General features: G+C 42.7%; 1 protein-coding gene across 6 annotated transcripts; it reads left to right on the top strand.

The window, feature by feature from the left end:
• Positions 1-6,407: 6,407 nt before the first annotated feature.
• Positions 6,408-213,213, top strand: CTIF (cap binding complex dependent translation initiation factor). Of its 6 annotated transcripts, none has more exons than XM_060761234.2 (13): positions 6,408-6,720; positions 71,206-71,422; positions 73,575-73,658; positions 81,928-82,050; positions 83,726-83,799; positions 84,525-84,629; positions 89,816-89,891; positions 125,549-125,625; positions 146,759-147,197; positions 150,961-151,260; positions 206,152-206,307; positions 207,137-207,190; positions 210,324-213,213. In XM_060761234.2, exons 2-13 carry the CDS (start codon positions 71,243-71,245, stop codon positions 210,537-210,539), a joined length of 1,884 nt encoding a protein of 627 aa, XP_060617217.2. In that variant the 5' UTR covers positions 6,408-6,720; positions 71,206-71,242; the 3' UTR covers positions 210,540-213,213. The 6 variants fall into 6 exon arrangements, with proteins under 6 accessions (XP_060617217.2, XP_060617216.2, XP_060617219.2 ...); XM_060761233.2 differs by having other exon boundaries at positions 150,931-151,260; XM_060761236.2 differs by lacking the exon at positions 73,575-73,658 and having other exon boundaries at positions 150,931-151,260.
• The last annotated feature ends 249 nt before the right edge of the window (positions 213,214-213,462 follow it).

The raw sequence follows: 213,462 nt of genomic DNA, 5'->3' as shown, positions 1-213,462 counted from the left end.
GCCGACCAAGGCCAATGTGGATGGATGGTATCCTTGAAGTGACTGGCTTGACCTTGAAGGAGCTGGGGGTGGCCACAGTTGACAGGGAGCTCTGGTGTGGGCTGGTCCATTAGGTCATGAAGACTCAGAAATGACTGAATGAATAAACATCCAGAAGAAAATGACCAAAAGAGCAAAAGGTCTGGAAGCCAAGCCCTATAAGAAGCTGAGTATGTTTAGCCTGGAGAAGAAAAGGTTGAAAGGGGACATGGTAGCCATCTTTAAACATTTGAAAGCATGTCACATTGAGGAAGGAATAAAGTTGTTTACTGCTGCTCTGGGGACTAGGAATGAAGCAACAGATTCTAAAGACAGGAAAAGAGACTCCATCTAAATATTAGGAGGAACTTCTAAGAGCTGTTCAACAATGGAAAATGGTGCTTTGGATTATGGTAGAACTTCCTTCTCTGAAGGTTCTTAATGCTTTGATTGTGTATCTCTGCATGTCAGAATGGGATTGGGTGAGATTACCCTTGGTGTGTCTTCAAACTCTATGATTCTGTAGTAGCTACTAGTATATTTTAGTCATTTTGAATTTGGCCAAGCCACTTTCAAAGCTGTTCAAGTTGGCCACCAGTTTGACAACCTACAGTAACATATTCTTGGAATGGGAAGTATGAGTCTACATATAAAACCGACCATGGCATCAGCTTTCTTTGGTGGTGGAATTGAATGCTTCTGTATGGCAAGAGCATATGCTCATAGTAGCATTGCTGGTAATAGGCTTTCTCAAGTCAGACAGGTTTTTGCGTGCCAAACATCTTTACACAGTAGAGGGAATGTGATACTAGTGGAGGATTTCTAGAGACAACAGCAATGCTGCTTGTACTGTGCAGAAGGAGGCACTGTTAAACCTTGTACAAATATGCTCACTGAGAGGCATATCCAATTTGAGCAGTTCTGCTGGTGAAGAGATCTAAAATGAAGCAAGAGATAGTGCTCGAAGATGTGGCCTCCTGGTTAGAAGGCACTCAACCAAGTCCTGGGAAAGAGTAAGAGACAGGTATGGAACAGTGTGGTATTTTTTAATGTAACTGAACTCAAGCTGAAAGGATACTCAGTTGCTGAACTGCTCAGATGTGAATGTATGAAGCTGTACTGTGAAGATAGACCAGAAAACACTGAGAACTGGGAAGCCCTGGCTCTTGAGTGCTCCAGCTGGAGGTCAGCTGTGACCAGCAGTGCTGCAGAATTTGAAGAGGCACGAATGGAGGGTGAAAAACAGAAACATGCCAGGAGGAAGGCACATCAAGCCAACCCCAATCGAGACCGCCTTCCACCTGGAAACCCATGCCCTCACTGTGGGAGAAGATGCAGGTCAAGAATAGGGCTCCACAGCCACCTACGGATCCACAAGAATACTGCTCCTGGAAGACTATCCTACTCGTCCAACGAGGGATCGCCTAAGTAAGTAAGAACAGAAAAAATGGAATGTAAGAAATGTGAGAAATGACTATGTTACAGATCGATAGATTGAATCAATAATAATAAAAAAAAGACAGGGCCTGGTGTTTGCAGTACAAAAATGTTGAAGACCCAGGAGCCTTTTCACACAATTATATCACTTTGTTTCTTGTGACCACCATGGTTGCATTATATGGAATCTTGGTACAAATGGCCCTTGGTATCTGCTGGAGTTTGGTTCCAGGACCCTCAGGTCCCATTATGTACAGTGGCACAGTAAAATGGTATCCCTTATATGAAATGGAAAGATCAAGGTTTGCTTTTGTGATTTTTTTGTAATATTTTCAAGCTGAGAATAATCTGGATACAGAGAGTTGACTCCATTTACAGTTCAGGGAATTTTGAGCCAAGAGCTGTAGAGCCTCCCCAAATTGCAGACTCTGCAGACCAGGATTTCATAGAAACAGGTGTGTTGTGTGGAAGCAGTCCAGCTCTTGGGAGATACTGCCATATATCAAAGCTGGTTTGACACCACATAATAACACCCATTATGCCAAAAATATGAACAGTCAAAAGCTGCTTATTTGTTGTTCTACTTATGTATGCCTTCTGTTGCACCTAGCATACCTAGCATGTTGTGCATTTGCTATTTGCCTTCAAGTCATTTCTGCAGTTTTCTTGGCTAGATTTGTTTAGAGGGTCCTTGCCTTTATTTTTCAGTGAGGGCGAGAGAGTATGACTTACTCAAAGTGGTATTCCATGGCTGATCAGGAATTCAAACTGTGGGCCTCAGAATCATAGGGTCTTTCCACACAGCCATATAACCCAGAATATCGAGGCAGGCAATCCAAAATATCGTCCTTGAACTAAGTCCACACTGCCATGTAATCCAGTGCAATGTGGATTTTATTCAGCTGTGTAGAAGGGATCATAGTCAAACATTCACATTACTACACCACACTGGCTCTCCATATTTAAGAATAAAACCCCATATATTATCTGCTAGGGGTGTAAATTCAGACTCCACTTAATCACACTTTGGTAAATGTGATGACAATTAAAAATTATCCTTGCTGTATGATGTTTATAAAATTGAGCAATTTAGGGCAGTAGCAGATAGTGAGATCCAGACCACAGATAGCGAAACCCACGCCACGGATACCGAGACTCATTAAGTGGGTAACTGGCACTGGCTGCAGGCCGCCTGTGGATCCATGCCTGGTGATACCAAGAAGCTATAATCCCAATGTTTCCCAATTAAAAGATCCCACCAGTTGAAGAAGAAAGCCACCTAGGGATTTTATTGCAATCCAGGTGGAAAGGATGACAGCTAGCACTAAGCCACTGAATGAAGCTGAGATACTTGACATAGGCAAAACAGACAATTTTTATACAGTAAAAGCTTTTGCATTTCCCAGCTGGAACTGGCTTTGTGCTAATGGGCAGAGTCAGGTTTGACCTCACGGCCAGCTCGGAGAATTCCCTTGGAGAGGCGGGACTGCAGCACCCACCAGCCAATCACAGAGAGTTCCCCGCTTCTGATGCAGATTTCTGCTTGCCAATGGTTGACAGGACACAAGATGCTTCAGGAGACAAATGAAGAGGCAGTTTTGTGAGTAAATCACTGGTTCCTCTTTTAGGATGAACAAAGTGGGGCCATCTGGTCCCTGATTATTGTGGAAATGTTCTTTTGTGTTTGTGAGTGACCCATTAAGGCAGACTGGGCACCTGTAGTGCCCATGTCCATTGTAGTCCGTACAGCATATTCTCCAAAGAGATAGGATTAGTGAATCCAGACCTGGGAAAGGGGAAATGTCATTTTGGGAAGAGGGGCATGACCTCCCAGTAACAGGGCAGATGTATCAGGTGATTACTCTTCTGATTATGTGCAGGTGGCTGTACAAAAGACAGGCAGCCCACTATCAGAATCCTGTTGTCTCTTGTAGTCTGGTATATGGGTATAGACTACTGCAACACTCTCTACATGGGGTGCCTCTGAAGACTGCCTGGAAGCTTCAACTAGTCCAATGAGCGGCAGCCAGATTACTAACAGGAGTGGGGTACAGGGAGCATACTACTCCTCTGTTGCGTCAGCTCCACTGGCTGCCAATTAGCTTCCGAGCACAATTCAAAGTGCTGGTGCTGACCTATAAATCCCTAAATGACTCCGGCCCAGTTTACCTGTCCGAATGGATTCTCCCCTATGAACCATCAAGGTTGCTAAGATCTTCTGGAGGGGCCCGGCTCTCGGTCCCACCACCCTTGCAATCGCGCCTGGTGGGGATGAGGGACAGGGCCTTCTCGGTGGTGGCCCCTCGGCTCTGGAACTGTCTCCCGTTGGAGATTAGATCTGCCCCTTCCCTCCTGACTTTCAGAAAGCTGGTAAAATCTTGGCTTTGGAATATAGCATTTGCAGAATGATGATTGAGTCAATACTGCTGACCACACTGGCGGATGGTGATGAATTTGTGATTTTACTCTGATGACCTGGCCTTATGTAACTGTATGATCTGTATTTTAATGTATTAATGTATTTATGTATTATGATGTTGTTATGGTTTTATCCTATTTGTGTATGAATTTTCTGCTGTGAACCAGCCTGAGTCCCTCTTCGGAGGTCGAGAAGACCGGGTTATAAAAACTCATAAATAAATAAATAAATAAATAATACAGATGATGGGGGCTTGGATACGATTGTTACTGCGGCTGGCTGCAAGATGCAATATAGAGAGAGAAAGAGAGAGAGGAGGCAAAAGAAGATACAAAGAATCAAACATAGAGGATAACACACCACAGTGCACATTTATTAAAGGGTTATATTGTAATCAAAGGGGGGGAAATGTATCCATGGTGCTGGTTGCTGCTGCTGGGCTCCTCTGTATCTCCGATCATTCGCAAGACCTCATTTATTTGTGGTTTCAGAACAATTTTGCACACTTTCCTTTTTCCATAAAATGCGCAATGTGGAAAAATGCAAGAATGATTGCATGGACTAGTAAAATTAATAATAATAATAATAAGAAGAAGAAGAAGAAGAAGCAGTAGGGTTGTTGTAGGTTTTTTTTGGGCTATATGGCCATGTTCTAGAGGCATTTTCTCCTGACATTTCGCCTGCATCTATGGCAAGCATCCTCAGAGGTAGTGAGGTCTGTTGGAACTAGGAAAATGGGTTTATATATCTGTGGAATGACCAGGGTGGGACAAAGGACTCTTGTCTGTTGGAGCTAGGTGTGACTGTTTCAACTGACCACCTTGATTAGCATTGGATGGCCTGGCAGTGCCTGGGGCAATCTTTTGTTGAGAGGTGATTAGATGTGCCTGATTGTTTCCTCTCTGTTGTTGTGCTGTTGTAATTTTAGAGTTTTTTAATACTGGTAGCCAGATTTTGATCATTTGCATGGTTTCTTCTTTTCTGTTGAAATTGTCCACATGCTTGTGGATTTCAATGGCTTCTCTGTGTAGTCTGACATGGTGGTTATTAGAGTGGTCCAGCATTTCTGTGTTTTCAAATAATATGCTGTGTCCAGGCTGGTTCATCAGGTGCTCTGCTATGGCTGATTTCTCTGGTTGAAGTAGTCTGCAGTGCCTTTCATGTTCCTTGATACGTGTCTGGGCGCTGCGTTTGGTGGTCCCTATGTAGACTTGTCCACAGCTGCATGGTATACAGTAGACTCCTGCAGAAGTGATAGGATCCCTCTTGTCCTTTGCTGGACGTAGCATTTGTTGGATTTTCTTGGTGGGTCTGTAGATAGTTTGTATGTTGTGTTTCCTCATCAGCTTCCCTAAGCAGTAGTCCTGGAGAGGGATGGTGGGGCTGGAGTTCACATTTTCTCAGATCTCAGTCTTTACAATACTTCTTTGTACTCACAACAGCCCTTTAAGGCAGGCCAATATTCTTTTATTTTTCCTTGTTGGGAGAACTAACAATTTGTTAGCATCTTGGAAGGCAGTTAAGAAATACCCATTAGGAATTGAGAGATCAAACAGCATTTCTTCTACAGTGTGTTGTTGTTGTTGTTCATTCGTTCAGTCCTCTCTGACTCTTCATGAGCTCATGGACCAGCCCATGCCAGAGCTCCCTGTCGGCCGTCACCACCCCCAGCTCCCTCAAGGTCAGTCCAGTCACTTCAAGGATGCCATCCATCCATCTTGCCCTTGGTCGGCCCCTCTTCCTTTTTCCTTCCACTTTCCCCAGCATAATTGTCTTCTCTAGGTTTTCCTGTCTCCTCATGATGTGGCCAAAGTACTTCAACTTTGTCTCTAGTATCCTTCCCTCCAGTGAGCAGTCAGGCTTTATTTCCTGAAGTATGGACTGGTTGGATCTTCTCGCAGTCCAAGGCACTCTCAGAATTTTCCTCCAACACCACAGTTCAAAAGCATCTCTCTTCCTTCGCTCAGCCTTCCCTGAGGTCCAGCTCTCACATCCGTAGGTTACTACAGGGATGTGGCTTTGACTAGGCGGATCTTTGTTGTCAGTGTGATGTCTCTGCTCTTTACTATTTTATCGAGACTGGACATTGCTCTCCTCCCAAGAAGGAAGCGTCTTCTGATTTCCTGGCCACAGTCTGCATCTGCAGTCATCTTTGTGCCTAGAAATACAAAGTCTGTCACGGCCTCCACATTTTCTCCCTCTATTTTCCAGTTGTCAATCATTCTTGTTGCCATAATCTTGGGTTTTTTTAATGTTTAGCTGCAACCCAGCTTTTGCGCTTTCCTCTTTCACCTTGATTAGAAGTGTAGTGTAGATGCTGGAAACTCGGGCCCTTGAGGTTTGGCCACCCCAGTAGGTCTCTCCAATTTTGATCCTGTCAGCCCTCACCAGCTTCCTGATATACTTTCCTTCTCTCTCTCTCTCTCTCTCTCTCTCTCTCTTCCCTGCAGAAAAACTACATTTCCCAGGCTACTCCGCGCGCCCTCTCCTCCCCCCCCCTCCTTTTAAAGTCTATGCACGTGGCTCGCTGGGAGGAGCTGGGAACGTCACATTCCTGCATTCTCTTTTGCCTGTGTCAGAGGAGCCCGGTTTTCCCCCTCTGGAACTGGGGGGAGCCCGGAAAATAAAGGAAGGGAGACAAAAACCCACCCTGGTCCACTCCTTTCCTTCTGCCGCCCCTCGGGACTCATGCGCCTCCGAGCGGGGATCTGACCCTTGGCTCCCTCTCCCCTCTTTCCTTCCTTTCTTCCTTCCTTCCTTCCCTCCCTCCCCGTCCCTCCTTCCCTCCCTCCTTCCTCCAGCCACCCTCTTTCTCTCCTCCAGCCAAGCCCGGGCTCTCCAATAAGGTAATTGGGGCCGAAAGGCGGTGGGTTGTGTCTGGATTGGGGTGGAGGGGTCTTGAAGAGGTCTTGGGTGGTGTTGGCGGTGCGCGCTTGGATTGCGCCTTCGTGCGTAATGGTCCCCTCAGCGGTTGTCAGCCGAGAAACACCTTTTCCTTTGATCATAAAGTGGGGGTCCCTCTTCCCAAAGCTGGGATCTTACAGATTGGTAACAGAGGGAGTATAATTTCCCTCTACGATGGCCTCTTTTGCCTCTGTTTGCCCGTTTTCTTGTGCGCATTTGTCCAAACCCTCAGGATCACAAACTGCTCTCTCCTTCTGTGAGCTTTCTGCCCAGCTGGGCTTTCTTTCATCGCCGACGGAAAAGGGCTCGTTTTAGGGCCAGCGGAATGTATACACAAGAAAAGAGGGGCGGGTGGTTGTGGTCTTTCTTTCCTGCCCCCTTTTTTTCCCTGTTGTTGTGGCGGTTGCATGTCATCCTTGGCGTAGCCAAAGAGGGTGTTGGTGCGCGCTTGGCGCTTCCCTTTGTTTTGCCAGCGCTGCGCTCGGCTGGCTCTTGGCTGGCGTGACCAACTTGCAAGGCTGATTGATTCATTCCGTCGGGACAGGGGCTGCAGGGGGAAACCCCATTGGAACCAGCAGTGGGGTGGCTTGGGGAGCCCTTCTTCTTGCCCTCTGGCCTCTCCTTCCATAGGCCCTGCTTGGGACTGAGCTTATTTTGCGCTCTCCTTTTCATTCCAAAAGAAAACCTTCCTATCTGATTCCTCTCTTCTTCTCTATACACAGATCTATGTGTGGTGATTGCAATGCCCCCATCTCCTCCATCAGTATCCTCTCCCCTGTCCCTTTTCCAAAGGGAGAGGCATTTATATATACAGTGTATATAAACATCTTGGCTGGTTGGGGAAAACTGGGCCTGGTTGGTATTTCTCTTCCTTCTTTTTGCAAAGGCATCATTCCGATATCATCTCTCTTACTCACACCGAGACCTTCCCTTGCCAGACATTTGGGCGGGGAGAGGAAGAGAATGGATAGTAGGCATAGTTGTAATTTTTCACGCCCGCTGTAGCAAGACGCAGCCAAGGCTGTCTTTACATTGAGCCACGACCTGATAGATTGCTTTCATCTATAAATTATTGAGAGCAGAGATTCATTAGGATCCATCTTAATGTGATTGTATATTTGTGTAAGTCTATGTGTATAGAGTGGACCCTTCGTATCCAATGTGGTTTGGTTCCAGAACTGTATATTTGTGTACACATGTATCGCCCTCTCTAATATAGAGATAGGTGGTCACACACACACACAGATACAGTGGGTCCTTGGTATCTGCTGGGGTTTGGTTCCAGAACCCTGTTTGGATATCAAAATCCATAGATGCTCAAGTCCCATTATATGCAGTAATGTATTAAAATAGTAAAATCAAGGTTTGCCTTTTGCAGTCCTTGTTTGAATGTGTTCAAGTCATGAATGTTTGCATCTGTGGATACCAAGGGCCAACAATACATACACACACACTGTAGCAAAAGCAGCCAAGGTTGCCTTTAAATTGAATCATACATAGGTAGATTGCCTTCACCTATACATTCTTGAGAGCAGACTAGAGATTTGTTTGGATCCATATTATTCATCTGCATATTTATATACATTTATAAACATGATGTATACAATGTGCCTTTGGTATTCACTGGGTTTTGGTTGAATAACTGTATATTTGTGTACACACACGTATGTGAGAGAGTATACAGTGAACCTTTGGTATGCAATGGGTTTTGGTTCCATAACTGCATGTGAGTGTGTGTACAGTGAACCTTTGATATCCATTGGGTTTTGGTTCCATAACTGGATATGTGTGTGTGTATATACAGTGAACGTTTGGTATCCACTGGGTTTTGGTTCCATAACTGCATGTGTGTGTGTACAGTGAACCCTTGGTATCCATTGGGTTTTAGTTCCATAAGTGCATATTTGTGTACACACATGCATGTGAGAGTGAGAGAGTATACAGTGAACCTTTGATATCCATTGAGTTTTGGTTCCATAACTGCAGATTTGTGTAGATGTGTGTGTGTGTGTGTGTGTGTGCGTATGCGTATGCGTATGTACAGTGAACCTTTGGTATCCACTGGGTTTTGGTTCCATAACTGCATATTTGTGAACACACACATGTGTGTGTGAGTATACAGTGAACCTTTGGTATCCATTGGGTTTTGGTTCCATAACTGGATATGTGTGTGTGTACAGTGAACCTTTGATAGCCACTGGGTTTTGGTTCCATAACTGCATGTGAGTGCGTGTATATACAATGAACCTTTGCTATCCACTGGGTTTTGGTTCCATAACTGCATGTGTGTGTGTGTGTGTGTGTGTACAGTGAACCTTTGGTATCCATTGGGTTTTAGTTCCATAACTGCATATTTGTGTACACACATGTGTGTGAGAGTGAGAGAGTATACAGTGAACCTTTGGTATCCATTGGGTTTTGGTTCCATAACTGCATATTTGTGTACCCACGTGTGTGTGTGTGTGTATGTACAGTGAACCTTTGGTATCCTCTGGATTTTGGTTCCATAACTGCATATTTGTGTAGAGGTGTGTGTGTGTGTGTGTGTGTATGTATGTACATTGAACCTTTGGTATCCACTGGGTTTTGGTTCCATAACTGCATATTTGTGTACACACGTGTGTGTGAGTGAGAGAGTATACAGTGGACCTTTGTATACGTGTGTGTGTGTGTGTGTGTGTGTGTGTATATATATATATATATATATATATATATATATATATATATACATATACATATATATATACACACACACAGTGAACCTTTGGTATCCACTGGGTTTGATTCCATAACTGCATATTTGTGTACACACATATATGTGTGAGAGAGTATACAGTGGATCTTTGGTATCCTCTGGACATTGCTTCCAGGGTGCTCCTTGGGTACCAAAATCCATGGATACTCAAATCCCATTATATACAGTGGTTTAATAAAATTGTACCCCTAACATAAAATTTCCTTAATGGAATCTTCATTTGAATATTTTCAAGCCATGAATGGTTCAAGCTGTGAATACAGAATCTGTGGATACGCAGAGCCGGCTCTACACACATGCACACACATACATATTAAGGGACTGGTGAAAGTTTTGTTTATCCTCTAGGATTTGGCAGTTGCTTCCTGTGCAAGTCGCCCAGACTCAAGCCCGCCCAGAATCATTTCTCCCCGCCCTCCTCCATCAATGATGTGTCTTGAGGTCATCTGCTTCCCTCCCCCCGCCGTCCTCTCCTGGTAATATAGGATTAATTGTTCAGAGGCTATTGTAATCCTTTTAGCCTTCCCCCATTGGCCCTCGGCTGCTTTACACAGATTTTTTTTCTCTCTCACTCCAATTCTGCCCATGCTGCGGGAGCTTTCGATTGTTCTGTCAGAGAGACTCTGGAACATGGGTCCATTTTGCTGAATTTCAAACGGTTTTGGAACAACATTGCTGAAATGAAAAGATGTAGCCAGCCTGCATGTTTTAAAGCCAGAGAAACATGTAATGCCTTTTGTAGTCACATGGGTCTCTTGGGAGTTATTAAAATGCCAACATTAGATTATCAGGATTTGAAAATGTGCATAGGTTTTAAGTCATCCAAGAGGTTTATGGTCTTTCAGTAGAGCAAACGATGCATATGCACAGCTTGATTAGTTGCAGTTGCTTTGTGATTTGGGCATATGCTGTCTTTCCTAATGTATGCCATTTTAAAAAAAAACCCTGGAGAATTCAATGGATGCTGTTGGCCTCATTTGCTGATTTTGTTTCCTGATCCAGCAAGATAATATCGAGTCCCTGATATTGCTTTTCTGTCTGGATTATGATATATGAGTGGTAGGGAGGACTTGTGCTTTTTTCCTAGCAAATGTACCTCTCAGTGCCAGTAGCTAGTAGTAGCATCTTACAGTAAGCATGCATTGCAATCATACTCATAGCCGGTGAGCATGCCCTGCAGTAGTGCTGACGGAGAGCCGTCTTAGGTTGAATTTCAGGCAGATTTGGGTGCGGTTCTTTTTATGTATTTATTTATTTATTTTTCTATTCCACTCATTGTGAATTTTAGCAATTATTATCATCTTTGCCTCCCTTTTGCTTCTTCGTCTTCCTCAGCAAATAGCATGCAGCTGTGTGTGTGATATCTCTTGCCATCCTTAGTCATGGGAATGAATAGACACTTCCAGAGGCCAGGAAGATAACTGTAGTGTTGATGCTGAGATGCCAGTTTCTCCTGTTCCCAGTCTCCGCCACGTAGAGTTTCCTGCATATGGGTTGCTCATGAAAGCGGCTGCAGTGGGGAGAACAGATTGCAGTGGGAAGCAGCTGTAGATCAGTGAAAAAGGCATCTGTCTCTCTTTCTCTCTCTCTCCTTCTCTGCCTTCCGCCCTCCTTCCTACCCTGGTATCAGTGAACAGTCCTTGCATTTAGCAGAAGCATCAGCAGTCTTATACATCCTATATCACTGCTTTTCATCTTCTGCATTTAGAGATGCTTCTGGCATCAGGGTTGTGTTTTCCTGATGGATGTTGGAATGCCTGGTATCTGAGGCTGGGCGTATTGTGGGCAAGGAGGTTTGAATGGTTGGTGGCTGAACCAGAAAGGCAAGCAGTCATCCTCTCATGCATACACCTTAGACTCACAATCCAAGTTGTTGTAGGTGGGCAAATTGGTGCTGGTGCTGCTGAGAAAAATGAATGGAGCGTGGTTGTACTGACACAGATAGTATTAGAGCAGAAAACTGTGTTTCTCTTCTTTCTTCAGTATGCATTTTGCTTTCAGTGAGAACTGGAAACTTCCTTTAGTAAATCATTTTGCAGGATGAGGGAGACGATGTCATTTCTCTCGTCGGTCATTGCAGAACATGCATGAATAATTTATTCAATATTTCATTATGTATTCATTACATTTATATGTCACCTTCCTCCAGAGAGTTCTTGGTTGTTCTGCGCCACACTTAGGCTCACAAAAACTATGTGAGGAAGATCTTGGTGAGCAAGAATTATTGCTCCAAGGTCACCTTGTGACCTAATATCAAGATATGACATAAAAGGAAAAAGGGATGGCAGAGTGGCTGGGGATCATGTCCAGCAGGTAGTGCCTCTTCTTTTGTCCCTCTGAGGCCTTGCTATTGGCAGGTGGGATGGAAGGAGGGTCTTTCAAATGCTTCATGGCTTAGACTTGATGGAAACATTTCTGCTTCTCTTTTCCCCCCCATTAGCCCAGTACTCAAACCGCTTTGCCACACTGGCTTTATGCTTGGACATAAAGCAAAAGCTCCTTGGGTCAGTCTCTTTCTCATCTAATCTACTTTTTATGGTTGCCAAGATAGCATTTGTAGAAAGAAAAACACTATTTTTGATCCGACTCCAAAAGTAGGAATGTACAGTAATTGAAAGCCAAACCATGCAGTATAACCCCAATATCCATGTTATTGAGCCCGTGGTGGCACAGCGGGTTATAGCGCTGAGCTGCTGAACTTGCTGACCAAAAGGTTTGAATCAGGGGAGCAGGTTGAGCTCCTGTTGTTAGCCCCAGCTTCTGTCAACCTAGCAGTTTGAAAATATGCAAAAGGGAGTAGATCAATAGGTACCGCTTCTGTGGGAGGGTAACGGCGCTCCATGCAGTCATGCCGATCATGACCTTGGAAGTGTCTATGGACAACACTGGCTCTTTGGCTTAGAAATGGAGATGAGCACCACCCCCCAGAGTGGGACACAACTAGACTTAATGTCCAGAGGAAACCTTTACCTTTATCCATGGTATTGGCACTAGTGGTTCCGCTTAAGCATATCCCCAAAAATGTTCTCTTTAGTAATTTTCTAGGTCCTCTAACATAATTCTGTGGTACGTTTCTACTGGAAATGGACTAGAGCATTTAGTTGGAAAATCTCATGTACTAGAGAGGTTTTTCTCTCCAGGTATTTTCTAGGTCCTCAATAGGATTTCCCATTTTCCTTTGAACTTAAACACCATGAGTATATCATACTGTACTTCCCTGAGTTTGATGTTTGAAACTGATAGTGAAAGTTTCCAGCTAATTATTTTACATGCCTGGAGGAGTTGGAGATAAAGGAGATTGCTGAGACTAGTTTGCTTAGCACTCCAATTTAATTTGAATTGAGGTATTATGTCTGTGATTCTTACCATATTACTGTAAGGCATGCTTGTATTGTTTCTGTATTAGAGCTGAACAGATGGAAATATTCATGAGAAGAAATGGGATCTCCAGACCAAAGTTATATTGGAACTAAGTCACTGTTCTTCTAACCACTACTCAATATCTCCTTTTCCTTCTCCAACCCTTTTGCTTTTCTCCCAGCTCCCAGGTATTTACCTCGTCACGGACCAATCCAGACATAAAAATTGGATATTTCTTTGTTATTCGCCATTAAGTTAACTTATGGCAATCCTATGAATGAGAGATATTTTAGATCATCATCTACCCTTGTCAGTTTTTGCAAATTCAGAACTGTTGTTGTTGTTGTTGTTGTTGTTGTTGTTGTTGTATCAATCCACCTTGGTCCCCCTCTTTTCCTGTCCATTTTCCACAATCATTCCCAAAAAAATAGAGACACTATGGTTTGGATCATCCTGACTTTGGTATTCAATTATATGTCTTTGTAATTGAGGTTTTCATCTAGTTCCTTCATGGCTACCTTTCCATGTCTTTTGATTTCTTGACCATCGTCTCCGTTTTCCTTACTGCCTGAGCTGATGATTGGCTATTCCTTAACAGTTAGGACAGGATTACTAAATGGATGCTCGAACTGAGCATACTCTCCCTCATACTATTCTATGTTCACTGGTTTTAAGGTGGTTAATAATTGCATCTGAAATAGAAACCATGGATGCTTTGTGATGTCAGGTTGTCCCCATGTTTATGGTGCATATTTATTCATAGATTTGGAAGGAAGCCTCGTGGGTTATCTCGTCCAATCCTTGCCATTCTGTGTGCAGTTTTGTTTTATTTTGCATTGCTGTTTCAAGAATTAGCAAACACAATCACACACAAAACATATACATGGGATTCTGTGGTTGTCTAAGCCAGTAAGATTGTACCTCACCTGCTAAGCCAATGGTTCTCACCCTGTAGGTCCCCAGGTGTTTTGGCCTACAACTCCCAGAAATCCCAGCTAGTTTATCAGCTGTTATGACAATTGGAAACGGATATGTGATTTTGATTAGGCAACTATGTTAGTATATGAGTATGTGATTTTAATTAATGTTATTGTTTAATTTTCTATGTATTTGATTTTATGTTGTTGTACTGATATTATAATAATAAATAATAAAATAAAACTTTATTTGTACCCCGCTGCCATCTCCCCAAGGAACTCGGTGCGGCTTACATGAGGCTGAGCCCACAATACAAAAATAAACAATAGCAACAGTAATACAAAACAATAAATAAACTCATAAGCAGAAAATAAACAATAAACATTAACAATAACACGACGCGTTTAAAAACCTATGCCTGGGCCAAATGTAATAATTAAAAATTTAAAAATAATGCTGGGCTTGACAAGGTGACATATAACTAGGATAGAAGTTTTGGAGAGGGATGAAATGTGCGGACAAACCTAGATCACTAGTAAAGTGTGTTTAGGGACATATTGCTGGGAGTTTCCTTATTCTGGGAAGGCACACTGAAACAACCACGTTTTCAGGCTCCTCCTAAAGACTGCCAGAGTTGGGGCATGCCTAATGTCCTTGGGGAGTGAGTTCCAGAGTCAAGGGGCCACCACCAAGAAGGCTCTCTCCCTCATCCCCCCCAATCGCACTTGCGATGGTGGTGGGAGCGCGAGTAGGGCCTCTCCAGATGATCGAAGAGATTGTGTAGGTTCGTACACAGAGATGCAGTCACACAGGTAGGCGGGTCCCAAACCGTTTAGGGCTTTGTAGGTATTGGCATTGAATTGTTGCCCATGTAAGCCGCCCTGAGTCCGTCCCCCCCCCCCCCCCCGGGGGTGAGAAGGGCGGGGTAGAAATGATGTAAATAAATGAAACATCTGGGGACCCACAGGTTGAGAACCACTGTGCTAGGCTTTGCCTTAATTCCTATAAAGACTGTTCATTCTGGAGAAAGGAAACATAATAGTGATCTTCAAACGTGTGAGGACTAATCATGGGCCCAGTTACTGTTTCATCCATTTATTTTATTTTATGTTATGTTATCATTCTGTTTATTTCATTTGGATGCCACAAAATCATTCAACCCCCCCCCCCCCCCCATGGTGCAAAAATAATAGTGAAACGAAAAAGAAAGTAGCAATGGTATTATTATTATTATTATTATTAGCTTTATTTATACCCCGCTAAAATCTCCCGAAGGACTCAATGCGGCTTAAAAGGCCAAGGCCAGCAACAAAACAACAGCATACAAATACAACAGTAAAACTCATAAAGCAAATAATAAAACATCAAGCAAAACAATAAAACACTAAAAACAATGACACCATGACGCATTTAAAACCTAAGGCCGGGCCAAATATAATGGGCAAAATTTAAAAAGTACTGGACATGACAGGTGAAATGTAGAGGTTTTTGGAGGTAGGTGCAATGTGCAGACAATCCTAAATCTCTAAGTGCATTTGGGACATGATGCTAGGAGTTTCCTATTCTGGAAAGGCACACTGGAACAGCCAGGTCTTCAAGCTCTTCCTAAAGACTGCCAACGTTGGGGCTTGTCTGATGTCCTTGGGGAGAGAGTTCCAGAGTCAGGGAGCCACCACAGAGAAGGCCCTGTCCCTCGTCCCCACCAAACACGCTTGTGACGTAGGTAGGATCATGAGCAGGGCCTCTCCAGATGATCGAAGGGATCGTGTGGGTTCATATATGGAGATGCGATCACGCAGGTAGGCGGTAACTGTGTGGCTGCCTGCTTTTCGGGCCACATAGTGTGGCCCAGGGAGTATTTCCGCATTACTTTATCTCTGTGCCCAGTTGGGCCCATCAGAGGAGAACATAGTGATGTGGGCATGCATTGATCAGAGTATTGGGGTGACCACCCCGAAAGCACTCATTGCGTAGTATGCATCTGTCAGTTCTGGAGTTTGCTCCTGTGCTTGCTTGCCTTGCTGCCAGGCAGCCACTGAGTTTTGCCTTAGCTTGGCTGCTGGCATCTTTTTGATTTCTTTATTTTGATTTCATTCTTTTTATTTTTATTTAAAAGGACTGGGAGTTTTGAACGGGTGGGAGTGGATTCTTTCTTTTCTTCGCTTTTATAATATTTCAAAATCTTTGGGTGGCTCAGTCAGCCTTAGTCAGCCTCACCCTAATTTTGTTTTCTCCCCCTTACCTCTCCTACCCATAAAAAAACTTGTGAAAGGCATTGATTATAATTATATAATTATATCACTATAATACCAATTCAACCAAAAGGGAAAAACCCCCAAAACCACTTTCTTTACCTCCCCCTCTAGTAATATATAGAATCATAGAGTTGGAAGAGACCTCGTGGACCATTCCTGCCAAGAAGCAGGACTATTGCATTCAAAGCACCCCTGACAGATGGCCATCCAGCCTCTGTTTAAAAGCTTCCAAAGAAGGAGCCTCCACCACACTCCGGGGCAGAGAGTTCCACTGCTGAACGGCTCTCACAGTCAGGAAGTTCTTCCTAATGTTTAGATGGAATCTTTTTTCTTGTAGTTTGAAGCCATTGTTCCACGTCCTAGTCTCCAGGGCAGCGGAAAACAAGCTTGCTCCCTCCTCCCTGTGACTTACATATTTATACATGGCTATCATTTCTCCTCTCAGCCTTCTCTTCTTCAGGCTAAACATGCCCAGCTCTTTAAGCTACTCCTCATAGGGCTTGTTCTCCAGACCCTTGATCATTTTAGTCACCCTCCTCTGGACACATTCCAGCTTGTCAATATCTCTCTTCAATTATGGTGCCCAGAACTGGGCACAATATTCCAGATGTGGTCTAACCAAGGCAGAATAGAGGGGTAGCATGACTTCCCTGGACCTAGACACAATACTCCTATTGATGCAGGCCAAAATCCCATTGGCTTTTTTGCTGCTACATGACATTGTTGGCTCATGTTTAACTTGCTGTCCATGAGGACTCGAAGATCTTTTTCACACATACTGCTCTCGAGTCAGGTGTTCCCTATTCTGTATCTTTGCATTTCGTTTTTTCTGCCTAAGTGGAGTATCTTGCATTTGTCCCCATTGAACTTCATTTTGTTAGTTTTGGCCCATCTCTCTAATCTGTCAACATAGTTTTGCAATTGGCATTCCTTACTTCTCCTTTTGATATATTTCTCTCTGTGGGTATTCTGCCTCCTTATTTCTTTATAATTTATTATTTTTCAAAGGAAAGTAATGGTTGGCCTTCAGTAAAATAATTTCTCCACCCTTGAAAACCACAATCTCTCTATCAAACCATCACTCTCCGTCTATCTCTGTACCTGGCTCTGTGCCTTGTAAATATGCCCTCCATGTGTGGCAACTTTCACCCCTCTAGCCCTAAAACTGAGGGGAGTGGAAGCCTAGGAAGCCCTCCCATTTCCGCCAGTGGTCCAAAAAATTTGGTTCTTTTGGATGCAGAACAAAAATTACCATTTGGAAAAGTCATGTCAGGAGCGACTTGAGAAACTGCAAGTCACTTCTGGTGTGAGAGAATTGGCCATCTGCAAGGACGTTGCCCAGGGGACGCCCGGATTTATTTTTATGTTTTTTTGCCATCCTTGTGGAAAGGCTTCTCTCATGTCCCCGCATGAGGAGCTGGAGCTGATAGAGGGAGCTCATCCGCCTTTCCCCGGATTCGAACCTGCGACCTGTCAGTCTTCAGTCCTGCCAGCACAGGGATTTAACCCACTGCGCCACCGGGTTTGGAAGCGGTGGTCAAAAACAAAAATGGGGCCAAACGAATGAAACAAACAGAAATGGATAGCAATTCTATACAAATACACAAGACTAGTGAAGACTGATGTGGCCTCTGGAGCTGCAGAGAACAGGATTGGAACCAGCGAGTAGAAATGGCAGAAAACCAAACCTCAACTAATTATTTGGAGACACTTTTAGACAGTATGGGTTTTTTGGCAATTGGACAAGATTTTTCTCTGGAGGTATTTTGGCAGTTATCTATAAGAGAGCTGTAGATTGTCTAAGGTAATGCAGATCTTGTGTTGACCAGGAGCTTGGACTATGTAAGTTGTTGTCAACTTTTGTGATCCCACTATTTTGGAAATCCTAGCAAAGACGGCCAAGGAGTCTACGAGTTTAAAAAATCTGGAAGGTAAAAAGTTTAAAATTATTGGATAACTTTTGGCTCCTTTCCAAGATTATTAATCTAAGTGACACTGTGCATTTTCTAAATAAGTCATTTAGACATAAAATACACTTACCATAATATCCCCAGTAGAGTTGAAATATGCATTCAGCTGCCAGTCGTCATATTTCCCTATGAGTATTTCCTGAAAAAAGAAATTTTAGCTGATGATATTGGTGTGTTTTACTGGAATTAAGTGATCAAGCAAATCTGCAAAGATGTGCTGATGAATAATAATAATCTTTGGGTTGCTGTATGTTTTTCGGGCTATATGGCCATGTTCTAGAAGCATTCTCTCCTGACGTTTCGCCTGTATCTATGGCAAGCATCCTCAGAGGACCACTTTGGACCACTGAGTCCCCTTGGGGAGATAGAGCGGTATATAAATAAAGTGTTGTTGTTGTTGTGAGGACCTCACAACCTCTGAGGATGTTTGCCATAGATACAGGCAAAATGTCAGGAGAGATTGCTTCTAGAACCATATAGCACAAAAAACCTTACAACAACCCAGTGATTCCAGCCATGAAAGCCTTCGACAATAATAATCACCCACCACTATCTCCACCGAAGGGACTCAGGGCTGCTCCAGAAACACTCCAAGTGCCACATGCAGACCAACAAAACATAAGTATAATCAGCAGTGCATAAAAATCTCATTAATAAAATTATAGAAATTTGGAAATTATAAACTTCCTAAAACCTGCTGGCTGGCTATCTGTCATAATAATCCATCAAAGTGTGGGCCAGTACATGAAGACATCTAATAGCTCTTTAAAAATTATAAGCACATTTTCTTTCTCTTTAGATCAGAGATAGGAATCATGCAATCCTCCAGATGTTGGTGTCCTAGTAGATTTCCTTGGTTTTAGTTTGGTGAGTCCATTTGGAAAGATAGAACCCAGGTAATTTATGTGGAATCGCAATGCTATAACTGCATAATGTGAAAGGGTCCCAGGTATCAGAAAAAATGAAATTGCAACTTTTTGCTATATTTTAGTCATTTATTATTGACTTTATCCATAATATCTCAAACCACAAAAACATCTGAATGATGTCCACAAATTGATCTAGTAGTTATTTTGCGTGTTGGACTATCATGTAAGGAGAACATGGTTTGAATCCCCATTTGGCGACATAAACTGACTTGGAGACCTTTGGGCAAGTCGCATTCTCCCAGCCTCAGGGGAAAGCAAGGGCAAATCTCCTTTGAGCAGATCTTGCCAAGAAAACCCTGTGATAGGGTTGTCAAAAGTCAGAAAGGACTTGACGACACACAACAACTACTACTACTACTCGTACTTGTGGAGCCTTCAGTGCCGCAGTGGGTTAAACCCTTGTGCTGGCAGGACTGAAGACCGATAGGTCGGAGGTTCGAATCTGGGGAGAGTGCAGATGAGCTCCCTCTGTCAGCTCCAGCTCTGCATGTGGGGACATGAGGGAAGCATCCCACAAGGATGGTAAAACATAAAAAAAAAAGTCCGGACTCCCCTGGGCAACGTCCTTGTAGATGGCCAATTCTCTCACACTAAAAGTGATTTGCAGTTTCTCAAATCGCTCCTGACACGAAAAAACAAACAAAACCAAAACCTTGTACTTGTAATGTTTAGATAGCAGCTTTGGTTGTCTTTTTAGAGAGAAAAAGTGAGATATAAATAAATATAATAGTAATAATTTAGAAGTGAATACCTCCAGGATTTGGGAGAAAATTCTGTGGAATTAAGAATCATTACAGCAAATAAGCATGTTTTATTTATTTCTCCAAAACAGCTCACAGGGCAGCTTATAAATCATAAACGTGACAGTTTCCTGCCCTAAGGTTTACAGTCTAAAGGAGACAAGACACATAAGGAGAATTGATTTGAAACAGAAAGAGGATAAACTCCTCCAAATTTTGTCTTCTCTGTCTTAGAGGTCGGAGCAATGGCAGTTGAAACATGACCAAGCCACGATGGAGCTGTGATTGTCTGCTCTTCTCAGAACAATGAAAAGCATAATTAGAATCATAGAATCATAGAATCAAAGAGTTGGAAGAGACCTCATGGGCCATCCAGTCCAACCCCCTGCCAAGAAGCAGGAATATTGCATTCAAATCATCCCTGACAGATGGCCATCCAGCCTCTGTTTAAAAGCTTCCAAAGGAGCCTCCACCAATGTTTAACATTTCTTAGTTACATTTAGATTCCCCCTTTCTTCCAGTGAACTCAAGGTAATACAGGTTGAATATCCCTTATCCAAAATGCTTGCAACCAGAATTGTTTTGGATTTCAAATTTATTTATCTCTTTGGCTTTTGCAATACCTATATTTCCATTGGGTACATAATGAGCTATCTTGGAGATGGGACCTAAGTATAAACAAGAAATTTGCTTTTGTTTCATTTACATGTTATGCATGTAAACTGAAGATAATGTTATATAATGTTTTAAATAGTGTTGTGCATGAGACAAAGTTTGTGTGTAGTGAATCATCAGAAAGCAAAGGTCACCTACCTCAGTCACCTATGTGGACAATTTTGTAATTTTGGATTCTGGAATTCTGGGTAAGAGAAGTGCAACCTGTATCTAGCTCCCCTTCCATCTCATTACATCTTGAGTTGGAGCGAACAGCTCAAGTTCATCCACTGAATGTCACGGGTCAGTAGTAACAAGAAACTGGATCATCAGTTCCTAAGGATGCATCTACGCTGTATAATTTATGCAATTTGACACCGTTAACTGCCTTGGTCTGCCAACCTAGCAGTTCGAAAACATGCAAATATGAGTAGATCAATAGGTACCACTCCAGCGGGAAGGTAACGGTGCTCCATGCAGTCATTACTTACTTATTTAGGTGATCCCTCGTTTTCTGAGGATGATTGTCTTCCAGTGTTCTTGTGGGTCCGTATGTGGCTGTGGAGCCCTATTCTTGCTCTGCATCTTCTTCCGCAGTGAGGGCATTGGTTTCCAGGTGGAAGGCGTGGAATAGCTCTTTCTAAGTGGAATAGCTCTATAAACAAGCAGCTTGGTATCCCTACGGATGTCCCAGTCCTCAAACACTCTCTGCTTCATTCAGAAAAATGCTGCGCTTGCAGAGCTCAGGCGGTGTTGTATTTTGGTGTCGCTGTTGACTTTGGTGGAGAAGTGGCTGCCAAGGTAGTGGAAATGCACTCATGCCACCCACATGACCTAGAAGGTGTCTATGGACAATGCCGGCTCTTCAGCTTAGAAATGGAAATGAGCACCAACTCTCAGAGTCAGACATGACTGGACTTAATGACAGGGGAAAACTTTTACCTAACTGCCTTGGTGGAATGCTGTGGAATCCTAGGATTTGTGGTTTGGTGAGGCACAAGCACTCTTTTTGGCAGGGAAGGCTAAAGACCTTGCAAAACTGCAATTCCCATGATCACATAGCATTGAGCCATGAGAGTTCAACTAGTGTCAAACTGCATAAATTCTACAATGTAGATGCACACCAGGATTCTAAACACTCCACCAGACTAACTCTTGCAAAACGGCAATTCCCATGATTGCATAGCATTGAGCCATGAGAGTTCAACTAGTGTCAAACTGCATAAATTCTACAATGTAGATGCACTCCAGGATTCTAAACACTCCACCAGACTAACTCTTTGTATTGTTCTGATTGGATCAACACTGCCATATAATGTAGTGTGAACTTCATTATACTATCAGTATGGAGTAGACCCATATAATGTAGTTGAATGCAGTCCAAACTGCATTATATGGTGGTGTAGATCAAGCCTTTGGGAGCATAATGTGGAAAGATGAGATATCATATTTAAATAAGACAACTCATTGTGCTCTCTCCATCGCCATGCGCTCTTGATTCCTACAGCAGTTTTGTCATTTGGTTTTTGAACAGGGCTAGACTATCTGTAAATATGCTCAGTTAATAACCTGGAAGATTCCTTTTTGTTGACCTCATACTGTTTGGAATGCTTTCCGAGTCCAAACGAGAGCTATAGGATCCTCAGGTTTTAAACTGGCAGAACAAGCTCTAATCCTCCTCCTTGTTCCTTTTCCAAAAATGGTAAAATGCATTAACCTTTAGAATATTTTTCCTAAATATAACCATTTTCTTAAATGCAACCCTTTCCCCCTCCGTATGGGGGAAAATATATAATAGATTGATCAATCAATCACTCAATCAATATCACACTGTTGATGGAAGTGTACACAAATAAAACACTCATAAAGACAACAATGTCATAGCGGTAAGAAGTCCATATTGATGTAATTAATTAGTAATATCAATAAAATTATGGGGGAATGAATCATTGAGCTTTTAAGAATTTGTTGCACCTTCTCCTTTCCCCTCACTTACGTGAATTCAGCAAATACTTAAAATATAAATGTTGGCTTCTTGTAGGTTTTTCAGGCTGTAAGGCCATGTTCTAGAAGCATTCTCTCCTGACGTTTCACCTGCATCTGTGGCAAGCATCCTTAGAGGTTGTGAGGTTCACTCGCAGTGTGAATTTACTACACGCAGAGTCACTTTTTGTAAAAGCTATCTGGCATGATATAAAAGTCTAGAGTTGCTGATTACATCAACTCCTGAGGAAGGGGATTTCTTTCCCCGAAACAGGGGACAAAAATACCCGGGCACCCCTGTTGAATGCTATTTGGACTTTTCCTTCGGAGACTTTTTTTTTGAGAAGCAGTGCTCCAATTTCACAGGACTTGACTTGGATTTCACCCATGAAGATGTTTTTTGAGAGTAGTGCTCCATCTTCATTATTGTCTTCAGTCTACATTTAGCCTCATGACTCAATGCTTACTTTGTATATAATTTTTCTCACTGAATGTATCCCTGAAGCCTATATACAGTGGAACCCTTATTCAGACCTAGAACTGTTAAGTTTGAGAGCGGTTGCTCCTTTTGATTTTGCTTTGTGCCACTGAATTGAGCTATGTACTGGGGATTTTGGTAAATTGCATACTATATGCTCTTTTGATATTACACTTTGATATTACACATAGATTGTTTTGTGTTTGTTCTGATACCTACAAGTATTCTGGGATATTGTATAGTAGTGCCCCAAATGTTAGTCCTGTTTCTGGGTATATTTAACCTCCTGATTCCACAAATGGCACCATTATCAGCTATAGTTTTTGAGATACAGAACATATGCCATGTACCGGTCTTCATCTGCTTGGTGATATAAAATAATGATAACCATATCTAAGAAACTAGAGCCTATGCAGTCTATCAAATTGAATTTTCTGAATCAGCGCCCCAAGTGACCCCAAGAATGGACCTAAAAACCAAGACACCAAGAATATGTTTTGGTTGGGCTGTATTTTATTTATATGTGTGTGTGTGTGCATGAAACATAAGTGAATTTGATTTTTAGACTTGAATTCCATTTCCAAGATATTATACAAGAGATACAAGTATTCCAAAATCCAAACCACTTTTCCCCGAAGCATTTTGGATAAGGGATGCCCAACCTGTGCAAGAACTGTCCCTTTAAAACAATGGTTCCTTTGGTGTCAGAGATTTCAGAAGTTACTTTCTCAGGGAATCCCCAGAAGCAAGGGATTTCTGATCCTTGTTAAGCTGGTGCAGTCAGCACTAAATCCACTGCTATGTCAGCTGGAATTGCATCAGCTGTCAGAACCCTGCCCAGCTAAACAAGGGTTTTCCTAGGTGCTCTTTGCCTTTGTTTATCTCTTTCTCCCCTGCAGTGTGGGGTAGGTTTCTCTTTCGTGCGCATCCACGCATGCGTGCATGTGCCCACGTAGCTCACACACTTATTGGCTTTCAAACACAAAGGGGCTTGTGTGCGTATTGTCTAGAAACCAAGGGTGATGCTTGAGTGGCTCGGAAATGAAAGCCACCCTATCTGGGGCGAACCCAAGTTGAGCCGAACGGGAGAGCCAACGAGTTGTTTTCCTGGTTCGAACCCATTGTTTCATTTCTGACCTCGGCCAACCAGGGGCCTTTGGGAAAATGCAAGCAGGGCAAAAAGGTGATGCTTGTTGCTCCCCTCTCTCCAGCGTTTACTATTACTGAGATAGACAGTGCCTCAATCCGGAGAGGCTCCTTGGCCCTTGATCGGAAATGGTACTCAAATATTTGGTAAACAAACAGAGGCATACACAGAGAAGAAACATGCGCTCTTCATAAGGCTAGGCACATGTTTAACTCAGCTGATAATTTCATCTTTCTGGAAATGTAAGCCCAAAGTGTGTTGGAACTGTGCCATGTGGATAAAAAGATGTGGATTTGGGTACAGTATCACAATTTACTTATTTGCATTTGATTCATAGAATCATAGAATGAGTTGGAAGAGACCTCGTGGGCCATCCAGTCCAACCCCCTGCCAAGAAGCAGGAAAATCACCTTCAAAGCACCCTCGACAGATGGCCATCCAGCCTCTGCTTAAAAGCCTCCAAAGAAGGAGCCTCCACCACACTCCAGGGCAAAGAGTTCCACTGCTGAACAGCTCTCACAGTCAGGAAGTTCTTCCTAATGTTCAGTTGGAATCTCCTTTCCTGTATTTTGAAGCCATTGTTCCATGTACTAGTCTCCAGGGCAGCAGAAAACAAGTTTGCTCCCTCCTCCATATGACTCCCCTCACACATTTATACATGGCTATCATGTCACCTTTCAGCCTTCTCTTCTTCAGGCTAAACATGCCCAGCTCTTTAAGCCACTCCTCATAGGGCTTGTTCTCTAAACCCTTGATCATTTTAGTCGCCCTCCTTTGGACACATTCCAGCTTGTCAACGTTTCCCTTCAGTTATGGTGTCCAGAAGTGGACACAGTATTCCAGGTGTGGTCTAACCAAGGCAGAATAGAGGTGTGGCATGACTACTCTGGATCTAGACACTAGACTCCTATTGATGCAGGCCAAAATCCTATTGTTTTTTGTTTTTGTTTTATGCTGCTGCCACATGACATTGTTGGCTCATGTTTATTTATTTTATTTTATTTTATTTTATTTTGAGTACTTCTACCCTTCCCTTCTCAACCCCCAAGGGGGGACTCAGGGCGGCTTACAAAAGGCACAATTCGATGCCTACACAGTAATACACATACGTATAAAACAGCAATTAAAACAATTATACCAGTTAAAACAATCAATATATAACACAATCAATAAAAGTGATCTCATGCTCAGCGTTTGTCCTTCAGAGTTCCATAATTTCATTCCACTTTGTCCATTCTTGTCAATCGTCAAAGTCCTTTATTTATCTGCCAGATTGTCCGAATGCCTGGTCCCAAATCCATGTTTTCAATTTTCTCCTAAAGGAAAGGAGAGATGTCGCTGATCTAATTTCCCAGGGGAGTGAATTCCATAGGTGAGGGGCCATCATCGAGAAGGCCCTGCTCCTTGTCCCCGCCAATCTCACTTGTGATAGAGGCGGGGCCGAGAGCAGGGCCTCCCCAGAAGATCTTAGACTCCGAGGTGGGACGTAGAGGGAGATCCGTTCGGACAGATACACTGGGCCGGAACTGTATAGGGTTTTGTAGGTCAAAACCAGCACTTTGGATTGTGCTCGGTATTGGATCGGCAGCCAGTGGAGCTGACATAACAGGGGGGTGGTTTAACTTGTTATCCACGAGGACTCAAAGATCTTTTCCACATGTACTGAAAAATATCTGCATAAATTCATGGTTTCAATAACACTGTTAAAAGTCTGCTTCTAGGGTTTCAAGTTTGGTGAGGCATTAGAGCAGAGCTTTCCAAAAGGGTGGCGCAATGGGTTAAACCTTGTGCCGGCAGGGGAGGGCGCGGATGAGCTCCCTCTGTCAGTTCCAGCTCTCCATGAGAGAAGCCCCCCACAAGGATGGTAAAACATTGAAACATCCAGGTGTCCCCTGGGCAATGTCCTTGCAGACGGCCAATTCTCTCACACCAGAAGTGACTTGCAGTTTCTGAAGGCGCTCCTGACACGAAAAGAACCCTGCAAGAAGAAACTTCTGAGTCTCTGTGAAATGAACAATGTTTTGAGATACACACACACACACACACACGCATATATATATGAAAGGTTTTCATGAAAGAAGTTGTGTCCTCATCCATTTAATTTTAACAATTTATGTATGTGCCAGTTTAAAGGATTGGTTTAGCCCCTGGTGGAGCCCCCGGTGGCGCAGTGGGTTAAAGCACTGAGCTGCTGAGCTTGTTGATCGAAAGGTCGCAGGTTCGATTCCGGGGAGCGGCGTGAGCTTCCGCTGTCAGCCCTAGCTTCTGCCAACCTAGCAGTTTGAAAACATGCAAATGTGAGTAGATCAATAGGTATCGCTCCGGCGGGAAGGTAACGGCGCTCCATACAGTCATGCCGGCCACATGACCTTGGAGGTGTCTACGGACAACGCTGGTTCTTCGGCTTAGAAATGGAGATGAGCACAACACCCCAGAGTCAGACATGACTGGACTTAATGTCAGGGGACTACCTTTACCTTTACCTTAGCCCCTGGTTTGCCAGTAAAATTGAACCACTGTGCCCTGAAATGATGCATGTCTAAAAAGTATGTCACCAATATGAAATGTTTGGAAATCTCTGCACTCATGCATTGCCTGAGAATTCTGAAATACTCTGCCCTAAACTGCAAATCCCAGGATTTCAGAGGACAGAATCAGACTATGTATGTTAAACTACGTATGAGTCGCCCTTTGTGGGGAGAAGGGCAGAGTAGAAATGTATGAAATAATAAATAAATAAATAAATAAACAGGGCTGTAGGGCAATAATGTTGCAGATTGAAAGGAGCCTTGAAGGCACACAACAACAAGGCTTCGCCTTCTTGACACAGAGGCCTTGGGAGCTGAATGCCTGGGCTGGATTTTGTACTTTCAGTCGAAGGGTGAAGCTTGCATCATGCAATCTGATCAGGTTAGGTGAGTTCTGGCCCTTGGCTGAAATACACACACACACACACAAACACACTCTGACTGCTGTCTGGTATTTATAAGGCTGGGAAGAGCGTTGATGGTGCATCTGATTCTGCATCAAGCTTGCCTTCCAGGTGCATGCTGACATCTTTCTCAGTCTCAAGGGAAATATCTGGCAGTTGCGAGGCTACATGCCCATCGTGCTTAAATTGCAGTAAGCTTTTTATAAGCACTAGATTTGTTATACCGGTTAAAATCAAGACATTTATTGGAACAGTATGACATCCTTATAAATGACTCATTCCTGTGGCTGTTCCTAGAAATATGGGATGTTGTCTTCAACCGATTCAGATTTTTTTCTTGTTTAACCCAGTGGCATCAGTTCCAAAGACAAGGGAAATTAAAGTTTTGTATTATAAAGCTCTGTTCTGATAAATGCCAAGCACTGAAACTGGGACTTTTTGTGTGCCAAACAACCTCTCTGCCTCTCAACTATGGTTGCCCTCCTGGCTTATTATGAACAGAGTTTAGGAAAGTTCCTTTTTGGACTTTGGCCAGTTTAAACTGTTTGTCCATCTATCCCAGCGTTGTTCTTTCAAGAGGCTGGAAAAGTTCCATTTTTGGACTGTGGCTTTTAAAACATCCCAGCTGACCATGACTAGAGCTTAGAGCACAAAAAAGGAACTTTTCCAGTCTCTTGTCTGACTGGCACCTATTCTCAGGATTTATCAGTCAAATAGCTTCTTATTCTATCTTAGTGGTTTATTTTTGCAAGCTTTTTTGATGTCAGGAGTGAGTTGAGAAACTGCAAGTCGCTTCTGGTGTGAGAGAATTGGTCGTCTGCAAGGACGTTGCCCAGAGGACCCCTGGATGTTTGATGTTTTACCATCCTTGTGGGAGGTTTCTATCATGTTTCCACATGGGGAGCTGGAACTGACAGAGGGAGCTCATCCATGCTCTCCCCAGATTCGAACCTACGGCCTGTCGGTCTTCAGTTTAACCCACTGCGCCACTGGGGGCTCCTTCATTTTTTGCAAACTGAAACTGGATGTTACTTTATGCAAACTATAGTATTGTTTTCCCCATTTATTGGGAAAGGGGCTTGGAAGAGTTACTTTCTTTGGAACTCTGGAATTCCTCTAGTCAGTATGTTCTGAGAATTATAATTTCCACCAGAATAATTTTCCCCAAGTGCATTTAAAATATAATAATTCCAATACTCTGTTTTCTCTTCAGATTGTATCATAATTCTAATTTTTCAAAATGGCATAAACTCTCTAAGTTTGCTTGTCAAAGTATTGGGTTGCTGTGAGTTTTCCAGGCTGTCTGGCCATGTTCCAGAAGCATTCTCTTCTGACATTTCCCCCACATCTATTATTCTGGCCATGAAAGCCTTCAACAACACATTGTCAAAGTATTATTTCTTGGCAAAGCAGAACGTACACAAAGCTTTAACATTCATTCCCTTTCAAACTGTGCCTACAGCTGCAATTGATAGAAGATACTCCTACATCTCTTTGGTCTGCTTTTTGTGGATTTGTGGATTTCTGAGGATTTGCCTCATCATTTATTCTATTGCCCTGTATATGCAGAACCAAGAACTAACCCTTGGGCTCTATTTTGTATTGCTTATAATAATATTCCAGAAAAGATTTTCTATTTCCTCTGAGATACTATGATAAATAAGGTTATACACACTTGCTTTGTATACAAATGGCCTCTGATCCAAGGATGAATAAACTTGATACTAATTTATAAAGCAACATCTAATCTAGAGTCGAGCGAGTGTCAGTCAGGCTGGTTTTCATTTTAAGATTAAGATAGTTTTTATTCCAGTGGGCATGGTAAACGGTAGAAAAATGAATCGTGCGCACATGTGCTGACACAGTTTATGGCTTTCCCAGCAAACAGACACATTCACATTTCCCCAGGGAGATGTATATTCCTCAAAACTCTGGAAGCCAGCCAAAAAACCCTCAGGAAGTGAGAAAGCTCCTTTGTACATTACCTGTGTCATAAGTTTAGTGTTTTATTGTTACTAGTATTATTATGTTTTCAGTGTGCATCATACTTGATTGAGTAACATTTCTGTCTCCAAATGAACACTGTGTCATGGCTTTTGGGTTTATTTATTTATCATATGAGAAGGAAACCGAGGATACAATTATAAAGTATTTTAAAAAAACGACAACAAAGTTTTAAAAACTTGGCATTATACTAAATGTCCTTTGATCAGTTCGTTGGTCACTTGGAGTGCCTCTGGTGTTGCTATAAGAAAGTCCTCCATTGTGCATGTGGCAGGGCTCAGGCTGCATTGTAATTGGTGGTCTGTGGTTTGCTCTTCTCCACACTCACATGTCATGGACTCCACTTTGTGGTCCCATTTCTTAAGGTTGGCTCTGCATCTCGTGGTGCCAGAGTGCAGTTTGTTCAGTGCCTTCCAAGTTGCCCAGTCTTCTGTTTGCCCAAGTGGGAGTCTCTCATTTGGTATCAGCCATTGCTTGAGGTTCTGGGTTTTAGCCTGCCACTTTTGGACTCTTGCTTGCTTAGGCGTTATTGCGATTATCTCAGTAGATCTTAGAAAACTATTTCTTGATTTAAGGCATTGGCGTGCTGGCTGATATCCGAACAGGGGATGGGCTGGGGATACCACTAACTTGGTCTTTTCATTACAGGCTGCTACTTCCCAGAAGATGTCAGGTGGTGCAATATCAACTAAACAGTATAATTTCTCCAGTGGTGTAGGTCATAGACATCCTGTGATAAAGCAGCATGTGTCATTAAGAGGCACATCCACTGTTTTAGTGTGGTGAGATGTGCTTCACATTGGGCATGCGTACTCAGCCTCAGAGTAGCAAAGCGCAAGAGTGGGTATGGGATCGCAACCAGATACAGTCTTCACTGGCTTTGGGTGACCAATCGAAAGAAATGGACAGACCGTGTGGTCCCTTATCTGTGTTTTTACTTACAAATGTCCAAAAACTAAGTCCTATCTAGGCATTTTCTAGGCCCCTCAGCAGGATTCTGTTCTATGCCTCCACCAGAAGTGGTTTATTTTAATAGAATTCACTATTATCCATGGTTTCACATTTCCACAGTATGTCCAGGAGCAGATGGAGGTTCCACAGCATACAAATTTCTGCTCAGTTATGGAATCCCAATGAGTGACCTTGGACAAATCAATTGTTCTCACCCTGGAGGAAGGCAATGGCAAAATGTCTTCTGAAGAACTCTTGTCCAGACTATAACGCTTGGTAAAGTGCAAGGCAGTAGGAGACACGTCAGACTACATTACAGGTGGAGTCATGCAATCAATCAAGGAGGTCACAGGCCTGAGTTTGGAAGACGTGAGCAGGACAATTGTTGTCTTGGGCTCTTGGAGGTCTCTCATTCATGGTGTCACCATAAGTCAGAAGAACAATTTTGGGCTGTGTTGGCTTGCATCTGACTTAAGAAACAGTTACATCTTTTAAGACAGGTTTGATTCAAAGGAAACGTTGGTGGAGGCATTCATCTGGTGCTTAAGACAACAATATGTAGAATGTTTGGTATGCTGTAGGAAATAAATGAAGTCCCTGTCCACAAAGAGGGTGGTCATGATGGAGTGTTGTCATGTCACCTTACTGGTTTTTGTGGCTTTCCCATTGGAGCCAGATACTTCCTATGCTTTTGTGGTTAGAGCACTCCCTACCTCCTACAGATACTGGGCACAATTGTTTGGGGAAGCCTCCCTGAGCCTGCCTCTGCATGAATTGTTGCTGGGCCTTACATTAAGGACACATGCCCTGATCAAGTGGAGAAAGAGATTCTCCAATTAATTCTTGTTGTTGAAGGCTTTCATGGCTGGAATCACTGGATTTTTGTAGGTTTTTCAGGCAGTATGACCATGTCCTAGAAGTATTTTCTGCTGATGTTTCATCTGCATCTGTGGCAGGCATCCTCAGAGGTTGTGAGGTCTCTTGGAAACTAGGAAAATAGTTTTTTTTCCCTAGTTTCCAACTAGGAAAATAGTTCTTTTCCCTAGTTTCCAACAGACCTCACAACCTCTGAGGATGCCTGCCACAGATGCAGGCGAAATGTCAGGAGGAAATGCTTCTAGAACATGGCCATACAGCCCAAAAAAACCTACAAAAATCCAGTTCTTGTTGTTGCTGTTGCATGTTTTCTAGCTGTTTCTGACTAATGGTGACTCTAAGGTAGTGACCCTTTTTTTTTACACACACTAAGAAGGTAAAACAAAAAGTCAAGTCTAGTCAAGTGTAACAAAAACAGACAATTTAGATATATTTGTTTACTTTATTTATTTACTCTATTTATACCCCATCTTTCTCTACCCCAAAAGGGATTCAAGGCGGCTTACAAAGAGGCAATTATTAAATGCCTTAAAATACAATTCCAAAAATAAATAAATAAAATTAGATTAGATTACAATTAAAACATATTAAAAATTTAAAAACATTCCATTCCATATTAAAATCACGCCATCCATAGTCATAGTCCAAGCTGTTCCATAGTCATTCCATATATTCCAAATCTATTAATTGCACTGCACTATTCTCTGAAGGCCTGATCCCACGGCCAAGTTTTTACCTTTCTTCTGAAGGCTAGGGGGGAGGGGGCTGATCTAATGTCACTGAGGAGGGAGGCCACCACTGAAAAGGACCTGTCTCTCGTTCCCACCAATCGTGCCTGCGAAGGAGGCGGAACCAAGAACAGGGCCTCCCCGGATGATTTTAATCTTCAAGATAGTTCATGGGGGAGATAAGTTCAGACAGTAAGCTGGGGTGGAACTGTTTAGGGTTATATATAAATCTATACATAAATCTACCAAGATTACACAATTACATATTATTGCACTAAGCTAAATCACTATATGGGGGGGGGGGGGAGAGCCCAACACACTTCCCATTGTGGTGGTTGTTATCCTTATTGGTCTATTTCTTTTAAACAATAATTTTTAAATATACTTTTGGAAACCATTTTCTAATTAATGTATCGCACAGTTGATAAATGCTGCCATTAATCACAAGCCCCTGAGTGTCATCAGAAACCTGATCATTTAACTCAGACATTGGAACATCTGCAGGTTCATGATCATTCTCCTTTGAATTCTGTGGCAAAGAGACAATCACAGGCTGAGCCCCTACAGATTTTGTTTTATTTGCTGCGGCTTCACACTGCTGAATTACATTCAGTTAATGGTCAACAATAACCCCAAGCTCCTTTTCACATGTAATTCTGCTAAGTCAAGTTTTCCCCATTCTATAATTTGGCTTAAACGTAGAATTTTGTGTCTGTTTCTGTTGAATTTCATTTTATTAATTCAGCCCAGTCTTCCAGTTCTGTCAGCATTCTTTTAATTTTGTTCCTGTCTTCTAATGAAGTAAAAAACAACCCACCATAGATCTATAAGTGTGGCCAGCAAATTAGTAAGCAAAGTGGCTGCTGGTGAAATTAAAAATCATTCCTGGATGCATTTTGGAAGAAGCTTCCAAGCAATTTCTGAGAGGTTCTTATTTACTTACTTACTTACTTACTTACTTACTTAGGTGATCCCTCGTAGTCCGAGGATGATGGTCCTCCAAGGATAGTGTTCTGTCGGTGGGTCTGTAGGTGACTCTGGAACCCAATTCTTGATCCGCATCTTCTCCTGCAGTGAGGGCATTGGTTTCCAGGTGGAAGGCGGTCCCAGTCGGGGTTGGCTTGATGCGCCTTCCTCTTGGCATGCTTCTCCCTTTCGCCCTCCATTTGTGCCTCTTCAAATTCTACAGCACTGCTGGTCACAGCTGACCTCCAGCTGGAGCGCTCAAGGGCCAGGGCTTTCCAGTTCTCAGTGTCTATGCCAGAAGTTTTAAGGTTGTCTTTGTGCCCATCTTTAAAACTCCTTTCCTGTCCTCCTCTGAGAGGTTCAAAATGTTCTTGTTTACTTATGCAAGGCTTATCTGACCTGCTCATTTCCTTTCTCCTGTGCATGTTGCTAGTTTGAATAAAAAGTTTGCTAAAACATGTAAAAATTTCTCACTTATTGTGGTGCAAGAACCTATCCTTATTCTTTTAGTGTTGTTTCTGCCTCAGGTTCTAAACTTTTCTGTTAAAGAAGTAATGCCTAGGAACACATCTGCTTTGCTAACTAATATGTACCTGTAATTCCTGTAAGGCAGGATTTTGAACTTTACCCTAGTTGGTATGCAGGACAAATTATTACAGGCCATACTTTGCATTGTTTAAAGTTTTCATTAAACACCACTGTGCAACCTGTCCATCCCCAGCCCGTCCCCCACTTTTGTTCTGCCTCTCATTGTTGGAGGTGGTAAAGAACTGCACCTGATAGGTTTTCCAATTTGCCTACTTCATCTGGATTGGTCTACTCACCCACTGAGGAGTTGTAAAGAAGTTCTGATGAAGATTCAGGTTCATACCCATTTCTCTTTCTTCTGTCTTTTTGCCTCTTTAGTATTCAGCCAGCCCTCCACATTTCTGGGTTTAATTCCTGCAGATTTGATTATTTGCAGTTTGGTTACTATGTTTGCTTTAGGTCTTTAGGAATCTGTGGTAGATGTTGACTATAGGGCCACCCTAGAGTTCACAGATTTTCTAGAAAGAACACTTTTCTAGGCATCTCTAGGTTCTCCAGCACAACTTTCTGATCAATGTTGATGAATATTGACCTAGAGTCACACCAAGGGATCTACATGATTCCTAAAGAAGTTGCAATATTTCCATTTCCATTTGTGCCCTGCATCCCTTCGAGAGTGGGAGGCTTACTGTAATTTCAAGAAAGGTTAGTAACAGTGGTTCTCAATCTGTGGGTCCCCAGGTGTTTTGGCCTACAACTCTCAGAAATCCCAGCCAGCTTACCAGATGTTAGGATTTATGGGAGTTGAGGCCAAAACATCTGGGGACCCACAGGTTGAGAACCATTGGTTTAGAAGATTATCAGGAAAGAAACCCACAAAAATATCTGGAGGTTGGATTTCATGACCTCTAGAGCTGAAACTGAAACTACTATATGCTCCAGTTATTAGTGTTATCGCATCAGTTTTGAAGTCGCAGTCATGTGTACACTTATTGGGGGTCAGTCCCACTGAGCTTAGTTGAGACTCCCTCAGAGGTACAGGTATGGATAGTAGTCCACTGTTAAAGTTGGGATGTTAAAACAACACAAATCCACTACAAGCCATAGTACATAAATCACAGAGGAAAATGTGTTGTTGTTTTTTCCCCAGATTATTATGTCTTTTGTGAAAGTTGGGATGAGTGCATATGTCGACACTCATATGGTCAGTTGTCAATGCATCTGTACAGTTGTTTCTCCTCATTTGTGACTTTGGCTTTTGTGGATTTTATGGATTCACAGATTTTATTAAAACAATTTCTCTAGGTCCTTCATTGTGACTCTGTGGTCAACTATTTCCAGTTATGCTGGAGGACGTAGAGATTTCTAGAGAACCCTTCTCTAGATCCTCCAGTGCAATTTATTATTGGTGGTTTGTCACTTCCAAGGGGGACCTATACCCCACAGGTCTGACCATACATTCATCTAAAGAAAATAGAGAAAATTGGCTGTTAAAAAACCCCAAATACTCATGCTCCTCATTACTGGTGAAATCCATGTCCCTAGTTTTGTTTATTGGGATGAATAATCAATGGCTGTTCTTTTAGTTTGAAGACAAAAAGGCTGGCTGAGGCTCAAAGGCTGCTGTGGCTACCGAGTGAGCTTAGAGTTGAGCCATGGAGTAACAAGTGAGTCTCTGTGTTGATAAAGCAGAAGATGATTTGCCTGTGAGGTGCCCATCATAACAGTGTGCTGCGACCTTAGATGAGCACTAAGCTGGAAAAATGACTTTTTTTTTACCACAGTGCTAGGAACCCCTAGACAATATTGGTTGAGGAAAACATACCTGTGTCAACATGTTTTTGATTATTTTAATACCTACTTGGTTGTTTGATTGTTTGCATTTTAATTTACAGGTGGGCCACCAACATTTCTAGGTTTAACTTTTGCATATTTGATTATTAGTGTATTTGATTTTTATGTTCTCTTGAGGAATCTCTAGTTCTTTCAACACAAACATTGGACAGCAATTGACAAAAGTTATACTAGACAGCCTTGAGATGTTGGAGAGGACATTTCCGTAGGGTGAAGCCCGAGCCTATAGTTGTGCTGGCTGACCTATTTATTTATTTATTTACGATATTTCTATCCCGCCTTTCTGAGCTCGAAGGCGATTCAAGGCAGCTTACCTACAGATTCCTAAAGAGAGGTCCTCTCAGGTAAAAGAATAGTGAGTTTTCAATTCCCACTCATGTGGACAGTGGAGCAAGTCAAATGAGAATCATTCCCTCTGAAATACACAATAGCTCTGAATTGTGGGACTGCTCTTACCATTTTTTGCTAATGCAGGGTAAAACCAGGGCCCCTTCTACACCAGCCATATAATGTAAATTCAAACTGTATTATATGACAATGTAGATGGGGCCCAGGTTAACTGGTTTTGCTCTGTATTACAATAGATGTCCAAGAGCAACTTTGATTTTATACTTTGTTATGGGGTTGCTTGTAATTTGGTGTATGCTTGTAAGGCATTGAATTTTGCCACTATTCCTGCCCCCCCCCCCCCCCCGGGGTGAGAAAAGCAGTATATAAATACTGTAAATAAATAAATAATCAATAAACTTCTGCTCTGGTGTGGGCTTTCTGGCCATTGTAGACAAGAACTAAAACTCAAAGGAAGATTTTGTTCTATCCACCTAGAACAAATATTGTTAGCTAAATTTATGCTACTTGCATTGTTTTGAAAAACAGCTCAGTTGGTTGGACAAAAGTTAAGTTACTGAATCACCTTAATTCATTGGACTGGATGGTCCATGAGGTCTCTTCTGACTCAATGATTCTATGAGACTATGATTTGGAGAACCCAGGCAGCATCAGGATCTTTGGAACTGGTACTCAGAGTTCTCGCTCCTGTTGTTTTTTGGCACCTTGTCTCAAAAGGACACAAAATCTAGGGGAAGAGGCCAAGGGGTTTCAAGCATATGTTAACTGTAAAGAGTCCCTAAGGGTGCAGCTAAGACCATTTCTACACTGCCATATAAAATCCAGATCATCTGCTTTGAGTTGGATTATATGACAGTGTAGACTTATACAGGGTTAGTCAAAATGCATAGGCCAATAAGCCATTCAATGTATAATCCAGTTCAAAGCAGATAATATGGATTATCTACTTTGATAATCTGAATTATATGGCAGTGTAGAAGGGGCCTAAAAAGCTATACAATCACCCTTCCATATTCGTTAGAGTTAGGGGCACAGATCCCCCATTAAAGTGAAAACCACAAATCAATACATTCATTTTTATCCAAGAGAACATCTCTCTTGGTATTTTCCAGTCTTCCAGCATGGCTCTATGGTCATCTTCCACTGAAAGTGGGTTATAGAACTGAACTGAAGGACCCAGAGATGCCTAGAGAAATGTTGTCTCTAGAAATCTCAAGGCCCTCCAGCACACTTGGAGGAGATTGCCCATAGGGTCATCCTGGAGGACCTAGAAATTTCTAGAGGGAACATTTTAATCAAAGCAGTGACTAATCAGATCTGTGAAAGTCGAACCTGCACAAGTGGAGGCACGATTGTACTTTCTTGGCCATGGTGTGGGTCTCACACACATTGGATGTCTCTTTTCAGTGAAATACTGCTTGTCCAGATTGGGTGGTGGAGGCAATAACATGTTTTCAGTTATACGGACTGCAATTTGAGGTAGTATAGCGCCACTCTTTCAGAGCTTGGTTCATAGTTTAAGCCTGTGGTGGACCAAGTACTATTTTTCTGGTCCACACAGAAGTCCCCAGGTCTTTCTAGAAGTCCATTTTTCCTATTTGACCCCAAATATCTTCTCTGGGAGCATACTTGCCTTGTGTTTGGACCTCCTGGGGCCAACCAAAGCCCAGAAGTGGCCTTTTTGAAACAGGAACTGGAAATATAACCTGATATTCTTTGCAAGATCTCCCATCCAAGAACTAACTAACCAGATCTGATCTTGCTTTGCTTCCAAGATCAGGTGTGATCTGGTGCCTTTAGGCATGGCCAGCATAAGCAGCTGCTTGTGCAATTGTGCTGCCATGCATTCCTTTCAGTATTTCAGAGTAAGATCATCTGCATTTGCATTTTCATTTCATGTCTTCCTCTGTATTGTCATTTCAAGTGTGTGTGTGCTCCTATACGCATGCATGCACACCCCATCACTAATAGCTCTCTCTCTCCAATCGAGAAAAGTAATGTAAATGTTTAATAGCATTATTTAAAGAGAAAGATTAGGTGGGCACAATGTCAAACGAGACAAAACGTTTGATTAGCCAGTTAAAACAAGGCAATGCAGCAGAAAGCCAGCTCTGAATAGATACGAACAGCTGGGAGTTGAGGGTTCCTGCCGACTGGTGGGAAAACTATAATGAGTGCAGGGAACATCGGTTAATTAAAGGCGCGGGAAGGGAGCTGTCTTTGGAGTCAAGAAAGCTTAATTGTCAAGCTGCCAGCCAAGGAAGGAATCCTTTAAACCAGCATTTCTCAACCTGGGGGTCAGGACCCCTGGGGGCATTGCATGGGGGTTTCAGAGAGGTCACCAAAGACCATCAAAAACATATATTTCTGATGATCTTAGGAATCCCTTTGGTAGAGAAGGCTGAATATCTCTCTGCCTGTCCTTCTCTTCCCTTTTGGAAACAGAGGGCAAATCCTCCTACCAAAAGCCTCCTCTGGTGAGGGCTGTTTCTGAGATTCCGAATGAGGAGGGGAGAACAGGCATGCTCAGTGCATGCCAGCATGGTGCACATGTGCAAGTGAGGGAGAGCATGCGAGGCGGGAGGGATGCTCATGCCAGCAAGTCCTTTCAAGGCATGGGGTTTTTGTGTGGGAAGTTTGACTCAATTCTATCATGAGTAGGGTTCAGAAAAGTTCTTTGGTTGTATGTGAACTATAAATCCCAGCAACTACAACTCCCAAATGTCAAGGTCTATTTTCCCCAAACTCCACCAGTGTTCACATTTGGGCATATTGAGTATTCGTGACAATTTTTGTCCAGATCCATCATTGTTTGAGTCCATAATGCTCTCTGAATATAGGTAAAGTACAACTCCAAAATTCAAGGACTCACCAAACCCTTCCAATATTTTCTGTTGGTCATAAGAGTTCTGTGTGCCATGTTTGGTTCAATTTTCATAGTTGGGGGAGTTCAAAATGCTCTTTGGTTGTAGGTGAATTATAAATCCCAGCAACTACAACTACTGCAACACACTGTATGTGGGGTTGCCTCTGAAGACTGCCCAGAAGCAGGCATGTAGCCAAGGGGGCTTGAGGGGCTTCAGCCCCCCCCTCCCAATTCTCATGGTGGTCCACGAGAAGGCCTTACTGGTGCACTATTTAAACTGTTATGTTTATTCATATCAGGATCTGATCACCATACTCAATATATCCCATATGCATGGGGGTATTGGGGTAACAATACAAAAGGTTTGCTAGGGTAGACCCTCTTTCACTCAGACTCAGCCCCCCCCCCCCCCCCGATTCAAAATCCTGGCTACGGGCCTGCCCAGAAGCTTCAATTAGTCCAACGATTGGCAGCCAGGTTGCTTACGGGAGCGGGGTACAGGTAGCGTACAACTCCCTTGTTAAACCAGCTTCACTGGCTGCCAATTAGCTTCCGAGCACAATTCAAAGTGTTGGTTTTAACCTGCAAAACCCTATACGGTTCCAGCCCGATTTATCTGTCCAAACGCACCTCCTCCTATAAACCATCAAGGACATTAAGATCTTCCAGAAAGGTCCCATCACCTTCGCAGTTGCGGTTGGTGGGTACGAGAGACAGGGCCTTCACTATGGTGGCCCCCCGGCTATGGAACTCCCTTCCTGGCGAGATTAGGTCTGCCCCCTCCCTCCTGTCCTTCAGGAAGCAGCTAAAATCCTGGCTCTAGAATCAGGCATTTGCAGACTGATGGATAACCCGGTATTGACTAAGAGTTAATGGACAACAATTGGATTGAGTTGGATGATGTTTTTAACTCGATGAATTGCTTTTTATATGTACCTTATATGTTATTTTAGAACTTATTTATTGTGTATGTTGTTTTAACTGCTTTGAGTCGCCCAAGGACTGAGAAAAGTGGTATATAAATGAAGTAAATAGTAAATAATTATGATATTTATTGTATAGCATTGAAATTTTGCTGTTAGCCATTCTGAGTCCCTTCGCGGAGGTAGAGAAGAACAGGGTACAAAAGTTCTAAATCCTGATACACATCCTGCGTATCAGATATTTACATTACAATTCATAAGAGTAGCAAATTTACTGTTATGAAGTAGTAACAAAAATAATGTTATGGTTGGGGGTCACCATAACATGATGAACTGTATTAAGGGGTCGTGGCATTAGGAAGGTTGAGAAACACTTCCTAATGTGAACCATCATTTCACCAGGTAATCAAATATTTAGACCACTGCTTCTGAAATTGTGGGTCCCAACCTCATATGGGGTCCCCATTGTTCAATGTTGTTTTCCCCAAAAAATGGCAACAGTAAAAAAAATTTTAACACCACCCATTTACACAAATCTAATAGCAACAACTTTCAGTGTTTTCGGTGGACTCTGCAGAAAATTCTTCAACAGCACTTCATTCAAAAGGAAAATCAGCCTGTTTAGCACGTCTTGCAAATGCTGATTTATTATCAGTAAACATGTCATTTCTTGATTGGAAAGAAGTGTTGAGTGGAAAAGGTTTCAATAGCCCAGATATCAATAACTTTGCAGATTGCCAGAACTTAGACCTAGGTGCCTTTTGAGGAAGTTTACAATAATTCAGAGCATGATCAACCAAAACTCATTTCCATAAAGGGCATATATCTTGCTTCCTTTTTTTCACTTCCTGTTGAAGCAAATGCACCAGGAAGAAGTATAAACTTGGAAAATTAATCAACGTGGCTTTCATTTGCAGTACTTTTTGTGGGGCGAGTAAAGAGGGAACCTATTCCAATTCAAATGCTGGCTTCAAGTTGTTCTAAACTGGTGGTGTGCCATTTGACTTGGACTTCAATTGCAATAATAATAATAATAATAATAATAATAATAATAATAATGCTTTCTTTATATCCCACCCCTCTCTCCAAAAGGACTCAGAGCAGCTTACAATAAATAAACATAACACATAATACATAATGACAAAATCAAAAAACATCATAACTAAGCTAACAATATCATAATGAGATACAGATTACGTTTAACAGGATTTAAAACATATTTTACACCAGGGCAAAACCTCTTCAACTAGTTGGTGTTTATACAATTATAAAAGCCATAATCATAGTAAGTTATAATGGGAACCCATGTCTATGTTTTCAACTCCTTCCTAAATATGTTTAGTGAGGGGGCCTGTCTGGTTTCTTAGGGAAGGACATTCCAGAGCTGGGGTGCCACCACCGAGAAGGCCCTTTCCTGCATTCTCACCAATCGTGCCTGTGAGGTTGGTGGGACCTTGAGAAGGGCCTCCCGGGAGGACCTAAAGTACTGAATGGGTTTATAATTCATTTATTAATTTATTAATTAATCACCTCCCCATATGTATTGTTGAAGGCTTTCATGGCTGGAATCACTAGGTTCTTGTGGGTTTTTTCGGGCTATAGAGCCATGTTCTAGAGGCATTTCTCCTGACGTTTCGCCTGCATCTATGGCAAGCATCCTCAGAGATTGAGAAGGTCTGTTGGAAGTAGGAAAAATGGGTTTATATATCTGTGGAATGGCTGGGGTGGGGCAACATCTCCCCATATATTTCTTCTCCCATATCTATTCTCCCCATCTTGCATGTTTTCTACTTACTTTAATCAGAGTACTAAAATGATATAAAGCTATAGCATTATAGCGTCATAGAAGTTGGAAGGGGATCATGGGTTATTGAATCCAACCCCTTGCTCAGTGCAGGATCCCCAGAAATAGCATTTCTGGCCACTTTTTTTTGAAGATGTCCGGAGAAGGATACTCCACCACCTTTCCGGACAAATGATTTCATTGTCGATATGCCTCTATCATTAAGAAATTATTTCCAATATTCAATTGAAATATTACTTCCTATAATTTGGAACTATTAGACATGTTCCTCTCCTCTGGGGTAGGAGAAAACAAACCCATAATTAAGAGAATGCAAAAAAAAAAGTAGAGACTTACTACAAAAGAGACAAAACTTCAGTTCCTGAGTATACTAAAGCTATCAAATATTAGAAAAATTGGGGAAAGCAAACTCTTGGATATTTAATAAGTGCGTTCATTACAAGAAAGAAACAATGAGAACGAAATGTTCAGTCTGGTATCTGGCAATGTGATGAGGCAGTGCAAGTCAATGGGAAATGTCTGTCCTGAGAGTCACTCCTGGTAGATCTAGTGGGACCACCCAAAAATATAGCGGCAGGAAGGGACAAGGGAAACAGATGTGTGCCATTTACTCAGGCCTATATAGGAAACTCCAGTGACCAGAGGAGGGGAAAAAGCCCAGCCCATGCAGTGAGTATGAAATACAAACCATCCCAGAAATGTCCAGAGGGGGAAAAAGGAACATGAAGAAGGTAGTCTGGATATTTTATTTTTAAAGTACTGCCACAACTGTTTTCCCAATTCCAAAGCAGCTCTGAGTTAACCTGTGTATTTAATAGAATATAACTTGAACACCTGCAAAATATGATGGCTAGAAATAGCAGGGGCTTTCATAGATTCATAGAGTTGGAAGAGACCTCCTGGGCCATCCAGTCCAACCCCCTGCCAAGAAGCAGGAATATTGCATTCAAATCACCCCTGACAGATGGCCATCCAGCCTCTGTTTAAAAGCCTCCAAAGCAGGAGCCTCCACCACACTCCGGGGCAGAGAGTTCCACTGCTGAACAGCTCTCACAGTCAGGAAGTTCTTCCTCATGTTCAGATGGAATCTCCTTTCTTGTAGTTTGAAGTCATTGTTCCGTGTCCTAGTCTCCAAGGAAGCAGAAAACAAGCTTGCTCCCTCCTCCCTGTGGCCTCCTCTCACATATTTATACATGGCTATCATATCTCCTCTCAGCCTTCTCTTCTTCAGGCTAAACATGCCCAGCTCCTTAAACCGCTCCTCATAGGGCTTGTTCTCCAGATCCTTGATCATTTTAGTCGCCCTCCTCTGGACACATTCCAGCTTGTCAATATCTCTCTTGAATTGTGGTGGCCAGAATTGGACACAATATTCCAGGTGTGGTTTAACCAAGGTGGAATAGGTGAGTAGCATTACTTCCCTAGATCTAGACACTGTGCTCCTATTGATGCAAGCCAAAATCCCATTGGCTTTTAGTGTCATCACATGACATTGTTGGCTCATGTTTAACTTGCTGTCCCCAAGAGTGCCCACGATGTTTTTCACACATACTACTCTCAAGCCAGGCATCCCCCATTCCGTATCTTTGCATTTTGTTTTTCCTGCCTAAGTGGAGTATCTTGCATTTGTCCCTGTTGAACTTTATTTTGTTAGTTTTGGCCCATCTCTCTAATCTGTCATGGTATGCCATCAAATAAACAATGTACTGAGTACAATGCAAATATTTTATAAATGTGCATGTAATATAGTAGAGGAGAGGAGACAATTATAGTAGAGGACAGGAGACAATTGTCAAGATGTTCATCCAAGGGTCAATGGAGAGCAGGTCATATATATGTGTCCCTCACTGAGGCCCCATCTACACTGCTATATGATGCAGTTTGAAACTGCATTATATATGCCTTTTAAAGTCAGGAGTGACTTGAGAAGGCATTCAACAACTTAAATTGGGACTTTTTTAAGACCCTAATGAAAGAACTGGATCTAGGTTTCCAATTCATAACTGCTATAGAAGAAATTTATAAGAATCCAAGGGCCAGAATCCAAGTAAATGGGCTAACATATGATGAATTTAAAATAGGGAAAGGCTCAAGACAAGGTTGCCCTATATCTCCCTTGATCTTTATTATGTCACTAGAAATTTTGATGAAAAAGATAAAAGAAGAGGAAAAGATCAAGGGGGTTAAAATCGGGAAACAAGAATATAAGGCTAGAGCCTATGCAGACGACATAATTGGTATAATCGAAAACCCAAGGGAGAATATTAAAAACTGGTTAGAAACATTTGAAGAGTTTGGAAAGTTGGCCGGATTTAAATTAAATAAAAACAAAACCGTTATTTTAACGAAGAACATGGCAAAGGACAAACAAGAAGAACTAAGGAGAATTTCGGGCCTCCAAATTGTAAATAAGATCAAGTACTTAGGCATATGGCTTACAGCCAAGAACGCTCAGCTCCTCTCAAATAACTACGAAAAACTTTGGGGTGAAATTAGAAAAGACTTGGATAAGTGGAAACATCTAAACCTTTCCTTGTTAGGAAGAATTGCATTAATTAAGATGTCAGTTCTTCCAAAACTGCTTTATTTATTTCAAAATATTCCAATTGTCAGAAATGTTAAGAAATTTAATGAATGGACAAAGGATCTCCTGAAATTCATCTGGAAAGGGAAAAGGGCAAGAATAAAATATCAAGTGCTGATAGATAAGAAGAATAGAGGAGGATTTGGGTTACCTAACTTTAAGCTATACCATGAAGCATGCGCCCTGATTTGGATCAAAGAGTGGATAAAATTGAAGAGGGAAAACCTTCTTACATTGGAAGGCCATGACCTTCGGGTGGGCTGGCATGCCTACGTATGGTATGGAAAAGAAAAAAATGAAAGAAATTTTGGTAACCATTTCATTCGCTCCTCACTGCTTAGAATTTGGGATAGATATAAAAAATATTTTTACTCAAAAACACCTCTTTGGATCTCCCCAGTGGAAGCGAAACAGAGAAGGCTGTTGGGTTGGGCAAACTGGCCTACATATAAAGAACTTTTAAGACAAGGCTCAATGGAGTTAAAAACTTATGAAGAAATAAAACAAAACTTCCCAAGGACTATGTGGTTGAATTACTTACAAATAAAAGAGCAGTATAATCAAGACAAAAGACTAGGCTTTCAACTTAAAGAAGAATTCTGGGACAAAATCCTAAAAACGGAGACAAAATGCATCACAAAACTATATGATAAGCTGTTAGATTGGTCCACTGAAACAGAACTGATAAAAAATTGTATGGTAAAATGGGCGGAGAATTTTAAAAAATCGATAGCAATGGCGGACTGGGAAATAATATGGAACAAAAAATTAAAGTACACTTATGCTACTGACTTAAAAGAGAATTGGTTGAAAATGTTCCATAGATGGTACATGACACCAATCAAATTAAATAAGATGTATAAAGAAGCATCAAAGACATGTTGGAAATGTAACAAACATGATGGAAGTTTTTTCCACCTTTGGTGGAGTTGTGAAAAATCTCAAAATTACTGGAAAGGGATACATGAAGAAATGCAGAGAATTTTCAAAAAAAAATTTCCCAGGAAAGCCGAATATTACCTCCTGGGAATTACGGATGGAGATATAAGTTTAGACTCAAATGAAGATATTTTATTCTTCTACCTGACGACGGCTGCCAGAATTGTTTTTGCGCAATTATGGAAACAGATAGAAATACCGGAAAATTTCAAGTGGGTAAAGAAAATAAATGAAATTAAGGACATGGACAAGCTAACTCTCCTTTTAAAAAAGAATACAGGCAACCCAATAAAACAAACAGATTGGACAATAATAGAAGATTATATTGAAAATAGACCCAAGGACAAGTAATTAAATGGAAAGGCAATAAAATCTTACTAGGTAGAATGTATCGAAAAGGATTGACAAAAAAGACAATATGCGGGCAGAGCCGGAAGGAGGTCCAACTTTTTGTGATTTTTTTTCTCTCTTTTTATTTTTTATTGTGTGATTTTTCGTACTTTTTGAATTTTTCTTGAATTTTTTTTTGAATTTGAATTTTTTGAATTTTTTTTCTTTTTTCTCTTTTGAGATTGTTGTTGTTATTCTTATTTAATACTTTCTTTCCTACTTTTCTATCTTCTTTATATTATTCTCACTCTTTCGATGTAGTTTATAATAATCTAATAAAAATTTATGACAAAAAAAAATAAAGTCAGGAGTGACTTGAGAAACTGCAAGTTGCTTCTGGTGTGAGAGAATTGGCCATCTGCAAGGACGTTGCCCAGGGGACGCCAGGATATTTTACTATCCTGTGGGAGGCTTCTCTCATGTCTCCACATGAGAAGCTGGAGCTGACAGATGAGAGCTCACCCTACTCCCCAGATTCGAACCGCTGACCTTTCAGTCAGCAGTCAGGGTGTAACCCATTGTGCCCCCAGAGGCTCCACTGCATTACAACATCCCAGTAGACTAATATAATGCAGTCTACTTATATAAGCTTGAATTGCATTATACAAGTTCACACTGGCCACATAAGGGAGTTTCAAACTGCATAATATAGCAGTCTGGATGGGACCTGAGCCAGGCTAGATTTAATTAATTGCATGGTATGTGATCCCTGGATCTCTCCCCTCTGAATGTGAAAAAGTTATTATTAATTTTTTGAAATTGAGCTCCCAGAATCCTCCAGCCTTATGATCTTTTTTTATATCTGTTGTCCATGGTATTTGTGGAACTTTCTCCCAGTGCTGTATTTCAAATGAGCTGATTTTTCCCCCACTGTCAGCTTTCTTCATTGTCTTGCATTCCCAACCATGCAGAGAAATTGGAAATACTATGACGTGGGTGATCATCTTTGGTATTCAGTCATATATGTAAATGGAAATTCGAACGTCGTATTTGGCTGTTCTACTTATGATGGACCTGAGAGTAGTACTATCTCACTAAATGGCAAACCCTTATGGATATATCCACTACTATATCTACTTGATGGAACTAAAATAGCTTGACAGCACCTTATCTGCCATGGCTCAATGCTATAGAATGAGCCACGGTGGCACAATGGGTTAAACCCTTGTGCCGGCTGAACTGGCACCTGAAGGTCAGCGGATCAAATCCACCAGACTGGGTGAGCTCCTGCCTGTCAGCCCCAGCTTCCCATGCGGAAATATGAGAGAAGCCTCCCACAGGATGGTAGCTCATCTGGGTGTCACCTGGGCAAATCTTTGTAGACAGGTTGTTGTAGGTTTTTCGGGCTATATGGCCATGTTCTAGAACAGTGGTTCTCAACCTTCCTAATGCCGTGACCCCTCAATATAGTCCCCCATGTTGTGGTGACCCCCAACCATAACATTGTTTTCTTTGCTACTTCATAACAGTCATTTTACTACTGTTATAAATCATAATGTAAATATCTGATATGCAGGATGCATTTTCATTCACTGGACCAAACTGGGCACAGATACCCAATACACCCAAATGTGAATGCTAGTGGGGTTGGGGGAGGATTGATTTGGTAATTTGGGAGTTGTAGTTGCTGGGATTTATAGTTCACTTATAATCAAAGAGCATTCTCAACTCCACCAGCGATGGATTTGAACCAAACTTGGCTCCCATGACTAATGGGTTTGATGGGCATTGACCTTGAGTTTGGGAGTTGTAGTTCACCTATATCCAGAGAGTACTGTGGACTCATGCAATGGTGGATCTCAACCAAACTTGGCACGAATACTCAATATGCCCAAATGTGAACACTAGTGGAGTCTGGGGAAAATAGACCTTGACATTTGGGAGTTGTAGTTGCTGGGATTTATAGTTCATTACAATCAAAGAACACTCTGAACTCCACCAACGATAGAATTGGCTCAAACTTCCCACATGGAATCTCCATGACCATCAGAAAATACTGTGTTTTTTTATGGTCTTTGGCGACTCCTCTGACACCCCCTCGCGACCCCCTCAGGAGTCCTGACCCCCAGGTTGAGAAACACTGTTCTAGAAGCATTCTCTCCTGATGTTTCGCTTGCATCTATTGCAGGCATCCTCAGAGGTTGTGAGGTCTGCTGGAAACTATGAAAATTGGGTTTACATATCTGTGGAAAGTCCGGTGGGAGAAAGAACTCTTGTCTGTTGGAGCTAGGTGTGAATATTTCAGTTGGCCACCTTGATTAGCATTTGATTATCTCACACGAGAAAGCAACTTGCAGTATGTTCTCAAGTCGCTTCTAACACAATGAAAAAAAAATGCTGTAGAATTTGGGAACTGTAGTTTTGCAAGATCTTTGTGCCAAAGAGTGCTGGTGCCTCACCACACTGCAAATCCCAGGATTCCATAGCATTTAGTTATGGCAGTTAAAGTGAGGTCAAAGTGCATTAATTCTGCAGTGTAGATAGGTGCACTCCATGTCGTTTAAAGCAGAAATGTCATGCTGGAAGTAAATAGCATTGTCGTAGCTCGGTCAGCTGAAGATGAGTATGAGGGGTTTAGTGTAGTTCAGCCAGCTGAGAAAGGTGATGAGGGGTCTGGAGATGCTCAGACAGAGGGAGATTTGGGTGATTCTCTTCGTGAAAACGAAACTGTTTTAGAAGCTGACAGACAGGAAGGGAGGTTAGATAGAGAATCAAGGCTACTTCTGCGTGGGGAAAATTCCAGGTGCAAGCCAGGCCATGGGAAAGTGAGAGTGAGAGGGACTACTGAAGGTCAAAGGAATGCTTTCATTCTTTGCTGTCCTTAATTAGGGAAGGAATAGCTTTTGGTTTTTAGCTCAAGCAACATAGCAGATAAAGTAAGGAACTCTTGCTTGGTTCTTGTCATATGTTCTGCAGTTGATGGTGCTTGGTGATGGAAGGGTTAATGCAAGTATTAGTATTAGTAATCTGTAAGTAAGAGTTCATGGATGAAAGCAATTAAGGGTGGAGGTATGCAAGAGAGAGGTTGCAGCTAGGTGTTTGTGGATATAAGGAGCGAGCCTTGGAAATGATCTTCGGGAGAAAAGTATTGTCATATTTTGGTGGTGGATGCTGCTGGTTTTCCCCCCAGGTCTGTTGGATTTTCGGTATCCTGACCTGTCTCCTGTAATCTTGGAACCCCGGAACCTTGAACCTTTGGACCAGCTTTTGACTATGGTATATACTCTTGGTCCCTGGACTGTTTATTGAGCTCTTGGTGTTTGACCACTGGACTGAACCCTTTGACTACGGTGTAGCTTTTGCTATCAGTTTTTGTTTATTCTTTGGCTGAGTGCTATCTTTATGTTTTATATTTTGGTCTATTTAATCAGCCAGCAAGTAAGTGCTGTTTTAATTAAACTGTTTTATATCAAACTGGGTTTTTGTTTGATTCACCTCTGCTGGAAATAGCAGCAGAGCCCTGGCAATGTGACAGTTCTTACTTCAAGCCATATCCTGGTCAAGTTTTGCTTTAAGTCTTGGGGATTTTACCATGAACTCAAGTTCATATATTGTTCTTTGATTCTTGGATTACTCAAATTGATGTTTTATTCCTTATCTTTGGATTATTCAAGCTCATGATTCTACCCTGTTCTTGGATTTATGTTCATGCTTTAACCTTTGCATTGGAAATTTATATCTGGTTTTGGAGACTCCTTTTATCCTCCTGATTTAGATTTTTTTACTCTTTTACTGTGTGTGCTTTTTCAATAAACTGTTTATTTCTACATTTGGCTTCCTGATGAGTGCTTGAGCAAGGTGAACCCTAGGCTTAAAAAGTAAGTTGCTTTGTAGTCAAGGCTGTGGGCTATGCACGCATTTGTATGTAAAAGTCCTCATGTTCAACCCCCAGCATCTCTTATTAAGTAGGGGGAAAAAAGCCTCCAGCTGAAAGGGCTGTGTCACAAAACAGGGTCAGGAAGTACACGTTGTAACATTATATACAACAACAGTTCATAGTCTCATCTGTCAAATAGCCAAGCGCTTTGGGGCACTTGAGTCAGGATGGAAAGAACTTTCTGGGCAGAGTTCAACTTCTTCCTGTGCTTTGAGTAGAGTTCGGCACAGGTAGCTGGCAACAGGTGAGCCTTTATTTACTATTCCATGTGAATGAATCAGAGGAGAAGCAGGTGTATGAATTTGCCAGGGTTGTTGCTTCAAGGCTGCAAATACTATTGCCAGTGAAGTGTAAAAAAAAAAAAAAAAGGAAGGAAGGACGGAGGATGCCTATCACCCTGCAGAGATCCTGGGATGTCTGCCCAGTTTTAAGGTGTACAAGAGAAATGTGTGGCTGGAGCAAGCAATGTTTTGAAAACATGCCTGGAAGAGGCAATTTGATCTGAATTGCAAATGTTGTGCTCCTCCTTGAATTCTGCCAGAAGTATTTACCTAGTTTGGATTCATAAACTCCCCTAGAGGCACCAGATCCTGCCTGATCTTGGAAGCTAAGCAGGGTCGGCCCTGGTTAGTACCTGGATGGGAGACTGGCGACGAATGCCAAGCTATATTTCAGAGTTAGAAGCTGGCAGAGTGGCATCTCTGAGCATTCTTTGTGTAAGAAAACCCTCTGAAATTCATGGGTTGCAATACTTGGCACAGGATCCGACGGCACACACACATCAGGAAAGGAAATCAAAGCCAGATGAGGCCTGACCCAAGCAGAACAGAATGGGACTATGACTTCCCTCGATCAAGATACTATGCTTCTATTGCTGCAGTTTGCCCTATATTGTGTTTTTAAATCATGGCATTGCACCTATGCAGCATAATGCCCAGAACATTGCATCATCTAAAATAATCATGATATTTTTTAATTGCCTGGTATGAGACATTGCATGAATTGAATGTGGGGTGGATATAGGTATGCCAAGGGAGGATGAGCAAGGCAATATTGTGTGCAGTCCTTTTCCATATTAATGCAAACTGAGTGCTTAAGTGTTGTCAAAGGCTTTCAAGGCTGGAATTACTGGGCTGCTTTGAGTTTTCCGAGCTGTATGGCCATGTTCCAGAAGCATTCTCCCCGATGTTTCACCATCTGTGGCAGGCATCCTCAGAGGTTGTGAGGTCTGTTGTAAACTAGGCAAGTGAGGTTTATATATCTGTGGAAAGTCCAGGATGGGAGAAAGAACTCTTGTCTGTTTGAGGTAAGTGTTAATGTAGCAATTTGCCAACTTGAATGGCCTAGCAGATTCAAGAACTGGCTGCTTACTGCCTGGGGGAATCCTTTGTTAAGAGGTGTTAGCTGGCCCTGATTGTTTTCTGTCTGGAATTATCTTGTTTTCTGAGTATTCTTTATTTACTGTCCTGATTTTAGAGATTTTAAAATACTGGTAGCCAGATTTTGTTCATTTCCATGCTTTCCTCCTTTCTATTGAAATTGTCCACATGCTTGTGGGTTTCAGTGGTTTCTCTGTATTGCCTAACATGGTGGTTGTCAGAGTGGTCCAGCATTCCTGCGTTCTCAGATAATATGCTGTGTCCAGGTTGGTTCATCAGGTGCTCTGCTATGGCTGACTTCTCTAGTTGGGTTAGTCTGCAGTGCCTTTCATGTTCTTTGATCGCGTTTGGGCATTGCTACATTTGGTGGTCCCTATGTCGCCTGCGGGCTGAGAAGGGCGGTATGCAAATATAGTAAATAAATAAATAAAATATGTAGACCTGTACATAGCTGCATGGTATACAGTAGACTCCTGCAGAGGTGAGAGGATCCCACTTGTCCTTTGCTGAATGTAGCATTTGTTGGATTTTCTTAATGGGTCTGTAGAAAGTTTGTAGGTTGTGTTTGTAAACAGTTTGTAAGTTGAGTGCTTAAGGATCACTGCAACCTAAAGCTTCTCGATAGGGAAGAGTAGATCGCTTAGTAATATAGCAGCCACTCTGTGCCAGAGACACAACCGAAAGTGCCATTAATTTCCTGGATTTCCCACTTACCGACGTCAACCTGTGCTCTTCCCTCCTGTGAAATGGCATCACTAATGTTTGATGGGCGCCAGCCAGAAACTGCATAAAAATAGTATCTGACTTGGAAGTCTATTTCGAGAGGCTTTACAAATGCGTTTGTAGTGATGTGCTTTTGCTTGAACCGCTAAAGGAAAGCGTTCTGATGTTGCGGTTTATGCCACGCAGTCCATGAAAGCGGGTACCACTTTCCCTAGTACAGTAACCCTCAGCCTTGAAAAAATATTGGCAGAGTAAGGGCACATCTACAGTGAGGATTTAATGCAGTTTCAGAACATTATTGCAGACCCCATCTACAGTGCCATATAATGCAATTTGAAACTGTATTGTATAGTCAATGTGGACCTCTATAATGGAGCCTTAACTGCAAAGAACTGCATTATATGCATCTAGAGTCACCATATAATGCACTTTTAAACTGCATTATATGGCAGAATGGGAGCCTCCTGTGGCGCAGTGGGTTAAACCGCTGAGCTGCTGAGCTTGTTGACTGAAAGGTCACAGATTTGAATCTAGGGAGTGGCTTGAGCTTCCGCTGTCAGCCCCAGCTTATTGATGTATTTATTTACAGTATTTATATTCCGCCCTTCTTACCCCGCAGGGGACTCAGGACGGATTACAATGAACACATATATGGCAAACATTCAATGCCAGTTTTGACATTCAACGTATACAGACATACACAGAGGCTATTTAACTTTTTCTGGCCGCCAGGGGAGCTGTCGCTTTCATCGTCCATTTGCGACACTGATGAAGTACTTCTACATTCCCCACATGCTTTTGCTGGAGTGCTTTGCTGGAGTCTTTTTTATGGCCTCATAAATTAGTTAATTTAGCCTCCCCACACAAGGTGGTACCTAATTTTCCTGCTTGACAGATGCAACTGTCTTTCGGGTTGCAAAGGTCGACAACAGGCTACACAATTGGTTGGAAGCCCACTCCAACCCGGGCTGGCTTCGAACTCATAACCTTTTGGTCAGAGTGATCTTAATGCAGCTGACACTCAGCCAGCTGCGCCACAAACCTGGTGCTTCTGCCAACCTAGCAGTTCGAAAACATGCAAATGTGAGTAGATCAATAGGTACTGCTCCGGTGCAGCATAACTGAGTCTACACAGATCATAAAACACAGTTTCAAACTGCATTAAGTGATCAGTGTAAATGGGGCATAAGGAAAACCCAAAGACAGAGGAGTATATATAGCTAGCCTGAACGGTGTGGAAAGTGAGAAGCATTCCAGCCGAAAACTTTGTGAGAAAAGGCATCCTGAAACCCTGCAGAATATCACAGGGATCTTTCAGATAGGTCTTGCAGTCTGGTGTGCATGTTATGAACTCTGTATTCACACACACACAAACACACACATTCACTTACATTGCTGTTTTGCTTGGCTGTTTGCTCTGGAATGTGTCCTGAATGCCAGCTGTGGGTCTCTATGCAGGAACGAAACAAAGCACTCTGCAACCACCGCAGTTGTCAGAGCTGCAGACATGGGTTTTATAAAAGGGATTAGCTGGGCCTGGCAAAGGTCATCCCCGTGGCCACATAATTCTGTCCCTGCCTCCCATCACACATCTCTGGATTCGTGCAGGAGTCGCCCGGTCTGCAGGCATTCCCCGGTTTGTGCCCTGATTTCCCTGCAGTTCTAAAAGATGCAGGTACCGTGAGTAGTACACAATGCTAACTTCTCACCATTGCTTCCTTTTTAAAGTATCGGGATCCCAGGAGCCTGTGGCACTGAGCCATAGCAGTTCAAGTGGTGCCAAAATGCATTAATACTACAATGTGCATGCATCCATCGGCCTATCTATTACTGTAGGTCCACAATTTAAGAGGTTCGTTGTTTAGGCAGGAATAATTCTGGTTTGGAAATTACCCCCTGAACAATTGCTTCTTCTTTAATTCCTTTTTTCCTTTCAGAATTTGGAAATAATGAGTTAAAATTAATTGAACTGCAATGTTGTTGTTAATAGCTGTCTATTTATGTGAGATGCAGTTTGAAGCTATTTGTATGGACAGTTAGAGTATTGCAAGTTCCATTTATAAAGCAATACATGGGATTAATGGGTTGTTGTAGGTTTTTCGGGCTGTATGGCCATGTTCTAGAAGTACTCTTTCCTGATGTTTCACCTGCATCTGTGGCAGGCATCCTCAGAGGTTGTGACGTCTGTTGGAAACTAGGAAAATTGGTTTTATATATCTGTGGAAAGTTCAGGGTGGGAGAAAGAACTCTTGTCTGTTGGAACTAGGTATGTTTCAATTGTCCACCTTGATTAGCATTTGATGGCCTGACAGTTTTTAGGAGTGCCCTGTTATTACCCGGGGGAATTCTTGGTTGAGAGGTGATTAGTTGTTCCTGATTGTTTCTTGACTGGAGTTCCCCTGTGTTTGAGTTTTGTTTTTATTTACTGTTATAATTTTAGAATTTTTTAAAAACAGTAAATAACTAAAAACCTATTTAAAAAGTCTATTATCTTTTAGTTTTCACATGTAGGTATGCCATTGAATTTTGCCTCTATAATGTTGGAAACCACTTTGAGTTCCCTTAGAGGGAAGAAAAGCTGTATACACATGTAGTAAATGAATATAAATAAATAAATCTCAGTGATTGTTTGCCTTTCTGTTCCTGATACTAAGATGCTTTTCTCGTCAAATAAAGACAAAAAGATAAAGAGTAGTTTGATCAACAATGAAGTCGACTACCTGTTTGTTTTTGTAATGGCAGTGAATTACATCCTATCTAGGCTCCTGTAACAGTTTGCATAACAAATTCCTTTTACAATGTAACTTTCTGAACTGTTTCTTTTCTAATCTGTCAGTTGGATAATATTGTTATGCTTTCAGTAGTGTGTAGATATTGGCTGAGATAGCTAATACACGCATATCTATGCTGGTATTATAATTAGTTTGAAATTGCATCATATCACAGTTGTTTGAGGCTACATACAATGCAGTCGCTGTTGCGCGTTTTTGGTCAAAAGATATGTAGCTGCGTGTCCTCCTTCTATTTTTATCAGTTTTATACTAATTTATGCAATGCTTTTGATACAAAATAAAGAAAATATAACCTGTGTGGATGGGACCATAACTTAGTGCCAATGACTTGAGACAGAAGGCTTTTAGTTTTCTAGGTGTGTTTTATTTATTGAAAACCATTTTGGGAATGTGGACCTGGATGGGAACGATCCAGCTTATTTATTATTTATTTGACCATGTACTACACCTTTTCCTTTAGCTGAGTTTAGTACCCAAACCTGTGCTTTAGGATGCATCTACAATCTATATAAATAAAAATATTTGTGGGATTAACGTAACTCAAAAACCGCTGGACGAATTGACACCAAATTTGGACACAGTACACCTATCAGACCAACGAGTGACCATCACTCATAAAAACACTGGAAAACACAGCAGAAGAGACTTAAAAAACAAAACACATTACAGCACATGCACAAAACCCACATATATACACAAACACACATATATAAACATATTCATAAATATTCAGGAAAAACAAAATGCAAAGATACAGAATGGGGGACGCCTGGCTCGAGAGTAGTACGTGTGAAAAAGATCTTGGAGTCCTCATGGACAACAAGTTAAACATGAGCCAACAATGTGATGTGGCGGCAAAAAAAGCCAATGGGATGGAGACTAGGACGCAATGGAACAATGGCTTCAAATTACAAGAGAGGAGATTCCGTCTGAACATGAGGAAGAACTTCTTGACTGTGAGAGCCATTCAGCAGTGGAACTCTCTGCCCCGGAGTGTGGTGGAGGCTCCTTCTTTGGAAGCTTTTAAACAGAGGCTTGATTGCCCTCTTTTGGGGGTGATTTGAATGCAATATTCCTGCTTCTTGGCAGGGGGTTGGACTGGATGGCCCATGAGGTCTCTTCCAACTCTTTGATTCTATGATTCTATGATTCTATGATATACACACACATATACACATATATATGCACACAAAACACATATACACAGACTGGGCCACAGCAAAGCATGGCAGGGGATGGCTAGAGTCTAATAAATGAAATTTGATACTCATTCAATTGCTATGGTTCAGTGCTATGAAATCCTGGGATTTGTAGTTTGATGGGGCACCAGTATTCTGTGATAGAGCAGGTTAAAACCATAGTAAAATGCCAACTTGCATGATTCCAATAGCACTGAGGCAAGGCAGTTAAAGTGGGATAAAACAGCATTAAACGTACAGAATAGATCAGGCATGGGAAAACTTCGGCCCTCAAGGTGTTTTGAACTTCAACTCCCACCATTCCAAACAATTCCTAACAACTGGTAAGCTTCTAGGAGTTGTGGAAGTCCAAAAAACCTGGAGGGCCAAAGTTTGCCCATGCCATGCCTGGTATAGATGCACCCTTAGACACTTTAGACTCTTGTTGCAGTCTGTCTTGGAATACATTTCACATGAAATCATCATTTTGTTTAATGTATTGTCGAAGGCTTTCATGGCTGGAGTCACTGGGTTGTTGGAGGTTTTTTCAGGCTATATGGTGGGTATAAAAAAGGCAGTGCAGTTAGTATCTTCGGGAATTTTTGATTTGGAAGTGTTTGGAACAAAAAAAATAACCAGGTCTTCTTTTCAAAACTCCTGTAGCTTTGTTTCAGTGGGTTGCAAAAAGCCAAAGATGTATTGTGTTGCTATACTCAAGGACAGCAGTTGGGGCATCACCAAGGATATCAGGGAAGCACATTGTAGAACATGCATTTCCATGTAAAGCAGGGGGAAACTGCGGAGAGAAATCATAGGAGAGCCAGGATTGATTATTTTAGGTGGATTGCTGTGTACTACATTTCCGATTTCTAGGGATCTTAAAGCAAACTATGGAGTTTTCTTGGCAAGATTTGTTTAGAAGAGAAATACCTATGTCTTTCTCTAAGGCTGAGAGAGTGGGACTGGGTGGCCCCCTCACCCAGTGGCTTCCGTGGCTGAGTGGGAATTTGAGAGTTGTAATACTATTGTAGATTATGTATTCATTCAATTTATATACCACATTTGGAGTGTGGTAGAGTCTCGTTCTTTGGAGGATTTTAAACAGAGGCTGGATGGGCATCTGTTGAGAGTGCTTTGATTGTGTTTTCCTAGTTTGCAGAATGGGGTCGAACTGGATAGCCTTTGGGGGTCTTTTACAGTATAGATAAAAAGAAAACACAGCGGAAACTATTTATAGCACAAAAGTAAACAAGAATAAAAGATCATTTCAAAACTAAGCATAATAACTTGAAATGTTCAGCATCTCCAACAAAAGAACCATCTGCAACAACCAGTTCACAGGCAAGGACCTGACTAAATAAAACTATTACATTTAGATATCTTATATGGCACTTGGATTTCTGTTTTGCTCCCTCCCTCCCTCCCTCCCTTCTTTCTGAGAAAATAGTCATCCATGAAAGACACAAGTCATGCAAGCTAGGGTTTAATACCCTCAAAAGGAAGAATTGATATCTCCTTAGTTATGAGCAAAACACTCTCATTGGGCTGATGAGCTGAAAACATTTTTATCTCCCCATCAGTGATTCTTATGTAAGGTATTTATTTTTCCTTTCCCACTTTCTCTGTTGTTTTTCACTGTAGCTTTGTGGCCTCTCCAATTTCCATTGGGTGTCCTCTCCCCTCTTTCTCCTAATGGGATTATCCCGTGGTCTCAGCCTGGTTTGTCCTTTGTTGCCCTCCCAATTCTTGCTTTTTACTCTATGGGTCTTGGGGTGGTGGTGATGCTGGGGTGGGGAGGGGTTGCCTCCTTTTGTTCAATGCATATATCATAAACAGCCTGGCTCTTTGTTGGAGATGAGCATAGCCACTGAGCGGTCATCTCCCTTTGAGCTTCATCCTGACCCTGCTCTGACTGCTTTGACAGCCGGGTCAAGCTTAGGAGAAGAGCAAAGCAGCACTGCGCTTGTGCAGACCCAATTTCTGTGCTCCATCTAGTGGAGTCGGAGAAAAATACACAGGACGTACGTTGCTCATCTACTGGTGCAATAACAATATATATACAACTAGCTGTGCCCTGCCACGCGTTGCTGTGGCCTATAGTAAAACTTATCAAAGTTGAGGTAGATATCTGGACTATTATGAAAGAGAGGTCCCTACCTATTCCTTCCCCCCTTTCCTCCCCCTTTCTCTACTTTCTTCCTTCTCTACCTCTTTCTTTCTTTCCTTCTTTCACTACTTGGTTTCATCCTTCTCTCTTTCCTTCATTCCCTCCCCCTTTCTTCCTTTGCCTTTCTTCCCTCCCTGTTTGCTTCCTTCTTTCACTTTTTATTTCCTTTTATTTCACCACCATCATAACAATAACAATAATGCAATGCATTGCCTCTGGGACCTGACACCTCTCCCATTCCCCCTAAAAGGGTCTCAGAGGAACAATAGCATAATAATAATAATAATAGAAATAACAACCTTTACCCGCCACGTGTTGCTGTGGCCTATCTTCCCTCTTTCTCTCCTTCTTTCCCTCCCTCCCTCCCTCCCTCCCTCCTTCCTTCCTTCCTTCCCATCTTTCCTTCTCCTCTTCTTTCTCTCTCTTTCCTTCCTTCCCCCTTTTTCTTTCTCTTCTGCTGTCTCTCTTTTCTTTCCTTCCATCTTTCCTTTTCTTTCCTTTTCTTCTTTCTCTAACTTTCCTTCCTTCCCCCTTTTTCTTTACCTCCCTTTCTCTTTCTTCCTTCTTTCCTTCCTTCCTGTCTTTCCTAGATTTTGACAGGGCGGGAAGGGGCGGGGTGGGGTTTGGAGGTGGCCTGAAGTAAAAGGAGGTAAGATTGGGGCAGGGGAGTGATGGAGCGTGGGGTTGCGTGTGTGTGTGCGGCGGCGGGGGGAGTGATGGAGCCTGGGGTTGCGTGTGTGTGTGCGGCGGCAGGGGGAGTGGGGTTGCGTGTGTGTGTGCGGCGGCGGGGGGAGTGGGGTTGCGTGTGTGTGCGGCGGTGGGGGGAGTGATGGAGCATGGGGTTGCGTGTGTGTGTGCGGCGGCGGGGGGAGTGATGGAGCGTGGGGTTGCGTGTGTGTGTGCGGCAGGGTGTGTGTGTGTGCGGGAAGCGGCGCGGCGGGGCTTGGAGTGGGCATGGTTTCCGCAGAGGGAACGTTGGCCGGAAGGCCATGTGCGCGCGCGATGGAACTTGCGGCTGGGCGCCAATGCGCATGCTCAGTTGTTTTGCCGTTTTGTGAATGTGTTGTGTTGTTTTTCATTTTGAGTAGATATGTTTGTACCTTGTGGGTTGTGTTATGGGCACGGGGATTTTAGTTAAGTTTCGTTGGGGGATTTTTGAGTTTTGTTGTTTTGCCGTTTTGTGAGTGTGTTGTTGTGTTGTTTTTCATTTTGAGTAGATATGTTTGTACCTTGTGGGTTGTGTTATGGGCACGGGGATTTTAGTTAAGTTTCGTTGGGGGATTTTTGAGTTTTGTTGTTTTGCCGTTTTGTGAGTGTGTTGTTGTGTTGTTTTTCATTTTGAGTAGATATGTTTGTACCTTGTGGGTTGTGTTATGGGCACAGGGATTTTGGTTAAGTTTCGTTGGGGGATTTTTGAGTTTTGTTGTTTTGCCGTTTTGTGAGTGTGTTGTTGTGTTGTTTTTCATTTTGAGTAGATATGTTTGTACCTTGTGGGTTGTGTTATGGGCATGGGAATTTTGGTTAAGTTTCGTTGGGGGGTTTTTGAGTTTTGTTTCCTCGTTGGATGCCCCTAACAAATTTATATATATAGATAATAAAACATTCTTGCAGACGGCCAGTTTTCTCACACCAGAAACAACTTGCATTTTCTCAAGTTGCTCCTGATACGAAAAACATTATGTACAATCTGTTTCTGAATGATCAAGGGTGTGGAGAACAAGCCCTATGAGGAGCGGCTTAAGGAGCTGGGCATGTTTAGCCTGAAGAAGAGAAGGCTGAGAGGAGATATGATAGCCATGTATAAAGATGTGAGAGGAAGCCACAGGGAGGAGGGAGCAAGCCTGTTTTCTGCTTCCTTGGAGACTAGGACGCGGAACAATGGCTTCAAACTACAAGAGAGGAGATTCCATCTGAACATGAGGAAGAACTTCCTGACTGTGAGAGCCGTTCAGCAGTGGAACTCTCTGCCCTGGAGTGTGGTGGAGGCTCCTTCTTTGGAAGCTTTTAAACAGGGGCTGGATGGCCATCTGTCAGGGGTGATTTGAATGCAATATTCCTGCTTCTTGGCAGGGGGTTGGACTGGATGGCCCATGAGGTCTCTTCCAACTCTTTGATTCTATGATTTCGCAAGGAAGAGTGATGGTTTATGCTGCAATCTGTGACTTTAACCTTTTGACAGGATGTCTTACTGAGTGGAAGCTTGTTTTCTGCTGCTCCAGACCAGGACATGCATTCACATCCCCATTTACCCAAAGAGCTATTTAATTTGCATTATTTGAATACTTGCCCTGCCTTTGCTTGATTTGTCATGAGGTTTTCCATTTTATTGTAGGACCCCTTCTTGCACGCCCTCTCCTCCTTTCTTGTAGAAAGTGCTCTTGTGCCGGCAGGGCTGCTGACCGAAAGGTTGCCGGTTCAAATCCAGGGAGCAGGTTGAGCTCCCATCTGTCAGCCCCAGCTTCCCATGCGGGGAAATGAGATAAACCTCCCACAGGATGGTAACACATCCAGGCTTCTGCTGGGCAATGTCCTTGCAGACAGTCAATTCTCTCATACCAGAAGTGATTTGCAGTTTTTCAAGTTGCTTCTGACACAACACCCCCCCCCCCCCCAAAAAAAAAGCACAGATATATATAGGCATTTAACATTTTCAGAGAAATTTAGATATAAGGGAAGTACAAAGGCTTTCTTTGTTAGTGTTGTGTGTTCAAAATTTGAAAGTCTGCCCAGAATGGCAGAGGAATGGGCTCAATAGCCTTTGTAGTCTCTTCCAACGTTATGATTGTGTGATTCTAGAGAACAAACATACACTTTTCCTCCAGAGGCAGCAGTTAGCGGCTTTCTTGATCAGTCCTGTCTGGATTTTAGTCTGATCGTCAAATGAACTTTCCAAGATGTTGAACTCTGCCCAATGTATTCAAGGTTTTACATAGAACCTTTAAAGTTTGGAAAAAAGTCAGAGCTGATTTGCCATCAGCTCCGAAGGCATCGCTGTACTGAAAACCAGACCTTCTGGCTCTTAGTTTCTTCTCAAACCAGAGGCTGGGGATATTTTTGGCATAGGATGTACACAAACCCTGATTATATCTTGTCATACATCTTTTTCCCCAAGTAAATCTGACACTTCGCAGCAAGAGGTGCCCAAAGGCCAAATCTCATCAGGCTAACCTTTGCTGAAGAGCTTTACAGTCTAAAGATACAAGCCAAGAAGGTGAGGCTACGATAACAAGATAGGTAAGACAAGCAAGCATGGACAAACTTCGGCCCTCCAGGTGGTTTGGACTTCAACTCCCACAATTCCTAACAAACGGTGGCTGGGTTGTTGTGAATTTTCTGGGCTGTATGGCCATGTTCCAGAAGCATTCTCTTCTGACATTTCACCTGCATCTATGGCAGGCATCCTCAGAGGTTGTGAGGTCTGTTGGAAACTAGGAAAATGGGGTTTATATATTTGTGGAATGATGTCCAGGGTGGGAGAAAGAACTCTTGTCTGTTCGAGGTATGTGTGAATGTTTCAATTGGCCACCTTGATTAGCATTTAATGGCCCAGCAGTTGTCAAGGTCTGACTTCTTACTGCCTGAAGGAATCCATTGTTGGGAGGTGATTAGCTGGCCCTGATTGTTTCTTGTCTGAAATTCCCCTGTTTTTAAGTGTTGTTCTTTCTTTACTGATTTTAGAGTTTATGATTACTTTATGATTTTAGAGTTTTTTAAATACTTGTTCATTTTCTTCCTTTCTGTTGAAATTGTCCGCATGCTTGTGGATTTCAATGGCTTCTCTGTGTAGTCTGACATGATAGTTGTTGGAGTGGTCCAGCCGGTAGACTGTTAGGAATTGTGGGAGTTGGAGTCCAAAACACCTGGAGGATTGAAGTTTGCCCATGTCTGGAAAAGAGGAATGTTTGAAGTTTGAGGCATCCAAAGACATAAGACTTTAATTTAGGAAGGACTACTGGGCAATAAAACCAACTGCTGTAGCATGGAAGACTTGGGATCCATCTATAGGTAAAGGTTTTTCCCTGACATTAAGACCAGTCATGTCCGACTATGGGGATTGGGGCTCATCTCCATTTCTAAGCCAAAGAGCCAGCGTTGTCCATAGACACCTCCAAGGTCATGTGTCCAGCATGACTTCATAGAGTGCTGTTACCATTCCACCGTAGCGGTACCTATTGATCTACTCACATTTGCATGTTTTCGAACTGCTAGATTGGCAGAAGCTGAGGCTAACAGCGGGAGCTCACACCACTCCTTGGATTTGAACTGGCAACCTTTTGGTCAGCAAGTTCAGCAGCTCAGTGCTTTAACCCACTGCGCCACCAGGGACTCCTTATCTATGCTATAGAATTGATTATATAACATCAAGTCCTATCCATATGTCTGTAACCCTAGAACTGTAAAAGGCAGTATCTGAGAAATATATACAGTACGTATCAGTTCATGAAGCTAAACATTATGACAAGCACAGGACTGCTCATCTCAATGATTCAATCTGTTGTCACCACTATTTAAAACTGCAGCACTTCTAGACATTCAAGTCACTTTTTCAGAAATTTTGAAAAAGTAAAAAAATTCCAATAATTAAATATCTGTATTCAGTGGATTCATGAGAAAAAATCTAGCTCTCTAAACAAAGTTTTAATAACTTTATAATAATTATTTTATTTTTGTATCCCACCACCATCTCCCCGAAGGGACTCGGGTCAGCTTACATGGGAACTGAGCACAGTCAAACAGAAATTAAAATTCGTTGTTGTGTATTCATTCAGTTGCTTCCGAGTCTTCGTGACCTCGTGGATCAGCCCACGCAAGAGCTCCCTGTCGGCCATCACCACCCCCAGCTTCTTCAACGTCAAGCCAATCACTTCAAAGATACCATCCATCCATCTTGCCCTTGGTTGGCCCTTCTTCCTTTTTCCTTCCTTTTCCCCCAGCATCATCTTCTTTAAGCTTTCCTGTCTTCTCATGATGTGGCCAAAGTACTTCATTCTGGCCACTAATATCCTTCCCGCCAGTGAGCAGTCAGGCTTTATTTCCTGAAGTATGGACTGATTGGATCTTCTTGTGGTCCAAGGCACTCTCAGGATTTTCCTCCAACACCACGGTTCAAAAGCATCCATCTTCCTTCACTCAGCCTTCTCTATGGTCCAGCTCTCACGTCCATAAGTTACTACAGGGAATACCATTGCTTTAGACTATGCATATCTTCGTTGCCAGTGTGATGTCTGTACTCTTCAGTATTTTATCAAGATTGGTCATTGCTCTCTTCCCAAGAAGGAAACATCTTCTGATTTCCTGGCTGCAGTCCGCATCTGCAGTAATCTTTGCACCTAGAAATACAAAGTCTGTCACTGCCTCCACATTTTCTCCCTCTATCTGCCAGTTATCAATCAGCCTGGTTGCCATAATCTTGGTTTTTCTGATGTTTAACTGCAACTCAGCTTTTGCACTTTTTTCTTTCACCTTGGTTACAAGGCTCCTCAGCTCCTCCTCGCTTTCGGCCATCAAAGTGGTATCATCTGCACATCTAAAGTTGTTAATGTTTCTTCCATCAATTTTAACTGCAGCCTTGGATTTGTCAGGCCCAGCACATTGCATGATGTGTTCTGCATACAAGTTGAATAGGTTGGGTGAGAGATTAAAATATAACACAGTAAAAAGTTACAAATACAAAACATAATAAAAACAGAACTAACAATAACAACCAATAGCCGAACATAGTGGTCATATACTAAGCTAAGGGGCTAGGCAGGGGCTTGTGGAAAACAGTTGCAAGGACAGGGCTGATTAAAAAAAGTCAGATTATAAGTATGGGCTAGAAGGTCCAAGTCAATTAGTGCAAGGCAACTATAGGGCAGGGACAGTGGTAAAGTGCAGGAGCCATATAAGAAGTTATGACTGAAGGGACCAAAGTTATCTAGCGAACTGATTAATCAGAAGCGCATTGGAACTTTCATGTTTTTAGCTCTTTATGAAAAGTTGACATCTAATTTAATGTCCTTGGGGAGAGGGTTCCAGAGCTGGGGGGCACCACTGAGAAGGCCTTCTCCCTCGTCCCCACAAACCATGCTTGTGACGGAGGTGGGAGCGAGATAAGTGCCTCCCTAGAAGATCTTAGAGCTCACACAGGTTCATAGGGGAAGATGCAATCACGAAGATAGACTGGACCCGAACCGTTTAGGGCTTTGTAGATCATAACCTGCATCTTGAATTGGAACCGGAAGCTTACCGGCAGCCAGTGGAGCTCTTTTAACAGCGGGGTTGACCACTTCCTGTAGTTCACTCCAGTTAGTAGCCTGTTGTTGTTTTTGAGTCCTCAAACAATTAGGTAATGCAGAAAATCACCTTCTTGATATGCTGAACTGTCATTCTTTGTTTTTAAATCTTTTTAAAATGATTTGTAATTCTGTAGACAGCTTGATGCCATTTTAAACATAACTTTGTGTATGTTTTTAGCGACCTGCACTGTCAATTGCAATTTACATTATTTTGAATACTGACTTGTGTCCCAACTTTAAAAATAAGGTGGATATGGAAACATCAGGAGCCTCTGGTGGCACAGCTGGTTAAACCGCTGAGCTGCTGAACTTGCTGACCAAAAGGTCGGCAGTACGAATCCCGCCCTGAGTACCCCTAGGGGTTGAGAAGGATGGGGTAAAAATGTTCGAAATACATAATAAATAAATAGAGAGATATTGACAAGCTGGAATGTGTCCAGAGGAGGGCGACTAAAATGATCAAAGGTCTGGATCAAAGGTCTGGATCATCTTGTTCAGCCCTGTGAGGAGCGGCTTAAGGAGCTGGGCATGTTTAGCCTGAAGAAGAGAAGGCTGAGAGGAGATATGATAGCCATGTATAAATATGTGAGAGGAAGCCACAGGGAGGAGGGAGCAAGCTTGTTTTCTGCTTCCTTGGAGACTAGGACGCGGAACAATGGCTTCAAACTACAAGAGAGGAGATTCCATCTGAACACGAGGAAGAACTTCCTGACTGTGATAGCTGTTCAGCAGTGGAACTCTCTACCCCGGAGTGTGGTGGAGGCTCCTTCTTTGGAAGCTTTTAAACAGAGGCTGGATGGCCATCTGTCAGGGGTGATTTGAATGCAATATTCCTGCTTCTTGGCAGGGGGTTGGACTGGATGGCCCATGAGGTCGCTTCCAACTCTTTGATTCTATGATTCTATGATAAGTGAGTGTGGTGAGCTCCCACTGTTAGCCCCAGCTTCTACCAACCTAGCAGTTAGCAAACATGCAAATGTGAGTAGATCAATCAGTACTGCTTCAGCGGAAAGGTAACAGCACTCCATACAGTCATGCTGGGCACATGACTTTGAAGGCGTCTACGGATGATGCTGGCTCTTTGGCTTAGAAATTGAGATAAGCACCAACCTCCAGAGTCTGACATGAGTGGACTTAATGTCAGGGGAAAACCCTTACCTTTTTATAGAAACATCACAATCCCAAAGAAATATGATTACCCCTCTGCCAAGAAAATGCACCAATAGGGTCACCTTAGGACCTCTATAACTTGGAAACAACTTAAAGGCATATGGAAAATAATAGAATAGAAGGACAAGATGGACCTTGAGCTGTATTTGCTCTGCATGGCTTAGGATGACCCTATAAATGAGAGACCTTTGGGAACTCCAACTATCAACTGTATTTTTCAGGTCTTGCAAACTCAAGAGTCTTCTTGTCTGAATCAATGCATCTGTAATGTGTTCTTCCTCTTTTCTGACAGTCCTCCACTTGACTAAGAACTATCATTTTTGAAGTTAATGACGTCTTCTCATGATATTCCCAAAGCATGACAGCAGGCTAGATTTGCTCTCAGACTCATTCATTTGCCTCATTTGCTGACCATAGAACTCTTCTCCAACCCCATATTTCGAAAGAGTTTATTTTCTTCCTCATGTTTATCATTTCCAGCATTTTCCAGCTGCAGAATAAAACTGATGGATGGCTTGCTTTCTCTGCATCTTTTTACAGCGATGGCTTTGCTGTGTTATTATGCTGTTTTCACATTCTGCACCGTAGGCAGTTTCATGGCATTCGTTCACACAAAAAGTGTTGTACCTTGTCCAGTGGGGCCCTTGATATTTGCTGGGGTTTCATTGCAGGCTCCCCATGGATACCAAAAACCGTCATAGTAAAATGTTGTCCCTTATATAAAATGGCCAAAACAAGGTGTACTTTTGAGTTTTTTAAACCAAGCCGTGGATGCTTGAATCCATGGATATGAAGGGCCGACTGTAGTGATTTTCCAGCTGGAGAGCGTCCTTTTGGGAACAAACGAAGTGATGAAAGTTGAGACGCCTTTTAAAATAATTAGGATGGTGCCGGCTGGTAACACTATATTTTAAGGATCTATCAGCACTCCCTTTATAAACCTGTGTTTTGAGTGGATTGAAAGGTAATTGAGAAACTCCTCTCCCTGCTTTTAAATCATTAAAGGAAAACCTCTGACTGGACTTGTATAGTTGAGCAGAAGATGGATGGGTGGCTGACTATAGAAACTTGGAGATGTTCATCTTTTCCTCCCTTTTCCTTTTGCTCTGGTTGCCTCATTACACGCTGTGGGTAAAGAGGATACGGCAAGATAATTCTACCTGTATCTGTTTATTATAGGCATATTGCTTCCAAAGTTTTAATAATGGTTACAAAAAACAGTTTGTAGGATTGGTGGCTCCATCCTTAAGCACTGTCAGGCACAAAACCCATCCTTGTTCTTCCTTTGGCCCCAAGTTGTATCTAGGCTTATATTATCCTGAGTTTATCAGAAATAGTGTTGTGGGTTCCCCATTTTAAGCTTGATGTGTGCATGCAACCAGGCCCATAGCCAGGATTTTGATTCGGGGTGGGGGGGAGAGTTTGATTCGGGGGGGGGGGGGGGGTCAGGATCTATCCTAGCAAACCTTTTGTATTATTATCCCAATGCCCCCATGCATATGGGATATATTGAGCATGGTGATCAGATCATGATATGAATAAACATAACAGTTTAATTTTTTTGTCATGTCAGGAGCAACTTGAGAAACTGCAAGTCGCTTCTAGTGTGAGAGAATTGGCTGTCTGCAAGGATGTTGCCAAGGGGACACCCGGATGTTTTGATGTTTTATCATCCTTGTGGGAGGCTTCTCTCATGTCCCCGCATGAGGAGCTGGAGCTGACAGAGGGAGCTCATCCATGCTCCCCCCAGATTCGAACCTGCGACCTGTTGGTCTTCAGTCCTGTCGGCACAGGGGTTTAACCCATTGCGCCACCGGGGGCTCCAACAGTTTAAATAATGTACCAGTAAGGCCTTCTCGTGGACCACTCTGAGAACTTGGGGGGGGGGGGGGCTGAAGCCCTTCAAGCGCCCCCCCCCCCCACTTACGGGCCTGCATGCAACAAAATGAAGAACCTTTCAGAAGATTAAAAAATGAAAATCTAAATACATTAAACTGTTGCTATTTTTGTTTATATCTGTATTATCTTGTGGTATCGAATTGTTGCCAGTGTAAGCCGCCCTGAGTTGAGAAGGGCAAGATAAAAATGATGGAAATAATAATTAATAATAATAATAATAAATAAGGCCAGCACATAGGGAGCAATTATGCAGAGTACAGTTGTTGCTGCGTGCCTTCAATTCATTGCAACCTTAAGGTGAAACTATCATGGGTTTTTCTTGGCAAAATGAGTTCAGAGGTTGGCTTTTCCTTCCTCTGAAGCTGGCTTCCCAAAATCATCCAATGACGGAGGAAAGACCAGTGCTCAGATCATTATACAACACCACTTCTTTGTTGGTGTAATACCCATGTCTAAGTTTGTTTATGTGTGTACTTTCTTGGTCATTTCGTGGCAAACACCACCAATTCTTGGTTGCATGAGTAAACTTCTGTAGATGCAACCCTGGGCAACGTCCTTGCAGACGGCCAATTCTCTCACACCAGAAGCAACTTACAGTTTCTCAAGTTGCTCCTGACATGAAAACAAAGTGTCAGTGCTGTACCTTAACTCTTATCAAAAGAGGAACTATCCTCATGTTTGAGTAGAGTGGCAAATAGAAAGAGCTTTGTCCATCCTGGGAAACTCTAAAACAGTGATTCTCAACCTTCCTAATGCCACGATCCCTTAATACGCTTCCTCATGTTATGGTGACCCCCAACCATAAAATTAGTTTCACTGGTGGGATTGGGGGAGGGTATTGATTTTGTCCTGTGGGAGTTGTAGTTGCTGGGATTTATAGTTTACCTACAATCAAAGAGCATTCTGAACTCCACCAACGATGGAATTGAATCAAAGTTGGCACATAGAACTCCCATGACCAACAGAAAATACTGGAAGGGTTTGGTGGGCATTGACCTTGAGTTTTGGAGTTGTAGTTCACCTATCTCCAGAGAGCACTGTGGACTCAAACAATGATCATTCTGGACCAAACTTGGCATAAATCCTCAATATGCCCAAATGTAAACACTAGTGGAGTTTGGGGGAAATAGACCTTGACATTTGGGAGTTGTAGTTGCTGGGATTTATAGTTCACCTACAATCAAAGAGCATTCTGAACACTACCAACAATTGAATTGGGCCAAACTTCTCACACAGAACTTCCATGACCAACAGAAAATACTGTGGTCTTTGGTGACCCCTCTGACACCCCCTCGTGACCCCTCCAGGGATCCCGACCCCCAGGTTGAGAAACACTGCTCTAAAAGAAACAACAATGTTCTCCCCTCTCTCCATTGTGACACCATTTCTTGCCTTTCTGAATGCTTGGGTTGGGAGATGGTGATGGTGGCCAGGTGCAGCTGACCCCGTGAGTTGGCTTGGTACTTTCCCCTCTCCAGAATGACTTATCCACAGGTTATACAAAAAATACATAATTTTGGTTTCCAAACCTGCCCTCAACTTATGCAAGAGTATATACCGTTCATGAGTATATATAGTAATTGTAGCAGGCATGCCATAGTATGTTACCCCCCCCCCCCCCATTTTTGGCACACTTCTCAACCAAAGCAGAGAACTGGGCATAGCGGGAGACACTTGATCATTTGCAGTCGGTCTTACAGAACCAGCCATTCATTCCATACTGTAGACTCGGTTAATTATTTACCCCTCCATCACCCTGTGTGCTGTGTTTATGCGTGTTCCCATATGTCACTCCTGGCTCAGCATTGTCCATCTGTCAGTCCCGCGATAAGAGCTGTAGTGACGGGCAGACTTTTATGGCTTGTCTCTATTGCAGCGTTACAGGGAGAGATACAATAAATAGGCTGTGCTTTCATGTCAAGGTTTCACCAAAGCCTTTTGTTCTGGCTGATTTCTTTGGGGGTGGTGCAGAAATGTTGCATGGCTGAGTTGGAGAGTCCCTTGGCTTTTCGTTTAATAAGCAAACCTATATTTTGTTTTCCTCTTACACTCAGCCTTCCATCATGGTTGGCATACAGGGCCCCAAATGAAAGTGAAAAACTGCAAGTAAAGAAATACCCCTTTTATGCAAAAGAACACATCCAGGAATGTCTAGGTCTATGAACAATCTCTGCTGTACTTTAACCATAACATTGCAATTTTTGTGATTTTCTTCCTTTTTTTCCATGTCAGAAGTGATTTGAGAAACTGCAAGTCGCTTCTGGTGTGAGAGAATTGTCCATCTGCAACAACGTTGCCCAGGGGACACCTGGATGTTTAATACTTTACTATCCTGTGGGGGGCATCTCTCATATCACTGCCTAGGAAGCTAGAGCTGATAGACGGGAGCTCACACCGCTCCCCGGATTCAAACCGCCGATGTGTCAGTCAGCAGTCTTGCCAGTTTAACCCATTGCACCACAGGAGGCTCCATAGCACTGCATTGGAGAACCTAGAGATTGCTAGAGGGGTGTTCTATCTGGAAATCAGCATCATTGGAGATAGTTGACCATTAAGTCATACTGGAGGACATAGGAATTCCCAGAATTTTTAAAAATCAAATCCCTGAATAATCACCAAAATCTAAACCACAATATGTAGGGGTGGCTATATGCCCATCCTCAGATGCGAAACCTCTGGCCAGATTTAAAAGACCATTTGAAACTGCATTATATGGTCAGTGTATACCTATATAATGCAGTTTAACTGAATCTACAGTGATCACATATTTCAGTTTCAAACTGTGTCAAATAGCAGTGTAGATCCAGCCTACGTTACATTTTCCTTTCCTTTTTAAACTCAGTGACACACTTTCACAATTTTAAACTTGATGTAATGGTTGTATGAGCTTCCCTCTTTTGATAGTTATGAGGGGCAGGTAATAGTTGGGCAGTTATATACGTAGTAAGTTTTTTAGGTGATCATTTCGACAATAACAACAACAAACAGGTTTTGAGTGGAGAGAGAATGAGATATGGCATTTTGTCAGGCTTCTGGTTAAACCACTGAGCTGTTGAACTTGCTGACCGAAAGGTTGGTGGTTTGAATCCAGGGAGTGGGGTGAGCTTCCGCTGTTAGGTCCAGCTTCTGCCAAACTAGTAGTATGAAAACATGCAAATATGAGTAGGGTACCGTTTCTGCAGGAAGGTAACGGCACTCCATGCAGTCATGATGGCCATATGACCTTGGAGGCATCTATGGACAATATCGGCTCTTAGAAATGGAGAGGAGCACTTAATGCAGTGGTTCTCAATCTTCCAAATGCTGCGACCTTTAATACAGTTCCTTATGTTGTGGTGACCCCTAATCATAAAATTATTTCCGTTGTTACTTCATAATTGCAATCTTACTCCAATTAAGAATCATAATGTAAATATCTGATATGCAGGATGTAATTTCATTCACTGGACCAAATTCAGCACAAATATCCAATACGCCCAAATTTGGATACCGATGAGGTGGGGAGGGATTGATTTTGTCATCTGGGAGTTGTAGTTGATGGGATGTATAGTTCACCTACAGTCAAAGAGCATTCTGAACTCCACCAATGATGGAATGGAACCAAACTTGGCACACAGAACTCCGATGACCAACAGAAAATACTGGAAGGGTTTGTTGACCCTGAGTTTTGGAGTTGTAGTTCACTTGCATCCAGAGAGCACTGTGGACTCCAAGAATGATGGATCTGGACCAAACTTGGCACGAATACACAATATGCCCAAATGTGAACACTGGTGGAGTTTGCGGAAAATAGACCTTGACATTTGGGAGTTGTAGTTGCTGAGATGTATAGTTCACCTACAATCAAAGAGCATTCTGAACTCCACCAATGATAGAATTGGGCCAAACTTTCCACACAGAAGCCCCATGACCAACAGAAAATACAGTGTTTTCTGATGGTCTCTGGCGACCCCTCTGACACCCCCTCGTGGCCCCCAGGTTGAGAAACACTGACCTAATGTCAGGAGAAACCTTTACCTTTACCTTACATTGATTGAACAGCATTATATGAGTCTACATTGACCAGATGCTGCGGCTTCAAACTGTGTTATATGGCAGTGTGGATGGTACCTGTGAATGGTCAGTAGTATGGCTTTGCAAAAGGACAAAATTACTTCTCCAAATAGGAATCCTCCCTGAAATGTTCTCTTGGTTTCCCATTTTTTTACATTGCAGTGAGTGAGACATTGAAAATTATGAGCACCTAGAACTCTTATCTTTGCTGTGTTTTCATTCGTAATGTTGTCTGGCCTTTTTACGTGCAAATTTAGGGATTGCAGAAAAATTTCATTATTGTAGATGGGAAAAAATTTGGAAGAGGAGTGCTATCATATGGTCACTACCTCCTATAGATACACCCCTGGGCACATACAAAATGAAATGTTCATGCACATTATATGGCATAAAGGGATAAAGGATGGGATTTATAGTGTATCCCATAGAGTATCTGTGCAACTGCTATCCACCCAGTGAGATTTTAGGCTGAGCTGATTATACAGGTCTGCAATGAAATTCTTGTTTCCAATACTGAAGTTGTTTCGTAAACGATTTTTACATGTTTAATGTGAAATACACAATTTAAAAAATCACTGTACACAGAGGGTTTTTTTCTAATTCAGTTGTTACTTCATTTTGACTAAGTGCTGACCCTGATGTTCTAGTGTGATATCTTTTAGTGCTTTTGAACAGATCTGCTAATTAAAGTGTTTTTAAAGTCTGTTGATAGACTTTAATGCCTTTTGTACTGTTTGCTCTTTACTCCAAAAGGAAAACATCGGAGCAGGTGGTTGAAAAAGGATTATATGTGATGGAGCGTTTTGGGGTTTAGAATAATAATAATAATAATGCCAAATATATATTAAAACAGCCTACACTTAAAGAAAAATATTTTATGACCCTCAATTAGTTAGGAAAACAGGTGTTGAGTGGGGAGAGAATGGTGATGTGAAATATCTCTTGAGTTGTAATTTTTGAAATGGTGTTGAGGAAAAACAACAACCTCATTTCAATGGAAATTAAATGTCCTTCCTATTCTGTCCGCAGGTAGACCCCTTCCGTTCCTGGTCCTTTATCCAAAGGGATGGAAAATTCTTCTGTGGCGTCTGCCTCATCCGAGGCAGGGAGTAACCGTTCGCAGGAGATCGAGGAGCTGGAGCGCTTCATCGACAGCTACGTTTTGGAGTACCAAGTCCAAGGCTTGCTAACCGACAAGACGGAAGGAGACGGGGAGAGCGAGAAAACGCAGTCAAACGTCTCCCAGGTTGGCACAGGATGGGGTTTTGCTTTTGCTTTCATGTCAGATTTCTTTCAGTTTTCATCACCCTTAACAACAACAATAATTTCTTACCTGTCTGAAGCAGGGAAGGACAGATCAACATTTGAGATTGTGTGCCTTTGAATTGTCAATCTGACGACCCTATCATAAGGTTTCCTTGGCAAGACTTGTTCAGAGGAAGATTGCCTTGCCTTCTTCTGAGGCTGAGGCCCCTTCTACACTGTCAGAAAAAGTCCAGATTATCTGCTTTGAACTGGATTATATGGTAGTGTAGACTCCTATAATCCAGCAGATAATGTTGATTATCTGCATTGATCATCAGGATTATATGGCAGTGTAGAAGAGACCTTAGAGAATGTGATTGGTCATTCGGTGGGTTTTCAGGGCTGAATGTGGATTTGAACTAGTCTCCAGAGTCTTAGGGTGAATCTACTCTGTAGAATGAATGTAGTGTGACACTATTGCACTTCAGAGTAGGATCCCCTCAGACACCACACAGTTGAGTTAAAATAGCAAGCAGTTTATTGAAGGTAATAAAAGCCAAAGCAATAAAAAGTAATCCACAGTAAAAAAAAAAAAAAGAAAAGAAGGTAAATCCCATTGATTAGGAAGAAAAAAAGGAGCAATTAGTCCAAAGAGAAATAACCCAAAGAAGTCCATGAAACTAGAGGCTTGATTTCAGAGGCAAAATAGCAGCAAAGGCACTTAACACAGGAATCAAACATGCCAGGAACTTGGCATGAAGAACTTACCATGAATCCAACATTGCTTCATCTGAAGCTAGACTCAGTACTTGGCACTTATAGTCCTCCTTTGTTTCCCAAACAGCTAAGAACGGATTTTTCCTTAACTTTGGTTTTACTTCTAGCTTCTGCTCTAATCTGGCTGAGTGCCTCAATTTCTGATTTGTTTGTCTTTGTTGGCTAAAAGCACTTCTTCTTCTTTTTATTATTATACTTTATTTGTACCCCGCTAGCATCTCCCGAAGGACTTGATGCGGCTTACAAAGGCCAAGACCTCAATACAGAACACAACAATACACTTAAAGCAAATTAAAACAATTAAAGCAATATTAAAACAACGAAACCACCGTCAATAAACATACATCAAACAAGATAAAACTAGGCCGGGCCAGAGTAAAGGGTACAGGATTAAAAAGTGCTGATGTGACAGGTGATATGTAGGGATTATAAGGCAAGTGCAGTGTGCAGCAATCTTAATTCTAATAAAATGCTTCTGGGACTTGGTATAGGAGATTTCCTAATCGGGGAAGGCACATCGGAACAGCCAGGTCTTCAAATTCTTTCTGAAGACTGCCAATGTAGGGGCCTGTCTAAGATCTTTGGAGAGAGTGTTCCAGAGACGGGGGGCCACCACGGAAAACGCCCTGTCTCGTGTCTCCACCAAGCGTGCTTGCGACACAGGCGGGATCATGAGCAGGGCCTCTTTTCTGTTCGAGGCTTCATTAAAATCTGCCCCTGGAGATAACTGACCAGGGGATTGTGGCGCAGAGCCTTTCCCTGATTCAAGACCTTGAAAATCCCTTTGCAGCAATACGGGCCTCTCTAACCCATCAACTGAAGTGCATTCAGGCCCCACTTCTTTAAAACCAGAACTAGGAAACAGACCATCATCCCCATTCCCTTCAGGAACATCTTCATGGAAATCATTTCCATTCCCATCAGAAGAATCAACTTGAACATGAACAACATTGTCATTCCCATCATCCAAAGCAACCTGATCATTAGACACAACATTGCTATTCCCATCATCCAAGCAACCTGATCATTAGACACAATCACAGGCCGAACAGGCTGACATACAACAGACACTCCCTTAACTGCTATGGTTCAGTGCTATGGGAACATGGGAGTTGTGGTTTTACAAGATCCTTCTCTGCCAAAGAATGCTGGTTCCTCCCCAGTTACAACTCCCAAGATTCCATAACATTGAGCTCTGGTGCTAAATATGTGTAATCCAGATTACTTTTGCTGGTGTAGACAAGCCTTCGTCTCAAGACCAGAAGACAATTCTCCTTCTGAAATCATTCTACACCTCTGATGCTCATTGTTAACATCAGCATCCCCTCAAACCAGTGACTTCCCATAAGTGCCTTAATGTTTCCATCTTTTTATAGTGGACAGCTGACTGTAATGAACAGATAGAGGGCACTGGTTCATCCTCCAGAGGCAGGGGCATAGCACCTCCGCATCACAACCAGGTAAGGTGCATGAGATATCCCCACCAGAAATGAGCATGCTTCGTGATGGTGTCTTGTGTGTTTCCACCAGCATGCAAACCTCAAGGTTCGTACTGATGCCTTGACCTCCTTGACATGAAACTGAACAATTACCGTATGCTGATTGAGGCCATTAGTCCATCTTGGCCAAAAGTCTCAACTTTGCAATGATTTTTTTTTTTGTAGTTCCAAGCAGAATCCATGCCTAGCTCTACATGGAGATCCCTGGCTGTCCAATTAATCTCCCACCCAAGTATTAACCAAACTTGATATTTTTTAGGTTCCAAAATCAGATGTGATCAGATGTGTTCAGGGTGGCACTGCTTCAAGGAAGGATTTGTGAGCATGATGTTTGGTCACATATATTTATTTACCCTATTTATACCTTGCCTTTCTCCACCCCAAGCGAGACTTACACATGGCAATTATTCAGTGCCTTAAATACATACAATGTTAAGCTTAAATTCCATTGAATTAAAATTAATGCATATTAAAAACAATTAAATTACATTCAATATTAAAATCAAACCATCCAAAAATTGTAGTCTGAGGCCGTTCCATAGTCATTGTACATATCCGAACGCCTGCTCCCGGAGCCAGGTTTTTACTTTCCTTCTGAAGATAGGAGGGAGGGGTCTACTCTGATTTCACTGAGGAGGGAGTTCCATAGCTAAGGGGCCACCACTGAGAAGGCCCTGTCTCTCGTCCCCTCCAGTCATGCTTACGAAGGAGGTGGGACCAAGAGCAGGGCCTCCCTGGAATATCTTAATCTTCTAGATGGTTCATAGGGAGAGATACATTACTTAGTTACGCGATCCCTCATTGGCTGCGTAGGATAGTCTTCCAGGATCAGTATTCTTGTGGGTACGTAGGTGACTGTGGAGCCCTATTCTTGATCTGCATCTTCTCACGCAATGAGGGCATTGGTTTCCAGGTGGAAGGCGGTCTCGGTCAGGGTTGGCTTGACGCGCCTTCCTCTTGGCACGTTTCTCTCTTTCACCCTCCATTCATGCCTCTTCGAATTTGGCAGCACTGCTGGTCACAGCTGACCTCCAGCTAGAGTGCTCAAGGGCCAGGGCTTCCCAGTTCTCAGTGTCTATGCCAGAGTTTTAAAGGTTGGCTTTGGGCCCATCTTTAAATCTCTTTTCCTGTCCACCAACATTCCGTTTTCCGTTCTTGAGTTTGGAGTAGAGCAACTGCTTAGGGAGACGGTGGTCAGGCATCCGGACAACGTGGCTGGTCCAGCGGAACTGATGGCAGAGGACCATCACTTCAATGCTGGTGGTCTTTGCTTCTTCCAGCACACTGACATTTGTCCACCTGTCTTCCCAAGAGAAGGGAGAGATACATACAGGAGGTAAACTGCGCTGGAACCATTTAGGGCTTTATAAACTAAAGTCCTAAATGGTTTGAATTGTGCTCGGCAGCAGATTGGCAGGCCAGTAGAGCTGACATAACAGGGGGGTTGTATGCTCCCTGTATGCTGCTCCAGTGATTAGTCTGGCTGCCGCCCATTGGACCAATTGGAGCTTCAGAACAGTCTTCAAAGGCAACCCCACGTAGAGCATATTGCAGTACTCTATATGGAATGTAACGAGAGCGTGGACCAACATGGCCATACCTGACTTCCCAAGGTATGGGCGTAACTGGCACACAAGTTTTAGTTGTGGAAAAGCTCCCCAGCCATCACCAAAACCTGGGGTTCCAGTCTCAACGATAAATCCAGGAGAACTCCCAAGCTGTAAACTGTGCCTTCAGGGGGAGTCTAACCTCATCTAGCACAGGCTGTAACCCTACACCCTATTCGACCTTGCACTTCACCTGAATTTTCAGTACCAGTGTGAGATTTCTAGCCAGCATTTTTTAAAAGAGATAACTCCTAAAGTTTTCCTCCAAAAGAGAATACTATTTGAAAGATCAGAGCTACTATGTTGCCATTTCAATTGAACTGGAGGTAATTAATCTGAAGTCTACCTTTCCATTTGCAGTGTGATCTCCCAGGTTTGACTGGGCTGTCAGGAATTTCCTTTCCTATTGGCTTCCTAAGTGGTATTGACTACTAAAGTTGTCTGGAACTTCTTGTGTTCTGATACTTGTACTTAACTGGAGTACTTTCCATTTGTCATAGAACACAGTTTAATGAATCCTACTGAAACCTGGGACGTGTAGCATGGTGAGGGACATAACAATGAAGAGCTAGTGCTATAGATCAGGGTGATGTAATAAATATGTATAGGAGGGACGTTTGCATACATTACCCAACCACATTTCCGGATTTCATAGAATGGAATCAAGGCAGTTAGAGGGAAAATAATCTGTTGCTTGCTTACTTAGGCGATCCCTCGTAGCTCAAGGATGATTGTCTTCCAGATGTGGTGTCTTGGCGGTGGGTCCGTAGGTGGCTATGGAGCCCTATTCTTGATCCGCGTGTTCTCCTGCAGTGAGGGCATCAGTTTCCAGATGGAAGGTGGTCTTGGTCAGGGTTGGCTTGAAGTGCCTTCCTCCTGGCACGTTTCCCCCTTTCGCCCTCCATTCGTGCCTCTTCAAATTCTGCAGCACTGCTGGTCACAGCTGCCCTCCAGTTAGAGTGCTCAAGGGCCAGGGCTTTCCAGTTCTCAGTGTCTATGCCACAGTTTTTGAGGTTGGCTTTAAGCCCATCTTTAAATCTCTTTTCCTGTCCACCAATATTCCATTTTCCATTCTTCAGTTCGTTTTTAGAGACAGTGATTGGAAATTTGGACAACGTTGCCAGTCCAGCAGAGTTGATGGCGGAGGAGCATTGCTTCAGTGCTGGTGGTCTTTGCTTCTTCTAGCAATCTGACATTTCTCCTCCTGTCTTCCCAGAGATTTGCAGAATATTTCGGAGGCAATGCTGATGGAGTGTGATGTCTGTAGACAGTCCACATTTCACAGGCATATAGCAAAGTTGGGAGGACAATGGCTTTATAAACAAGCACCTTGGTATCCCTATGGATATCCCGGTCCTCAAACACTCCCTGCTTCATTCGGAAGAATGCTGCACTCGCAGAGCTCAGGCAGTGCTGCCTTTGTGGAGAGGTGGCTGCCAAGTTAGTGGAAATGGTCAACATTTTCCAATGTTACACCATTAAGCTGTATTTCTGGCATTGGAGAGGGATTGGCCTGTGACTGCTGGAAGAGCACTTTGGTTTTCTTGATGTTAAGAGGCTTCTCATATGCTTCTGCAAATGTGATTAGAGTGTCTTGTAGGTCTTCTTTTGAATGCACACAGAAGATGTTGTCATCAGCATATTGGAGTTCTATAACAGATATTGTTGTGACCTTGGTTTTGGCTTTCAGTCTACTGAGGTTAAATAGCTTGCCATCTGTCTGATAGATGATTTCCACTCCGGTGGGAAGCTTCCCGTCAACAACAGCAATGAAGATGGAAAATAAGGTTGGAATGTAGTGTATATGTGGTCTAAATTCAAGATAAGAATGGTTGAACACAGTTCAGTGTTTCTGAAAACTTTTATAAACCACAACTTGCTTCCAGGGTCACTTTGCTATACCTGGTTGAGAAGCAATCCCTGTATCACATTGCCAACATTTACTGCCTTTGTAAGTTGCTGTTTTACAAGCAAGCTCACCTAGAGATAATTGCCTCAGAATTAACTGAGAATCGTTTTTCAGAGTCTTAAGCATGTTTGTTTACAAGTAAAATCCACTGAGTTCATTCAGTGCTATACCCATTTAGTGGAACTAAGTGCCACTGGGGCTTACATCCCAGTAGACACACTTAGGATTGTGCTGTTAACAGACTAAACCCATCATGGCATGTAATCGTTTCCCTGCTTCTACACAACCACAAGTCAATTCTATAGGATTCCTTTAATTCTCCATAGCCATTTTGGAAGCTTCATGGATTTGTGTATGCAATGTAGGTGGAGGAAATTTCACACACACACACACACACACACACACACCCCAGAAATGTTAATTCTACAGGTAGAAAGATTCTGAAAAAATAGCACACTACAGTGATGCTCAGGAGTTTATATATACAGGAATGAATGAATACACACACACACACACACACACACACACACTACTGTGTGTGTATGTGTATGTATGTATGTATGTAAACAGAGGCTGGATGGCCATCCGTCAGGGGTGATTTAAATGCAATATTCCTGCTTCTTGGCAGGGGTTAGACTGGATGGCCCATGAGGTCTCTTCCAACTCTTTGATTCTGATTCTATGTATGTATGTGTGTATATATATGTATGTGTGTGTATATATATATTCCTGTATATATAAACCCCTGAGCATCACTGTGTTGTGTTATATTTTTCAGAGATAAACAGCTCCCCCTGGCAGTAAAAAATCAATATCTTTTACTATACACACACACACACATGCATACACACACACATACATACATACACATACATACATACATACATACAGTAATGTGATATATATATATCACATTACAGCATCCTTAGTGGGATTGTCTTGGATGCTATTTTTTCCTGCAGTTATGTAGTTATTAGGCCTGTGCGGTTTCGTTCGTTATTTCGTTATTTCGTTATTAATTCGTTATTTTTACCATATCCGACGCGATATCAAAACACTTTTTTAAACCCGGAAGGGTTTAAAAATATCGAAACAGCAGCCCCATATATTTTATGAGCTTCAGCTCGTGTCGTTAATGGGATGGAGGCTGCTGAGTGCTGCTGGTGCCTGGGAGCCAATCCGGCGCTCCCAAGCACCCCAGCAGTAAATGGGGCGGGCGGGGCGAAGGGGCGGCGCGAGCGCACACCCAGTGAGCCAAGCACCGCCCCTGCCTGTTGGGCGCCCGGCCCGCGCGTGCTCACCCTTACAACCGGCCTCCGCCAATCGGCTCCGGCTCCTGCGCCCTCCTCCTCCTCCTCCTCCTCCCAGCTGTGTTGCAGGAAGTGTCAGGAGGAGGAGGAGGAGGGCGCAGGAGCCGGAGCCGCGCGCCATCCAATCGGCTCCGGCTCCTGCGCCCTCCTCCTCCTCCTCCTGACACTTCCTGCAACACAGCTGGGAGGAGGAGGAGGAGGGCGCAGGAGCCGGAGCCGATTGGATGGCGCGCGCGGCTCCGGCTCCTGCGCCCTCCTCCTCCTCCTCCTCCTCCCAGCTGTGTTGCAGGAAGTGCCAGGAGGAGGAGGAGGAGGGCGCAGGAGCCGGAGCCGCGCGCGCCATCCAATCGGCTCCGGCTCCTGCGCCCTCCTCCTCCTGGCACTTCCTGCAACACAGCTGGGAGGAGGAGGAGGAGGGCGCAGGAGCCGGAGCCGATTGGATGACCATGTTCCAGAAGCATTCTCTCCTGACATTTTGCCCACATCTATGGCAGGCATCCTCAGAGGTCTGTTGGAAACTACTAGGCAAATGGAGTTTATCTATGGAATGTCCAGGGTGGGAGAAATGAAAGCCATTCAATGCTAATCAAGGTGACCATTACTGCAACATTCACACTTACAAAATGTTTTGTAAATATTTACGAAATTTCGTAAATAACAAAACATTTTTTTGGAAAGTTTTGTAAATATTTTAAATATCGAAACAAAAAAACACCCCAATTACAAATCGATTTTAGAAACAAATTTTTTCTTGATCAAACAGGCCTAGTAGTTATGTGTGACTAAATCCCATAGTGATATCCATACACAAAAGGGTTTTGAGCACTAATAATTTCTGTAAAACTTTCAGTGTACCTCTGTTCTGGCTGTAAGCCAAGAGTGTACCAGTTTAAACTATGAGGAATTGATAGAACTTTCTTGATAGAAATTCCTCTGCTTCTGTTAATACTGAAGAACTGGGAAAAGTTACTTTTATTAGTAGACTACATCTCCATAACCGTATGTTCATAATAATAATAATAATAATAATAATAATAATAATAATAACAAGACCAACAACAACAACAATCCCAAATGTAGACCCTGCAAGGAAGCAGATGAAACAATAGATCGCATCCTCAGCTGCTGCAAGAAGATCGCGCAGACAGACTACAAGCAGAGGCATAACACCGTTTCTCAGACAATTAATTAGAACTTGTGCCTGCGACAAAGAACTGGAGGGATCACAAGCCTGAAAACGTTACAGAAAATGAGCATGTCAAACTACTCTGGGACTTCCGAATTCAGACTTACAGAGTTTTGGAGCACAATACTCCTGATCTCATGATCATGTTAAAAAACCAAGTATGGATCGTCGATGTTGCAATCCCAGGTGACAGCAGGATTGAAGAGAAACAAGTGGAAAAGCTGACACGGTATGAGGATTTAAAAGATCGAATTGCAAAGACTCTGGCACAAGCCAGTTAAGGTGGTCCCAGCGGTTCAGTGCCTAAAGACCTTGGCCTGCACTTAAAGACAATCGGCGCTGACAAAATTACCATCTGCCCACTGCATCAAAATCTGCATCAGTCAGTGTTATATATATATATATAAGTAGCAAGGAAGAAACAGGTAAAGCTGCAAGTCAATTTTGTAGGGTGTTTCCTAGAAAATCCTACCTGGTGTGAAAATGATCCAAATAAGTCATGGATATGTGAGTAGTTTCAGCCTTCTGAATAACCCCATGAAAGATCCACATCGGTACTTTTGGGGTTTTATTTATTTTTCCTCTGTGCTATAGCAAGCATGGAAATGCAGAACGCTCACTTTCTAACAGACTTGTAAATTGAGATCCGGTGCGGAGTAGAAGTCTGAATGTTGGATTAAGATTCCTTTAGACTGGTTCAAATATCTGCTCAGCAATGGAAACCCACAAGGTGACTTTGGGCAAATTGCATTTTCTCTGTTTCGGAGGTGGACCCTCTCTGAACAAATCTTGCCATGGTAGGTTCACATTAGGGTCTCCACAAGACAGACAGTACTTGAAGGCACACAATAACAACAGCAAAGGCTTGTAAACATGCTGTCCAGCAGGATAGTAGAGAAGGGATAGAGCTAAGGGTGTAGCTATTGAGAAGAAGCAAAATCAGGGCATATTTCTAGTATTGTACTACAATCAGCCCTCCACAATCAGGCCTCCACTGGAGTGTGAGACACAGAACCCACTGTGAAAGTGAAAAAATGCAAATTAAGTAATTGATGGGTTGTTGTAGGTTTTTTGGGCTATATGGTCATGTTCTAGAAGCATTCTCTTCTGACGTTCACCTGCATCTATGGCAAGCATCCTCAAAGGTTGTGAGGTGCTCACAACCTCTGAGGATGCTTGCCATAGATGCAGGTAAAACGTCAGGAGAGAATGCTTCTAGAACATGGCCATATAGCCTGAAAAACCTACAACAACCCAGCGATTCCAGCCATGAAAGCCTTCGACAATACATTAAGTAATTGATTTTCTTTTACAGCGAGACCATCTCTCTCTCTAGGAATGTAACAGTCGTCTAGCACAGGCATGAGCAAACTTTGGCCCTCCTGGTGTTTTGGACTTCTTACCGTCTGTTAGGAATATTGGGAGTCAAAAACCAAAACATCTGGAGAGCTGAAGTTTGTCCATGCCTGGTCTAGCACAAGATAAACCCTCAAATGAAATTGGCTATAGAATTGCACTGGAGGACCTAGACATGGCTAGAGAAGCATTCTCTTTAGGAATCTCAGCATAGTCAAAGGATATTGACCTCCAGAGTCACTGGAAGATCTAGAGCAGTGGTTCTCAGCCTGTGGGTCCCCAGGTGTTTTGGCCTACAACTCGCAGAAATCCCACCAGCTGTTAGGATTTCTGGGAGTTGAAGGCCAAAACATCTGAGGACCCACAGGTTGAGAACCACTGATTGAGAGAGTTCTAGAGAGAACATTTTTACCATTGAGGCAGGCAAAGTGATAAAGGGGCTGCAAAACCAGCAAAAAGAAGGTTACCCCTGGTATGAATTATTCTCACCCTCTGCAATAGTAGAATTGTAGGGATGGAAGGAAATTTTAATTGGTGTGCAGAATTGTTAGTGTGTGTGTGTGTGTGTGTGAGGGGGTGATACCCTCACATACTCACACACACCCAATGATGACACTCCTGGATAGAGCAGAGGGATAAGCTTCCCTTCCTTTGCATCCAGTGGAGAAACCAAGAAGACTTTCCCATCAGCCTGCTCAACATCCTTGTCCACCTGTGGCTTCCAAGGAGTGACATTAGTGGTCAACGTAGAATGCTCAAGATTGGGCATTTCTATGCTTTTCTCCCTCCTGTCACCTTTCAAAGGCACTGAGTAGCTTTGCTAAGTTGTCCTTGACTAAAGCGAGCCGTTTGTTGTTTCCAGGAAGATTGGGACCACAGCAGCAGTGGCAGTTCAGGATCCCGACCTAGTTCGGGCTCCAGGCATGGGTCTGTGCCAAGGTCTGGCGACCGAGGGAGAAGCAGCCAGTTCAGGCATTCGACCAAGGTATCCTCTGGTGCTGGTGCTGCAAGATAGACTAGGAGAGCTGGAAACGGCTTCTCGCCTATTGCTGGCTGCTCACTGTTGGCTTTGTCCAGTAGGGACACGATCTTTTCTGCGGTGTGCTGTGTGTCTGTGTGTAGTGGCGTGCTGTGTATAGAATTTGTGCACAAACAAGTTAGGCTTTGTTTCTCACTGCGGGAACTTTTTGGGTGAAGATTGTGTCCCAGGATTCTGCAATACTGTGAGTACTACCTAGATACCTGTACACATTTACAGGGCATCTCCTTTTTGGCTTAATTGACTAGGCTATGGATGTAAAGGTTTCTGGAGGGAGAATTTTTTAGCATACAATATGACCCTTATAGCTGTATATCCAGGGCTTCATATGGATACATGAAACCATGGGTAATTGCAAATCCTACTGAACAACCAACATCTGGCCAGAGCATAACACAGAGTTGCATCTCCTGCAAGAGAGATAAAGCAGGGTATTTATTATTATTATTATTATTATTATTATTATTATTATTATTAGGAGCCCCCAGTGGCGCAGTGGGTGAAACCCCTGTGCCAGCAGGACTGAAGACCGACAGGTCGCAGGTTCGAATCCGGGGAGAGGTGGATGAGCTCCCTCTGTCAGCTCCAGCTCCTCATGCGGGGACATGAGAGAAGACTCCCACAAGGATGATAAAAAACATTAATTCATCTGGGCGTCCCCTGGGCCACGTCCTTGCAAACGGCCAATTCTCTCACACCAGAAGCAAATTGCAGTTTCTCAAGTAGCTCCTTATACGACAATATATATATATATTATTTAGTAGCTCCTTATACGGCAATATATATATATATTATTTAGCCATGATGGCACAATGGGTGGTGCAGTGGGTTAAACCCTTGTGCCAGCTGAAATGCTGACCTGAAAGTCGGCAGTTTGAATCCACTAGATAGGGTGAGCTCCTGTCTGTCAGCTCCAGCTTCCCATGCAGGGGCATAAAACATCCCAGTGTTCCCTGGGCAACGTCCCTGCAGACGGCCAGTTCTCTCACACCAGAAGCGACTTGCAGTTTCTCAAGTAGCTTCTGACACAATAATAATAATAATAATAATAATAATAGTAATAGTAATAATAATAATAATAATCCAGCATATAGATCTTGTTTGCTGTGACATACTGTGTTTTTGTGTCACTAAAATAACAACAACAACAAATTGAGATAACACTTCTGTACACACAAAATGATGGTACCAAGTCAGGTATTTACGCTGTATTTACATCCAACAATTCTTTCGTTCTTTCCTGGAAATGTCTCAAGGAAACGTAGAAACAGGTTGGAGATTGTACTGATCCACAATCAACCAATTTGAGCCTTACTGGAATCAGCAGCTTCAGACCTCTCCATTCTGCAATCCTTTAAGTGACAAAATGACATTTTAAGTGCTAACTACATCCATATTGAGTAATCTTACTCCTTTGCAGTAAATTTCATCTAAACTCCAAGTGCTTTTTATTTTTCAAGTTGTCTATCCAAGTTCATCACATTTTCATTGGCTTAATTGGTCAGAGTCAAGACTCAGCAACAGTGGTTTACGTGGTACTAGTTACTATACTGTAAGCATGTCATTCCACTTCAAAATAATGTTTTCACCCTTATTTTTTTGTATTTTTTTAAACAAATAGAATGGCAACAAAGACAATTCTCTAGACATGCTGGGCACCGATATCTGGGCAGCCAATACGCTTGACTCCTTCAGGTAAGCTTGCATTTTTGATGGCATTATCCTTTCTGTTTGGGAGGTCACTAACAATTGTTGCTTCGATCCAATCCTTTTAATCATACTGTTCAAAGTTCTTCTACAATTAATTATCCTATTGATGGGAACGTATAATTCTAAGCATATAATTCAGTTTGAGCTTGCAAACTTCTGATTTGGTCAGTTGAAAAAGAAGTTTATTATTTTTAAATTAAATCTGTTTATTTATTTGCAGTATTTATATTCCACCCTTCTCACCCCGAAGGGGACTTAGGGCTGATCACAGAATGTACATATGCGGCAAACAATGCCATTTTATACACAAGAAAAACAGACAGTTATACATAGATAGAGGTATATCTTGGCTTTTCCCATCTTCATCATCTTGGAGGCTTTGTGCTCGTAAAACACATAAAGTTTATATTTATGTGTATTTAATCTATTACATTTAATCTATAGTGGTTTAACTATTGTAGCCCATTTCGAACCTTAGGGAGAGGTGGATAAGAAATAAAGTGTATTATTATTATTATTATTATTATTATTATTATATCGTTGTTGTAGTAGTAGTAGTAGTAGTAGTAGTAGTGACTTCTGGTTTGAGTATTAGACTCACACTTTTGGGATTTGGTGGTACATCTAATCTCCAGATCTCCCTGTAAGATTCAACCATCAGTATATTGTATTAAATCCAGGTCTTCTGCATTTCCTTCCATCCTTTCTAGTGGTGCCACCTGGGACTTGCAACCTGAAAAACTTGACTTTACGCAATTTCACAGAAAGCTCCGAAACACCCCCAAGCATCCCCTCCCACACATAGACAGAGAAGGGTAAGTAGATCTTTACAGCTTCTGAATTCAAAAAGGGAGGGCTATTTCTAGAATTCCTCTAAGGTTATCAAGAATAAGGAGATAGCATTAAGAACTTCCTAATGTTCAGACCGAATCTCCTTTCTTATAGTTTGAAGCCATTGTTCCGCGTCTTAGTCTTCAGGGCAGCAGAAAACAATCTTGCTCCCTCCTCCCTATGACTTACTTTCACGTAATTATACATGGCTATCATGTCTCCTCTCAGCCTTCTCTTCTTCAGGCTAAACATGCCCAGCTCTTTAAGCCGCTCTTCATAGGGCTTGTTCTCCAGTCTCTTTTAGTCACCCTCCTCTGGACACATTCCAGCTTGTCAATATCTCTCTTCAATTGTGGTGCCCAAAATTGGACACAATATTCCAGGTGTGGTCTAACCAAGGCAGAACAGAGGGGGGTAGCATGACTTCCTTGGATATAAACATGTGCACACCCATCCTATTTATGTACCGAAGCAACCTTCATTTCACAACAGAGAAAGCCATGTTTTGCAACCGAAATGAATGATGTGGCTTCCTTGCTTGTTTATAGCTGCTTACAAAGCAGTCACATCTAAGGACTTCAAAGAGTTGTAGAGCAGTCATAAAAATGCCACGTAAAATCTATATAAATAAAAATGTAATGTTCGTTTGTGGGATTAACAGAACTCAAAAACCCTAAGATCATTCTGAACTCCACCAATGGTGGACCTGGAACAAGCTTGGCACACAGAACCCCCATGACCAACAAAAAATACTGGAGGGCTTAGGAGGGATTTATAGGAGTTGTAATTCACCTACATCCAGAACTCGAACAATGAGGGATCTGAAACAAACATGGCATGCATACGCAATATGCTCAAATTTGAATACTGGTGGATTATAGTTGATGTGCAATCAGTGAGCACTCTGAACTCCACCGAAGATGAAATTGGACCAAACTTGGCACACAAAGCCCCCCCTCCCCATGACCAGCAAAAAATACTGGAGGTCTTTGGGGAAAATTCACCTTGATTTGGGGGAGTTGTAGTTCACCTACACCCAGAGAGCTCTGTGAACCCAAACACAGATGGATCTGGACCAAACTTGGCATACATACCCTTGCCGAAATTTTATTACTAAAGGAGTTTGGGGAGAACTGACCTTCCTTTCCGGGAGCTGTAGTTCACCCACAATCGAAGAAACTGGGACCTCCACCGATGATGGACCTGGACCAAATTTGGCACACAGAACCCCCATAATTAACTCAACTTACTGGATGGGGTTTACTGACTCACCATAGTGGGAGTTGAAGTTCATCCTCCAACCAGAGAGCACACTGAGCTCCACCGATAATACATCTAAAGTACACTTGACCAACATAACAAACTTTAAGTACTGATGGAGTTTCTCGGTGTTAACCTGCCATGATGTGAGTTGTAGTTCACCCACAACCTTATGCATTTTGTACAATTAAAAATGACTTTTTCAAATAACCTGGGCAATGTCAGGTACCCAAGCTAGCTTAATATAAAAGGCAGGAGGTATAAAATTTCCTAGCAAGCAACATTAATCCCAGTTTTTGTTGCAATTGTTAGAATACACCCAAGAATACAACTGCACCTTTTCAGTATGTCTGCTTTGTTCAATAGAAGGCCGGGATGCATATTGTTTTATTTTAGTGTTTACCTTTCACAAAAATGAAATTCAAACAGCATTGATCTCTGTTTTTATTGCCCGTCACTAGAACACAGGTGCCACTTGGTTAATGCCAAGAGACATTAACCCCTACTTTTATTAGCCTCTTGTTGTTTAAAGAGATTTGTAATTAGCTTGTCTGACCTTCTGTCCAGGCTAGAAATAGGTATGTGTGCTCCCCTGGGCATATCTACACTCAAGGCTCATAATGGGAAGAATCCCTTTTCTCTACAGTGAACTTTGAACATTGAAGTTCAAAAACTCCAGCACAGATCTTGAGGAAATTACAACCTGGAGGCAATGTTGTGATCAGACTACACACTACACACTTTTGAGTGGAGGCTGCCTCAGCCGGACTCAGATGAGTATTGACTTGAAATATAGTTATTCCCAAAGATAGCTTACTCCTAATTCCTGGCATCCAACTAAATCTAAATCTAAATCTTTTTTTAATTCATTTTTATTAAAGAAAGACTAGACATGACAAACATATAGATAAACAACAATAATAGCTAAGAAGTATAACTCCATATATATATGTTAGATCCATACATACACATATGTATATAGTTTCACATGTATATGCATTACTATACCTATATATTCACAACAGAGCCTACCCTACACAACCCCCCCCCCACACACACACGATCTAAATCTAATAATAATAATAATAATAATAATAATAATAATAATCTTTATTTATATCCCGCCACCATTTCCCCCATGGGGACTCGGGGTGGCTTACATGAGGCCAAGCCCACCAACGCAATACAATAAATGAAATCAAAAACATAAACATAATAAATAACATAGAACATAACTATATAAAATTACAATAAAATCATTCATAAAACAAAAATCTAGATATTTCTATTACGGCTTTTTATTGTGTATTTTCTGTTATTGAGTTTATTTTAACAGTTTTGTATTGACTATTGTTATTGCTTTTGTTTACTGATGTGCTGTGGGCTTGGCCTCATGTAAGCCGCACCAAGTCCCTTGGGGAGATGGTAGCGGGGTACAAATAAAGTATTATTATTATTATTATTATTATTATTATTATTATTAGGGGCAAAGCAACTCTAAAGCAACTCATAGTGCGCTATGTGCATTGAACCTAATTAAAATGTAGTGTCCAGTGTTTGATTCCATGCACATAGCCCACTATTGAGAAACTTGCTTCACTGAGAAAGTCTTATTTCACTATATGTTTTCTGGAACTGGGTTGTTGTAGGTTTTTTTCGGGCTATATGGCCATGTTCTAGAGGCATTCTCTCCTGACGTTTCGCCTGCATCTATGGCAAGCATCCCCAGAGATAGTGAGAATGCTTGCCATAGATGCAGGCGAAACGTCAGGAGAGAATGCCTCTAGAACATGGCCATATAACCCAAAAAAACCTACAACAACCCAGTGATTCCGGCCATGAAAGCCTTCGACAATACATTTTCTGAACTGTTTCTGAACCAAATAGCAACAACAACAACTTTATTTATATTCCATCCCTATCTTCCCAAGAGGACTCAGGACGGATTTCAACAACAAAAAGACAAACATTCAATGGCCTAGCTAGCTACAAATATGTCTGTGTGGAATATGGTGAAATTCAGGTGGAATCTCCTTTCCTGTTATTTGAACTGGAAAGGAAATTCCATCTGAACTCTGACATGTTCCAAAAATTGTGAGTTTTATTGCCTCCCATTCCCCCCTGAGAAATGCTTTGTCCAAACATGGCTTTGAAACCACATAGGGTTAGGGTTGGATCACAATGATCTGCTATCATAGCCACTGATGGGAGCTGAGTCTACAAACATTTGAGGGGCCACATGTGTTTTGGTATCATAGAATCATAGCTCTGGAAGAGATCACATGGTACATCTAGTCCAACCCCAATCTGCCATGCAGGAAAAGCACAATCAAAGTACGCCTAACAGATGTCCATCCAGCCTCTGTTTATATATTTGCAATGCAATTCTGAACCGTTTAACAGAGAAGCTTTTCTCTTAACGTTGTATCAGATTCTTTAATCTCAGGATTGGGTAACTCTGGTACATTTGGGGTCCAATTTTCTGTCTTCTGAAGTCTCTGGGGGCTACACAGACATCATCAATGCAAAACAATAATGACAACTACTGTGATTAGGAGTTTACTTCTGGTGGTCGTTGTTTACATGTTAAATAGTCCTGGGCAGAGGGGAACTTCCAAGAGCTTCGTTCTCCTTTTTTTGGCTAAAGTGTGCAATTTGGGGCAGCTGGGGAAGATTGGCAAGGAACACTAAAGCAACTTGTATAGTAACTGTCCTTTGGGCAATCCTATTTTAACTGGGAAATGCCAAAGGAGAAACTGTGGCTCACAGAGATATGTCATAATTCTATGTCCAAGCTGCTTGGTTATTTCAATATTACGGAACCATGGTGGTGCAGTGGGTTAAACCCTTGTGCCATCTGAACTGCTGACCTGAAGACCTGAAGGTTGGCGGTTCAAATCCACCAGATGGGGTAAGCTCTCATCTGTCAGCACCAGCTTCCCATGTGGGGACATGAGAGAAGACTCCCACAGGATGGTAATGACACTCCCCCTGGGCAGTGTCGTTGCAGACAGCTAATTCTCTCACACCAGCAGCAACTTAAGAAAGACCAGCTTTCAGGCCACTGGACCAGCAAATATGCCTGTGTGCTGTAGTTAATTAGAATAATCTTTAAGAAGAAAGTAGATCAATAAAGTGATTTCTGGGTTACTAACTTATTGGGTCTTAACTACAAATCCTGAGTTCAAATGTCAACCTAACCATGACTTTGCTAGGCATGTCTCTGAGTTTGCTTCTCTGATGCATTGTGGGGATAGTAGCTATCAATAGCAAACTGCCTTACAACTCATCTGTGGAAACCCATTGGGTGACTTTGGGCAAATCACACTCTCTCAGCTTCAGAAGAAAGCAAAGCCAAATCCCCTTTGAAAAGTCTTGCTATGAAAATCTCATGATAGGGTTGCATTATGTTGGGAATTATTTGGAGGCACGCAGCAAGAATAGCTTTGTAGAAGTATTGTAGGCCCTGCTGCAATAGTATATGCATTCACCAACTTTGTACACTCCCGGTATGTTGACTACAATTCCCATCATCCCCAGAAGGCATGAGAATAGCTGGATGACACTAGGTGTAAGGAAGACTGGGCTCTTTTTGCTGCATAAATGTCAAAAAGGAGTGTTTGCTTCATTGAAGAGTAGTATCAATTTCACATCGCTGCTTGTCTTAATGTGAAACTGACATGCTTCTTGTCATTCTGAGCAATAATAAAATAGATTGTAAGACACAAGAATAAAAGCTGGAGCTTGGAGAGGAGGACCAAGCAATCTTGTCAGGAAGCGGCAGCTATGTATCACATCATTGAGAGTCCTTTGCCTGTTTTACTTCTTCTTGCATAAGCCTTTTACTGTAAGCCAGTGTGCAATTCCATTTTCGCACAAGTTTTTAATTTTCCTTTTGTTCTTGACTCAGGATTGGAAAAGGAAAATGTGAGGATGGAGACGGAATCAACCTGAACGACATTGGGAAAGTCCTTCCAGCCTGGCAGGTAAACAAAGTTGATACAGGTGCAGTGGGTGTAATTTTGGCTCCCATTTATTGCAGGATAAATGCATACATGTCAGTTGTATGTAACCTGAAGATGTGAGCAGGACACTTGGACAGCAGAGAGCCAGCCGCCACTTGACTGGTATTTATTTATCATGTCAGGAACGAACCAAACAGTTGTATTGCATTAAACAAACAAACAAACACACAAACACATACAAAGTTTGCAAACCTGGTATTGGTAATTGATTAAATGTCCTTTGACCAGAAGCTGGCCACTTGGAGTGCCTCTGGTGTTGCTATAAGAAAGTCCTCCATTGTGCATGTGGCAGGGCTCAGGTTGCATTGTAGTAGGTGGTCATTGGTTTGCTCCTCTCCACACTCGCATGTCTTGGATTCCACTTTGTAACCCCATTTCTTAAGGTTGGCTCTGCATCTCATGGTGCCAGAACGCAATCTGTTCAGCGTCTTCCAAGTCGTCCATTTTTCTGTGTGCCCAGGAGGGAATCTCTCATTTGGTATGAGCCATGGATTGAGGTTCTAGGTTTTAGCCTGCCACTTTTGGACTCTCACTCGCTGAGGTGTTTCAGTGAGTGTCTCTGTAGATCTTAGAAAATGATTTCTTGATTTAAGTTGTTGATTTAAGTCTGACATCTGCCAGGAAGTAGCAACCAATAGTGAAAGGACCAAGGCAGTGACATCTCCAGCCCATCCCCAGTTTGGGTATCAGCCAACACTTGACTGGTTAAGTGGGTAAAGAAGTCGTGAATGCCTCATTGCAGCAAGTCAGAGTTCAATCCTGCTGGAAGAAACTGTGATGAGACATTTACTAAAAAAAAGGACACCTTAGATAAAAAAAACAAACACGGAATAAGTACTAGCCAGTCTTTGATATTCCCGGCAAGGTCCTAGAACATTTGGTGGTGCCCATAGCTCCAGGTATTCCTGGATGAAATGGGACAGGAACAGCTTTGGTCTCCTTTGTGGATGACCTGAAGAGGAAACTGAACAGGGGGATTGTGTCCTTTTTGATGCTGCTGAACCTTTCAATATCTTTCAGTACTAGTATTCTCCTGAGTCATTTCTTTGAGATAGTCTTGGGTGCAGTGTTTTGGTGTTGGTCCCAGTCTTTCTTGGAAGGACAGACTTAGGGCCCTTCCACACAGCCATATATCCCAGAATATCAAGGCAGATAATCCAGATAATTTGAACTGAGTTATCCGAGACCACACTGCCATGTAATCCAGTTCAATATGTATTTTATACAAAAAGTGATTCTGGGATTCATGTTTGAATCCATGGCCATTGACCTGAAGGGGTGTCTCCCTTAAGACTCAGCTTTTTCACCGTCCTGTATAAAAATGGCTGGTAACAGTTATCCATAGTTTTAGAGTTGGATGTCACCAATATTCTGATGACACTCAATTCTTATTAGTAGTAGTAAACTTTATTACGATCCATGACCAGATCATAACAGGGGGACCCAGTCCCGTACATTCACATCAAACCCAGGGGATTATATACTTCAAACTTCAACAAAATTTAAAACCTAAACTAAAAAGCAATACAAGTAGTTATTAAAACCTAACTCAACCCACGAGATCATCTGATCATAGTCTAAAGAGAGGTAGTGGGGATGGCACCGGGGAGGGGGGAATATCCAACAGTCTATATCTGATTTCAGTCTATATCTGTGACCTCACTACCTCTGAGGATGCTTGCCATAGAATCAGGCGAAACGTCAGGAGAAAATGCCTCTAGAACATGGCCATATAGCCCGAACAAACCTACAACAACCCAGTGATTCCGGCCATGAAAGCCTTCGACAATACATTGAATTCATGATGTCTATCTTCCAGAAGTGGGGCAGGGGATGTGTCCCTACTAGGCCTGGGTAACAATGGAAAAATTTGTTTCTAAAATCGATTCGTTTTTTGGGGTTTTTTGCATTTCGATATTTAAAAGAATTCCGAATTTTTTTTAAAAAAAAGTTCGATATTTACGAAATTTCGTAAATGGTAAAAAAATTACAAAACAATAACGAAACAATAACGAAACAATAACGAATTGATTCGTTAATGGCGGACGCGACCGCGCAATACGCTAAAAAACCTCCAAATGGGACAGGGGGAACTTCTGAAGCTTCCCTCTCCCTCTGTTGTTGACTGTTGGTGTGATATTATAATTTTTTTCACTAACTACACAAAAAACAACTATAAAACTTGCCCCAGACATGTGGAAATAATAACGAAATGACCTCAAACCAATAACGAAACGAATACATAACGAAATACGAAGCATTTACGAAACGTATTGAAAAATTCATTTTGTTTTTAAGTTGCTCCAGAATGGTTCGTTATCGCTTCGTTAACAAAAAAAATAACGAATTTTTAACGAATTACAAATTAACGAAACAAAACCGCCCAGCCCTAGTCCCTACACATGCTTTTGGATTGTAACTCCGAGGAGCCCTAGGCAGCAGAGAGCTGCAGTCCAGCAATATCTAAATGAGACAACCCTTAACCAATCCTGCTATATTCAAAACCCGTTTTATGTTGCAGCAGTTCAATCGGAGCAGAATGGCTCTTTCCAAACCAATAGTTTGCCATCTGCTGGCCACCAGTGTTAAGGGAACCATCTTGTTGTGCTCCGCAGAGAATGGAGGGTCCTATTGCTGGCGAGCCCTGTGTGCTCTCATTTATATGAGTGAACTCCATTAAGTGGTGACATATGTGTCCTTTCCCATCTTTGAAAGGAAATAAAATCATTGAGCATCAAAAGCTTTTCCCCCAGTGCTGTTGACAGTTTAATAGACACTCTTTTAATGGTGGGCTTTTCTTGTTTGTGGTGTGTTTTAGCAAGTGATACCTGTTCAAGAAAGTTATACAAGAGCAGCTAGCCAGTAAATGATGGAGTAGGCAGAAAGTGCCTTGATTTCAGTAACTAAGCTATTATAGAAACTTTCAGATCTAGGCTCCCAGCCTCTGTCCACACATTTTGCGAAGTGAGCTTATATTGTCGAAGGCTTCCATGGCTGGAATCCAGGGCTGTTGTAGGTTTTTCAGGCTATATGGCTATGTTCTAGAAGCATTCTCTCCTGACATTTCACTTGCATCTATGGCAAACATCCTCAGAGGTTGTGACCTCACAACCTTTGAGGATGCTTGCCATAGATGCAGGCGAAACGTCAGGAGAGAATGCTTCTAGAACATGGCCATATAGCCCGAAAAACCTACAACAACCCTGAGCTTATATTTGCCACTCTGCTGTTGTCTGTCAGGTGTTTAGAGACAGGTAAGTGTTTTTGCCATCTCCAAAAGGGAGAAGGGGATCCACAAACCTACTTAGAGTAGTTGCTTGCTGTAGGCACCTGGGAAGTTTTGAGAAGTGATCACTCAGCAATTGGTTTGGGAGCGAAATGGGAGAGAGTAGGTTTCTCAAGAACAAGTATGGCAACCCTAAAGTGGACTTCAGCTAGTCCAATGGGTGGCAGCCAGACTACTCACTGGAGCAACATACAGGGAGCATACCACCCCTCTGTTATGTCAGTTCCACTGGCTGCCAGTCCAATTCTGAGCACAATTCAAAGTGCTGGTTTTGACCTACAAAGCCCTATACAGCTCCGGCCCAGCTTACCTATCCAAATGTATCTCCCTCTACGTTCCACCTCGAAATTTAAGATCTTCTGGGGACGCCCTGCTCTCAGCCCCGCCTTTGGTGCCAACACGTTTGGCGGGGACGAGGAAAGGGCCTTCTCAGTGGTGGCCCCCCACCTGTGCAACTCCCTCCCCAGTGAAATCAGGTCAGTGGCGTCCCTCCTCGCCTTCAGGAGAAAATTAAAAACGTTGTTATGGGACCAGGCCTTCAGGTAGCTTGCAGATAACTGACAATGACAATGATGATAATGCAATGGAAAATATACTATGGATAGGTTTCCAATTGTGTTGTGTTTGCTGAATTCATTTTTAGACAAGGCTAGACAGCCAGTATTATTGTATTGTTTATCACTGTACTTTTTTATTTTAAAATTAATTTTGTAATTATTTTACTGTGTTTTATATGTATTACTGTATGTATTATTTATATGTAATGGCATCGAATTGTGCTAGATGTAAGCCACCCTGAGTCCCCCCTGGGGATTGAGATGGGCGGAGTACAAATGTCTGAAATAAATAAATAAATAAATGGGGGGGGGGGTTGATTTACCAAATATATATCAATAAAGAGATCAGGCTAGCCAGATGACTTGCTTGATCTTTATTGATAGATATATATATTTGGTGTGTGTGCGTGTGTGTGCATATGTATGCATGTTTGTGTGTGTGTGTGTGTGTGTGTGTGTATGTGTGTGTGTGTGTGTGTATGTGTGTGTGTGTGTATGTATATATATATATATATATATATATACACACACACACACACATACATACACACACACAACATACAGTGAAAAACCCAAAATAGGTCCACTTTAGGGTTGCCATAAGTTGGAAACAACTTGAAGGCACACAAAAACAAAGCTTAACTGCCTTTATTTCACTTTGGGAGCCAGCAGGGGGCAGCAGATACACACTAACTAGACCACCTAGAACCCACCACTGTTTACCAAGAACTAATTCAGTTCTATAAAACCTACCTTATGAGCCAACCTCACAATTATGCATGGGATTATCAACAAAGACAATAAAGAAGCCTGTTTTTATTTTGATGGAGGAGGAGAGTATAATTTGTTGCCTGTTAAAAGCCAAGTTTACTGTGCAAAGCTACATACAGTTTAGACCTGAGATTGGTGATAATTAGTAGCAAAGATGGAACTGTATTAGGGTTGTAACTAAGGGTGCATCTACACTGTAGAATTAATGCAGTTTGACACAATTTTACCTTTCATGCTATGGAATTATGGGACTGCTGAACAGGGCATAGCCTGAAGATGCAGGTTCCCCTGAAGATGCAGGTTCGCAGCTTGGGAGTGATCCTGGATTCATCGCTAAGCCTGGAACCCCAGGTCTCGCTGGTGGCCAGGGGAACTTTTGCACAGTTAAAGCTTGTGCTCCAGCTGCGTCCGTACCTTGGGAAGTCTGACTTGGCCACGGTGGTCTATGCTCTGGTTACATCCCGAATAGATCACTGCAGCGCACTGTAAGTGGGGTTGCCTTTGAAGACTGTTCGGAGACTCCTACTAGTCCAACGGGCAGCAGCCAGATTACTCACTGGAGCGCCATACAGGGAGCACACCACTCCCCTGTTATGTCAGCTCCACTAGCTGCCAGTCCACCTCTGAGCACAATTCAAAGTGCTGGTCTTGGCCTATAAAACCCTATACGGCTCTGGCCCAGCTTACTTGTTCAAACATATCTCCCCCTACATTCCACCTTGTAATTTAAGATCCACTGGGGAGACCCTGCGCTTGGTCCCGCTGGCTTCGCAAACGTGTCTGGTGGGGATGAGGGACAGGGCCTTCTCAGTGGTGGCCCCTCACTTGTGGAATTCGCTCCTTGGCGAGATTAGATCAACATCTTCCCTCCTTTCTTTTAGAAAAAAATTAAAATGGTGGTTGTGGAGCCAGGCCTTTGGCTAGTGGGCACAGCAGCACTTTAGGCACTGAACCCAGACCACAGAACTGTTACAATTGGAAACGGCTATGTGACTATGTGATTATAATTAATGTTACTGTTTTTATGTTAGCCGCCCTGAGTCCCCCCTCGGGAGTGAGAAGGGCGGGGTAGAAATGGGGTAAATAAATAAATAAAATATTGAACCTTCTCTGCCAAAGAATACTGATGCCTCACCAAACTATGAATCCTATAATTCCATAGCACTGAGCCATGACAGTTAACATGCTGTCAAACTGCATAATATCTACAATGTAGATGCATCCTTAATTAGAAGTAACTTGCCTCTTTTGCTGTCCCTTTCCAATTACTTTGAAAAACTGAGACTTAACCGAGAAGGAATACTCTTTGGCTCCAGCGTGGTGGTGTTGTTGTTGTTGTTGTTGTTGTTGTTGTTGTTATCCCACTCTCTTCTGGATCTACATTACACTGTATTCCAGGGTCTAATCCCAGATTATCTGTTTTGAGCTGGATTATATGACTCTACACTCCCAGATAATCTGGAATGAACAGATAATCTGAGATCAGATCCTGGGATACAGGGCAGTGTAGATCCAGCCTCATACAATCCAGTTCAGAGCAGATAATCTGGGATTGGATCCTGGGATATAGGGCAATGTAAATCTAACTTCAGTGCCTAACTGTGCTAAAAATAATACAATTTATTGTCAAAGGCTTTCATGGCTGGAATCAATAGGTTCTTGTGGGTTTTTTCGGGCTATAGAGCCATGTTCTAGAGGCATTTCTCCTGACGTTTCGCCTGCATCTATGGCAAGCATCCTCAGAGGTAGTGAGGATGCTTGCCATAGATGCAGGCGAAACGTCAGGAGAAATGCCTCTAGAACATGGCTCTATAGCCCGAGAAAACCCACAAGAACCTAATACAATTTATGCCGTAATTTATTCTGTTACCATGTGTTGTGATATAGGTATTGAACTGTTTTTGAGGTAGGTGAGGAAAGTACTCATTTACTTATTTGTATTGTATGTTTCTCCTATATGGGACCCAAAAAGACTTATTCCACATAGAATTAATATTTAAATACAGTAATCAAAAGCAAGTTAAGGCAAATAAAGACAAACTTAACTTACTGTAACACAGTTTTACTGTATTATAAAAACAACTTGGTAAATTCTTCCTTTATTGAATATCATTATTATGAGCCTAAAGAATGCATTATTTCTTTAATATATTTTTGCTGGTTGCTTGAGAACTCCAGCTGCTTGAGTTCCAGTTAACTGAGAGTCTCCTCCTGTAGACTGAAACTAGAGATGGGTTCTCTGTTCCTTTTTAAAGCTATTTCCCTAAGCTCCTGAAGGCCATAACTCTTCCCCAAAATTATGTGATGACCATTCTATGGATTGTCAGCGGTTTCCGTCCTATTTCTGCTCTGTGTTTGAACAAAACCGGTTTCCATAAAAAATGCAGGACATCTCCCTCTTTTCCCTCCAGGAAGGATATTTCACAGAGCAGTAGAGGGCAGTGTGACATTTTCGACAGAGGGAGATCCAGCCATAGTTGGCATGGAGCGCCTTAGCTAAACAGGGCTCCATGGAGAGGAAGCAGCAGAGTGTCACTTTTTCCAAATAGCAAAATATAGTGTGTGTATGAGCGTAGCATTTCTATACACATCCTGAACAAGGGTCAGGGCGCGCTCCTTTTTCCCATTGAACATTCACGGCTGACCTCAGGCTACCTAGCCAGGATCCCTGTCTCTGTGAAAGTAGCAACGCAAGAGCCTTGCAGACGTGTCCTACAATTATGCCGTCTCTTGTGGAAAGGGAGTGGAAAAGTTGGAACTGCAATGCATTTAGGTGTGGGGTTGGTTGGTCCTGGCATCAGGATGTTTAGCTCTTTCCTAATTGCTTTCTCTCTCTCTCATCTCTTGGCCTGGAGATGCCGGCTTTGGTACATGCCCGAGTTGCATCCTGTTTGGATTATTTCAATGCCCTCTCCATGGAGCCGCTTTTGAAGAATGTTTGGAAATGCCAGGTGTAAAAAAAGAGCTGGATCCAGAATGTTAAATGAGGTGGAAAATAGGGACCATACTTCTCTGCAACTCCAACAGCTCCCCTGTATGCCATTCTGGTTATGACTTACAGGGAAATATTCCCATACTAGTTATATGTATTGACAACACTAGCTCTTCAGCTTATAGGTTTAGGTCCACGATATGTGGTAGATTGTACCTCCTTGTATGAGGCTGCCAGTGCCTGAACTTTTCAGGAGAGGTTCTTCACAGATATGGCTGGATAATAATAATAATCATCATCATCATCATCATCCCAGGTAACAGCAAGATTGAAGAGAAACAACTGGAAAAACTGACACGATATGAGGATTTAAAGCTCAATCTGCAAAGACTCTGGCACAAGCCAGTAAAAAAGGTCCCAGTGGTGATCGGCACACTCGGTGCAGTGCCTAAAGACCTTGGCCTGCACTTAAACACAATCAACGCTGACAAAATTACCATTTGCCAGTTGCAGAAGGCCACCTTACTGGAATCTGCGCGCATTATTCGCCGACACATCACACAGTCCTAGACACTTGGGAAGTGTTCGACGTGTGATCCAATTCAACAGCCAGCAGAGTGTCTGCTGTGGACTCATCTTGTTGTGTTTCTAATAATAATAATAATAATAATAATAATAATAATAATAATAATAACAACAACAACAACAACAACAACAAACATTGACAAAATCACGACCTATCAACTGCAAAAGGCCACCTTACTTGGATCTGCACGCATCATTCGAAAATACATCACACAGCCCTAGACGCTTGGGAAGTGTTCAACTTGTGATTTTGTGATACGAAATCAGCATATCTTTCTCATTTGCTGTGACATACTGTGTTTTTGTGTCAGTAAAATAATAATAATGCAAAGAACCTGGCACAAGTCAGTAAAGGTGGTCTCAGTGGTGATCGGTGCACTGGGTGCCGTGCCTAAAGACCTTGGCCCACATTTAAACACAATCGGCGCTGACAAAATTACCATCGGTCAGCTACAAAAGGCCACCTTACTGGGATTTGCATACAATATTCACTGATACATCACACAGTCCTAGACACTTGGGAAGTGTCTGATGTATGATCCAATACAACAGCCAGCAGAGATATCTTGTCTGCTGTGGACTCATCTTGTTGTGTTTCAAATTAATAATAATAATAATAATAATAATAATAATAATAACAACAACAACAACAACAACAACAACAACTTTATTTTTATACCCCGCCTCCATCACCCCAAAGGGACTAGGGGCAGCTTACAAAAGGACAAGCCCAGAGAGCACAGAGTTATGCTATAAAATCAAAACAAAACAAAACCAAATAGAAACATATCAAAATAAAACATAACATCATGAAAACATGAGCAATAAAAGTGCTGAGTTCAGAGGGTTGAGTTTGTGCAAAATCAGTGGCAGGGATGGGAGAGTAATGTCCTTGGGCTTTATAATGTCAGGATTGTAGAGTGGAGGGCCATGCTAAAGTGCCAGAACTTAGGTATTAAAGGGCCAAATCTTTGGAGCTGCTTAATCAGAGGCACAATGGAACATCCATGTTTTTAGGTTCTTGCGGAAGGAGGACAGGGTAGGTGCCAGTCTGATCTCCCTAGGAAAAGAGTTCCAGAGCCGGGGATCCACCACCGAGAAGACCCTCTCCCTCATCCCTACCAACTGCACCTAAGACGGAGGTGGAAGCAAGAGGAGGGCCTCCCTGGATGATCTTGGGGCTCGTGTTGGTTCATAGGGGAAGGTGCGATTGCGAAGATAGGCATGTCCCAAACCGTTTAGGGCTTTGTAGGTAATCATCTGTACCTTGAATTGCGACCGGAAACTCATTGGAAGACACAAGATAGGGCCCTATTGATAGCCACTCCTAACTTCTGGAACTCCTTTCCCCATTCTTGCTGCCATTGGAGGATTTTACAACTGAAGTATTTCAGAAGAATTTAGAAGCTGTTGTAATGGGGGGGTTTTCCCTACATGAACAATGCAAACACATACATGCACAAAACACATGAGGGGCTGTACATGATTTGAATTTCCAACCCTTTCTCTATTTTTTTTCTGGTTGGTTATTCATCAAACCAGAATACATGTGTGTACTTCTACTTAGCATGATGGAGAAGACTAAAGAAGAAGTGGTGGACATTTACTTGTGCTTCCAATCACCCAGTCTGTAGAGAAGAAACCTGACTGTCCTTTTGAAGCTTTCTAGAGAGATGGCTAGATGATGATGATGAATGTAGGGTAGATTTTCATAGACTCATCAAGCTGGAAGAAACCTAAAGGTCTTTCCAGTTTTGCCCCTATTTTGCCATGCAGGAACACACAGTCTAAGCCGTAATGATAGAATGCCATCCAGCCTCTGCATAAAAACCTCCAAAGAAGGAGACTCCACCAACTCCAATTATACACCAAACAGCTCTTACCGTCTACTTTGTGGATAGAAAAATCGGGGTATTAACAACAACAATTTCTTCCTAATGTTTAGGTGACATCTCATTTCCTGCAATTTGAATCCATTGCTCCGTGTCCTTCCAAGAGCTGCAGAAAACAAACTTGTGCTGTGTATTGTCAAAGGCTTTCATGGCTGGAATCACTGGGTTGTTGTCGGTTTTTAGGGCTATTTGGCCATATTCTAAAGCATTCTTCCCTGATGTTTCGCCTGTATCTATGGCAAGCATCCTCAGAGGTTGTGGGGAACTAAATATGTTTCCTTTCATAGGAGCTTTGAAAAATTTTCGAATCCAGGGAGTGGAGTGAGCTCTCACTGTTAGCCCCAGCTTCTGCCAACCTAGCAGTTCAAAAACATGCAAATGTGAGTAGATCAATAGGTACCACTTCTGTGGAAAGGTAACAGCGTTCCATGCAGTCATGTTGGCCACAGGACCCTAGAGGCATCTATGGACAATGCCAGCTCATAGGCTTAGAAATGGAGATGAGCACCAATCCCCGGAGTCTGACATGACTGGACTTAATGTATATATATATGTTATGTCCAATCAATCTAATTCTGTATATTCCAGCAATAGTGATGAAATGCCTCATGCTGCAATTTTACCACAATAAATTCATGATTATGAGTTAATATACCCTTTCCATTTATCAAGGAGTTGGACCATACAAAAACAGAGGAAGTGAGTTTGGAAGTGGGTTTGGTGTACTGACTCCTCATTGCTTTCATGTCATACTCTCTTCTTCAAGCTGTGATGCAGCAGAGCTCCAAAAACTGAGGATCTGGGTGTGAATAGCGCAGATGTGGACATTGAGAAGGAGTAGGATGACCACTAAAACGTTAACTGAAGACCTGGAGTTGTTGCAGTGATCCTACTTGTTTGAGTTCACAGATTAAATTAAAATTAAAAGCAATCTTTGATATCTTTGGATCTGAAAATGAAATCATGTACTACATGGCTATTTTCAGAACACAACAGAATATATTATTGGGGCAAAATGCTAATCTCAGTTTATTGATTAGTGATGTTACCCTCACGTTACAGTCTTTTTTCCCCTCAGGCAGACTTGATATTGTTAATCAATGACTGTTGCCAATAATTTCAGTATTTATACATTGCTACAAATCCAATTTTATTATTATTTTAAATTCGGTTTTTAAGAGCTCCTCTCGTTTATAGTTTTTCAAGCTATGATCGAAGTTGCTATCCTACGTTAGCAATGGGCAGCTTTACAACAACAGCCTCCTGGGCGTTTTAAAGATTAGACGCCTTGCTAAATCAGTGCTAATGTGATATCCTCTTTTGGGTAGTATAATGGGTTAATGTTTCCTGCTGGGACCGAAATGGGTTTTTGACTCACTGAGTCACTCTCCGGGCCCCTTTCCCTTCCCCCTACCTTTCTTAAGCGTTTCCTCTGATGTTATGAAAATAGCAACCAATACAATATACGAGACCAGAAGTTCTTAAAATGCTAGTTTCCTGTCTGCAGCAGGCAGGTAAGCACTTGAGAGCTATTGTAGAATGTGGTCAAAAAGTCTGGGGCCCCTATTTCTGCCTCGAATGCAAAACTAAGGCCTCGGCTTCAATAAATAGGATGCCCAGGCGTGTAAGAAAAACTTTGCACGCGGCATTTTGCACGTCTGGTTTAAAAGGAGAATTTAGCGGAGCAGAGTTTAGAAACGTTCACTTTTTTTTATCGCAATCCCTAGAATACGCCATTCCACATGTAGATTAGGGGTGCATCTGCATGATAGAATTGAGGTGGTTCGAACATCATTTTTATTGATATGAAACAGTGTTATGGATTTGTAGTTTCATGAAATTCCAGCAGTCTTTTGCAGAGAAGGCTAAAGACCAAGCCTGTAGCGAGGGGGGGGGGGGGTTAGGGGTTCACCCCCCCCCCCAAAAATGTTTCAGATTTTTAAAAAAAACCCCAGTTTACTCATGAATTTTAACTGGTTAACCAAATCCCCATGCTAAGTCTATGAGATGCAAAAAATTAAGAGTCCCTCCAGAACTACAAGCACTATCTCAAGCAAATATTTATTTATTTATTATTTGAACTTATATGCTGCCACTCCCCTGGGGATCGGAGTGGCTTACAAGAACAGGCTGAAATCGAACACAATTTAAAAACAATTTAAAACAATTTAAAAACAGCAATATCAGAGTTCAAAGGCTCGTCGAAACAGATATGTCTTACATGCCCTGTGGAAAGCTGATAAGTCCCGCAAGACACGGACTTCAGGTGGCAGAGTATTCCAGGGTGATGGTGCCACTGCTGTAAAGGCTCTGCGTCTGGTTGCTGTTAGACGCAAGGTCTTGACACTGGGAATTTCCAATAGATCTTGGTCCTCAGAACGGAGGGATTTCTGGGGTTGGTAGGGGGTGAGGCAGTCCCTCAGGTACATCAGCCCCAGACCATGCAAGGCCTTAAATATTGACAATTTATTCACACTGTCATTACTTGCAGCAATAGCTGATGTAGTGAAGCAACCAAGTTGGGTGTGTGTGTGTTGAATGCTCTCATTAAGGAGGCCAGACTTGGTGGAGGTGGTTGACAGGGGCGGAGCTGCAGGCTATTGAAGGCTGCTCTGCTCCCTGCTGTGCTCTTTGCTTCAGCGTGAGCTAGAAGGCAGGTTTCAACCCCCCACCCCGCAAAATTTTCAACCCCCCTGAAAATTTCAACCCCTCCCGAATTTTTTTCTGGCTACGGCCCTGCTAAAGACCTTATAAAACTACAACTCCCATGGTTTCATAGCATTGGACAGAGCCCCCAGTGGTGCAGTGGGTTAAACCCCTGTGCCGGCAGGACTGAAGACCGACAGTTCACAGGTTCGAATCTGGGGAGAGGCGGATAAGCTCCCTCTATCTGCTTCAGCTCCTCATGCGGGGACATGAGAGAAGTCTCCCACAAGGATGACAAAACATCAAATCATCCTGGCGTCCCCCTTGAGAGTTGTAGTTGCTGGGATTTATAGTTAACCTGCAATCAAAGAGCATTCTGAACTCCACCAACAATGGAATTGAAGCAACTTGGCACACAGAACTCCCATGACCAACAGAAAATACTGGAAGGGTTTGGTGGGCATTGACCTTGAGTTTTGGAGTTGTAGTTCACCTATATCCAGAAAGCACTGTGCACATGAATCAATGATGGATCTGGACCAAACTTGACACGAATACTCAATATGACCAAATTTGAACACCAGTGGAGTTGTTTTTTTTTTTTTTTGGGGGGGGGGGGGAGACTGACATTTGGGAGCTATAATTCCTGGGATTTATATTTCACCTACAATCAAAGAGCATTCTGAATCCCATCAACGATAGAATTGGGCCAGACTTTCCACACAGAACCCCATGACCAACATGTTTTGTGATGGTCTTTGGCGACCCCCCTGACACCCCCTCGCAACCTCTCAGGGGTCCAGACCCACAGGTTGAGAAACGCTGTTATAGAGTCTATCAACAGGTGTAGGTTTAAGATATCCTGTGATTATTCTACATGTCTCGTTCAGTGCTATATTCACCTGTTAAAATAATGTCAGTTCTGCAATGTAGGTACCGCTTTTGATTACTGCCCCAAATGTTACATTTCCAAACTCTGTTTTTGAAAAATGTTCCCTGTTAGCGCACTAGACATGTGGGGCAGAGCTCCATTCTAAAGCTGTTTATGCAGTGGTTGGCAGGTTAGCTTAAGTAAATTGCCAGCCACATGAAATGATACACCGGTGTGTTTTTCTTATACAACGAGTGTCATGTTTAATTTGGGCCTGATTCATAGCAAAGGGGGGTGATTAACTTTTTGCTCTTTGCAATATAATAAGACATTGCTTTGGGAATTTATTTGGATGCTAACTTGGGTCCGTTAAATCCCATCTAATTGCCTGTTGTACCCTGGCTTGCATTCAAGCCATGACAGAAAAATGTTTGTTCTGTTCCACTGCTGCAAGTTACTATGGAAGGGCTTTATTGCTCAGTCCTTCAATTATTCTCTGTCATTTTGTACTCCAGGTGATAATAAAGGGGGGGCTAAATCCAATTGGCAAGACAGGTCAAGTTTCCTTATCCAAAACGCCGGGGACTGAAAGTGTTTAGATTTTGGAATACCTGACATATACAGTACATGCATAATACATATTGAGATACCTTGGAGATGGGATCCAACTCTGAACAAAAAATTCATGTATGTGTTGCTGTGAATTTACCGGGCTGTTTACTATCGTTCCTGGGAGCTATAGGTCTTAGTGAAAGAAATATGAACGTGGCATCTTTTCCCCAGGGGATTGCTTCTTGCCCTCCTTTAGAGAACTGGAACTCAAGACACTATAGATAACTCGAAATAGGCTTTATTGTTCACAATGAGTTATCTTTCTTAGGCATAAACTTGATGTTTCAACAGGGGTAAAGGAAATATACGTTACAGTCTCTGAAGTCTTGGGTCCAAGGAGTTTTCTAGCTGAGAAGCTTTCCAGGCATTCTCAATGGCTGTGAATGCCTGAACATTTACAACCCAAGTCCAATAGCCTATATTTGAAGGTATGAAGTCTTCCTCTTGATGCCAAAGGACTGGTTTGAAGGCACTTAAGATTCCTCAACTTCGTCCAGAATGATCTGAACATGAAGCATGAATCTTAAGCGTACAAACTTAAGAATTGGTGATGAGAGATGACTTGACTGAGGGCTTTAGAGCCAAGCCTTTCTGACGTCCATCTGCTGAGCTGTCTGATGGTAGAATGAAAAGAAAGCACTGCCCTCTTCCCCAGGAAGGGGCAGAGCCAAACAACTGAGCAGGGGGAGCAATTCAACCAGTGCAAAATAACATTGATTGACAGCTATAGGTAACCAAACAATTTAGCTATACATTCACATACAAGTGGGGACAGACGTGCCATCACAGGCTGTATGGCCATGTTCCTGAAGCATTCTCTCCTGAAAAATGCTTCTGGAACATGCCATGAAAGCCGTCGACAACAAGTTCATTTAGGTTTCATATATACTTTAGACATGGCCTGAAGGTAGGTTTTGTTTTCCAGACCCTTGATCCTTTTAGTCACCTTCCTCTGGACACATTACAGCTTGTCAACATCTCTCTTCAATTGCAGTGTCCAGAATTGGACACAATGTGATTCCAGGTGTGGTCCAACCAAGACCGAAACAAGGGGTAGCATAACTTCCCTGGATCTAGACACTAGACTCCTGTTTATGCAGGCCAAAATCCTATTGGCTTTTTTAGCTGCCGCAATTATATGCTATGAATGTAAGAAAATACGATAGACTCAAGATGAACCATTGATTGTTCTAGCAATGTCTATGCTTGTAGAGTTTAAGGAATTGAAACTATCCCATCTCTGTATAGAGAAACTTGGGATCATTTCCATGTGAAGCATGTGTTTCATTACCAGGCACACACATACGTAATACATTTGGGGAGCCTTTCCATGATTCCCATTTTAAGGAATGCAGGCCAAAAGAAATTTGCCCAAGACTACACAGTGTGAAGTCTAATTATAGTATTTAATTTTGGTTTCCCCAACCATGCCACACGAACTTTCATTCTGCTTCTATATGTGGGTTATGTATTGCATGTTGCACTTGCATATTCTATGTGCCATTATCGTTGCTTTACCATTGATAAGTCATAGAGTTATAAGTTCAGAACACATCACATGCCCTATCCCACTGGTTCTCAATCAGGGACATGTATTTTACAAGTGAGAGGTTTTAGTTGGATTCAGGATCTTTGTAAGATCTACTAAGAAGAAAATCAGACAAAGACTTATATTATCATATTATCTGTTCCATTGATATGCGGAGTTTAGAGTCAGAGTTTAAACTCAGAGGAGGGAGCAAGCTTGTTTTCTGCTTCCTTGGAGACTAGGACGCGGAACAATGGCTTCAAACTACAAGAGAGGAGATTCCATCTGAACATGAGGAAGAACTTTCTGACTGTGAGAGCTGTTCAGCGGTGGAACTCTCTGCCCCGGAGTGTGGTGGAGGCTCCTTCTTTGGAGGCTTTTAAACAGAGGCTGGATGGCCATCTGTCGGGGGTGCTTTGAATGCAATATTGCTGCTTCTTGGCAGGGGGTTGGACTGCATGGCCCATGAGGTCTCTTCCAACTCTTTGATTCTATGATTCTAAACAAACAATAACAATTTAAAATATACTGATGAAACCATATTACTTGTGGAAGATAGCAAAGAATCAGAATGACTATTGAAGAAAATTAAGGATGACAGAACAAAAGCAGCTGAATGTGAAAACAAAAGATTTCCATAATTGTAAAGTAGCTGATGAAGACATCAGGATTGTAAAAGGCTTTCTAAACCTTGGCTCAGCCGTTAATCAAAATAGAAACTATAATCAAGAAATCAGAAGAAGGTTACAAGGGCAGCTATGCAGGAATCAGATAAGATCCTCAAACGTCATTGAATGCCCAAGTCGGGATCAGCTATGCCATAGTACTTCCAATTAGTACTTGTGGTTGTGAAAATTGAACAGGGAAGTTGATAGGAGAAATATGGTGTTGGAGGAGGCCTCTGTGAACATTGTGGCATCCAGAAGAAGTCGTGCTTGGGATCTCCCTTTAAGCCAAAATACTCAAATTGAGACCAGCACACTTTGGACTTATCATCAGACAATATGACTAATTGGAAAATATTTTTATTTATTGTGTCAGACGTGAACTGGGAATACAGTTGTAACGTATAGAAAACCACAAACAAAGTGAAAAACTTGGCATTATACTAAATTTCCTTGGACCAGAAGCTGGCCACTTGGAGTGCCTCTGGTGTCACTGTAAGATGGTCCTCCATTGTGTATGTGGCGGGGCTCAGACTGCGTTGTAGTAAATGGTCTGTGGTTTGCTCTTCTCAATACTCGCATCTTGTAGACTCCACTTTATAGCCTCATTTTGGCTCTGCATTTCATGGTGCCAAAGCGCAGTCTGTTCCTCGCCTTCCAAGTTGCCCAGTCTTCTGTGTGCCCAGGAGGGAGTTTCTCATCTGGTATCAGCCACTGGTTGAGGTTCCGGGTTTTAACCTGCCACTTTTGTACTCTCGCTTGCTGAGGTGTTCCTGCGAGTATCTCTGTAGATTTTAGGAAGCTATTGGAAAAGATGATAAAGCTTGGTACAATGGAAGATAGATAATAGGAGAAGAAGGAACAATGTATTGTCGAAGGCTTTCATGGCTGGAATCACTGGGTTGTTGGGTTTTTTCAGGCTATATGACCTCACTACCTCTGAGGATGCTTGCCATAGATGCAGGCGAAACGTCAGGAGAAATGCCTCTAGAACATTGCCGTATAGCCCGAAAAACCTACAACAACCCAGAAGGAACAATATCTATAAAAGAAAGAGGATCTGAGCAAGGCTTTCATGGCGCTCTCTCATTCACAGGGCTTTTATAAGTCAAAGCTAACTTTGAAGGCATGCAACAACAATGTAAGACTGTGCTGTTCCTTGCTCCCCATATTCTCCTAAAAGTGTGATATACCACTTTCTCAATGACTCCCTAGATGACTCTCAAAGCAGCTACATGATTTCTTTATATGTTTTTATACTCGTATGGACCAAAAACAGATATTCCTTTGAGTAGGACTAAGTATACAAGCCAAGGGTTATCTATTCTAGGGCATAATTGTAATAATTTTGGATGCTCGGTTCCTCCCATTTCTTCCTACTGACCAGTGATGGTCATCATTGATGTTCTTTCCTGCCAAGGATTGTCCATTGTTCTTCTGCCTTTAAAGCCCTGTTGTTTTCAAATCTTAAAACTTATTGTTCAGGGTAACCATAATAACACGATGCCTGCAAACAAATATATGACTTTGTATGGGTCATTTTCTTATGACATGGTGGAACCCAGGTTCTTTGGTGAGAGTAAATGTTGGGACATAAGATATTAAAGGCTTGAGAAGAGTTGCTTCCATGTCTCCATAACTGCACAAGGAAGATCAGAATTAATAAATCTGTTGTATAGACTGGAAAGGGAACAATCACTTTCCTTGGTCTTCTCAGTAAGGGCAAAATTTGGATTTGGGATGTCCTTCTTTCTTTTTGTGCTATATTTGCTCTCTGTGGCCGGCATTATTCTTACGTTTTGGTAGCCGTCTCCCATAAGTCTGGCGATGGAGTAGGAGGGGAAGGTCAGAATTGACCCTTGCAGAGTCTAGACTAAATAGATCGTTGACCACGCTCTAGAGAGAGGAAGAGAAAAGTCGAACAAGCGCCAAAGGGCCTCTTAAGCTCAAAAGAGCAAACGAGCACAAAAATAAGCCCATCAGTGTGTGAAGAGCACCCTTCCTCTCAATCACATTATCGTTTTCCTATGTTATTTTTTAATGCTTGGTTTAGCAATTAAAAGGCGACACTGCACTTTGGGTTTTTCCAGTCGGCTGCGTTGGGCAACTCTTGTGTCACTTGGTTTAAAAAACATCGTTATACAATGGTGCCCTTTATTTTTTTGGAAAACCTCCATTATTCCTTAGAGCCAAATATGGATTTTGCTTTCTTTTTTTCTTTTTTTAGTCCGCCGCCTTTTGTAGACGCCTGTCTCCATCTCTATGCACATTTCTTGCCCTCTGGAAGGACCAATCTGGTATTTTCGTGGTCCACTTTCCCCCCCTCTTCTTCCCCCTTTCTTCCTTTTTCAGATTTTGAAGAGGAAGAGAGAAAAGGTTGTTTTAGTTTGCTTAAGCCTTTGCTCTTTTCCTGAGCGAGTGAATGTGGTGTGGGGGGGATTGGGGGTGGGCGAGAGGTGGAGGGAGAGTACGTGATTCCAGGCAGGTATTTGTGAATGGACTTCAACCCTGTGACTCCCTGTGGCTCGGCCAAACGGGGACGGGAGGCGGCAGCGAGGGGAGGAATCAGAAAGCGGCTTGACTGGGCTGGAAAATATTTTCAGTCTGGCCGTTCAGAAGCCGGGAGGAAGCTTTTCTTCTGGCCCAAGAACAATAAAGAGGTCAGCGGCTTGATCCTCCCTCCTACACCCTCTTCCTTCCATTGTGAGAAATATCCCAGGCTACCTTCGAGGCCTACGGGTAGAGCAGCAGCACATGACATAACAGGAGCTGGTGCCACGAAGGGGGGAAGAGAGAATGAACCTCTGCTCTCGTCCAGTACCGTTCTTGTAATTGTGGGATGCACTGAATCATAGGAGCCATGATTTTGCAGGGCTTTTACTGCCTCCCCAACCTGTAACTTCCATGATTACATAGCATTGAGCCATGGCTGTTAAAGTGATGTCAAACTGCATTGATTCTGCACCCATGGATGCATCTGTTGGCTGCTCTCTGTGTTTTGGGGACTGTGACGCAGCTGGCTGGGCATCAGCTGCATTAAGATCACTACTGACCAAAAGGTCATGAGTTTGAAGCCAGTCTGGGTCGGAGTGAGCTTCCAACCAATTTGTGTAGCTTGCTGTCGACCTTTGCAGCCCAAAAGACAGTTGCATCTGTCAAGTAGGAAATTTAGGTACCACTTATGTGGAGAGGCTAGTTTAACTAATTCACGAGGGCATAAAAAATCTCCAGAAAGCATGCGAAGAATGAGGAAGTACTTCATCAGTGACACAAATGGTCGGTGAAGGGACAGCTCCCCTAGTGGCCAGAATACCCTCATGAAAAGCTGGAATGTTAAATAGCCTCTGAGTGTCTGTCTATATATATGTTGTGTGTCTATGGCATTGAATGTTTGCCATGTATATGTACATTGTAATCCACCCTGAGTCCCCTGCGGAATGAGAAGGGTGGAATATAAATATTGTAAATAAAATAAAATAAAATAATTTTTTTCCAATACAGTGTTCCCTCTCTACTTCGCGGTTTGCTTTTAGCGGACTCGCTGTTTCGAGGGGTTTTTGAAAATATTAATAAAAATATTAAATATTTACATCCAGGGGAGGCCAGGGAGGTCAGGGACCCCAGAAGTGCAGTGGCCTGAGTCACGGCGGGGAAGGCCCACCTTCCTGGCCTGCTGCTGTCTGTGTGGCTCCAGAAGCTCTGTGGAGGCCAGGGAGGCAGGCAGGTGCCCTTGGGATGGGCCAGGAGCCGGGTAAGGAAGCTCGGGTAAGAAAATAATATATAATATATATAATATATTGTATAAATATTAAAATTAATATGACGTCCCTACTTCATGGATTTTCACTTATCTCGGGTGGTCCTGGAACGGAAGGAACACTGTACTAACACTTGAGAGAGCAAATGGATGGTGGATCATGTAGAGCAGCATGGCCCTACAGGTGTTATGGACTTCAACTCCCGTAATTCCTGACAGCCCACCAGTTGTTAGGAATTGTGTGAGTTGAAGTCCATAACACCTGGAGGGCTGAAATTTGCTCATGCCTGTTGTAGAGGCTGTGTCCAGCTTTGTCTTGTAGGAGAAAGGGGTGTGTTACGGCAACACTAAAGGTTTGCAACGTTAAAATAACAGCCAAGCTTTGAGCAGGTCTGTGGTAATCATCTGGTTGTTTACCATGACACCTGACATCCCAAAATGGAGTTTCAAGCTGTCGTACTTAAGGTAGCCCGGGTTGGAAATCATGATGGTATCTGAGAGCCATTTCCAATGTTACACAAGACAAACTTCTTCCTGTGCCATAAAGTTGGCCAACCAAGTTCAGGATCTTTTTCTTTTTTGACTATACTTGAGCCTGAAGCATACCATAGACTTACATTAGAACCGTGATGGTGAACCTATGACATGCGTGTCAGCATTGACACACATGGCTATTTTGATGACATGCGGCCACATGCGGCCACATACAGAGAAGTACACCTTATAAGAGCCAATCTAGTTCCATCCTTAAATTTGTAAAAGGCTCTACAAATTTAACATCTGCATGTTTGAGCATTGTTCACTCCATAACTCAGCATGGAATATACATTTTTCTTATTTAAACTATAAATATTGCAAAATTACGTTAATTTTTTCTCGAAGTTGACACCCCACCCAAGTTATGGTCAGGTTTTTGGCAAATTTTGACACACCAAGCTCAAAAGGTTGCCCATCACTGCACTAGAATATCAAGAGAGGTCCACCAACATTTCTAGGTGGGGAGAAGGGAGAATCCTTTTCGAAGCATGGATAAGTGAAACCATGGATATTGAATTTGTGCATCCTACTGTACTTCTGTGATAGACATACCTTAATATTTAACTTCCACTTTCTCTAGTTGAAGACTCTTAAATGCCAAATGTAAGATTGGCTATGTAGTAAATAAATCATTAAAACATAATATCCTTTGGGAAGGAATACTGCTAAGCTGCAGAGGCAACAAACAAAACTCTGCAGAGACTGGTAGTACAACTTCCAAAGAGGCACTTTCTCTGAGCGGAGCTATCAGACAGCCCCCAAATGAACAACTCAGCTGATGTGGGTGATCTAACAATCCCACTACTATTTCTGAGTTTGAAAAGTGTTTTTTAAAATATTAAATAGTCAAGGGTGGTTTTGAACGTTATTTTAAAGGAGAATTACTTGTCCTTGATACTTTCAGAGTGGCAGTTCACTCTTTCTTTCTTCCCCTTGTGACTGTATTAAAAAGTGGTCTGTGGCACTCAAGGTATCAAAGATTTGGGGGGGGGGGGGGCAGGAGAATCCTGCACTTTGTATAACTATGTCCTGTAGGAACTTCAGGTTGGGGACTCAAGGTGGCTTACATATATGGCAATGATTCATACATTCATAAAAACAAATAAACAAATATGTTAAAATAAACATTAAAAACATATCAAAACCTTAAAAACACTTACTACAATCATGTTGACAAAAATAGTAATCCATGATCTTTCCAAATTGTCATGGCACTATTCCATTATTTTCTACTGGGTTATTGACTGAATGTTTGATCCCACATCCACATCTTCAGTCTATTTCTGAAGGTCAGGAGGGAGGGGACTGATCTGAGCTCATTAGGGAGGGAGTTCCATAGCCGAGGGGCCACCGCTGAGAAGGCCCTTTCTCCCGTCCCCACCACCTGCAAAAGAGAGAGGATTGAGAGCAGGGCCTCCCCAGACAATCTGAAGCTCCTAGCTGGCTCATAGAGGGAGATGCATTTGGATAGGGAAAGAGCTGGAACTGTGTAGGGCTTTATATGCTAAAGGCAGCACTTTGAATTGTGCTCAGTAGCAGACTGGCGGCCAGTGGAGCTGACGTAACAGAGGAGTTGTGTGCTCCGTGTTTTCCCACTCCAGTTAGAAATCTGACTCCTGCCCCTTGGACTACTTGAAGCTTCCAAACAGTCTTCAAAGGCAACCGCATATAGAACACCTTGCAATAGTCTATTTTCGATGTAACCAGTGTGGACCACCGCGGCCAAGACTTGACTTCCCAAGGTATGGGCGCAGCTGGTGCACAAATTTTAATTGTGCAAAAGCTCCCTGGCCACTGCTGAAACCTGGGTTTCCAGGCTCAGCGATGAGTCCAGGAGAACTCCCAAGCTGCGAACCTCTGTCTTCAGGGGGAGTGTAACCCCATCCAGCACAGGCTGCAACCCTATACCCTGTTCGGGCTCCTGACTGACCAGGAGGACCTCTGTCTTGTCTGGATTCAATTTCAATTTGTTTGTCCTCATCCAGACTGTCACAGCTGTCAAGCACCGGTTCAGGACCACCGGGGGCTCCTTACAAATCCCATGATTCCATATCATAAAATACAGTGACATGCCCCTTCTACACTGCCATATAATCCCGATTAATCAAAGCAGATAATCCACATCATCTGCTTTGAACTGGATTATAGACGTCTACACTGCCATATAATCCAGTTCAAAGCCACAGGGAGGAGGGAGCAAGCTTGTTTTCTGCTTCCCTGGAGACTAGGACACGGAACAATGGCTTCAAACTACAAGAGAGGAGATTCCATCTGAACATGAGGAAGAACTTCCTGACTGTGAGAGCCGTTCAGCAGTGGAACTCTCTGCCCTGGTGTGTGGGGGAGGCTCCTTCTTTGGAAGCTTTTAAGCAGAGGCTGGATGGCCATCTGTCAGGGGTGATTTGAATGCAATATTCCTGTTTCTTGGCAGGGTGTTGGACTGGATGGCCCATGAGGTCTCTTCCAACTCTTTGATTCTATGATTCTATGAAAGCAGATAATCTTGATTTTATATAGCAATGTAGAAGAGGCTTCAAGCTGCATCAATTCTTCAGTGTAATTATACCCTGAAACCATGCAAACAGAAGCCTTATTATTATTATTATTATTATTATTATTATTATTATTATTATTATTATTTTGGGAATCCCATAGTATTCGGCAAGCAGCACACGCTTAGCACGTAAAACCCATCCACGTTTATGGTTTCACGTGAACGGACAAAGGCGGCAACAAGCCAATATCAACCTTCGCATTTTAAAAATAAAAGTATCATATAAATGGATCTCTTAATGTCTCAGTGCAATCTTTTGGGGGGTTATTGGAGCCGAGCATTTCCTCCAAAATCCTTTGCTTTCCTGGAGACAGGCTGGGCTGCAGGAGAGGAAGTTGCCACGAAACAGGCGAATTCCCTCTTTCCACCAGGCTATACAGCCAAGCTTTAAGTACGTGCAGCCAGACACACAATGTGTAGGGAACCCTAGACGGCATCACGCCACCTCCTGTGTGCCAGAGCCTACGTGTTTTTGTGGGAAACCCAGCAAAGGCAGGGAGAATCTATTGTGTGCCGTTCCCAGGATAGGTAAGGTAAACGGCACCTTGGTTTGTTGAATGGAGAGAAAGAGAGAGAGTACATACACAATGTCAGTTCCTTTGGAGCTGGCTTTTAATGAGTAATCCAGGAGCATTTTATCTCACACCTTACTGCAAACATAAGTGATAGCATTCATTACAAAGATAATTGTTGTAGTTGCGTGCCTTCAAGATCTTTCCAAGCTACAACAAACCTAAGATAGACCTTGGCTTTTCTTACAAGATATATTCAGAAGAGGTTTGCTGTTGCGTTGATTATGTGTTCCTACATGACAAGGGATTGACTGGATGGGCCTTGGGATCTCTTCCGATTTTGTGATTCTGTAATTCCTCCAAGGTTGAAAGAGTGTGACTTGCAAAAGGTCTCCAAATGGGTTTCACAATCAAGCAGGGATTCAAACCCTGGTTTCCCAAACCGTATTCCAGCAATCAAGCCACAATGGTTCTCAGATAAAATTAGTGCTATATGATAAATCTGGGAACTCCTAACACTGTATAATTACAGCACTTCGATGCCACTTTAACTGTCCTTTGGGTTTTGTAGTTTGGGCCATGGTTTTAAGAGTTCTTTGTCGGGGAGCTCTACTTCCCCACCAAACTGCAGATCTCAAGATACTGTGAAAGTTAAAGTGGTATCAATGTGCTATGGCTTGAAAGGACTCCTTGAGAGATCCACTTTTAGTTGGTGAGGCTTTGACATAAGAACACAAAGTCTGTGTATTAGTAGTTTTGAGCACTAAGGTGTGGAAAAATAGGTGAAGATGTGTCCATATTCCCATAGCAGATACATTCATTTACACTGATTTTTCAATGTTCATTTTAAAAAAATGAATTAATAACTAGGGTCGTGCTTTTGGGGTAAACCTTGACCCATTGTGTCCCGGCCTTCAGTGGGGGCTCCGATCCATTTTTTGGGAGCCTCCCGAAATCAGGAGGGCAGATATCTCTTTTTGCTCTGGGGTGCCAAAAGTTCTGTTTTCTATTGGCCCACTGTGGGAGAGGGGGACTTTCCAGGCTCCCCTTCTCGTCATTTTAGGAATTGAAGCTGTTTTACTCTAGAGAAGAGGTGCTCAGCTGCAGGCAGTTGCGCTCTTTAAGGAGGCTTCTTACCTGTTCTATTCTAGATTAGAGGCACTCTATTGCAAGCAGGTATGCACACTTCCTGGGCCTGCACACATTCTCTTTCCAAAACAAGGAGGCAAGTTCTCATTCTTACTCTAGAGGAGTGCTACATGCTCACAAAAAGCAGACAAGGAGCCAGGATTAGCTTCCACTTGCTTTCATGTTGAACTGATTTTTGTAACGGGAGGGGGCTTCCCGTTACATGTTTCTGAAGTTAACGAAAGTAACAAAAGAACAGATGAAATGAAGGAAAACTGTTCCATACACAACTCTATTAACAATCATAGGTTGAAACTTTAAAACCAAATGTTCAGTCCTTGCATCATTGTGACTTACACCTGGGTAATCAATGCCTAAAATAGGACTTAAGTTTTTGGTTGTTTTTTTTTTTAAATGTGTATAGCTTTAATTATTTTTGTTGCTATGGCCTTCATTACTTGTGCCTGATAAAACCATTCATTCAAGACAAATACCAAGGATGTTTCCATCTAAGGAAATTGGGTGTTTCTCATAGAGCGCTTTTCCTTAATGACCACAGAAAGGAGACCATGTTCGGTAAGAGAGGAGTCATTTGCCGAGGGCCGCGCCGTTCTTTTTTTAAAGCTCGTCAGAATAATTTTTCCTCAGGCGTTTCCTTTGCTTCCTCTCTCCTGGCTTTGTTTGGGTGCGGATTTGGGGAAGATTCTTCATAAGCACAAAGCCGGCTGCACATTATAAGTGAACAAAATCATCACTTTGAACATTGTTCTAAGCGGGCACCAATGAAGCAGGAAAGAAGCTGGAAGGTGCATCTCAGCATCGCCTTCAAAAGCCCCTTTGAACTTGAAGATGCCCCTTCCAGCCTATCTGCCATGTTGTACAATTTGCCTGTCATAGCTCCATTACATGAAATCCTGGGATTCCAATCAATAAATCAATCAATCAATCAATCAACCACTCTCTTTCTATTCTAACTTTTCCCTCAAATTGTATTTAGGGACTGAAGGTTACAGCCCAGATGTTTTGATGTTTTACCATCCTTGTGGAAGGCTTCTCTCATGTCCCTGAATGGGGAGCTGGAACTGAAAGAGGGAGCTCATCCATGCTCTACTTGGATTCGAACCTCCGACCTGTTGGTCTTCAATCCTCCCGGCACAAGGGTTTATTCCCTTTTATCACCAGGGGCTCCTCTCTCTAAGAATGACCCTTGACTTATCCATGGATCATATCAAAATCCATAATTTTGGCCCCAAAAGCTGCCCTCAACTTATACATGAGAATGACCACATAATTATATGTGGTATGTCATTGGACTTGGCACCATGTAGACTTGTGTTTGGCTTTGGTGCGAGTTCAGCCGTCCTTTGGGGCCACTTTTCATAAATGATCTGACTTCGGGTCTTTTAGTGTGTTTGCTTGCCTTCTTACTTTTCCTCCCCCCACCCCCTGAAAGTGCGGGAATTCTGAATGCAAGACCTTTAATCTTTAAATTATCTGCAGGGACTTTAGAACAACATGTAGACATCTATTTTAGTTCAAGGGAAGTGTATACTAACATAGACGCACTCTGCACTGGTGATATAATCAAATTCAGAACTTCTTTGTTTGTGTTTTAATAGTTCCATTCATGAATTTCCTACATGAATTTGGCTCTGTGTCTCACCTTAACTTACCCCAAACATGGAGGAAGGTGGAATAGTCCTACATATGTAATTAATTTCAAATAAGCTATTGGCAGGGGTTGGACTGGATGGCCCACGCGGTCTTTCCAAAGTCTATAAGTCTATGAATTGTTTGCTGCAGCATCCTTACGTCAAATGAATATGCAGATTGCCATTCACCATAATTGCTGGATTTTTCATTTTCTTGTATCATTGTTTTCTTGGCTTGTTCCTCAAAGTTTTTTGGAATTTTCTGGGGAGATGCGGGAGCAGGGATGCCTACGTTCAGCTTTCTCTAGTTGGGTGCAGACACGGTTGTCTTTATCTCTCCCTCCTGGCCTCCAACTCCGCAAGACCGAGATTAAAGCTATTTGTTCCGGCCCTGGGTAAATGAAAATGAAAAGCAAAGCATGGAGAACAAAATCCTCTCTGGGAAGTGCCACTTCAAGCAGTTAAAGGAAACGTGCATCTGGAACAAATATAACCCTCCCCAAACTTCCTCAATAACTCAGCCCCCGAAGCTGGCTTTTGCCAGACAAAAGGGAATGTGGTTTGCCATCGAGCCTTTGAATGTGGCTCTGCTGTTCCCCCCTTCCTTTATCCAAACCCACAGAATGAATATTAACCTCCAGCTTTCCGTAGCTAGTGGGAGATCTTCCTTTGCTTTACTGGTGGCAGTGGAATGAGATGTGGGGTATGTGCTCCAATTACAGTTGCAGAGAGAGGTCTAGCTGGGTTTTTGGTTTCTCCCCTTCCATGCTAGAGATTATGGTGAACACTGTTTAGCAGAAGTCAGTAGCTTGGTTTTCCCAAGCAGAGCCAAGAGTCCTCGTCATCACTATCAATGCCATAAAAAATAGTTTAGAGCATCGTTTCTCAACCTGGGGATCGGGACCCTGGGGGAGAGTCATGAGGGGGTGTCAAAGGGATTGTCAAAGACCATCAGAAAACACAGTATTTCCTGTTGGTCATGGGGAGTCTGTATGGGAAATTTGGTGGAATTCAGGATCTCTTTGATTGTAGGTGAACTATAAATCCCAGCAACTACACCTCCCAAGTGTCAAAGTCTGTTTTCCACTAACTCTACCAGTGTTCACATTTGGGCATATTACGTATTCATGCCAAGTTTCGTCCAGATCCATCATTGTTCAAGTCCACAGTGCTCTCTGGGTGTAAGTGAACTACAACGCCAAAACTCAAGGTCAGTGTCCACCAAACCCTTCCAGTATTTTCTGTTGGTCATGGGAGTTCTGTCTGCCAAGTTTGGTTCAATTTCATCGTCGGTGGAGTTCAGAATGCTCTTTGATTGTAGGTGAACCATAAATCCCAGCAACTACACCTCCCAAATGCCAAGGTCTGTTTTCCCCAAATTCCACCTTTGTTCACATTTGGGCATATTACGTATTCATGCCAAGTTTGGTCCAGACCAATCATTGTTGAAGTCCACAGTGCTCTCTGGATGTAGGTGAACTACAACTCCAAAACTCAAGGTCAATGCCCACCAAACCCTTCCAGTATTTTTTTGTTGGCCATGGGAGTTCTGTGTGCCAAGTTTGGTTCAATTCCATTTTTGGTGGAGTTCAGAATGCTCTTTGATGGTAGGTGAACTATAAATCCCAGCAACCACAACTCCCAAATGACAAAACCAGTCCTCCCCCCAACCCAACCAGTATTCAAATTTGAGCATATTAAGTATTGGTGCCGAATTTGGTCCAGTGAATGACAATGCATCTTGAATATCAGATATCTACATTATGAATCATAACAGTAGCAAAATTACAGTTATGAAAGTAGCAGTGAAAATAATTGTATGGTTAGGGGTCACCACAACATGAGGAACTGTATTAAGGGGTCATGGCATTAGGAAGGTTGAGAAACACAGGCTTAGAGATTATTTTCTCTGTATGAATAAGGCTTTAGTTGCAATTTAGTGATGTACCAGTGTTGTTTGATAAAGAAAGCTAAAGACCTTTTAAAACTTCAATTCCCACGATTCCATAGTACTGAGCCATAGCAGTTCAAGTGGTGTTAAACTGCATTAATTCAACAGCGCAGATGTATGCTTAGTTCCAGATGAATATAAGATTGCCCTTCTACCATACACAGATTTACCCTACATCCTGTTAAACTCTGAGTGTCTTATTTTTAAGGAGACTCGGAGTCTGAGTTGGACTCAAAGAAACCTTCTATCCCTTTCCAATTCTCTGCTGCTGGATCAGTTCAATTGCATGCATGGCTATGCTTCTGTGACTGTTGATTTTTCTTTTGTAATCATGACCTCAAGTTTTCCTTTGTCCCTTTTCCTCCCTGGTCCCAGTGATTGTCTTGACGCTATCCCATTTCTTTATATATATATACACCCAATATTTTTCTGTATTCATTTTATTCCCATTTTGCGGACAAGGCGGGTTCCCTGATCCCCGAGTCTGTTTTTAAACGTGACCCCTGCTAGAGGAAATGCATACAAATAAGCAATAAACCCAAACAAAACGAAAATAACATCAGTTAAAACAATTACAGTCACATCCACTTGTGAGGTATTGTTCCATTCCCAGCCGTAACATGGGAAAAGTACTCTGGATTTCCTAGATCAGATTGTAACGTGATTTTTGCACAGACTGGCCGGTTCTTGCCACAAACAGAGGTTTTCTTTTGTGAGTTATTTATACTCTTCCTAAAGCAGTGTTATGCAACTTCTGCCGTTTTGAGTACACCAAGCAAAGTGCGGCAGTGGAAGGCGGGGGCACATGGGACTACATCCTGGCGCCTGCATTTTGAATGAGGAAAAGCCCAGGACTCACTAACATACTTTCTGTTCAACATCTAAAGATCACACACTATAATCATTCTGGCAATGGATGCCAGAATGGGGAGAACAGCGTGTTTGAGCTTGCCTCAAAATGGTCAGAGACCAGGATTCAGGGACCACCAAGAGTCCTGTGTTCTTGAGCTCTCCAAGGAACTCCGGAAGAGACATTTCTGCATTTATAGCCATCTTTCCATTCACTCAATAGAATCTTATATTTTCCCCCATTTCCTTGATGTATCAATGTTATGCATTAAAAATTTATATCGAACAAAATTAAATTTCTGACTTTTGGTTCCACCATACTATAGAGCAGTATTTCTCAACCTTCCTAATGCTGAGACCCCTTAATACAGTTCCTCCTGTTGTGGTGACCCCCAACCATAACATTATTTTCGTTGCTCCTTCATAACTGTAATTTTGCTACTGTTGTGAACTGTAATATAAATATCCAATATGCAGGATGTATTTTCATTCACTGGACCAAATTTGGCACAAATACCCAAAACACCAAAATTTGAATACTACTGGGATTGGGCGCGGGATTGATTATGTCATTTGGGAGTTGCAGTTGCTTTCATTTATAGTTCACCTACAATCAAAGAGCATCACCAATGATGGAATTTAACCAAACTTGGCACACAGAACTCCCATGATCAACAGAAAATACTGGAAGGGTGTGATGGGCTTGACCTTGAGTTTTGGCATTGTAGTTTACCTACATCCAGAGAGCACTAGGGACTCAATGATGGATCTGGACCATACTTGGCACAAATACTCAATATGCCCAAGTGTGAACACTGGTGGCATTTGGGGAAAATAGACATTCATAGAATCATAGAATCAAAGAGTTGGAAGAGACCTCATGGGCCATCCAGTCCAACCCCCTGCCAAGAAGCAGGAACTACAGTTGGGAGTTGTAGTTGCTGGGATTTATAGTTCACCTACAATCAAAGAGCATTCTGAACCCCACCAATGATAGAATTGGCCCAAACTTCCCATGCAGAACCCCCATGACCAACCGAAAATACTGTGTTTTCTGATGTTCTTTGGTGACTCCTCTGACACCTCTTCGCGACCCCCCTAGGGGTCCCGACCCCCAGGTTGAGAAACACTGCTGTAGAGCCTGGAAAACCTACAGATTTCTTGAGAGATCATACACACACACATTCCAATTTGCGTAAGAGAAACTGTAGATATGAGCTCTGCAATTAAAGAGATCTTACCGTAGCATATTCAAATCTTCCACCGTTATTTATTATTTATTTATTTATTTAAAAGTTTTATATACTGACCTTCTCACCTCTCTTGAGGGACTCAACCATAATATCACATACAGTCAATACAACATCATAATTCATATTACAATAAAACATTAAAACAGCAATTACATTCAATAACTACAATGGTCAGTCGTCACATTAAAATAGTTGCTCATCATCCTCCATCCATATCTCAGGGTGTTGGCTCACTCGTCGAATGCCTGTCTCCATAACCACATCTTTACCTGTTTCCTGAATGTCAGGATAGAGGGGGGCGGTTCTGATCTCCAGTGGAAGAGATTATTGTTAGTGTTGTTATTATTACATAGATGTTACTATTACATTTCCATTATTTTACTTCATTATTATTATTATTATTATTATTATTGCATGAATTATTTTACTCAGTTTATTATTATTGGAAGGATATGTAAGCACAATTACACTGAAGATTAGAATAATAGTTTAATCAGAGTTGGACAGCCTTATCTTTAATTACAGTTTTATGTAAATATTCAAAAACATTTAACCTACTGATGCCTTAATTAATGTAAATTTTTTGATATATATTTTTATTTTAATTTTTGAAATTTACCAGTAGCTGCTGCATTTCCCACCCTCAGCTTATACTCAAGTCAATGAGCTTTCCCAGTTTTTTGTGGTAAAATTAGGTGCCTTGGGTTTTATTCAGTTCGGCTTATACTCGAGTATATATGGTATTTTATACACCTAAATACCAGTAGTCATGCAAAAATGTATTGGGCTAAAAGGGGTGTGCCATCACACCCAGACCCTATAAAAATAAAACTAAGATGTGCTTCTCTCTTTGTTTGGGCGGATCGTGGGGATCTTTCTTTAGAAACTTGAGATTCCCAGCAACTGAGGCTACTACAGGTTTTGAGCATCAAAACAGAATATTTATTTCTCAAAGTCCTTGCAGACTTGGCACAGCTTATCAAAGTTACAAACAAAACAGTCAATTGATGAAACCATAGAGATGATCTTTCTTTCCTTTTCCTTCAGTTACTGAGGTGCCTTCATCCAAATGGTAGGAAAAAATCCTGAGATCTTTTTATCCCAACCCTGATCCACTATCTTTTAGAAAGTGTAGGCCTTCCCTATTCCAGCCCAAGGTCAGTTTTGGAGATGAAGCAAATAGTGCTCAATAACTATTTCTCAATAACTCAATATCTATCTACTTGCGGTACCCTGCCACGCGTTGCTGTGGCCCAGTCTGGAAAACAAAGTAATGAGAAAGTGTTGGTTTCTAATATATGTAATGTCTTTCTGCTTGTGGATAAACAGTATTTCTTGCTGTTTCTTTGCCAGTGTTGATGTGGAGATTGTCTGGTTTGCCTACTCTGGAACATGCAACATAGAATTGTCCTTCTTTAGGGCTCCCTTTCAAATCTTTGATACTGCATCTGTCATATACATATTTGTGTGTCTGTGAATGGCTGGATGGCCCTTTGTCCGGAGGGCTTTGATTATGTTTTCTTGCCCTGGTGAAGGGAGTTGGACTCGATGGCCTTAAGGCAGCATTTCCCCCCGGGAGAGGGGCGGGTCAGAAGGGTCACCAAAGACCACCAAAAACACAGTATTTTCTGTTGGTCATGAGGGTTCTGTGTGAGAAGTTTGCCCTGATTCTGTCGTTGGTGGGGTTCAGAATGCGCCTTGATTTAGGGGAACTATACATCCCAGTAACTACAACCCAAATGTCAAGGTCTATTTCCCCCAAACTCCATCTGTGTTTATATTTGGGTATATTGAGTATTCGTGCCAAGTTTCGTCCAGATCCATCATTGTTTGAGTCCACAGTTCTCTCTAGATGTAAGTGAACTACAACTCCAAAACTCAAGGTCAGTGCCCATCAAACCCTTCTAGTGTTTTCTGTTGGTCGGGGAGTCCTGTGTGCCAAGTTTGGTTTAATTCCATTGTTGGTGGAGTTCAGAATGCTCTATGATTATAGGTGAACTATAAATCCCAGCAACTACAACTCCCAAATGTCAAGGTCTATTTCCCCCAAACTCCATCTGTGTTTATATTTGGGTATATTGAGTATTCGTGCCAAGTTTCGTCCAGATCCATCATTGTTTGAGTCCACAGTTCTCTCTAGATGTAGGTGAACTACAACTCCAAAACTCAAGGTCTATGCCCATCAAACCCTTGTAGTGTTTTCTGTTGGTCGAGGAGTCCTGTGTGCCAAGTTTGGTTTAATTCCATCGTTGGTGGAGTTCAGAATGCTCTTTGATTATAGGTGAACTATAAATCCTAGCAACTACAACTCCCAAATGACAAAATCAGAATTTTTGAGTGATGGTCACTCCTTCTGTTGTGAGACATTTTGTTGCCAAATTTGGTATGATTTCGTTCATGGGTTCTTTTGTTTTTAAGGTACTCATTATGCACAGAGTATTTATAATATATAGATAGATAACTCAATTGCTCAATCACAATCTATAGTATCTCAATCACTAAATTTATCTTTCTATCTATTTCTCAATCAGCTTCTTTATCTATATAACTCAATCAGCTTCTCTATCTAAATAACTCAATCTCAATCGTTCTTACAATGGTTTTCTCGGAGTACCTGCCTGACCAACAGCACACCTGAAGCTTTCCTCTCTACTGAAGGAGGCAGGGAAGATTCCAAAATGGAGATCTCAACCCAGGAAAAAAGGCGGTCCCTAGACCCAAAGAGATACTATTCTAAACCAATAACTGCAGTCTGGCTTTGCAGACTCTGATACTGTTTAACTTCCAGGGTGCTGCTGGGTCTGTAGCAACCCTGGGGAAATGCAAAAGAACACTATCCCATGCAACTAAAAGGTAATGCAAACGATGCTCCTGGAAGACGGAACAAGGGGTCATGAGTAGAAAAAAGTAAAAATCCCTGGTCTATGGCAACTATGTGGTGCCTGGATAGGGCAAGGTGTGGTTGACACCAACCAAGAATTGCCTCCAAGCTGTCACCATTTGCAAGCCCATTTCAAATCATGGTTTGCAGTGGGATGTGAGCGGCTTCGCTCTAGCAGTGATTCATTCATTCTGTGGCAGGAAGGGCTCCCCTAAGGATGCTGAGAATGGATTGTTATGGATGTCTAAAGAGTGGTTTTTACAGAGATTCTTTTACGGCCGGCCTGGAAAGCACTGCGTTGCATAAATAAAAGACTTTTACTGCCTGCAGTGGTTGCGACAGCTTTGTAGTTCTAAGAAAATAAATAATACTTTGCAATTATTAGAGAGCGCCTCCTCTTCCAAGAACCACAGAGCTCTTTACACAAACTAATGAGGCCCCAAAACATCTCAGAGAGGGCTAGACATACCATAACACCCGTTCCCTGAGGCTCAAAGAGAACCATGCAGACAGAGAAATTCCAGCGCAGACGAATGCCTACGGGGCTAAACCGAGCGCCCGAATCCATTTTCAAAGAGCCTGGAAACCCAACGGTGAACCTCTTAATTCTGTGACTGGAATAAATTTAAGTCTGCCCAGCAGATTTGCATATATTGAGTTTATATTCCCTCTCTCTCTTTCTACCCCTTAATCTTTCCTTGGTAGATTGTCATTGTGGAGACTCGGAGAGATTGGCATGGAAAGTTGGAAGTATAAAAAATTGTATGGGACACGAGCCAAAGCACAGGGAGGGGATTGGAGAGTTATTACGTCAAAGCAGCCAGTACATTTGGGAGGCACAAATACTGACACCAAACCACTACAGTACTGGCAACTGTTACTTAGTCTTAACAGAGGAATTTACTTTCCCCTCATGTTAACATTCTGCCTCATTGCCTTCTGCTGGAACCACTTTGTCAGAGCTTGGGTAGACTCACAGGACAGTATCTCTCGAGTAGGGCTGCCGTTGTGCATTTTGCATTAAAAGGCCACAAAGGATCTTTCATGTCTCTCCTTTCCCTGTAATCTTAGGCAACACTAATTTTAATCACAGGTCTTACTCTGTTAGTGAAATAGATGTGTTCCAGGCCAGTGCTTCTTTAACAAAAAGAATGGTACCAGAGGCAGAAATGACATAGAAAGATCTACTGCAAATACCTGAAGATGTCAGCACAGAGGATGAGTTGTTGTAGTTACCTATCATAGAATCATTGAGTTGGGAGAGACCTGGTGGGCCCTCCAGGCCAACCCCCTGCCAAGAAATTATATTGAAAGCACCCCTGACAGATGGCCATCCAGCCTCTGTTTAAAAGCCTCCAAAGAAGGAGCCTCCACCACACTCCGGGGCAGAGAGTTCCACTGCTGAACAGCTCTCACAGTTAGGAAGTTGTTCCTAATGTTCAGGTGGAATCTCCTTTCCTGTAGTTTGAAGCCATTGCTCCATTGCATCCTAGTCTCCAGAGCATGATATGACTGGTGTGATATCTTAATCAACAATTTGTTGTTTTGTTCTTATGCTTTTGAATCCTCTTTGTAATTACCCCCTTCTTTAATTTCAGCATGCTAGTTTCGGAATGTTTTATAATAGATATTGTGCCACAGACAAATAAGTTGTATTGACTAATAGTGCGCACAGGTCAAATGAAACAACCAGGTTGCATAGATGAACAAAAGCATGTTTAAGCTTCTTGAGAAAATTTGGACTCTTCTTTGCAAATACATCCAGGAGTCAAACAATGATGGATCTGGATCAAACTTGGCATGAATCCTCAGTATGCCCAAATGTGAACAGTGGTGGAGTTTGGGGGAAATAGACCTTGACATTTGGGAGTTGTAGTTGCTGGGATTTGATCTCCTACAATCAAAGAACATTCTGAACTCCACCAATGATAGAATTGGGCCAAACTTCCCACACAGGACCCCCATGACAAATAGAAAATACTGTGTTTTTAGTTGGTCTTTGGTGACTCCTTTGACACCTCCTTGCGACCCCCCCAGGGGTCCCAACTCCCAGGTTGAGGAACTCTGATCTAAGGCAATATTTTGGTTGGTTATGAGTGTGTGGGAGCCACTTGTTCTATATATTAAGGCATATGTTCTGTTTCTCCTCTTTCAAATGAATAACTTCTGTACCTTCCTCTTTTTCTTTTTCTACACCAGGGCTATCAGCCGATGCCACATGAAGCTGAAATTGCACACACCAAAAAATTATTCAGGCGAAGAAGGAATGACCGGAGGTAGGAGAAAGACATACCCCCCCCCCAAATATAAATGAGTAATTGTGTGTGTATACATGTTCATGCTTGTTTATGTTTTTCATGATCTAAACCAAAATTGAAATGACATATTATATGCCAGTTTTATACACTTGGAAATATGGAATTATTAGGATTGCTGAGATACACACTGTAGGGAGTAACTGATAAAATAAGAATATTTTCACTTGCTAGTTAAAAGAGAGCAAGAAGGGAGCAACTCTAACCTTTCTGGGAAGAAAGTTGCACAGTCTGGGATCAGCCACCAAATGATATCTGAGAAGCTGATGGGACAGAAAGAAGCCTCTCTCCTGAAGATCTTAGAGATCAAACAAGCTCATATAGGAAGATATGAGCCTTCAGATAGCCTAGACATTAGCCATACTGGACTTCCTGATGTGATTTCTGATGTATTTTTTCCACACTGTGGCTAAGCCTCCACATTTTGAATCAGCTGAAGTACAATATGATCCCTATGGTTGTACTTATCCGCACTACAAAAAATATCCCTCACAAAATGTATCTAGGTCTTGCAGTACAATTCCGTGGTATGTCAATATATAGGGTTTAATATTATCCATGTTTTCGGGTACTCATAGGGGCTGAGAGTTTGAATACAGAAACTGTACTATAATGCACACTGCCATCTAAAGAGAAGAGGTGGCTTAATACCATTAAATACAGAATGACCCACATGAGCTCCTAATAAATAGCCCTGAGCCGTTTGCAGTAAGATCATGATATATTAAATTCGTAGAAGTCTTGCCTAAAAAGTTGCTGAGCTAGATGAAATTGTGATGTACCTAGCAGTACATGCCTTAGTCATATCCAGATTAGATTACTGTAATGCGCTGTACATGGGGCTGCCCCAGAAGAGCATTCGGAAACTTCAACTGGTTCAAAGGTCAGCAGCTACACTGCTTACGGGGACAGTATATATGGAAATAACTGAAGTTTAGTTTGGTGATCCCTTGTTGTCCAAGTATGATGGCCTTCCAAGTATAGTGTCTTGGTATATACATAGGTGATTGTAGGGCCCTATTCTTGACCTTGGTTTCCAGGTGGAAGGTGGTTCCGGTCAAGGTTGGCTTGATGTACCTTCTTCTTGGCATGTTTCTCCCTTTTGCCTTCCATTTGTGCCTCTTCAAATTCCACACCACTGCTGGTCACAGCTGACCTCCAGCTAGAGCGCTCAACGGCCAGGGCTTCCTAGTTCTCAGTGTCTATTGCACAATTTTTAAAGTTGGCTTTAATCCCATCTTTAAATCTCTTTTCCTGTCCACCAACATTACATTTCCCATTCTTGAGTTCGAAGTATAGTAACTGCTTTGGGAGACAATCATCGGGCATTTGGACAACGTGGCCAGTCCAGCGGAGTTGATGGCATAGGAGCATCACTTCACTGCTGGTGGTCTTTGCTTTTTCCAGCACATTGACATTTGTACGTCTGTCTTCCCAAGAGATTTGCAGGAAAGAACTACTCCTCTCCTGAAGCAGCTACATTGGCTTCCAGTTTGTTTCTGGGTACAATTCAAGGTGCTGGCTTTAGCCTATAAAGCCCTAAATGTTTCGGGCCCAGCATACTTGAGGGACTGCATCTCCTCCTACCAGTCCACACAAGCCCTTACATCAGTGGTTCTCAACCTGGGGTCCACAGATATTTTTGGCCTTCAACTCCCAGAAATCCTAACAGCTGGTAAACTGGCTGGGATTTCTGGGAGTTGTAGTCCAAAAACATCTGGGACCCCAGGTTGAGAACTACTGCCTTAGATCATCAGGAGACGTCCTTCTCTCAGTCCCACCGCCCTCACAAGTACGATTGGTGGGAACGAGAGAGAGGGCCTTCTTGGTGGTGACCCTGTGGCTCTGGAAGTCCCTCCTCAAAGACGTTCAATTGGCCTCCTCTCTACTGGCCTTCTGCACACAGGTTAAAACTTTTCTGTGGAAGCATGCCTTTCCCAATAACCCATAATAGGGAATGACCAGATTGCTATGGATAAGGCATATCAATGAAGATGGTTTTGGACATGACAATGTTTATTATTTATATTTATTTATTAACTTATTTATACCCCGCTAACATCTCCCGAAGGACTCGATGCGGCTTACTAAGGCCAAGGCCACCAACAAAACAACAACATACAAATACAACAATAAAACTCATAAAGCAAATAATAAAACATCAAGGAAAACAATAAAACACTAAAAACGATGACACCATGACGCATTTAAAACCTAAGGCCGGGCCAAATGTGATGAACAAATTTAAAAAGTGCTGGACATGACAGGTGAAATGTAGAGGTTTTTTGGAGGTAGGTGCAATGTGCAGACAATCCTAAATCTCTAACAAAGTGCATTTGGGACATGATGCTAGGAGTTTCCTATTCTGGAAAGGCACACTGGAACAGCCAGGTCTTCAGGCTCTTCCTAAAGACGGCCAACGTTGTGGCTTGTCTGATGTCCTTGGGGAGAGAGTTCCAGAGTCGGGGGGCCACCACAGAGAAGGCCCTGTCTCTCGTCCCCACCAAACATGGCCTACACGGTTTACACGGCCTAAAGAAGCAGAGCTCTAGGATTTTTAGTTTAATTTTTTTTATGGATGACCCCAAGGAATTTAAGTGGAACATATTGTATTCATTAATCTTGTTACTCAGAGTTTATGTAATGCGTTGTGCGCTATTTGTTTTATTTTTGCTTTCGTGTCATGTCATTTTTGTTGTTTTAACCATTGTTTGCTGTTTTAAGTCCCACCCATGGGAGAAAAGTGGGATATAAATACATACATACATACATACATACATACCTTAGCATACAGTTCCGTTCCCAAAAGTAACATAGGCACTATTGCAAGCTGGAATAAAAGAGACAATTGTGGCAGTTTGTGGCTTGTCATGACTTATATGAACTTGATCCATGTATAAAAAGAAAAGGACCCAGGTGGATCATGGGATTTTAATGTTCAGTTGCAGGGATTACACTCCCCCTGAAGACACAGGTTCGTAGCTTGGGTGTGATCCTGGATTCATCGTTGAGCCTGGAACCCCAGGTTTCGGCAGTGACCAGGGGAGCATTTATTTATTTATTTATTTACTGCATTTGTTGACTGCCGTTCTCAGCCCTAGGGCGACTCACGGCGGTGTACAACATATAAAAACAGTTTACAATGAAGCAATAACACAACAGCATATCAACATATCCATCAGCAATACAACAATAATATAATTACACTAAATCATCCGCGTCGTCTCGTCGTAGAATCATAAACTAATCTCGTAATCCATATTCCGTTCCAGTTGTCATTGCCAATTGTTATAGCACTTAGTTAAACGCCTTCTCAAATAACCATGTCTTTAGGCTCTTGCGGAATGACATAAGGGAGGGTGCCCGTCTGATGTCTACAGGGAGGGTGTTCCACAGCCGGGGGGCCACCACCGAGAAGGCCCTATCTCTCGTCCCCGCCAGGCGTGCCTGTGAGGCAGGCGGGATCGAGAGAAGGGCCTCCCCGGATGATCTCAAGGCCCTCGTGGGCTCATAGGCCGAGATGCGGTCAGCAAGGTATTTTGGGCCGGAACCGTTTAGGGCTTTGTAGGCCAACACCAGCACCTTAAATTGGGCCCGGTAGCAGATCGGCAGCCAGTAGAGCTGGGACAGCAAGGGCGTTGTATGCTCCCTGCGTCCCGCTCCTGTTAGTAACAAGGCTGCCGTGCGCTGGACTAGCTGAAGCTTCCGGGCCGTCTTCAAGGGCAGCCCCACGTAGAGAGCGTTGCAGTAGTCAAGGCGGGATGTGACCAGAGCGTGTACCACCGTGGCACAGTTAAAGCTTAGGCGGCAGCTGCTCCCATACCTTGGGAGGTCTGACTTGGCCACGGTAGTCCATGCTCTGATTACATCCTGTATAGACTACTGCAACACGCTCTACGTGGGGTTACCTTTGAAGACTGTTTGGAAGTTTCAAATGGTCCAATGGATGGCAGCCAGGTTGCTAAAGGGAGTGGCGCTCAGGGAGCATACAACTCCTCTGCTGCACCAGCTCCACTAGCTGCCAGTTTGCTGTCGGGCACAATTCAAAGGGCTGGCTTCAGACTATAAAGCCCTAAACGGTTCCAGCCCAACTTACCTGTCCGAACATATCTCTCCTTATGAACTATCTAGGACTTTAAGATAGTCTGGGGAGGCCCTGCTCTCGATCCCACCTTTGTCGCAGATGTACCTGGCAGGGATGAGAGACAGGGCCTTCTCAGTGGTGGCCCCTCGGCAGTGGAACGCCCTCCCTAGAGATATCAGATCGGCCCCCTCCCTTTTTAACATTTCATTAAAAGGTTAAAACTTGGGTTTTTGAGCAGGTGTTTGCAATGTAACAGGCAAATATAGGACAACTGAATGACTGAACGAGGTGAATGGATAATGTATTTAACAAGGAGACACTGATGATATATTATTGATCTTGTTATGGTTTTATATTATATGCTAATGTTTTAAATTGTATTTTATGGTATTGGGGCATTGAATTGTTACCAACTGTAAACCGTTTTGAGTTGCCTTTGGGTTGAGAAAGGCAGTATACAAATATGGCAAATCTATATAAATAAAAATGTAATGTTCGTTTGTGGTATTCACAGAACTCAAAAACCACTGGACAAATTGACACCAAATTTGGACACAAGACACCTAACAACCCAATGCATGTCCTTCACTCAAAAAAAATGATTTTGTCTTTTGGGAGTTGTAGTTACTGAGATTTATAGTTCATCTACAACCAAAGAACATTCTGAACCTCACCAACGATGGCATTGAACCAAACTTGGGACACAGTTCTCCCATGACCAACAGAAAATACTGGAAGGGTTTGATGGGCAGTGTCCTTTGGTTTTGGAGTTGTAGTTCACCTACATCCAAAGATGATTGTGGACTCAAACAATGATGGATCTGGACCAAACTCTACATGAATACTCAATAAGCCAAAATGTGAACACTGGTGGAGTTTGGGGAAAATAGACCTTGACATTTGAGAGTTGTAGTTGCTGGGATTTATAGTTCACCTGCAATCAGTGAGCACCTGATCTCCGCCAAAAATGGAACTGAACCAAACTTGGCACACAGTTCTCCCATGACCGACAGAAAATACTGGAAGGGTTTGGTGGGCATTGACCTTAATTCTTGGAGTTGTAGTTCATCTACATACAGAGATCACTGTGGACCCAAACAATGATGGATCTGTACCAAACTCTACACGAATACTCAATTTGGCCAAATGTGAACACTGGTGGAGTTTGGGGAAAATAGAATCTTGACATTTGGGAGTTGTAGCTGCTGGGATTTATAGTTCAACTACAATCAAGGAGCATTCTGAACCCCACCAACGTTAGAATTGGGCCAAACCTCCCACACAGAACCCCCAGGACCACCAGAATGGACCACAGCAACGTGTGGCAGGGGACAGCTAGTAAATACATAAATGTTTATACTAGAATGATTTTATGCTTTGTCTGAATGTTTAAATGTTATGCATGTCTTATGTTTAATGGTTTTAATTGATTTCAAGTTCATAGTTATGCATAGTAATTCAGTATTATGATTTCTTTGTGTACTGTATGTTGGCATTCAATATTTGCTTTTAGTATGTTGTAAACCACCTTGAGTGCCCTCAGGGGTGAGAAAAGCGGTATATAACTACAGTAAATAAATAAATAAATAAATAAGGTCATTTATTCCGTTTGATAGTTCTCAACACTAAACCATATTCATTTGTTAAATAACAGGATTACAAATATGTTCCTAATTTTTCCAGTCCAGTATCAGCCAGGTGGCTTTCCTACTGTTTGCTTGGCTTTACACTTAAATGGTCAAGTAAATCTAGCCTGATATTTTTGTTTTGTTCTGTTCATGTTTTTGTTTCTTTTTTTAGCCTTTCTAATTTTTTTAATTAACTTCACATCTTGAGGAAATGACACCCTCCTTCCCTCTAAAACCCTGGAGTTAGCCGTTAAGAAATATGCAAAGCTTGTTTGCTTTCGCTTTTTCATATTTTGGAAACAGACAGAGCAATTTCGCAAATTGCTACTGACCTACTTCATACACTTTTGAAAACATTGCTGCCTGAGGTGGAGAGCTTTTCACTTCAGTGATTGCAAGTGTGTGTGGCAGAAGTAAGCAAAATGTGGACCTCCTAAAGCTGTTTTTTTGTTTTGTTTTGTTTTGTTTTGTTTTGGGGGGGGGGGTTGCAACCGTTGACTTCTTCTAGACTCTGCAGATCTTTTTTCTGCCCTCGCCCAATTAAAAAACTTTTCAAGAGAAAGTATTCAGCTTTTAAACAGTTTGGGCTACCAGTGTATTCTTTAACATTAAAGGAAATTCTACAAAACCGAAAGTAGTGGATTTTTGGGAGGCGGGATGATAGCATTTTTGACAGTCTGTGTGGTCCATGAGGTCTCTTCCAACTCTTTGATTCTATGAACAGAGGTGTGGTATGCTCCCTGTATGAGTTGGAAGAAACCTCATGGGCCATCCAGTCCAACCTCCTGCTGAGAAGCAGGAAAATCACATTCAAAGCACCCACGACAGATAGCCATCCAGCCTCTGTTTAAAAGCCTTCAAAGAAGGTGCCTCCACCATGTTCTTGGGTAGAGAGAGAGAGAGTTCTGCTGCTGAACAGCTCTCACAGTTAGGAAGTTCTTCCTAATGTTCAGTTGGAATCTCCTTTCCTGTAGTTTGAAGCCATTTTTTCTGCATCCTAGTCTCCAGAGCAGCAGAAAACAAGCTTGCTGCCTCCTCCCCATTACTTCCTCTTACACATTTATACATGGCTATCATGTCTCCTCTCAGCCTTCTCTTCTTCAGGCTAAACATGCCCAGCTCTTTCAGCCACTCCTCATAGGGGTTGTTCTCCAGACTCTTGATCATTTGAGTCGCCCTCCTCTGGACACATTCCAGCTTGTCAATAACTCTCTTCAATTGTGGTGCCCTGTCTTGTCAAACGGCATTAATTCTACAGTGTAGACCCACTCCAAGGCAGACCTTCAGCACAAGTAAAGTGGCTAAGAGAGCGCTCATGAACTCCACTCCCATTCTGCTTCCCATTGTTGTTGGTTTTTACAGTCCCTTGTGGACTTTAAACCACCTGCTCTGATGAGCTCCCTTAATCAAGCTGCCTTTCCTCTTGTGGCTATTGCTCTTTGTGCGGTGTTTTCAGTAGGCACACCACGAGTGGCATTGTTCCAGGCATCTTTCTGAAACACATTTCAGTCTTGATTTACATTTCAACAAAACATAAAGGAAGCCTTCATGATTTAAGGATTTTTCCATGTGTCACAACATGCAGGAGAAAAAACATTAGAAGTTTTACATATACAGTCAGCCCCCACATTCGCTGGGGAAGGCAATGGCAAACTCTCCCAAAGATGCTGAATGATGAGAAAAAAGCCTATATATACCTCTATCTGTCATCTGTCTTGACATTGTATAATCGGCATTGAATGTTTGCCGTATATGTGTTCCGTGTTACACCCTGAGTCCCCTTTGGAGTGAGAAGGGCGGAATATAAGTACTGTAAATAAATAAATAAACCCCTTTTTCAACACACCTTATCAAGAAAACCTTGTGGTAGGTTTGCCATAGGATCATAGGATTTTAATTCTTATATTTCATGTTTTAAATGTCCTTTTTTCTTATCTTATAGTGAATTGTCCTATTGATTTTATGCTTAGATATATGGTGTTGATTTGTGATTTGGTTTACGTACGTAAGGCATTGAATTTTGCTATTATTTCTGTGTAAACCACTTTGAGTCCTACCACGGGTGAGAAAAGTGGTATATAAACTTACAACCTCCAGCTGCCCTCCATGTGTGATGCACAAAGATGTGCAAAAGATCAACAGAGGAGTTGGACATGGGAAGATGCCCTCTCCATCACCACATGTTTACAGTATAGTCCCAACATAGAGCTGTGGCTTGAAAATTCTCTACAATTCTTTTCCAGTGAAATCCAGAATTTGTGATCACCCCAAACTGGACAGAAAGAAGTGCCAGAGGTTTAGCACAGCTGGTAAATCATCAGCAACTATAAGATCTATCAACCAAAAGGTTACAAGTTCGAAGCCCCAGGTTTGCGTGAGCTGCCAACAGTCAGCCTAGCTCATTGTTTACCTAAGCAATTCAAAAACATCTTTAGCTATGATTAGTGAAAATAAGTACCGCTAAAAGCGGGGGAGGTGCTTTACGAAGCCATAAAAGAAAGAAGATCAGAAAATGCTGTGCGACCAAAAGGAAGGAGGAAGTCCTGACGGCTCTTCATCATAGAGGATAGAGCAACAGCACCTCCTGGACTCGAGCCCAACCTGTGTTGAAACAAACCACCTCCTTCTGTTCTGTCTGTCTGTGTATTGTCTATACAAAGCGGCATTGAATGTTTGCCGTGTATATGTACAGTGATCCATCTTGATTCCCCTTCGTAGTGAGAAGGGCAGAATATAAATAAAGTGTTGTTGTTGTTGTTGTTAAGTGGCAAAGCATCGTACTGTAATGCATGGAGATGGAATGCCTCCAGGTTTCGGGGTGGGAGTCAGCTTTTGGATTCTTGTGTCCTTTTTTGCAGTGGGAGATTTCAGAGACTGGGAACAAACAGTTCCCTAAATGCCATTGCAGTCATGTTTGGTGGGGATGAGAGACAGGGGCCTTCTCTGTGGTGGCCTCTTGGCTGTGGAACTCCCTCCCCAATGAGATCAGATCTGCCTCCTCCCTCCTGACCTTTTGGAAGAAACTCAAATCCAGACTGTGGGATCTAGTGTTTGCAGAATTGACTGATTTACTTGTGAAGATAAGGTTGTAGTGGACAGTAATTTATTTATTTATTTATTTATTTACTTCATTTATATACCGCTTTTCTCAGCCCTTAGGCGACGCAAAGTGGTTAACAACAGTTTCAATACAAACATTACAAAATCATTGGAACGTTTAAAAGCAATAGCATAACAACAGTTAAACATCAATATGACAATCATTTACGTCTCATCAATAGAATCAGAATCCAGATTCATCATCCGTTATTCCATGTTCCTATAATCAATTACACTGCCTAATCAAATGCCTGTTCGAACAGCCAGGTCTTCACTTTCCTCCGAAATGCCAATAAGGAGGAGGCCGATCTGATATCTGTAGGAAGGGCGTTCCACAGCTGAGGGGCCACCACTGAGAAGGCCCTATCTCTCGTCCCCGCCAGGCATGCTTGTGATGCCAGCGGGACCGAGAGAAGGGCCTCTCCAGATGATCTTAATGTCCTAACTGGTTCATAGGAGGAGATGCGTTTGGACAGAACCGTTTATTTATTTATTTATTTATTACTTTACTTGTATACCGCAGTTTCTCAGCCTGGCCGGCGACTCAACGCGGTTTACAACAAGAATAAAATCAACCACAATATACAATTTAAGATCAACAAAAGCATAATACACAATATTAGCACAACAATAGTTAACCCGATACAACTCATAACTAAAATCATGATCCAATTCGTCGTCCGATTTTCCAATTCCTGTAGTCATTCACATTGATTGCACTGTTTAACCGAATGCCCGTTCAAACATCCAAGTTTTTAGTCTTGTTCGAAACACCATCAGCGAGGGTGCTGATCTTACTTCCATAGGAAGGGCGTTCCACAGCTGGGGGGCCACCACAGAAAAGGCCCTGTCTCTCGTCCCCACCAGCCACACCTGTGAAGCAGGCGGGATAGAGAGCGGGGCCTCCCCAGAAGATCTCAGGGTCCTGGCGGGCTGATAGGCAGAGATACGTTTGGATAGGTAACTTGGGCCAGAACCGTTTAGGGCTTTATAGGCCAATGGCAGCACTTTGAATTGAGCCCGGTAGCAAATCGGCAGCCAGTGGAGCTGGCGCAACAGAGGAGTAATGGTTTGAACTGGCAAACTATTTTAATGTATATTTATGAGTATAACTGTTTTTAATGTTATGCTAATTGTATTTTATGTTATGTTATTATATTGTGTCGGCTTTGAATAGTTGCCTGTTGGAAGCCGTCCTGAGTCCTCTTCGGAGGTTGAGAAGGACGGGGTATAAATGTTCTAAATAAATAAATAAATTATAGCAGTGAGGTGGATGGTGTTTACTTGTACCTCCAATCTCTTACGCTTTCTCGATCAGATTTTCTCCTAGAACACAGCAGTGGCAATTTACACTAGATGGAAGTATTTAGTAGTTGCTGGGCAACCCTCAAACACTCTCAACACACTGGGAGAGACAGTGAAGTCATTGTGAACTACTTTCCTCCTCCTTGACTCTGAACTGGCAGTACAGTTGGGTTGGAATCAGCGTTCTCAGATCAGATGGTTCAAAAAAGGAGAGATACTCGGGAGTGTGAAACAAGGGGCATCTATTATATTCTAAAGACGCATGAAGGATTGCCATTGTGCTCAGCAGAATCTTCACAGGAAGAAAGGAACAGAGGAAGTTACAAACACGAGAAGAGGAACTCTTTCGCCTGCCAAGTATGGACCTCACACAGATAAGTGACCTAAGAAGTCACTGGCTTTACAATGGCAAGTCTGCTGGGTTTAAACTTTAAGAGATACGGGATCTTATATGGAATATTTTTCCCCAAGAAATCTGGATGACTTTTGATGCATGTGAGGGTTTTTTTCTTTAAGAGGGAAGAGTGGATTTTACTTTTCAAGAATGAATCGTACCACATATTCTCGTCAAATCGTTTCTCACCATTCAGAGTTTATGGATCATGAATTCAGCATAACAGCAACTGTATTTTCTTCAGTGGCTTCAACATGTATATATTCACAGATGACTTCATGCCTTTCAAGAACAATTATCCGTGCCATTAACTCATAACATCAGGATAATCCAAAGAGCAGACAGCTAGCAAACATCCGCATTTAACTATAAGTAACCGTGGCAGCAGACTGACATTTTCAAGTGGCAGAAATGATTTCAGCATACGTCTTGGCAGTCAGAGACGGTCATAATTTGGACAGCGGATGTGTGTCAAATCCACTTCCATCATTCTTCCAGGGAAGATATAAAGGAATATCAAGACTCTCATAGCAAATATTCTCATAGCAAGACTCTCAGCATTATTTTTTAAATTTTTAATTATTACATTTAGCCCAGCCATAGGTTTTTAGGCGTTGTTGTGCTATTGTTAATGTTTACTGCTTGTTTTTTGCTTATGAGTTTCATTTTATTGTTTTGTATTGCTGTTGTTGTTGTTTTTGCTGATGTATTGTGGCCTCGGCCTCATGTGAGCCGCACGGAGTCCCTTGGGGAGATGGTAGCGGGGTACAAATAAAGTTTTATTATTATTATTACTAGCTGTCCCCTGCCATGCGTTGCTGTGGCCCAGTCTGGTGATCTGGAAAATAATGAGAAAGTGTTGGTTTCTAATATATGTAATTCCTTTATGCTTGTGAGTAAACAGTATTTCTTGTTGTTTCTTTGTCAGTGTTGATGTGGAGAGTGTCTGCTTTGCCTACTCTGGAATATGCAAGATATCATAGTCCTTCTTGAAGGGTCTCTTTCAAATCTATGATACTATATCTGAAGACGCAGGTTCGCAGCTTGCGTGTGACCCTGGACTCATCGCTGAGCCTGGAACCCCAGGTTTCGGCGGTGACAAGGGGAGCATTCGCACAGCTAAAACTTGTGTGCCAGCTGCGCCCGTACCTTGGGAAGTCTGACTTGGCCACGGTAGTCCACGCTCTGGTTACATCCCGTTTAGACTACTGCAACGCTTTCTACGTGGGGTTGCCTTTGAAGACAGCTCGGAAGCTCCAACTAGTCCAACGCTCGGCAGCCATGATTTTAACAGGAGCGGAGCGCAGGGAGCATACAACCCCCCTGTTGCGCCAACTCCACTGGCTACCGATCTGCTACCGGGCTGAATTCAAAGTGCTGGCGTTGGCCTTTAAAGCCCTAAACGGTTCCGGCCCAAGCTACCTATCTGACCGCATCTCTGCCTATGAACACACCAGGACTTTGAGATCTTCCGGGGAGACCCTGCTCTCGATCCCGCCTGCTTCTCAAGCTCGGCTGGCGGGGACGAGAGATAGGGCCTTCTCGGTGGTGGCTCCTCGGCTGTGGAACGCCCTTCCTACAGACATTAGACTAGCACCATCTCTAATGGTATTCCGCAAAAAGGTGAAGACCTGGCTGTTTGAGCAGGCGTTCGAATAATTAGTGCAATGATTGGTCAATGAACACTGGAATGGAACAATGGATGACGAATCTGGAACATGTTTTTGATGACGAGATGACAGTGAATGGGTATTGTAGTAACTGTTTATTAATTGTGTAATGTGTTAGGTTGTTAACTGTTTCTATACTCTAGCACTGAATTTTTGCTGTTCGTATTTGTTGTGAACCGCTGTGAGTCGCCTTCGGGCTGAGAACAGCGGTATATAAGTAAGGTAAATAAATCAATATCTGTGTGTGTGTGTGAGAATCATATCTATCTATCTATATTTATGACTTTGTCAGGAGGGCTCTGATTACATTTTCTTGCCCTGGTTAAGAGAGTTGGACTGGATGGCCTTAAGTATTTTCTGTTGGTCATGGGGGTTCTGGGTGGGAAGTTTGCCCCATTTCTGTCGTTTGTGGGTTTCAGAATGCTCTTTAATTGTAGTGAACTATAAATCCCAGTAACTACAAATCCCAAATGTCAAGGTCTATTTCCTCCAAACTCCATCTGTGTTCATATTTAGGCATATGGAATATTCGTGCCAGGTTTGGTCCAGATCCATCATTGTTTGAGTCCACAGTACCCTCTGGATGTGGGTGAACTATAATTCCCAAACTCAAGGTCAATGTCCACCAAACCTTTCCAGTTTTTTCTGTTGGTCATGGGAGCCCTGTGTGCTAAGTTTGGCCCAATTCCATCATTGGTGGAGTTCAGAATGCTCTTTGATTGTAGGTAAACTATAAATCCCAGCAACGACAATTCCCTTACTGGTTCCCAGCCAGCATCATATGACATATCTATAACTCCTTCCAGCACAAGCTGGAATGTGTCCAAAGGAGGGCGACTAAAATGATCAAGGGTCTGGAGAACAAGCCCTATGAGGAACAGCTTAAAGAGCTGGGCAAGTTTAGCCTGCAGAAGAGAAGGCTGAGAGGAGACATGATGGCCATATACAAATATGTCAGGGGAAGTCATAGGGAGGAGGGAGCAAGCTGGCCTGAAGACTAGGACGTGGAAAAATGGCTTCAAACTACAGAAAAGGAGATTCCACCTGAACATTAGGAAGAACTTCCTGATTGTGAGAGCTGTTCAGCAGTGGAACTCCCTGCCCAGGAGTGTGGTGGAGGCTCCTTTTTTGGAAGCTTTTAAACAGAGGCTAGATGGCCATCTGTCAGGGATGCTTTCAATGCGATTTTCCTTCGTCTTTGTAAGTGGTTGGACTGGATGGCCTCAAGAGGTCTCTTCCAACTCTATGATTCTATGATCCTAACATTCTCATGGTTAGCCATTCATCTTGGCTTTAGGCAACATCTTTCCACCCCAATTATCCTTGCGTCATTTCATCCCCATAACACCAGGTTTTGCATTTCTTTGGCTATTTACACACACAGTCTGCCTATAAATATCCTAGGCTCTTCACTCCATGCATCTGAGGAAGTAGACTATGAAAATTTAGGATACCAACTTTGTACTTTCCATCTCAAAGGTGGTATAAGATTCCTTTGTATACCAGACTAAGTAGTTGATGTAGAATACAGGCCATTGAGATACCTGACACAAGATCCGTGGATAACACTCTTGTCAGAAACAAATACCATGTAGGAGACAACCTGTGGAAAACATGGTCTCCCTTGGGCCAGATACATAACCTGTGCCCAAAGTTATGCAATTGGTGGGATGACATAAATATTCTCTCTACCAAGGTGTTGACGGAAGCATTTTCGAAGCAGATATTTGTCTACCTCATTTTGAATGCCTGCAGATAATGCTCCCTGTGGTGAATTGTGCTTCTTCTTCTCGCACACTCTATTCATATCAGTTTTCTCTGTTGGCATGCCCAAGGGTGCAGCGTGAGTTCAAGGTTTATTCATTGAAGAACATGACCCACATAAAGTGGATGAATCACAGGAGACAGGGAGGAAGAATGCAGAATGAATACATTTCTGTCTCTCTGTGTGGTTTCAAACTGGATTCTTCCAGTATATAAAAAAGAAAGACAATTTAGTTGAAAAATTAATCAGTCTGCACAGTGAGCATGCTAGCATGAAATGTTCCCTCCGTAGAGCAGCCACAGCTGAGAATGATTTAAGGCGTCCTCTGTATGAGCCAATGGTTTTCTTCTTTGGAAACCAAAAAGATACTTCTGTAAAACTGTACCAAGCAAAAGATTGATATAGGAAGCATTTGGCAGTCGCATCTTGACTTGTCTTTTGTTGCTCTTCCCAACAATTGCTTGAGACTCTGGGTGCATCTACGCTGTAGAAGTAATCCAGTTTGACGCTACTTTTAATTGCTAAGGAATGATGGGAGGTATAGTTTTACAAAGTCTCTAGCCTTCTGTGCCAAAGAGTGCTGCTGATAAGTTTCCAGTCCCAATTCAAGATGCAAGATATTACCTATAAAGCCCTAAACTGTTCAGGACCTGCCTATCTTCGAGACTGCATCTTCCCTTACAAATCTGCACAATTTCGAAGTTCTTCTGGGGAGGCTTTCTCTAACTCCTGCCCCCATCACAGACATGGATGATGGGTACGAGAGAGAGGGCCTTCATGGTGATGGCTCTGGAACTCCCTCTCCAAGGAGATTAGGCTAGCAACCACCATGTCCGTCTTCTGCAAAGATCTAAAGATGTGGATGTTCCACTGTGCTTTTAAGTAGACAATCCCCCAGATAACTTGGCCCCAGAAAGCTTGTTCTTATACCTTATTATTGTTCACATAGTTAAAGAAATTGTATTCCCCATAGTAACCTATGGATGTGAGTGCTGGACCATAAGGAAGGCTGGGTGAAGGAAGATAGATGCTTTTGAACTGTGGTGCTGGAGCAAAATTCTGAGAGTGCCTTAGACCGCGAGAAGATCCAAGCAGTCCATACTGCAGGAAAGCCCGACTGCTCACTGGAGGGAAGGATATTAGAGGCAAAGATGAAGTACTTTGGTCACATTATGAGAAGACAGGAAAGCTTAGAGAAGACAATGATGCTGGGGAAAATGGAAGGAAAAAGGAAGAGGGGCCGACCAAAGGCAAGATGGATGGATGGTATTCTTGAAGTGACTGGTTTGACTCGGAAGGATGTATTGGCGAATAATGTGTGCAGATCCCAGTAAGGTGGCCTTTTCAGCTGGCAGATGGTAATCTTGTCAGCGCCAATTGTGTTTAAGTGCAGGCCAAGGTTTTTAGGCATGGCACCCAGTGTGCCGAACATTACTGGGACCACCCTGACTGGCTTGTGCCAGAGTCTTTGCAGTTTGATCTTTAAATCCTCATAACGTGTCAGTTTTTCCAGTTGTTTCTCTTCGATCCTGCTGTCACCTGAGATTGCAACATCAACAATCCACACTTTGTTTTTTAACATGATTATTATTATTATACCTTGTGTGACTGTGGAACAGAACAGACAACACTGCATCTGTATCCTTGTTCACTATACCCTGCCTCATGTACAGAGGAAGAATTGTTGGAGGCTACAGACAATGCCGTTGATGTTGCCCGTTTTTGGTCAAAAGATATTCAGCTGCCTGTGCTCCTTCTATTTTTATCAGTTTTATACTAATTTATGCAATGCTTTTGATATGAAATAATAATTATAATTATTGCCTCCTCAAACTACAAATCTCAGGATACCAAAGTGGATGCATAGAAACTGACTTTCTTCCAGAATCGAGAATATCCATCCAAACGTTTGGCTGCAAGTTTCTGGTGATAGAAATGTGCTGCAGAAATAGTTTACAGTGAACTCATTGGAAGTCCTCAGCACATGCTCCTGAACTTGATGTGCGTTTTATGAAAAACCACAAATCAAAAGCAACCATATATGCTGTGGAAAACTGAGATTAGTTCATCCTTCCTGAAATCCCCCTGAACCAGCTCACTGTGGCTAATGCTGGAGCAGCCATTGTTTGTTGACTGAGAGAAGCCCTGCCCGCTACAAATGTTTTATGGGGAATGAAAAGGCTTGCTTCTTGCCCTGGGTTAAAGATTCACAGAGATGTAAATAAAAACAGCTGTAACGAGGGAAAAAATACGGGAGGGCCAGGGAAATAGTTCAGATGCATGCACTATTTTGAAGCGTAAAATCTGGGGGAATGAAAGAAGACCAGGGCTGCGATGGTGTGGGGCTCCAGCTGGGATTATGGGAGCGAGTGGGTGGGAGGCTGGCTGAGGGGCACAGATTTAAAGTAAATTTAGCTGCTGCCTTGTTATTTGATCTTGGAAGCACTTGGTGGGCTTGTGAACTTTCCATTGATTGTGTGGAATACAAAAACATGGGCCAGTGGCAAGCAAAGCAATAACATCACTATTTTATGTACAGTTTATCTCATTAAAAAAGCAAGAACATGCAGATATTAACAAAAAGAGGTGGGGAGAATCAAAACAGACGATTCCATCACAGATTTTTTTCCCTTTCGCCTTTGCAGCTTGTACGTTGTGTTGTGTCTATAAGTTGTGTAGAAAAACAGTGAAGTTCTATACTCTATCAAAGCAAATTCAGACCTATTCATATTTGTTTCTTTTGAGAAGTAAATCTCATAAAGTGACTATATAAAATGCTAGAGACTTTGGACCCATCAACACTGCCATGTAATGCAGTTTAATTGCATTGAACTGCAATATATAAGACTACACTGACCATATAATATTTTATACATAATTCATCCCATTAAAAAAGCAAGAACATTTTTATATATCACATCTCAGTCTGCGTATGTTTTTGTTTGGCAAACTCAAAAAGTAGTCGGTCGATTGACTTGACATTTCGACACAATGTGACATTTCAATACACCCATGTTTTTATAGTAAAATGAAGTTTAGACACAATGTTATATCAGCCCGCCAGGACCCTCAGATCTTCTGGGTCGGCCCTGCTCTCTATCCCGCCTGCTTCACAGGTGCGGCTGGCGGGGACGAGAGACAGGGCCTTTTCTGTGGTGGCCCCCCGGCTGTGGAACGCCCTCCCCATGGAGGTAAGATCAGCCCCCTTGCTGATGGTGTTTCGTAGAAGATTAAAAACCTGGATGTTTGAATGAGCATTCAGTTAAACAGTGCAACCAATGTGATGATTACAGGAATTGGAAAATCGGACGATGAACTGGATCATGATTTTAGTTATGAGATGTATGGTGTTGTTTATTGTTACATTAATATTGTATTTTATGCCTTTGTGGTTTTACATTTTATATTGTTGTGGATTTTATCTTGTTGTAAACCGCGTTGAGTCGCCGGTCAGGCTGAGAAATGGCGGTATACAAGTATAATAAATAAATAAATAAATAAATAATTGCAAGCGTGTATTTAGCATAAAACTAGCAGTCCGCGAATAGATAAAGTAGAATCTGCAAACCCCACCTCCTAAACTGGGCTCTCCAGGCCAATGGAGACTCCACCTCAGACATCAGAAGAGCTGCAAGACCGAGAACAAGCCACGAGAGTAAAGATGAAGATCCACCCAGAGGAAGAGTGTTCTTGCCATACATCAAGGGAACCACTGACCGCAGAGGGAAGCTGATGAGGAAACACAACATACAAACTATCTACAGACCCACCAAGAAAATCCAACAACTGCTACGTTCAGGAAAGGACAAGAGGGATCCTCTCCCCTCTGTAGGAGTCTACAGATCTTTCATCACCTTCTGAAGACACTCCATGATCTAAAGAAGTTTAAGAACTATTTATTTATTGTGTCAGGAGCGAACCAAACAGTTGTATTGTATTTTTTTTAAACACACACACACAAAGTTTGCAAACTTGGCATTCTATTAAATGTTCTTTGACCAATAGCTGGCCACTTGGAGTGCCTCTGGTGTTGCCGCAAGAAGGTCCTCCGTTGTGAATGCAGCAGGGCTCAGGTTGCATTGTAGTAAGTAGTCAGTGGTTTGCTCTTCTCCACACTCACATGTCGTAGACTCCACTTTGTGGCCCCATTTCTTAAGGTTGGCTCTACATCTCGTGGTGCCAGAGCGCAGTCTGTTCAGCTCTTTCCAAGTTGCCCAGTTTTCTGTGTACCCAGGGGGGAGTCTCTCATTTGGTATCAGCCATTGATTGAGGTGCTAGGTTTTAGCCTGCCACTTTTGGACTCTCTCTTGCTGAGGTGTTCCAGCGAGCGTCTCTTTAAATCTTAGAAAACTATTTTTTGATTTAAGGCATTGGCGTGCTGGCTGATATCCGAACAGGAGATGTCACTGTCTTGGTCCTTTCACTAATGGTTGCTACTTCCCAGAGGATGTCAGGTGGTGCAATACCGGCTAAACAGTGTAATTTCTCCAGTGGTGTAGGGTGCAGACAGCATGTGATAATGTGGCATGTCTCATTAAGAGCCACATCCAGTGTTTTAGCATGTGAGATGTTTAAGGACTCATGGTAGAGGAATACAATATAATAGGAAATGTACACAGGCCAACCTGGGTTGATGTTGACAGTATTGTTTATGCATAGAAAGAAGCAACGTAAAGAAAATACTACTTTGGCTACAGTCCACAAATGTGGATTTTGCAATGGTCACTGAATGCAATGAAATAAAACAATTTGTAGGCAAATATCTTCATATACAGGTTTATTTGCATAGCTTTCACCACCTTCTCAAATATCTGGAGGACACTAAAGATATCTCCTTCTGTTGCCACTCTCAGAAGTCATGTAGCAGAGAAGCTGGTAGTCCATGGATGCTAGCTGTAGCGTGTTCCATGAATATACGGTCCATTATTGGATTACTGGCACAGTTGGCAAAGCAACGGTGCACTCAAATTGCTCACATAAACTCAGACATGGGGATGATTCCTACCTGTGATAAATCTGTTCCAATGTAACCCAAGACCCCCAGACAGCACAATCCAACTGAGACACTCTCCCCCACCTGTTTTTCCAACCAGTTTTCTGTAAGACGATTCAGTTCTCATAAAGTCAGTCAACCATTTTTAAACCTAAGCATGAATTCCTTCCGTTACCACAGAGAACAGGTCGGCTCTTCCTCCATTTAGCCAAACACAAGGGTTCAGTCTTGACGGTTAAGAGCCAGTTGGCCACAGAAGGGAGGTTTGACCTCCTCCGACTGCCAAGGAATACAGCTTGATGGGCAGGATTGGTTTGGCAAACAACCCTGGGGGACAGTTTTAGCCACTGACCAGCTTAGGGTAATGGCCACTTCCTCCAGTAAAGCACATTTTAAGCATGTCAGCGCAAATTTGTTCCTTGGAAAGTAAAATAAATATATGTGCAAAAGAAAATAAAAAGTAAGAAAGAGAGTTTAAAATAGCACACATTAATTTTGAGGAGGGGGAGAGATGATTTTGAGATTAAGAATAGGAATCATTGCAACCAGTGTCAGAAAAACGGTGGCTGATTCTTACAGTTAAGTGTAAAGTCATTAGTCTACTGAACTAATATTGTGTGCTGAAGTAGAAATATTGCTTCATTATAATATGAATAGGTTCATTTAGTTGGAAATTGATTTCCTTCAATTCAACCAAAATTTACAGTGAGTGCTTGTTATTTGGATCGATCTACATACAGTGATACCTTGACCTAAGAATGTAATTTGTTCTGTGACCATGTTCTTAAGTGAAAATATTCTTATCTCAAAGCAGATTTTCCCATTGAAATGCCATTAATCAATTCCATACACTCCTGAAAACCATCCCATTTTTGCTATGTATTTTAAATGAGAAAATATACTTTATAAATACAATAGAGTCTCACTTATCCAACCTTCGCTTATCCGACATTCCGTCTTATCCAACGCTCTTATTCAACGCTCCCCTTTTCCTCCAGCATTCCCCCTTCAATTAAAGGAGCGTTCCCTACTCTCTCTTCTTTCCCAATAAGTGAAATATAAGGAGGAGGAGGAGGAGGAGGAGGAGGAGGAGGAGGAGGAAAAGGGGGAAATGAAGCAGGACCCTCTTTCCCTCTGTGATTTTCACACTCGTCTTCCACATCTGGGCACTTCCTGCTGGACTCGTCTAGCCCCGGGGCATTGCCTTGCTTTAACCCTTTGAGTTCTTGTTAGTATTCTAGATGTCTAGCACCACGTCAGATATATAACAGAAAGAGACTCCGTATTATTGGACTATGGCAGGGAAGCACATTTGAGGCAACAAAATATGTATTGGCCAGTGTAACAGCAAGGCAAAACAGCATCATTTTCTTCAAACTGTACAGTATGTAGTACTGTTTCCAGCCTCCCTCCTTCTCTTGCTTTCTCTCTCCCTCTCTCTCTTTTTGAAGCGAAACATGCAGTACAAGGAATAAACAGCACACAAAGTGAATTAACTCAAACTTCCTCAGTGGACACCAATCTCTCAAAGCAGAAAAAAACACTAGCAAGCAGGCAAAGACATGCAGGCTGAGGCACTGAGTCACAAGGTACAATGGCTGCTCTGGCCTTATGGAAGCCCTATACTTTCACTTTAGGCTGAGGCTCTGCTACACCAGGGTGGACTGCAATCTCTAGAGTGAATTCTCCAGATTGGACTCCTCCCAAAACATTCAAGGGAAGCAATGAAATGGAGCTAGAGTTTCTGCCTTGCAGGAAGAGCCAGAGCTGCTCCAGCTAGGAATCCAGTCCAGATTTTGTTTCTCTCTGTCTTCCTGTTAGAATTGGTTTAGAGGGCAAAGAGGCCTCTTTTGCACTGTTTGTAAGACAAAACAGTGTTAGGATGTCAAAATGTCACTCTAGGCCAAGTGAGGATTTGTAAGTTAAAAGATTCGTAAGTTGGGACATTCGTATGTAGAGGTTCTACTGTACTTATTTGTCACGAAAGCTAAACTGATTAGTGGTTACTAAAATTAATTTCTTTGTTGCAACAAATTATGCCTCTTGCGTACAATTGTACCACTGAAAATGTTCGCCAATGAAGTGCTTGGGTGTTCTGAACCATGTGTGATTGTATCAGAAGTCAAAAACAGTGTATGTTCTGCTTGTCGTTGCAGGAGGCAAAGGGCTCCTGGAGGAAACAAGGCACAGCAGCACCCGGAGCATCAGCAAGGCACCGCCAAACACAACAAGGAACACCAGAAACCCTCCCAAGGAGGCCAAGCACCCCACTCCTCAGGGCGGCCCAGCCACCACGGCTACAGCCAAAACCGGCGGTGGCACCATAACCAGAAACACTCACCCAATGACAAAGAGGTGCATCGAAATGCCAAAGAGACTGAGAACCTGAAAATTGAGGATGGCTCTGTCTGTACCGTGCACATCCCTCTGGAGATGCACCGAAACAGTGATGCCACGGACAGGCAGTCCCCACAGTACATTCAGGATCCAGAACACAAACGGAAAGACAGCCTCCACGAACGGATAAGCGAGAGGCCCAAAATTAACTTGCTACAGTCGTCCAAAGACAGGCTGCGTAGGAGACTAAAAGAGAAGGTAAATGCATTGCCCACCCTTTGAGCAAATAAGGTTGTTGTGTAGACCAAGCGTGCAAAATCATTTTCACCCCAAGAGCTGTATTTGGTTTCAGAGCAGTTCTGAGGTCTACATTTCAATGGTGGGTAGAGCAAAAGAGTTAGACAAAAAAGACCAACCATTTCAAATTATAGCTCTAAATCCTGGTGACATGTCAGTGTTTTAGACTCACTGGTGGGGCTGTCACAATAAAACTGGGAAACCAGTGATGCCAATGTAGTAAACCTCATGGAGAAGGAGTGGGGCTCTTGACAGGCTCCAAGAAAGACAAATTCAGCTCTAGAGCCATGTTCACCATTTTTGTGTAATAATACGTTTTTATCATTTGAGGGTGGGGACATGAAACAAGTAAAAAGACAGTGAATTACAGGATCTACAACAAGAAGGTAGATGTATCTTGCACATTTTTCAGGTTTTTCTCTGTCTATGAAAGCTAGAAGGACTTGCTATTTTCATTGTGGGCTGCCAAAATTGAAGCTAGTTACTAAAGAATAATACCATACAATGAAGGGAAGCATAAGTTAAGTATCAATTTTCTAGGATTTTAGAATCCAAGATATTCTTGAATTGTTCACATGAATAGCTACGATATGTACGATATGTACGCAAATGTTATTTCATGCACAAAATTATTAAAATATTCAGTATGAAATTACCTTCAAGCTCTAAACGTGAATCAATTTTAATGTGTAAGCATGTGTCCCATCTCCAAGGCATCTCATTATGTATATGCAAAATCTGGAAAAAATATTGGGGGGAAAAATCTGAAATAGCAAGACTTCTAGCCCCAAGCATTTCAGATCAAGGATACTCAGCTAATACAATAACTAAACTTAAAATTGCCTTTGAATGGTACAAAGCGACCTGCAGCAAATATATCTCAATATGTTGTTCACAAGTCTAGATTTGAGATGTCTGTTATAATTAATCATTTTTGTTGGAAGTACCAGGATTCATTTATGTATACCATACATTGAGTTTCTCATCCATCTTCTAAATTGTATTTAAAAGGTGTGTAAACTGTATTTAAATCCAGTTTAACGCTGCTATCGCTGCTGCTTCCTCCTCTTCCTCTTTGCTAGGAATCTGCTTTTGCTTTTTCTATCTTTATCTTGTGTGAGTTTTATGCCTATTATGTTATCGGTTTACTCCCAAGGGGGAGATTATTAGCTACATTTAGTAGAAAAGGGGGATTTGGTGAAGTTATTGGGGAATCTGCCTCTCTGATCTGACACTTCCTTTGTTTTAGGAAGACTTTAGTGCTTTAGTTGTCGCTATTTCTACTTTATCCTCTGACTCAGCAGGACCAATGAAATATTCTGTAATGCCAGGTTCTGTCACTAGGTGTCAGTCTGTGCTGTTGTTGGTTTTTGCCTGTAAGCATTAAGGCTGCTGTGAGAGAAAAGAAGAAATCAGATTAGCCTCCTTCAGAAGCACTCCCCGATCCCAGTATAAGATAAAATGGAAACTGGTGAAAGAAGGAATCATCCCTGGATGCATTTTGAGAGAAGTTTTGAAGTGGGCCCTGAAAGATTAAAAGTTACTTTGTTTTCTCATGCAAGGCTTACCTAACTATTGCAGAATTATAGTAGTTTGCCACAACATTAACTGCCATGACTCAGTGCTACAAAATTCTGGGATTTGTAGTTTTGCAAGATATTTGTCTTTCTCTGTTAGGGAGTCCTGATGCCACAACAAACTACAAATCCTAGGTTTCATTCAGATGGAGGTGTGGTAGTTAAAATGATGTGAAACTGCTATAATTTTGCAATCTGGAAAGTCTCATAAACATTCACACATGCCGATTAGTTTCAAAGTGGTTTGCTGAAACCTGTATATGTTTGTAGTGTTGGTGTAGGAACATAACCCTATTATTTCCATTTTATTTCCTGTCTCCAGCACCAAATTTTCTATTAAGTAATGGCCAGGAACATATTTATTTCATTAACTTCACTATACCTGTAATAAGCATGTTTTGGAGTGAAAAGGGTTTGATTCTAATGATGCCAGTAGCAACAATGTTCAGTTGGGGATCCTTTGTTTAAAAGTCCTCAGTTTCTTGATAGTATTATAGTTCCTCAAGATCTTCAGTGAAAGAGCCATGAAAAGTTCGTACTTTGCCTGAGCACTTGTCCTCAGATTCTGTGAAAATAATTTGGAGAGATGATGGTAATAAGATCTTGGATGTGTTGATTTGATGGATTATATCTCTCATAAACATACCTCTCCCCAGACAACATGCCCAATAGGTTCTTGTGGGGTTTTTCGGGCTATAGGGCCATGTTCTAGAGGCATTTCTCCTGACGTTTCGCCTGCATCTATGGCAAGCATCCTCAGAGGTAGTGAGGTCTGTTGGAATTAGGACAATGGGTTTATATATCTGTGGAATGGCTGGGGTGGGGCAAAGAGCTCTTCTCTGCTGGAGCTAGGTGTGAATGTTTCAACTGACCACCTTCATTAGCATTTGAAGGCCTGGCTGAGCCTGGGAAAATCTTTTGTTGAGAGGTGTTAATATGTGCCTGGTTGTTTCCTCTCTGCTGTTTTGCTGTTGTAATTTTAGAGTTTTTTTAATACTGGTAGCCAGATTTTGTTTATTTTCATGGTTTCCTCCTTTCTGTTGAAATTGTCCACATGCTTGTGGATTTCAATGGCTTCTCTGTGTAGTCTGACATGGTGGTTGTTGGTGTGGTCCAGCATTTCTGTGTTCTCAAATAATATGCTGTGTCCAGGCTGGTTCATCAGGTGCTCTGCTATGGCTGACTTCTCTGGTTGAAGTAGTCTGCAGTGCCTTTCATGTTCCTTGATGCGTGTCTGGGCAATGCTGCTGCGTTTGGTGGTCCCTATGTAGACTTGTCCACAGCTGCATGGTATACGGTAGACTCCTGCAGAGGTGAGAGGATCCCTCTTGTCCTTTGCTGAACGTAGCATTTGTTGGATTTTCTTGGTGGGTTTGTAGATTGTTTGTATGTTGTGTTTCCTCATCAGCTTCCCTATGCGGTCAGTGGTTCCCTTGATGTATGGCAGGAACACTTTTCCTCTGGGTGGATCTTCATCTTTACTCTTGTGGCTTGTTCTTGGTCTTGCAGCTCTTCTGATGTCTGAGGTGGAGTATCCATTGGCCTGGAGAGCCCAGTTGAGGTGGTTCAGTTCATCTTGGAGGAGGTGGTGTTCGCAGATTCTTTTTGCACGGTCTGCCAATTTCCAGCAGAGAAGAGCTCTTTGCCCCACCCCAGCCATTCCACAGATATATAAACCCATTGTCCTAATTCCAACAGACCTCACTACCTCTGAGGATGCTTGCCAGAGATGCAGGCGAAACGTCAGGAGAAATGCCTCTAGAACATGGCCCTATAGCCCGAAAAAACCCACAAGAACCTAGTGATTCCAGCCATGAAAGCCTTCGACAACAACCCAATATTTATTCCAAAGAAGTAACTTTTCAGAATTCCAAAGTAGTGATGGGTTCTTAGAGTGATATACTACGTTGGAGCCACCAGTAAAGCCACCTGTTCTGATTTTCCCCTGCGTTCTAGATGTATGTGCTTCTAGTATAGCTGCATCCTTGACACAGATCTTGTTTTATGCTTGCTAATCGTTGTTGCTTGCTGCGCATTGCTGATCTGTGTTTTCTTCTTTCCTTCCTTCCTTCTTTCTTTCCCTTTTCTTTCCCCTTCCACGTTTCCTTGCATAACAGATGCCTTGTCTTTCCCTTTTCACGGATCAGGACGAAGTGGCCGTGGAGTCCACCAACCCCGAAAAGAACAAAATGGACAAACTAATTGAAATTCTTAACAGCATGCGGAACAACAGCAGCGGGGTGGACTCCAAGCTCACCAACTTCATGGAGGAGGCCCAGAACTCCACCAACTCCGAGGAAATGCTCGGGGAGATTGTCAAAACCATTTACCAGAAGGCCGTGACGGACCGCAGTTTTGCCTTCACGGCCGCCAAGCTCTGCGACAAGATGGCGCTCTTCATGGTAGAAGGCACCAAGTTCCGAAGCCTCCTTCTCAATATGCTACAGGTAACCCCATAAAGCTCCACCTCTGCTGCTGCTGTTGCTACTGCTGCTTACAGAGAGAAAAGTTTGTAAGTTCTGGCCATGTTAGAACCGTCCCCACGTTCTATTCTTGCCCAATTAATTTTAGAAAAATTAAAGCATAAATGGGGAGGAGGCAAAAGCTAGCTTTGTGTTTGTTTACAAGGGCGTCTCATGGCTACTGTGGACTGATATAATTTTGCAGACTGCTGTCTAGCTCCAATTCTAATTTTAAAGAATGTCTTCAGTAAGCCCTTGGTTTCCCCCAAGGCATTGTTTGTCTACAATTGTTTATAGCACGGCTTCTTAAACTTTTTTCACTCATGACACCTTTCCGCCTGAGAAATGTTTGTGACATCTTTTTGCTCAAGGAATATTTACGTGACCCCAGCTATATAGATAAATAAAATGGGTATAAAAAGCATTTACTGATTACAAAGCCCAACCAGGAAAAAAAAATGGTATTTAGGCTTGTCGCTGGTGTTATTTGGGGTATTGATTTAGAAAAAGGCACTGCATAGACTGAATCAGCTCTAGTTTCTTAGGTATAGTTATCGTGGTTTTCTATGGGTGAGCAGATAGCGACTGCTCGATGGCATATGTTTGGAATAATAATAATAATAACAACAACAACAATAACACCTTATATCCTGCCACCATCTCCCTAAAGGGACTCAGGGTGGCTTACATGGGGGGCAGGCCCAGTAAAACATAATTAAAATATAGCACAGTAAAATACATTGCATTACATTTTGTGTGTGTCAGGAGCGACTTGAGAAACTGCAAGTTGCTTATGGTGTGAGAGAATTGGCCATCAGCAAGGATGTTGCCCAGGGGATGCCCAGATATTTTGATGTTTTATCATCTTTGTGGGAGGCTTCTCTCATGCCCCGCGTGGGGAGCTAGAGCTAACAGACGGAGCTCACCCACACTCTCCCCGGATTTGCATTACAATAAAGACAAAAAAACCCCATACAAAACATCATAAAAACATAAACCATCAACAACCATTAGCCAAGCACATGAGAGGGTGGAGCAAGGGCTTGTGCAATACAATTGCAAGGATGAGGCTGCAAAAGCCAGATATTAAATTAGGGCTAAAAGGGCCACATCAATGGATGAACCGATTAATCAACAGCACATTGGAACATCCAAGCTTTCAGGTCTTTACAGAAAGTAGACAGGGTGGGCACTAATCTAATCTCCCTGGGGAGAGAGTTCCAAAGCCAGGGGGCCACCACTGAGAAGGCCCACCAACGGTGCTTGTGACGGAGGTAGCAGCCAGAGAAGGGCCTCCCCAGCAGATCTTAAAGCTCACGCAGGTTCATAGTGGAAGATATGATTGCAAAGATAGACTGTACCTGAACCATTTAGGGCTTTGTAGGTGATAACCTGCACCTTGAATTGGGACTGGAAACTTATCGGCAGCCAGTGGAGCTGTTATAATAGGGCTCAAAAACTAGAGGTGATAGGGAAAAAGTGGTGACTTTTTGGAATCAGTAGGTCAAATTTACCCAATCTGAGGCACCAAAGTGTGTGTTGGAGTAGATCCAGTCAACCCATGAACTTTATATAAGTTTTGTATTACCATACAATGATTAATTTAGTAGTTCTGCTCTGCTTTGGACCAATCTGTAGGACCGAAGTGGAGTTCCTGCAGCTCTCCAGATATTTGTGGACAGCTAGTCCCAGCAGACCTAGCTGGCATAACCAAAGATCTAACTGACAGTCTTAACAATGTATAGAGCAGAGCTTCTTATGCTTTTTCAACTCACAACCCCTTTCCCCCCACCAAAAAATGTTTACACTACCCAGGTATATAAAGACAGTATATAAAGGCAAAGGGAAGGGAAGAGAGACTAAGGACGATTCTATGAGTCTTTTGAAAGTTGCATATGTTTTCCTTGTGGTGAGATCTTCCAATCTCTTGGAAGTGATAGGTATTAGCTAGAAGATAGTTTGACCATTGCTTGACACACCGTCACACAGAGCTTTACCCTGGTTTTACTGCCAGAGTTTTAAGTCATACTACTCCTCTATTCGGTGGTGCAGTGGGTTAAACCGCTGAGCTGCTGAACTTGCTGATAGAAAGGTAGCAGGTTCAAATCCAGGGAGTGGGGTGAGCTTCCCCTGTTAGCCCCAGCTTCTGCCAACCTAGCAGTTTGAAAACATGTAAATGTGTGTAGATCAATAGGTACCGCTCAGGCGGGAAGGTAACAGCACTCCATACTGTCATGCCAGCCACATGACCTTGGAGGTATCTACGGACAATGCCAGCTCTTAGGCTTAGAAATCGAGATGAGCACCAACGCTCAGACACCTCTATTCTGCCATGATCAAACCACATCTGGAATACTGTGTCCAATTCTGAGCACCGCAATTCAGGAGAGATGTTGTCAAACTGGAATGTGTCCAGAGGAGGGCGACTAAAATGATCAAGGGTATGGAGTACAAGCCCCATGAGGAGCGGCTTAAAGAGCTGGGCCTGTTTAGCCTGCAGAAGAGAAGGCTGAGAGGAGGCATGATGAGAGTAATGTATAAAGATGTGAGGGGAAGTCATAGGGAGGAAGGAGCAAGCTTATTGGATGGCCATCTGTCCGGGGTGCTTTGAATTCAATGTTCCTGCTTCTTGGCAGGGGGTTGGACTGGATAGCCATGAAGTCTCTTCCAACTCTATAATTCTATGATTCTATTTGAGCAAACAGCTGGAGTCAGACCCTAATTGCTGTGATCGACTGGAGCCGTCCGGTGTGTGGGTGGCTGCACTTAACTATTCCAGACAGAAACAGTTTGTGTCCTTGAGGGCTATTATTGATTTCTATGGGTGGCTGGCTGATCAGGACACTTGGTCCTGTATATGTGGGGGGAATAGCATCGGGAGCTCAGGATATGAAATGGCAGCTACTGAGGTCAAATTAATGAAGATGGGTGCAGCACTTGAAGAAAGTTTAGGTGTGCATTGATGAGACAAATGAGCCATGCTTTCTAATGAACAGGATTGACAGAATAGATCAATCTCTTAAGAAACCTCCATGTGTCAATGACGTCTACATCTAATGGTGGGAATCGCACATCTTGTAGATCCCAAGGCTTTTTTTTACAGTGCCTCGTATCATCATAATTTGACAGGGGACTATCAAAAATGGGAACACTTAAGCAGAGTTTGAAAAATAAAATTTAAAAATACATTATCTGTTCTGATGCTTTGGGTCCCTCATTAACTAGGAGCCCAGTACCGAAGATAAATGTTGTAATTTGCTTCCTCTTCTTTCCCAATCGTTTCCTCGATTTCCTGATTTTGCTCATTTTCAATTTTTTATGTGTGACTGATTTTAAAAAGCGTGGGATCCACTTGTAAGTTTCGTTATAAGTGTCCAGAGGAGGACGACTAAAATGATCAAGGGTCTGGAGAACAAGTCCTATGAGGAGCGGCTTAAGGAGCTGGGCATGTTTAGCCTGAAGAAGAGAAGGTTGAGAGGAGATATGGTAGCCATGTATAAATATGTGAGAGGAAGCCACAGGGAGGAGGGAGCAAGCTTGTTTTCTGCTGCCCTGGAGACTAGGATGTGGAACAGTGGCTTCAAACTACAAGAGAGGAGATTCCATCTGAACATGAGGAAGAACTTCCTGACTGTGAGAGCCGTTCAGCAGTGGAACTCTCTGCCCTGGAGTGTGGTGGAGGCTCCTTCTTTGGAAGCTTTTAAACAGAGGCTGGATGGCCATCTGTCAGGGGTGATTTGAATGCAATATTCCTGCTTCTTGGCAGAATGGGGTTGGACTGGATGGCCCATGAGGTCTCTTCCAACTCTTTCATTCTATGATTCTGTGATCCTTGAAATTACTTGGCTAAAGACAGATTCACACATGAAGGTTTTTGGGCTGCTGCTATCTGTTATAGTTCATATTTCATTTATTTATCTAGAATATTTCATGCATCGATACACAGTGAGTCCTATTTTGGAATGATCCCAGCGCCGTAACTATCTTAATTCAGCTTTGTTCATTAGTTATTTACAAAAGTAGAGCTTCGTTCTTTCAAACTGGGCTGTTCCATTGTGATGTTTGGCTGTGTGCACTGACAAGCCAAGTCCTTTGGGCCATGCGCCTCTTCCTCTTTGCTGACCTGGAAATATGAAAACAAACTTCTCATGCAAACATAAAGTTCAGAATATAGTCAGGATTGTTGGAAGAAACAGTAACTTCTGCAAATTCTGGGAATCTATGGAAGGAACACATGGAAAGAGATGTAATTGTGGTCCAGCTCCTTCCATACCTGTTCTCATAACTGGGAAGAAGAAAGCTAGGAAATCTTTCACATGAGTTGCATTCTTATATCGGCATGCACTCTCTTTTATTGTTTCTATGTGTCTTTATTTGCTTTACAGCAAATTCCTACAAAGAAAAAAAATAGAAGAATCAATGTATTGTCGAAGGCTTTCATTGCCGTAATCACTGGGTTGTTGTAGGTTTTTTCAGGCTATATGGCCATGGTCTACAGGCATTCTCTCCTGACGTTTCGCCTGCATCTAATAGATGCAGGCGAAACGCCAGGAGAGAATGCCCCTAGACCATGGCCATATAGCCCAAAAAACCCTACAACAACCAATAGAAGAAACAGTTGTTGTTTATTCGTTCAGTTGCTTCTGACTCTTCGTGACCTCATGGTCCAACCCACGCCAGAGCTTCGTAACTGTAATTTTGCTACCGTTATGAATCGTAGTGTAAATATCTGATATGCAGGATCTATTTTCATTCACTGCACCAAATTTGGCACAAACACCTGATATGCTCAAATTTGTGGTTGGGGGTGGGCGATTGAATTTGTCATTTGGGAGTTGTAGTTGTTAAGATTTATAGCTCACCTACAATCAAAGAGCATTCTGAACTCCACCAACTTGGCACATAGAACTCCCATGACCCATAGAAAATACTGGAAGAGTTTGGTAGACATTGATCTTGAGTTTTGGAGTTGTAGTTCATGTACCTGTCCGAATGTATCTACTTCTACTTCCCACCTAGGAATGTAAGATCTTCTGGAGGGGCCCTATTCTCGGCCTCGCCTTTGTCACAAATGAGACTGGCAGGGAGGAGGGACAGGGCCTTCTCGGTGGTGGCCCCCCGCCTGTGGAATTCACTCCCCAGGGAAATTAGATCATCGCCATCCCTCCTCTCATTTAGAAGGAAATTAAAAACATGGATATGGGACCAGGACTTTGGGTAATCAGGCAGACTGATAAGGACAATGACGACTAAAAGCTTTGGAAATGGATTATGATATGCTGAATGGACTCATGTATTGGCAAAACGATGGCCACCAGGCTGACCTTTATGAGATTTTATTGTATTAATTTAATGTTTTAACTATTGATGTTTATTGTTGTTATGTTATTTATTGTATTGAATTATAGGCATTCAATATGTGCTGGCTGGAAGCCGCCCTGAGTCCCCGTCCCCCCCCCCCCCAGGGGGTTGAGAAGGGCGGGGTAGAAGTGCTCAAAATAAATAAACAAATAAATAAATACACCCAGAGAGCATTTTAGACTCAAACAATGATGGATCTGGACCAAACTTGGCACAAATACACAATATGCCCAAATATGAACACAGGTGGAGTTTGGGGAAAATAGACCTTGACAACATTTGGGAGTTGTAATTGCTAGGATTTATAGTTCACCTACAATCAAAGAGCATTCTGAACTCCACCAATGATAGAATTGGGCCAAACTTCCCACACAGCACCCTCATGACCAACAGAAAATACTGTGTTTCTGATGCTCTTTGGCGACCCCTCTGACACCCCCTCGTGACACCTGAGGTTGAGAAATGCTGGACTATATGGTGCTTGGGTCCCTTCCAACTCTATGATTCCATGAAGACCTACTTTGGGAGGAAAAGCATTGTTCCGCCATTTTCTCAATGCAGTCCCTCCAAAACAAAAACATATAGCTGATTGGATCAGTGGTGCTCTCCATGTAGTGGGCTGGTGCAGAGACTGCAATTACCAATTACAGTTTGTGGATTTTTTTTTTCTGGAGAGCCACACACAATACCAAGTGATCTGCCAGGTCTACACAGGGCAGGACGTAGACTGCCGAGGATGTTCCAGGGTGTGGATAGATATAACCATGAAGCCGTCTGGGTCAAGGTGACATTTTGAGAATCCACCTACTGTGCAGCTTCTATAATTTTTTGCCACAATTCAGTGGAACGGATGTTGTGAAGATTAAACTCGATCCAAGTTAAGCCTTTTTGGGAAATTAAACATTGAATACTTTAAAAAACCAAAGGTTTGTGAGAAAATGGGTCGGTCAGTTTTGTGTAGAGAAGAGGTAATTATCAATATTATATGTGTACTGCAGGCATGTAGCCGGGGGGGGGGGGCTCGAGGGGCTTCAGCCCCCCCCCCCGAAATTCTCATGGTGGTCCACGAGAAGGCCTTACTGGTGCATTATTTAAACTGTTATGTTTATTCATATCATGATCTGATCACCATACTCAATATATCCTATATGCACGGGGGTATTGGGGTAATGATACAAAAGGTTTGCTAGGCTAGACCCTCTTTCCCTCAGACTCACCCCCCCCCCGAAACTCAGCCCCCCCCAACCCCCCTCCCCAAAAAAAATTCACCCCCCCCCCCCCCCGAAACGAAATCCTGGCTACGGGCCTGGTGTACTGTATACATTATAATATATTATTAGCATAGCACAATATTAGTATTACATATTACTATGTTGTACATGTAATACTAATATTGTGCTGTGCTAATAATATAATATAATGTATACACATATAATATTGATAATAATATTATCATATAATATTACATATAATATATAATATTATATGTAATATTACATATTACATATAATATTACATATTACTATGTTGTACCATAGGAGCCCCCAGTAGCGCAGTGGGTTAAACCCCTGTGCCGGCAGGACTGAAGGTTGCAGGTTCAAATCCGGGGAGAGGCGGATGAGCTTCCTCTATCAGCTCCAGCTCCTCATGCGGGGACATGAGAGAAGCCTCCCACAAGGATGATAAAAACATCAAATCATCCAGGCATCCCCTAGGCAACGTCCTTGCAGATGGCCAATTCACTCACACCAGAAGCAACTTTCAGTTTCTCAAGTCACTCCTGACATGACAAAAAAAAAGTTGTACCATACCACTATGCTGCAAATAATTAGTAATATTCCATGACATATAGTGTATGTGTGTGTGTGTATGTATGTATATATATATATATATATATATATATATATATATATAATTATTATATTGTAGTATTATCAGTAGTCTTATATTGTATTACACTATAATATTATTATCATTATATATGTTTATACAGTTTATTATAACATTAGCACAGGACAATATTAATATCCAGACCATTTGGCAAAATGCTAAGCCTGGGGAAAATATAGCACATAATTTTTGTTGTTGCTTTATTTTTCTCAATGAGAATCTTGTAATTAGATATGTCTGAATCAGTGAGGTATGTCTGATCTTCCCTCAGCAGTCTTGAACAGGTAGATATATGTAACAAAACATAGTTCTACTCATCTGATACAGAATAGTCACAGCTAATTGTCACCTACCTACTACATTATTATCTTATTTATCAGCAAGAAAACATTGAAATCTGCCAGTAACACTTCTGTCACCTGAAGGAATAACTAGGCATGCTTTCTTTCTGGATAAGGTTGTAAAATTGCTTGCGTTTTCCATTATGTATTTGATATGTAGCTTTGTTTGTATTTTTATACCTTCTCAGTCGATGCTTCAGGTAACATTTAAAGTTGAGGAATGCCTGGAGGAGGCATGGCCCCGTAGTAGAGTCCATGCTTATTTATTTCTTTTTTTTTTTAAATGTCATTTTTATCCCGCCCGTTTTAGCCCAAAGGCAACTCAGGGCGGCGTATAGTACTGGCACAATTAGATGCCGTATATATATATGTATATGTATATGTATATGTATATGTATATGTGTATATATATATATATATATATATATATACACACACACACACACACACACACACACATACATACATACATATCTCAGTTAAAAGCAATTAAATTGCGTCACAAATACATATAAAAACCTTAAAAGCAATAAAAACTATATAAATCTATACAACCAATGTCTTCCAGTTCAATTCCTCATCCGTTTACATCATCTTAACCGTTCCGTGTTCATATACCTATTCGAGTTTATCTGGTCACACTGAAGTTCCAAACGCTTGCTCAAAAAGCCAGGTCTTCAATCTTTTCCGAAAGGTCAGGAAGGAGGGGGCCAATCTAATATCCTTGGGTAGGGAGTTCCACAGCCGAGGGGACACCACTGAGAAGACTCTGTCTCTCCTCCCTGCCAAACGCGTCTGTGAGGCAGGCAAGATCGAGAGCAGGGCCTCCCCAGACTATCTTAAGTTCCTAGAAGGTTCATAGGGGGAGATGCGTTCATGTCATTGATCTAGGAACCTATTTTTATCCTCCTTGTAGCCTCTGAAACAAAACAACAACAAAAAAGACAGGTGGGAGGGTCAAAACTGGAAGTGTCCAAAAGTTAGATTTAGGTTTGGAAAAAGTGGGTTTATTGAACACAATGTATGGTAGCCCAATACCTATTTGAAACCTGAATTGTTGCTCGTAGGCTAGGGATCCCTAAACTTAGGCTCATGGGCTGGATGTTGCCCTCCAAGGTCATTTACTCAGCTCCCTCCCTAATCTTTAGACTTAAGGTCTCCCTGTGAGGGCTTCCTATGGTTACTCTGGGTGTATTGCCTGTACTGCAGCTTTGTGATGGTTTCCAATATCTAATTCTTCTGGCCCCAGTCAAAGAACTTTGGGAACCATAGCTCTTTTTTAAAAGCTGGGTTTGGCCAATACAAATCTTCAATGTTGCCCTCAAAATACAAAATCTCATGGTTTTTAGGAGGAAGCCTGTTTAGGTTAGACTGGTATTTTAGGAGCAGGCAACCTAGTTCCCCTAAAATACCATAGAATCATAGAATCAAAGAGTTGGAAGAGACCTCATGAGCCATCTAGTCCAACCCCCTGCCAAGAAGCAGGTGTCTTGCATTCAAATCACCCCTGACAGATGGCCATCCAGCCTCTGTTTAAAAACTTCCCAGGAAGGAGCCTCCACCACACTCCGGGGTAGAGAGTTCCACTGCTGAACAGCTCTCACAGTCAGGAAGTTCTTCCTCATGTTCAGATGGAATCTCCTCTCTTGTAGTTTGAAGCCATTGTTCTGCGACCTAGTCTCCAAGGAAGCAGAAAACAAGCTTGCTTCCTCCCTGTGCTTTCCTCTCACATATTTATACATGGCTATCATATCTCCTCTCATCCTTCTCTTCTTCAGGCTAAACATGCCCAGCTCCTTAAGCTGCTCCTCATAGGGATTGTTCTCCAGACCCTTGATCATTTTAGTCGCCCTCCTCTGGACATATTCCAGCTTGTCAATATTTCTCTTGAATTGTGGTGCCCAGAATTGGACACAATATTCCAGGTGTGGTCTAACCAAGGCGGAATAGAGAGGTAGCACTACTTCCCTAGATCTTCCCCAGTCTTTTTGAACTCTTTAATTCTCATAATCCCTGCCATGGGGTTTCTAGAAGTCATTGCCCAAAATATCTAGAGGGCAGCTTTCTTTTAACTATATACTGTAGTGTAGAAGTTCTAGCAGAGTCCAGGCATAAGGGTAGAACGAGGAACCTGTGGTCCTCCAAATATTCTGCTCTAACCCCCATCGGCAACAGCCAATTTGTCCAGTGGGTGGGATAGAGAATTGACATAGTCTATATTCATTTGGAATCATCCTTTTGCTTCCAAGCTTTGGCCCAAAATGGTGTGGTAGACTCCACCATGGAGCAAAAGCAATTCCCAGCAATAGTTGTCAACTCTTGCCTTACATGAAAGTAGATTGTGGAGGAGGGAGCTGTTTTAGTAGATTTGTAGAGAGGATAAAAAAACAGTGGTGTCATGGCATCCAAATTGTCCCCAACTTTCCAGGTGATCATGGAAAAGGAAAAGGCCGTGAGTGTGAGAGAGATCTCTGTGGAATTCAGGGCAGTGAGGGTTGCATTCACGCCTCCTTCTCAAGGCCCATACTGCTTGGGATTAAGGGGGCAGAGGCTGAACTCAGGGTAAATCTGCTACCGAGCCCTGGACACGTATTATCTCAAAGGGTGAAGGACCTTGTTAGCCTGATGTTGCCTGGCTGTATGAGGGTGTGATAAATAGGGATAAACATCTTCCCTCATTACTGCTAAAGCCTTTGAATCCTCCTCCAGCCATTGATCAGCAGCTGTAGGCCAGAACCCCTCACATATGGGCAGAACAGATGTTCGTGTTTTTAAGAATGCGCCTGTAGATTTGCTTAGTTTGCCCCGGAAGGGTAAATGGCTATAAACTGAAATCCTGATGGGTTGGGTAGGCTGGCAGAAGACTCCAAGGAAGCTTCAGCAGAGGTTCTGATGGAATAGAGCAAAGATCCATCTGACCCAAGGGCTGAATCCTGTTTCAGTTCTGTAGCCCCACATTCTAGTGGTGGGTGGATCAAAAGAGAAATGATGGGATTCAAGCATATTTTAGCATAAACCTCTTAACAGGCAGTGACTAAGTACTTATCTACAGGGGCTCAATAGCCCACACTGACCATAAAGTTACTCCTCACTGTTTACATGATATCCAGGGACTTGTTGTCCTTATCACAAAGTAAACTGAGTTAAACAAGGGATGATCTGGAGTTTGGCCAAAACTCTGGAGCAGCCCAAGTTTGGGCACAATATGAATGGCACTATTAGGTCTGATGCAGACCTATCCATTGTCCACATGATGCACTGTCACCAGCCATTTTTTCTTGTGCTCATCAGTGCAAAGAAAAGGAAACCGATTTGGTCCATATTGCATCACTGCTGCTAACCCCACTCCTCCATAATCCTGTGGGCACCTTAGCTGATGTCAGTATGGGGTACCTACCACAGCCTGGAGTTCTGTAGCTGTCCAGCAATGGTGACAAGGATGATAAGGTGATGGTTCCTCAGGGCCAGGTTGGTCTCATCCTGTCTGGACTGTGTAGATTCCACCCCGTTGCCACCACGGGTTGGTGACCAAGTGTGTGACCACCTCTGGGTCCAGAACATTGCTGTTCCTGATTGGTACAGATCAAGCTGTCAGTGTAGATAAGCCCTTTATATTTGGAGAGGCATTTAAGCCTTTTAGAATGGGAAGTATTAAAAACAGAATAAAGTATCCACCAGATGATGCTGTCATGCATAAAAAGAGTGTGATTATCTGGTTATTTATTTATCGTGCCAGGAGCAAACTAAGCAGTTGTATTATATTTAAAACACACACACAAAGTTTTCAAACTTTAACCTATAGCTGGCCACTTGGAGCACTTCTGGTGTTGCTATAAGAAGGTCCTCCATTGTGCATGTGGCAGGACTCAGGTTGCATTGTCTGTGGTTTGCTCTTCTCCACACTCGCATGTCGTGGATTCCACTTTGCAGCCCCATTTCTTAAGGTTGGCTCTGCATCTCATGGTGCCAGAGCGCAGTCTGTTAAGTGCCTTCCAAGTCACCCAGTCTTCTGTGTGTCCAGGGGGGAGTCTCTCATTTGGTATCATCCATTGATTGAGGTTCTGGGTTTTAGCCTGCCACTTTTGGACTCTCACTTGCTGAGGTGTTCCAGCGAGTGTCTCTGTAGATCTTAGAAAACTGTTTCATGATTTAAGTCGTTGGCGTGCTGGCTGATACCCAAACAGGGAATAGCCCGGAGATGTCACTGCCTTGGTCCTTTCACTATTGGTTGCTACTTCCCGGAAGATGTCAGGTGGTGCAACACCAGCTAAACAGTGAAATTTCTCCAATGGTGTAGGGTGCAGACACCCCATGATAATGCGTCATGTCTCATTAAGAGCCACACCCACTGTTTTAGCATGGTGATATGTGTTCCACATTGGGCATGCATACTCAGCAGCAGAGTAGCAAAGCACAAGGGCAAATGCCCTCACTGTGTCTGGTTGTGATCCCCAGGTTGTGCCACTCAGGTTTCATATGATATTTTTACTAGTACCCACTTTTAGCTTGAGGTTCAGGCAGTGCTTCTTGTAGGTTAGAGCACGGTCCAGGTATATAGGGGTGACCAGAAGCAATTATCTGGTGAATCCTAGATAAGGGAGACTATGAACACATGAGGCCTGGATTCTACCTAGGGACAGCTTAAGATAATAGCTTGCTAGAGATCTCTGTTGTGGCTTCCCAACAGATTGAACTCCAGCCGTCATCTGCATATCTTATAAGTAGGACTATCTCAACCAGTTCTGTTTCTTCCATTCTACAGAGTGAGTGAAGTCACTGGAGAGATATGAAATGGCCCCAGAATCCTTCAAGGGATGGGGGAAGACCCCCTTTTTCTAACAACCACCACAAAGTAATAGCAACTTTCCAAACTTTGGAGCTACTCAGGCAATTTGCCCTGGTCAGCTTCAAGCATTACAAGCATGGCTTGCCTTTTAAAAAAAAACAGAATGAGAAACCTTTGGTTATGAAAGTGGAGAAATGTTTCCCCAGGGAGTATTCTTCTGCCATTGTTCTACATACCGGCACTTACTTTGGCCCCGAGTGTGCTTTTGTGGGGGGGAGGATGTCCATTGGCTTGCCTTGCAGGCTCCGGGTATGTAACATAAGTTAAACTATTCCTCTGTTGAAATCTGCCTGCTCTTTATAGCCAAGAGGTGTCTGCTTCTGAAGTATGCATAGCAAAGTATATTATTAGAGTGAGATTCACTGGGAGTGTAATCGAACACTTCTCGCCTTAGCAACCGTTCCCAACAACACAGGAAACAGAAGGATGCAATACCTTTCAGGGGGGGAAAAGACAGTGGAGGAAGAGGAGCACCCAAAACCAGCAAACCTGGCACAGATAGCAAACACTTGCCAAAGAGAGGAACAGAGGCATACCTAAAATTAATGGGAATTAGTATTGGTGAGTCAGTCATCTTCATTTGCACAGATCTCACTAAGAACCAAAATGACTTTTCTTAGGCTATCGTACTGTGGACATATCATGAGATGATATGACTCTTAAAGCTCACAGAAGCTTTAAGAGTCAAGGGTCTGGAGAACAAGCCCTATGAGGAGCGGCTTAAGGAGCTGGGCATGTTTAGCCTGAAGAAGAGAAGGCTGAGAGGAGATATGATAGCCATGTATAAATATGTGAGAGGAAGCCACAGGGAGGAGGGAGCAAGCTTGTTTTCTGCTTCTTTGGAGTCTAGGACGCGGAACAATGGCTTCAAACTACAAGAGAGAAGATTCCATCTGAACATGAGGAAGAACTTCCTGACTGTGAGAGCCGTTCAGCAGTGGAACTCTCTGCTCCGGAGTGTGGTGGAGGCTCCTTATTTGGAAGCTTTTAAACAGAGGCTGGATGGCCATCTGTCAGGGGTGATTTGAATGCAATATTCCTGCTTCTTGGCAGGGGGTTGGACTGGATGGCCCATGAGGTCTCTTCCAACTCTTTGATTCTATGATTTTATGAAGTGGAAGTTAAGTAAGAAAAGAGCAAGGCTGCAATACAGGCAAATTGATTCGGGGATCTTTCACAATATAGTCATCCCTCTATATCCACAGATTCTGTATCCACCGAGTCAACCACCCACAGCTTGAAAACATTCAAAAATATATTCATAGATTCATAGAGTTGGAAGAGACTTTGTGGGCCATTCAGTCCAACCCCATTCTGTCAAGAAGCAGGAAAATCACATTCAAAGCTCCCCCGACAGATGGCCATCCAGCCTCGGCTTAAAAGCCTCCAAAGAAGGAGCCTCCATCAACTTCTGGGCAGTGAGTTCCACTGCTGAACAGCTCTCACAGTCAGGAAGTTCTGTCTCATGTTCAGGTGGAATCTCCTTTCTTGTAGTATGAAGCCATTTTTTCACATCCTAGTCTCCAGGGCAGCAGAAAACAAGCTTGCTCCCTCTTCCCTATGACTTCCTCTCACATATTTATACATGCCCTTCATCATGTCTCCTCTCAGCCTTCTCTTCTTCAGACTAAACACGCCCAGCTCTTTAAGCCGCTCCTCATAGGGCTTGTTCTCCAGAACCTTGATCATTTTAGTCGCCCTCCTCTGGACACATTGCAGCTTGCCAACATCTCCCTTCAGTTGTGGTGCCCAAATTGAACACATTGTGATTCCAGGTGTGGTCTGACCAAGGAAGAATGGGGGGGGGGGGGGGTGTAGCATGACTTCCCTAGATCTACACACCATACTCCTATTTATGCAGGCCAAAATCACATTGGATTTTTTTTTTTGTTTCCATTACATGACATTGTTGGCTCATGTTTAACTTGTTGTCCATTTAGTGGAGCACAATTGAGATAGAAAACCAAATATTACCCTTCTCCAGAATTTTGGGAAATCACTTTTTGGGGTTCTACGTTGGCCATGGAGGCTGGAGGATTCGGGGGATATTAGTCCAATAAATGATAACTTTTCCAGACACCTTTTCTCTACTGCAATTTAACGTGGGGCACAATCCATCTGGAAGTCCTGCTAGAAATAAAAAGGAGAGAAGGAGATACCTGTTGCCTTTTGGCCTCAGGTCTTTAAGCCATTTTGGATCATGCCTTCCTACATAGTTTCCAACAAGTGCTCTTATCCTGTGAGTATAGATACAGTAATTGTTTCTTTGAAGAAGAAGAAGAAAACCATCATAATACAGAAACCGATCGGCTTCATTAAAGCCGGCAGGCGAACGAGCACATTTAGCTTTGGAGTGTAGGGTTTACAGCTTCCTTCCCTCAGAGTGATATATGTGTCAAGGGCTTTATGGCTTATGATTTGTGTTCCGTAAAAACCGGGGGAGGAGGGTTGGCAGTATCGTTTCTCCATCGTCTATCAAGGTCTGATGAGTTATTTTGGTGAGGGAATAGTTATCTCCTGCAACAGACTTGCGAATCACTCCCTTGAGGATTGTGTGCAGATGATTGGCTTGCCATAGAATTATTGATAATAATGAAAAGCCAACAACAGCACCGTGTTTTGTTATCTGTGGATCTTGTGGGAGCTTTCAAAGAAGAGCAGGCGTTCTCAGCTTGGTTATCTATGAAGCCGTGGGTCTGGCTATTGTCTGGTTTGTCCCAACATTGTCAACACAGACTGGCAGGAATTGAACCTGGTGCCTTCTATATGTAAAAGCAAGTGCTTTGCCCAGCTATAGCCCTCTTTCTGAATCACATGCTAACAGTCTTGAGATATGTCAATATGGCTTCCTTGTGACTGTACGTCATACTGTTTCAGAGTTTGGATAGTTTAATTTTGGGGCTACTAAAATCATCCAGCCATCATGGCCACTTGCTTCCAGTTGCAGTCCCACAGAGTAGAAATATTTATTATTTATTTGCAATATCATGGAGCCCCCGGTGGCACAATGCATTAAACCCTGTGCCAGCAGAACTGAGGAACGACAGGTCGCAGGTTCGAATCCAGGGAGAGCGCAGATGAGCTACCTCTGTCAGCTCCAGCTCTTCATGCGGAGACATGAGAGAAGCATCCCATAAGGATGGTAAAACATCAAAACATCTGGGCATCCCCTGGGCAACGCCCTTGCAGACAGGCAAATCTCTCACACCAGAAGTGACTTGCAGTTTCTCAAGTGTCTCCTGACACAACAAAAAAAAATTGCAATATTTATATATTGCCCTTCCCAAGCCCAAAGAGGACTCAGGACGGTTCAGAGTGTTGGCAACAATTCTATGCCACCGATAAAAACAGTATTGTTGTTGTTCATTTGTTCAGTTGTCTCTGACTCTCCGTGACCTCATGGACCAGCCCACGCCAGAGCTCCCTGTCGGCCGTCACCACCCCCAGCTCCTTCAAGGTCAGTCCAGTCACTTCAAGGATACCATCCATCCATCTTTGCCTTGGTCGGCCCCTCTTCCTTTTACCTTCCACTTTCCCCAGCATAATTGTCTTAAAGCTTAGAGAAGCATAATTGTCTTCTCTAAGCTTTCCTTTCTTCTCATGATGTGGCCAAAGTACTTCAACTTTGTCTCTAGTATCCTTCCCTCCAGTGAGCAGTCGGGCTTTATTTCCTGGAGGATGGACTGGTTGGATCTTCTCGCAATCCAAGGCACTCTCAGAACTTTCCTCCAGCACCACAGCTCAAAAGCATCGATCTTCCTTCGCTCAGCCTTCCCTATGGTCCAGCTCTCACATCCGTAGGTGACTACAGGGAATACCATGGCTTTGACTATGCAGATCTTTGTTGCCAGTGTGATGTCTCTACTCTTTACTATTTCTCATTGATGGTATTCACATTGCCACTGAAAAGCCTACTAGTATTTGTATCAGAAGTGATCAGTTATAACAGCAGGCCTGCTTATTATCCAAACTAATTTATGGTCAGAGCTCTGAGTACCACAGAACTTCATAGAGTTGGAAGATTTTTTTTCAGAAGAGTTTCCCATCCTTTCTTCCCCCTGTTCTTCAATCTTAAAAAGATGAAATGTGTTGATTACATCCTCAAATGTGTATATCAGATTCATGCAGTAATGATTGGTGGCTTCCATGTTGTGTATCTGTGCTTGACTCTGCACAAAGTTTCAATCCAGAGTTAAAAGGAACTGTTCAAGGTGCTGAACCTATGTTGAGAATATGGTCTGGCACCTTGGAAAATTCCATTGAAGTTTGGCGAAAACCCAAAATAGATACACCATGCCACTGGAATAATGTTGATCTGCTCAAAGCTTGGAAGTAATGAGTCACACTCAACACTGTTTTCTGTAACTACTTACTTCTCTGAGGTAATTAGAATGTTATATTATTTATGATTATGATGCAGCAGTTACTTTGCACTTACTTTTAGTGTGTAGGAATACCTTTTTTAGAGAGGTTTTTGCAAAATTTCATTGGGTTCATTCTTAAGAGAGTTCCAGCAGTGGAACTCTCTGACCCGGAGTGTGGTGGAGGCTCCTTTTTTGGAGGCTTTTAAACAGAGGCTGGATGGCCATCTGTCGGGGGTGCTTTGAATGCAATTTTCCTGCTTCTTGTCAGGGGGTTGGACTGGGTGGTCCATGAGGTCTCTTCCAACTCTATGATTCTATGATTCTCTTCCTCCCCACTGTAATAAGAAGTAATGATCAACACAACAATTTGCTTTTCAGACATTATAGCAGCAGTAAATTTGCTTTGTGAAGTCCTTTGGATCAACATTGTCACAGTCTATTGTCTACAGAACCTATGTGGAACTTACAAAACAGTTGTGTTGCTGAGATCAAGCTGAGCTCTGTTCAGTCCAACCACAGCCAGCCAAATACCACTGGAGACTTACCCAAGTGGAGCTTGAAGGTGATGGGCATCTCTTGTATCTGGTCCTCAGTGCCTGATATTGAGAAGCCCACAAGGAATTTCCACCAACAGCTATTGTAAAAATTTATACAATAGTCCTTCAGTATCCATTAGGATTTGATTCCAGGACTCCCCATGAATACCCATTTACAACAGTGTAGCAGAATGGTTTATCTTTATATAAAATGGCAAAATCAAGGTTTACTTTGGGGGATTGGTGGTCCTTCAGTGCAATTCTGTCTTCAGCATCCAGCAATGTTGTTGTTCATTCGTTCAGTCGTCTCTGACTCTTCGTGACCTCATGGACCAGCCCATGCCAGAGCTCCCTGTCGGCCGTCACCACCCCCAGCTCCTTCAAGGTCAGTCCAGTCACTTCAAGGATGCCATCCATCCATCTTGCCCTTGGTTGGCCCCTCTTCCTTTTACCTTCCACTTTCCCCAGTATAATTGTCTTCTCTAGGCTTTGCTGTCTCCTCATGATGTGGCCAAAGTACTTCAACTTTGTCTCTAGTATCCTTCCCTCCAGTGAGCAGTCAGGCTTTATTTCCTGGAGGATGGACTGGTTGGATCTTCTCGCAGTCCAAGGCACTCTCAGAACTTTCCTCCAACACCACAGCTCAAAAGCATCTATCTTCCTTCGCTCAGCCTTCCCTAAGGTCCAGCTCTCACATCCGTGGGTTACTGCATCCAGCAATAGTTGGCCATAAAATCATACTGGAAAACTCAGAAATTCCTAAAAAGATGCTCTCTCAGGTTTAAAAAAAATCACATTTTTTCCACTTTCATGGGGATCCTGTGCCCCAAAACCCAGCTAATGTGGAGAGCTGACTGTACTCCTTTGTAACTACAAGCATTACTTACTTACTTACTTAGGTGACCCCTCGTTGTCCAAGTATGATGACCTTCCAAAGGGTAGGTGGATACGTAGGTGGCTGAGGAGCCCTATTCTTGACCTGCACGTTCTTCCACATTGAGAGCATGTGTTTTCAGGTTACCAGCATGCAACTGGTTTGACTGGGATTGCAGAACCTGCAAACAGCAGGGTTAATATTCAGCAGAAAGATGGTGCGACCACTTAACCAAATGAGTGTAGATTTGCACAGTATAGGAGCTCAGCTTAAAAGTGTTACAGATACGATTAATGCTTTGGGGGCAGGGGGGAGGCAAGTGGGATAAAATGCCAACAGCTTTCTGGGTTCAAGTCCAGGCTAAGTCTGATATCAGGGATTTGTTCTTTTACCCTTGAATGTTCTCGGGTAATTCTGTAGCCGTGTGTTTATCTTATACACTCCTTGGTAGCCAGGGTGCCTGTGTCTGCAGTCACCAGAATTCCTCTCTTGAGACATGAGATACGGAATTGAGTGGGGTGGGCTGGGAGGTGAGAAGGAAAAGAGAAGGGGGCTTCTGGCTGGCTGCCCAAACTGGCAGGCAGGTGAAAAAAAATGAAAACTTGGAATGAATTAGTTGCTCTAAAACCCTGGCAGGCCGCCCCTCCCCTGCCTCCATCCTGGGGCTGGGAATGTTCCACTGCGGCCCACCAAGTCTGGCCAAGTCCTTGTCTTTTGCATATTTTTCTTTCTAATCTCCTGATAGGCTTTCCCTCTCCGTGTTTTGTTAACATGACGGGAGCCGGGTCTCAGCTGGGTCTCACGCAGCAGATAAAGTGGAGCTATCGGAGAAGCCTGTATTAAGTGTCCGGTCAGCCGCATGGTTGTGAAGCTTTCCCCGGTGTGTAAGCAGAGTTGGCGGCACCTTTCGGGCTGACCCGTCTGAGCGGCATTAATGCGAATATCCTTTCTGTCACCCCATACACACACATACACACACACACTCACAAACACAGCATCACTCCTAGCCGGGCAGGCGTGGGAGGAGGTGGAAGCAGCCGGAGACTGTGTGGTTGGATCAATTCCTGCCTCGTCAGTCAGACAGACGCGAGAATCCCAACCATGCTAACTAGCAATGTGCTGAATCTCAGCCTAAGACAAGCACGCCTGGCAGGCGCTCTTGGGGACCACGCCGCTTGTACCTGCTGAGTCGGGGAAGGGGATCTGGAAGCAAGGCGGCAGGGAATGGAATCCTGGCTGCGCCCAGACACGGAAAATCTTGTTGCTGTGTTATGTAATGCTCTCCCTCGGGTGCCTCTTGGGAGTATAGCAGACCAAAGGGGTCCGGAAGGCTGTGATAGGCGAGACCTATTGTCCTCTGCGGACAGGGACGAAGAATTCCCAGCTAGCTTGGCTCAGCCAGTCCCTGGAATTTTCTCTTGCTCGGTGATAGTAGGAGGAACATATCAACCCATTTTACCCTCAGTCATAGAATCATTAGAGTTGGAGGAGAACCCAAAGGCTATCCAGTCCAACCTCTTTCTGCCATGCTTAAAAGTGCACCAATCAAAACATTCCTGGTGGATGGAAAGAAGGGGTCCTAAGACTAAAGTCCAAGGGCCAGATACGGCCCTCCAAGGTCACTTACCTGGCCCTTGCACAGGGTCAATCTAAGCCTGAAACTACTTTAAAGCACACAACAACAACAACAACAACAACAACAATCCTATCTCATTAGCCAAAAGCAGGTTGGCTAATACTAATAAGTTTATATGTGTTAAAATTGTTCTCCATTTTAATTATTGTATTGTTTTTAAGTGATTTTTGCACTACAAATAAAATATGTGCAGTGTGCATAGGAATTCATTCAGGGGTTTTTTTTCCAAATTATAATCCAGCTCTCAAACAGTTTGAGCGACTGTGACCTGGCCCTCTGTTTAAAAGGTTTGAGGACCCCTGGTTTAAAGCCTTCAGAGAAAGATGCAGCATACTGCTAAATAGTTCTTAAAGCTGTTCATCCAAATGTTTACATTGTTGTTCATTCGTTCAGTCGTCTCCGACTCTTCGTGACCTCATGGACCAGCCCACGCCAGAGCTCCCTGTCGGCCGTCACCACCCCCAGCTCCTTCAAGGTCAGTCCAGTCACTTCAAGGATGCCATCCATCCATCTTGCCCTTGGTCGGCCCCTCTTCCTTTTACCTTCTACTTTCCCCAGCATAATTGTCTTCTCTAGGCTTTGCTGTCTCCTCATGATGTGGCCAAAGTACTTCAACTTTGTCTCTAGTATCCTTCCCTCCAGTGAGCAGCCGGGCTTTATTTCCTGGAGGATGGACTGGTTGGATCTTCTCGCAGTCCAAGGCACTCTCAGCAGTTTCCTCCAGCACCACAGCTCAAAAGCATCTATCTTCTTTCGCTTAGCCTTCCCTAAGGTCCAGCTCTCACATCCGTTTACATAGAAACTCTGTAAAATTTGAATCAATGTCTCCAGAGCCGCTGAAAACAAGCTTGCCCCCTCCTCAAAGTGACATCCTTTCAAATATTTAAACATGACTCTTATGCCCCCCTCTCAACATTCTCTTTTCAAGGCTCCCTGTGCCTCTCCTCGTGAGGTTTGACTTCCACACTGTCTCTGGGCCCCTTCTGGCTTGACAATATCCTCCTTGGCTTGTGATGCCCAGAAGCAGGCATAGTATTCCAGGTGAGATATGGCCAAAGCAGAAGAAAGTGGTACTATTACTTCCCTCAATCTAATGGAGTGGTCCTCAACCTGCCAGTCCCCAAGTGTTTTGACCTACAACTCCCAGAAATCCCAGCCAGTTTACCAGCTGTTAGGATTTCTGGGAGTTGAAGGCCAAAACATCTGGGAATCCACAAGTTGAGAACCACTGATCTAGATACTAGCCACTGTATTGATGAAGCCTAGAATCGCTTCAACAGTCTTGACCAGGTATGGGTCAACTTGAGCCCTCCAGGTGTTCCTAACAGCTGGGAGGCTGTTAGGAATTGTGGGAGTTGAAGTCCAAAACACCTGGAGGGCCCAAGTTTGCCCATGCCTGGTCAAGACTGGTCATTCATCCAATGGAATATTTCAGCAACAGACCTCACAGCTAGCATTCTTTCCAAAACCCAAACTGGAAATGCCAGGAATTGAACACAGGAACTTTGTGAGACCTGCATTGCCCAAGACCTATTTGTGCATTAACCTTAGTTGCAAATGCATGAAAATACTGGCCTCCCAGGTATTTGGGGAACTGCAACTCCCAAGGGTCTTCTGTCAGCATAGCAAATGGTGAGAGAGTATCATGGGGATTATTGGTGAAAGAGCTGCAGGCTGAAAATATTTGTAGTAACAACATTGACTGTAGTAACAAAGGCTGGATTATGGTACATAGCCAGAAGCTCAGCCTTGCTCCAGGTTTTAGTCTAAACTTGAAAGTACCTTAAAAGTAGCTCTGAAAATTAATTAGACCAGTGAAGTGACCTTGTTACTGATCATAGCTGGTGGCTTCCATTTCTATGGATGGGGAATACGCTCAAGGTTTTCGTGTGAATACAAAATACCTTTACAGGATAACTTTGAAGATTAATTAGGAAACATTGCTCATTACACCCATAAAAATAACTTAGTTACTAATTGCAACTTCTGTTTTAGTGACTCAGTGAAAATGCTCTGGGTTTTAGTTGGAACTTTAAAGGAATTACCCAAGGGAAACAGTTTGGGGGATAGGATAAGACAACAGCTTTGACGTTTGGACCAAAACTGGATGCCAAACCTTATCCCTCAAATAAATTTGTTTCCTTCAATAGCTCCTTTAAAGTTCAGAGTAAACTCCAGAGCGGATTCAGGATGCCATATCCCAATGAGACTGGAGGCAGGAGTGTGTATTTCCTAGGTCTGGATCCACTCCAGACTTGAATCCTAACCAAATGTTTCACGTGCTTTCTTTGCAAGGAGGACCATCGCCTTTGGATCATGTACCAATCCCAGCATGTTGCTGGAGCCTGTTTTGATGTGGAATAGCTGTAAGACCTGCCCAAAATGTCAGGCTAGTTAAACACAACCCCGGGTCACCCCACAGCCGGCCGTTTCTAGGGCCGGTGCAGATTGCATTGTCATTCAAACCCTCGCATCCCTCCCCAAGCCAGGAAAGAGCGGTGCATCTTGCCAGCTGAAGGACTCAGCCAGTCTAATGCACTCAGTCTGCGAGGCCATCTGCTCCCGAACAAGCTGTCTTAAATCCAGGTCAGTCTGATAGAATCACTTGAACTTTACAAGGTTTTATCACTGGCATTAACCGGCTGCAGCACTGGGAAATCCCAGATCCTGGCATCAGACAACTAATGCCGGAAAGAGCCAGCTATCCTTAGATGGTCCCTCTGTGTTGCATAAATAAAATATGGGATGATTTCCGTGCTGGGTTTTTCTGTCCAGAAGTGCCTTAGCTTAAGAGAAGAGTGAGAAGGGTCTTTTAAACCTGCCCCAATGGCAGGACCCACACTGGCATAGCATATTACCCGGCCATCGTATGATGACAGAGACAGAAGGGAACTCGGAAGGGGCGTTTGTTTAATGAGTGCAGTAATTAATTATTACAAAGGTGTGTATGAGAAAGAGAGAGGCTGTGGTTCCTCACCATTCCACTTTGGTTTCTTATCAGAGGGGAAAAAGTAGATAATATACCTCAAGTTCACCTCTACTGCAGATAACTTGTGTATTTCCGTCGCCTAATGGGAAACCAGAGGAGAATGATTAGAAGATTCATCTGCTGCCAGGCTCCTTCTGAGATCTTCTCTCAAGAACTTGAGAGGGTAGAACTGGCATGGAGACGTTGTTCCAGCCATGTGGCAGACATTCAGCCCCGGCCTTCTGGGTTGGAAATCTTCCCTGAAATAGCTTCCTCTTTGTGGTCTCTGCAATCCACACATGTGGGTCAACACTGCACTTGCATTCAGAGATCTTTGGAAGCTTCAAGAGCACATGTATCAAGGCCCATGGGCCAAGTCCCGCCCATGTTATTTTATGTGCCCCTCCAACTCCTGTATTCCTCATCATTAGACGTCACGACTAGAGCTGGTGGGAGTTGTGATACAATAACATTTGGAAGGCTACAGTTCATTCTGTTTAGTCAGGATAGTGGTGCTTGAATGTTGGTGCAAGACTTGTGGATATGATGTCTGACTTTAAAATGTCCTTTAGCCTTTTCCCAACCTCAGACCCACAAATCCTCTTGGGTTGCAATTCCCATTATTCCCAGTCCACATAGAAGATAATCAAGAGTGATGGGAGCTATTGTTCAGTAACAGCTGGAGGCCCAAATAGGATAATAACTAAAGAGCAATGAACACTATATAAAATATTATAGTTAGCTTTCTGTATCCATGGAGTCTCCATCGATGGATTCAACAGCCATTTGAAGGCCAACCATAAGGCTGATGAATGAAAATAAGTATGACACCCCTGCTGTAGAGCTTGCATTTTGGCTTCCTCCTTCACACCACCACAATTATTATTGTTATTTATGCCTTGCTTTTTTTATCAGGACTGGGTCCTTAAAAAGCAATATAGTCAGCCTCATTCACTGGGGTTAAGGGCACAGAATTTTCTGAGATAATATATCTCTAGGGGTTTCTAGGTCTTCCAGAATGACTCAGTGGTCAACTTCTCCTAGAATCTCACTGGAGGATTTAGCAACCCCTTGGAAGGTGTTCTCTGCAAATCTCCAGGTTCTCCAGCATGACAGACATAATGGTCAGCATCCAAAGGAAGTTGTAGTGGAGGACATGGAGATTCCTGGAGAGAACATTTTGATCCAATCTATGAATTATCAAAACTGTGAAAGTCAAACCCTCAAATGTGGAGGGCCGGCTATACTATTAAAAACTTAAAATAAATAATGTATATGTAACCTTAGTTACAGGTAAGTAACCTTGGAAGTATTTCTGTGTCAGTCTACAAGTCCTAGAATTCATCCCAGTTTGGCTGGGAAGGGTTGGGAATTGTAGTACCCCAGAGCAATTTATCAAAGTTCCGTTTCCTATGTGAACCACTTCTATGCCGTCTTGGCTAGATGCTCAGAACAGCGCAAGCTTTTGACAGTCCAACCAAGTTGTTGGCCTGTTTGCTCCACTTCCTTCCAGCTGGTTCCATCAACAAAAGCAGCACTGAAATTTCCCAGACAGATTTACGATAGCTCTATTTTTGGCAGCTTGCAATAGGAAGGAGGAGATAGTGGCAAAACCCCACTCCTCTCTCTGACACATCCCTCCCAACCAGGTCTCATTTGCAGAAGAATAAGCATGGGTTTCCAGATAAGCACATCAACTGCCACTTCTTTTTGGGAGAGACTCCTTTCATCAGGAACAACTTTCCCAGGAAGATATGGGCATTCAAAGTCAAAATCCATTAGAAGAGTAGTGCAAATTTGTGGAATTATCTCCATGGCACATACTAGGCAAGTCCCTTTGGACAGAAATTGAGGAAGTCCTTTCTTTGGCAACAGATCTCAGGTTGAAGGATTCGAGGGGATGTTTAAAAAGAGTTGTTTGTCCAAGCCCAGCTTTGGGTCAAGTGAAGGCAGTGGCCAGGATGAGGAGTTGGGATCACACACGTGTTGATGTGTCTTGAATTCAATTGAGGGAGATATTTAATACAGGTTTTTCCTCCTTCAGACTCAACAAAAAAGTCTGCTCTTGTTGTTGTTGTTTATTTGTTCAGTCACTTCCGACTCTTCATGACTTCATGGACCAGCCCAAGCCAGAGCTCTCTGTCAGCCGTCGCAACCTCCAGCTCCTTCAAGGTCAAACCAGTTATTTTAAGGAGACCATCCATCTTGCCCTTGGTCGGCCCCTCTTCCTTTTTCCTTTCATTTTCCCCAGCATCATTGTCTTCTCTAAGCTTTCCTGTCTTCTCATGATGTGGCCAAAATATTTCATCTTTACTTCTAATACCCTTCCCTCCAGTGAGCAGTCGGGCTTTATTTCCTGAAGTATGGACTGGTTGGATCTTCTCGCTGTCCAAGGCACTCTCAGAATTTTCCTCCCGCACCACAGTTCAAAAGCATCTATCTTCCTTCACTCAGCCTTCCTTATGCTCCAGCTCTCGCATCCATAGGTTACTATGGGGATACCATTGCTTTAACTATTCAGATCTTTGTTGCCAGTGTGATGTCTCTACTCTTTTATCGAAATTGGTCATTGCTCTCCTCCCAAGAACTAAATGTCTTCTGATTTCCTGGCTTCAGTCTGCGTCTGCAGTAATCTTCTCACCAAAAATACAAAGTCTTTGTGTCACTGCCTCCACGTTTTCTCCCTCTATTTGCCAGTTATCAATCAGTCTGGTTGCCATAATCTTGGGGTGTTTTTATGTTTAACTGCAACCCAACTTTTGCCCTTTCTTCTTTCACCTTGGTTAGAAAGCTCCTCAGCTCCTCCTCGCTTTCAGCCATCAAAGTGGTATCATCTGAATATCTAAGGTTGTTAATGTTTCTTCCAGCAATTTTAACTCCAGCCCTGGATTAATCAAGCCCTGCACCTCGCATGATGTGTTCTGCTCTTGTTAACTGCCTTCAAGTCAACTACAATTCATGGCAGCCCCATAAATGAGAGACCTCCCAAGTCCTCTTTCCTCAAAAGCCTTGATCTGGTCTTGCAGACTCAGAACTGTGGCTTCCTTGATTGAGCCCATTCATCTGCAATGCAGTCTTCTTGGTTTCCTACTGCCTTCCACCTTACTAAGCATTATTGTCTTTTCTAGTGAGTCATCTCTTCTCACAACATGGCCAAAATACAACAATCTCAGTTCAGTCATCTTGGTTTCTAGGGACAGTCCAGGGCTGCTTTGGTCTAGGACTCATTTATTTGTCTTTTTAAAAATCCATAGTATCCATCATACCTAACAATATACTAAATATTATCTGTATTTATTTGTCGTGTCAGGGCAACCAGTCAATTATATTACATTTCTAACAGAGCAAAGCAAACAAACAGACAAAATACAAAATTTGTGAGTTTGGTAGTTGATTAAATGTCCTTTGACTGGCCACTTGGAGTGCTTCTGGTGTTGCTGCAAGAAGGTCCTCCATTGTGCATGTGGCAGGGCTCAGGGTGCATTGCAGCAGGTGGTCAGGTCAGTGGTTTGCTCTTCTCCACACTCGCATGTCGAGGATTCCACTTTGTAGCCCCATTTCTGAAGGTTGGCTCTGCATCTCGTGGTGCCAGAGCGCGGTCTGTTCAGCGCCTTCCAAGTCGGCCAGTTCTCTGTGTGCCCAGGAGGGAAGTCTCTCATTTGGTATCAGCCATTGATTGAGGTTCTGGGTTTGAGCCTGCCACTTTTGGACTCTCACTCGCTGGGGTGTTCCAGCGAGTGTCTCTGTAAATCTTAGAAAACTATTTCTAGATTTAAGTCATTGACGTGCTGGCTGATACCCAAATAGGGGATGAGCTGGAGATGTCTCTGCCTTGGTCCTTTCACTATTGGCTGCTACTTCCCAGCGGATGTCAGGTGGTGCAATACCGGCTAAGCAGTGTAAAATCTGTATTGATATTAGCTTTCAAAATCATTTGTCAGTACTTGCTTCTTGCATTGTCTATCCCACCTCACTCAAATCTGCAAATTCCCTTCTGGTTCAGGTTTGCCTGTTCTAAATGCAGAAAGAAGCAATAGTGAGTACACACTCCTCGAATGTGGCATGTTTGGGGTCTCTTAAAGCATCTCAGAGAGCCAGAGGGTGCAGTGGTTTGAGCCTTGGTTCAAATTCCCATTGGCCCATGGAAACTCACTGGGTGACCCTTGGCAAGTCACATTCTTTCAGCTTCAGAGAAAGACAATGGCAAATCTCTTCTGAACAAATCTTGACAAGAAAATCCCATGATAGGTTCGCCATAAATCGGAAAGGATTTGAACACACACTATGGCAACAACAAAGGACCTGAGCAACCTGTAGGTGGCACCAATGCTGCAAGGTTTGGCCGTGTGTTTGTGCCTTTCTCCCATACATACTCGCAGGCTCTACTAACAAGCTTAAAGTGATTGCTTCAACCTGTGTTATCCTTTTTTGCAACTGTCCTTCTCTTTGAATTTTATTTTATGAAGTGGAAATTAAAGTGGTGTGTGGATCACAGATAAAACACTGGGGGAGCGGGAGGAAGGGGCATGCATTGTGGTCTTGTGCTCGTGTGTGCGTGTGTGTGTGTGTGTGTGCATGCGTCTGTTTGTAGGTTTCCTGGCCTGGCTAAGAAGCATGACTGCAGCTAATGACCATCCAGCATTTCCTCTATTAACCTAGCTTTTAAAAAAGTATGTATAATATTGGGGTAGGCAGTAATTTGATCCAGCTTGACTTTCTGGCACACATACCATGCCTGGAGTTGCACAAGCAGTTTCTTTTTTAAATGGAGTAATGAGGATGGTTTACATAATTCAAAGCATTCTGGGGAACATGAGCTAATTAAGTCCTCCCCTGTCATTCCCAGTAAAACTGGTAAACTTCTGCAGGAGAGACAACAACAAATGATGGGGTGAAGATGATTGGAGATGATTGAAGTGCAGCCCTTTATCGAACCCACCAATCTAAGCATCATACCAGTTGTTTTGACACATAGATCACTCGATTTTAGCATTGCCATTGATTTATTTATTTATGTTTTCAAGTTTTTATCTCACCTTTCCTTCAAATGGGACTTCCTGCCCACATTGCCAGAGTAGACATGGGGAGCTAATGGCTTTCTATATATTGTCATACTTGAACTTCCACCATCCTTCATTTTTGGGTCTGCCAGTTGGATCTGCGGTCTCACAACATCCAGAAGACCACAAGTTGTCCATCCCACTTTTACAATATCTGTATTTCTTCTAATAATAACAACAATAATATTATGAGATACTTTAAAATCTGCATTCAACTTCTAAAGTATTAATCTATATTCCTGAGCAAGCTATTCAATCTTGCCTTCCCTATTGAATTCTGTTCATATCAAGCATGGAAATGTCCTCCCTGTTCACTGAGTTCTGCAAGAAGGTCTGGTACCAAGCACATGGGGAAATTCCCAGTCATAGAATACTTCACCCACGAAGCCAGCATGGAGCCCGCCAGATCTCATCACATGACGTACATCTACTTCCGGCAAGTCTCTGGGCTGGCTGATTTTGTGAAGTATTCCATAAGGGGGAAATCCGAACATGAGAGACTACCCATGTTCAGATAGAAAATTTTGAGGACAGAGTGGGAGCATACCAGAAAGGTACTTATTCTGGTATATAATGGGAAAATGGGTGATGCACGCAATGTGGGGCACTGGGTGACAGATTCACCCTGCTGCCCCACAATTTGCCCTGCCCCCCCTATGGATACCCCCGCTGTCCCCCACCTCAAGGACCTTCATGGGATAAGGTCCTAAGTCACCGCAACATGCACAATGTGTACTGTAAGCGGGTCAGGTCTGATGGTTTTAGAGTCTTTGTTAGCATCATGGATAAGCGCTTAAAGCTATCCATAGTTATGAAAGAATTATTTATATTAGTGACTTTGTTGGATACTTTTTGTGCTGATTTTGCTGTTCAGGGCAAGGAAAAAATATGAAAGCTGAGAATGAGCTGGAGGAGTGATTTTTTCTTGATCAGATCTCTTAGGTATTAGGGGGAGAGATGGCTCACATTTGCACAATTTGATTTTCTTTGTGTATACACTGTATAAGCCCTGGGAGCCCATCTTTCATTGGCACATCCTAGCCCAAGAGATGCACAGATATCTAGCAGTAGGGAATTTTGAACGCTGGCCAATTCTAGGTAGAATTTGTTTGCAATTGACTGCAAGGGAAAGTTGGAGTTTTGCAGCAAAAGAGCCTTGAATGATTTTATCCAGTAGACCAGTGGTTCTCAACCTGGGGTCCCCAGATGTTTTTGGCCTACAATTCCCAGAAATCCCAGCCGGTTTACCAGCTGTTAGGATTTCTGGGAGTTGTAGGCCAAAACACCTGGGGACCCACAGGTTGAGAACCACTGCAGTAGACCATCTGCAGCATCATTTACCACCAATAAAGCTTACATTATAGAAGTAACGTGTCCCATTATCTGGCATGGAAGGAATGCTTGGAGAAGCCTGGAAACACACCCAGTTCCAAAAGAAGGACATCATCATTGCAGTCTATGAGCAGAATAGGCAGCTTGCTTTGATCTCTCCTGCTTTGCATCACCATCTATGTCAGTGGGTAGCGGGAAATTCTGCAGGGATCTTCTAAACAGAACTTGGAAAGAACTGACTAAACATGAATGTGTTACCCTTCATTTGTTTTTAAATCCAGCAGTGGTTTTAAACATTATTTTATTCATTGACACACAAACAATGTTACTTTGGAGTAACTAAGATGTGACTTTGAGGTAACTATTCAGATTTCTCTTTACTGGAATCACTGACATACTGTATTGGAGGAAATTTATGGAGTTTGGGCTCATCTTTAATCATTTTAATTTCATTAAAATCTTGAATGAATAGATTTAATAACTTTCCTCTTGGTGGTTTAGTATTAACACATTTTCTTTAGCAATTCAACATTCTTGCATTGGTGCTAAAGTGGTTTCGGAGCTCTGCTTCTAGTCCTGGAGGTATTGAGGGAATCAGATGCCAGAAGTATTACATTTGGTCGTAGAATACAGTCAGCCTTCCCCATTTGATGGGAGAGGGGGAACCTCCCATGAAAATGGGAAAAATACAAATTACAAAACCTCTCTAGGGATTTCTAAGTCTTCCAGCATGGGTCTGCGGCCATTTTCGGCCAGAGGTTGACTATCGAATCATGCTGGAGGACCTCCAAATCATAGAATCATAGAATCAAAGAGTTGGAAGAGACCTCATGGGCCATCCAGTCCAACCCCCTGCCAAGAAGCAGGAATATTGCATTCAAATCACCCCTGACAGATGGCCATCCAGCCTCTGCTTAAAAGCTTCCAAAGAAGGAGCCTCCACCACGCTCCGGGGCAGAGAGTTCCACTGCTGAACGGCTCTCACAGTCAGGAAGTTCTTCCTCATGTTCAGATGGAATCTCCTCTCTTGTAGTTTGAAGCCGTTGTTCCGCGTCCTAGTCTCCAGGGAAGCAGAAAACAAGCTTGCTCCCTCCTCCCTGTGGCTTCCTCTCACATATTTATGCATGGCTATCATATCTCCTCTCAGCCTTCTCTTCTTCGGGCTAAACATGCCCAGCTCCTTAAGCTGCTCCTCATAGGGCTTGTTTTCCAGACCCTTGATCATATTAGTCGCCCTCCTCTGGACACATTCCAGCTTGTCAATATCTCTCTTGAATTGTGGTGCCCAGAATTGGACACAATATTCCAGGTGTGGTCTAACCAAAGCGGAATAGAAGGGTAGCATTACTTCCCTAGATCTAGACACTATGCTCCTATTGATGCAGGCCAAAATCCCATTGGCTTTTTTTGCCACCACATCACATTGTTGACTCATGTTTAACTTGTTGTCCACGAGGACTCCAAGAGAAGCGTTTTATCTTAAGGAATCTCTATGTCCTCCAGCCTGATTCTTGGATATTAACCTAAGACCCCATCTACATTGACCATTTAATACAATCCAAAGCTAGTATTAAACTTACGGCAGCCAGACAACAAACTCTAACAAAAGCATGCAAAAGAAATTATCCAGTTGCATCCCAATACAGACCCTCACTGGCCATAGAGCATGGCTCTGGTCTGATTCAGTGGCATGAGTCACCAGCTGTGACCCAAAGCATAAGCAGGCAGCTGAACATGACTTCCAGTTACACTTCTATGCTCGTCTCATATGTATGTCTACATGACTTCAAACTGCCTGTAAACGTGTAGCAGCCCCATCAGTTGCAAGGAACACTCAGAGGTGGTTTTGCCAATTCCTTCCTCTGGAGTATATAGTTTACAGCATCTGGTATCCATTGGCAATCTCCCATCCAAGTACTCTCCAAGGCTAATGCTGCTTAGCTTCCAAGATCAGATGGGACCAGGCGCCTTGAGGTCCCATAGCCGAGTGTGAATGCCAGGAGCTTGTTTGTGTGGCTCTTGTCCCATCAGGAGGGAGGATCGCCACAGCCAGGAGGAGGCAGAGTGACTGTGGTGGGAATGGAAAGAAAGAGGCACAAATTGCGCATTGAAATTCCTTAGCCAGACGGCAGCATGTTCCCAGCATCTAGGTCAGGCCCTCCTCCTTGGCAGACTAAACAGTTCCAGTGTTTTCTCCTCTCTGTCATTTCATGACCAAAAGTATTTAGAAAAGACTCTGCAATTGTTCCCAGAGTGCTACCGCCTCAAATATTTCAGACTTTGGGCTTTCTGTCAGCTCTCTTGCTGACTAGGTCACTAGGATTGCCAGGATTGCACCAAAATCCAAGGGAAAGGACTCTCTATTTGCCTGCTTGTGTGCATTAATGGTCATTCTTTAGTTCTAGGATATTTTAGAGATCCATCCTTAGTATGAGAACTAGAGCACAGTCTGATTTTCATCAATGAAATGATGGTGAGTGTGTTATCTAAATGAATATGTGTTATATGGATTGCAGTGGCAAAAAAGGAGCCGCAAGCCACTTTTTCCATAGTAGCTTTGAATGCTTTCCTGTGAGTTGTATAAGAGGTTTACAAGTTTCTGGGGCCAAGGTGAGCTTTGAACCAGGACTTTCCCAGACTTTATGCTATATCAAGGAAAAGCACAGATTTAGCTTTTTGACTTATTTGACTAATACAGCTTCTCTAGGTCCTTCCTTGTGACTCTGTGGTCATCTTCACATCCAGAGACCTAACACAGCTCTAAGAGTTTCTATGTCCTTCAAAGTCAATCTGTGTTGAGCTTCTATTAGAAGTTGACCATAAAGTCATACTGGAAGACTGAGAAATTTTCAGAAGGATGTTCTCTCAAGTACAATAGGCATATGTATTGTCGAAGGCTTTCATGGCCAGGATCACTGGGTTGTTGTAGGTTTTTCCGGGCTATATGGCCATGTTCTGGAGGCAATTTTTCTCCTGTCGTTTCGCCTGCATCTATGGCAAGCATCCTCAGAGGTAGTGAGGTCTGTTGGAAGTAGGAAAAATGGGTTTATATATCTGTGGAATGACCAGGGTAATGTTTCAGCTGATCACCTTGATTTGCATTCAGTGGCCTGGAAGCGCCTGGGGGGAATCTCTTGTTGAGAGTGAATTGATGTGCCTGTTTGTTTCCCCTCTACTGTTTTGCTGTTTTAATTTTAGAGTTTTTAATACTGATAGCCAGATTTTGTTCATCTTCATGGTTTCCTCCTTTCTGTTGAAATTGTCCACATGCTTGTGGATTTCAATGGCTTCTCTGTGTAGTCTGACATGGTGGTTGTGAGAGTGGTCCAGCACTTCTGTGTTCTCAAATAATATGCTGTGTCCAGGTTGGTTCATCAGGTGCTCTGCTATGGCTGATTTCTCTGGTTGGAGTAGTCTGCAGTGCCTTTCATGTTCCTTGATGCGTGTCTGGTGGTCCCTACTTCCAACAGACCCCACTACCTCTGAGGATGCTTGCCATAGATGCAGGGGAAACGTCAGGAGAAAAATTGCCTCCAGAACATGGCCATATAGCCTGGAAAAACCTACAACAACCCAATAGGCATATGCTTTGTATTAAAGGAGTCTGAGCTCAGGAATTTGAATATTGGACTAGGTTCTGGAAGACCAGAGTTCAAATCACATGGAAACTCAATAGTCTTGAGCAAACCACCGTTTTTTAGTTTCAGAGGAAGGCAATGGCAAACCCCACTCTGAACAAATCTTGCCAAGAAATTCCCATAAAAGGTTTGTCTTAGAGTCATAAATGACTTGAAAAGTACACAACAACAATAACAACAACAACACTGCAGGGATGAGTGACTAGAGTTGACATAGAGGGCTGTTTTCATGCCTTTGAGACCTTCAGAGACAATAATAATAATAATAATAATAATAATAATAATAATAATTGTTGCTGTTTATTTATTTATTATCCACTTCTCCTTACACTTCGAGATGAGGTACAACATAATCAAAACACATCATAATACTAAAATATATTCCATAAATGTATTGGGCATAACTGCACATAGGCTGTTCAATAATGCCCCAGAATTGGAGGAGTGGGACTGGAAATGGTCATACGTTCACTTCTGGTTTTCAAAAACTAGTGCAAATTGCTTACAGGCTAGCTAAGGGATGAGTTGCACTTCTGAAAGAGTTCAGCAGAAGTTTATAATTGAACCAGCTTTTGGGATAGTCTGAAGGATCTCAAGAGCTGTAAAATCAACCTTGTGTGGTGGCAGAACTGCACCTTTTTCCCACCTCTGAAATATCTGAACTGAACAAAACTTGTAGTCCTTTCACACAAAGCACTACTTCTCCTTCCTTCCTTCAGCTTGTCTTCATTTGAGCATTGATACCTGGGGTCTGGCTGTGGCGCCTGTTATTTTGTTGTTGCCACAGACTGTTAGGAGTCAGAAATCCTTGCTGATCTACTGCCAATTTCCAGAGGACTTGCAATAAATCCTAGTATGCCTTATGCCCACCTCTGCTCTAAACCACTGTTGTACACCAGCCACTTGTGGCATCAATGTGGCTCCATGGACAATTTGACAAATGCAGAGTTTTTTCACCGGCCGTTGTGCCTTGATGCTTAGGAACAGTAACCATCATCATAAGGTGGCATTAGAAGAGGAAGACCCAAGTCCGTATGCATGAATGACACCTTCCCTGCTCCCTCTCTCCCTCCCTGTCCCATTACAGTTTTAGATTCTCTTGCATCTCTCTTTCCAAACTTGGCTGCTCCCCATAGACTCCTCGGCACCTCGGCCTTATAAAGTGGACGCCCTGCAAGTGTGAAGCTTAAGTAAAGAATGCGGACTGTTGGCAAACTCCAGCCGATGATGTCCACTGCCCACTTGCATTCATGTGACCGGGGACACCATGCCTTCTCTATACACACACAAACACATGGCTTCTCTCCTCCTCGCGTCATTGGCATTAGCTGCAAGCCTGAAGGTTTCAGCAAGTGAGAGAAGATTTCACACAACATTGTTGTACTTGTAGGACCTTTCCCTCCAGTTTCATGTGCCTTTATCTGCCATTTCAGTTCTTACAGTTAGTTGGCTATGGGTGCATCTACACTGTAGAACTAATGCAGTTTGATACCCCTTTCACTGCCAAAGAGTGCTGATGCCTCACCAAACTACAAATCCCAGGAATTTATAACATTGAGGCATGGAAGTTCAAGTAGGGTCAAAATGCACTAATTCTAACAATGTAAATCCATTAATGCTGTGGGATCCTGGGAGTTGAAGTTTCACAAGGTCTTTAGCCTTTTCTGCCAAAGAATGCTGGTGCCTCACCAAATTACAACTCCCACAGTTCCATAGCATTTATCCATGGCAGTGAAAGTAGCGTCAAACTGTATTAATTCTAAAGTGTAGATAGATGCACCCTCAGTTCCATCAGATATCTTGATGGTCACCATCACAAAGAATTACTCCAGGTTTGAAAGGACAATCCATTTTCAGCAATAGCTTCCTGATGGCATCTCCATCTTTCAAATCTGCCTTATACTGAGATATGGATATGTTTTTTCCAAATCCTGTCTTCATATTCTTCCCATCCTTGCTTCATATCATATTTTCATAACTGTACCGATTGATGAGGCAAGATGTGTTCCTCTTTGCACAAGTAGATGTACAGGGTTAGTCAAAATGCATAGGCCAATAAGCCATTCAATTGAATGGCTTATTGGCCTATGCAGTTTGACTAACCCTGTAGAAAAAGCCACTTTCATCAAGACTGTTGAATCCAGTGAAACTCTTTTATATCCTTTGGGAGTGAAATCCTTTGTCGTTCAACTCCTTCAGCCCACCCCACCATAGTTTGCTCTGACTGGCAGTCATTCCTAGTAGTCTCAAGTGCAGAAGTCTCATTTACGTCATTTGATACCTGAGATCCTGTCAGTTGGAGACTCTGAGATCTTCTTCATGTGAGATAGGCATGTGATTATTCAGCTTCAGTGTTCATCTGGGGTCATCTGGACACCACTTGAACTGGTTTAATTCCCCATTTATGTACAGCAGACAAACACATCTCCTTGCAAGAGTAGTACATACACCTAGTGGTTTCTGCAATGCCTAAGGCTCATCTGGAGACAATGACTTTGAGAAATGTTAGAACATTTCAGGAAATATACTTACTACTTAGGGAGCCAGTGTGATATAGTGATTTGAACACTGGACTACAATGCTAGAGAATAGGATTCGAATCCCTGCTTGGCCATGAATACCTTTGGCAAGCCACACACCTTCAGCTTCAGAAAACTGCTGTGATAGGTCACCATAATGTTGCCACAAGTCAGAGATGACTTGAAGGCACACAACATCACCTTAGCACCACAGTGAAATCAAAGCCTGGGAGAGTGACCCTTTGGATTACAATTCTCAGAATCCTCAGTCATAGTTTGAAATCCTGAATGTCTAAAAATCATTTTCAAGATTCTGAGGTTGACTTAATTCCACGCAATGCTTCAAATTTTATTACATGCTTCCTGAAATCTCTTGCAGCAGCTTGACATTTCTGATTAGTAAGAAGCTGAAGGTTTTCCCCTCGACTCCCGCTTGCGTGACAATCCTGTGAATGTCCTGGGGCTTCTAGCTTCATAGTTCAGGAGACAGTGCTAAAGACCCAGGCTGATCCCATAATGAAATTTATCTTGAGATTTGTCTTCAAGAGATTTTCCTACTTGCCTGTAGTTTGAGTCTTTAGAAACAGGAAGAAATTGCAAGGAATCCATTGCTCACAGGTGCAGATTAGGTGGCAACATATGTCTGGCCATAGATATACCTATATTGAGTGGCTTGTTATTATGTGCCATCGACGTATGGTGATGTTATTAGTGGCAAACCATAAAAGAGATACTATTATTAACAACCCTGTTCAAGTCCTGCAAACTTGGCAGCATGGATTTCTTAACTGAATCAATCCACCTTTTCCTACTTACACCACCTTCCCAGATTACCATCTTTTCCAATAAGTCCTGTTTTTGTGTGATACATCTTAAGTATGACAGCCCCAGTATATTCATGTTGTCTTCTATTGAGAGTTACAGTTTCATTTAATCTTCTACCCATTTGTTTATCCTTTTAGCAGTCCATAATATCCATGAAATTGTCCTCCAGCACCACATTGGAAATTAGTTGAATTTTCTTTTTGTCTTGGCTCTTCTTCTCAAATTAGAAACAGAGAAACCTGTCAAGTTCAGTTTTTGCTCAGTTTTCATTTTTCCATCCTCACCATGAATCTTCACCATGAAATAGAATCTCACCATAAAACTTCACCATGAAATTCATTGGCTGGCCCTGGAGAAGGCACTGTCCTTCTAACCAACTTTAAAGGAGTTGATATAGAAGTGGATTCGTTCTGTGAAGATCGTTTTGGTCTCTTAGGATTGGTACACTGTTATAAATTCTGCATCAATGCAGTTGAAATAATGGAATAGTATGGTTATGGGAAGTGTTGGAAGTAGGGTACAAGCTCCATATCTGTGGACGATGTCTTCCAAGACCTCCCATGCATGATTGAGCCAGAAGCATATCATAGAATCTCACTGGAGGACCTGGGGAGGTCCACCAACAGTTCCAGGAGGGATATTTTTAGAGCTTGGATAAGTGAAACTGGACGTTGAATCCTTGGATAACGAGGTCATGCTGCTTTCAGCGTAAATGTGAACCAGTCCTTGGAAAAGTAATTAAACACAGTGACCATGCTGACTGGAGGATTCTGAAAACTAACTCCAAAAACCCTAACTTGTGTTATGACCTCACAGCAGGATGGGAAGAGCCAATATGTCTTAGTATTCAATATTTATTTATTTACTTACTTACTTACTTACTTCATTTGTATACTGCTTTTCTCACCCTTAGGCGACTCAAAGCGGTTAACAACAGCAAAAAATCAATGCTAAACATCATAAAAACAGTTAAGGGACAAGTAAACAATAACATAGTAAACAAACATCAATATAACATCTCATTAGCGTCTCATCAGTAGAATCAAGATCCAATCTCATCATCCGTTATTCCGTATTCCTATATTCATTACACTGCCTATTCAAATGCCTGTTCAAACAACCACGTCTTCACTTTCCTCCAAAATGCCAAAAGGGAGGGGGGCCGATCTAATATCTGTAGGAAGGGCGTTCCACAGCCGAGGGGCCACCACTGAGAAGGCCCTGTCTCTTGTCCCCGCCCAGCATGTCTGTGTTGCAGGCGGGACTGAGAGCAGGGCCTCCCCAGATGATCTTAATATCCTAGCTGGTTCATAGGAGGAGATGCGTTCGGACAGGTAAGTTGGGCCAGAACCATTTAGGGCTTTATAGACTAATGCCAGCACTTTGAATTGTGCCCGGTAGCAGACTGGTAGCCAGTGGGGCTGGCACAACAGAGGAGTTGTATGGTCCCTGAGTGCCACTCCTGTTAGTGTCCTGGCTGCCGAACGTTGGACCATTTGAAGCTTTCGAGCAGTCTTCAAAGGCAACCCCACGTAGAGAGCATTGCAGTTATCTATACGGGATGTAACCAGAGCATGGACTACCATGGCCAAGTCAGGCAACAACAACAACAACAACAACAACAACAACAACAACAACAATAATGGCAATAATAATAATCATCATTATCTTTATGTATACCCCGCCACCATCTCCTCAAAGGGGACTCAGGGCGGATAACATGAGGCCAGGCCCAAAAATAATACAGCAAAATTAGACACAAAACAACAGAAAAATACATCACAACAAAATACATAAAGTAACAAAATAAACAGTTCAAACTAACATAATAAAAATTAAAATCCAAGGACAGGCCAAATGCACAAGATAAAATGGTAAAACCCTGGGTGAGATAGGAATAAGAAAGTGTATTTGTGAGGGAGGAGCCCAAGAAGGGGGAGCCGTGGGGTTTGGCCTTTATTAAGGACAAGGGAAAGTGCATCATGAGGACAACTGTAGAGGGAAACAAACAAAATAGGTTAAATAGTCACTCTCTGAAGGCATATCAGAAGAGAAGAGCCAAGTTTTTAGATGTTTCTTAAAGGCTGTTAGGGTGGGGGCTTGCATAATCTCACCAGGTAGCGTGTTCCAAAGCCAGGGGCCACAGTGGAGAAGGCTCTCTCCCTCGTTCCCATAAGTCGTGCCTGTGACAGAGGAAGGGGCAAAAGGAGGGCCTCTCCAGAAGATCGAAGAGATTGTGCATGGTTGGAGATGCGGTCACAAAGGTAGGCAGGTCCCAAACCATTCAGGGCTTTATAGGAGATGACCTGCACCTTGAATTGGGACTGGAAGATGAATGGCAGCCAATGGAGCCCCTTGAACAGGGGGATTGACCACTTCCTGTAATTCACCCCAGTCACAGGAGACTAAGACTGGTTTTTTGGCACATGACTGTTGTGAGAAATTCAGAAATAACTTGCATTCAGTATTTTCTCTGATTTGGAAAAGAGCTGGTCAGTGAGTGTCTTCCTGGGTTCTCATAGAGAGGACAGCATGACTTTAAATGAAGGCAGCATAAGAAACCAAGTTGCAGAATAATTCAGAAGCAATAAAGAGACAGGCACATGCAACTCAGAAGAGAGCGGACTTCTTCAAAAAATCTTCCGGAAAGGATATATCCCCGAGTGAATTGTTAGAAAAGGTGAAGAAAGAGCTGGAACGATCGCCAAGCCTTAGTTGCTGGGATGGGTAGGTGGAAGTCATTGACTCCTCTCGACCCAGCCTTCTCATCATGCGCATTTCCCATCCAGGTTCTGTCTCTTCTGTGAAAGGCTAGCTGCTGCCGGAAAGGTTGTGAGGGGAAATGCCAACACACACAGACGCACTCACACACATAGATGTGCTCCCTCTTGGCTCCCTTCGTTTCCCTTGCTCTCCGTTTTTTGCTGACCTGAATGCACCCACTAGACTCCTTGGCTCCTCTGCCTTATAAAGATGTTCCAAGCCTCTGTGTGTGAAAGAGAGATTGAGGCAGAGATTGGCTTGAAAGGAAAATAAAGAGAATATCCACAGATGAACAGCAGTAGTCAGCTTGCTTTGCGGACTTTGGGAAGGGAGTGGATTTAAATATCGGGTTTTTCTGAACTCCTTTGTAAGTAAAGAGGCAAATGGAGTGAATGCTCCAGTTCAAGGAGGAAGAAAGGGAAACAAGCCCAATTGCTATCATTCAACCACTGCTGAATGATAAGCCAGCACTTGTGTAAATCTCATTGACTCCATGGGTCTACATTAGCTCAAAGTAGCAGCTGGACATAAGCTGCTGACTTCAGAAGTAGCTTGAACTTGACTTTATCCCAGGAAGAACCTCCCAGCGATTGAGGTCTAACTCTTTGAGTCCCATTTTGCAAGAAAGGTGGGATATACAGCAAATGAATTAATCTCTTCACACATTCAGCAGGGTGGTTTTGACCTATAAAACCCTATACAGTTTTGACCTATAAAACCCTATATGGTTCCAGTCCAGCGTACCTGTCCAAACATATCTCCTTCTATATACCACCTCGGAGTCTAAGATCTTCTGGGGAGGCCCTGCTCTCCACACCGCCTCCGTCTCAAACGCACTTGGCAGGGATGAAGGACAGGGCCTTCTCTGTGATGGCCCCCCACCTGTGGAATTCACTCCCCAGGGAAATTAGGTCATCTTCATCCCTCCTCTCCTTTAGAAAGAAGTTAAAAATGTGGATGTGGGACCAGGCCTTTGGGTAATTAGGTGGACAATGACAATGGCAATATTGACAATGGCTTGGAAATAGACTATGGAGAAGTTTGGTGGAGTATCCAATCAAAGAATTCGGATAGATAACAGCCACCAGACTGGCAATTGTTAGTAAATTTTAGTTGTATTGACTTAATATTTTTAACTATTTATAATTATTGGTTGTGATGTATTTTATTATATGTACATAGAGGCATCGAATTGTTGCCAACCCCAGGGGGTTGAGAAGGGCAGGGTACAGATATTCAAAATAATTAAATTAATAATTTGGTGGGACCTCACTATCCACTGGGTTCGATTCCAGGATGCCCTGGTGGATACCAGCATTTGTGGATGCTAAAGCCCAAATATGTAAAGTGGTGTAATAAATTGGCATCCCTTGTATAAAATCGTAAAAATCAAGGTTAGCTGAATCTATGGGTGCAAAATCCATGGATATAGAGGGCTGATTGTATATGAATGAATGATCTGCAATTAACCAGCACCACACCTCTGAAGCACTTCCCAGTATAGATATGTATGTTTATGTGTATGTTATATGTTTGTTCCATCCTTCCTAAATGAAGTCCAAGGCAATGTCTTTTCCTCAACATCCCTACAGCAGTCCTGTGATGAAGGTTGGATGGATAACAGATAAAAACAAAACAAACCGCTTCACTGTAAGAGCTGTTTTGTTTTTGTTTTTGTTTTTTTGTCATGTCAGGAGAGACTTGAGAAACTGCAAGTCGCTTCTGGTGTGAGAAAATTGGCTGTCTGCAAGGACGTTGCCCAGGGGACGCCCGGATGATTTGATGTTTTATCATCCTTGTGGGAGGCTTCTCTCATGTCCCCGCATGAGGAGCTGGAGCTGGTAGAGGGAGCTCATCCGCCTCTCTCCGGATTCGAACCTGCGACCTGTCAGTCTTCAGTCCTGCCAGCACAGGGGTTTAACCCACTGCATCACCGGCTGGTTGACAATGGTATAGACTGCTTCAGAGGGTGATAGGTTCTCCTTTTTGGGGGGACTTCAAACAAGAGTTGGAGAGCCATCTCTTAGGAGTGTATATTCCTGCATTGCAGCATTTGGGTTGAATGACTCTTATGATCTTTTCCGTTTCTAGGATTCTGTGATTTCTTCTTTGTGGAGTCTGTGGAATATGCACATATGAGTTTTCCCTGTGCATGCACAGCTATTTGAAACCTTCTATAGCTTTTTGTTGGGAATCAGAGCTGTTAGGCTGAAAATAACCCTCACTTCAAACTACAAGAGAGGAGATTCCATCTGAACATGAGGACTGTGAGAGCCGTTCAGCAGTGGAACTCTCTGCCCCAGAGTGTGGTGGAGGCTCCTTCTTTGGAAGCTTCTAAACAGAGGCTGGATGGCCATCTGTCAGGGGTGATTTGAATGCAATATTCCTGCTTCTTGGCAGAATGGGGTTGGACTGGATGGCCCAGGAGGTCTCTTCCAACTCTTTGATTCTATGATTCTATGACTTGTGGTGATTCCTCCATAAATACAGCAGAGTGCTAGAAGCAAATTCCATAATCAGCAGAAACTTATGTGTGGTGAATCAGGATTAGCTTCCATTGAACGGGATGGTACAGGCTTGCAGAGACAGAACTTTGAGTTCAAAACATTTATTGAAGTATAAAAGATCCATTCTAGATAGAAAAGGTCTTGGAGCTAACAAGCTTACTAAGAAAGGTAAAAGGATAAAAAGTCAAACTATCCATGTAGTTATATTTTGCTTGGAGAAAGGCAAAATGCGCCCACACTGAAAGGGAGACAAAGGCAGAGAGAGAGCAATGGAGAATGGCCACATGGCCAAAATCCAGGGCAATAAAAATACCTTTAAAGAGGAAGATACCTTGTACCTCATTGAGATGCCATTGCTACATCTTCAAAGGAGAGGGGATAGTGGCAAGCAAGAAGAGTAAAGACAAAGCCACTTCTGGGAGAAGCATGCATAGGAATGTGGGAAAGGAATCCCTTACTCTAATCCTATATCCAAGTCTAGCTACTCATTGAGGACTGGAGACTTGATGACACAAGCGACTTATGCAGTCCAGGGATGAAACCCAACACTTTCAAAGTAAAACATTTTGGTGGAGACCCTGCCCACACTCCTTGTGTACTATATATGCCTGTGGATGGGGCTAAACCTCAGTTCCTTTTTTCCGCCGTGAACAGCAGCATCTAGGAACCTCTTCTAGCAGCTTTTGACTCTTCTCTAATGGTTTTAACAACTACGGACGTCTTGTTGACCATCGCTTTGCCTTACCCTTCAATTTGTTTACTTACTGGTCCTCGGACTTTGACTCAGACCTCCTGCAAGGACATGGACCTTTCTCATCCCGATCTTGGCACTCCTACTGACACTTAGAGGCCAGATGCTATGTCCACCTAATTTTTCAAAGTAGTGCAGAGCCTGTGGAGGCAAACTCCCAGACTGCTGTTTGAAGATTCCCTTCAGTGGCTGCTTCTACCTTCTGGAACTCCCTTCCATGGGAGGCCAGATGGGCCTCTTGCCTGCTTTCCTTCCAAGTAGGCTTTTAACATGCAAGCAGGAGAGCTTTCTAAGAAAACTTTTTTTCTTTTTTAAATTGTGTATATTTTAAAATATATATTTCTTTACTGTTTTTGTGCTTTCAGATGTTTTTTTTTAATTGTGAGTGTTTTTAATATATACGGCCCCTATACGGTTCCGGCCCAGTGTATTTGTCCGAACGGATCTCCCTCTACGTCCCACCTCGGAGTCTAAGATCTTTTGGGGAGGCCCTGCTCTCGACTCCACCTCTATCACAAGTGAGATTGATGGGGACGAGGAGCAGGGCCTTCTCAGTGGTGGCCCCTCACCTGTGGAATTAGATCAGCAACACCCCTCCTTTCCTTTAGGAAAAAATTGAAAACTTGGATTTGGCACCAGGCATTTGGACATTCTGGCAGCTAAAGAAAGGACTTGACGTTGGACAGGAATTGACTAAACGGAATGGAATTATGGAACTCTGAACATGAGATTAGTTTTATTGATTGTGTTATGTACTGATTGTTTTAACTTGCTAATTGTTTTAACTGCTGTTTTGTATATATGTATATCTTGTGTAGGCATCGAATCGTGCCTTTTTGTAAGCCGCCCTGAGTTGGGGGGGGGGGGGGGGGTTGAGAAGGGTGGGGTAGAAGTACAATAAGTAAATAAATAAATAGTAGCTTTGGAAGCTGCCTCTGGTCCCATTCTGGGACAAAGGTGGCATACAAATGCAATACATACAATAAATTAAAATGTGCAACTTAATCAGCTACTTCTTGATAGAAGAAACCATCTCTGTAATACAGCACAACAAACCTTAGAGCAATTTCTTTTATAACAAGGGAGGGAAGGCATGTGTATATGTGTTGGCTTTGTGTGGGGATGATGCATGCATGCATACATGTCTTTGCCTCCCTGGTTTCCTTGTCTGGCATACTGCTGTGAACTCATCGTTCCTCAGAAAACCTGTTCAGAAGGTGTCACGAACATGTCACCAGGCTCATGCTAGACAGACTGCCACATGCTGGATCACAATCCAGGAACCCTGCCGCTTTCACACAAATGCACCTCCGAAGCCGACTTCCTCCGTTGACCCATCAGACGCGTCTGAGCACAGCCTCCTTATGTCTGGCAGCAGCTTGGATTTTCACACAGCGAGGCAAACTTGTCTGAGAGGTGTTCAGAGAATTTCAGCTACCTCCCCAGAGCCTTTCAAGAAGCAAAAACGAAAGGGGGTGGGGGGTAATATAATAAGATAGATTTTGCAGCACGAAGGTAAGGTTATTCATGGCACTGAGACCAAGGAGAACCAACATAAAGTACTCCCAGTAATAAGCACCACGGACAAATTTCATGCTTGCACGAATTCATGACAGGCACGAATTTCTCTTGATTGGCATCTGTATCTGTCTGTCTATATATATAATTCGGTTTCCAGCATTCTGTCACAGCCTAGCATGACACGAAACAGAACGCCAGTGGGATGGGGTGATGTAGTGAGAAGCCGGCTGCATTCCCAGTAGCTTGATCTGCAGTGAACGGGGCCAGCTGGGCTTGATTCAGCTCCCACCCTCTGAAAGGCACTGCTTGGCTCCCTCCAGCATAAACATAAGGGTCCTATTTAGTACCGCAAGGAAAGGAAGTCTCCGTGCTTGGAATACTATGGTGGCTTCCATCACAACAAGAGTGGTAATAATGCTGACCCACCCAAGGATGTTGATGTATAGAAAGCACACTGAACATTCTCAGAGCATTATAAAAATAAAGCATAATTGTTGCTTAACTAGGCCAAGCAGTATCTCTTGATTTCATTTAAAACTAGCCGTCCCCTGCCACGCATTGCTGCGGCCCTCATGGGGGTTCAGTGTGGGAGGTTAGGCCCAATTCTATCATTGGTGGGGTTCAGAATGCTCTGTGATTGTAGGTGAACTACAAATCCCAGCAACTGCAATTCCGAAATGTCAAGGTCTATTTTTCCCAAACTCCACCAGTGTTCATATTTGGGCATATTGAGTATTTGTGCCAAGTTTGGTCCAGATCCATCACTGAGTGCACCGTGCTCTCTGGATGTAGGTGAACTACAACTCCAAAACTCAAGGTCAATGCCCACCAAACCCTTCCAATATTTTCTGTTGGTCATGGGAGAACTGTGTGCCAAGTTTAGTTCAATTCCATCGTTGGTGGGTTCAGAATGCTCTTTGATTGAAAGTGAACTATAAATCCCAGCAACTACAACTCCCAATTGACAAAATCAATTTTTTTGAGTGAAGGACATACATTGGGTTGTTAGGTGTCTTGTGTCCAAATTTGGTGCCAATTTGGTGCCAATTCATCCAGGGGGTTTTGAGTTCTGTTAATCCCACAAACAAACATTACATTTTTATTTATATAGATAACGGTGTTGATTGTGTGTGTGTGTGTGTGTATGCCTTAAAGCTGCTTGTTGACTTATGGCCATGAGTTTTATTGGGTTTTCTTAGGCGAAGAATATTCAGAGGTAGTTTTGCAAGTTCCTTTCTCTGAAATATTGCCAACAGCACCTGGGATTCATTCAAGGTAGTTTCCAGGGGTGATCTTCCATAGCTTCAAAGATCAGATAGGATCTCATGCCTTACCTATCTGAACGTGTCTCCCCTTACGAACCTTCCAGGAATTTAAGATCATCCAGGGAGGTCCTGCTTTCGGTCCCTCATAGGCGTGTTTGGTGGGGATGAGAGACAGGGCCTTCTTAGTGGTGGCCCCTCAGCTGTGGAACTCCCTTCCTGGGGATATTAGATCAGCCCCTTCCCTCCTGACCTTTAGGGGAAAAAGTGAAAATCTGGCTCTTCAAGCAAGCTTTTGGAACCTTATTGTAGCCAGATAACTCAGTATTGTGAACAAATATGGAACGGCTTAGCGATGCAAATAGACATGGATTTTAACCTGAAAGTCCTTGATTTTTTATAGTTTTAAACTGTTTTATTATGAATTTTATTATGTGATTTAACCTGTTTAAAATGATGTATTTATGTGTGTTTGGCATCTAATGTTGTCAGTCTACATGCCGTCCTGAGTCGCTTTCAGGCTGAAAAGGGTGGGATAAAAGTGTAGTAAATAAATAAATAAATAATAAAATAGAGCAGTGGTTCTCAACCTATGGGTCCCCAGATGTTTTGGCCTTCAACTCCCAGAAATCCTAATAGTTGGTAACCTGGGTTGTTGTAGGTTTTTTCGGGCTATATGGCCATGGTCTAGAGGCATTCTCTTCTGACGTTTCGCCTGCCCACCATTCATATGCCCACCACCTAAAAGATTTTAAAACCTCACTACCTCTGAGGATGCTTGCCATAGATGCAGGCAAAACATCAGGAGAGAATGCTTCTAGACCATGGCCATATAGCCCGAAAAACCCTACAACAACCCAGTGATTCTGGCCATGAAAGCAATACAGTTGGTAAACTGTTTGGGATTTCTTGGAGTTGTAGGCCAAAACACCTGGGGACACACGGGTTGTGAACCACTGCTTTAGAACATGTTTACATAATGACTGCAATTGGTTAAATAGCATCTCTATCCTGAGGCTGGGGGATAGGATCTGTTTCAATAGTTTGTAGTCAGTCCTCCATATCCACAGATTGTGCATCCAAGGATTCAATAATAATAAATAAATAAAAACTTTATTTATATACCGCTCTATCTCCCCGAGGGGGATTCAGGTCGGTTTCCAAGTAACATCATTGAAACATACAAAGTAAACAGCATATCATAAAATTCACAAAACAACATAAGCATAAAATTATCACAATGACACATGTATATTAAAAATAATCCTGCCTATTTCAACCATTCATATGCCCACCATCTAAAAGATTTTAAAAGAAATCCAAAAACCAAACCGTGATTTTGCCCTTTTGCTACGCCATTGTATATAATGAGACTTGGACATCTATGGATTTTCATATCCATGGGGGTCCTGAAACAAAACTCTAGCAGATACCAAGGATCCACTGCATGTTCGAGGTATTGTAGATAGTGAAACTGAGATACTTCTGTTTCTATATTGGGAAGCTGGACCTTTCCAATGGAGTAGACCTGCTTTAAAAGGCAATAGTATCTGGTAGCATCCTTGTTAGTGGGATGGTGAATGCATTCCAGAGATCAACCATATTCCCAAAAGATATTCAGAACCTTGGGCAGCTCTTTCTAAATTTGAACTAAAATTCATTGCATTATTAAAATGGGAATCAACACCCACCAATACTAAAAGCCTAGTTCTTTCAGATGTACAATTTTGCTGCAAATTGAGTTGGGAAGACGAGCCAAATGTGGAAATCCCATGACACTCTTGAAAGTATAAGAAAAGGACTGACTGAAGACACTGGCCTCCATTTGCAGGGAGTGCTTCCTCATCTCAGCATGGAATAATAGAAGAGTTGCAAAATTCTTTCCTTTGGATATTTGAATGAAGTATGCAACTGCCGTGAACTTTATATACTCCTCAACAGCCAAACTAGAGCAATTGAAACAGGCAACATTTCATTGTGATGGAACAAAAGAGTGAACTTAGTTGGAGAACAACACGAAACTGGAAATCTACCTGGCTTTCCATGTGAAAAACAGTATTTGGAATTTTTGCAGTGATGATCCCGCTGAGGATTCAGGCAAGAGCTTTGCCTAACTGTCTTCATAGGAATGAATTACACAAATATTCATCCCAAATTGGGGAGAGATTTCCTTTCCCCCTTCCTGGGAGATTTTGGCAGCCAAAGACAGCAATTGGACTAGTTATATTCACGTCTTCTGATAGATTTCTTTGAAAGACTTCAAGCTTGGAAAATTCCTTCTTTGAACGATGGCTCTGAAAATTCCAGGCAATGAGTCTTACTGCATGCTGAATTCTGTGTTTAACATCCATTCCTGAGCTTCGTTTTTATAATGATTTATTTATTTATTTATCGTGTCATCAGCAACCATACCATTGTATTACATTTCTAAGAGAACAAAACAAGTTCACAAACAATCCAGCTGTTTGTGTCCAAGCTTCCTTCCTTCTATCTTCATTATTTGTTTGTTTGTTATAATGAAGATGGAAGGAAGGAAGCTTGGACACAAACAGCTGGATTGGTCATGATGGGCAATTTCAAGAGACCAAGAGGCCAATTTTCTGTCCCTAGGGTGTTCCAGGATGGGCACACAAACTCCCCAAAAACTATAATTAAAAGAATTCAAAGGTTTGGGGAAGTCCACTTCCAGTTTCCAAAAATTGATTTTCTTTATGTTAAATAGAAAGGGGGTATGAACTGGGTTGTTGTAGGTTTTTCGGGCTGTACGGCCATGTTCTAGAAGCATTCTCTCCTGACTTTTGCCTGCATCTGTGGCTGGCATTCTTAGAGGTTGTGAGATCTGTTGGAAACTAGGAAAATTGGGTTTATATATCTGTGGAAGGTCCAGGGTGGGAGAAAGAACTCTTGTTTGTTGGAGCTAGGCGTAAATGTTTCAATTGGCCACCTTAATTAGCATTTGATGGCCTGACAGTTTTTAGGTTTGACTTGTTACTGCCTGGGGGAATCCCTTGTTAGGAGGTGATTAGCTGTTCCTGATTGATTCTTGTCTGGAGTTCCCCTGTGTTTGATTTTAGTTCTTTATTTACTGTTATAATTTCAGAGTTTTTTAATACCGGTAGCCAGGTTTTGTTCATTTTCATGGTTTCTTCCGTTCAGTTGAAATTGTCCGCATGCTTGTGGATTTCAGTGGCTTCTCTGTGTAGTCTGACATGGTGGTTGTTGGTGTGATCCAGCATTTCTGTGTTCTCAAATAATATGCTGTGCCCAGGTTGGTTCATCAGGTGCTCTGCTATGGCTGACTTCTCTGGTTGAAGTAGTCTACAGTGCCCTTCATGTTCCTTGAACTATTGAAAAGGCGATTGTTGTTGTCGTCGTCATCATCATCACCATCATTATTCTTTCTTATCTGCCTTTCACATGGATTGAGGTTTCCATAAAAGATATCCCACACTTTTTGCTTGAAAATGTTTACATATTTACTGTTTTGTATTCTGATTCTGACCCACGGTAATTTTAGTTGAAGAAAGACAGCCTTTGGACTCTCCTGGACTCTATAGGGTTTGATGACCAAAAAAACAATCCTTAGAGGGCCACACTTTGCTACCCTTGAACTGCTTGTAGATTGAAGAACTGAACAAGCCTTGCCATCATCAGAAGAGGAACTCTCATGCCTCCCGTCTTAATAAACCTCTGACAATGTCAACATTTCCTCTAGATCTCTGTAACCCATACCGTCCATCTCAGATTGGCCTTCAAGTTCTGTAGCTGTTGTTTTGTCACCCTACCTTTATCTTCAAACATGGAATGCTCTATTAAAAGATCTCCACTCCTTTGAAGTTCCTAATTTTGGAAGAGGAAGCTTCTCAAAACTATGAATAATTAAGTGTCCCATAAGGTCTTCCAGATAAGCAAAAAGTCCCTGATTTTTCAACTGTATAAATCACTGTTATTAATGTGGTGTTTTCTTCATCCCAAAGTACATATTTCCTGAAAATCCTGGACATTATTAAATGCTCCTCAACCTAGACAGAGAAGAAAACGTCAGATCATAGAATCATAGAATCAAAGAGTTGGAAGAGACCTCATGGGCCATCCAGTCCAACCCCCTGCCAAGAAGCAGGAATATTGCATTCAAATCACCCCTGACAGATGGCCATCCAGCCTCTGCTTAAAAGCTTCCAAAAAAGGAGCCTCCACCACACTCTGGGGCAGAGAGTTCCACTGCTGAACAGCTCTCACAGTCAGGAAGTTCTTCCTCGTGTTCAGATGGTAACTCATTGTCTGATGCTCTTGCTTAATTGAAATTATCGCATTCCTGGGATATCTCATGTCATAGCCTCCTATCACTTTAAATAAATTACACAGTCACACATATACATCTGTACAGCATTTCTCCAAACTTATTAACTGGGGATTATATATATAGTTTTTAATGTTCCTCGGTCATTTAGATAAAGTTTTTAACCATATTATTAGAAGCACTTTTTTGCTGGGATTTGTTGGCATGGAGAAGAGCTTAAAATAAAGCAAAGCCAACGAGCGAGGGCTGCTGATGTATTAAGAGTTCACATATTCTTAGTTCTGGCCAGACTCACAGCAGCTTCTAAAGAACCCAGCATGAAGTACTTACTGCCAATGGCGGCCCACTGCCAGTGATAAATAAGGAGAGGTGTATTTTCTGTTTGAAGATTTTGAACTGGCAACAAACCCATTGCTCGGGCTGTAGTCAAAACATAAAGTCTCCCAGAATTTGCTAGTTAAGATGAAAAGCGTGCCTGCCTTGGGCTTTTTTTAGGTTAGGTTTCGAGAAATGTGCGATACATGAACTTGCCCTCTGGGAGAGCTTTTAAAAATTCCTCCTCAGGAACACCATTCTGCCCAAGTTTGCATTTCTACTTGCCATTGCTTTCAATGGGACAATTAAAACAATCCATGTGTTACACCCAACTAGAAATGGTCCATTGAGTCAATAGGATTTAATTTGTCTAGACTTACCGAATGTCCATTAATTCTATTGAAGACATTCCAAGAAAACGACCCCACTGCTTCTCTAGGTGTTTGGTTCAGTTTCCAAACCATTCCTTTTATCAGGACATTCCTTCCAATATTCAATTGGTATCTACTGTTACTTAATGTCATTAGACCTGTTCTGTCTTACTTACTTGCTTGCTTGCTTACTTACTTAGGTGATCCCTCATTGGACGAGTAAGATGGTCTTCCTTGATGACTATTTTTGTGGGTTTGTAGGTGGCTGTGGAGCCCTATTCTTGACCTACATCGTCTTCCGCAGTGAGAACATTAGTTTCCAGGTGGGAAGCGATCTCGGTCGGGGTTGGCTTGATGTGCCTTCCTCCTGGCATGTTTCTCTCTTTCACCCTTCATTCGTACCTCTTCAAATTCTACAGCACTTCTGGTCACAGCTGACCTCCAGTTGGAGCGCTCAAGGGCCAGGGCTTCCCAGTTCTCAGTGTCTATGCCAGAGTTTTTAAGGTTGACTTTGAGCCCATCTTTAAATCTCTTTTCCTGTCCACCAACATTCTGTTTTCCGTTCTTGAGTTCGTAGTAGTAGAGCAACTGCTTTGGGAGATGGTGGTCAGGCATCTGGACAATGTGGCCGGTCCAGCGGAGTTGATGGTGGAGGGCCATCGCTTCAATGCTGGTGGTCTTTGCTTCTTCCAGCATGCTGATGTTTGTCTGCCTGTCTTCCCAAGAGATTTGCAGGATTTTCCGGAGGCAGCGCTGATGGAATCGTTCCAGGATTCCATCCTGTTCTATCACCTGGGGAAGCACTAAACAAACTTGTACCCTCCTCTTTGTGTCAGTTTTTTAGATCTTTAAAGAGTGTCTATTTAGCTTGTGTGCTGAATTGTCATACATAAATCAGGATTAGACTTGAGGGAAGAAGGTTTGGAAAATGGAGAAAACAGTAGCAAAAATTAAAATATGCAGATGATACCATACTATTAGCAAAAAGTAGCAAAGACTTGGAAAAATTATTGGGAAAAAGTCAAGGAAGACATGTCGAGGCAGGTTTATAGTTGAACATTAAGAAAACAAAAATTGTGACCATAGGTGATTTGCATTCTTTTAAAGTAGATGACAAAGACATTGAAATAGTTTGAGATTTCCCATGCCTTGGCTCAGCCATGAAGCAGAATGGAGATTGCAATCAAGAAATCAGAAGAAGACAAGGATTCGGAAGGGCAGCTACAAGGGAACTATAGACAAAATCCTCAAGTATAAAGATATATAATTGAATGCTAATGTTAGGGTTGCCCATGCCATCATATTTCCTGTTTTTGAATATAGTTGTGAAAGCTGGACCATGAAGGAAGCTGACAGTGAAGAAAGCTGATTTAAAATGTGGTGCTGGAAGAGAGTTCCACAGATACTATGAAATAAATAGATCCAAAGCAAATCAGATCTGGAAGCCAAGATCACAAACTGAGATTGCAATATTTTGGCTATATCATGGGAAGAATGGCTTACTTGAAAAAAGGACAGTTATGCCTAAGTAAAGGTAAAGGTTTTCCCCTGACATTAAGTCCAGTCGTGTCTGACTCTGGGGCTTGGTGCTCATCTCTATTTCTAAGCCAAAGAGCCAGCGTTGTCCATAGACACCTCCAAGGTCATTTGGCCAGCATGACTGCATGGAACACCGTTACCTTCCCACCTACTCACATTTGCATATTTTCGAACTGCTAGGTTGGTAGAAGCTGGGGCTGACAGCAGAAGCTCACACCACTCCCTATATTTGAACCTATAATGCCTGGTAAAGTAGAAATCAGTAGGAAAAGAGGAAGATCATATTACAGATTCATAAACTCAAGCAAGCCAGGTATGGCCCTGAGTCTTCAAGTCGTCAGTTGGGACTACTGAGAATAGGGCAACTTGGAGCCCATCTATACCTTCACCTATATCTGGGTCTGGTCATCTGTCAGGGGTGATTTAAATGCAATATTCCTGCTTCTTGGCAGGGGGTTGGACTGGATGGCCCATGAGGTCTCTTCCAACTCTATGATTCTGTGGTCAATAACATTTGTATCGATAGACACCTTGTTGGTATCAGCAAATGCACCTGTACAATATTGAGAAAGGTGGGGTCAAACCATTATTGTTGAATGGATTTATCCAGTTCCAGTTGCCTAAGCAGAGTTCCACAAGGATAACTCAGTTGTGCTGTTGTGCATTCTTTGATGGTGTCTAATTTTTTATCGGCACCTTCAGTGTATCACTTTATTCACTTGGACTACCTAAACAGCTTCTAAGCACACCACAGTGTTGGGAGTTTGGATTGGGTTGGTTTCAGCATTATGTTCCCACCACTTTTTGCCATTCTGCATTTTCCCTCCCTTCCAACAGCTCCTGAGATGGAGTGGGATAAAAAGAAATCCTTAGAAACTAATAGCCAATATCCAAGAAACAAGTTCCTGACTTTTCTGCTCCATTTTGCTTTTGCGCAGCTGTTTCAGCTTGCTGCCTAAATCCTAATCCATTGTCCGTGTAGTTGTCCTAAATGACTCTGATCGTGCCTTGGAAACCTTGAAACACTTTGCAGCTTTGAAGGCTATTGATGTGGTCCTTTGCAGGAAGCAGAAATGCTACAGTAAGCGTTTTTTAGCCCAAAAGCTGAGGTTTCAAAGGGCAGTCTTAGGATTTGCGAGTTGGAAAAATACGGAGAAACATTCTGTGAGAAATTGCTATTAATCTTATCCTGTCCAACTTTCTGATTTTTTTTTTTGTCAAATTCATATTTTTGGATTGATTTAAACTCTGTGTGTGTGTGCTCATATTTCAAGCATGTTTGGGATAATGTATGCTTTTCCTCCCCCTTTTTTTAAGTTTCTCATTTTTGGTCATTTTGCATGAAACCTGGGGAGATGTAAATTTTATGGATTGGAAACATTTCCTCTTAAACTTTCGTTTCATTCAAATCATAAACAAATGCATGTCTTGTTCTGTTCAATACGGTATCAGTTTCATAGTGATTTATTAATCACTAGCCGTCCCCTGCCATGCATTGCTGTGGCCCAGTCTGTGTATATGTGCTTAGTGTGTGTATATGTGTATATATGTGTGTTTATGTATATATATGGTTTTGCGCATGCATTGTAGTGTATTATGTTTTTTGGTTTTTTAAGTCCCTTCCGCAGTGTTTTTCAGTGCTTTTATGAGTGATGGTCACTCGTTGGCCTGATACATGTATTTTGTCCAAATTTGATGTCAATTCGTCCAGTGGTTTATGAGTTATGCAAATCCCACAAATGAACATTTCATTTTTATTTATATAGAAGATTAGCTGTGCCCGCCACACGTTATTATGGCCATCCTTCCTTCCCTCTTTCTCTCCTCCTTTCTTTCTCTCCTTCCTTTCCTTGTTTTCTTTCATTCTCTCCTTCCTTCCTTCTCTTCCTCTTCCCTTCCTTCCCTTTTCTTTCTCTTCCTCTTTCTCCCCGTTCTTCCTTCTCTACCTATTCTTGGACTGCAACTCCTAGCAGTCCTCCTGATCAATTTATCTACCTACCTATCTATCTCTATCTAATCTATCTATCTGGAGGATTGCTGGACGTTTCAGTCCAAGAATAGGAAATTGGAAATATGCAGGGATTGGGAGGCTCTCAAAGAAATCCAAGGAGAAGAAAGCTTGCAGCTTGAAAGCAGTGCATTTGGATTATCATCCTCTCCTAAAGGGCCTGGTTTAGGGGATGCTGGGAGTTATAGTCTGAAAGAATCTGGAAGGGACTAAGAGCAATGTACCACCACAAACTACAAGGGGTTGGGTTGGTAACATTTTTTATTCCTCTCCAGAAAAGCAAGCTTCGTGCAGTGAAGAATTCAAACATGTGATCATCTGCCCTACTGTCCAAAATTTCATATTCGGTTTAAAGGTTCTGCCATGTCATCCCACTAGATAAAGGAAGACCAGTTCTGTCAGTTATATAAATATGGAAGACTGATTCACAGAAAGAGTTATCTAGCAGCTAACAAACCAATACAGTTCTAGGCTGCATCAATAGGAGTATGGGGTCTAGACCAAGGAAAATCATAGTCCCCCTTCATTCTGCTTCTCTTCTGCTTTGGTCAAACCTCACCTGGAGTGCTATGTCCAGTTCTGGACACCACAGTTCAAGAAGAACATTGATAAGCTGAAATGTATCCAGAGAAGGGTCACCAAAATAGTAAAAGGTCTGGAGATGGCTTTGGGAGATGGGTATGGTTAGCCTGAAGAAGAGAAGGTTGAGAGGGGATATGATAGCTATGTTTAAATATTTGAAAGGACGTCATGTTCAGAATAGAACAAGCTTGTATTGTTGAAGGATTTCATGGCTGGAATCACTGGGTTGTTGTAGGTTTTTCAGACTGTATGGCCATGTTCTAGAAGTATTATCTCCTGACATTTCGCCTTCATCTGTGGCAGGCATCTTCAGAAGTTATGAAAACAAGCTTGTTCTCCACTGCTCCAGAGACTACAACATGGAGCAATGGATTTAAATCATAGGAGAAGAGATTCCATCTAAACATTTCCTAGTGGTAAGAGCTATTTGACTGTGAAATACACTTCCTCAGAATATGGTGGAATCTCCTTCTCTGGAAGCTTTTAGACCAAGGCTGAATGGCCATCTGTTGGGAAATGCTTGGATTGTGTCTTCGTACATGGCAAAATGGGGTTGGACTAGATGACCTTTTCAGTCTCTTCTAACTCCATGATTCTAAGAACAGGGGTGCCCTGCCTGTTTCAGTATTCATGGTCATTTTGCCCTCCTGTGCTTGTTTCTTGGCACTTTGTTTCGCAAGCTGCTGCCAGGCTTCTATGCCAATTGTGCTTTTTTCCTCTTTCTGATGGCCTTCGTGGGCTTGTCTTTTCTTCTTTTTCTTTTGCAGAAAGACTTCACGATGCGGGAAGAGCTGCAGCAGAGCGACGTGGAGCGCTGGCTTGGCTTCATCACCTTCCTCTGCGAAGTATTTGGCACCATGAGAAGTAGCACCGGAGAGCCCTTCCGAGTCCTCGTCTGTCCCATTTATACCTGCCTCAGGGAGGTAAGGACTTCTTCCTTCTCTTTGGTCAAGAACAAATGGGCAATCTCTACAGTTGTCACTCCACATTTGTGGCTTTAACTTCTGTGAGTTTGATTACTGGCTGTTAGGAATTGTGGGAGTTGAAGTCCAAAACACCTGGAGGACTGAACTTTGCCCATGCCTGCTCTAGGGTGTTTCTGTGGTCAGCCTCCAGCAGAAGTCAACTATAGTGTTATGTTTCAAGATCTGGAAATTACTAGATAATGTTCCTTCAGGTTAAAAAGTGATTCATTGTGTGTTTTATCATCATTTATACTGCTGTCTTGTTGTAAGCCTCTCCAAGTCCCTTTGGGAGATGGGGTGAGATATAAATAAAGCTTCATTCATTCATAACTGCATTTTGTTGTATATGATTAATCTTAAGTTTCTCTTCTTGTGAGGATGGGTTGGATATCCCTTATGTAAAATGTCTTAGACCAGAAGTGTTTTGAATGTTGATTTATTCATTCTTCTGACTTTTGGAACATCTGTATTTGCATATACATACTGAATGAGATATCTTGGAGATGGAACCCAAGCCTAAACATGTAATGTATCTATGTTGCATGTTTACTTACAGTTTTATACAATACTTTAATAATTTTGGCCATGAAATAAAGTTTGTGTATATCAAATCATGAAAAAATGAAGGTGTTGCTCTCTCAGCCCCCCACGCAGACCATTTTGGTATTTGGGCTATGTCAGAATTCCAGATAAGGGATGCTCAAAGTGTACCTTATTGAGAAAAATTCCTAGAAAGACTTCTTCCTAAGCAATGTCTGTCTTTGTGCTGTTTCATTTTGTTCTGCAGTTGTTGCAATCTCAGGACATAAAAGAAGATGCTGTCCTTTGCTGTTCCATGGAGGTGAGAATCATCATATTCTATCGTAACCAGAAGATGGTGAAGGGCATTGTGGAGGGAGGGTTGCCAAACTGAAAACTGCAGAAGGTTACGCATCATTGATGATTGTGTAGAAAAGGACATTTCTGCAGGTGTTGCTTGTCATGCAACCAGGTAACAAGTAATACCTATTGAAATTCTCTTTTACACAAATATTAAAGGTTTAGCACCCTTCTTCTTTTTTTCAGTCTGGCCATTTTAGTGCAGGGAAGTATTATCTTCATATTTTTCTCTCCCTGTGGATCATGCCATTGCATTTCAGAGTATTAGAACAGATCTCAAGTTCATTTTGATTGCTGTTTTGGCCTGTTTTCCACATCTTTGCTTTTTATTTGATTGGAGATTGGGACAGTATTTGCGGGAAATTTTATTATGTGACTGCAAGTTGTTTAGTAAGGTTTTCTGGGCCTGCAAGTGTGTGAGTTTCCAAGACTGATCAGGGAATCAAACTCTGCTCCCTAGAGTCAAAATTAAACACTCAAACTATTCCACCTTGCTAGCTGGCAATGTGGGCTGTGTGTATGTGTATGGGTTAAAATCCCAAATATCTGATAGTAAGCATTGATATAACTCTTGGTTACTCCATGCAACAGGAAGCTAACATCTAGTAATGTACCCAGAAGTAGTAGTCATTCCCACTAGCTGCCTATGTTCTTTTAAAGCAGTGGTTCCCAACCTGTGGTCCGTGGACCACCAGCGGTCCACAAGAACTAAAATATGGTCCACGGTCTCACTGTTATCAATGATCAAGGGACTGGAGAACAAGTCCTATGAAGAGCGGCTTAAAGAGCTGGGCATGTTTAGCCTGAAGAAGAGAAGGCTGAGGGAGACATGATAGCCATGTATAAAAATGTGAGAGGAAGTCACAGGGAGGAGGGAGCAAGCTTGTTTTCTGCTGCCCTGGAGACTAGGACGCAATGGAGCAATGGCTTCAAACTACAAGAAAGGAGATTCCATCTGAACTTTAGGAAGAACTTCCTGACTGTGAGAGCTGTTCAGCAGTGGAACTCTCTGCCCCAGAGTGTGGTGGAGGCTCCTTCTTTGGAGGCTTTTAAACAGAGGCTGGATGGCCATCTGTCAGGGGTGCTTTGAATGCAATATTCCTGTTTCTTGGCAGGGGGTTGGACTGGATGGCTCATGAGGTCTCTTCCAACTCTGTGATTCTATGATTCTATGTGACTACACTGTTACAACTGGTCTAGCAAAACCCTCTTATAGTGCCAAGGCTTATTAAATATGGTTTTCTGTGGGCAAGCAGATGGTGACTACTGGATGGCATATGTTCTGTATCAGAAACTAGAGCTGATGTGGTCTATCCAATGCACCCCAAATAACCAAACCAAATGTAAAGCTGACTAAAAACTAATTCATAACCTTTTTGGAACTAATATTGGAAAGTGGTCCCTGGTCAAATGGCCCTTGGTCAAAAAAAGGTTGGGAACCACTGTTTTAAAGGCTGATCCAGCAGATATTCAGACAGGACAGGACTTGAAGTAGACAAAGGACTTGAAGAGTCTTAAAATCATAATCAGTGAAGTTTTTTTCTAATGTTTTTTAAAAAATGAGAGTTTGAATCCACTACTCTGTATCTTTGTCTCTGGAGCAGAAGAAAAGAAGCTTGCACCATCTTTAGCATGACAAATATTTTGTAATTCAAATGTTTAAACATCATGTCCTCTCTTGACCTTCTCTTCTCCAGACTAAACATACCCAGCTCCCTGAGCTGTTCTTCTTAGGGCTTGGTTTCCGAACCTTTTGCCATTTTGGTCGCCCTCCTCAGCCTCAGCCTCAGATCTCTTCTTTGTTTGACTGTAACACACCCATTGCCACAAGTGATGTAGCTTTTAGCACTTTCAGCTGGGCTTCTCAAGATCCCATATGCCTGGAAGAGACTTGCCTTCTATCACGTGTTCAAATGGCAATGTATAAATATGAATGATAAGTCAAAGTATCAGCAAAAAACAACAACATGTAGACATATCAAAAGAACAGCAAATGGAGACTGCTTGATGTGCTTTTCAAGACCCCATGTGTCTGAAAGAGACTTGCTTTTGGCCATGAGTTCAAATGTCGATATGCAATAAAACATTCCTACCGGCTGTTAGGAATGCTGGGAGTTGAAGTCCAAAATTTATTTTTATTTACATCATTTGTATACCGCTATTCTTAGCCCTAAGGCGACTCATAGCGGTTTACAACAATCAAGCAAAAACAAGGCAAACAATCAAGGCAAAAATTCAATGCGGCATCAATAAGGTACTTAAAAACAATTAACACAGAAACAGATTAAACAATTTAACAGTAATAAACATTCAAGTGGCGTCTCATAACTAGAATCATGATCCAAACTCGTCAGTCGTAATTCCATTTCTTGAAATTCATTGCACTGCCTATTCAAATGCCTGTTCAAATAACCAGGTTTTCACTTTTCTCTGGAATACCATCAATGAGGGAGCCAATCTAATGTCCATGGGAAGGACGTTCCACAGCCGAGGGGCCACCACCGAGAAGGCCCTGTCTCTCGTCCCCACCAGCCGTGCCTCTGTTGCAGGCGGGATCGAGAGCAGGGCCTCCCCAGAAGATCTCAAAGTCCTAGTGGGTTCGTAGGTGGAGATGCGATCGGATAGGTAACTTGGGCCAGAACCGTTTAGGGCTTTATAGGCTAATGCCAGCACTTTGAATTGGGCCCGGTAGCAAATTGGTAGCCAATGGAGCTGGGGCAACAGAGGGGTTGTATGCTCCCTGTGTGCCGCCCCTGTTAGTATCATGGCTGCCACACGCTGGACCAATTGAAGCTTCCGAGCTGTCTTCAATGGCAACCCCACGTAGAGAGCGTTGCAGTAGTCTAAACGGGATGTAACCAGAGCGTGGACTACCGTGGCCAAGTCAGACTTCCCAAAACACCTGGAGGGCTGAAGTTTGCCCATACCTGCCATATAAACATCTCAAAAGAACAGCACATTGAGACACAGTCTCTACCCTGGCCATATCTTCCCAGTTGTAAGCAAAAGAACAGGAGATGACAGACGCAAGGTTGGGGTTTGTTGGCACTCTCACAGACACCCCTCTTTTGACCCTTCTCCCTCTTCCTTGACAGCTGCAGAGCACCGGCCGACTCCTGGAAGAGCAGCTGCCCGAGCTGATGACGGAGTTGCTGGCGATCGCGCGTGACAAGATGCTGTGCCCCTCGGAGTCCATGCTGACCCGCTCTCTCCTCCTGGAGGTCATTGAGCTGCACGCCAACAATTGGAACCCCTTGACGCCCACCATCACGCAGTACTACAACAAGACAATCCAGAAACTGACAGCCTGAAAGGAGAATGGGAGGAAGGGATGGTAGAGAGCCGGGATGAAGACACGCACTTTAAAAAACACAGAGAGAAAGAGAGAGAAAGAGAGAGGGAGTGGGGAAAAGGATTTGGGAAGGAACTGAGCTACATAGTGACCAGAGAAGGGTTTTGAGAGACCTTTTGTGGTCAGATACCTAAGAAGACAAACCCCAGCATGCTTAAGAATATGTTCATGGGGGCGAAGCATGTTTCTTTTCAGCCGTGTCCTCAAGTGCCGTCGCCACCCCTCTCCCCCTACTGTGTTTTGTTTTTAGGTTCCCCCCTTTTTATCATTCTTATTAAACCCATTGCTCATTCAGCTCCACGTCCCGCCAGGTCATTGTTTGGGTTCAGAAAGAACACAGCGGACCTGAATGAAGAGTCGGAGGGCCTGGCGGGCGGATGGCTTTCATGGCATTCTCTGGGCTCACTCGGGCCAACTGGCAGGAGGCAGCGCACGGCAGATGTCTTTGGGGGGGACAAAGGCAGACACGTTCCACACCAGACGCTGGTAATTGACAGCTTTTGTCAAGCAGAGAGACCCCTTCTCTCCCCCCTCACCTCCATTTTCTTCCCTCCCTCTTGTCTTCAGCGTATTGTCTCCTTTGCTGACCTCCCTCTTTGTTGCTTCTTATCCTGAAACCTCATTCCAGATTAGACATTCAGAGGGAATATATTTTTCTCTTCTTTTTTAATAGAAAAGTTGCACTGGGTATTCGCTTTTTTTTCTTTGTTGGTTTATTACACATGCACATATATATTTATATACACATAGATGGTTTAATTGCTATGAAGTGTTTAACACCGAACATAATGTTTTGATGTGAGGCTGCAGATTTGCAAAAGGATTTTCTTTTTTCTGTAGGGAAGCAAAACCCTAAAGCCAGTTTGGAAGTGTTAAAGCCACACAACTTCTTGCCAATTGCTTATCATTACCAACCTGATACTATGTTGAGTTTGGTGGGACTCCCTCCTTTTTCCAGATGTTGGGGATTAGTTAGGGTGATTTCATGCAGCCAACACATCACATATGAGCATCATGCATAAGTAATACATTTAAAGCATCTTAGATGTGTTGTGCAAGTCTGCATGATGGCCATGCCACCTATGCACAACACACTCTGTTTCTGAAAGTGGTTGCAAGGTGTGAGTTGCTTGATTTGTGTGCAGGAAGGTGACTTACAGAGGTGTGCTGATTACTTTCAGGACCAATCGGCCTTTGGCTGATTTTGTTGAAAGGCCTTTTGGGGTAACACTTTTGCCAATTAAGAATGGCTTTAAATTACCCTTGTAGTTGTAATTGTACAGTTAGGTTGGACCCACTACATTTGAGTTGAAAAATACTGTAATAGGGTGAAGTGGGAAACTGAAGTGAAGACTTGAAGATGTTCTTTAGATGCTAGTGAGTAGAAAGTGATAAGTATGTGTGTGGAATTTACAATTTTGAGCCAGTGGTAGAAGGAAGGAAGGAAGGAAGGAAGGAAGGAAGGAAGGAAGGAAGGAAGGAAGGAAGGAAGGAAGGAAGGAAGGAAGGAAGAGGCTCCTGATTAGTAACATATTATCATCATCAATGCCATCATCCATGAATTGCGTTAACTGTGATGCTTTACAGAAGCTTAGACTTTGAGTTGAAACATGCCACTAGTCTTTTCCATAGTCAGTATATAGTTTGCATATCTAAAAGCCCACTTAAAAGGATACTTCATATTAAGTTTTAAGATGCTAGAGGTGATAGCACACACAGAACATCTGCTAGCAATCTTGATGACACAACACACTCTATTGAAATTCAGAATAAATTCCAGTCCATATTTGCCTCCCTCCTGCAATGACGCCACCAGGTACCGCTGCTGATGGGAGTTGTAGTCCAAATTCACTTGGGGGCCTCATCCACCTCAGCTTTTAGCAAGTGCTAATCTCCTTCTTAAGGTTTCTAACCTTGCAGACACATCCTTCTCTTCCAGCAGTGAATCCCATATATTCTTCTTGTCTGCTATAAAGCTACCACTAGGTTTTTTTGTGTGGGCACAAAGTTTTAGAGCTCATTTTGACCTTGATGCACCTTGAAGCACATTGGCTGGCATTCTGCATTGCAGTTACAGATTTATAACTGAGTTATGGGTCCATGTTCAGCTATGCTACACATTTACAATTGCAACACCGTTGCCATGATTATAAACACCCTGAAACCCAATCTGATCTCCAGGGAATCGCTCTGAATGAGGGAGATCTGTGGCGTGGATTCATAAGGCATTTCAGGATGACACCGCTAGCACCCTATATGTTGAAAACAACTTGAAAACAAAAAACAACAACAAAATAGAATCATAGAGTCGGAAGGGACTACAAGGGCCATCTGGTCCAACCACTTTCCACACGGCTAAAGGAGAGAGGTGGCCATCCAACCTCTGCTTTAAAAATGTACCTCCTAATAAGAGGAGTCCACCAACCTTCAAGGCACTTTTGAAGATCTCTTATAGTCAAGAAGATCTTGGCCAAATGGAATCTCTTTTCTTGGCAATTCGTGCATTCATATAACTATAAAGTTTGAAGGGACCCCAAGGGCCATCCATTCCAGCCTGCTGCCATGCAGGAACACACAAGGAAAGCACTCCTGACAAATGGCCATCCAGGATTTGTTTACAAACCTGCAGAGAAGGAGACTCAACCGGACTCCGAGACAGACTATTCCACCATTGAACAGCTCTTACCTTCAGAAACGTCTTCCTAATGTTCAGGTGGAATCTCTTTTCTTACGATTTGAAGCCAGTGCTCCATACCCTATTCTCTAGAGAAGCAGAAAACAGGATTGTCCCTCCTCAATGTGACATCCTTTCAAATATTTAAACATGGCTATCATGTCACCTTTCGGCCTTTTCTTCTCGAAACTAATCATAGCCAGTTCTG

This window comes from Anolis sagrei, chromosome 2 (assembly GCF_037176765.1).
Source record: "Anolis sagrei isolate rAnoSag1 chromosome 2, rAnoSag1.mat, whole genome shotgun sequence".
Lineage (NCBI taxonomy): Eukaryota > Metazoa > Chordata > Lepidosauria > Squamata > Dactyloidae > Anolis > Anolis sagrei.
This window is presented reverse-complemented; position numbering and strand designations above follow the sequence as displayed.

Excerpts from the sequence above, each read along its gene's own strand:
- CTIF (XM_060761233.2), top strand. The coding sequence starts at position 71,243 with ATGGAAAATTCTTCTGTGGCGTCTGCCTCATCCGAGGCAGGGAGTAAC. Across the intron at positions 89,892-125,548 it reads AAGTCCTTCCAGCCTGGCAG|GGCTATCAGCCGATGCCACA; the intron begins GTAAACAAAGTT and ends TTTCTACACCAG. Across the intron at positions 207,191-210,323 it reads TCCTTTGCTGTTCCATGGAG|CTGCAGAGCACCGGCCGACT; the intron begins GTGAGAATCATC and ends CTTCCTTGACAG.